This window comes from Saccopteryx leptura, chromosome 6, assembly GCF_036850995.1.
Source record: "Saccopteryx leptura isolate mSacLep1 chromosome 6, mSacLep1_pri_phased_curated, whole genome shotgun sequence".
Taxonomy (NCBI): domain Eukaryota; kingdom Metazoa; phylum Chordata; class Mammalia; order Chiroptera; family Emballonuridae; genus Saccopteryx; species Saccopteryx leptura.
Genome location: NC_089508.1, coordinates 127710743 through 127954535, shown reverse-complemented (window position 1 = coordinate 127954535; position 243793 = coordinate 127710743). Strand labels below are relative to the sequence as shown.

The following is a 243793-nucleotide window of genomic DNA, read 5'->3' as shown; positions in this document are numbered from 1 at the left end:
GTCCTGATTGGGGATCGAACCAGTAATCTCTGTGCTTCCGGACAAGGCTCTAGCCAGCCGAGCCATCTGGCCAGGGCTTCAGGTGAATTTTTACATATGTAAACACACAGATGAAGAGAGAACATTTCTAGCACCACACAGAAAGTTCTCTCATGCTCTCTCCCAGTCATTTCCCCACAAGAGAACCGCTTGTAACACCGTACATTTATTTAGCCAATTCTCGAACTTCGTCAAAATGGAATCAAACATGTTAACATAGGAAACATTAAGACCTGTAAAGAATTTTAATAAAACCTTATTTGAGCCCAAACAGAGGATACACCTGGAAGCAAGATCTCAGCAGACTGTGAAAAATGCTTCTCAGAGCGGCAGTTGGCAATTTCCCTAACTCATTTAGAATGAAAGAGGGACAGGGCCCTGGCTGGGTGGCTTGGTTGGTTGGAGTTTTGTCCTGAAATACAGACATGGCAAGTTTGATCCTTGGTCGGGGCACATACAGGAACAGATTGATGTTTCTAGGAAATATCTAGGATTGATATTTCCTTCTTGCCTCCTTCTTCTCTCTAAAATCAATAATAATAATAATGAAAGAATAGAATTAAAGAAGGAAGGTAAGGAAGATTATAGGAAGGTGGGAGGCAGCAAGGTGGGATTGGATTATAGATACATGTGTTCTCTTCTGAGAAGAGGCATTTCAGAGGTGTGTTTACCTAGAAGTACAGAAACCAAGGACAAGGCTGGCTTGAGGCCAAGAAACCTTTTATTGAAGAAGTTTCAGGCTTAGGGCGAGATTACTCATTCTGACCTGTCCACTATGGAATTCATGATCAGATCACCCTGTGAGGTTACTTTCCATAGAACTCCCTTTTTTTTCCACTTACAATCATTATTTACTCTTTTGTGTCTGGCTTCTTTCACTCAGCGTTAAGCATGCAGGAGAGTCCTGACCGGGTAGCTTGTCGTCCCATACTGATATGCCAAGGTTGCAGGTTTGATCCCTGGCCAAGGCACATACAAGGATCAACCAATGGATACATTGATGTCTCTCTCAAATCAATAAATGAAAAAAGAAAGAAAGCCTGACCTATGGTGGTGCAGTGAATAAAGCATCAGCCTGGAACGCTGAGGTTGCTAGTTTGAAACCCTGGGCTTGCCCTGTCAAGTACATACAGGAAGCAACCACTATGAATTGATGCTTCCTGCTTCTCTCCCTGCCCCCTTTCTTTCTCTTCCCCTCTCTCTAAAAATTCAATCAATAAAAAATAGTCATAAAAAAAGAAAGAAAAAAGACTCAGGAGATGGTTATTTTTCTTGCTTGTTCTTTTTCTCAAGTGTTCTGCAGTGAGCAAATATGACTGTAATTTACTTTTACAGTTAGTATTTTCAGAAATAATAATAGCAACATTGGCCAATTACAACATTTTCAGAAAATAGTTTTTGTTTGTTTTTTTGCAAGCAGAGAAAGTAGAACTTTAAAATCAGAGAACTGTAGAAAATAATCAGGAAACTATACAAAAACAGTTTATAATCACACACACACACACACACACACAAACAGACACACACACACACGACAGGGTCATGATTAAAATGTATGCTACCCAAACTGCAAGCTTCCTCCAACCTCCTCTCAGGCCCCCATTATTGTCCTCGAGCCCAAGCAGCTGGCAGGTCCTGACAATGTCTGCCAGTAGCTGGGTCCCACTGCGGGGGTCAGAAGGAGACTCCAGAGAAGCACAGACCTGTGTCATTTCTAAACCATTTTGAGGTCCTGCAGGGCCTGGCACTGGGGACAGAGACAGAAGGGTCTCCTTGTGCTTGGGGAGCCTCTCTTGGCTGCAGAAATTCCAAGCTGAGCCTTGGTACCTTCTGGGAGGGGCAGTATATGAGCTGGAAACAACCAGAGGAGGGGGAGGGCAGTCACTGCTTTGTCAGCTTCTCTCTTAACCTTGAGCTGGTGGATATAAGCTGGGCCCCAGAGGCCCAGAGCCAGAGTCTCTTGTCAGGCCCTGCTGCAGTAAGAGTAGCAACAGTGGCAATCTTGGGGACAGCATGTTGGTCAGGAGACTGCCTCTGCGCTCAGTCCGGGTCAAAGGCTACCAGCCCCTCTTGAGTGCCCCGCAGGAGGGGCCAGGGCATCCCAGGGTGCCCTCTGGAGAGGGGGCCCGAATCTCCACTCGAATGCCGCGCCCCTTCAGTGAAATCCCCTCACCTGGTGACAATGGCTGGCTAAACCTGTACCATTTCTGGAGGGAAAAAGGCTCACAGAATTTCCACCATCACCAAGTCCAGAACTTCCAGAAGTATGGCCCCATTTATAGGTAAGCCTGACAGAGGGTGGGAGTTGGCGGGATATGGAGGGAGAGAGGCCCAGGCAGCCTCCCTGTGTCTCCCCCCACCCCTCAGTGATGGTGGCAGGACAAAAGATAAGGCTTCCCATGCAGTGGGTTCCAATCCCAGCCTCAGTTCTTCCCAGGCCCCACACCCTTTGAAACTTTGTAGGGGTGGGTGAGGGAGATGGTAAGAGAACAAGCTTGGTTAACTGCCTCCCTACATCCATTATTATCCTCAAGACCCCTGGAAGGTAAGTGTGCCACACCCATTGTCAGAAGGGACTAAAAGCTCAGAGAGGTGAAGATTCTTGCCTTGGTCACCCAGCGGATCCCAGTCCTGTTGGATGCTGGCCTCTCCCCCAGCCCTGTGCATCCTGAAGCATCTGGTTTTGTCCCTTCCACTTGGCCTGGCTGAAGTCCCTCTTCTCTAAGCATCTGTCTTTCTTCCTGCCAGAAGAAAGGGACTTTGGTCTTTTGGCTTCTGAGCACTGCCACTTGTAGGGGGTTGGGGTGGAGAACAGGTGTCTGTGGGCTGCCCCTGGTGATAGGCTGTGCTTCTGGTTCTTTCTTTCTTTTAAATTTATTTTTTATTTTTTACAGAGAGTGAGTCAGAGAGACAGATAGATAGGGACAGACAGATAGGAACGGAGAGAGATGAGAAGCATCAATCATTAGTTTTTCGTTGTGCGTTGCAACACCTTAGTTGTTCATTGATTGCTTTCTCATATGTGCCTTGACCACGGGCCTTCAGCTGACTGAGTAACCCCTTGTTGGACCCAGTGACCTTGGGTCCAAGTTGGTGAGCTTTTGCTCAAACCAGATGAGCCCACGCTCAAGCTGGCGACCTCGGGGTCTCGAACCTGGGTCCTCTGCATCCCAGTCCGACGCTCTATCCACTGTGCCACCACCTGGTCAGGCTCTTTCTTTCTTTCTTTCTTTCTTTCTTTCTTTCTTTCTTTCTTTCTTTCTTTCTTTCTTTCTTTCTTTCTTTCTTTCTTTCTTTCTTTCTTTCTTTCTTCCTTCCTTCCTTCCTTCCTTCCTTCCTTCCTTCCTTCCTTCCTTCCTTCCTCCTTTTCTTCCTCCTTCCTTTCCTCCCTCCCTCTCTCCCCCTCCCTCCTTCCCTCCCTTCCTTGCTTCCTTTCTTTCTCTCTCTCTCTCTCTCTCTCTTTCTTTTTAAGATTTTATTTACTGAGAGAGGGGAGAGAAGGGGGGGAGGGGGAAGAGCAGGAAATATCAACTCTTATTAGTTGCTTTTCCTATGTGCCTTGACCGGGCAAACCCGGGGTTTTGAACCAGTGGCCTCATCATTCCAGGTCGACAATTCATCCACTGAGCCACACAGGTCAGGTGGTTTAGCCTTTTCTAAGGTGGATCACCTTCAGGTCATGCTTAGGTTCTTTTCTGCAGTCATAGCTGAGGGGGATGGGAGGTGGTGGAGGTGATGGTTAGGGTCAGGGAAGGAACATCAGGAGGGACAGTGCATTGTACTTTGATGGGGAAAGGTCATGTTGGCTGGCTAGCAAGGTAGGTGGGGGCTGGAGGGCAGGCTTGTGTGTGTAGGGGTCCAGTGGCTTCCTTAATAGGGTTACTTCCTTTCCCTCAACTCACTTAGAAATCTGAAAAAGCTTTCTCACAGCTGGTTGGAGGTCAGGAGGCCCCAGGCTGAATGTCAGGTTTGGGAGAAGGCTGCTCCTGCATCTACCTTTTCCTTCTCTCTCCCAGACCTCTTAGTGCCTCTACCGCCCAATCTTACTTCAGGGTGACCCCTCGCTACTCCCTACCTCCTATGCCCCAGTAGGAACCCTTTATCAGGCCCCATTCTGTTTTCTGAGTCACTTTCACCTGGGCCTTGCAGCATGTCCTTGGAGTTGGTATTATAATCCCCATTTTACTGATGGGAAAACTGAGGCCCAGGGAGAAAAGTCTTGCCAAAGTCATAGAGCTCATTAGGGCAAAGCCAGTGCTGGAACTCCAGGAGTCTGACTGATCTTTAGTATGTTACCATTATAATCTAACATAGAGCCTAGGAACGGTAAACTTCTGAATAAACACAAGGAACTTAAAAATATAACTTCTGCAGGTTTTTTTCCCTTTCTTTTCTTTTATTATTTTAAAAATTTATTGGGGTGACATTATTTAAAAATTATATAGGTTTCAGATGTACAGTTCTATAATACATCATCTGTATATTGTATTGTGTGTTCTCCACCCCCAGTCAGGACTCCTTCTATCACCACTTATCCCCATTTACCCTCTCCTACCTCCCCCACCCCTGTAAGTTTTTTCTTAATAAAAAAGCTGTTGGCCCTGGCCGGTTAGCTTAGTGTTAGAGCATTGGCCCATCATGTAGATGTCCCGGGTTGGATTCCTGGTCAGGACACACAGGAGAAAAAAACATCTGCTTCTCTACCCCTCCCCCTTCTCTCTCTCTCTCTTCCTCTCCCACAGCTATGGCTCTATTGGTTCAAGCAAAGTTGGCCTTGGGTGTTCAGTTCCTGAGCACTGAAGCAATGGCCCCAGATAGGCAGAGCATCGCCCCCTAGTGGGCTTGCTGGGTGGATCCCGGTTGGGGCACATGTGGGAGTCTGTCTCTGCCTCCCCTCCTCTCACTAAAAAAAAAAAAAAAAAAAAAAAAAAAAAAAGGCTGTTCTTGTTTATATTTATAGAACAATTTGGAAAATATAAACAAGCACAAATGAAAAATTGAAATCAGCTACAACCTCCATTTTGATATCTATGTACCATTAGTGATGTGAATATATTATATTATACATGCCGTTTTAGGTTGTCCCACAATACATTGAGGACTTTCCTCTTTTCTCTCTTTAATATAGTTTAAAAAGGCAGTCTCATAGTCCATGGTATGGATAAACCATATGTTTTTAGCCATATGTTCTTTAAAGTGGACTCTAGAGCTTCTTTTTTGTTTTCGTTTTGCTATTAGACACGACACTGTGATGAACCCCTCATCCATCAGGTTTCACTGTCCCATGTCAGGTTAGCATTGCCTTGGGCTTGAGTCCCAGCAGCAGAATTGATGATAATAATAACAGTTTAAGGACTCTGCTAAGTCAGGGTAGAGGTGTTAAGCTAGTGGTGTGGGGACATGTGGTGCCTGGAAAAGCACTTGAGGGCATTTCCTGGGAGGTTTGGGAAGGTAAGGCCAGAGTTTACAGGTCAGTGGTCTCTCCTGCTCCCTCCCCTCAGCCGCACCACCCCTCCACCTCCCTCTGCCTTTCATCACTGAGGGAGGAAGGATGGCAGAAAGGGGAGGCGGGAGGGAGGGAAAGAGAGAACTCACCTTGTAACTGTAAGTACTTCTGATATTTTGCCTTAAAGTGTATCTTGAATTTGTTGTGCAAAAGAAAGGTGCGTGCACACACACACACACACAGATGCAAGTGAGAAGTGGAGTTTTCTGTGGTTTCTCGACAGTTGTCTTTTAAAGCAGTGGGTTCCCAATCTTTTTATTTTCATGAATCGGCCTTGAGGGTGGGACGGATAAATGTATCACGTGACTGAGACAAGCATCAAGAGTGAGTCTTAGACGGATGTAACAGAGGGAATCTGGTCATTTAAAAAAAAATAAAACATGGTTCAGACTTAAATATAAAGAAAATGGAAATAATGTAAGTTATTTATTCTTTCTCTTGGGACCGGTACCAAATGGCCCACAGACCGGTACCGGTCTGCGACCCGGGGGTTGGGGACCACTGTTTTAAAGAGACTGCTTGCAAAGTGCTTCCTGAGGTCATTTTTTTCCTTCTTTTCCAAGTGAGAGGTAGGGGAAATAGAGAGACAGACTCCTGCATGTGCTGCCACCAGGATCCACCCGGCAACCCCCATCTGGAGCCAATGCTCTGCCCATCTCAGGCCATGCTGGCAACTGAGCTATTTTTAGCACCTGAAGTGGAGGCTCCAGGGAGCTATCCTAAGCAACTGGGGCTAGTGTGTGCTCTAATCAGTCAAGCTGGAGGGGAAGAGAGAGAGAAAGAGAAAAAGAGAGAGGGAGGGGGAGGGGAAGAGAAGCAGATGCTTCTGTGTGCCCTGACTGGGAATTGAACCCAGGACTTCCACAAGCCAGGCCGACACTCTACCATTGAGCCAACTGGCCAGGGTCATCTTGAAATCTTACTTCCCAGCAATTGTCTTCCATTTTGGCTCAAATAAACTCTTATAAAATTCTCTACAGGTTTGGATGTTTCTTCTCTTTTCTTTTTTCCTTTTCTTTCTTTTTATCGAGAATGAGAGAGAGAAGCAGGGGCAGGGGAAGGGAGAGAGATGAGAAGCATCAACTCATAGTTGCATCATTTTGGTTGTTCATTGATTGCTTTCTTTTTTTTTAATGATACTGCCACTTTATTTTATTTTAGATTTTATTCATTTTTAGAGAGAGAGGTGAGAGAGAGAAAGAAAGAAAGAAGAGGGGAGGAGCAGAAAGCATCAATTCCCATATGTATCTTGACTAGGCAAGCCCAGGGTTTTGAACCAGCGACCTCAGTGTTCCAGGTCGACCCTTTATCCACTGCGCCACCACAGGCCAGGCTGATTGTTATCTCATATGTGTCTTGACTGGGGGGGGGGGCTCCAGCTAAGCCAATGACCCCTTACTTAAGCCAGTAACCTTTGGGCTCAAGCTAGTGACTATAGATGGGCTCATGTCAATGATCCCATGTTCAAGCCAGCAACCCAGTGCTTGAGCTGGTGAGCCTGCACTCAAGCTGGATAAGCCCACACTCAAGGCAGTAATTTGGGGTTTCAAACCTGGGACCTTAGCATCCCAGGCTGATGCTCTGTCCTGTGCCACCAACAGTCAGGCTGGATGTTTCTTATGTCAACTACTGTGTCAGTGTTTTGTCGTGCTTATGCCATGGAGGCCAGGTAGTCATTCCTAGAAAATCAGTCCTAGAGCTTAGCAGGAATTGACTGGCAAGTATATGACTTGCCTAGCAAGCTCCATAGAGTCATTCTAGTACAGGGTCACTTCCAGTGGTGACAGGAAGGTGCTTTGTTTCCGAGCTCTACAGTGGATGAAAGAGTGCTGAGGGGATGAACAGTAGGAAGAATGACAGGGGATGAGCTTGGGGTGGATGACTTGATGGCCCATAGAAGGTGGGGTGGGGTTAGGGCTGGCCTGCAAGACACGGTATGGCATGACACCAGCTGATGGACAAGATTAGGAACATAAAGCTGTCCCTTACAGAAGGCCTCATAGGAGTCATGTCCATGGACTTCTTTATCTCCTTTAGCAGCCCTGTGAAGCAAGCACTGTCCTCTCCATTTTCTAAAAGAAGACACTGAGACTCAGGGGGTGTGAGCCAGCAAAGACCCTGAGGAAATGGGACCCATTCCCAGGGTCACCTGCTGGGCACTCTCAGCCATGAGGTGTTTACAGATGAGCTGAGGCCCCTGTCCTGACTGTGCAAGGTCTATTCGGCTCTCCTTGGACCCTCACGCCATCACCCTGCTCCTTCCTTCCAGGGAGAAGCTTGGCAACATGGAGTCGGTGTTTATCATTAAACCTGAAGATGTAGCCCTTCTCTTTAAGTTTGAGGGGTCCACCCCAGAACGATATTGCATCCCGCCCTGGGTTGCCTACCACCAGCATTACCAGAGACCCATCGGGGTCCTGTTCAAGTGAGTCCTGGGACATCTCCCAGGGGTTGGAGGGAGATGAGGAGCAGCTGTGGCAAGGGCAGGAGCTGGGGAGAGGAGCTGCTTGCTCTGTTATTTCTAGGCAAATCCCTGTCCTCTTTCTGCCTCCATAAAACAGAGGGCAGCAGTTCTGACCTGTGGTGCCTGCTGTCTGGGACGCAGTCAGGCTGAAGAGCTGCATGAGTGACTGAAGACCTTGCAGGGTTCTCCTTTATTAGTGCATTTGTTAAGTCTGTCTCACTGAGCACCTACTCTGTGTCAGGCTCTAGGGGTTCAGTGACACGCAGAGCAGGGCCCCGCCACTGTGAGTCCCTCACTGTCTGAGAGGGTACTGAGACACAGGACAGACCAGCAGTTTCTGGAGAGTGGGTACTGATTTCCACCAATTTGCTCATCATGAATGTAAAATGTGACCACGCCAAGCACTGGTGAGGTCACGAAACAGGAACTCTTCCGGATTTCTAGCAGGATGAAAACGGGTGCCAGCACTCGGGGAAAGGGTTGGACATGGCCTGTTGTACGATGGCTTCATGATGTAGCAATGGCACACTCTGAGGTGTGCTCTAGAGCACCCCGCAGGGAGGCACAGAATGTCCGCGGCAGTGCCATGCGTAAGCACAAAGCCCAGGAAACCCCCTAAATGCCCAACAGTGAGTGGTGGTGGGTGCCACTCAAAATGAACAAGCTCAGTGACCCCAACAGTGCAGATGGTACCAAGACAGATAAAAGTGAGTGAAAAAAGCAAATCCTCCAAGCCTTGACAAGAAAGTATATTTTCTTATTATTTTTTAATTTTATGTATTGATTGATTGATTGAGAGAAAGAGAGAGATAACAATTTGTTACTCTAATTATTTATGCATTCATTGGCTGATTCTTGTCTGTGTCTTGATGAGGAATAAAACTTGCAACTGTGGTATAGCGGGACAACGCTTTAACTAGCTGAGCTACCCAGCCAGAGCAAGAAAGTATGTTTTAGAAATATGTGCAGATCAGGTAAAACCATATACAAAAGTCAGCAAGGGAGTCAGGTGGGTGGTCCTCTTAGTTAGGGAGCACCAGGTGGACATGTAAATTACTGTAATTGTATCTGGTTGTCCTATTAGGTTACGAATTTACAATACCATCCCCCCCACTTTTGTTTTTTAGAGACTACCTTTCTTTTTTTAATTTTATTTTTATTTTTTGTATTTTTCTGAAGTTGGAAACGGGGAGGCAGTTAGACAGACTCCCGCATGCACCCGACCAGGATCCACCCGGCACGCCCACCAGGGGACGATGTCTGCTCATCTGGGGCATCACTCTGTTGCAACCAGAGCCATTCTAGCACCTGAGACAGAGGCCACAAAGCCATCCTCAGAGCCCAGGCCAACTTTGCTCCAATGGAGCCTTGGCTGCGGGAGGGGAAGAGAGAGACACAGAGGAAGGAGAGGGGGAGGGGTAGAGAAGCAGATGGGCGCTTCTCCTGTGTGCCCTGGCTGGGAATCGAACCTGGGACTCCTGCATGCCAGGCCGACGCTCTACCACTGAGTCAACCGGCCAGGGCCTAGAGACTACCTTTCTTAAAAACAAACAAAGCCCCCCAAATAGAAAGAGGGCTTTGCATGAATCTGTTTTCTAGAGTGGGCTATAAGATGAGATTTAACACTGACCTGACTCTGGGCACTTGAGAATCCCTACCAATGTGAATAATAGGATATGCTAGGGCAGGGAGAGGTTGGTCAGTTGTGTCTGTGGGGGGAGGAGGGGTCAGAGGAGGTGACATCCAGGGATCCTTGAATGGCAGTAGGTGAGCAACAGCCAGGGGGAAGGAGGAGTGATGGGGAAGGCATACCTGTAGCCGAGGCAGAGACTAGGGGGCTTGAAAGAAACTGAAAGGCTCCAAGACCCCGAGTTCCTAGCTTGCATGCCCACTTTCTCCCCTTCTCTTCTCTCAGGCCCAGCAGGAACAGGTGTTGGAAGGAGGTGAGGGCAGGGTAGATGTGAGTGCTGGACTTGGAGCTGTGGCCTGGCCTCCGGGAGAGCCCAGCCATCCCCTCTGCATGCCACGCCTGGGGTCTGTGACAGTGAAGGGCCTATGTTTTCCTAGGAAGTCAGGAGCCTGGAAGAAAGACCGGCTGGCCCTGAACCAGGAGGTGATGAGTCCAGATGCCATGAAGAACTTCATTCCCCTGCTGGACCCCGTGTCCCAGGACTTCATCAACCTTCTGCACAGGCGCATCAAGCAGGGCTCCGGAAAGTTCTCAGGGGACATCAGTGACGACCTGTTTCGCTTTGCCTTTGAGTGTAAGGGGCTGGCACTACCTGGCGGCTGTCTTGGGGGCTGGGAGAACCCAGCATTCCATCCTGAGACCCAGCCGGCATAGACCCTGAAGAAGTGTTGGATGGGCTTTTGGGATGAACTGCTGGCCACTCCCTCCCTCTGTGATCAGCTGGCCAGGGGGAGCTGAACTCTCTTATGTAGAATTCATGCCTAGAGAGCAAGGGTGTCCAAACTGTAAGTCCCTGTTGCCACTGCCCTCCAAAAGCAAGAGTGTAGCTTAGCCCTTCATTCTGCAGATCTCTCTCTCCTGGGACATACACCTTTGAAGTCTGGAATGGGCAGGGAGGATTGGGTGGTTGATCAGAATTGGGTATTGAAGGATATGTAGGAGTTATCCAGATGAGGTAAGGAGATTGGGCAGTATAGGCAGGAGGAACAGCTCATGTAAAGTTCTTGTGGCATGATGGGCTCATGTGAACACTACAGGAAGGTTGGGATGCCCAGAGCTTGGTATAAAATCAGCATGCACATTCCTGACCTCGTAGGTAGGAAAAACTCAGGGTTGTTGTGACTTCTTAAGACCCAGCCAGAGTGGGGTCTTAAGAAGACCCCCTGCATGGCCAATTACCAGGGTTTTATGTCTCCTAGTCTCCCACCTGGCCTGTTATAGGAAGTATTTAGTCAATTTGGTCAATTTTATTTTACTTTTTTTAATAGATTTTATTTATTCAATTTTAGAGAGGAGAGAGAGAGAGAGAGAGAGAGAGAGAGAGAGAGAAGAGAGAGAGAGAGAGAAAGGGGAGGAGCAGCAGGAAGCATCAACTCCCATATGTGCCTTGACCAGACAAGGCCAGGGTTTTCAATTGGTGACGTCAGCATTCCAGGTCCAGGCTTTATCCACTGCACCACCAGAGGTCAGGCCAATTTGGTCAATTTTAAATGAGACATCTCTCTTCCCAGGAGGAAATCTTAGAGGTTGCTTGGGGTGCAGACTCTTAGGGTAGAAATATGGGTGGAGCAGTTTCCTCCCAACCTGAGCTCATTCCCGGGTTTGCTGCAGACTGTTTCCCATCCCAGTGGTCCCTTTCTAGGGTCTTGCACCTGCCACTCTCCTGAGTGATGGCCAGAAGGGCACACCTGCAGCCGAGGTTTCCTCAGCCTTGACGTTTCAGCCCCATAAGCCTCAGGCCTCCATCTCTTTACTGAAGGGGACTGAGGTCCAAGACAGGAGATCCTCTGTGCTGGAAGGGTGGGTAGGTGGGGGTCCCTGGGAGTGGAGGGTCTCAGGTGGCCAGGTTGGAAAATGTTCCTCAGCACATGCCGTCCCTGCAGCCATCACCAATGTCATATTTGGGGAGCGTCTGGGGATGTTGGAGGAGGTCGTGGACCCTGAGGCCCAGCGGTTCATTGATGCTGTTTACCAGATGTTCCACACCAGCGTCCCCATGCTCCTGCTCCCCCCAGACCTATTTCGTCTGTTCAGGACCAAGACATGGCGGGACCATGTGGCCGCGTGGGATGTGATTTTCAGTAAAGGTGGGGATTCTTCTGGCTGTACTCACTCTGGGGTTAGGGGAGTCTTATCTACCTCAGGGTATGGGAACCCCAGGCCTGGGTGGAGACTCACACACACACACTCACAACACCGCTGGAACCTCCAGCCCTGGCTTGCCTCTTTGTCCCGTTATGTCAATAGGCACTGACTTGCTATGTAGGAAACCCATCATTGGGTGGGAAGGGATGGCCATCAGGAAGGTTCTAGAAGTCCTAGAAATGGTAAGTTGAAGGTCAGCTGTTGGGGATGATTAGATTTTTATGGAGAAAGGATATCAATGATGTCCCTCAGGTTCTTCCAAGAAACCTGTGATCCCCAACACGGGTCAGGGATCAGAGTTCTAAACTCGGCTGTGCTTGGTGACAGACTGGGACTTGGGTGATAGAGATTAGTAAAGGGGGGTAGAGAGCTGATTGGAGTGTGGTGATGATACCAGATCTGGAGTCAAAGCCTGCCTCTGCTCCTGATACCCATCTGACCTTGGGCAAGTCGCCACCCGTTGTGGGCATCTGTTTCCTTACCTGTACAACGGGGGTGCTCTCACATACCCCCAAAGAGTTGTGCTCAAGAATTAAACAAAGAAACAGATAAGAAGGGCTTATCAGATAGTATGTGCTCAGGAAAATGGCAGCCCAGAAGGTGCAGGGCTCGAGTCTCCAGGCCCTTGGTATTGCCCCTCACCAAGGCTCAGAGGCTCCATTCCCCCTCCCACCTCTGCCTACAGAGACCTTCACTCTTTTTTTTTTCTTCCTTCTGCTGGTCCACAGCTGAAAAATACACCCAGAACTTCTACTTGGACCTGAGACAGAAAAGAGACTTCAGCAATTACCCGGGTGTCCTCTACCGTCTCCTGGGGAATAGCAAGCTGCTCTTCGAGGATGTGAAGGCCAACATCACAGAGATGTTGGCAGGGGGCGTGGACACGGTGAGGTGACTGTAGGGGCACACTCTGTCCTTTCTTGTGCTCTTGTGTCCCTTTACTACCTGTTTGCCTCATCCAAAACCCTGCCCATGTTGGGAGTAGATTGCCTTTTCTGACTCCATTTCCTAAAGGTTCATCTTCTAGAGGACTGAGGTGAAGTCAGTCATCTGTGGAGCATTTCTTGAGGCTGAGCCAACATTAAACACCTTTTTTAAAAATTTTATTAACTTTAAAGAAAGGAAGGGGAGAGAGAGAAATTGATTTATTTTTCCACTTATTTTTTTGTATTTTTCTGAAGTGAGAAGCAGGGAGGCAGAGAGACAGACTCCCGCATGCGCCCGACCAAGATCCACCTGGCAAGCCCACCAGGGGGCAATGCTCTGCCCATCTGGGGTGTTCTCTGCTGTGGCTGGAGCCATTTTTTTAGCACCTGAGGTGGAGGCCATGGAGCCATCGCTTGGGCCAACTTTGCTCCAATGGAGCCTTGGCTGCGGGAGGGGAAGAGAGAGACAGAGAGAAAGGAGAGGAGGAAGGGTAGAGAAGCAGATGGGCGCTTTTCCTGTGTGCCCTAGCCGGGAATCGAATCTAGCCTTCCACACGCTGGGGCGACACTCTACCACTGAGCCAACCGGCCAGAGCCTGTTCCACTTATTTATGCATTCATTGGTTGATTCTTGTATGTGGACTGATCTGGAATGAACCTGCCACTTTGGTTTACCAGAATGATGTTTTAACCCAACTGAGCCACCTGGCCAGGGCCCAACATTTTTCCTTTACTTATGAGAAGGGAGTGACTGGTCATAGGTGGTGAGCCCAGGTCCTGAATGAAGTCTTTAAAGGAGACATCCTTCAGTCACAGGTAGGGGACACAGCTCACTGTACTCAGTAAGGCAGTCAAGACCTCAGAAAAGCTGGGAGCCAGTGGAATTTTTTCCCCACCCCTGGAGGCACTTCTGTAATATCTTCCTCAGGCCCTCTGCTCTCCACAGGCAGCACAACCCCCAGAAAATTCTCTCCTTGACCCCAGAACCTGTCTTCCTGTGCACCCTTCCTTTCTCCAATGTTCCTTTCTCATGGTCATGTGACAGGGAGGGTTAATTACTTAGTGTTTATTGGTTATTAGTTATGATTCAGGCACTGAGACCATAAAGATGGACACAACAGACCCCGAATGTGTCAAATGGCCCTAAGAGGAGGAGCATATTAGTGTGCACACAGAATGGCTTCTACAACAGATGGGTTTTTTTCTCACAGTTCTGGAGCTAGATGTTCAAGATCAAGGTGTCAGCTGGGTTGGTTTCTTATGAGGCCACTCTTCTCCCAGTGTCTTCACACAGTTGTCCCTGTGTCTCTTCTTAGAAGACACTGGTCCTATTAGAGGGGGGCCCACCCCAGTGACCTCTTTTTACCTTCTTACATCTCTTAACACCTTGTCTCCAAATACAGTCCCATTGTGAAATGTTGGGGGTTCGGGTGTCAACCTATGAATTTGGGGGAATAGAATTCAGCCCATGACAAGGAGACAGCACATGCACAGATGACCACCGACCTATGTCATAGGGCAGGATGAGCAGGCATGGGCAGGGGGCACTCCAGGGAGGAGCTAAAATTCAACTTGTGTCTTGAAGGCTGTTGCCAGGAGGAGAGAGGAAGGATAGCATTTCAGGACTAGGGAGACGTGTGCATCCAAGTCCCATAGGTGAATAATTTGGTTTCCTAGGTATCTTACTTATATTGTGCTCTAATGGAGGACTTGAATTTCAGTCCCTGAAACAGGCTGCAGATGGAAACTTTGAGTGTTTTTATTTTTAAAGATTTCATTTATTGATTTTACGAGGTGGGAGTGAGAAGTATCAACTCATAGTTGCTTCACTTTAGTTGTTCATTGGTTGCTTATCATATGTGCCTTGAGTGGGCAAGCCCAGGGTTTCCAACCAGCAATCTCATAATTCTAGGTCAATGCTCTATACAGTGTGCCACCAAAGGCCAGGCCTTAGAGTGTATTTTAAACCTAGTTTTTGTTAGTTGTGTAGAAGGGATTTCAAAAAAAAAAAAAAAAAAAAAAAAAAAAGCTTTGCACATGAATTAATTCATTTAGTGTTTAAAAACAGAACTATAAAGTATATTATTATTATCTGCTTTCCCCCTTTCAGATTAGGAAACTGGAGCACAGAGAGGTTAAGTAACTTAGGTAAGGTCACACAGCTAATAACTTAGCTGCCTACTTTAATATACAAGTGTTTCCCCAGTAGCCACTCTGTCTGGACTTGGACACAGTGAGACAAATACACAGATTTGAGTTGAGCTTTGGAGTACAGACTGGTTTCCCAGACTGGGAAGGGAATTCTAGGAAGAAGAACCCACCAGAGGAAGATCTCTGGCTTCAGGAACTGCGTGGAGCTCAGTGCAGCTAGGTGCATGTGGGAGAGCAGTTGTGGTGAGGCTGGGAGCGGTGGGCAGGTGTTGGGGAGCCCTGTTCATCAGGCTAGAGCTTCTGCACTTGATCAGGGGGGATCCGGGGAGCCAGGCAAGGGTCTGGATGGCACGTTTTCATGATTGTTCCTGCAGGGAGGAAAGAGGAGAATGTTCAAACCTCTTGGACAAAAATAAGAATCTTGGTAAGAATGTGCAGCAACCCATGTCTAACCCTGGGAGGGAGGGCTGCACCAGCCCGGGGTTCTGCCACAGAGGTGTGTGGACCCGTGGGGCTTGGTGAGGGTTGCTCAGACCTTCAGGGAAGGGCTAACGGTCACAACTCTGGCTAATAATGAGATTAGCAGGTTCATCCCAGTCTGCACCACATGCTAATGGCAACACGGACAAGACCCAGGTGATGGTCCTGGGTTTGTTATCTGAGCCTTCTTTTTCTGCTTTGCTGCTAGAGGCAAATGCTAAAATTTGGGGGATGTTCTGAGAGCGCTGCTTGTTTAACCATCATTTCAAAAGGCATTGCAGTCAGTCAGGGGATAACTGTTACAGAAGGGGGTGTTGCCCTCCAAAGGCCTCTGTGGTCCTTTGGAAGAAGTCATTGGCTGTGTGGGAGCCTTCTAAAGGTTGGGGAGTGGTGGGCTCTGTTGATAAGAGGGATGAGAATAGGGACAAGCGCTGGCCCAAACATTCCTGCTCGGGCTGGAGAAAGCCTTCTGGGACATCTGTCTTTTGAACTGAACTTTGCTTTTGTACATGATGGTCTCTGAATACAGGAATGAGGGTGAGAAGAGAGGTCTTTGGACATGAAAATTTAGCATAGGTCTAGTGCCTCAAGGAGTGACAGGTCCTCCTTGTCACTCCCTGCCAGACGTCCATGACGCTGCAGTGGCACCTGTACGAGATGGCACGTAGCCTGAGGGTGCAGGAGGCGCTGCGTGAGGAGGTCCTGGCCGCCCGGCATCAGGCCGGGGAAGACCTGGGCAGGCTGCTGCAGCTGGTCCCACTCCTGAAAGCCAGCATCAAGGAGACACTGAGGCAAGCCACACCTACCCATGCTGGCCCCGCCCCCAGTGCTGCCCCCTCCCCCACGTGTGCTCCCTGGGGACAGGATTATAGGGATGGGCTGGTGGAAGTGAGTAGTCTGGGGGAGACAGCTGGGAATGGGGAGGAGGGAACAGAGTCCTGGTTCTGCATCCAGTTTCGAGGTAGGCCTGGGGCGAGGGTGGGGGTGTGGGGGGTGCTGCCACTGGGCCTGAGCTGCCATGCTGGGGGGAAGGGAGACTTTGCCCTGGCCTCAGGACATTGGCTTCTGAATGCCTCCCTTTGGCAGACTCCACCCCATCTCAGTGACACTGCAGAGATACCTCGCGAATGACTTGGTTCTTCAAGATTACATGATTCCCGCCAAGGTAGGTACAGCAGGGCTGCGGGCCTGGTTGGGAGCCAACCATAGTTCCTTATGGGTGCAGCTTCTGCCTGTCTTCCTGGAGCTGGCTGGTGCGCCCTTGGCAGCAGCAGTATGAAGGGCAGAGGTGGTAGGCAGAGTGTGAATGATGCTGGAGCCCAGGATTAAGAGGGTGAACTCATGGGCTACTTGGGTCTTGAGGGCCCTCTGGTGCTGAGGAAAGGGCAAGACAGTCCCTAAGGCCATCTCTGGCCTAGTGGCTTCAGTCATGCCCCTTTGATGGGTGGAGGCTCAGGGAGGAGTAGGGTCTTGTTTGAGGTTACACAGTGAACAGTGTCTGCTGGACAGCTGGGCAGCCAGGCTGGGGAGCGGGAGTGGGGAAGCCTGGTTAGGCTTCTGGCTACGAGGAGGTGAGGCCTACTTAGGCTTCTGCTCACCTTGTCCCCAGACATTGGTGCAGGTGGCTGTCTATGCCATGGGTCAAGATCCCACCTTCTTCCTCAATCCGGGCAAATTTGACCCCACCCGATGGCTGGGTAAAAACAAGGACCTCATCCACTTCCGGAACCTGGGCTTTGGCTGGGGTATCCGGCAGTGTGTGGGCCGACGGATCGCTGAGCTTGAGATGACCCTCTTCCTTATCCACGTGAGTCTGGCATGGGGACCTCGGAGCACCTGGGCTGGCTTTGACCCTAATGAGAGCACTCCATCTCTATCCAGAGCCCTCCCCCACAATTCCCTGCTGTCTTCTCTTTGGGCTAATCCACTCGTCACCCATTGGTGCCCCTGGCCATCTGCACTCCCCCTGTGCTATAGTGGTGATGGGATGGGGTTAGGGTGGGATAAGGTTCTACAGAAACTAAAGTGAAGTCTGAATTGGGTGCCAGCACCAGTGGGGTGTTTTCAGGCACTGAGCAGGGTGATTAGGAGCTGGGGTGGACCCCTGAGAGTTCCGCAAACTACACTCAACAGGCACCACCGACAGGTGAATGAGCCTGGCCCAGGGGAGATGGACCCTCCCCACTTGTCCCCTAAGCCTACCACCCCTCTATCTCAGATTCTAGAGAATTTCAGAGTTGAAATCCAACATCTCAATGATGTGGGTACAACATTCAACCTCATCCTGATGCCCGACCAGCCCATCTTCTTTACCTTCCGGCCTTTCACTCAGGACCCGCCCCAGGCATGATTAGAGAGAGTGGTGTGAAAGGAAGCCCAGAGGGGTGGAGTGGGGCAGTGGAGGTGTCCACCCCCCTCGCTGCCCCCACCCCCTGTGGAGGCACTCCTCTTTCCTGAGGGCAATAAAGGACTGAACTACGTGACAGTGACGTGTTTTCATTTCCATCTGGGTCCTGTGGAGATGCTCTCTGACCCCACCACCAGCTGATCTGAGCACAAAGCAGGTACTGAGGCAGCCACACCTGAAGCCATTTCCGCTGGGATCCACCCATTGGCAGCAGCTCAGTAGCCAGCAAGGTCAGCCTCCTGCTACGTGGGGCTGAGGGTGAGGCGGAGCAGGCGGGGGCTATCGCATTGTGTGCTGGGGTCGGCAGGCAGAGGGACAGAGGACCTGAGGAGTTCTTCTGAGAGAACAGGGCAGTCTGGGCCAATCCTGGCTTCTGCAGTGCTCTGCTTGGCTGAACTTTGGGTAGGAGTTCCAGGTGGGGTCCTGAGGACTTCTGGCCGAGGTCCAGCCAGAGTCTTGGGCAAGGCCAGGGCTGAAGCCTATGGGTGAGGGGCTGGTGTGAGGTGTGCTGACCCTGAGGATGAAAGACCGCTATGCTTCTTCTGACCGTTTTCTGGGCTTCCCCCAGCCTCGTCTTCCTGCTCTAGGGGGACATGCCCACTTGTTCAAGCTCTGAGCTGTAGGCAGAAAGACTGCAGTGGAGTCTTTGGTGTATTATTTGAACTGTTTGACTCTGGTCCCAATTTTGGCCCCTTCAACCCCTCTGAGTTCCATAACTCCCGAGCTGAACCAGGCGCCTGGTCCTTCCTGGCCTGGCCAGCCAGGTCTAAGTCCTGGAGCAGACAGGGGAGCTAGTCTTGCCCGGGAGAGCAGGCCAGCCAGCCTAGCTAGCTGGAAGTCTTCTACCAGGATATTTTTAAAAGAATGATTTTAGAGAGACAGAGAGGAAGGGAGAAAGAGAAACATTAATTTGTTGTTCCACCTATCCATGCACCCATGGGTTGATTCTTGTATGTGCCCTGACCAAGAACAAACCCGCAGCCTTGGTGTACGGGGACAACGCTCTAACCCACTGCCACCTGGCCAGGGCAGGCTCTACAGGTTCTGAATTCACTGTTGGAGCCTTTCTGCTTTTCCCTACCATGATCCTCTTCCTTGTCTTTCTCCCCCCTTCCTGCTTCCTTTCTCACCTGAGTCATCTTAGGCTCAGAAATGTTAGAGCTGGAAAGGGCCTTACCATAAGAGGACTCAAGCCCTACACAGGATAGATGGAGAAAGTGGAGCCTAGAGAGGTCGCTGGGGGCACACTTGTAGCTAGAGCCCCGGGCTCCCTCGTTGGAGGTCTGCTTCCTTTAGTCTCTTCCGCTTTCCTGCCCCGGCTGCGTTTACTATAACATGGCAGGCTCAGCCTAGCCCTGGTTAATGGGGTGTTGCACACTAACACGCAACTGCTCACCACCAGAAGGCTTCAGGTGTTTCCCTTCTCAAGAAACAACCAAATAAATCAACCTTGAAAGAAGGGGTTTTAGTTACAGTAGATGTTTGGGGCATGTGGAAAGCCCCAGCCTCCTTTACATCCCTAGTAGAGTTGGGCTCTGGTGGTCTCACTTCTTTCAGAGGTCTGGAAGGAGCTTGTCAACTTGGCTCCTGCCTTGGAAGAACATTTATTCCCACTCTCTCAGTTCACTGTGGCCTTTGGTTATCCAAAAATGGTAGCTCCTGGGACAGGCATGAGATGGCTGAGCTGCCGCAGAGGGCCCAGGCCCAGAATGGGGTCTGGAGCAGGAAGCTGGGCCTCCAGGTGGCTCCAAGAAAGAGGCAAATGCTCAGGGATTTAAAGCATTTAATGAAGTCATTTTTAGGGGTGGGAACAAGAGGCCTCTGATTGAGGGAGCTGCTCCAGTCCCCAGGTCTTCTGGGACTCAGGTTGGCTGGGAGTTTGAGGGCTTGACGGAATTAGTGTCTGAGCCGGGCATCAAAGGGTTCGGCTCTGAAGGTTGCTTGTAGTCCTTGGTTGAGGAGTTCTGCGTTATACAAAGCAAGGTGAGGTGAGATTGCCCTTGCCCTGAGGGGTGAGGGAGCCCATTCAAATATGCTTTGCCTAGCCAGTCATGTCTTAGAGGGAGATGACTTACCAAAGACTTCCAAACCCATTTAACCACAGCAGGTAGCATCCAGTTTCTCCAAGAGTCCCTGGGGGGCCCAGCAAGTGAATTTGCAAAGGAATCCCTATACTCCCTGTCAGTTCCCACATCTTTTTCAGGCCTGGCCAGGGTCCTGCAAGTGAACTGAGTACCAATGCCTCAAGTGCAGGAACTTTCAGGTGTTTTGCTTTGGGGTCTGTATGGCCCAAGTTGAGCTTGAGGGACAGTTGTGAGCACGTCTATGTGTTTTTGGGAAGCTGGTAATGTTTCTCTCCGGCAACATGCCCCCATCCCTGGTGGGTCTGCAGCATTGCAGTTGCCCAAGAAAAGTGTGTCATGGGACAGTCTTGGGCACTATGGAGTTGGGTGGTGGCCACAGCTACTTTGCTCATGAGCAATCCGGCCCTAAGGTGCAGCCAGCGCTGGAGCATTAGAGAAGTGTCTGTGTGGGCGACGCTTCATCCAGGCCATCTCCTGCTTGGTCCTCCCACCACCGTGGGGGCAGAGGTAGACTTCACCTTAGATAGGTGAGGAACTGAGACAAGGCAAAGGCTTCTTCTGTCAGTAAGAGTAGAGGCTGAGTGAGGTCCTCTGAATTCCAGCTGGGGAACTGGGCCCCTGGACAATTTTTCTCAAGGCCCATTGACTCAAGGTGGGGGTGAGGTTGCCAGCTTCAGCACCTGAACCCCAGGGCACTCCTTCAGAGGGAGCACTCATGGGCAGATCTGTGATGACAGAGTCTGGGGGGCGATCCAAGCTGTGCTTTTGTTCCTGCAGCCGTGTGGCCAAGTTCTGCTTCTCTTGTCCCCAGCCTCGAGCTGAGTTCTCTAACTGTCACCATGGAGAAGGACAGATGAGGAAACCTCTAGGGAACAGGGCCCCTCCCTGAGATCTGAGACAACCAGCGCTTTTGCCTGCTCTCAGAGCAGAAAGCAAAACCCCGGGTGATGTGAGCTTGCTACCTTCCCAAGAGACCTCAAGGTGGCAGCTGGGAGGAGAGGGGTCAAGTGATAGTCTGACTCCTCTTTCTTGAGTTCCAACAACATACTGAGCCCTGATTTGGAGTCCACACTGGTCCCTGACTTTGGTCATAGACTAAGCCCTGATGCTGGTCACACACTGAGCCCCGACCCTGGTCACACACTGAGCCCGACCCTGGTCACACATTGAGCCCCGACCTTGCTTATGGCTCACATAATGAGCCTGCCCAACCTGGCCAACACCTCTGCCTCACCTACCTGGCTTTCCAGGGACTGGATCTGGTTCTGAGCTTGTTCCAGCTTGGCCAGGAGGTTGATCTTATTGGAAGGGCTGTTAAGAAGATCCTGTGGGTGAGGCAGAAACTCACACATAGCCCCAACCAGGGGCTGAGGCTGTGTGGGCTCAGGAGGCTGGAGATGTGGAGGGAGGAACTAGCTCCCCAGTGCAGAGCCTCAGACCCAGGGCTGAAGCCTCTTCCTGACATTCAGACCCTGCAAGGCCTGTGCTTTTGTTCACAGCTGTTCTCCCCACAGATTTTGGGTACGTGGCCTTTGCATCTCAATTTTTAAATGTAAAAATGCATGAGGGAGAGCCCATGGGTGCACAATGAGTCTTTTTTTATGAAGTGAAGAATCTGTTTGCAAAGCAAGGGCTCCCTAGTTCCAGCATTTTACCCGGATGCCCATGCATCAGGTGTACTCTCAAACAGAACTCACCTCCTTCCCATCCTGGGATGAAGAGAAAAACCCTCTTGTGCCCTGGGTCACCCCTCTTCTGTAATTCAAATGTCCTGTCCTTGGCTTTGCATAAAACAGGGCACCTGTAGCAGCCTCAAAGGTGAAATGGGTCCAGGACAAGTCTGGGGCCTGGAGCACCCACTCTGCCAGATCTCCTGTTCCCAAATCCCTGGCGTCCATCTGGGGTAGGGAAAAGGTCTCTCCCAGGTGGTACCAGTCCCAGGAAATGCCTCAGACTGGAGTTTCTGAGAGGTCTGTGTGGAGTCCAAGTGCCGGCCAGCTAGGTAGCAAAAGGAGTCAAGGGCTAAGGGCCAGTTGGGGGCTTGCTTTCTGCCAGGATGCTAGGTGAAGGTCAAGGTGCTGCTTTCAGACTCATGTGAGTTCCCCAAGTAGAAAGAGCAAGGCTTGTGGGCTGGGACCCCAGGAGACGCCAGGCACATTGGGGACCCCAGAAAGCTTAGCTCCTGGCCTTGGTCTTCAACCTGGATTGTGCTGAGTGATGGCTGGGTACCCAGTGACCTGCACAGGCAGGCCCAGGCCAAGCCTGTGCTGGTGGCTCTTACCGGCAGGGCCTGCTGTTGCAGAATGATGGGGGCCGACTGGTGGCGGCTCTTATCCAGCTCTGTGTGCAGCCTCGAGTTCTCGGCCAGCAGCACTGAGTACAGGTCCACGGGTAGATTCTCTCCTGTACGGCCCCAGGGAAGCCCAGAGGCTGAGGGCATGGGGTAGGGGGTACAGTGACCACAGGTGTTGGTGAGATGGGCTTGCCTGCTCCCACGTCCCTGGCCTAGTCTGCGCCAGCTGTTGCTCCTCCGCTCCCAAGCCTTCACTGGCTCCCCACTGCCTGCCCACCCCATAGGATCAGGCTCACAAGCCTTAGGCCATCATTCTCAGCTCTTTAGAATCTGACCCTAGTGGTCTCCCTGACCACGCCCCTGCCACTTGTCCTGGGTCTAGTGCAGTTCTTTATCCCTCCCTCTGTCTTTCCCTCTCTGCTCCCGGCATGGTCATCCCCTGGGCTCTGCTGGTTCATCTTCCGAAGTTACCTTCTTGTCTCTCATGGGCTACCTCAGGATTCCCGAAAGGCAGGACCTACTTTCATTGTTTTCTAAAGGCCTTCAGGAACACACGCCTCCCTCTTACCCAGGCCCACACAGGAAAGGCTGAGTGCTCGCTGGGCATGCAGTATTACTGGCAATCCTCTGCTTGGTCTGGCTTGGCGTGGTGTGACCTGCTTTTCTCCTGCTCACTAGAGCCATCTCTGAACAGCAGTTATAAGTGTTTTCAGTTAACATCAATGGAGAAAACAAAACCACTGATTTAGCCAGAGTATTTTTGTGAGTTTTATAGATGCGAACTCTTTGAATATATGGGAGACAAAAAAATAATTTGAAGGGTCCTAGAGTTAAGAAATTGAGAACTTCCCGGGTGGCCCTTCTCTGCTCACTCTGGTCCGCTGAGCTTCTCCCCTATCTCTTTCTAGCCTGGCTCCTACACTGTGCCCCTCTGTGTCCTGCGGCCTCCCTGGGAGGAGCGGGTAGTGCAGACACCTGTGAGTAAAGGCAGGTGTTCCTGGACTTGGGGAACTTGGGAAGGCAGGAACTCCAGGGGCTGAGTGACACCCAGGGAGCAGACTCATCCACACTGGGCTTACCCTGCAGTGGGGTGGGCAGGGGCTCCTTCCTCTCCTGAAGCTTGTGCCCCAGTACCTGCTCCATCCTCTCAATCACCTGTGTATGTGGGGGGAAGCAGAGGGCAGAGGCTGGGCTGGCCTGAGGGCCCCACCCGGTCCCCTACAGCCGGCCAGGCAGGTCTGACCCTTGAGTTTGCCTTCTCCTGGTGCCACACAGTCTCCTCCAGTGCCTTCATCTTCTGCAGCTTGTCCTGGTGCTGTTTCAGCAGGGCAGCCCGCGGCTGCTGCGCCTGGGACAGGAGGAGCAGCAGCTCCTTCTCTCGGTCATTCTTCTGGGAGGAGAGAGGGGGGCCTGGGTGTTACCCTTGGCCTAGAGCACTCATCTCACACCCCTCTACGGAGTCTTGCACATGCCTCTCCCTTTAGGCCCTTCTCCCTCTGCTTCCAGATGCCCCTCTGAAGCCTCCCACTTACTCCCCATGCGCTCTGCCCCAGCCCCAAGCCCCAGCTCACTCGGATCAATTCGTTCTGCAGATGCTGCACCTTGTCCCTCAGTTTCTTCATGTCCAGCTCACTCAGCAGCAATTTCTGCTTCATGGACACTGGGGGTGGGGGTGGGGGAGAGTTGGTTCAGGCAGAAGGCATCTTCTTGCTCATATTATGCACAGTCTGAGGGTGAGGACAGGGGTCTCTCAGCCTTGGGGCTTGAGACAGGACTGGGTTCTCTGTTTCCCACCACGGAGAGGGTCCAGTAACAGGCATGGCTGGGAAAGGTTCCCCTCCAGCCTGCCCCGCAGGTCAGAGCCGAGGCTCAGGTGGGCACCCAGATGCCCTTGGTTGCCTATCCACTCTCACCCAGCTTCTTGGTCTTGTCAATGCTGTCCTGCTCCTCCTCCCTCTCCTCCTGGGTCAGGTGGCTCCTCAGCAGGCGGTTCTCTGCCTCCAGATCACTGGCCTGTTTCCGCAGCGACAGGATGTCCTCCGCCATCGTCTGGGTGACCCGCCAATAGTTGTTCATCTCCTATGGATCGCAGCTCTCAGAGCAGAGCCTCCAGCCCACACCCGCACCCACACCTGGGAGCCAGTGGGCAATCCCGAATCCAATGATAAGAGTTCCCCCAAGTCTCAGCACCTCCTCAGAGCCTGTACCCCTCTTGGCTGTGGGAGAGAAGTTGAGCTCAAGGTCTCTGCTAGTGGCCATGTCTCTTCCTGTGATGCCAAGTGATGGGACGCAGGGCTCAGGACACCAGGGCAGAAGACTGAGTGGTGGAGTCTCGAAAAGAACCGGGAGCTGGGTTTCCAGGGCCACTTCTCTGCCTTCTCCTTGCTCTTGTCCCCCATTTCTAATTCTTCTCTTTCTTCATGTTACCGAGAACCCAGGGAAAACCTCTCAGAAACCCCACTGAATGCTACTTGGGGACTGACCCCAGGTACCAGTCTCCTCCCCCCATCCCCAACCAGTTCAAGGGTCAAGAAGGGACACAATGTAGGCTTGGGAGACCCAAAGAAGGACTCTGGGTTGGGATCCAGCTCCAAGATCTGGGGTGTGAGGTGAGGCCAGGACGCCAGGCTCTGTCATCAGGTTAAGAGTAATAATAATCTTAATATCTGCTGTTGGTTGAGCTTCACTGTGTCCGGGCCTCCCCCATTCAGTCCTCACAACACACCATGAGGGTTGGTACTATCATCCTCATTTTACCAACAAGGAAACCAAGGCCTTGAGAGGCGAGTGGCTCGCTCAGCCACAAAGCTGAGCGATAGAGCCAAGGTCTGACATCCACACCAGGGGGCATGGATCAGCCCTTGGTGCCGTGCCATCCTGGGAATCATTGCAAATGTTGAGAAGTGATGCAGCAGGTTACCAGAAAGAACTGCCAGTGTGATCTCAATCTGGAGAAACATCCATGTCTCACCTTAGGTATGTAAACATGGGAGAGCTAATTGCTACATTACATGTGTTTGTTTTATAATCAAAAGTTCCCCCTTGTTGCCTGACCTGTGGTGGCACAGTGGATAAAGCGTCAACCTGGAAATGCTGAGGTTGCCGGTTCAAAACCCTGGGCTTGCCTGGTCAAGGCACATATGGGAGTTGATGCTTCCTGCTCCTCCCCCCCTTTCTCTCTCTCTCTCTCTCTCTCTCTCTCTCTCCCCTTTCTATAATGAATAAATAAAATCTTAAAAAAGATAAAAGCAAGTTGTATCCAATTTCAAGGTAGGAATAAATTACAATTTCTCAATTTTTAAAAAGAAAAAAAAAAGTTCCCCCTTGTTATTTAAAAAAAGTATTGTAAAAGGGAGTTCCTTAAATCTAAACAGCAGAAGACCTGAAGCCAGAAAGGTCCACTGAGGGGCAGGAGGTGGGTGGTCTATTGGGGGTGGGGGAGGAGGAAGGAAATAAAGTCAGCAGGAGTTTGCTAAGCACTAGCTGCTTGGCCTCCACTGACGCTGTGGACTTGCACATAGAGGGTGGGGCTCCTAAAACAGCTGGGGTCCCAAGTCCCCAGGAAGCAGAGCCCCCAGCTTCCACCTATGGTTCACGCTGACTGTGGATATGGCCTGGCTCTCAGCCACTACCACCAACCTGCCGCAGGGTGGACCCGGGCTTCTTGGGGGAGGAGCTCCTTGGCGACAGGGGGTCATCAGACACCACTTGTCACCTGCTGTTGGCTCCCCTAGATTTGCCCATCTGGTGTTCTTAGACAGCCCTAGGAAGTAGGAGCCAACCCAGATACCACACACACACTGAGCTTTGTGGTGAGGCCCTAATCAGGGTCCAAGAGAGGCCACTGACCCACTGAGTGAGCTCAGACGAGCCCCTTTCCATCTGAGCCTCTGGTCCCTCAGATGGGATAGGCATGGGCACTATGAGGCTCAGAGTGGGCACATGTGGTGGCTGGCGCAGACCCGGAGGTAGCCATGCTTATCCCCCCCCCCCTTCTGTTCGGTGGCTGCTTTATCAGCAAGCCAGACCCCTTCCTCTTTCTCCTAGCTGCCTCATTCATCACTTTGGAGAATGGCGTGGATACTGGAAACTATTTAAAGTTGAACATATGCAGAACCTATGATCTAGCAACTGTATTCCTGAGTGTATATCCAAAGAGCACCTAAGCGTGAATACATCTAGAGGCAGGTGTGAGAACATTGCTACTGGCCTTATTTGTAATAACCTCAAACTGGACAACACAGATGGCCATTGTGGTAGCATGATGAGATGGTCATACAATGGAATCCTACACAGCAATACAGATGAGCCAATGTCCGCTACGTGAAACCTCACAGAGCACTCTCTCAAATGTAGTGCACAGAAGGAGTCGGACACAAAATACCTACTCTATGATTCCATACAGATTTGGTTCAAAACCAGACAAATTCAAGCAATAAAGTTAGAAGTCAGGGTATGAGATCCATTTGGGGAGGTGAGGGTGTGATTTGGAGGCACCAGGGAGTATTGGGGGGTGCCAGCAACACTGTGCCTCTTGACCTTCATTGAGCATTTACTATGTGCTTTGAGATAATTCATCACGGCAAATACACTTATGTTCTGTGCACCTGTCTGCATGTATGCTGTACTTCATATAAACAAGTTAAAAACATCAAATGAATTAAAAAAATAAATAAAATCCTGGCTCAAGTTTGGTTAAGCACACAATGTCTCCACACTGCTACTACCCTCCTCTGGGAACCTTCCCAACTCTCAGCGACAATGAGCTCCTCTTAGCCCTGAGCTGTGAATGCACCTGGGGGCCTTGTTCCCAGGTGTTCCCCACAGACAGCCCCTGCACCCGGGAGGCCTTCTCCCAGCCTGACCCTGGGGGTTGGGAGGATTCAGCAATGCCTCCATGCAGGGCCTTCTCAGAGTGAGCAATGTAAGTACTGATCCTTGTTGAAGGCTAGTACAATGCTTCGGAACATCCTGAGACACACCGGCTCAGCAACGAGAGGTCACACTGCTGGCAAACGGGAAACTAGCCCTGGAACCCAGAATCTGCTCTAAAGCCCATGTTCTTTGCACCACTTGGTTAAGGAAGGAGAATGGCTTGACTTTGAATCTGTCTATGGCAATTAAGGGGCACCGATGGAGGAGATGGCCAGCATAGGTTCCACTGACCATCTGATGTCTTGAGACCCTATTCCGCCCTTTGCTCCCGAAGCCAAGGCTGCTTTGGGGTAGGGATAGAAGAAGGGGTTCCCCAGTCTGCGCCTCAAGGAGCCAAATGTGCCCAGAAGAGGTGGATGTGGAGCTCATCTCACAGTCCCTGCCTGTACCTGGCCCAGCACAGTGTGAAAACAGCAGATTTGAATGAGTCAGCCTGGTCCCACTGCTGGCTCAACAGTTTCTTCAGGTGGGCCCTGCCCAAGCTAAGGGTGGAGGAAGAGGGGCCCCAGGCAAGGAGGAAGCTGCTGGATGCTGTGCCATCCAGGTGCCTTAGCCTAGGTGTGTGCTGGTGGAGAGCCAAGGCCTTTGTGGCTGTGGTTCAAAGTGAGCTCTTGAACTCAGGACCAGACACAGAGTCTGAGACCTGGTGCGCAAGGCCTCTCACAAGCTTCCCCCATCATGCACAGCGGCACAGCCCTTCCCCTCTCACACTCTCAGTCCTCCCGTCACACCTCCATTCCTGCTGTAATATCTGTAGGGAGCCCCCAACTTAACTTGTCTGTTCATGGGCCACTCTGCAATTTTTAATCACGTGAGGGCCGACAGTGTGTGCACGTGAGAGTACGTGTGTGCACATGTATATACGTGCATGGAGGAAGTCCCAGGAGAAGGGGCTACCAGCCCTTCCACCTACCCCATGAATCTGATCACTACCTTCCCATTCCGGGCTCATCCTTTCTAGGGTCCCATGGTACTTCGTTCCAGGACTCCCAGGGGTGAGCAAAGCTCTGTTCTTCTTTTTTTTTTTTCCTTTTCTGAAGCTGGAAATGGGGAGAGACAGTCAGACAGACTCCCACATGCGCCCGACCAGGATCTACCCGGCACGCCCACCAGGGGGCGATGCTCTGCCCACCAAGGGGCGATGCTCTGCCCACGAGGGGGCGATGCTCTGCCCCTCCAGGGCGTCGCTCTGTTGCGACCAGAGCCACTCTAGCGCCTGGGGCAGAGGCCAAGGAGCCATCCCCAGCGCCCGGACCATCTTTGCTCCAATGGAGCCTCAGCTGCGGGAGGGGAAGAGAGAGACAGAGAGGAAGGAGAGGGGGAGGGGTGGAGAAGCAGATGGGCGCTTCTCCTGTGTGCCCTGGCCGGGAATCGAACCCGGGACCCCTGCACGCCAGGCCGACGCTCTACCACTGAGCCAACCAGCCAGGGCCCAAAGCTCTGTTCTTAACATTCACCCCATCCCCTGCCTTAACAGAAAAAGAAAGCTGAGGCCCAGAGGAGGTGGTGTTCTCTCTCCTTAGCCAGATGGCTCCTGCTAGCAGAAGGGTTATGGCTTCTTCAGGACTCCACCCTTTGGAGATTAGCTCCATAGACCTTCTCCAGGTCCCCATGCCACCCCCAGCCTGGCTGCTTTCTGAGCTGAGGTCTCCCAAGGAAGATAGAGAGGGACCTTGGTCCTGGCTTATCTCCCTCGGTCTTTACCCTGACCAGTACCATCTATTCATGAGGCCCCAAGAGGTGGCAGCCTGGTGGATCCGCCCTCCCTCCTCACAGCTGAGCAGCAACCTTGGGCAGTCCAGTTGGGCTGGGAGGCTACAGCCTGACTAATCCAAGCAGTCTGGGCTGGGCTCCTCACTCAGGGCCACAGTCTGCGTCACAGCCTAGCCTTGAGAACACACAGGACAACACCATGTCTCAGATTCCTGTTATGATCCTGCCCCTCTGCCCCTCCGCCTGCTCCCTAATCCCCCTAGTTCCCAGCCTGTTTGAGGCTAGTGTATCCTCCAGGGGCATTGACTCTACTCCTGTCTGACATAGAGTGCCCACTGAACCTCCCTCACATCCTGATACCTCAAAATTACCCCAGCTTTCAGCAGTGTACCCAAGATCACAAAGACAAGTTATAAAGCCTAGGCTGGAAGTAGATCAGTAAATACTCAGTCAGCCACACTTGCTGAGCATCACTGTGTGCCAGATCTGTGCCAAGCTGGGGCCACCAAGCATAGAGGAGCCCAGACTATCTCTGCTCATAGTGGTCTCACCTCTACATTGAAGAGATGGTAAGAAGTGCTTGTGACAGGGGGAGTTCAGAGGAGGCTCTTAACTCATCCTGGTGTCCAGGAAGGCTTCCTGGAGGAGGTAATAACCTAACTGACACTTTGAAGATGAGTAGGTGTTACCTGAGACAAGGAGAAGGCTCTCTGGGCAGAGGAGACATTGTGGCAAAGGCAGGAAGAGAATGTGTGATGAGGAACAAAGCAAGCAGGTTTCTGGAGAGCAGGGTGCAGGAGGAGGGGTAGGAGTAGGGGTGAAGAGGTGTCAGGGAAGACAGAAGAGGGTCTTGAAGGTGAGTGTCAGGAGCTTGGACTATCCTTTAAGCCACTGAAGAACCTAATCTAGGGGGTGGGAAGTGCATGTGACAAGGCTCCTCTGGTTGTTCAACACAGAGAATAAATGGGGGGGGGGTGTGGCCCAACAGCAGTGGGCCAGGAGACACATAATGGGATCTGGCTAGAGAAGAGTAGTGGGCATGGAGAGGAGGGCTGAAGCTGTAGGAGGGAGAGCAAGAAGGCAGAGAGGGAGGACCAAGAGGAGGAGTATCTGGGGTCTTGGGTGGAGGAGGTGCATACAGGAAGTAAGGGGGAGAGGGAGGGGCATATCTAGGAGAGGAGGGCTATGAGGGGCTTCTGGGCACTGTGATGTTTTATTTCTTGACCTAGGTGGTGGTTTCATGGGCATTTGTTTTATAATAACTTGGTTGTGTTTTATTTTTATGTTCAATGTCATTTTCTCCATGTGTATTCCATTTCACAATTAAAAAGATTTTGGGGGAAAAAAAGAGAAGAGGTTAACTTCCAGTCCTGATGGCAAAGTAGGTAAATGCTTTGCTTCATATTCCTGTGACCACATCAGAATTAGAAAGAACCACCCTTGAGAACCACCTAAGACTAGCTGAACAAATCCCCTATATCTAAGGATATAAAGAAGAAGCCACATCAAAACTGGTGGGAGGGGTGGAGCTGTGGAACAGGCAGGTCTCACACCCATGGTGTGGCGAATGAAGAGGTGCAGAGGTCCCTCCTGAGGAGAGATCGGTCCCAGCTCCATGTGGGTTCTCCAACCTGAAGCGCCAGTGCTGGGAAGATGAGTCTCCACAGTATCTGGCTGTGGAAACCAGCAGGGATAGAAGCTGAGTGAGACACAGGGCTACTGGAGTCCCAGGTGTACTAGAGTCCTTTTGAAGGGCTTGTGTGTGGACTCACTGGCTCACACACTCAGTTGCTGCAAGTTTTCAGGGGTCAGGGCAGCTCTCTCCAGGGACGGAAGTGCTAGCAGAGGCCATTGTTCCTTTGTCGAACTATTTTCTCCTCCCAGCCCACAGGTGCAGGTGGGCACCAAATCTGAGCTCTCTATTAACCTTGCACTGTTGACTCTGCCCTGGTGATTTCCTGAGACCTTGTCCCACCCAACTTGTGCACTCAGCCCAAGCTGCTTCCAGAGGCTTTTCCACACCAGTGACCTGCCTCAGCAAACTGTCAGAACGAGAAATGAAGAAAACAATCTTATTTACAATTGCATCAAGAAGAATAAAATATCTAAGAATATATTTAGCTAAGGAGCTAAAAGACCTGTATTTGAAAAATTATAAGACATTAAAGAAAGAAATTGAAAAAGGTGCAAATTAATGGACGCATATACTATGTATACTATGCTTGTGGACAGGAAGAATGCACTCCACTGAAATGTTCACACCCAAAGCAATCTAAAGAGTCAATGAAATCGTTATCCAAACACCAATGGCATTTAAAAATTTTTTATTTTAATTTATTGGGTGTACATAGATTCTAGTGTCCCCCCGAGCCAATGGCATTTTTACTGAACTAGAACAAATAATCCTAAAATTTATTTGGTACCACAGACCCCAAATAGCCAAAGCAATTTCGAGAAAGAAGAACAAAGATAGGAGGAGTATCATACTATTTAATATTGAACTATACTAAAAGGCCATAGTAATCAAAACAGCATGGTTCTGGCATAAACACAGACACATAGATCAATGAAACAGAACAGAGAGCCCAGAAATAAATGCACACCTATATGGTCAATTAATATATGACAAAGGAGGCAAGAACATACAATGGGGTAAAGGCAGTCTATTCAATAAAAGGTATGGGGAAAACTGGACAGATACATGCAAAAAAGAAACGAAACTTTCTTACACTATATAAAAGAATAAATTCAAAGTGGATTAAAGATTTAAATGTGAGACCTGAAACCATAAAACTTCCAGAAAAAAACATAGGCAGTAATTATTTTTAAAAAAGAGACAGAGAGAGAGAGAGTCAGAGAGAGGGATAGATAGGGACAGACAGACAGAAACGAAGAGAGATGAGAAGCATCAATTATCAGTTTTTTGTTGCACCACCTTAGTTGTTCATTGATTGCTTTCTCATATGTGCCTTGACCAGGGGGCTACAGCAGACTGAGTAACCCCTTGCTTGAGCCAGTGACCTTGGGTTCAAGCTGGTGAGCTTTGCTCAAACCAGATGAGCCCACTCTCAAGCTGGTGATGTTGGGGTCTAGAACCTGGGTCCTCCGCATCCCAGTTCGACGTTCCATCCTTTGCACCACCGCCTGGTCAGGCAGTAAATTTTTTGACATTGCTCTTTTTTTTTAAATATATGTCTCCTTGGATAAGGGAAACAAACAAGCAAAAAAATAAAATAAATAAGACTACATCAAATGAAAAAGGTTTTGCACAGCAAAGGAAACTATCAGCCAAATGAAAAGACAACCTACTGAACAAGAGAAGATATTCATCAATGATACATCTGATAAGGGGTTAATATCCAACATATAAAAGGAACTCATACAACTTAACACCAAAAACAAAACAAAACAAGATCTGATTAAAAAATGGGCAGAGAACCTTAATAAACATTTCTTCAGAGAGGACATTCAGATAGCCAGTAGAAATGAAAACATACTCCAACATCACTAATCAGCAGGGAAATGCAAATTAGAACCACAATGAGATACCACATCACACTTGTCAGGATGGCTATTAATAAATCAACAAACAAGTGCTGGCAAGGATGTGGAGAAAGGAGACACTCCTGCACTGCTGGTAGGAATGCAAACTGGTGCAGCCACTGTGGAAAGCAGTATAAAAGTTCCTCAAAAAATTAAAAATAGAACTATATTACACTCAGAAATCCTCCTCTGGGTATATATCCAAAGAAATACGAGAGGAGACAAGATGGCGATGGAGTAGGTGGACGTACCAACTTCCACCTTCCAGAACCAAAGTGGATTACAAATTAATTTTAAGAACCATCATCTGGAAAAACCAACTTTGGACTAAACTAAGAGGACTCTTCAACCAAGAAACACTAAAGAAGCTACACTGAGACTGGTAGGAAAAGCGGAAACACGGAGAGGGCTGCCAGCTCCCTGGAGCAAACGGCAGCCAGGAGAGACTCACGTGGCAGGAAGTGAGTTTAGCAGAGAGGGGAGGGTCCTGAGTCCCAGGAACAAAGCCCCAGCCTGCAGCCCCAGAGCCTAGATGAGGCATATGGACAGCATTTAGCTGGAAACAAGACAGGATACTGTTTATGAGAAAGAGACTGATTTCTCAGACCCAGGATTCTTCTTAAAGAGACCACGCAGAAAACCTCTCTCACAACCACTCACCTGGGACTCCGGGGGATGGGGAGAGAGGAGATGACTGAAGTAGCAGGAAGAGAGTGTAATCTAGGAGGCACAGAGAGAAACACTTTGAGGGACAGCCATCCTAACCCCTGGGACGGGTCACTCCCCAAGTCTGAAGTGAATATTTCCCCTGGAAATAGCAATAACAGCAAAGGGAAGCAGGACACCAGCCAAACAAACTCTCCCACGGTACTTAGAGCAGAGTCATTTAGAAGGAGGGAGCTTTTGGGACTACAGTAGTGAGTCTTAGGGTCTGAGCTGCAGCGCCACCACCTACACGGCTGAGGGCTTGCCCGAGGGTGGGACACAGAAGCGCGGTTCTGTCTGCAAGGGCAGAAGCTGGGTGGACACCACTGAGGCCCAGGTGTGAGCTCAGTCTTGCCTGGCTAGGGAGGAGGGGACGCTCGAAAGTGGTCAAGCCCAGCTGCAGGCCGCCTGCAATCCAGCCTGTAGGGGAAGGGCAGGAGCCCCAGAAAGGGCAGAGACCTGCCCTTGAGTAAAGGCGCAGGAGCACAGCCTCACCGGGCCTGTAGGAACCGAGGCTTGCACGAGCAGGCTCCTCCCATGGGGGTAGAGTGAAAGCCCAGAACAGGTGAAGTCCCGCAATTGAGCATGGACACGCAGCCCCGCCCATGGAGCCAAGGCTCGCAGCCATCCTGCCAGAGGGCTCCTCCTGCAGGGGCAGGGTGAAAGCCCGGAATCAGGCAGAGACCCGCAGCTGAGCTAAGGTGCTCAGTCCTGCCCTCAGGGTTGAGGCTTGTGGCCAGCGCATTGCATAACCCCACTTGTGGGGGCAGGGCGAAGGCCGAGGCCAATGAGGCTTGTGCACCCAAGCACGTGATTACAGCCCCTACCATGAAGGAAAGACGGAAACCACAACAGCCCCAGTGGGCTGGCACCGGCAACCCCATACCTGAATGCCCTAAGCAGCAGCAGCAGAGGGGGTGGTGGGTTGCAGACAGACCACACCTAGGGAACACAGAGGCTACACTCAGTGGACTCCAGTGGCCAAAACCTTCTTTTACAGAGACAAAATGAGAAGGCAGAGAAATGCAACACAAATAAATCAAGAGAAATCCCCAGAAAAGGACCTGAATGAGTCAGATATAACCAAATTACCAGATGCAGAGTTTAAAATAATGATTGTTAGGATGCTCAAAGATCTTAGAACAACAATAGATGGTCATTATGAATACCTAAATAAAGAGATAGCAAATATAAAAAAGGACATTGAAATAATAAAAAAGAGTCAGTCAGAAATTACAAATACAATATCAGAAATGAAGAACACAATGGAAGAATTAAAAGCAGAATGGATAAAGCTGAGAATCAAATCAGCGAGTTAGAGGACAAGATAAATGAAGGCATGGAAGCAGAGCACAAAAAAGAAAAGAGACTCAAAAAGTCTGAGGAAACTCTAAGAGAGCTCTGTGACAACATGAAGAGAAATAACAACCACATCATAGGGGTTTCTGAAGAAGAAGAGAAAGAGCAAGGGATAGAGACTTTGTTCAAACATATCATAGCTAAAAACTGCCCTAAATTAAGGGAGGAAAACATCTCACAAGTTCAAGAAGCACAGAGAACTCCATTAAAGAGAAACCCAAAGAAATCTACACCAAGACACATCATAATTAAAATACCAAAGCTAAGTGATAAAGAGAAAATATTAAAAGCTGCTAGAGAAAAAAAGGCTATCACCTACAAAGAAGCTGCCATAAGATTTCCGACTTCTCAACAGAAACACTTGAGGCCAGAAGGGAATGGCAAGAAATATTCAAAGTAATGCAAAACAAGAGCCTACAACCAAGACTACTTTATCAGGCAAGGCTATCGTTTAAAATTGAAGGAGAAATAAAAAGCTTTACAGACAAAAAACAACAACAACAAAAAACTCAAGGAATTCACTACAACCAAATTAATGCTGCAAGAAATGCTAAGGGGCCTGTTGTAAACAGATCAAAGGGGAAAAAGAATATAGCAAAAGAGGAATACAGTTTTAAAGAATAAAATGGCAATAAACAACTACATATCAATAATAACCTTAAATGTAAATGGATTAAATGATCCAATCAAAAGACATAGGGTAGCTGTGTGGATAAGAAAATAGGACCCATACATATGCTGTCTACAAGAGACACACCTTAAAACAAAAGATGTGCATAGACTGAAGATAAAAGGATGGAAAAAATATTTCACACAAATGGAAATGAAAAAAAAGCTGGGGTAGCAATACTTATATCAGACAAAATGGACTTTAAAACAAAAGCTATAGTAAGAGATAAAGAAGGCCACTACATAATGATAAAGGGAGCAATCCAACAGGAAGATATAACCGTTATAAATATCTACACACCTAATATAGGAGCACCTAAATATATAAAGCAGACTTTGATGGATTTAAAGGGTGAGATCAACAGCAACACTATAATAGTAGGGGATTTCAATACCCCACTTACATCACTAGATAGATCCTCAAGAAAGAAAATTAACAAAGAAACAGCAGACTTAAAGGACATACTAGATCAACTCGATCTAATAAATATCTTCAGAACCTTTCACCCTAAAGCAGCAGAATATACATTATTTTCAAGAGCTCATGGTACATTCTCTAGGATAGACCACATGTTAGGGCACAAAAGTGGTCTCAACGAGTTCAAGAAGATTGAAATCATATCGAGCACTTTCTCTGATCACAATGGCATGAAACTAGAAATCAACCACAACAGAAAAACTGAAAAATACTCAAACACTTGGAAACTAAATAGCATGTTATTAAATAACAAATAGGTTAACAATGAGGTCAAAGAAGAAATAAAAAAATTCCTAGAAACGAATGATAATGAGCATACATCAACTCAAAATTTATGGAACACAGGAAAAGCAGTCCTGAGAGGGAAGTTCATAGCATTACAGGCATATCTTAAGAAGCTAGAAAAAGCTGAGATAAGCAACTTGACCCTGTATCTAAAAGAACTAGAAAAAGAACAGCAAGTAAAGCCCAAAGGTAGTAGAAGGAAGGAAATAATAAAGATCAGAGCGGAAATAAATGCCATAGAGGCTAAAGAAACAATACAGAGGGTCAATGAAACCAGGAGCTGGTTCTTTGAAAAGGTAAACAAGATCGATGAACCTTTAACCAGACTCACCAAGAAAAAAAGAGAGAGGACTCAAATAAATAAAATTAGAAATGAGAGTGGAGAAATAACAACTGACACAACAGAAATACAAAATATTGTAAGAAAACACTATGAAGAACTGTATGCCAAAAAACTAGACAACCTAGATGAAATGGACAAATTCCTTGAAACATATAATCTTTCAAAAATTAATCTGGAAGAATCAGAAAACCTAAACAGACCGATTACAACAAATGAGATTGAAACAGTTATCAAAAAACTCCCCAAAAAGAAAAGTCTTGGACCTGATGGCTTCACAAGTGAATTCTATCAATATTCAAAGAAGAACTAATTCCTATCCTTTTCAAGCTATTTCAAAAAATTCAAGAGGAAGGAAGACTTCCAAGTTCCTTTTATGAGGCGAGCATAATTCTGATTCCAAAACCAGGCAAAGACAACACAAAGAAAGAAAATTATAGGCCAATATCCCTGATGAATTTAGATGCTAAAATCCTCACAAAATATTAGCAAACCAGATCCAGCAATATATGAAGAAAATCATACACCATGATCAAGTGAGATTTATTCTTGGGAGGCAAGGCTGGTACAATATTCGCAAATCAATCAATGTGATTCATCACATAAACAAAAGGAAGGAGAAAAACCACATGATAATGTCAATAGATGCAGAAAAAGCATTTGAAAAATCCAGCACCCATTCATGATCAAAACTCTCAGCAAAGTGGGAATACAGGGAACATACCTCAACATGATAAAGGCCATCTATGACAAACCCACAGCCAACATCATACTCAATGGGCAAAAATTAAAAGCAATCCCCTTAAGATCAGGAGCAAGGCAGAGGTGCCCCCTTTTACCACTCTTATTAAACATAGTTCTGGAAGTCCTAGCCATAGCAATCAGACAAGAAAAAGAAATAAAAGGTATCCAAATTGGAAAAGAAGAAGTAAAACTATCATTATTTGCAGATGATATGATATTGTATATAGAAAACCCTAAAGTCTCAGTCAAAAAACTACTGGACTTGATAAATGAATTCAGCAAGGTGGCAGGATATAAAATTAATACTCAGATATCAGAGGCATTTTTATACACTAACAATGAACTGTCAGAAAGAGAAATTAAGGAAGCAATCCCTTTCACCTTTGCAACCCCAAAAAATAAAGTACCTAGGAATAAATTTAATCATGGAGATTAAAGACTTGTACTCGGAAAATTATAAAACATTGATAAAAGAAATCAGGGAAGATACAAACAAGTGGAAGCATATACCATGCTCATGGTTAGGAAGAATAAACATTAAAATGTCTATATTACCCAAAGCAATTTATAAATTCAATGCAATACTGATTAAAATACCAATGATATACCAAGATATAGAACACGTATTCCAAAAATTTATATGGAACCAAAAGAGAACACGAATAGCCTCAGCAATCTTGAAAAGGAAGAATAAAGTGGGAAGTATCACACTTCCGGATATCAAGTTATATTACAAGGCCATTGTACTCAAAACAGCCTGGTACTGGCGTAAGAACAGGCATATAGATCAATGGAACAGAACTAAGAACCCAGAAATAAACCCACACTTTTATGGACAACTGATGTTTGACAAAGGAGGTAAGAGCATACATTAAAGTAAAGACAGCCTCTTCAACAAATAGTGTTGGGAAAATTGGACAGCTACATGCAAAAAAATGAAACTAGACCACCAACTTATACCATTCACAAAAATAAACCCAAAATGGCCTGACCTGGTGGTGGCGTAGTGGATAGAGCGTCGGACTGGGATGTGGAAGGACCCAGGTTCAAGACCCCGAGGTCGCCAGCTTGAGTGCGGGCTCATCTGGTTTGAGTGAGGCTCACCAGCTTGGACCCAAGGTCGCTGGCTCCAGCAAGGGGTTGCTTGGTCTGCTGAAGCCCGTGGTCAAGGCACATGTAAGAAAGCAATCAATGAACAACTAAGGTGTTGCAACGTGCAATGAAAAACTAATGATTGATGCTTCTCATCTCTCTCTGTTCCTGTCTGTCTGTCCCTGTCTATCCCTCTCTCTGACTCACTCTCTGTCTCTGTAAAAAATAAATTAATTAATTAATTAAAAAAATAAAAAAATAAACTCAAAATGGATAAAAGACTTAAATGTAAGCCGTAAAACCATAAGCATCTTAGAAGAAAACATAGGCAGTAAGCTCTCTGACATCTCTCACAGCAATGTATTTGCCGATTTATCTTCACGGGCAAGTGAAATAAAAGACAGGATAAACAAATGGGACTATATCAAACTAAAAAGCTTTTGCACAGCTAAAGACAATAAGAACAGAATAAAAAGACAAACTACCCAATGGGAGAATATATTTGACAATACGTCTGATAAGGGATTAATAACCAAAATTTATAAAGAGCTTGTAAAACTCAACACCAGGAAGACAAACAATCCAATCAAAAAATGGGCGAAAGAAATGAATAGACACTTCTCCAAAGAGGACATACAGATGGCCAATAGACATATGAAAAAATGCTCAACATCACGAATCATTAGAGAAATGCAAATTAAAACCACAATGAGATCTCATCTCACACCAGTCAGAATGGCGCTCATCAACAAAACAACACAGAATGTGGAGAAAAGGGAACCCTCCTGCACTGCTGGTGGGAATGTAGACTGGTGCAGCCACTGTGGAAAACAGTATGGAGTTTCCTCAAAAAATTAAAAATCAAACTGCCTTTTGACCCAGCTGTCCCACTGTTAGGAATATACCCCAAGAACTCCATAGCACTGTTTCAAAAGAAGAAATGCACCCCCATGTTTATGACAGCATTGTTCACAATAGCGAAGATCTGGAAACAGCCCAAGTGTCCGTCAGTGGATGAGTGGATTAAAGAGCTTTGGTACATATATACTATGGAATACTACTCAGCCATAAGAAATGATGACATTGGATCATTTACAACAACATGGATGGACCTTGATAACATTATACTGAGCAAAATAAGTAAATCAGAAAAAAAACTAAGAACTATATGATTCCATACATAGGTGGGACATAAAAGTGAGACTCAGAGACATGAACAAGAGTGTGGGGGTTACGGGGTGGGTGGGCGGAGAGGAATGGGGTTCGGGGAGGGGAGGGGCACAAAGAAAACCAATTAGAAGGTGACAGAAGACAATTAGACTTTGGGTGATGGGAATGCAGCATAATCAAATGTCAAAGTAACCTGAAGATGTTTTTCTGAACATATGTATCCTGATTTATCAATGTCACCCCATTAAAATTAATAAAAAAGTAAAAAAAAAAAAGAAATCCAAAACATTAATTTAAAAAGATATATCCACAACCCCCCTCCATGTTCATTGAAACATTATTTACAATAGCCAATAAATGGAAGCAATCTAAGTGATAAACAATGGATAGTGAAGATTTGGTATAGACACACAATGGACTATTACTCAGCTATAAAAAGAACAAAATCTTGTCATTTGCGACAATGTGAATGAACCTAGAAGGTATTATGCTAAATAAATCAGACAAAAAAACAAAACAAAACAAAAACCAGAAAAAAAATGTCAGACAGAGAAAGACAAGTGCCATATAACTTCACTTATATGTGGAGCCTACAAATAAAAATAAATGAACAAACAAAACAGATACTCAGATATCAGAGGCATTTTTATACACTAACAATGAACTGTCAGAAAGAGAAATTAAGGAAGCAATCCCCTTCACCTTTGCAACCCAAAAAAATAAAGTACCTAGGAATAAACTCAGAATACAGAGAATTGGTGGTTGCCAGGTGGGTGGGAAATAAGGGGCTAGGTGAAAAGGTTAAAGTAATAAGAAGTACAAACTGCCAGTTACTGGGATATGAACATTATAAGGAATTTAGTCAATAATATTAGTAATATTGTAATAAATATGGTGTCAGATGGGGCTAAATTTATTGGGGCTATCACTTTGTAAATTGTATAAATGTCTAATCACTATTTTGTACACCTGTACATAATATAATATTGTATGTTCACTGTAATTGAAAAAAAAAATTTTTTTTTTTTTGTATTTTTCTGTAGCTGGAAACGGGGAGGCAGTCAGACAGACTTCTGCATGCGCCCGACCGGGATCCACCCGGCATGCACACCAGGGGGCGATGCTCTGCCCATCCGGGGCGTCGCTCTGTTGCGACCAGAGCCACTCTAGCGCCTGGGGCAGAGGCCAAGGAGCCATCCCCAGCGCACGGGCCATCTTTGCTCTAATGGAGCCTCGGCTGCGGGAGGGGAAGAGAGAGACAGAGAAGAAGGAGAGGGGGAAGGGTGGAGAAGCAGGTGGGCACCTCTCCTGTGTGCCCTGGCCGGGAATCGAACCAGGGACTTCCGCACGCCAGGCCGATGCTCTACCACTGAGCCAACCGGCCAGGGCCGAAAAAAAATTTTTTTAAAGAAATTAAAAAAGAAAAAGGAGAGAAGATTTACTAGCTTCCAAATCTTCAGAGGGAACCTTTGGGTGTGATCTCGAGAAGGTGGCCGCTGGTGACTTTGGCCAGTGCTCTGGATGCCAGGGCACAGGAGAGAGAGGACTGAGGGGACAGTGAGGTCGTGAATAGAGAGAGGTAACTGGGGACACAAGACAGAGGAGGAGATGGAGGATGGTGGTGGAGAAAGGATTTCCTGGAGAATATGGAGACTAGCAGGGAGGGGTCTGGTGTAGGGGAGGGGCTTCACTCTGAGAAGGAAGGTGAAGGCAGGTGTCTGTATAAGAGGCAGGTGGATGGCAGGGCTTTAGAGGGGGTGGGGTGGGTGCAGTATGTGGGCAGCAAAGCTGAGCAAGGGCAGAGGGTTTGCTGGGCTTGTGCACATCCTTCCTTCTTTGCCCTATGCTGGGTGGCCATCCAACCTCTGGTTCCCCGGACGAGAAGGCCTGGGCTACCTGCCCTGTAGTTTGACTTTACAGCCGACAGAGGGCAGCCGCCTCTCACACATGTTCCAGTTTCAGCCTGTAGTGGGAGTGAGGCCAGCCTTAGGGGCCTCACAGCTCATGATAGAGGTGAGATTGGGCATACATAGGGGACTGTCTTGTTGTCTAGCCTTGTAAACATGTGTCCCCTCCAGATGATCCAGCCTGCCTTTCCACACCTCCTGTCCCCAAACTTCTAGCTCTGAGGTTTTGATGGATGCCCTCTGCTGAGGACCACCTATGGAGTCCAGATAGGTGCAATGACTTGTTTGAGGTCACAAGGCAAATCCTGAACTTCAGTTGGGGCCTCTGTCATGAACTAGCACCAGGGCAAATTATGGGGCTGAGTGGGGAGGGGAAAGGCTTGGGACAAGAGCTATCTCAAAGCACTTAGGTGATCTTATCTGCAATAACACCTGTACAGCAGCGGACACCTGAGGCTTCCCTTTGTGTGCAAAGACAACACACACACACACACACACACACACACACACACACCCACACCCCAAAGCCTAAATCTTTGCAAATGAGACGAGATTCTTCAACCCATCTAGGAAGATATAGTGTGGACACTCAGCCCAGGTAGGGCCTGTAGGGGTCCTGGGGCCTAATGACATAAGCTCCCTTTGTTGAATGCCCATGACTGGTCAGACCCTGTACACATTGTCTCTAATCCAAGCAATGGGTTTGCAAGGGAGGTCTTTTCATTCCTTGTTTTCTGAGGAGGGAACTGAGGCCCAGAGCAGGAAGGGCTGCTCTGGGCCTCAGCTCAAGGCTGCCCCACTGCCAGGGGCAGAGCCACAGTTCTGCTTGGGTCCCTCTGGCTGATGGTGAAGGCATGTGCTACCAGGGAACCCACACAGACAACCTGGGGGGGGGGCACAGAGCCATGGTCTCCATGGGGACCGGCTACGATGCTATCCTACCCTTGTCCTTCTTGTACCAGGGACTGGGGCTACTTTTCCCAGGCACAGTGTCTGCTGGGGGAGGGAAGGTACACACAGCTTCAGGCCTATCCAATACCCTTCCAGCTATGAGGTGCTTTAGGGCCCAGAGGGGCTGCCTTTCTGAATCATGGATAGAAAGATTCCTGCCCCACTGGGCCTGGTAGGGCTGTTTCCGGGTGTCTCTCAACCAAAGAGGGGCCAGCTCTACTCAGGTCATCCCTCTGCTCCTGAGAGACTGGCTAATAATGTCTTGTATCTATTCTCCCCCAAGAATTTCCTCTGCGCAGGGGGCATTGTCCATGGGCTTCCTCACACATGGTGAGCCTTGTAGGGCAGGGACGCTTCCTTCCTGGCAGAACAGCGAGTGTCCCTGGAGGAAGGGAGGCAGTGCCAAGGTACCAGGGTGGGCAGCCCCCTCCCATAGTTCCTGGATAACTGGTCTGATACCTGCAGCCTTCTCCTTGGAGTGGGCCTCCTGCTGCTCTGCTCTCCGCATGGTTGGGCTTTCTCTGTGCTGTCTCCAAACCCGGCCTTCCTCCCTGAGAGATGACGGATGGCCTATAATGCTGGGCCCCTCCTCTTGCTGAGTGCTCCAGCTCCTGCTCCCTGTAACAGGGTGGCCTCGGAGACTTGCAGAATGCAGTATTGTGACAATCTGGGTGTAAGGCCAGGAGCCATGGCTGTCACTATCAAAGCAGCTGCCTGGCCCATGCAGGTTCCCATTGGATTCGGGCAGATGGTAGAGAAACGGCGGAGTCGGAGGATGGTGGGCCATCCTATTTATTGGTGTCTCACCAAGACAGGCAAACCACAAAAGAAGACAAGGGAAAAGCAGAAAACCAGCTTTTCCCATGAAGGGCAAGGGATCAGGGAAGCCCCTGCAATCGTGATAGCAGGAACTGAGTGAGCAAGCTCCTGGTCTGTCCCACTTTATAGTGTAGAAAACCAAAATCCCTTAATCCAATATACAAACAAGGAAGTCTCTGATACAAAATCACTTATCCAAGGCATAATTGGATTCCTCATGAGAGTGCACCACCCAGATCATACAATCAGTCAAGGGTGTGGGGAAAAGCTTAGTCCTAAAACCAAACCTTAGGCTACAACGACCTGCCCTGCTTATAGCCTGTCCCCCACACCCAATATAAGTCACAAGCGAGCAAACATATATATCATATTTACAAACTTATTTGACCAACACTGGGGCTCCTGAGGCTCGGTCATCAGAAGCCTCCCTGCCATCTTTCCTTCTGGGGCACTTGCTGTTCCCCCAGGGAGGAAGCCTCCCTGCCCTGATCACATACACCATTTGTGAGGAAGCCCATGGTGACAGTGTGAGAAACAGCCATGTTCATCCAGCCCCAACTGCTCCAACCACTGCACTGCACGTCTGCTCAGCTGAGGACCTGCCAGACTTTCCCAAGGTGCCTTGGCCGAGCTCCTGATCCTCAGAGCTGTGGACTAGGAGAGTAAATGCAATGTGATTCCCCTAAGTCACAAAATTTGGAGATGGTTTGTTATGCAGCAGTAGATAACTGGGACATTTCTTTTTGGCCTCTCAGACCTTATTCAGGGGCTCCCACATGCCTTCATGATGAACTTTCAACTCTGAATAACAAGGTAGTCTGTCCCAGCACTAGACCCCCATTTCAGATGAGCTCTTGGTCACTTCTCACGAGCCAGACCCAGACTCCTTCTGTCTACAAAGCCTCACTTCTGGCTGCCAAGAAGCCATCCCTAGCCAACCCTGGTCCAGCATTCCCTCTCCCTAGAACTCCCAGGGGTCCTGACAGTGAGGAAAGGCCTTCCTTCCCTCTGTAGACCCCCCCCCCCCCGACTGGCAGCAGAGGACCCTGCTCCTGCTTTATTCGCCTTCATCTGACTCAACTCCTGCAGGCCCCTCAGGATGCCCCAGAAGCCCCTCCCTGCTAATCCAAGTTATTTAATACCAGTAATGGGAATTAACCACATTTCTTTTAAAATGAGAACATTCAGTTCCTGCAAATCGGTGCTGGCTTCCACAGCTCAGTGCTGGGGGTGGGGGCTATCTCAGGGCAGCTGGGAGAGGACAGAGGTCGGGCGGAGGTTCTGCTGAAGGAGAACGCTACTTCCCGCAGGCAGGGCTCACCTTGGATGAGCAGCCCCTGCTTCCTGGTGCACCCAGGCTGACACCCCTGTATCCACCCTTAGCCACAGCCCACGGGCCCTTCTGTCTTGCTGGGGCAGTATGAAGCTGGAATCTTGCAGGCATGAGAACAACCTCCTTTCCTCCATTCATTCATTCATTCTCTGTGTGTGTGTGTCTTTCTCCACCAGAAAGCAGACCAGGGTGGCCTGGGAGCACCATTTCCAATGAGGACAGGAGGCCCAGGGCGGACCTTCGGGAGGTCAGGCAGCAGGACAGGACAGGGTGGTCTCCATGGCTGGGCCTTGGTCGTGGGGGTGGGAGCCTGGACGAGGTCTGATTGCAGGACCAGTCCTCCACCTGCCACTGCTCTGGGACCGAGCCCAGGTGCTCTGCTTCTGTCCTAGGGGTCGGTCCAGAGCTGCAGAAGTCCTAGAGCCAGGCCTGCTCACCCCAGATCCCCACTCCAGGGTCCCCTCCAAGGTCCCCTGAGCCTCCCAACCACAAACAAATCTGTGCAAATTGCTGTTTAAAATGGGCTCCCTGAGGCGAGGCAGTTGCTTCTTTGTTTAGCCTAAGGTTGTAGGGAAGAAACAAAGGGAGTGGATTTCCCTCTCTGCTGTCTTTTCTTTTCCTTCCTGCTGCAGCCAGGATGGGGCAGAGAAAGCTTTTGTGCTTAGCAGGGTGAGTGTGAAGAAGCTCCAAGGGGTGGTGAGACCTTGGCCACTGACCCCAGCCCCTGGCTAATTGGCCCCTGCAGGAGCTAGGACTGCTAATTGGGCTGTGCCTGGACAATGGGGCTGGGGGTGGGGCTGGCTTGGGGGAGGGGTTTCCTGAAAGATGATCTTTCTTGCTACATTCTGTTCCCCTTTCAGGCCTCCCAGAACCCTGTTCTACCTTCAAGTCTCCACTCTGAGTCCTCCTCCTCCAAGAAGGCCCCCTGTGCTACCACAAGCCCAGCCATCATGTCACTCCTCCTCAGGTGTGTGGCTTGGGATACTGCCTCTCCTAGATTCAACTTGGAGCTAGCGCTTGCCTTCAGCCCAGGGAAGTATAGGGCTAGGCACTCAAGGCACTGGTGAGGAGACAGACCCCAGCCCTGGCCTCACAGGCCCTGCTTACTCTCTCCTAAAGAAACTTCCCCCCACTAGTCACCTCCTGCCAGAACCCCCCTGGTTAGAGCTTTGTTGCTCTGACTGTCCCTTGTGGGGTGCAGGGAGAGCCCTGGCTGGTGTCTAGAACCTTGGGTTCTAACCCTAATCCTGTCTACATGTGCTCTACGACCTCAAGCAAGGCCCTGGCCCACTCTGCCTCGTCTGCAAGCTGGGAAGCTGACCCTGTTGAGATGTATACTATGGACTTCCTGCCACTACGGAAAAAGCAAGTGCTTTGCCCTGGGGCCTAGATGAGAAGGCTGCCATCACTAAGCCAGGCACCGCCAGCCCCAGTGTCTGAGTTAGAAGCACATTCCCCTGAATGTTCCCATCTGCCTTCCCCTGTCCCTCTCAGCCCTGTGTGAGCTCTGTAGACTGTGGACAAGACTTCTGGGCCTGCTCCCCAGCCTAGCCTGGCCGCAGCCACTTTCTAGGGTAGTGGCTGGACCTCCAAGACCCAAGAGCCAGGGCCTGGATTAGCAGGAGACCATGGTCACTTTAAGGCAGGTGTCCCCAAACTATGGCCTGCGGGCCACATGCGGCCCCCTGAGGCCATTTATCCAGCCCCTGCAGCACTTCCGGAAGGGGCACCTCTTTCATTGGTGGTCAGTTAGAGGAGCACTGTATGTGGCGGCCCTCCAACGGTCTGAGGGACAGTGAACTGGCCCCTGTGTAAAAAGTTTGGGGACCCCTGCTTTAAGGGATTTTCAAAGAAGCCCTTCCCTCTTCCCTTCTGGGTTCCTGGGCTCAGGGGGCCTGGGCAGGGGCTGGAGGCTCCAGATAAAGTTCCTGTTACCATGGGCATATGGGGCCAATGTGTGTGGGCCTGACCTTCCGGTCCTTCCCTAACCTCACTCTGGGAACACCTCTACTGGTTTCCAGGCAACACACCCAAACACACCTCTCTGCTAGGTTAGTCAACCCTTCCTTCCAGAACTGGTGAGTATAGGGGCAGACTTACAGAGTGGCTGTCCAGGAGGCCTCGGGCAGCCGTGGGGGCTGGAGGGGATGGGGAACCTGACTCCCTCATCTTTCTTGCTAGTGGCCCTGTTCCCCAGCATGGGTCCCCAGGGACTGTTGCTACAATAAGTGCTTGCCTGGTGACAGAGCCTAGCCCTCAGCTGGAAGCAGGCAGGTCCATTGGGCCACTTCCCCTTGGTTCCAGGATTGGGGCTATCTAGGTAGGATGGCTGAAATCAGGCTAGAGTTATTTCTTGGCCAAGAAACGAGAGGAGATGCAAGGACAGGGAGCGCTGTGGGGCCAGGAATCCAGGAAGGAGGTTACGCCTTGAAGGGCTATGGCCTTCTGTGCCCTCAGCCCTAGTCAGCACCTTTCTTCCCGTGCCCTATACTTCAGTCTCCCCTCAGTGCCCCCTCCATTTTTACCTTCTCTGCCTATTGGTCACCCCTCCCCCTGTGGTTCTCCCTTCCCTTCAGTCAACCCTTAATTCTGACCCTCTCTCTGATCCTTCCCCCTTCCCCCCCATTAAAGGCCCTGCAGCAGCCTGGCTCCCCCTGTGCGGTACAGTGTGGCTCAGGGCCCCATGCCTGCCCCTGGGTCTTCCCATCTCTGCTTTTCTGATCCTCTGGACAAATTCCTTTCCTTTTAGTTCAGCAGAGACATGGGTGGATGTTTTAAAAAGGAACTCCCTGGGAAGCAAAGGGAAAACAAACCCAAACATAGCAGTCCCCACCTAGAAACGGCTCAGGTCACTAAGGTGAGCCGTCTGGTTCAACTGTCCCTGGGCCTCAGTTGCAGAGACCCCCCTCTTAGGGCATAGATGGGTCTATCTACCCTTTCTCCACCTGGGTTGGGTCCAGCCTGTCTGTCCCAGGCATACCTGGCCCCAAAGCCTTGACTGATAGGTGTTACCATCTGCACTGAGCAAGGTGCCCATGCAGAGCTGGGACTCATTAATAGTCATGCACCTGCTTAGTGAACGGGTGGATGGATGTTAGAGGTCACTAGCGGCACAAGAGTAATCCCTGACTGCACAGTCCAGGACAGATAGCTCACCCTATTTCAAAAGCTCCACCTCTAAGGCACCCTCTACCCCTGGCTATTGGGTGCTAGCTCAGGGCTCTGCCAGGGTGGAGGGGGTTCTGGCCCCTGTCAGAGTTGCAGAGGACCCCTTACTTTTTTCATTTGCAGCCCTACTGTTTTGCTTAAATCACTTTGAGACCCTAGAGAGTTCGCTATTTCTTACTGGGCTTTCTTCCTTTTATGCTAGGGACAGGGCGGGGCAGCCAGAGAGGACAAGCCCCACAGTGTTCTGTGGTTCACATAAGAGCTGGCTGGCTGCAGTGGACACGAGGTGGGCCTTGAGTTTGTTCTGTACTGGGTTTGAGTCCCTGCACTCTTGCTAACTGTTGCTGTGGCTTTGGACAGGCCAGTCACTGGCCTTTCTGAGCCCCAGATTCCTGCTCTTATAATATGGAGGGCGAGGCCAAGCCTGGCTCCTGGAGCTGTGGGAAGGGTTTGATTGGGGTTGTGGGTCTGAAGCTCCAAGCAGAGTGCCTGACACTTGAGTGGCTCTGAAAATGTCACTCCCTCCTCCGTGTGACTCACGGGGGGTGGTGGTGGGGGGCTGGAGGGTCTAACAGTGCTTTAGGGAAAAGGAAGTTAGGCTTGTGATAGAGATAGACATCCTCTCTGGACAGCTCCAGCCATCCAGACAGCTTCCCAGATGGTAGCCTTTCTTGATCTTGCCCCTCTGCACTCTCCACAGGAAGCATAGCTCTGTCCTCTGCTGTGTGTGCCCCTCCTGTTCCAAGACCCTGGGCCAAAAGCTTGGGATAAAGGCAAAGCCAGACTGGTGTCCCCTCCCAGCTCAGCCTTTAGCCACCTCTCAGAGAGAGAGGCCCAGTGCTCCTGCACACGCTGGGCTGGCAATCGATTGAATGTGCTCCCATCCTCGGGTGTGCCATGAATTTTTCATCAAAGGCCTGTAGACTTTGGGAAACGCACAATTAGAAGGACCATCAATAATGCACCATGCGGAGGTACCGGCTGTGCACTCAGCCAGTGCCCCAGACGAGGCTGTCTTCCAGCCCTGCTGTGAGGGGAGGCAGGGGCACCAGGGGAACCCCTTAAGGGTCCTTACTGGACGTGGACTGAGTATGGAATGTTGAGAGAGAGGGGAGGCCTACCAGAATAGGTGAGAGTACCCCTTAAAGCCCCAGTGGGACCCGCCAGGCCTCAGGTGCTTCATCTATAAAATGGGAGCTAAGGACTTAGCCGGTTAAGAGTGTCGTCCTGATACAACATGGTTGCAGGTTCGATCCCAGTCAGGGCTCACAGGAAACAACGAAAAAATACGCGACTGGGTGAACCAACAAATGCTTCCCTTACCCCCTCTCTCTCTTCCTTGTTCTCTTTATCTCTCTAAAAATAAATAAAATAAAATAAAATAAAATGGAGTTAAGGAGCCCCTACCTCTTAAAGTGTGGTAAGACAGCAGAAAGCTGCTATGTGAATACCAGGGTCCTTCTTCCATGGGGTCGTCAGGAAGCAGGGTTGGCTCTAGGCTGAGGTGGCAGTGAAGAGAAGGGGAGCACAGAGATGCCTGGTGGCATTGGGGGGCTTTAACCACCAGCTGGTAGTCAAGGTTCCCTGTGACCCGGCCTCACCAGCCTCCCACCTCAACGCACAGCAGCAGCTCCCCTTCCGCAAGCATGCGCCCAGTTTGCACAGCCTCAGGACTTTCCTGGGGAGGACAGTCCTGATCTACTGGGTCTCTGCCTTTGCAGTTCTTCCACCAGCAGGGCGGAGGCGCCTGGCTCTGTCTCTGTTGAGCTATTCTTCAGAGATCCCCTTCAGGCAAAAAGCTTTTCCCACCCTCCTCGGCAAGAGGCTGGTGGCAGCTTCCTTTTCTGAGTTTCCAGAGCCTGAACCAGGCAAGTATCCACAAGTTCAGCATGGTGGGAAATGTTCTAAAAGCTTAACATGTATCAATCTAATTCTGTTCTCTCGAGTAACTGCACAAGGCAGATGCCCATTTTACAGAGGGGGAAAGCAAGGCAGGAAGAGGTCAGGGAATTTGTCCCAGGGGGAATATGCTTCCAGAGTCCACAGTCTTAATCACCTCCTCAGACCCTGGGGCTGCAGCTGGCCTTTGAGTCCATAAGGGTGTTGCTTGTGTTCCCTGTTTCGCCATTCTCTGGGGTTAGGATTTCCCCGCTGCAAGGCCAGGGGACACAAGGTGGGGTACATAGCCGACCAACACCCCTGGCTCTATGATTTCCCACAAGCATGCTGACACTGTCCCCGGCCGTGTCCAGCTGTGAGCCTCTGTCCCAGCCTGTGTGGGAGCTCGTGAGGATCCAGGACTCTGTGTCTCTGTACCCAGGCTGTCATGGAAGAGCACCCAGAGGCCGGGCCTTTGTGGAGGGAACACAGGCCTGCATTTCTAAAACCTGCTCCTGGCAGAAATGCCTCCAGTGGGCCCCAAACATAAGGGAGGCCATGAATCACACCCCCTCCCACTTCCACCACCTAGCCAAATCCCAGCCCTGAACACCCATGCTGGACATGTGTTAGGGCTAATGGCAGCAGAGGAACCACTATGATTCTACTGAGCAGGCTCACACACGTGCTCTGAGAGGGCTCTGGGGGTGGGAGAGGTTGGGGGTGGGTGGGAAGGGAGCTAAGTGCCTCCTCCATCATGCGTTTTCTTTGGCCCTAATGCCTGCCCCGAGACCTCCTCAGCTCTACTGGTGGGCAGCCAGGGTGGCAGGAGGCAGGCTGCCTCCCATCTGTGGAGGATGGTGAGCACTGCTTTTTGCCCAGCTCAGGCCAAGAACACTCGGTCCCTCCAGCTTTCTCTAGCAATACCTGGCCCAGTTCCTGTAGGGGACAGAGATGTAAACAAGACTTAGTCTCTGTCCCTTAGTCTTAGGAGCTTGTTGTCTAGTGAATGTGGCAGTGGGCACAGCACAGCCCTCAGGCCCCTCGCCATCCCGGGACACAGGCAGGGGTTGTAAGGGAGGGCATCTCAGAGCCGGAATTGGTTTTGAAGGGTGAGTAGGAGTTTGTCAGGAGATAAAGGACTGATGAAGGGGTGTGTCCCAGCAGAGGCAACATTAGGAGTAAAGTCATGAGGTGAGAAGCAGCCTGGCACAGGGAGGAGGGGTGGTGGGAGGTAAGGCTGTTATGGCTGTGGGGCCTGGTCTGGACCCCCCTTGAATGCCAGGCCAGTCCTAATGAGGAGCCTGTGATAGTCAAGTACAGTGGGCTGGGCTGAGCTGGAGAATGGCACCTAGTCACCTTGTAAACATGCCTGGTGCGCCATGCAGGACACCAGGGCCCAGAGAAGGCAGGAGGTGTCAGCCTCCACAGCACCTTTGTGGCAGGGCCAGCACAGTTTCCTACCCCACAAGGCCAGGGGAAGCCAGGCTGCCTGGGGGAGCTGAGCTGGGGGCTGCTAGCAGTCTGTTGGAGCTAGAAGGGGCCAGGACCTCTGGAAGAGAAAGCGGCCCCCAGAGGAGTAGGGGTGGGATGTTGTCCACTAGCAACCTTGGATGGGGAGATGGCCATGGGAAGGTGACCTTCTCTGGCCTTGGCATCCCAGAGCCACCAGGTCATGCCCACCACACCCCAGGGGGCTGTCTGAGTCTTGATCCCTGTGCCAACCCTTATCATTGCTTGCTGTGCGGGAGAAACAGACTTGGCAGTAGCTTCTCAGCCCCCTCTGACCCCGTGATTCAATGATGTCACCGTTCTTAGAGCAGGAGCCACAGCTGGGACCAGAAATGGAGCCCTGCCGCTCAGTCCCCAGGGACAGCCTGCTTCCAGGGGGTAGCTTGATGTAGGACTGGAAGTTTCCTCGGGGGGTCTGAGGGCCTGCCTGATGGGGCTGGGCTCTGGGTGGGGGCCTGTATGGCTCCCCAGGGTAAGGGCCGGAGGTGAGGGGGGAGATGAAGGAAGTAAAAGATTGGGCCCACCTTTAGGAGTCCTAACTGAGGGAGGGGACAGTGCCCTATCTTGAGGGTCTCCAGTCTGGGGGGGGGGAGACCTGGTTCTGTCCTGGGAGTCCCCTTTGGAGGTCCCTGCTCTGGAGCACCTCTGAGGAGGCGGTAGTGCCCGCACACTCTCGAAAGGACCCGTGAAGAGAACAGATGGCCTCAACAAGTGCAAATTAATTGAGCAAAACCTGTGTACAAAGGCACTGTGAACAGGCGGGCTGACAGGTGGAGTGGGGGTGGAGGGAGCAGGACGGAGGTGGGAGGGAGACGCCACAATGAGCACTCATCAATGTCTTGCTAGATCAGCAGCCAGGAGCACAATTATTGACCAAGCTTGTCTATACATTAACCGGACACATCTCCAGAAAACATTAATTGTGGGGCCTCATTACTCCTCACACCACTAGGCACAGGGGACCAGTCTGAGCTGGCGTGGCTGGGGACACTGTGGCTGGCCTATGACAGCTGGGCAGAGCCCCTGCAGAAAGAGACATCCAGTTGAGATGCTTTGGGGGACACAATTTTAGGGTCATTTCCCACGAGTGGTAGTGGATGGAGGTTTAGCTTCCAGGCCAACCAAAGGGCAGGGTGTAGAAGGGACTTAGGAGGCAGAGCGCTTAGGGTTTAATGGTCCAGGTTGGCCAGTTACTCATGCCTCCCATGAGCACCCTGCCTCTCTGAACCTCAGTTTTGTTACTGTGCAGTGGGGAGAGGCCTGGGATGAACACAACACAGCAAGCAGGCACAGTGTGTCTAGTCTAGGGCTGAGCACAGCAGCAGCTGGTACTGGTGAGTGTGTCACACAGGCCCCTCTATCCTCTGTCACGATGCCTGAAGCTGTGCAGAAAGAGAAACGCCGCCCCGCCTGCCAGGAGCTGGCCGGGCATGCACCACAAGGTCTTCACTGATCTCCTGTGGAGCGTAAGTCCACAGACCCCACAGGACCCCTCTCTGACCAGGACAGAGCAAGACAAACACAAGATCACACCATGATAGGGTCTGAACACAGATAAGTGTAAACAGCGTCCAAACTGCAAAGATAACCAGGTGGTGGCCTTCCTGAGACAATGTGTGTTTGCTGTTGCTTTACCAAGGGACCGTTTAGGCCTTGTTCCGTTCCTCCTGCCTTCTGGGTAAGAATTGCAATTCCCACTCAGAATGATCATGCCTCCTGAGAGCATCCAACCAGCACAAAAGCCCTGTGTCCTTGAACTCTCCCCCACATCACCTAACTCAGCCAAATCCCTTCTGTCCTTTCCAACACACTCTTCCTGAGGCACCTGTTCCCTGTGCTGGGTGGGATCCTCGGTGGCAGTGAGTTTAATAAACCCGACTTGCTTCACTTACAGGTGCATTCCTGGCCATCTGTGGCTGGAGGGATCTGCGGACTTGCTATCAGATCACTGTCTCTTTGGTGTGTGCTCCAGGCCTGACTTCTAGGCTCTCCTTTTCACCGTCCCCGTCTCCATATTTCTTTGGAAGAGTGAGACTGCTTCCTATTTATTGTCCCCTCCCGGGCGAGAGGAAAGACCCGTGGAGCAGGGCTGTGTGCGGAAGTGGAGATGGAGTTCGGGGGCCACCTACCAAGTCACTGGTGTGAGAGAAGGGGCCCAGGCCAGACTTCTCGGCTTCCTGTGGGATCCCTGGAGGTACAGTGGGTGGGGGGAGGACTGAGGTGCCAGGGGAGCCTCAGGCTGGGCCTCCCTTCTTCCTCTGTTTCAGACTCATCTTAGTTCTTGGAGAGGTAGCACTGGGAAGGCCCGAGGAGAGAGAGGGTTCTTCTGCTCCAAATGCCAGAAGGGCTTCCCGGGTTGGGGAGGCTGGCAAGACTGGACAATGCTTTAGGGAGCTTGGGGATGGGTATGAGTATGTAGGACCCCATCCCTTGGCACTTCTCTAACTGTCTTTGACCCTCTGGCCCCATCTAGATTCTTTCTTAGGGGCCATTACGCCCTCTGCCCCACCCTCAGTGGCTGGACCATGGATGGCTGGTCTGCGGCTCCTGTGCCAGCCCAGGCCGGCGTGTTCTTCTCTGCCCTGTGTTCCTGGAAACCCCATTCCGTCTCTGCAGGGCTCCAGGCTCACCTCAGAGCTGCGCAAAGAGGCTCCCCTTTCAGGCTCCTGGGCAATGCTTCTGGACATTGTGGCCTGCTTTGCTTTTGGAGACCTGAGCCACAAGGCAGTCGGTCCCTTCAGAGTCCCTTCTCATTTGGCTTGTCAGCCGGCCTTTTTGGGGGGCCATTTTCCCTTTATGACTACCCTTTCCCACATCACTCTTCCTGGGCCCAGACTTTCACAAATGCCAGCAGCAGTGAGGGGAGGGGGTCTCATGGGGGTGCTCTGTAGCACGGTCTCCAGTCCTGCCTTAGGGTTGTCTGAGCTCCCCACCCACTTTAAGGTCCAGGCCCAGGCGCCTCCTGCTGAGACGCTTGGTGGAGGACTTGGGGAGTTGGGATGGGCAGGGCAGAGACACACATAGAGTGGAAGAGGGGTCTACCACAGGGAGTGGCTGGTGGTTGTCTGATATGAGGGTCTTGGAGGGATGGAGAGAGAGGGAATCTGGTTTCTAAAAGCTCCCTGTTGCCCTCAAGTCTCCTACACTGACCTCCTCACCCCTGCTGAGAGTGATTAGGCACCAGAAGCCTTCACAGCTCAGGGAGGCCTCTCCAGGCACCTTGAGACTTTTGCAGCCAGCTGTGGGGGAAGGGTTGTCATTATCCCCATTTCACAGCTGAAAAGACGGAGGTTTCTGTAGGTGCTGGCTGGGAGCAGAGTGGCAAGCAAATATCTCTTCTCTGATGAAGATCTTCCATCTCTCTGGGCCATGTGGCTGCTTAGGAAGGGGACTTTTACGCATCCTTTGGACCCATTTGCTGAGCACTGGCTGCGTGCTGGGCAACCAAGGAGGGATGGGGCAGGGGACCTAAGGCAGAGAGGGCAGAGCAGCCAAAGCGTGGAGCTGGAGGTCCTGCTTGGGTTGGGGTTGGGTAGGATATTCTGGGTTAGGCACAGGCTTTAGAAGTCATAAGAGTCATCACTCAGCCTCAAGGGCTCATGGAACAGTTCAGGGAGCCATGGAAGGGTTGAAAGCAGATGCTGTGGATAGGTCCCCTGGTGGCTGTATCCTATGGTGGAGGGGACAAAGGGCAGGACGGCCCCATCGGGACTATCTGCTCCTGAACCCTGCAGCTCCCTGAGGGTGCCCCTCTGGCCCTCCACTGGAGCTTCCCACCCACGTACAGGAGAGGGTGGGAGGGAGAGGCCTTCACCTTGGCCTCTATGATCTCTCCCAGCTGAAGCAGGGCTGGGACTGGGCTCCCCCCCAGCCAGAGGAGGGAGGGTGTCCTCGGAGGAGGTCTAACCTCTAGACGCCAGGCCCTTGCCCCTGCTGGTCCTTCCAAATCTCTGAGGGCTATTCAGCCCTCCCTAGAGTCCACCATGCTGAGGGACATTTGCATATCTGAGAGCAAAAACAATTCTGTACAGAAGCTTAGCGCCATTGCCATCGGGGGCTGCAAAGCCCCCTTTTGTCTGTAAGAGCTGGCTAAAGGCTGGAGGATAATTAGTCCCCCATGGGTGGCAGCACTGCCCCCCTCTTGAAGATTTAAAAGCACAGCCCACCCATTCAATCGCTTATAGCTTCTCAGGCCCTCCTGGTTTCCACCCCCTCCAGCCCCTCTCTCTCCTGCAGCCCCCCTCCCCAGTCCTGGTGGTGGCGCTGAGAAGGGGACGGCAGCCCCTGACAGGAGGCAGTCGATGAATGGGCATTTTATCTGATTAAACTAGGAGTGAACTGGCCTTTCTCTATTATCTTTGGACCTGAGTGGATATTTAACACCAAATGTAGCATGTGTGTGTGGGGGGTGTGGATATACGGGTGTGTGCACGTGCACACGGAATGGGTTTCCCTAGTCCATGTCAGGAGTAAATTGGATTGTACTGAGAAGCATTTAATCTGAGCTCAGGAGTCCACCCTAACAGAGTCATTAGCATGTGGGACTGAAACTGAGCCAGGTGAGAAGGGCACAGATGGGGACAAGGGACAGGGGACTGGAAACTGGAAACTGCCCTTCCCATGTTGCCCAAGTCCACTGAGGAATCTGAATTCTCTGGAGATGTTCCCCAGGTATCTGCGTCAAGGTAGGAGAAACCATATTATCTCATTGTTTGTTAGCCACAGCTTGGTTTATCACTTTTTATCATTTGGAATTCAGACACAGGGTGTGTGGGCCTCTCAAAGGTTTGGAGCCTGACTGGGGAGGAGGCGGTGGTACACATCTTTGTTTTGGTGTTTATAGGAAACTGAGGCAACCTGCTCACTCAGACACATGGAGAGGAGGGTGAATCAAGCTCACCGGGCTTTTGAATTCTGAGTCAGGAATAGGGCAGGGGCAGCTGCAGGATGGCCCTGGACCTGTGATCCCAGAGCTGTGTGGGACCAGTGCTCTCTTCTGGGATTGCCCTATGGTCCTATTAGCAGTTCCTCTGCCTTTAAAATGGGGATGACAATTGTGTGTTCTTCATTGGATTGGTGCGAGGATGGAATGAGATTAAGCTAAGGAAGGAGCTTCCTCCTCCACTGGGGAGGAAGAAACAAGAAGAATGAAAGGGAAAGAAGCCAGTGGGGGTAGCTGAGTAAACCAATTATGGATTAACTGCTTCCTATAGTTCTCCGAGATCAGACAAGATCGGGTGCGTTCAGGGTCGTATGGCCGTAGACTCTTCCTATAGTTCTCCGAAAGGGTGCTTAGGGCCACTTGCTACACAGAGAAAGGAAGAGAACTTATCTGAAAACCCCTTCCTCTTTCCTTTCTTAAAAGTTTTTAAGATCTTAATTTACAAATTCCAGTGCTTATTCTCTGATCTCACCTAAAACTCACCCTCCCATCCCTGGAATCCTGAGAGTGATGTGTACCTCTAGACAAAGGGATCATGAGCCCACAAAGGGATCACAAGCCCCTTGCATGAAAACCTGTATTCTGTAAAAGGTATACAAGATGTAAGAAATCTAACTTCAGGATTGCACGTGTTTTGTTGACTCTGTTGGGGTCACGCAGCTCTGCTGGCTAAATAAATCCTACTTCCTTCATCAAGTTGTCCGGGCATTTTTGTCCTACTTTGATTCTTGCAATAAATCAAAGCTCTTGCAGGAGAGCAGGAGTACATGAAGACTGATGGATAGAATGAGTATTATTAAAAGGAGGGCTAAGCTGGACGTTTGCAGAAGGGGTGAGCCTTACTTCCCAGGTTGGCAGATCTCTCCCTTCACCCCTGGTTCTGCAGTCTCTCCTGCCCTCACCAGTCGGTGACCTCAGCCCTCAGCAATTTATGGTCTCATCATGTCGGCTTTTTTACCGATAGAGCTACATTCATTCCACTGCTTAATCAAGGGAATGAGATGGACAGTGATAAGTGGCAGCAGTGAGCCAGAAGGCCAGGCCACCTCCACCTGCCTTGATGACCAGGATAAAAGACCAGGCCCCTCACTGCACAGAGGAGTAGGTCAGGGAGAGTGAGGTGGGGGCAGCCAGGGTGAGTCCTTAAGTCAGTGGCAGAGTTAGAAATGGACCCCAGGTCTCCCAGAGCTCCTCCTGCCTCATGCTCTCTCAGCCTGCTCCTTTCCTCCTGGGGGGCCCTCTACCCCCAGAGCCCCTCTCATCCATGTCTCCTCTGACTTTTTGGGTACTTGGAGCTAGGCCCTGAGCTGGTCAATCTTCTGTCACACTCACCTCTTGAGTTCTCTCCTCCACACCCCTAAGACTTCCTCCTCTCTCACTGGAGGGAAGCATTCTCCCCATTTTTCAGATAAAGAAACTGAGGGCCAGAGGGGGACTGGTTAGTGTAAGGGGAGTGCTCTGGGCAGAAGAGAGATGGAGGCACGCATCTTCACTCACAGACTCCTCGTACAGACACGAGTTCAACCACCTCACTTCTCTTCTACAAGCAAATCAATCAAAGACTCAACCTGGTTTCTGTACTAACACCCACTGAAAACAATGACTTACTTCCAGGGACCACCCCTTGGTATTCTACAAAAAGTGTGCTCTGCCTGGTGGGGCAGGGTGGGGCTAGGACCAGGTGCACTCCTCTCTGTGCCTCTGTCATCCCCCCCCCCCCCCCAGCAGACTGTGCCCTGGGCGGGGCCTGGACAAGCCCTTCTCCACTGATCCCCCACGTGGCTTTTCTGCTGAACTGGCTTCCTGAAGATAAGGACCTTTGCAGGAGGTTATCCTTCTGTCATTGTTGCTTTGCTAGGAGAAGAGCTTCGGGAGAAGGGTCAGAGGGAAGGCCTGGGTGAGCAGTGCTGCTTCCCCTCCCCCCTGAGGCGGGAGGAGCTCTGTGAACACACTGATGATTAATAAGCTTCCTGCCACATGGAGAGCACTTTCCTTCACAGTCTCCAAGGCACTGCTGTCCACTCCCTTCAACCCTCTCAAAGCCTTAAGGTTCAAGGAGGAGAGAGTATTCCCTCCACTTAACAGATGAGAAGGCCCAGAGAGGTAGAGTGATTTATCCAAGGTCACACAGCCCTTGAGTGGTGGAGACAGGACTCAACCTAGCTACCAGGGCTTGGCACATAGCAGGTGTCAAAAAGCTGGTCAGATAAGTGAGTGAGCGTTTGTGGCAGATTGAGACGTCAACAAGAAGAGGAGAGGCAACCTAGGGTCTGTGGGGTGGAGGAGCACTCAACCTTTTTTGTTCCTGGTGTCCCCTTCTCAGCTTCTCAAGCACCACTGCTGCTCATTCATAAGTATCAGTCCCCGAGGGTGGTGTCCCCTGTTCCTCAGGTGTCCCACTTCCCTTGGCCCGTGCAGACTCCTCCCCAGTTAGGCTGGACTTTCTCCATGGAAGCTGGCCTCCTCCTCTCCCCAGATCTACCCCTAATGTCTACGGGGGAGGGTGCCAGGACAAGAATATAAATGGAGGTTCCTAGAAGCCATCCCTTGGTCCTATGCATGCAACCCCCGAAAACTGTTTGATCCTTGGGGGTGTGGACTTTGAAAAGAGGTCTGCACAATCCTCAGAAGCAGGCTCAGGTCCATTTGAGCAGTGAATGCTGAGGTCTCAGATACCCAGAGAGTGGTCTAGAACTGTGAGGTTGGGCTCCAGGCTGTGTGGACCTGGCCCTGGGGACCCCTTGCTCTGTGGGGAGAGACAGGGTTGGAGGAGGCCCAGAAAGGGACCCTGTGCATCATCCAGGGATGGCACCCCTCCTGTCCTCTCTAGTCAAGTTGGTCAGGAAGACAAGCCCACTCCATTGGCCAGTGGCTCCCCACCAGGCTCCTGGGACTGGCTGTAAGGGTGGGGAGCCCACCAGGCAGTGTGTGTGGAGTGGGGGAGGCAGCTGGTCTGCAAGGGGCCTTGCCCAACCTCTCTCTCTCTCTCTCTCTCTCTCACACACACACACACACACACACCAATCGACAAACACTTAATCTCTCTGCAAATTGAAAAGGAACCATAAATATCTGCGGCATCCCAGCAGTTGAGTTATGAGTCTCATTTATTAATCTCTTTAGTACCAGGTGTTGGATGAGGGGGAGAACTGCACACCGGCACACTGAGAGATGCTGGGCGAGGGATAGGAAACAGAGGGAGGTGGAAGCAGGTCAGGGCTCCGGGAATAGCTCTTCTGGGGAAGGGTCAGAGAGGAGAGGCCTGGGCACTTGTCCCTCTTTCCTCCCTGTTATTCTGTCTGGAGGGGCCTCATGAACATCGCAACTGTTCATAAGCCTCCTGAAAAGCAGACAGCTCCTTACAGTTTCCAGGGGGCTGCCTGCCATCCATTGTCTTGTTACCCCTCCCTGCAGCCTCCAGAGGGGAGGTTGTTCCCATCATTCCACAGAGAGAAGATGGACCAGAGCAGGGAGTGACCTGTTTAAGGTCATGCGCTCTTGAGTGTTAGACATGGGCTCAGACCTGCTAGAGCTAAAACGATGAGAGGAGGAGGAGTAGGGATCTGCAGGGGGATAAAGAGACACATGTAGGGTGACTCCTGTTTCTTCCTTTCCACCTTTTTCCTTCCCTCCCTCCCTTCCTTTCTCAAATTCTGGGTAAGTGTTCTCTTTCTCTGCTACTTGGTAAGTGTTCTCGTTCCTGCTACTAGTGCCCACTGACGTGGGCAGTGTCCATACTTAGGTGACTGCTGCTGGTGCTGCAGGAGGCTCCTGCGCAGACTTTCTCTCTCCTTCTCTCCCCTCTCTCTCTCTGGAGGAACTAGAGAAGGAAGTTAGATGAAGGAGGAGGAGAGCTCCTCATCTTGAGGGTTCTCAGCAGAGCCCAGCAGCTGTGACTGTCGCGACCTCACCAGACATATTTTTAGATACCAGGCTTACCATGTAGGGGCTACAGAATGCAGAGGAGGGGCTGAGGAGGACTGAGACCTCCTGCCTGCAGCAGCTGGGCCCAGGAGGGGTCAGGGGGGGTGCTGTACGGTGCTCCTGTGTGATGAGCACATGCCTTTAGGTGGGCCCTGCAGCCAGGTGGATAGAACAGAGGTGCCTGTAGAGTTGACTGGGACAGAAGACTGAATGGCAAAGTGGGACCACAAGCCCTGGGCAGCAGAGTCAGGGCGACAGAGACTGAGGTGTTTGCAGCAGGAGAGACAGGGTGACAGTGGTGTTTCAGAAATGCATTTAGTGGCAAGTGTGGGTGGTTTGGAGGAGGCACTGAGTCAGAACTTCGTATTAAGGGCTGTTGAAGTGGGCATCAGATGGTTGTGCTTTCTTTGTCTCTGTCTCTCTCTCTCTGTTTCTGTTGTACTCTGCCTCTGCAATGGCCTTGGGCTCTCAGGACCCAGGTGAGCTGCCTCCCAGGTTGAGTTTTGTGCCACTGTGGCTCGTGGGAGCTAGCCCCAGTCTCCTGAGCCTAGTGGACTCTCAGGACCCAGGTGAGCTGCCTCCCAGGTTGAGTTTTGTGCCACTGTGGCTCGTGGGAGCTAGCCCCAGTCTCCTGAGCCTAGTGGACTCTCAGGACCCAGGTGAGCTGCCTCCCAGGTTGAGTTTTGTGTCACTGTGGCTCGTGGGAGCTAGCCCCAGTCTCCTGAGCCTAGTGGACTCTCAGGACCCAGGTGAGCTGCCTCCCAGGTTGAGTTTTGTGTCACTGTGGCTCGTGGGAGCTAGCCCCAGTCTCCTGAGCCTAGTGCTGTTGTCACCCCTGGCTGATATTCCTGCTACTAGTGGGCACCGACGTGGGCAGTGTCCATACTTAGGTGACTGCTCCTGGTGCTGCAGGAGGCTGCTGCGCAGACTCATCACCTGCTACCAGGTGGTGCCAAGGGAGCCAGACCAGGCCTGGGGCTGAGCCTCGCCAGTCTGTCTGCAGACCTCATGCCGGGCGGGGGCTGGGGAACATTTACTCCGACCTCCTCTGCTAACAGAGGAAGAAACTGGTGCCCAGAAAGAGCAAGGGGGTTCCAGGTCCCTTCAAGGAGCAGATGAATGCAGGGGGCAGTGTGGAGCTGGCTGGTGAGCAGAGGGTGTGTGCCTTGCGGGTGTGGTCACAGTTATGGGAGCTGAGGGGCCAAGGGTGTGGCAGCCTGGAATGGAGCAGGGCTGGGGCCAAGGAGGGCCCGTGCTCTGTAGGTGAGCGCACCCTGATTTACCTGGGACTATTTTGGTTTTAGCACTATTGAATCCCTCAGTCCTGGGCAAACAAGGATGGTTGATCACCCTGGAGTCATGACAGGCAGACACGCAGGGCCAGTTTCATAGGTGTCCCTGCTACACTGCTTTTCTGATGGCACCACACCTGTTCTGTTTGACTCTGAGAGGCAGGGAGGGTGGGGGAGCATCCTGTAAGATCCTGTGTTCCAGATGGAAAACCCAAGGCTCAGGGTCGCCAAGTGCTCCAAGCCATCCTGGGGAAGGTGTGGCAAGGCCAGCACTGCTCTGCCTGCCTGGGGGCGGGAGGAAGTAGTCACTGGGCTAGAAGGCCCAGGTTCTGTGGTCCTGTGCCCACCTCCTCTGCTGTGTGACCCGGGAGGAGCCACAGCTTCACTGCCCTTCCTTCCTATCTTCACCCACGCAATGAGGTGTCCAGAGGAGCCCAAGTCAACTTACTTATGGGCAGGTCAAATGGGGTGGGGGGCCTAAGGAAGCAGACACGAAGAAACTACGGATTAAGGGGTCCTTCTGGGGCTCAGCAGACTCAAGAGAGGAAGAGCAACAGAAGCACATGCTCCTAGGTGGGTAGCATGTGGGGGGAACAAGTGGGGAGAGATGAAGGTGGCGGTGGTGGTGGAGAGCGGGAGGCTTTCAAAGAAAGACTGAAAGAAATGAGTTATTCCAGTGTGAGGAGGTTGGAGAAACTCCACTGAATCTTTAAACAACCCTCGTCAATTATTCATGTGTTGGTGTGAGGGCAACTCTGGTTGGCCACAAATCTCTGAGTAGTGGAGGGAAAGAGGGAGGGAAAGAGAAAACCAGAAAATCAGAAAAAAGTAGGGATAACTAGAGAAAGAGCAGGGAGAGACAGAAACAGGGAGGGGATGGGGGAGAATAGAGGGAAGGGTCCAGAGAGGAGAGGGAAAGATCCTGTGCTGGAGTTTCTGCACTGGCAACACACTGAACGCGTACTTCTTGAATAGCAACCGAGCCCTCTGCCTCTGGCTATGCAGAGCATAGCCAGCCTCCTCCAGGAACCCTTCCTTGCTCTTCTTTCTTGTTACCAAGGTCTCACTGGATGTGCCTAACGATGCTGGATTAGGTGTGACACTCTTAGCAATGCCCCTTTGCCATTCATCCTTCATCAAATTTTTACTGGGCGCCCATTCTGTGTCACTCTGTTGTCTCTCGTCTCCTGGTGTGTGGCTGACTCCTATTGGCCAGAGAACTCCTAGACCTCAGGGCCTTGGCTCTTCCCTTCCTTGGCCTTCCCCTGTTCTTGCTGCCTGCACAGCTGGACCCAGCTGGATACTGGGCAGGAGGGGCAGTTCCAGTTTTCTTGCTGGTTGGAGGATTGCTGGGAAACATGTGGCAGGTGTTTTATAAGACCCATGTGGATGGAGCCAGGCCTGTCTACACACAGCATGGAGCCCCTCATCTTATTTGCTCTTCCATGGGGCCTGTGGGGGTGGGTAGTGCCTGGTTTAGCATGAAGTGGGCTAGGGGGAAGTCTAGGGGCAAAGGTTTGGGAAGCTGTCATGTTCAGAATGACTCTCACTCTTCACCTCACTGAAAGCCCACCTCTTTCAAAAGATTTCCTTGGCTCTCGCCAGCTAGCTCAGTTGGTTAGAGTGTCGTCCCCACATGCCAAGGTTGCAGGTTTGATCCTCGGTTAAGACATACAAGAATCAACCAATTAATGCACAAAAAAGTGGAACAACAAATCAATGTTTCTCTCTCTCTACCTTTCTTGCTCTGTCTCAAATAAATAAATACAAATTAAAACAACAACAACAACAACAAAACTTCCTTCTCAGAAGGGAGATAAAGGCTTCCTTTAGCTCTGCCCAGACCCTATCCTTGACTCAAGATCACACCCGTGGACCCTGACCCCAGAGGCTCACTCAGGATGGGAGCTTTGGACCACATTGACAAAATGGGACTTAAAAAGTCTGTGTCAAAACCAAGTGTCCGGATGAAGGAAGCCTGAAGGAGCCCAGAAGGGAAGAATTGCCTGGATTGAACCCTGGAAGGAGAAGACCCAAGGGCACGCTGGGGGTGGGGCTGCAGGGATGGGCAGACCAGTGTCTCCTCCACTCCCTTCTCCATTCCCAAGGTGCTTCTTTCTTCACAAGATGTTCAGTTTTCTATCAGCCCAGGAGGCTCTGATGGGAGTCAGAGATGGAATTATTTACTGAGCTCTGGGGAATGTGCTACACAACCAGACAGACAACTCACCTGATTCAGGTGACGTCAAGAGGCACATTGCCCCATTAGAGTGGCTGAGAGCCAGGGCGATGGTTTAAACTTTTGCTCAGTACACTGCCATGCCGCTGGGGCCACAGCCATACCCTGAGGCTCTGCTGCTGGTGACTACTACCTGACCTCATGTTAGGAGTCTCATATCCTAGATCGTGCCATTGCCCCCTGATGGATTTGAGTGCTAGCCAGGTATTATCTATGGCCCTGTAACTAGTCTACAGCTTACATGCCATGTACTTCGCTCCCGGCTATGTGCTGCAGCTGGGCCATCCTATAACATGGGGCTGTGCAATTGTGCTGGGCGTCTGGCTCTATTGCTAGGGAACTGCACCCCGCCACTCCCTGATTGCCTTGTCTTGCTTGTCACTGGTCTCTTGGTTGCATGATTTATCACTAGTATGTAATTTTGTTTTGTTGCCATGGAGTAATGACTCACAGCTGCATGGTTGCTTGTGATGGGCCCGTACACCATTGCTACCCACCTGAGTTTGCTGCTTGTGACCACTCTGCTTGCCGTTTGAATATCTGGGTCCTGCCCTGGTCCATCCAGGCTCTTGCTAGTTAAGGCTGGGGCTGGGGCCGGGGCTTTCAGAACCCAACAAGGGCAAAGGGAAACACTGAGAGAGAAAGAGAGAGAGAGAGAGAGAGAGAGAGAGAGAGAAAGAGCGAGAGAGAGAGAGAGAGAGGAGATAGGAAAGAGAGGTGGTGGGTGGGGGAGAAGAGAGGAATTATGAGTTGGAAGACTGAAGGGGAGGTGGAAGGATAAATAAAAATGGAGCCAAGAGTCAGAAACAGGAGGGAACAGGATCAGGGCCTGGGCCAGGCTGGGGTGGGCAAGGGAGAGAAGCAGGCCCAGGCCCTGAGTATTATGTGAGCATCTGAGGCACCCAGTGGTGTCAGGTGGCTGAAGGGGGCAGGGCTGGACATCTGGACCTCTGTAGCCACCTGGTATTCATTTGACCATATGCAAGGCAACACGGGGTCAGGAACTTTTGGCAGGGTCACCCCACCTCATCCCTACTGCCATTTTTGTAAAATTAGGATCTCAGATTACATGCTCTCTATGGTTCTCTCTGATGTACTTCCTGTCTGTCACATGGTCCAATAAACATTTTCCTGCATTTGTGTTGTCCCTGGCCTGGGCTGGGCCCTGGGACTCTTAGTTCAAAGACTGAATGTTGGTGGCCGAGTGAACTCAACCCAACAGCAAGCCAGGGAGAGTAGCCAATGCTTGTGGCCTTGCCAGAGCGGGGAGGGGAGCTTAGGGGACCTGCTCACTGACGGGTGTGCTAAGGTGATGTTCAGAGAGGGCGTTCTTGAGTTAGTTCTCCATCTAGACCATTTACAGCATCTTTGACTGTTTGTGGGGAGGGGGCATCCCTGAGCCCCAAGCTCACTCTCAGAGTCTCGCAGAAGCCTGGATGGGTGTCCCTTGGGTCACTCTTTCCCCTCCTTCCCTGTCATTCACAATGTTTCTCAACCTCTTGCTTAAAGACTGTTTCTCCTTGTGCTAACCTTGACTTCTCAAGATGCCATCTCACCCCATCTCTTATGGTTTAACCCTTAAGAGAGCTGGTTCATTCATGCTGCACCACGTCTCCAAAGGCAAGGTCTGAATCTCTATTTCCCACTCAACAGATGCCTAAGCTGGAAGGTCAGGTTGGAGAGCTGCTTTCCCGAGGGGCATAGGTGAGAAGGAGGAGTGTGGCAGGTGCCCTGTTAGAGCTCTGGCACCTGCTGGGAAGGGCCCTGCTTTGGGGTGGGCAGGGGTACTTCATGCGGGAGCAACCTGGGCACACCCAGCAGACAGCAACCCTTTCTATTCACTCACTGGGACATGTCCCAGAAAGAAGGTGCAGAAGTATCAGGGGAAGATGCGAAGGCTGCTGGTGAAGACGGGCAAACCCTGAGAAGAGAAGGCCCAGGGTTTCCTCATTGGCCAATGGCCTTGGTTTGGGCCTTTTGTCTGGACCTGTGGGAGCAGCACTCCCTGGGGGACCCGCTGTGGAAGGAGGGAGGGAGCCACACTTGAACTCACCTATGCTCATTGGGGTGGCACCTCCATTAGGAACTTTGATGAGACTGTCTTTTTGGTGGCCTGCACATGTTAGCTCTCTGCAGCAAGGGGCTAGGACCCAGTGACGACCCCTCACCAAAGTGAGACACTGCCTTGGTGACCTTCACCAACCCTTCCCTGGCATTAGACCAACAGGCAACAAGAAGCCACGCCAGCTCCCACGGTACACAGGGACACAGACTGAGGCTGAAGAAGGTGCTCTTTTTCCTTCAAGGCTCCATTTCGTCTTTTAGAAGCTAAAACTAATCTCTCAGGGGGACTTTCCACCCACCCAGGGGACACGCTCCTGAGGGAGTTCTGAGCTGATGGCTACCTGGGGAAACAGAACCAGCCCAGACAAGTGTTGCAAGGTTTGTTTTGAAAGAAGTCATTACGGGCATTCGATTTAAAAGATAAAGACATTTTTTTGTAAAATGAAGGCTCCATACTTTCCGCAAGCATAGATCCAGCGCTCCTCACTTATGGTGTGTCCAAGGGGAGATCTACTTGTCACCGGAGGAGTGACCAGGCTCTCAGGGGCAGTCAAGTCTCTTTCATATTGCCCCATCACTTCTCCAGCCCTCCCTGCCCTGAGGGGAGCACTCACCATTTCATGGGAGGTATGAGGCCTCGGAGGCTCCTCCTCTGCTTCCTGACAGGGGGACATGCTGGTGCTCATCGTGGAGCTCTCTGTGTCCTTGGACCAGGACTCATGGATGAAACCCAGCTTCTCATCTAAGATCTGAGGGTCCAAGATGGGCAGAGCCCTGATGTTGTCTGGTGTTAAGAAGTTTTCTGGCCTCTAGGAAGAGAAGGCATGGAGAAAATTTCTCTGTGCTTCACCACCCTAAGTGCACCTTCCGCACTCCAAACCTCTCCTCATGGCTCAGGAAGCCAGCATGTCTGGTCCCTGCCTGCCTCCTGCCCTCTTGCTCACTGGGCCCTCACCACATTGTCCTCGATGTTTCTCTAACAAGCCCGAGCTCTTTCCTGCCTCAAGGTCTTGGCACCTGCTATTCTCTCATCTGGAGAGCCTCATGGGTCCTTAAATGTCTGTTGCTTTCTACTCATTCAAGTCTTGGCCCACAGGTGACCTCAGAGAGGCCCTGCTCTTTCAGATGGAGGCCCTTCATATCTAAAGTCACCCCTCCTCCAATATACTCTCTCTTCACATTACTTCATTTTATTGTGTTCATTGGTCTGACTCTTCCAGAAAATTAAACTTTCAAAAAATGTGTTTAGTTTTTGACTGTCTGCCTCCCTCCTCCAATCCCCATGCTAGCATGTAAGTTATACGTAATTCGGGACCTTGTTTCTTGTTATCCCTTGTGCCTGCCTCATGGTAGGTGCTCAATAAATATTTTTGAAGGAATAAACTAGGCCATCGATGACTTCCATACTCAATGCCATAGCAATAGCTTTTTAAAACTTCCACACTCTTGTGACACCCTTTGTTGTGCAGACATATTCTCTGTTTCATCTTCTCGGTCATCCTTTCCTCTTATTACCCATTAAACAGCACATTTCTCCTCTTTCTCCTTCTCTCTCTCTGTGGTGGTCCTCCTTCTTTTTCCATGTCCTGTTTCCTAGTCTCTTCATCCTTCCTGGCATGAATTTCTCTCTCACCTCTTCTTATCTAGAATTTGAACCCACTCAAATACCAAACCCTCCAGTGAGCCTAATGGCCTCCACCCACACTTGCTCAAAGCTTGTCTGGGTTCCTCCAGCCCAGCCACTGGCTCTTTCTGTTCACACTGGTCTCTAACTCCAGGCTTCTCTGCCACTTTTGTTTTTCAAACAAAACTTTAAGTTCCTGCCTGACCAGGTGGTGGTGTAGTGGGTAGAACATTGAACTGGGATGCAGAGGATCCAGGTTTGACATCTCGAGGTCGCTGGTTTAAGTGCGGACTCATAGATACAACCCCATTGTTGCTGGCTTGAGCCCAGAGGTCGCTGGCTTGAACCCAAAGGTCACTGGCTTGAGCCCAAGGTTGCTGGCTTGAGCAAGGGTTCACTTGCTCTGCTGTAGCAGAGCCCACAGGTGACCTCAGTCAAAACACATATGAGAAAAGCAATCAATGAACAACTAAGGAAATGCAACGAAGAATTGATGCTTCTCATCTCTCTCCATTCCTGTCTGTCTCTATCTGTCCCTCTCTCTCTGTCTCTGTCACCAAACAAAAACAAAAGCAAAAAAAAATTTATGTTCCTTGGATCCAGAGATGTGTCTTAGGTTCTCTTTGGGGAGAGGATACTTTATTTTTTAATTTTGTTTTTAACTGAGAGGAAGGGAGATAGAAAGACAGACTCCTGCATTTGCCCCAACTGGGGTCCACCTGATAAACCCTGTCTTAGGCTGATGATCGAATCAATTGAGCTATTTTTAGCACCTGAGGCCGACATGCTTGGACCAGCCAAACTATCCTCAGTGCCTGAAGCCAACACTCAAACCAACTGAGTCAATAGCTGTGGGAGAGGAAAAGGGAGAGAAGGGGAGGAGAGAAGCAGATGGTGACTTCTTCTGATCAAGAATTAAAGCAGGGACATCCATATGCCAGGCCGACACTCTAGCCACTGAGCAAACCAGCCAGGGCCAGGGAGAGGTTACTTTAAAGCTCTGTTGAAAATCCACAGTTAGCCCTAAGAAGTGTTCATTATTCAAAAAATACTATACAGTATCAAGTTTGTAGGGACCTCAAAGGTGACCCACTTCTACCCTACATCAGCTGATGGAGTCTTGTCTTGGCCATACAGAAGACAACATGCCACTGTCTGGAGTGTTGTTCCAGAATTAAATGGAAGAATGGGCATAGTGCCAACTGGGGACAGATTTTTTTCAGGGGTAGAGGTGCTTGAAAGTCTGATCCTGAGCACACACAAGAAGTGGATACTCTACATGAAAGCCCACACCTATGAATCAGATAGATTTGGACAAGGATCCTTCCATTTATCACTGGGATCCTTTAACGATTCTTTTAAGCCCTTTAAAAAATTTGGTGTGCAGAAATCCATTATCTTGAAACCTTTTCAGGCATGTATCCATAGAGTGAGGGGTAGTCACACAAATACAGAAGTATCCAGTCCAGTCTGGCCTTATTCTCCCCACCCCCAGTCAAATGGGCACAAGATAAAGAACTTCAGAGAGAAAGCAGCTGTATAAAGAAGATTCCTGGAATGGGAACAATGAAGCTTGGGTGACCCTGGGACTGCCTATGGCACCTTCTGCACCTCAAATCTGACTTCTGAGCCTGTTTTGTCCCTGGGTGTTAGGTCTGGCTCTTTCTCACCTGCTCCTCTCAGGAGCTATAGTTCAGGGAGGGTGAAATTCACCCAGAGGCTCCTCACTGAACATGCCTGGTGCCCCTGTGTAGCATTGAGACAGATGGTTTGGAGATTTTTGGCTGTCTGGTTTACACAGGAAAAAGTACCATGTCTCTCCCCTGTTCAGGACAGCTGAACACCAGACTGATGGCAGAGGAGAAGAGAATGCATATTGGATGGATGGATGGATGGATGGATGGATGGATGGATGGATGGATGGATGAGTGTGTGTATGTATGTATGGATAGATGAGTAGATGGATGGATGGATGGATGGATGGATGGATGGATGGATGGATGAGTGGATGTATGTATGTATGTATGTATGGATGGATGGATGAGTGGATGAGTGGATGGGTGGATGGGTGGATGGGTGGATGGGTGGATGAGTGTATGGGTGGATGGCTACAAGAGAGAATGAAGGGAAGAGTAACAACCCAGGGCAAACACTAACTCCTCATTGAGCAGGTGGCCCCCGGGGCTGGGGTGAGATGCTGATTCAGGAACCATAATGACATTTCTCCTCATTTCCAGGCAGCAAGCCAATTTTAATGCCCTGGATTTCATAGACTGCCATCTAATCCAGTTAGAAGAGGAAGTAGAAGTAATGAAATCAAGGGAGAGGTCCCCAGAGATGTGCCATCAGTTCTGAGAGCAGGGATACAGTGCTGGGGAAGGCTCCTTCCCCACAGCCTATCTCCCTGACAGCTACCCTGTGAGGTCCCTGCACCAGCTGGGTTAACTCAGTAACTCAGAGCTGGCATTTGTTGGACTCTTGACTGGAGCTGGCATTCACCAGGTACTTTTATGTAGACTCAGAAATTTACTGTGTATAATTCATTGAATTTCATCACAAAGGTAAAATAAAAATGAGACTGACCCCAGTCCAGTCCAGTCCAGTCTAGTGCCTTCACCTCATTAGTTTCTGGTGAGGGGGTGTTCCAGGGAGGGAAGTATAAGTAGACTACTGGTGGACTCTAGTCTATTCTACCCATCCCACTCCCTTCTGACCCCTCCCCCCCCACCAGCTGCTCTTCCGTAACCCCTGCCAGACTTAGTGGGTCTACAGTGCTCTGCCCTCGCCATGGCTGGCCCTGCCCCATACCTGCTTCCACAGCTGTTTTGTGCAAGCACCTCCCCACCCCACCAACCTGCACCCCTGCTGGTATTTTGCCTCCATTTCCAATCAACTTTGCCAGGAGCTACTGTGGCCTGGGAGTTGTGGGCAAGGTGGATGGGTGAATTTTGTAGAAAAGTCTTTAGACCTCCACATAGTGGAGTCTAACTCCTAACAAGGAGTTAATGGACACAAGGAAGACCCACAAGTGCCTCACAGAGTGCCTACATTCTCCCTAGTTGTGCCCTTTCTCTGGAGCCAACTTTATCCCTCTAAACTCCTCAGCTTCAACCTGCCCTGTTTTGGGGAGAAGATTGTGCCCTCCCCTCCCTTGCTCCTCATGGGAAAAGAGCTTGTTTAAGACCCACAGGGAGGAGTCAGACTTCTGGAAGTGGTGGGTCAGAGAGGAGGATGGGGGAAGAGGCAATGCTAAAATAGGACAGGGAGAGGAAGCCTTGAGGGTTAACTCCTCCCTCTTCAGGCCCAGGCTTGCCTGGCTCTCCCCCTTAACCGCAGAGGGGAATGGGAGTAGGAGGCTGCTGGCTTGTCCTTGTCTTGGCAGGCCCTACCTTGCCTGCTGAGGCAGCTTGAGGCTGACAAGTGGCTTCTAGCTCTGTGGCTCAGTGGTGCAGCATGCCCTGCTTCATTAAGGTGGTAATTGGAGATCTACTTTGAAAGCTCAAAGCAATGCACAGTCATGCACAGGCTCAGACTCGGAGCCCAGCCCCACCACCCCTGCACTGCCTCTGCAGCTGCCCCACACCTCATGAGCACCATGGCGGGGAGAGAAGACACCCCTTCCTTATGCCTCTTAGCACTCGCTCTCGCCTGCCAGGAGGGTCTGTTGAGACAACCCAGGCCAATAGCATCACAAGCTCAAGGCATTTTGAGTCACCTGTTCCCCCTCCTCCACGTACACTTCCTGCTTCTCTCCTACCTACTCCATCCCCCCAGATCCCTGACCATGCAAAATACATTTCCAGCTCGCCCTGGCAATTACAAACTAGGTTGCAGCTGCTGTCCTTGGTGCTGAAAGCGCCCTCTTACTGGACTGCTTGCCTCCCTCACCCTGCCCTGAGACTCCCTGCTGGAGTGCATTGCTCTTAATTCAATTAGCTGGTCCTGAACCATCCCCAGGGAGCCCGGAGCGGAAACTGACAAATTCTGTTTAACAAAGACATTTGTCCCCCACCCTGCCAGCTTTAGGCTTTCCTCGCCTGTATCTTTTCTGTGCTTCCCTGCTCATTAGGTATCTAACAAAGTGCGTCCCAAGAAATCTGCTTCCAATCGTTAGTAATTCAGGGGGCCTGATGCAATTTTCTCCCTGATAAGGGTGTCTCGCCTGCTGGCAAGCACCATAATGAGCCTTGTGCGGCAGCTCCTCTCCCTCCCCCATCAGTCACTGCTTTGTCATTTCCTGTGGCTGAAGTTGTAGGTTCTTATCTCTCCAGGGGAAGGCAAGGCTCCTCTGACCACGGGCCCCTCCAAGATGGGCTTGCTGCCTCACCTGCATATCGCAAGCCTCATTTATGGTACTCTGTCTGGTGTTGCATTTGTGGTGGGATTTGAGTCCCCAAGTCTCTCTGCCGGTCAAGAGAGGCCCAAGTGCTAATCCTCACAGGGGCCATGATTTATGCTCCAGAAAACAATGTCAGAGGGTTAACTCTAAAAGCAAAATGTTGGGTTCAGGGAAAGGGAACCAGTGATAAGAATTAAAAAAAAATTATAGCAGGGATTTTAATATTAAATAAAGCCCTGTCTATGGCTCAGTGAATAGGCTGTGGATAGGCTCACACTTGTAAGCTTGAAACCTGGTCTTTCTGCATGTAATCTTCCTCCTTGGGTTCCCCCTTGTTTATATCTAGAGAGACTTTTCCAACATATTGGTCAGATCATATCCTACAACTGCTCAAAGACCTTCCTTAGCACTTCCCATTATTGTGTGCCAAAGTTTAAACCCTGTATTTCAGTATCCAGGTCCTCCACTGTCCTGGCCTCATCTAACTTTCAGCATCACTGCCCATGACAGCCTCCCTACGTCCCGTGCACTCCAGGCACTGTCATACCTCTGTGGCTTTATACTAGTGGTTCCCTCTACCTGAAGCATCTTGCTTTGCCAATTTCCAAGTTGCTCTTTGAGGCATGCTTCTCTAGGACTCTTCCCTGACTTTTGGATGCTCAATGCACCTACCTTAACTAGAACCCTTAGCAAGATGGGTGGTGAGGATCTATGGGAGTGTTTTATCACTTAGCACAGGTTAGGGATCTAATAAATGGTTAGTAAATTCATGCTTGAATGCCCTTGGCTGGACCAGGGGTGCATCTAGTTTGGCTGAAGGGAGGTCTAGGCTATGTTAGTCTGACTTTGACATGGGGAGAAACCCAAGCACATCTCTTACTTTCTGAGAAGTTTGGTCTGGAAGCTTTTGCCCTCTATTCCTCCCCTCCCAACTTCTTCAATCCACGAAGTATGCACTGGGTTTATGGGAGAGCAGCAGGCCTGTTTCCTTAGCCACATTTGCATCCTGACTCCATCTGTGGGCTGGGAGTCACAGGCTCACATTCCCGAAGCAGCACAGGGTCTTGCGGTTGGTGAGGCATTTGGGGTAAGCTTGTAGAATGATTCTGGGTCCAGCCCTGCTCACCCTGGTCTGGAGCTCAGGGTTCAGAAAGCTCTCAAGGCCAGGAGGCAGGTCTTTACATCCTTCATCTCCTTCACAGCCTCCCCCCCCCCCCCCCCCCCCCCCCGTTCATGGCAACGTACAGTGCGGACTTCACAAGTCTGGTCTCTGAAGAGATGGTTGTCTGTCTCCTTTCCAGTTCTTCATTCCATGAAAAACTGCTGTGAGGCCAATGTGGTGCTGGTGACATTTCTCTTCAATAGTTGACAAGGCCCCCTGATGTCCACATGGATGTGAATATGGTGGAGAGGTTGTTATGAGGGGTGGGCACCAAGTGATGGGTTAGCGGGCTCCACTGTTCCCCTCCCTCAGGAGCCCTGTCCTCATCTGTGGTGAGGTCCCCACATTTGTCAGCATCTCAGGTGAAAAATACTAAGCACTCCCATACCCTAATGTCCATCTTTAAGACAGTGTGCTGGCCACTCACACAGGTTCCTTCACTCGATTTTCACTATGTGCCTGGTTGGTAGGAGTCACAGGCCCCTTCTTTAGAGGAGGAAAGTGAAGCTCAGGGGAGCTAAGATCAACTGGAAAGATTCAGGACTCAAACCCAGGTCTCAGGATGCTCACTTTCTAGTGTATATCACAGTGCTGAAAGTGTTCTGACTGCATGCACAGATGACCTGAAAGTTGGGGGAGGCAATGGAAGTGGGACTGTAAATATGACACATGATGAAGTCAGGATCCAGAATGCTCTCAGGCCTGGACAATGGCTGAGAGAAAGAAAGTAGACTATCCCAGGGAAGAGAGTCCCTGCCTAAATTCAAAAAAGAGTGGCAGAGTTCAAGGTGAAGATATTGCCACCTGACAATGGCTCACATGCCTGGACTGGACCCATAGGTTTTACATGGACCCCTGCAGCCTTGGTTAGTAAAAAAATAAAGCAGAATCATAGACTTTGGCTGCACCAAAGGGGGGAATATGTTTGGCAAAAAGAGGTAATAGTATTATCCTACCCTCCAATGTTGACTTAGCCTTGTGGTTTTTGGGGAATACTTTAAGAGCAGTCTTGTCAGGAGGAGACCACCAGGAGGATGGGAAGAGAAATCAAGTGTGACAGAGATCAGCCAGGGGAGAGAGATCTGGTCAGGCTGGAGGTGATTTAACAAGTTTGTGGACAGCAGCAGAGTTGATGGAGGCAGGAGAGCTGGCTTCTCTGGAGCTGGCCCCAAGAAGAAAAAGCTGGGGTGGGGTGGGGGGACTGGAGAGAGACAGAAGGAAGAGGTTTTCACAGGGGGCTGACAGAGGCTGGAAAGGGCTTCCTGGTAAGTAATGAGCTCCCTGTCCCAAGAAGTGAGCAAGTAGAGTCTGTAGACCCTTGTGTTTTAGAGAAGAGCATGGAGTGAGCAATTGTATAATAACCAAGAGACTGTGGGCCAGGGAGCAATATTTGTTCCCAAAGCATGGAGCACTACTGGGAAAGGCTCATACGTAGTGAAAAGCAGGCAGGAACCTCTTATGGTGCAACAATGCCCCAATACTGAACACCTGGGAGCCAAGGGCAAGGGCAGCCCTGGAGAAGCACGGGCTTTTGCCTCTTTCCCACCTAGCCCAGCTGCCTTTGGGTTGACTTGAATCTAGAATATGAGCAGGGTACTTGTGAGCTAGGGTAGGGATAAGTCTGTTCCCATTTTCTGCCCCGAAGCTTGGGAGAGTGAGAGCACAGGGATGGTTGGGTCTGAGAGGGAAGGAAGACTGGCAGGGACGTTGTCAGGGACGTTGTCAGTTTGTGTGTGTGGGGTCTCTTTCCCCAGATCTATCATTGTCCTTAGAATGGTGCTTTCAGAGTTGGAGACTCAGGATGGGGATAGGACCTTCAGACAGAACCAACTGAGGAGGCTTCTGTGCCATCCTGGACACCGGGCCTTCCAGGCAGCTGTGCTTGTGGGGAAACGAAGGCAGGCGGTGCTGGGGCTTCTCGGAGAACCAGCCTATGGCTGTCATGCGTCCATCAGAGCTAGTATAAAAATTAATCAAATCTGGCAGCTGTTGTCCTGCTCTCCCCTCCATATCTGCTAAATAGCCACTTGTCCCCACTCTGGGCAGGTCTCTGGAGTGAGTTGTGTAACTGCTGGTTCGAGTGAAAACACCAGGGCCACATGGTATCAAAGACCCATCAGCCCTTTTCTGTGAGGGGGAATAGGAAGGGCCAGCTGGAAAGTGGGAGCCACCCCTTCTCCAGGGGGTGGCAGCAGATCCCACCTCCTCCTCTCCTCACATGCCCCCTCCATGGGCCAAAATCCAAAAGAGGGTTTCAAGTCCTGCCAGCATCTCTCAGGGCTATGGGCTGAGGGTGCGGCCACCCATCCAAGAGACCTTATTCTGCCTGTTGCCTTGGAGTCCTGCCTGGGTGAGATGCTGGATCCCAAATCCCAGCTTTCGGAGGGGTCGTGCTGCTGAATACCCAGGTGACAGCATGGACTTGACCTCCTCATGGGAGGTCCAGGCTGACACAGTGAGTGCCTTCTGGTATGTGCCAGGCTCCAGTCGACATGGCTAGGCTTGGGAAGCCTGGTTGTCATGGACCTCACTTCAAAGAGGATGTGCACAAGTTGGAGGGCGTCCGGGATGCTGCAGGGTTTTGAAGCCAGTTTATTGAGAGAGGAGGCTGCTCAGCCTGGAGAAGTATAGACTCCCAGGACCAGACCACTGTCTTCAAAGAGAAGAGGCCAACATCAGAGATGGAGTGAAGGAGACCAAAGGTTTATTCACATATGTATATGTGGAGTAGCCATAGGCTCAGGGACTCTTAGAGCTCAATGGACCTCCAAGGCCAACCCCCACAGAATGTGCAAGAAGGATGAGCTTTCTATAAAAACAGCTCTAGCCTAAAGGAGATCACTCAAAGCAGCAGGTCCCATAGAGAAGCCCCACTGTGGGGGGGAGGGAAGCTTAACCCATCATCAACAGAACCAGCTTCAAGTACCATATCCCAAACCAGGAGACCACAATTTTTGCTATTCACTGAACCTGCTGGCTTTGCTGGCTGGTCTGCTCACCAACACGCTGGATGGCTGACCATGTGCTGGTGTCCGTAGAACCAGAGCAAGAGGCTTGTTGGGGTTGCATTCCAGCCCCAGAGGGCAGAGCCAGGAGCCTGGGGCAGAGGGAGGGCCCTGGGAGGTGGGTGGGTGAGTATTTCTATCAGTTATAGTCACTAAGCCATGGGGTGGGTTGCTTCCAGAGGTAGTAAGCTCCTGGTCATGGCAGAGCAAGAGGAGAGGTTGGGCTGACTCACCACAGCAGGTGTCGCCAAGGAGATTCCTGCTTAGGGTGGGCTCTTGAGATACCTCTACGGTTTCTGCCTATGTGGGAAGTCCATGGTGCTCTTGTTCCTAGAGCTCTGAGAATGGGTAATGTGGAAACAATGGGTGTAGGGAGACTGTGTTCACCAAAATGTCAATGAACCAGGATGGTCAGTGCTGTCCTGTGTAGGCTGATGGGAAAAGAGGCTGTGTTCTCAAGCAGGAGGGATCCAAACAGGGCATGCATATTTATTCTTCCTGAGGCATTTCTTCTCCAAAGCACATCTGACCGTGAGCAAGGAGCCCCTAAGATAGAGTTGTTAGCCACATGGATGAGAGCCCCGAGGAGTCTATTCTCACGAGCACCCCCTGCAGCTGGAGTGTCAGAGTATTCTAAGGACTGCCAGGCTTCTGGCATGGATCCTGGAGCTTTGAACAGTGTTTGATTTAAATGATGGAAGATTTGATGGTTCTGGCCCCACAGGCCAGATGCAGAGATGAAGGTCAGGTTCCTCAGCCTAGGACCTGGCAGACAACACCTTAGGCAGAAAACAGTAATATAGAAGGAAGCTGGTCTCTCTGTTGCAGCCAGAGCCTGTTCAAGCACTCCCTGTCTGTGGCTGGTTTGGTTTCAGCAGACCTCTGACCAGAAACTGACATCTGCTCATGAACTGATTCTCTCATTGTCTGGTCTACTCTCCCTGCTCTCTGGGAATGCAAGTTTTAGGAAGTTGGGGCCTTTTTCTCATCTTCAATGCAAGATCTGCAAAATCAGGAGGGTACCTTCTCCCCAGCAGGTGCTCAGTAAGTGTTTGCCTTTGCCTTTGCTGGGAGGACAATGGTGGCATGACAGGGAAGGGGATGGTGAGGGATAGAGCTGAGGACTGGCTTTTAGACTTAGCTGCGATGCCATCTAACCTGCTTATCAATTCTCAGCACCCTCCCTCCACCCTGTGGGTAGAAGGGTGGTGAAAGGACTCAGCCACTAGCTGAGAGCCATGTTGGAGTCTGATGAAGGTGGATTCATGTCAGAAGCATTTCCTCTGCTGGTCCCTCGCTCTCCTCACTACAATCTGCAATCCGCAGTCCAATACACAGGAGCTGCCTAGAATCCTAGTCTCCTCAAATAGATGCAGAGTAAAAGAATGAACAGACTGGAGCAGAGGCCGCAAAAGCCTTCGGCCAAATGCACCCACATCAGCACTTCATCCTCAGACCCCCATACTGGACTTTTAGATTCTAGAATCAAAGTGAGTCTGTTTTTAGCCCATTCTCTGAGTGGTTCACCAAGAAATAGCGTAGGCACAAAGAGATTCAGCTTCTGTGTGCCAGTGTAGGTTTGTGCGTCGGTTTGCACATCTGTGTGGGAGCATACAGGTGCATTAAATGTGTGCACAGTTGCAAAGGTGCCTCTGTGTGCGCACACATGTGCATGTTTGTGCACGTGTGACTGTCCCTGTGTGGGCGCTCCAGCACCATTGTGTGAACATTCGTGTGTGGAGCTCTGTGGGTGAATGAATTCTTGGCTGCAGAATCCGGATTTTCCCTAGTACTATTCTCCTGGTACACACCCAATCTGGGTCCCCTTTCTTTCCCTTTCTTCTCAGAAATCCACTACTGAAAGATTTCTGCCAGCCTCCAGGGGGGAGTTGGGGGAAGGGGAAGCTCATATCACGAGGGCCCAGCAGATCAAAACACTCAGCTGCTGGATAAATTCACTGCATTTTCCCGCATGACTGGAAGGGATAATTTAGTGAGGTCTCCAGCTGAAAGGATGGGGATTAATTCTGCACTTAGCACAGCTCCGGTGAATAATTCATCACCCAGACCTTTGTGCCCAGCCCCTGGGCAACTGGGGAAGAGTACTGCCCACCTGCCTGTTGCCTCCCTGGGTCCCCCATTGTCCTGATCACCTGACAGCCCTTTGGATCCTCAGAACCCATGTGCCCCAGTGAAAGGGCAGGACGCAGGGGGCAGTGAGGAAGGGGCTGGTAGTGGCCCCTGGCGGACTCTAGACCCTGAGAAAAGGGTGTGGAGCGTTGAGCTCCCATGTGGGTAAATCTGTGACATTTTCTTCCAAGGACTCTCTTTCTCCGTTTTTGGGAGGCCTCTTGCTTTCCTTTCATCTTGGTACTTTCTCAGTCCAGCACCTGGTTTGGTGGTGGAGCAGTGTCAGGTGGTCATCTAACAAATTTTATCACCAAGAATTAGAGGAGGCTCTAGGATGCAATGCAAAAAATTGCACCGCAGGGAGGACTTATGAGAGGCTGTAGGCACTCACCAGAGGCCTCATGGGAGACACCAGCAGGCTGGCACACTCCACTCCCAGATACACACCTCTTACCCTACACCATGGATTTCCCTGTGCTCTCCACGGGTAAGGTCACAAGTCCGAGTCTACCCCAGGACTGGTGGCTATGTTCCCTGGCATGGGCAGCTGGCAGTAGTGAGCTGGTGTCTGGGTCATCGTTTCCTGGGATTGTGGTCTTCAACTGCCTACACTCCAACTTCATGCCTGTCTCAGCACCGCAGAGGTGAGTGGAAAAAATCCCGGCAGGTGCACTGCGGCCAAGTGACTGGAGTCCAATTTGAACTCAGAGCCCAGGTTTCACCGGACAGAGGAAGAGCCCTCAGCCACCAGGCAAGGCCTCTGGCATTGTTCCATGTAGACTGTACCAGATATAGGTGGCAGCATCCCAACAATAGGCCCCCAAGTGTCCACACCCTGACCCCAGAGCCTGTGAGTATGCTGAGCAGATTACTCTTGTGCTTGTATTCTGTGGCACAGTGTATGTTATCAGAGTGGACCTGACTGAATCACATAAGCCCCTTTGAAAGTGAAGTGTTTTCTCTGCCTGCTGACGGAAGAGGAAGCCAGCATTCTGAAATGCAAGGGGGAATGAACATGCTATTGGCTTGAAGATGGAGGAGGCCACCATGAGGAGGAATGTGGGAGCCTTCAGGAGCTGAGTTGATAAACAGGGACCTCAGTCCTACAGCCACCAGGAACCGGGTTCTGCTTACAACCTGAGCGAGCCCTGCAGTCGAGTCTTCCCAGAGCCTCCAGAAAGGAACACATCCTGCCAACACTTGATTCAGCCATGCTGTATAGGACTGCCTGCTACAGAAGGTTGAGCTCATAAATGGGTGTTGTCTTATGCTGCTAAATGTGGGGTCTTTTGTTATGCAGCAGCAACAAAAGCTGACATTCTAGTTCACCTTGTGAAACTTGATTCCAGGAGCCAGGTGTAGCTTAGACCAGGTTAGAGGTTGACTCCCAGGTCTGGATGGCCCTCTGCTACAGCTCTCTCCTTTCTAATCTCAGCTTCCTCTCTGGTTTTCCGCAGCTTCAAATCACCTTCAGACATTTGCATCCAAAGTGGCTGTTCCTTCCTTCCTGAAGGCCTTGACCCCTACCCTGAGCATGGCCAGCAACTGTGAAGGAGGCTGGGACCCACTGAAGGGCCACAGGAGGCAGCACATGGCTCCCGGTCCCTGACCTTCTCCGGACCCTCAGCCTTACCTCAGAGGAAAGTAGTTGAATGGAGAGATCCACTGTGGGGGCCTCACCAATTACGGTTTTCAGCTTGGTGTCCTGGGGAGGAGAAGGGGGTAATCAGACAAGATGTCCAGGGCCGCTCTTGCCTCTGCTTTGCCCACCATGCAGGATGGCTCAGGAAGGTGCCTGCTGAGGGCTGTGCCCAGAGCACACAATGCAGGGATGAAGGAGACAGAGGCAGGAGCCGCCTCCGCCCTCACCCACCCTCGCCATCACTGCACACCCTTCCCAATGCCACTGGGGATCTGAGGGCACCTTCAGACTTGCCTCCTGGTAGAATGGGGAAGCTCCCAGTTGTGGAGGTCTATTATGACCATATGTCTGAAATATTTTAATGAAGGAGGTGGCACAGAAGTAGACAACAATGATAATAATGAATTAATTCTTACCAAGAATTTATTCTGTTCTCAGTGCTTTACAGTATTCCCCTCCACCTCCTCCCCAAAAATCTCACAACAAAACTATGAGAATGTACTATTGCTATGAACTCATTTCACAGACAAGAAAACTGAGGCACTGAGACTTTCAGTAATTGTCCCATGCTCATGTAAGCTGGTAAGTGGTGGAACTGGAAGTTTGAACCCAGTCTGACTCTTAATTCTTGTTAAACAGGGATTGTAGACAGGCACATTCCCATTTTAGAGATGGGTGCTCTAAGTTCAGAGAGGCTGAGGAACTTGCCCCAACTTCTGCAGTGAGGACTCAGGCAAGGCAGGATTTGAACTCAGGTCTGGTTGGTGATAGGTCTGAACTCTTGCTGCTATCCCATGGGGCCTCCCAGTGCTTCTCCCCAAGTCACTCTGGGGTAATTTTATTACAAGTCGAAGGGTAAGACTGCCTTCTAGTGTTTGGGGAAACTCCCTCCATGGCAGGGAGGGCCCCAGCTGAAAGCTCACCTGTTTTGGTGAGGCAAGGTACAGAAGGGTGTGGGGTGGGCAGGGGAGGACTGGGGGACTGCCCAGCATGGGAACTCACGGTGATGGGGAGCCTCTCTATTCGGAACCCCTTTAGGCTTTTCCCGGCCAGCATCTTGCGGTACAAATGGCTCTTTAGTGGCAACACAGAGATGCCCAGGGGCTTGCCGAGGGTCCATGACTCACCACTTTTCACTGTGGGGTGGGGTGGGAGGAGAAAGATCTGCTGGAGCTCCCACCAAAATCTCTAGCCCAGGCTTCTCGAACCCCAGCAAACATCCAAGGCCCCACCTGGGCCCCACCTTGTTAAACAACACTTCACTCTCCCATCCCTCAGCACCCACTGTTTCCCACCCCCTGGCCTGGGCCAGCACAGATATCCTCTTTCTCGGCTCTTCAGGGCGTCCTGAGCTTAAAGCCAGCTCTAACCCTATTCCTGTCTTTGGGGGTTTGTATCAGTCTCCCTTGTCCCTGGTCTTTGGGGGCTTCAGCCTTACAGTGTGAACTGAAGACCGTGGGCCAGCTGTTCTCTGGATCTGTCTCCTCCCCACCTCCCAGGATGAGAGCCCCAAGGGCTCTTCCTCCACCCAACTCACTGGCAGGTGCACAGGGAAGATTGGTCGTATAGTAGAAACACAGGGAATCAGTATGGGAATAGGGCCCACACCCCAGAGTTGCCATCTGGACAAGGAAGGCAGCCGCCTGGCACTCTCGGGTCTGTCTGTGAGCACTAGAAGGTCCTCCTGGGACCTGTCCCCACAAGATGCCAGAGGCAGAGGCAAAATGGCCTGAAAATCCTTCCATGCATATGACCTGATGGGTACCTGCTCTAGAGTGGCATTGGGGCACTTACTTGGGGTTGAGGAGTAGTACTCCAGCACCAGGGCAGTGTCGTCAGAGAAGTTGGTGGCTCCATCTCGGCCTTGGAAGAGGAAGGACTGATTCCACAGGGGCAGCTCCAGGGGTTCCCCAGCCTTGGATAGCTGAAAGGAGAAGGTGGGAGCAGACGGTGGGGCCATAGCTTCTCCAAAAACAAGAGATGTCCAGATAGATACTGGGTTATGTGCATGTCTCTATATGCCACAAACGTTTGTCTTAATGATAAAAGCCATACATACTTAATAAATTTGGGAAAATACAGAAAAGTAGAAAGATGAAAATAAAAAAAACGTCCTAATTTTTATACTAAAAACAACTGTTCATAAGACAGTGTACTTTTTTCTAGTTTTTTTTTCCCTAAGCCTATTTTCCTATATATATATATATATATATATATAATTATTATTATTCTCACATCCCACTTTCATTTACCACGAAAACCTAAACAACTACTGTTGGGAGTAACTTTAGCAGCTAGGTATTCCGTCAAGTTCAGGTGCCTTGGCTTCTCCCTTCCCATTTCCTCCCATAATAACACTGCATTGATACATATCTCTGGCTCCCAAATGAGTTCTTTAGTACTCAATATGAACATCTGAGTTAAAATATTTTAGGCACTGAATTTGTGTGGGTAGACTGTTCTCCTAGAGGGTTGCACCAATGTTCACACCCATGGCTGGTGGTATCATAGATGCCAAATTAGACATGACCTCTACCCTTGTCCTCAGTCCCTGTCTGTCCCACACGGGTTCCCCAGCCCCTTGCAGAGGCCACATGGTTCTCCATCAGACTTTCAGGGGGTCAATGCAGCCAGCAGCTGGTGCACCATGTGAGTACTATCTCAAAAATGAAACCTGATGGCACTAATGACAGCTCTCAAATAAGGAAGGGCTCTAGGAGACTGTGAGGGTGGTTGGAAAAGCCATCCTGGAGAAAGAGGGACCAGTGGGAGGCTCTGAAGGAAGGCTGGCAGGTTAAGGGTGAGAGGAAGGTCTTCTTGGTGGGAAAACAGCCCAAGCAAAAATGCAAAGGTGGCACCAACCATGGTTTGGGCGGAGGACACCTGATGGGTCCTGCCCGGAACAAGGAGGGACTCCAGGTTGGTGTAGGAGGCCTAGCTTCTATAAAAGCCGGAAGGTAGGAAGTAGGGAATGAGACCTGGGGGTATCAGCCCCCAGGCAGTGTTGCACATCCCAACACAAGGAGGGGCTGGTGGTCATCAGCACAGATTCTCCAAGTGGCTGTCTTGCCTCTGCCCCACACCAGAATCTGTCAGCAGCAGGGGCAGCCGCTCCTGCCTCCCATTCCCCTATGGGAATCAGTCATCACACGAAAGGTCAGCACAAATGCACCACTGGCTCCAGGAGCTATTGATACAGGATTGCAAAAAATCAGTGTGGGTCCACTCCCCCTGTGGTGGCAGGACCCTGATGCCTGTCACACTAATGTGCTTGAGGCTCAGCTGTGCCTGTCCCGTCCCTGCCCCTCGAGAGATGGGTTGTAGTCACTTCGGGGGCCTGAATACAGGGACAGTGACTGGGGTGGTGGCAGTTTTCTAGAAAGCAGGCTATGGTGGCAGCCTGGGACAGCCACTTGGCCATTGGGCCAGGCCAGAGAAGCTGTTTTTAGGATAGACCTTCAAACCATGCTCACGTCAATGCTACCCCACTCTCCTGGGAACCAGGGTGGCATCCACATAGCCTGGATCATCTACCAGGCACTGGGGCACTCGAGGACATGTGACTCAATCCCCCTTGCTTTTACCCTGGGAGAGGGGTAGTTAATGGATGTCGGCTGTCTCTCTGTGGTCTATTTGTGTGTCTAAATGAAGTCTACAAAGCAAGAAATGGTGTCTGTCTGCCTCATGTGGACAGCTCCTTCCCTGAATTGTTTCCTAGGACGAGTCCCTGAATAAAGATTCCTTCAGATCTGGAATTGAGGAGGGAGGGTCAGCCTTCTTTGTGTGCATAGTGGGCAGAGAGTGGAGGAGGGATACAAGGAAGCCAGAAAGGATGCCACATTAGACCACCTTCAGAGTCTGATGCCAAGACCCTGGTGAAGGTGTTGGTGGCATGTGCATGGGGGGATAGTGAAGGGGAAGCGAGTTTCCATAGATGCTAACAGGAACAGCCATGGGTTATGGCATTAAGGAATGTGATTAATTTTCATCTGTGATCTTCAGCAAAGCTGTTGACCCCAGCCACTGAGCCCGACCTGTCTTCCCTGGACACAGAGGCCATGGTCCCTCCTTCTATTTCCCGGGACCCTTCATACCTACACCCACACCCACACCCACACCCACTGCTGCCTGCTCTGGCATGGGGCGGCCATCCTGGGAAGAACGGCTGCTGACAGCTGACACTGGATAGGGCCTCGAGGGGGCCAGGATGCTCTGGCTTAGAGCCGGGGTCTGTCTCAACTTTACAGTGTAACCTTTGGCAAGTCCCTTCCCCTCTCTGGAACTTAGATGTATCACTGTTTAATGTCTTATGCTCCATGCCTCTACAGGCTGTGGTGAGGGTTGAAGAAGACAATAGGTATTTTGCTGTGAGGGTGAAAGTTCAATTTCACTGAACTCAGCAAATGTTGGCTGGGGGCTTCCCTGTGCGAGATATACCTCCCGGGTGCCGCATGGCTTATGGGGAAGGTACAGCCAGAGCCTGCATCCCATGTTGGGCAATGTCCCCTCTCAAAGGTGCTGGGAGCAAGGTAGGAGGAATTTGAAAGTCCTACTTGTGCTGGGTACGAAAGACTCATCGGAGCTCAGATTTCACCATCATTACCAGGCTCTGAGAGGGGTGAGTAGACACTGAGGCCACCTACTTCTCAGCTGTCCCCCGCCTTCCTCCTAGCCAACATAACCAAACTTTGGGCCAGGTGGCCCCCTTCTCCATACCTGCCTACATTAGCAACCCACAATGTGATGCCATACCCCTTCCTCAGTGATTGGCTGAGAGAAAATGCATGTGACCTAATTCCAGCCAATGAGATGAGAGGGGCTGTCTGTCTGGGGCTGCTGGGGGAGTTTCAAGTTCTTTTTTTTTTTTTTAATTAAAAAAATTTTTTTTATTCATTTTTTTTTCTTTTTTAGAGAGGAGAGGGAGAGACAGAGAGAAAGAGAGAGAGGAGAGACAGAGAGAGAGAAGTGGGGGAGGAGCTGGAAGCATCAACTCCCATATGTGCCTTGACCAGGCAAGCCCAGGGTTTCGAACCAGCGACCTCAGCATTTCCAGGTCGACGCTTTATCCACTGCGCCACCACAGATCAGGCTCAAGTTCTTTATAAAGACCCTCTTCCTCTGTGCCTTGGCATCAGACCCTCTTCCTCTTGGTCATGTCTAGATGGGACACTGAGGACATTTTGCCCCTGTGAGTTGTTTGCCAGCTGAAGATGGGAATTCAGGGGTATTGGAAAGATCCGGAGTCCCTGAGCCAGCCCGTCAGCCAATTCTGGTAGCATCCTATATGGGGGACTCTTGTGGTGTGTGACGGTCTCTTTAGAATTTAAGCTCATGTGAGTTGGGGTTCCTGTTACTTATAGCCAAATATGACAAGGGCGATGGCTGGGCTGGCCTCAAAGGGGCATTTGGCACCAGAGGAGGGACCCATTTAGCTTTCATTCTGGGCTTGGGTGCTTTGCACAGGTTAGCACAGGAGACTGTTAAGTTCCCCTAACAGTCCACAAAGGAAAGAATCAGTAGGTCTGGAGAACTTGAGCCACTTGCCAGAGGTTACACAGTAAGTCACAGAGCTGGGGTCCAGCTGCCCATAGTGCTTTGGCATGAAGGGCAGCTGGTAGGGAATCATACCTCCCTAAGATGTCAGAGAGGCAGGTCTTAGAATTACCTAGTCGTCCCCCCCACCACCACCACCACCAATTATAGAGAAGAAGGGACTGAAGCTCAGCAAGGGGACAGGGCAGGGGTCTGTGTGAGCTCTGAGCCCAGGGCTACTGACTGGTGTCCCTTCCAGGTGAGGGTCTGCCTACTGTTCTCCTCTTCCTGCTGTAACCGCAGAAGCTCACTGCCCCCTTTCCCCACCTTGTACCTCTTGCTGCTGGCACCTTGGCATCTTTGTGCCGGCTGCTGGTGAGCTCTTAAACCGGCCCAACTGCCATCGGGTGACCTTCAACAGGTGTTCTGCTATTGCTGGACCTCTGGCCTGGAGTCCCATACTTGCAAGAGGCAGTGAGGCAAGTCTCTGTAGTGAGGGATACCTCCCCTTCCCAGACTAGACAGCAAAGACAGCCAGAGAAGGGCTCGGGTGGGGAGGGGCTCACTCATTAAAGCAGCCTGTGCCTTCTGCCCCTTGAGACACTCTGTTGATTGGGTTATAATTTTCTGGGCAAATGCAGGGCCATGTGTGAGATGACTCTGGGGAAATCAGGCCAAGGACTGGTTTGGATTTAAAGCCTCTGTCCCCAGGGTTCCTCTTTGTTCCACCCTTCCCTACCACCATCACTCTTGTTCGTGTCTGAGCCTTCTTCAAATGTCTTTGTCTTTAAGTGAAGGTTGGGGCTCTGAAGGGTGCCTTGTTCTATATTTACTGTGCCAGGCATGAACATTGGTGGGCAGACAACAGGAAGGACTTCCCAAGCACCCCTGTCTTCTTTAAGACCCCTAGAAATCCTGGGACAATCATGTGGGGCAAGCTCCCACTGAAGTGCCAACTATGGCGTAAGATGAAGCTGGCTGTTCACCTGGACCCAGCCACGCTATGCATTCCCTCCCCCACACACTCAGACACACCAACCTCCTGGGCACCCCTGACATGTATCCCCACATCCACACCCGTGCTCCAGTTTCCAAGTGCCCTGCACCAACCCTCCCTTCTAAAAACTCAGCAGTCAAGTGAACAGCTGACTGACTGACTGACGGAGCATATGAGTTATTGGAGGACTGACCAGTGGAGAAGTGAAGGAGGGAAGGAGCCATACCTGAGGGCACCCGTTCTGGCTGACCTGAGGAACGTCAAAGTTCATCACAGATGGGATAGGGAAGGAGAGTAGGGTGATGGGCAGCCCTAGGGAGGCTGGGTCCTGGTTCAGCTGACTGACCCTGGGGAGGCAAGAACAGGGGTCAGGGTACAGGGCTTAGGTGTCCAGCACTCTTGGCTCTGTGCCTGAGGCTGGCAGCCAAAGGCCCCCAAATGGACTCTGAATTGATGGGAGAGAGGCGAGTGCAGTAGCCTACCCGGGACAGGTAATGGTCCCTGGACCTTCTGATTGCTGGCGGGCACCTTGGGAAAGCTCGCTGTGCCCAGGGGATGAGCTGCAGCTCCCAGTTTCCTTCCCTGTGACTCACTGTGGTCTAGGCCGTGTCTGAATGCCTCCTCTGCCCATCTTTTTTTCTTTCTTTCTCTTTTTTTATTCAATGAGAGATGTGGAGGCAGAGATAGACTCCTGCATGCTCCCCGACCAGGATCTACCTGGCAAGCCCACTAGGGGGTGATGCTCTGCCCATCTGGGGCATTGCTTTGTTGCTCAGCAACTGAGCTAGGCCCTTAAGCCATCCTCAGTACCTGGGGCCAATTCGCTCTAATTGAACCATGGCTGCAGGAGGGGAAGATGATAGATAGATAGATAGATAGATAGATAGATAGATAGATAGATAGATAGATAAGCGAGAGGGGGAGGGGTGGGGAAACAGATGGCGATTCTCCTGTGAGTCCTGACTGGGAATTGAACCTGAGACATCCACACACCAGGCTGATGCTCTACCACTGAGCCAACCAGTCAGGGCCTGCTGCTAATCTTTTATTTATTTATTTATTTATTTATTTATGTATTTTTCTGAAGTTGGAAACGGGGAGGCAGTCAAACAGACTCCCTCATGCGCCCGACCAGGATTCACCCGGCATGCCCACCAGGGGGCGATGCTCTGCCCATCCGGGGCGTCGCTCTGTTGCATCCAGAGCCATTCTAGCGCCTGAGGCAGAGACCACAGAGCCATCCCCAGCACCTGGGCCAACTCTGCTCCAATGGAGCCTTGGCTTCGGGAGGGGAAGAGAGAGACAGAGAGGAAGGAGAGGAGGAGGGGTGGAGAAGCAGATGGGCGCTTCTCCTGTGTGCCCTGGCCGGGAATTGCCCTGGTTGGCTCAGTGGTAGAGCGTCGGCCTGGTGTGCAGGAGTCCCGGGTTCGATTCCCAGGGAGTTGAGTTCGGTAAACTGGTTGTTAAAAGGGCACTTGTAATCAGGGTTCTTTGTAAGGTGGGCGCCTGGGCAGCTGCCCAAGGTGGAAATTACAAATTTACATTCCTTACTTTTTTTTAACATTCATCTGTGCAACAGCGTATTCTAAGTGCCCGTAGTAACATTCATTCCATCCAGAGGTCATCCAGAGGTGAAAAAAATTGCAAGTGAGGACGCCAATCAAGAAGCAATATGGAAATATCTTCAAGAATAGTTTTATTGTTTTTTGTCAGGTATTATTTAATATTTTTTTCATTAATATTTTAAAACTTTTTCTCATAATGTAGTTTTGTGTACTGTAGGAAAACTGTGGTCCTGAGACAAGTCTTTGGTGCGGACTTTGGAACACCAAGTCCTGCAGAACGCTGCCCCTGCAAGCACTGATAAGATTGTTTAAAGGAAACAGCTGATCCCATGGCCTTTTTCCCACATACCTGAAAGGTATTAGTTAATTACCCTCCTCTGCACCTGAACCCAGGCTCTGCTTGATGAGCAAAGAGACCAATAAATATGGTGAGGCTGCAGAGATCTGGGCTCTCAGTCCTAGAGGCTGGGAGTCCCCTGTACCCATCTTTTCTGTACATTGTGTCTTGTGTGTTTTTCTTAAGTCCTGCAGTGCCTTCCTTTTGTGCACACCCGTTGCCAAGCTGGTCATGGCAGTGTACCTATTTTATTGTTCTTATTTAAGTATTAAATGCATGAAATAATAAACTACCTTTTGGTATATCTTTTTTTATATATACTTAAAACGGTCATTAGGGCAGAGAACTGGTTGTTAAATTATTTGAATCTCACCATTGGTCTGAGCTGCCCCTTCCCAGGGGTTCTGGGCAGCTTCTGGGACCTCAGTCCCAGTGGGGAGGCTTGAAGAGCCTCGTGGGAAGGGCAGGTTTCTACCTGCCCACCTCCTATGTCCCTCCTTGCTCTCACCACCTGGGCCTTACTCACTTAAATTCCTTGTAGCTGGGAACCACCCGGACAATGACCACCATGGGGTGGGAGTTGTTGATGAGATGCTCGTTAATTCCCCGAAGAAAGACCTGGGGAAGAGAGGAGGCAGGTGAGCGCCTGGTCGCCTTGGGTACTCCCAGGGACATGGTTAGCCAACCTGCCTGCCATCTCTCATTCTGGCAGTGGGCTCATTTCTGCCTCCACCCCTCTACGCCTGCTCCCACCTGCTCCTGCTTCACTGGAATCTTTTTTCTCTGCTCAAGGCTGCCATCCTTCAGGCCCTGTGCTAGTCAGAGAGCTGGCAGGGTTGGGGGCAAGACATGGATTCTGTCCCACATGCCTCCACTGACACCCCAAGCAGCTCCTGACCTGGCTCTGGGCCTTCATTTTGTCTACCCATGGACTCCCGTTCTCCCCTCAGCCCTCGCCCAACTCCCCCAACTGAGAGTCTTATGGCTCCTTTCACTTCTCTGACCCCCTTACTGGCCTCTACTTCTCTTCCTGCCTTCCACCCATCCCTTTCCCAGGCAATTTGATACATAGTGGCAAAAAATTGCCCTCTTAAAAATAAATTGGATTAGGAGGTCCTTCTCCTGACTGAGACCCTGCCACGACTGCCCCTCCCCCACAGCCCTTAGAGTGAATGCCATAATTCTTACCTGCCTGCACTGGCCTTGCCTGCCCCTTGGCCTGCACCTCCTGCTAGCCCCCAGGCCTCCTCTCTTTGCACCAGCCTCTTTTGTGTCACTCTTCCACATGCCCCACTGTTTCTGCTGTAGGGCCTTTGCACGTGCTGATCCATCTGCCTAGACTCCCACACTCACCCCACCCCGCGGATTCATTGGCTAGCTCCCTTTTCTTCCGTTAGGGCATAGCCATCATCACGCCTCTATGACACTTTCTGCCTCTGGGTAGCACTCATCATAGCTCGTGTCTATTTTGATTTCTTCCTTGCTTATTTTCTGTCCATCTGACTGGTACCCAGGGACCCCATCTGTCTCATTCACTGCTGTGTGGCCAGTTTTTAGCAAAAGCCCCCGCCCAGAGTAGAAGTCCCAGGTGTGCTTGTGGGGTAAATGAATGCCATTAAGGAAGGAGAAAAGGGGAGGAGAGGGAGGAAGAGGCTGACTGTGTTTGTGAGGGTGAGAGAGACAAAACCACAGAGACCTGGGGAGAAAGGGAGAGACTGGTAGTGGCCTCAGGGTGGGGCTGGGGGCTGGGGCTGAGCTGGTCTTGGAGGCTGGGTGGGATGCTCACTCACTCCAGGTCCACTCCAGCTCAGCCCCTCATTTGGTCTAGGTCACTGTGCCACTCTGGCCAGTCCCTGCTCAGCATCCCAATTTGTACAATGAGGGGTTCACCATACTCTCCCTGGTCCTTCTAGCTCTGACATCTAGCAGGAGGAGAGGGCCGAGGGGTAGGAACTTATTTTGACCCCTCTCTCTTTTCTCCTTCCCTGCAGTCCTGGCACCCTGTCCTGAGCCCCTCAGCTAGGACCCATCTCAGCTGGCTGCCCACTAACTCCACACAGGGGTGAGCTGATAAGGGTTTTAAGTAGTGCTTAGGGCCTTCCAGCTGTCACTGTGGCTCTGGGGATTGAACCCCTTCACCAAATTCAAAGGATGAAATCTCTGACGGTGGCATTTCAAATGTTGGGTGAGATGGGGTCTCAGCCTGAGGGATTTCACTGGACCACTGTCAGACTCTGCTGCTCACAGGGACTGTAATAGGTATAGAAGCTAAGAAGAGGTCTGAAGGTGGGGAGGGACACTAATTTACCACTGGTGTGGGCTGAATGGTCAGGTGTGAATGAGACAGGTGCCCAAGCACACCTGCTTGTGACAGCCCCGCTGGGCTCTCTGCTCTGCCCTCAGGAACCTACAGGGGGGACATCTACACAGGGCAGGGGATTGGGCAAGGTGCTGGAGGGCAGGGGGTCCCAGACTCTTCAGGGCTGACGTGGGGCAGATCCAGAGCAGGCCCCCTGCAGGCCAGAGTGTTCTGTATGCAGCTACTGGGGCATCCTCAGGAAAGGGCATGACAGAAGAGGGGGGGCTGGGGCTTCAGGTCTGACACAGGCTGGCATCCACGGGGCTGTGGGGAAGCAGGTGTGTGGGTCAGAAGCTCTGCGCCCCCATACCAGACTGCCCTCAGGACTCCAGGTCCCCAGCTGTGATGAGACTGAAGAGCACTTCTTGCCCTGCCAGCTACAGGGCTATGGGGAGGGTCAGGTCGCCCATGTCGGGGCAGGGGATGCCTGAAGTTCGAGGCCCCCTGGGTTCACCCTGATTGCAGTCAGGCCAGGGCTGGATTTGAATCAGTCACTCCTGGGCAGTCTGAAGGTTATAGGGAAGTAGAGCTGGGTTAGACCTCTGAACAACTGCCTGGAGTACGCTCTTAGGTTGGCCCTGAAACTTTCGCTTGAGGGTTGGAGGCCCTAGGTCCAGGGGTCACTACTCTAGGAAGGATAGAATAAGAGAGAAACAGTCAGGGGATAGGAGCCAAGGTCAGGGGTGGGCTTTTCCTGCCTGCATGAGATTCAGACAGACAGTGGAGCCTCCCGTCCTCTCTGCACTGTACGTGAGGAGCAGAGGAGGGAGGCAGGGCTGTATGCCTGGAAAATGCTGGAAGATATTAGGAACCATTTATCTCCATCTCTACCATCCCTGCCAACCTGGGGCTGATCTTCACAAACCATTTCAGCTGTTTTGAAAGGCCTAGTTGTTTTTCCTTTCTTGATGTCCTCTCCAGACACCGGTGCCCCACACTGTCAGGCCAGCTAGAGGTGGCCACAGGCTGGACCTGGAGCCTAACAAAGCTCAGTCCCTTTCCACCTGGCCCCGCCCCACCCCGAGGGCCCCAGTTTGGCACCTCCAGAGCCAGGTGTTTACTGCTATAGCGAGGGATGAAGCTGCCTTTCCGGACAACAGTTGCGTACAGTTGGGTCTTAGCAGTGGCTTCATCAGCTTTCCCAGTCTCGGTGGGCTGCAGACAGGGTCAAGGAAGAGGACACAGAGAGGAGAGTCACTAAGGAGCAGACCTTGGCTATAAATTCAGTCCTCTGCAGACAGGTCCTGGCATTGCTCCACTGGGGCGCCGAGCTGATAATTAAAGGGTCCCTGCGAGCCCTTCTGAGGAGATCAATACAATAAATCTTCCCTTGTCTATTTGAATATTTCATCGCCCTTGCAAGGACCATGGCCTGCCGGTTGTCTCTGTAAAGACATGATAACTAGGCCTGGACAGAGCGCCAGGAGGCCTGGGCGATGCTCCCAGACTCACAGCTGGAGTGCTAAGTTCCCCAGGTGAGCTGCCAATCTCTCTGGGCTCCACTTCCCAGCCTTGTCCTAAGGCCCCAAGTGTGGGATGCTCTTTGGGGCCTAAGGAGGGTCCAGAACCCTGAGCTCATGGTTGAGGAGTCACTGGAAAAGGAGGTCAGCACCAGTGTCTGGGGAAGGGAGAGGGGAGGGGACCTGAGCACCTACTTTGTGCTGAGTACCTTGCTCTGTGCTTTATGCCCATCATTACACTTGCTCCTCCACATGGCCAGGTTAGGGGGTATACTGTCTTAATTTTGTTGGTGAGCAGTGGGGGCCCAGGGGTTCAGCAGCTTCACACAGCAAGCACGCTGAAGGCCTGAGAGAGCAACCCAGACAATCCAACTTCCCATTGCTCTTTACTCTAACTCAGTGCAGGAGTCTGGAGGGCACAGTGATAAGAGGGGAACGAGGCTTCTACTCATCTTTGACTGAGTGGCTGGCACAAGTAGGTGCTTAATAAGTACTAGAGCAATAAGAGTGTAAATTCTCTTTTCCATAAGTCAGTACTGTGGGAACGGGGTGGGCAGGGGAGCTGGCCTGTGAGGTTCAGACCATAAAATGAGGGGCCCGAGGCCCACAGGATGGGTGCATTCAGGGGAAACCTTGTCTCCCCACATACCCTGACTCTCCTGGAGAATCCCCCTCCTGAGGTAGCACATGGAGGCAGCAAAAGAGGACTGGTCTGGGAGATGGCGTGACCTGGGCTCGCCCTCGACTCTGTTCCTCCTTGCTCTGTGACCCAGGGTGAGAGGATTCCTCTCTCCCAAGTCCCAGCCTCACGGACACAAAGTATAGTTCACCTTGTGGATTAGAGATGGTGTGTGTAGTGTCTAGCCCAGGACCTAGAATATAGCAGGTACTTGGTAAATACTGTATTGCTTAGATATTTTTAGATATACTCCCACTCTTTCATCATATATGAAATCACAATAACTTCAATTGGTATATTCATTTAATGGGGTAGATATTCTATGCCTATTGGGCTGTTTTATGAAGATGAAGTTGGGTAATTCTAAATTTTTATAGATGCCGTTCCTACCCACCAGGAGTTGTGTGTCCTGTGCCCCACATGATTCTAGGCTGCAGGATGGGCATGGATGCACAGGATGGGCATGGATGCACAGTACTGCTCTGAGGTGGGGGGGCAGCTGGGGGCTGTCCCCTTACCTGGCCCAGGCCCTGTGGGCAAGAGCCCAGGACCCAAAATCACCTTCAGCAGCTCAAAGTGGTAGGGGTGGAAGGCCCGTAGGTACTTGATTGGGATCCGATAGGACAATAGCTCCTCTTCTCTCCTGCTGTCTATCACCTTGAGGACCACATCTGGAGAGAGAAGAAGCGAGCACAGGCTCAGAATCAGGTTTAGCTAACCCCCATCCCTCCCACCAAGGGGAGAGATGTTGCTGAGAGAAGGAGGTGAGGGCCACGCTGAGAGATCTGCGTGCACACACACATGTGGAACGCACAGAGGCATACCTCACAGGCAGTCTGAGCCTTGCACGGGACAAGGACAAGGCTCTATGCTAAGTGCTACTAGAACCCACAGAGGCAGTTCTCTCCTGCGATCTAGAAACTCCCAGTCCCAGGCTGGATACGAGCAGAACAGAGCCCAACCCCCCGTGGCCACAGACATTCATAGGCACACGGTAATAGCATCCCTTTCCAGGAAGAAGGATTCTTCCCTTGGCCACACTCTCACCTGCTCCTCGGCAGAGTTATCTCTCACATGTTGCAAATGGGGAAATGAGAGCTGCTCTAGAAACCTTCAGTACAAAATATCAATATAAGCCTAGTCCAGGTATGAGAAAGCCAAATGCGGAGACTGACACACCACTTAGAAAACTCCCTCCAAAGATACTACATTTTTCCATAAAATGCATGAAACTTGGGGAATGAGCTCAAGGAGAATGCCTATGGCCTGGCAATAGTCACAGCAGAACTACTTAGTGAGCACCTGCTGTGTGCCAGGCACGGGGATGGATGCTTACAAGCCACTGTTCCAACAAATTCCCACCTCAACCCCTTAAGTAGGGAGCACCAGGTCTGTTTCTGAAAATGTGGACCTTGGATCTCAGCAAGGTTATATAACTTGATCAACATCCCACAGCTAGTAAGTGGCTGATGGCAGGGGCTGGGTTTGGTGACTCTTTTTTTTTTTTCTTTTTTTTTTAGAGAGAGGGGGGACAGACAGGAAGGGAGAGAGATGAGAAGCATCAACTTATAGTTGTAGCACTTTAGTTGTTCATTGATTGCTTTCTCATATATGCCTTGACCAGGGTGAAGGGCTCCAGCTGAACCAGAGACCCCTTGCTTAAGCCAGTGACCTTGGGCTTCAAGCCAGTGACCTCAGTGTTTCAAACCTGGGTCCTCTGCATTCCAGGCTGACACTCTATCCACTGCACCACCACTGGTCAGGCTGGATTCAATAACTCCTGGGACATTTTCCCTCTGAAAGTCTGTTATATGAAGAGGAAGAGGACATGGGGAACAAGGAGAGGAGAAGGGTGGAGGAAGAAGAGAGAAGGGTTGAGGGAGATGGAGAAGAAAAGGAAATAAAAGAGAGATCTAGAGAAGAATGAAAGAGAAAGATTGAGGTGGACAGGTAGGCAGGTACTCTTGGATAGCCCCTTGGCCTCTGCCTATCTTCCTGAAACAATGACATTTCAGGACCAGGATAGCCACCCACTGGCGTCCTGGGCAAGGCCGGTAGCCCACTGCTGCTGGATCACTTGTAGTTGGTGGGTCATTTGGATGAGAGAGTGGAGGTTGAAGCTTAGGGTTCTGTTGATTACTCTTACTTTCTTTCTCTTCCCCACAGCTATCTTAGGCACAGAGAAAGCTAAAGACACTTGCCAAATTCCCTCAAAGCTGGCTGTGTGGGATCCATGCTCCCAGGAAAGAGAAGAGAAATGGGCACCAGGAGGACTTTCGGTGCCTTGAAGAAAGGAGAGTAAGTCAAGGGAGCTGATGTCAGCAAATCCGGGTTCTAGAACCAGTGCACTGCTCTAGGACATTTAGTGGGTCACCGAACCTCTTTGAGCTCCCGTCTCCTGCCCTGCAAAACAGTAAACCTTTAGAAAAGGGAAACCCTGTCCTTCTCCTTATCTTGTTTCAGGGACAGGAACATGTTTGTCAAGCTACAAAGTTCTAGGCATATGCTCCTCATCACTGTCACAGTTTCCCCCTCATGAACCATCTGTGGCACTCCACGCACTCACCCAGCCCTAGGAAGACTGAAGGGACTCAGTTGGGGAACTCAAGTGTTTCTAGCCAAAGCTACAACAGCAGCTGTGGAAACTGCAGTCCCTTGTGGCCACTACCCATGGATCCTGAGTCCCCAAATCAGGCTGGAGTTTGCTGAGGCTGAATAAGGGGTGAGTGCCCTGCCTTTCTGCCCACCCCTCCAGCCCAGTCTCTGTGTGGGTAGCCAGCACATGAGCTGTAACTGGGGGGAACAAACAGCTATTCCTCCCTGTCCCCGTCTCCATGCTGCAAACATGCTTCATCAGCTTCTCTGGGCACCGTGCCCCTCAGCCTCCCACCCATCCCTTGTGTGGTCAACAAGCCATTTCTGTCACCAGCCTGCTGTGGCTGCGGACCCCCCCCCCCCCACACACACACCCCTTTGCTCTTCATTAACACAACACTGAATTACCTCCTGCCCTTCCCCCACCTCTTGGCCTGTCCCCATCTCCCCCACCATCCCCCTGCAGACATCACCACAGCAACCAATTTTCAGCAAAGATCCAGCTACTTCAGTCTGTCAAGAGGCATCTGCCAATATTCTCTACCTGCCCAGGGGGGGTCCTCATCTCCTGTCCCTCTTCTCTGCTGCACAGATAGGCCCAAGGCCACTCATCACATCCTTTCTTAAGTGACCCCAGATGCATAGAGCCCAGGGCAGGATCCCAGTCTGGGCTATTTACCACAACCCCGAACTTCTCATCAGCCACACAGATGCGCGCGCGCGCGCACACACACACACACACACACACACACACACACACACACACACACAAACGCCTATAGGCACAGCCGTAAGCACATTTTTGCACATACACAATGCTCACATGTACCGTATACCCATGAACCAGCACACAGATACCCACCCCACACGCCTGCAGTCACATGAATTCCCAGGTCATTTTTTCCCCTCTTCTTTCAGATTTTTGCACATCCTCCCAATAGCCCCGCCTATCCTTTCAGGGTGGGGGAAAGTCTTCTGGCTTGACCCAGAACTAGCCTCTTCCCTTTAATTGATGGCCCCCTTTAACCTCATCCTCTATCCCCAACTTTCACTGCCCCTGGTGGCTGACTTTCTGCTCTCTGTGAGGTCTGGTGAGGTTTCAAGGAGGGAGGGAAAACCTGTGTCCTTCAAGAGAAGGACCACCTTCAAGATGGGAGCCTGGAGTTCTTCTGACTGGACAAGACCAGTGACATATGGGCACCAGCAGGTGTGTGCTGATGGTACCCTATGCTGGCACCGACAGCAGTGGCCTGTCAGCACTCCTGTGAGCCCAGCCTGAGCTCCTGGCTGCTTGGGCTCCCAGTGAAGAAAATACAGTGTGCACACACACATATGTGTATCCCTTAAGGTGCCTGCAGTGCTCAAATATGTCAAAACAAGGGGGCTGGACAGGCTTCCGGGGCGGAGGAGTGAGAATTATTAGGCAGCTTCTAGAAGAGTATCTCCCACCCTCAGAGGCACAGGAACACTGCTGTGCAACAGGGGGCCATGCAGGAGGACACGGCAGGATAAGATGCTATTCCAGGAAAACAGCTAGAATGCTAGACCCTACAGCGCAAGCTTGCCACACTGAGTCCGCTGTCCTCCGCCTACTGTCCCTCTCTACTGCACCACACACATAAGAAAGGATGTGATAAGTGGCCTTGAGCTTATCTGTGCAGCAGAGAGCTTGGGCTTGAGCCAGCTACTTAAGATGCCTGTACCTCAGTGTCCCCATCTACACGGTAGGAGCAGCATTGCTCCTCCTGGTGGCCCGACTCCTTGAGCAGTCTGTGGGGACATGCCACAAAGTGGTCATGTGGCTGTGTCAGGGGAAATGCAGTAATAACCACCATGAAAATAATAACAACAATCATAAAGAAGATAAGCTTTCAGTGTCTGGAAAATGCATTTATGTAGGACAATCATTTTTCCAGCAGGCTGGGTAGATGAGGCACCACAGTATCATAATCTTTTTTTTTCTTTACAGTGCTTTTTAACTGCCCACGGAGGCAGGCACTCAGGTGGCCTCCTACTGAAGCTAAGCCAAGAGGCAGTCAGCTCCTGCCCCTCCCTCCCAAGTGCCTCCCCAGCCCTCTCCTCACCTTTGTGCCCTGTGTCCTCAGCCTGGATCTCCACTTCCACTGTGTCCCCCCAGATAGGGGCGTTGGTAGGCTCTGAGGGCACAGAGGTGACTGCCTTAGAGTTCTCTCCTTCCTCAGATGTGGTTTTCCTGGAGGGGCAGAGTCAGGGGGAGGGTGTCCTTCCTCTCCTTACCCTTGCCCCTCCACAGACCATAAATTCGAGCACAGAGGGGGACAGAGCCAAAAGGGCTCCTTCTCAGGCAGACAGACACTCATGTCATCCCAGGCCCAGGGGACACCAGGTCTCACTTCCACTGCCCTGACCACTGGATGACCATGCCATCTCGCTGGCCACCTCTGAGGCCTTCACGTGGACTCCAGCACCAGAGCTCAGGGTGGGTGGGAGTGAGGGAGACGCCTTGCCTGTCTGACTCCCCACCCCTGTGCCACAGCCAGCACGAAGCTCTGTAGCAGGCACCTGTGTGCAGACTTCCTGTTGTCATCCTGACCATTTTCGCTAGGGTCTGTTCGGCTGGAGGACATCTCTGGGCAGGGTGGCCATGGCATTGCCTCTGCCCACTGGCCTCACCTTTGTCCTTCACTCCCCAGAGTTTCTGGCCCAGCTCCCCCAGACCTAGCTGAGCCCTTCCAAGGGCTCACACATGCTATTCCTCCTGCAGCACCCATTCTGCAGGACCTGGGCCAGGCACCTGAAGCTGGGGACAGGGTGGGGTGGAGCAGTGCCAAGCTGTCCAAGGTGAGGCTGGAGCCTGGGTCCTCTGCATCCCAGTGTGCCCCATGGGTCTCTGGGATAAGTGTCCTTGAGATCCAGAGCCATCCAACAGCTCAGTGGGAGATTTAATACTTCTTCTGTGGGAAGCAGGGGTGGCTTTCATGTTGGGGCTGTAAATGTGCAACACGGCAGGTCAGGGGTAATTCGGAGAGCCTGCTGTAGGGGGTGCCTTGCCACGCATGTGGGTGCACAAACAGCACCCCAGGGCCAGAAGCAGAGTTGGTGTCCTCACCAGCCTTGGCTCCACTCCCAGAAGTCCACAAAAGGAGTGTGGGGCATGGAGTTAGGCCCAGGAGCTTAGAGCCAGTCTGTCTCCTGGGTCAGCAGCACTGGCTGGTGGTCCTTCCCAGACCAGCTTGTTCCTCCCTCCATAAAGCCTTCGGGACCCCGGCCTTCTCTGTGCCCTCAGTCTCTGGACTTGAGTGACAGAATGGGCCTTGTTCCCTACTTGTCATAGTCCTACCACTGTGGGTAACCAGGCTGGTGGCAGTCCCGGCTCCAAGCTCCAAGGCTCAATGGAGCACCCCCTTCCACTTTGGCTGAGAGGCAGTGTGGCATGGTAATGACAACAGGGTCCCTGATTCAGACCATCTGGGTTCCAGATCCCAGCTCTGCAACTCGCTGGCTGTGCAACTCTGGGCAAGATCCGCAGCCTTGCTGTGCCTCACTCCTTTCTGTGAAGTGGGCATGATAATTGCAGGGTCACTGTGGGCACAAAGCGACGTGACAGGTGTAAAGGGCCCGCCACACTGTTAAATACCACTACGCATTAAAAATAATAGTGATTGTAATAATAATAATAATTGTAATTGTCCCTGGCCTGATGTCCCCCCATGGTGACCCCCAACTCTGGGTTTACAAGAGGGGGATCTTTGGCTGATGGGACCGAGGTGTAAAGTCCTAGGAAGAGTTCAGGCTTCGGAGTCACCCAGAACTGGGTTTGGAGTCCAGTTATCTCCTACCAGCTTGCCTCCCGGTCTCTGAGCCCTGGTCGCCTCCCCTGTGAGTAGCACTGCCTCCACTGGTGCTCTTAAGGGCTGCGGGGGGGGGGACAGTATGTGATGACCCCATACGCAAGAGGCCCCGTGCATTAAGTATGTCCTCATTTGTGGTCTAACAACCCAGACATTTCTCAGAGGTACCTGGCTGAGGGCTGTGTGAAGGGGAGAAAGGGGAGTGCAGAGGGAGGGCTGAGATGAGAGGGGCAGGTCCCCCAAAGGCAGAAGTTCTCCTCAGATGCAGGGTTCACCCTGCCAGGGGGGCTGCCAGGCTTGACAGAAGATGGCATCGCAGCGTGAGGGGAGGACCAGCCTGCCCACCTCCAGTCCCTTCTGTGTGTTCTATGACCTCTGCTGACCAAAGATGTGGTCCGCATGCTGTGTCCTTGTTCTCTCTTCTGACAGTGGCCCCCAAAGTCAGAGGCCTCAGAGCTCTCAGCAGCATTCACCCTGCTGTCTGCCTGCCCCGTGCCTTCCCCGTGAGGGTTCCCCTCCACTCTTCCACAGAAGCACTAGGGGAGGAGGTGTAAGGAGGTGTGTAGGAAGAAATTAGCTTTCCACACCCCAAACGTCAAACCCGTGCAGTATTTTTGTAACCCCAGGGGCTTCCCAGGGCACTGAGAGGACAGGACTGAGGGTGAGTGGGGGGTTGTGAGTCACAAGCAGCATGGTGACAGAATTCAAGTTGGAACCCATGACCACACTTGTCAGCCTGTCCTTCATCTTCCTGGTATCTTGGCCTCTTGTCCCCTCCCCTGCTCTACGTGTGCTCCTGGTGTCTGGCAGGAGGAATGCCAGGTGGAAGGCGACAGGAAAGACTGTAGGTGAAGCCAAGGGAGCCTACTGTGGGCCCTGACCTTGCTCAGGCTCAGGGAGAGTTAGGCTCGCACCTCTCCTCCTTCCTCAGAGAGGTGGGCAGAGCTCGGTGAGTGGAGATGGAGTAACTCCAGAGGTGAGGCCTATGGGAAGGAGAGAGCTCTTAGCAGGTGGAGGGAGGCTCTCAGTGTAATGGCTTTTCCTGGCACAGCTGATTCCTCTGGGCCTTGATGTTATTCTAGAAACAAAAGAGCTAGAGGGGCCTCTGCTTCCATGTGGAACTCGAGAAGGGGACCAGCTCACAACCTGCTTCAGCTCCTAATCTGTACCCATAGCTGGACACGTGAGGGGGCTGGGTTCTAGAACCCTCAGGCCCCCAAGGGAACTCAGGTCTCCCAGGGCAGTCTCAGAGGCCAGGGTCCTCTCTGTGACCTGCTTTCACACAGCCATCTGTAAGACTGGCACCCTCCCTCTCTGTCTCTGGGAAGGACTAGGGGAAGCTGTTGTCAGCCGCTGTCCTGGGACTCAGACTTAATCCAGCCATGGTGGGGAGGACAGCCACACCAGGGTGGGACTAGGAGTGGGTTCAGAGGCACGGTGCAGTAGTCCTGGGTCCCAAGCTGCTTATGAGCTCCAGCCAGATGGCCTGTGAGGACCAAATCCAAGCAAAGCTGTCAGTGGGAAAGAAGATGAAGGACTTTGCCATCCTTCTGTGAGGTCATGACTAAAGCAGATGTGTGGCCTGGCTCCCAGGAGCTGCTGCAGTGAGCAGGGGTCAGGGGTGGACAGTGATGGAAGGTGCACAAGCCACGAGCCACCCCCAACCCCCACTGTCTTCTGGCCACTCTGCAGGGCACATACCTCAGGGCTGGGACGTGTGTGCCACTGTCCCTGCCTACACGCACGTGCGCGCACACACACACACACATGCACACACACAGGCTGTCCCAGGGAGGCTTGTGTGCCACACTGCCTGATCTCTGACTTCACCCCTAGCTGCCTGCCCCATGCTGGCCCAGGTCTCTAGGACTGCCTCCTGCACCTGCTTAGTCTTTCCTCTTGGTCTTCAATATGCCTCAAAGCCTCACAGTGTGAGCAACTGTCAAGTCTGTCCTCCTCCCAGGCACGGCTTCAGAAGCCCAGGATGCAGGCCACCTGGCTTGTCCCGAGTGCCAATTTCAGGCAGCCCCCAGAAATTCAGGGGACAGGAAAGGGCCCCAATTTGGGTCTGTTCTGGCTGCTGGGGTCCAGGTTGCACAGACCCCTAAATCTTTTTTTTTTTTTTTTTTTGTAGACAGAGAGAGTCAGAGAGAGGGATAGACAGACAGGAATGCAGAGAGATGAGAAGCATCAATCATCAATTTTTCGTTGCGACACCTTAGTTGTTCATTGATTGCTTTCTCGTATGTGCCTTGACTGTGAGCCTTCAGGAGACCGAGTAACTCCTTGCTCGAGCCAGAGACTTTGGGTCCAAGCTGGTGAACTTTGCTCAAACCAGATGAGCCTGCGCTCAAGCTGGCGACCTCGGGGTCTCCAACCTGGGTCCTCTGCATCCTTGTCTGATGCTCTATCCACTGCGCCACCGCCTAGACCCCTAAATCTTGAAAGACCAGAGGGATGTTCCTAGAAGCTCCTTGGGAAGGAGAAGGCTAGGAAGGAGATGTGTGCCAGGCAGAACTTTTATTTTTATTTTTTAACAAGAGAGAGACAGACAGAGACAGAGAGAGACAGAGAGAGACAGAGAGACAGGAAGGGAGAGAGATAAGAAACATCAGCTTGTAGTTGCGGCACCTTAGTTGTTCACTGATTGCTTTCTCATATGTGTCTTGACTGGAGGCGGGGGGCTCCAGCTGAGCCAGTGACCTCTTGCTCAATCTTGTGCTTCAAGCCAGCGATCTTTGGGCTCAAGTCAGCAACCACAGGATCATTCTATGATCCCATGCTAACGCCAGTGATCCCATGCTCAAGCTGATGAGCTTGTACACAAGCCAGCGACCTCAGGGCTGGAACCTGGGACCTCAGCATCCCAGGTCGAAAACTCTATCCACCGCACCACCACTGTTCAGGCCAGGCAGAACTTTCAGATGGATGGTGGTCAAATGAGAGGTCCTGTGACCTTGTGACTTAGTCTACCTTACCGCTGTTGCTTGCTTGGGGGGATATGGGAGGTGGGGAAACAGGTTCAGATTAAGATCACTCCAGGCCAGGTGCCAGATGTGTCATTATTGGGCCTCACTGTGTCCTGAGAAGCAGGGCAATTCACCTCTACCAGGACCCTTCATGCTGCTCTGAATCAGGAATGCTAGCCTTTTCCACCAGAGGCCATCAGAATCCAGGCCACAGGCCTACTTCCATCCCTGGAAGGCACAGGACAAAACTAGTCACTGCTCCTCCACCTAGGAGCCCAGCCTTATGCAACAGGGACAGGATGGGTGAGTGGCCTCAGCAGGAGCAGTTGCCTGAACAGGGTAGCAAAGACTGGATTCCTGTGTTTCTGACCCTTCCTGGGCTGGACCTGGGGTGAGGGAAAAGGGGTTCCTGGAGGAGGCAGGGCTTTAATAGATGGAGGGGTGGGGGCTGAGCTGGTTTGTGGGCAGGTCTAGGGAGGGGCTGGGAGCTAACTGTGGTCTGTGGTTGGGAGCACGGGATGAGACAGAAGAGGAGAGCAAGACTTGTGGTCCTCTCTGACCTTGTTCTCTCTCCAGCCGCCTTCTCTCTATGCCCATGTGCCGTGTCCTGTGGCCTTTGCCAAGCTCCCCTGGGATTCTTGGGCAAGAAGGTGTGGCCAGGGGCTCCTCACAGGAGGAGCTGAGATGGAGGCAGGAGTGACTGGTCCGAAACTCCCTCTCATCCTCTCCACTTCACCAGACAACAGCCCACCAACAATACCCCCAGTTCATGCCTGCCCCTCCTCCCAGCCCCCAAGGCAGTGGTCCTTGTGGGGTTTGAGTTCTTGGGAGGAGGCCCAATCATGACACACTTGGCATCTTGAGACTTAAGAAATGAGTGGGGGCTGACCTGTGGTGGCGCAGTGGATAAAGCGTCGACCTGGAAATGCTGAGGTCGCCGGTTTAAAACCCTGGGCTTGCCTGGTCAAGGCACATATGGGAGTTGATGCTTCCAGCTCCTCCCCCCCTTCTCTCTCTCTGTCTCTCCTCTCTCTCTCTCTGTCTCTCCCTCTCCTCTCTAAAATGAATAAATAAAAAAAAAACTAGGCTTAAAAAAAATGAGTGGGGCCATTACTCTTAGCAAAGTGATGGGCTCTCATCTTTGGTTTAATTTACTGATTGGACGCTAATGAACCATCACTAATTGCTGATGGTGCTACACCATGATAGGTGGACTTCAGCTTGAGAATAACTGACTCTGGAGCAGGAAGCCAGCCAAGTCACCAAGCACAGGGGTGGGGCTCTGCGTGTGCTTTCCTGCAGGGAGCAGGGACCGCTCTGGGTATCAGAGATGGCACATCCCAGGGACCTCTGAGATGAGCCCTCTAGCAGAGGGAAACATCTTTTTGTAAAACGGAAATGCTTCTCCCCATATCCCCAACCACACTTTATCTGAAATCACCTCACTGTCCTCAGGGGAGCTGCTCCTGGGCAATAGGCACCCCTCCCCATCATAGCTTCTGGAGCTCAGGCAGGGCTGTTCTTTTCAGATGGCCCAGGGGAAACCACAGATCACACAGAGCTATGAGCAGTGTGGCCTAGCCAGGTGAGGGGCCCTGGGAGCCATCTTCTTAGGTAGAGGAGGAGGGCCAGTTGTCTGTCAATACCACATGAATCACTCTGATTCTGATTCCTGGCCTAACTTGCAGTGTTCAGTTCAAGTTCCAAGGTCTGGGCATTTCAGACACAAAGCCCTGCTCCTGCCCCTTCCCCCCAAAGACCAGCCTCCCTAAGGTGTCCTATGATCCAAGTGTGGGGCCCTGGAGCCTGCTAGTGGTTTTCTACCTTGGGAGATGGTAGGCTAAGGATGAGCAAGTGAGTTTTATCTGTCTGTTCACCATGCCAGCCCCCAACTACTGAGGTCCTCAAGACAGACACCTGCCTTGACACTGCTAAAACTGTTCTCACTGTTCTCAGCTCCCAGCCTGGGCATCGTGGGACCCGGCAAATGTTTGTGAAAGAAGGAAGGGACCTTTGGAAGGTCTCGAAAAGAAAGAACCACCCCTCACTTCTGGCTTGGCTAGGCCAGCCCTGGCCCAGACCACTGGACCCTGCTCTACACGGCTCAGCTCCTGTTTAATTATCTAGAAGAAGCTCCATCAGAAGAAAAGGGGTACCTCTCAGACACGTCTAGAGGACATGTAGCTATGGGGAAGCCACTGGCCCCTGGGGGAAGAGGACAGTCAATGAAGTTGGATGTAGATGTTGAATCTGAGTCTGTTGAGGGTTCAAGAGGAGGAGGTGAGGAGGAGAGGCCCAGAGGTCTTAACTGAACAGAATACTGGCTGATTTTGCACAGCAATCTGAATTTCTGGCTTCTCTTGAAAATTTGAGAGAGCTGCCTGCCTCTCTCCAACACAGAAATCAGTGGGGGTGACTTGGGTGGCTCCTCAAAATGATGCCTGTGCTCTCTCTCTGGTTTGCCACAGACGCTATCTATCTCTCACTTATCCCAGACCCCTGCTGTCTTCAGCATTTACATAACCTGCAGGATCACCCCTTTGTATGGGAAGCACACAGCGTGTGGGGACCACAGATGGTGGAAGTGGGGAGAGCCCACGCAAGGGGAGCTGGACTGCAACCCAAGCCCCAGCCTCTTGCCCAGTGGCTTTCCTTACTCTGCTATTGAAGCTGGACTATGTAGCATCTCATTGGAGCCCATGGGGGTCAGGCAAGGACAGAGGGAAGCCAGACAACGCCTGGAGGGAGGATAGAGCCCTGGCCCCCAAGGTGTCCTGGGAGGCAGGAGTTCTGCCAGCAGCTGTGCCATGCTCAGAAATAGGCAGACAGGCTGGGCAAAATGCCGTGAAGACACCAGAAAGCCCTTTGCACTGGCCCACCTCACTGCGCAAGGTCTTCTGAAAATATTGACTTCTCTGGGTAAGCACCGCCCTCTTGGACCACTCCTCCTTGATTCTGGCGCCCCTGGGGGCAGTTCTTGCTTTCGGGTCTGAATAAATGTTTCAGGCATGAGAAGACCTCAGGTGCCTGGGCAGGGGTGATAGGGGACACATCTGGGAAGAATTCTTGTGGCTTTAGTCCAGCTGGGGGTGGCAGGCCAACACTCCATTAACCACAGACACCAGCTGTGTTTACACCTTTGGGGTTCTGGGATGTTTTCTCACTGAGCAACCAATGCCATGGGAAGGTTGGGGACACTGTAAGCTAGGGAACCTGGAGGGAGATAAAGACCCCAAATTCCCAGGTCCCACACAGGGCCTTCTTCATCATGTGCCTTTTCTGACAGGCAAGCTTCTGGGAGAGGGCAAGTGCCGTGGCCTCTGCCAGAGTAAGTGGCCAGTGGCCAGGTGAGGATGGTCATCTTCATGTGCTCTAGCCCCAGTGGCCAGCCCCTTTGTTGCCTGCGGCCTTGGCCTCCTTGTCTACCACATAGAGCTAAAGGCAGCCTGCCTCCAGGGCCACCACATTAGAGCCAGAGTGTGGGCCAGGCTCCCAGTGAGCGCAGCATGGCTGCCTTACTCCTTCTTATGTGGGCCATGGACACTGCCATGGTCAATGGTGTTGTTTGTTTGTTTGTTTTGCTGAGCCCAACCCACTGGCTGCTGAGAGAAGCCTATAGGTCATCTGTGGGTTGTGCTAGGCCTCCACTCACTCCACCCAAATCTGCCATCTAAGGCCCTTTGGCCCAGGTCCATAGTCAGACAGGGGAAGGTGCAGACAGTCCAGATCCCAGCAGGGTTCCTCAGACTGGTGGCTGGGTCTTTTCTGGAAGTCTGGCTTAAGGCCCTGATGCTAACAGTCCCCTTCCAAGAGGGAAACTGCTGCATGAGCATCTAGGCAGGGCCGAGGAGGAAAGCACTCTGGGAGTTTGGAATCCTGGATCCCAGCTTGGGTCATTACTGGATCTGTGACTTTGGGCAAGTCACAGAAATGCTCTGAGCCTTAGTAAACTCATCTGTAAAATGGGGATAATACTTCACCTAGCTCACAGAATTAAGTAATAATTAAATTATGCAAAATACACACAAACACACACACTTAGCACATTTGCCAGGTATGTGGTAGGCACTAGATTAATGTAATCTTTTTAACCTTCCTTCTTCCTCTTTTACCAGAAACTTAGACAACTGTCTTACTTTCAATGCCTTCTTCAGTTAGTTACTGGGGTCAGGACTCAGTCTGGGGTCAGGATCAGGGCTCGGTGTATGACTAGGCCTCATCTATGACCAGAGTCAGGACTTGGTCTGTGACCAGTGTCAAGGCTCAGGGTGTGACCAAGGCCAGTCTTCAGTCTGGGGTCAGGGTCAGGGCTTTCAGGCTTGTCCAGGAAAACAAAGCTCTTCTGAGTATGACTAATTGGTTCTGATCTGTGCCCTGCACCACCCACTCGGGCCTGGGCCGAGTGTGCCTCATGTGCACAGAGGGAGTGGCCCTCCCCCTCTCAGCACTGCCTCTGTCCCTGCTCATTAGCTCTGGGCAGCAGGAGGTCAGTTGGTAGCTGGCAACTCAGGCCTTGAGAGGTAACTTTCCCAAAGTCACAGAGCAAGCTAGAAACAGGGCCAGATTCATTCATTCATCTGTTTATTCATCCAGCCTTTGGCCAATGGTCAGAACCTCATAGGCTATCTCCTGTCCGGCCCTTTCCCCACACCCTGACCACTGGAACATCCCTTACCTGTCAGGGCCACTGCCTTCCTGGTCCCTGCTGTGTTCTGACTGGCAGGTCTCTCTGTGCCAGGCTGGGAGGCAGGTGCTGGGCATTGCTCAGGGAGGACCAGGACCTTGAGCCAGACCCAGACCAGTTAGAGGAACCCCAGGTCTGAGCACACCTGGGTGTACAACCTGTCTTGAGTAGACAACCAGGACTCCTGTTGTCTCTAAAGGACTAAGGCTGCTCCCCAGGCCAGAGCATAACCAAGCCTCAAGCCCAGAGAAGCACGGAGGCCAAAGCTCACATCCTGATTGTGGGAAGACTGAAACTCTTAGAGGGGCAGGGACTGGCCTGAGGTCACACGGGGAGACAGGGGCAGTGGCCAGACTCTGGGTTTACTGATCCCATTCTGACTTCTCTCCACTGCCTTGAGGCTTTCTTCTGCTAGGTCTCACATGCCTACCATGAGTGCTGAGAAGGATACCCCTTACCTCTGTGTCATGTTTATCTGCCAGCATCTACCCTGTTTGGCTCCACCACTGCTACAGCCCTTTGAGGCCGGTTCCCACATGAGGCAACCTTCCCAAAGGCACAGAGCAAGCTAAAAACGAGGCCAGATTCATTCATTCGTCTGTCTATTCATTTGCTCAATATTTGTTGACAGCTTCCTATGTTCAGAAATGGTATTAAATAGCAGGGATGGGATAGCGAGCAAAACCAGGCATGGTGGTTGCTTATGGAACTAGTAGGGTTCAGTGGGGGAGGAGACATTGAGGAAAAGTTAGCCAATGGTCAGAGAAAAGCACAGAAAATGTACAGAACTACAAGCACGACACTGGAGAAGTGTATCGTCCCACAGGCACAAGTCATAAGGGGCCTGGGCTGGGAGGCTTGAAGGGCTTTCTTGAGGGGCTGACAACTAAGCTGAGATACAATGAGGGAATGAGAAGGAAGAATGTTCTGGGGGAGGGAGTGTGTAAAGGCCTGGGTTGGGAGAGAACAGGGTCTGCTAGGGGACAGATATGGCTAGAGCAAAGGGTGGGCAGGGAGTGGTCATGTTGAGGGGCTTGCAAAGACCTACCTATGCAGGGCCTGGAATCCTCTTTACTTTGGGAGCAATAAGGAGCCGTTGGAGGGTTCAAAGAACAGGGGTCCCTTTGGTAGTCATGACACCACGGTATCAAATAGTAACCTGCCTTTGAAAGGGTTTGCAGAGGGGCAAGACCCGGAAGTACTGAGAGCAGAAGAACAATGCAGTAGCTTCAGGTAGGGAAGCTGGTGGAGAGAAGCAGCCAAGTTCAATGTAGGAGAGAAATTGACACGGTTGCATGACAGACTGGATAGGGGCGAGAGAATGTGATTACCGATGCCAGGATGGGGGTGAGGTCATGTGGAGGGCATAGAGAAAGAAGAGCAACTGAGGTTGCCACCTGGGGCAGGTCAAAGTTTAGTGCCAGGCAGCGAAGGAGTCAGAGGGGTGGCACAGAGAGGAAAATAAGAGAGGGGGCTTCTCTTGGAAGCAAGAGAAGAAAGGGTTTTCAGTAGAATGAGTGGTCATGAGGGGATGATGCCACCAAGAAGAGATCACCAAAGGTGAAATGACAGTTGGATGCAGGGCCAGGCCTGCTGGCTGGTCACAATCTCTAATGACTTTGGAGAACGCTGTTTAAGTGAAGTGGAGTCAGACTGGAAGCAGGTTAAGGGCTCAGATGGAAAGAGGCAGAATCACAGGATGAACCCAGTGGACCTGTTGGACTGGGACAGTTACCACTGGAGGAGGCACCTTATTACTGGATGGCTCAAGGCCAGAGACTATAGAGTGGCAAAACATCTACATTCCAAACGAGGAAGGCCCCATCTCTGGACCTGAGGAATCTCTCCAGCTCCCCAGTAATTGGCTGAATGAGCAAATGAGGGCTCTGGCCCTTGTTCTTCAACCCCAGCTCCACCTTCCTCCCCCCTTGCCAGTGGGCCTGCCTGCAGGGGAACATGGTGTGTGTGTGTGGGGGGGATACAACAAACCCAGACAGGAGGGCAGAGCTGGCAAACGCAGGAATCCCCAGTGTTCCACCCCCACACTGACAGGAGACACAAGGGAGCTGGGAGAAAAAGCCAGCGGACCAAGCCCAGAGCGGCAGAAAACACAGGCACCAGAAAGACGAAGAAAAAATATTTGATAAGAATACGAATTTATACACAGTTAATATCTATTATTTAATATACTATTGGATAGTATTTAATATAGAAAATATACGCAATATATATTTTAAGCATCAAAATATGCATCGTGAGGAAAATAAAAACTTCAGTGGATTAAGCAAGACCTATTGCATGCCTTGTTTACTGTGCATTCAGTATCAGACATACTGATAAACATACTGGGCACATCGTGTTCTTTCCAGGGTTTTGGCTGCCAAGGGCCGGAGTTCTCCCTCTGGGTCCTGCTTGGGGTCCGGGGCTCGCACGGAAAGCCCCTTTCAGGTCCCACCAAGCTGGGCCTTCCTGCTCAAAAGCCCTCCTTCTGCTTTATTTGCATTTCATTAGCACCGGGGGCTGGTGGTCGCTGAGCAGCCCGCAGGGCCGGGACGCAGCTCCCAGCCCCCTTCCTGAGTGGAGCCCGTGTGCAGCGCTCCGCCTGCTGCGCCTCCACCCGCTGCACCCCGGCTCCCGCCCGGGCGGCCCCGCCGGTGCGTTCCCATGGCAACCGGGTGGTGGCGCAGGTCGTGACGCCTGCGGAAGAGCTGCGCGAGCGCCCGGCTCCCCCGCCCGCCGCGGGACTGTATTGGTTGGTGATAGGCAGGGCCTGCGTTTCCCGAGATGGTGGACGATAATTGGTTTATGGAAATAGCTGAGCTGAGAAGGCGAGCTCTCTGCCGGGCCCGCGCTCTGCCGCCTGCCCTTCTTTAACGCGCAAATGGAGCCGGGGAAGGGGAGGACTGGAGAGGGGAAGGGAGGGGTGGGGAGGGGAGGAGAGGGGAGTTGGGCCAGGTGGACTCGGGGCTTGTGAGACAAGCAAGCATTCTTTTACCTGTTGGTCTCCCGCACACCGCCGTCTAGCCTCCTTGCACTCTAAGAGGGTGTAGTGCAGCGGTTCTCAACCTGTGGGTCGCGACCCCAGCGGGGGTCGAACGACCAAAACACAGGAGTCGCCTAAAGCCATCGGAAATACATATTTTATTTAAAAATGTATTGTATAATAAATATGTATTTTATTTAAAAATGTATTGTATAATAAATATGTATTTTATTTAAAAATGTATAATAAATATGTATTTAAAAATGTATTGTATAATAAATATGTATTTTCCGATGGCTTTAGGCTACCCCTGTGTTTTGGTTGTTCTACCCCCGCCGGGGTCACGACCCACAGGTTGAGAACCGCTGTGGTTGTTGTTATAGTAAACTGGGCCTCTTGGCAAAATTGCCCTTTGGCTTCTAAGTCTGTGTTCAGGCCTATGTTGGGTGTATTGTTGGGGAAATGGAGTCGAGACCTGGGGCCTGTCCTGGGACGCCCCGGTTTAGGGGACAGAGGAGCAGCACATAACTTTCTTGCTATAAAGTTCATCTGACCGATATTAACACCACTGTGAGGCTCCAGAGAAGGAAGAAGAGCAGGAAGAAGAGCTCAACTCTGGTGGCTGCCTGGAGGAGGTGGCATCATGAGCAAGGCCTTGAAGGTGGGATTTCAGCAGGTGTTGGGGAGAGGGCTGGGGCAGGCACTTCCCAAATGAAAATGTGGGGACGCTGTTACTGGTGGAGGAGGTGGTGGTAGGAGGCCCTGGTGGCTCCCAATGTCTGCAGAAGGGGCTAAGGTGATGGATACATGAATTTACCAAAACTTCCAAACTGCCCTTTTGCTGTTCCACTTGTCTATCTGCCCCCACCCTTGCTTACTTACTATCACCCCTGAAGCAGAAAAGTTCTAGGAAGCTGGTCAGCTGCCCCAAGGAGAAGCGTTCCAGGAAGCTGAAGTCAATCGTAGGACTGCAGAAGGGTGCACACCACAATTGCTGACTCCACGCACACTTGCTCAAAGCTCTCCCCACCTTAATAAATGTTTGCCTCAGAGTCTGTTTCAGTGCACTTCTCCTGGAGGAGTGCCCTGGCAGGTCTTTCTCCTCTAATAAAGCCTGCACACCTGATGTTTGAGTGCCATCTCATTCTTACATCTGGTGCCGAAACCGGGACAGGGTACTAACTGCCTGTACGATCCCTCTTTGCCGGCCAAACTTACAACCAGGGAAGCAGTGGACAGCGGCAGCTCGGCAGCTCGTCTGGGCTAACTCCCTGATTCTGTTCGGCTGTGTGAGCGCGGCTGAGCGACGGGGAGTCTGGCCCTGTCCTAAACCCTGCCGAACCAGGAAGGTAAGGAGTTTCTCCCTCCCCCTTCCCTGGTTGGCCTCCAAATTTCTCTCTAAAAACACCTCTTCCTGGTCAGACGGTTTTGACTTCGGACCCCATATCTACAAGAGGTCTGCCACTACTCCTTTATGGACTTCTACAGAAGTCTAGGCGTGTCTAGCCAGGCCACTCTCCTACATCCCGGGGTCTCGGCCTTGGGGTGACGACCTCTTGTCTGAGACTCTCTTTCTATGGAGATTTTCTCCTCTTGGAACTGTGACTGAAGGTGGGGACTCCCCCTTCTCTCACCAGTCTCCTCTACTGTGGGCTCTTCTCAGTCCAAACCGTCCAGCCAGGCTCCCCTCGGAACATGGGCTCCTCCCAATCTCAGGCCTCAGAGACTACTCCTCTACTCCTTCGGGACTCACCCTACTCTCTGAGGTTCACAGTTTGGGAGGTTTCTACTCCGAGTGGCTAGCTTCTACGGACTTCCTCGAAAGTCTAGGTGCCTAGCCAGGTTGCTTTCTACTACCATTACAATATCCTAAGAGATCTTGACAATTTCTGCCACCAGATGGAGAGGGCATCAGAAATTCCTTACATGCAGGCCTTTCTTCCTTCTCTCCTGTCCTTAATTTCTGTTCCTTCTGTTCTACAGGCAGGCCGTTTTTGGCCAGAGAAACCTCACCTAAAACCTCTGCTCCTAATCTCTCCTTCTCTGCAGACTCCCAACACTCTCTCTTCATGCCTGACCCCTGAGGGAACCCCTCTCTAGTCCCTCTGCAAATCTCTCTTCCCTCCAGAAAGCCCCCTCTCTTCTCTTCACTAGTTACAGAAGGGCGGCTCTGTCTCTTTTTCTTCTTGGACTCATCCCCCCACCCTGCCGGCCTTCCACTACCCCTCATCCTCTCCCCACTCCTCAGCTCTAAATCTTTTTAACTCCTCTGACCACTTGCCGCCACCACCAATTCTCCTCCTGCAGATTCTAACCTTCCTTCTTTCCATCTAAGCTGTTCACACTATCTGTCCTTCTGCTTCCTCTCTTCCTTAACTGTGTCTGTTTCTGAATCCTTAAACCAATAATTACCTTCCACTTAAACCAGGCTTACTCATCCCCACGGACTCTCCCTGCAATACCCCATCCTTCCTGTTCAAAAACCTTCAGGGGCTTATCACTTTGTACCAGACTTACACCTAATCAATGAGGCAGTAGTTCCCCTCCATCCAGTAGTCCCTAATCTACAGGTTACTGTCACACATTCCCTCAAACACCACTCACTTCACAATCCTAAACCTCAAAAATGCCTTCTTTACCATTCCTCTACACCCTGACTCTTACTTTCTGTTTGCATTCACCTGGACTGATCCTGGACACTAATGCAGCCCAGCAACTTATGTGGACTGTCTTACCCTAGGGGATCAAAAACAGCCCACACCTGTTTGGGCAGGCACTAGCTCAGGATTTAGCAGCATGCAATCTCAAAACTAGTACTCTCTTATAATATGTAGATGATCTACTTCTCTGCAACCCCTCCCTGCCTGCCTCAAGAAGACACACCTCCACCCTTCTTAACTTCCTCACCATGAAGGGATGTTGCGTCTTCTCTGCTAAGGCTCAACTTCACTCCTAGTCCGTAGTCTATCTAGACATCGCCTTAACCCCCACCACCTGAGGTCTCACCCTCCTCAGTCTCCAACAACATACCACCACAAATCAAATCTTTTCTTTCCTCAGGCTTTTTTAAACACTGGATCCCCAATTTTGCTCTCTTAGTCAAGCCCTCAGTGAGATCTTCTGAGCATGGCTTTTAAGGTCTTTAATGGCCAAGGAAGTAACAGAAAAGGCAAATAAGGCCCAAAAGAAGTCAGCTTTTGGCATACACTCTTAAAGACTCCAGCGCCCTAAAGGGCTTCATAGAATTCCATCAGGGCCCTGCTCCAGAGTGGAAAGAAAGGTCATTGAACTGAAGCCTGCCAGGCTTCCCAGCCCCACTGGTTGACATGTCTTGTGCTGTGGAAAGAGGGACATAAGAAGGTAAGCTGCCCCCTTGCTCCATGGAGGGAGGGTTCAGTCTCTTATAACCCTGCTACATTTCACCCTTTCCCTAAGTACTTGCAGGATTTACAGGTTACTCAGCAAACTGTTCAAAGACTGTCCAAGAGACGCTTCCAGCATTACATCACCCAAGGACTGACTTTCACGTGGACAGGTCCACACACTGTGATCCTAACAACTCCCACTGCTGCTAAGCACGACTCCTCCACCCTGACCATCTGGAGCTCAGAAACAGAGAAACAAAACCGACCCCTTGTCCTTCTATTCTCTATTCACCTCTCAGCCTGCCTCACCCAATCAGGTGCTTTCTTCTCGTGTGGGACAAACACCTATATGTGTTTCCCTAATAATTAGACAGAAATCTGTACCCTAGTCTATCTCACCCCAAATATCAACCTAATCCCACTCCATGAACCTCTTCCAGTTCCTAGTACACTACCTGTCAATCTAAGAACCAAACGAGCTGTACAGGTAATCCCTCTTCTTGTTGCTTTAGGAATCTCTACAGAAGTAGGTCTAGGGGCAAGGGGACTGGCCACTTCCCTGTCTTATTCCTACTCTCTCTCTCTCTCTGAAGCCCAGCAAATTCATAAACATGGAATCAGTGGTTTCACACAAACTGGGTGTCTTGACTAATGCCTTTCATTGGTCCACTCACTCTATTTATTTTTCTAACTTTTAGACCCTACCTCTTATGTTTGTTCACTAGTTTCTTACAAAACTGCATGCAGACCTTTGCCAATCAGAAAATTGGAAAAATCTACCTAACCCTACACACCAACCCCAAAACCTGCCCTCGCAAAACAAGAAAATCTGGAACCCTATAAAAACACCCCTATTCCAACTGTCCCAGGGAGAGGTCCATGAAGGAGGCCTCAATAGGGATAACAGCAGGAAGTAGCTCCAGAAGATGGCTGATCCGAGACAAACCTCCTTCCTGGACCTCATATCCTTTTTTTTTTTCTTCCCCTCACCTCTTTTTCTTTTATCATACCACAGAGTTGAGAAATGATGGATACATGAATTTACCAAAACTTCCAAACTGCCCTTTTGCTGTTCCACTTGTCTATCTGCCCCTACCCTTACTTACTGGACTATCGCCCTGAAACAGAAAAGTTCTAGGAAGCTGGTCAGCTGCCCCAAGGAGAAGCGTTCCAGGAAGCTGAAGTCAATCGTAGGACGGCAGAAGGGAGCACACCACAATTGCTGACTCCACGCACACTTGCTCAAAGCTCTCCCCACCTTAATAAATGTTTGCCTCAGAGTCTGTTTCAGTGCACTTCTCCTGGAGGAGTGCCCCGGCAGGTCTTTCTCCTCTAATAAAGCCTGCACACCTGGTGTTCGAGTGCCGTCTCATTCTTACATAAGGGATGATAAACTCTTGGGTTAGAGCATGGCACAGTGCTTTAAAATCAAGATTGAATAGATGTCTCAACATCCACATGGAATGTTGATGCCCTCCTGAGAGAAGTGAGATCCATGTGATGGGCAGCAGACGTGGCATGGCAGGCCTCACTCGGATACCAGGCTGTAAGAAGTGTGTGCCCTGACTGCAACTAGCAGGAGGAAGGGTTCAGGGGTGCATTGAAAGACAAGAAGCAGGGAAGTCCCCATAATAGAAATGACTAGAAAGTAGTGGGTGCCAAGGAGGAGGATGGTTGTGAGCACCTTAGCCCAGGATTGGGCATGGTGGGATGGGGCGCCCAAGATCTGGGAGAAGCAGGTCCCTCGTCTGCTCCTTGCTTTGACCCCCACCCCCACCCCTCACTGAGCCCAGCCCAGACCTCTGCACCCAGGGGCCCTGCTCTGAGGTCAGGCTGTGGTCAAGCTCTGTTCAGCGAGCTCTGGGGTCAAGGAGTAGCCCACCCTTTCCTCCCTAGCCTTGCTGAGCAGCCTCCACACAGCAGGAAGATGCCAGGCCTCGAGTTTGCAGAGCCCCTGGACCTGTGTAATGCACACTTAGCTTTCCCTTTTTGGTATCACAGTTTCTGCCCCGAACCTTTGTGTGCTCATATTCTAAACATCCATACTCTGGTTTCCTCTCCAGTGGACACTGAGCCCTACCACACTCTCAGCAGCTACTTACACTAACACATAAGGCCATGGCTCAGAGCCATCCTTGCAGGCAGGGAGGTTGGTGGCACCATGGAGAGTGACAGTGATGATCTCCTTATTAGAGGGAGACAGGTGCTTGATGACAGATTCCACAGTCTGAGAGGTGTTTAGTGGTGGGTCCTCAGGGCCCTCAGTGACCTGTGGAGAGAGCCAGGGCTGAGTGGCCTCTTCTGGTGTGGTCCTCTCCCATCTCCTCTCCAAGTGGCTGTTTCCCTCTGTTGTTGGAGACTGAAAGCCAACAGGGTCTTTGCAGTTTAGATTTTTGGGGGACAGAGATGTGGGGAACTGGCAGTAAGCTGACAGGCTGCCCATTCCCCACCTTACTTGTTCTGTGAAGTTGCTAAAGGCTATTTTTTTCCACACCTTTATGTTAGCTATGGTGCTGGATTGTTTATACTCTTCCTATCCCCCATGTCCCTCAGAAAGACTGGAGGCAATCCTTTGTTTTGTGAAGTTAAGATGTTATGTATGGTAGGGGCTTTCTGCACTTGGTAGAATTCTTGGGTTGCTTTGGAATGTGATCAGAGATCTCTTTACTTTGCTAATGGCCTCACTTTGCCCTATAAATAAAGCAGGTGGGAGGGAGGTGGAGGGCACACTTTGTTCTTGCCATCAGTATTGCAGAGACGTCTGGATCCCATTCATTTTCTCTTTAAGCCTACTTTCTTAATTCTGTGCCATTCCCACTCAGGACCTGGAATTACCAGCTGCGCTGGCTCACGGCACTTTGTCATTCCCCCACTCAGACTGGAACTACAGGTCCCAAAGGGGCAGTTGTCTTTGACCTCATTTTCTGCCGACCTCTGTCCAACAACCCATATCACTCCCAGTTTCCCTCTGGCTTCTCTCCAGTTCCTAGACCCATCATTTCCTGCAGAATAAGGTATGCCACCTCCCCTTTGGAGTCCAGTCCCACCTCTGAGCCCTTTCTTTTGCAAACTCCTCACCTGGAATCCCCAATCCCTCCTGCTTTTTAAATCCTAGCAATTGGTCTTCTTTCTCTCCTCCCAGTCCACCTCTGGTTTCCCCTGTGAACAGCACTTTATAGTCTACAGTGCTTATCCATCAGGTCATCCAATGTGTTAATGGCGATGAATGAATGTGTCTGTCCCCAATGCCTCATCCATCTTCATACCAGAGAACCCCGTGGACCAGGAAGGAGGAGATAGAGGTGCTTGCCCACACACTGCCTCCGGGGCTGGTTGGCTCAGGCAGGCAGGCTGTGGAGACCATTGAGAACATGACCTATTACATAGAGAAGAGCCTAAGGACCTGGTTCCGGGTACCCTGTGCTCCATCCTAGTAAGTGTCAGGAAAGCTGTGTTTAAACCCCAAACCAGTCATGCTCTTGAGAGTCACTTTCCCCAGTTGGACAACGAGGACTTGAACCAGCCTGCCTGGAACTCACTGTTTCCTGTATGACACCCAGGTCTCCCACACACTGTCTGTTCCCACCTTGAACCGGGGGGGGGGGGTCCTAGGCACAGTGGCTCCTGGAAGCCTCCAGGCAGAGGGAAAGGGAAGAGCTGTTATTTCATTCCGTTCTCAAAACAGTGGCGTGGGGTGACCACAAATACGAGCCTCGTGCTACTCCAACCCATCAGCAAGGCCTGCCATCTCTACATGCAAACCACATCTGGAGTCAGACCCTTTCTCTGTGTCTCCACTGGAAGCACTCAAGGCCATACACTGGATTTCTACACTTGATTCTCAATTGATTTCTTGCTTCCATTTCACTCTCTTCACACACCCCTTCCCCCACGCCTAGCCAGAGTAAAGCTTTACAAACATCAAGCAGACCATGTCACTCCTCTGTTCAATCCTCCTGTCACTCAGAGCCTCACGTGCTATAAGAACCTGGGCATGGCACAGGAGACGGACCTCATCTCATTCCTAGGCCCCTTGCCCACTTGCTCAAGCCCCTCTAGCCTCCAAGTCTCTCACAGAACCAAGCGGGCTCCTGCTTCCCACTTGTCCCTGGCTCTCCCTCCTCTTGGTCTGCTCTTCCCTGCATGCACATCCCTGTGACCTGCTCCCTCACTTCCTGCAGGTCCCACTCATTATCAGAAAGGACTTCCTGGTACAGGCCGTGTCCTTGCCTAACAAAATGACTAATCAGAAGGTGAGAATCCCAGCCTCAACCCCAGAAGTGCCAGCCCTACAAAGATACCCCTCCCCTTCTTCTGCTTGAGCAGCCTGCCCTGCTCAGGACCTGTCACCATCTGCAGAGGTGTTGAGTCACTCCTCTTCCTCTCCCCTATTCTGCCAGGCCTGGGTGGGAGGAGTGGGAGGAAGGTCAGCAGAAGGAACCCCTGACACATGGAGAGGGGAAGGGAGGAAACAGGCACAGAGCTACCTCTTCCCCTCAGAGATGCTGCCTTTCCAAGGTTCTGCTCACTGCCACCTCATAGCCTCCCACCCCCAACAGGTTTGCTTTCATGGTTTGGTGGTTCTAGGGGTCCAGAGACCTAGATTTTAGTCCAGCTCTGCCCCCAACACTCTGCATGACCTCTCTGAGCCTTAATTTCCCCACCTGGCCAGTGGGTATATCTGGAATGGGTTGTAATGCGGTCTTCCTAGTAATTAGCCTAAATTTCCTGCAGTGAGGTTAGGAGAGGCAACTTACAGCCCTCCCACTCCCAGATTCCCCAGAGCAGCCTATGAGGGCCCCAGGCCCTCTCATTGCTATATCCGAGCTCCGTATGGCCCTAGAAATAAGGGCCTACCTCATGGCAGCTGACTAAGAGCTCTCCTGGCAGCCCCAGAGCCCAACCAAGCATTCTGAAGACCAGATCATGAGTGTGCCCCCTCTCTGTGCTTTACATCTGCTACCTCCTCTGGGCCTTCCCCATGTGGCACAGCCTTCTGGAACATGAAGTGTGCAGGGGTTTGGGAGAGAACTGCCTGTGCTTCACTTTTGGGCATGAGGCAGTGGCCAGGCTGGTGCCTCCTGGTGAGGATGGCAGGCACCTGCCTATGGGGCAATCTGGGCCCAGGTCCAGGGAGGCCTGGGGTTCGGGAGTTGATGAGCCAGTCTTTCTGCCTACCCCTGTATCAGGATCAATGTCCTCTCCTCACCTCCACCCTCCCAGGCCTACACTGGAGAAGTTATCAAGGACTGGAAAATTTATGAGCCGAGTTACATGGGGGGGGGGGCAGTAAACTATGGGTGATGGTGAGACCCCCCCTCAGTCTCAGGTCCCATTCCCACTGACCCATCTGAGAGGGTGAGATGAATGAGCCCCTGGGGAGGGAACACCCTTTCCTGAATATACTTCCTGGAGGCTGGCAACAGAGCTGGGCACTTAGTTCCCATTGGCTTTAATCTCCGTTGGTCAGACCACCCAGCACTGAGGAGTAGAGACATGGGATGGCAGTGTCTGCAGGTAGGGGGTGGGCCAGCAAAAAAACCCTTTCTGCTCCTCCATTGGGATCTGGCACATGGCAGGCTCAGAAGTTGCTAATTCCAATGCCTTGCCCCTCAGACAGTCCACCTTGCCCTCAATAAGGCAGGATTAGCTCACAAGTGTCCCAAGGGGCCTGGACTATCTACTTTGGGATGTGTGTGCTGGGGGGTAGGAGTAGGAATACTGGACCAGCAGTGAAGGAGTTAATGTGCCTCATTGATTCAGCTTTCAAGACTGGGGCTTAAATTGGTCCTGGTGACTGACAGAGGCAAACTCCTCAGCCCTTCCAGATCCTGTCCCCTGACTACCCTCTGCCCCAGCAATCTGAAAGCTCTGCCTCCAGAGGGGGGAGGGGGCTGGGATAGCAGGCTTGGGACCTGGCTGTCTCTGATCAGTAATTTGGGCAAGTTGTTAGATGCCAGGGGCCTCAGTTTCCCCAGTTTTCACAGGGGCTTTGAATTCAAAATATTCCCTCGTGTTCCCTCTAGTTTTAGCCTCTAAACTTGCCTGGGAGCCATGGTGGCTTTGAGGGCTGTTTCATAGCTAAGGTGGCAGGCCCAGGGACACGGGACAGAACAGGCATACACCTGTGCTGAAGTGCATGGCTGGGCCAGAGGGCAGAGCTGGACCTGGGCCAGGCCTAGCTGCATCCACCCTCTGTGTCTCTCTGCTCTGCTCTCCCCGGCCATCTTTGGGTGTAACCCACCCCCTCTGGGCCACAGTGCAGACACACACAGTGCAGACATACATTCTCAGGCCCCTCACCTGGGCAGCCAGTCCTTATGGGTTTGGAGGAGGAGAGGTTTTCAAAAGATGATACAAAAGTCAGAAATAAAGAGAAGGATTGGTCAATTTGATAACTAAAAAATATACCAACTTCTACAATGGCCATAAATTCACCACAATACAAGAAAAAGATACACAGGAGAAAATATCTGCAATTTATATGATATAAATGTATGAGCATCCCTAATACACAAAGAGCTCCGAAACGTATAAGCATTGCTCCAATGAAGAGACACAAGATGAGGTTCCCCACAGAAAAGACATGAGTATGGAATACTATACATACATTATGAATGTCCTTTGAGGGGTTCTAGTTCCTGAAGCTATAAATCAAATAAGTCTGCTCCTCAGGGCATTGGCCCTCATCACGGGCACTTCCTGAATGACTCCACCCCCACCCCCATCCAGCTTGGGTGGGTAGGTGGCAGTGAGCTTCAGGAACCAATTAACAGCTTAGGGCCCCCCAGGTATGACCCCAGTGTATGACTTACCAGAAGGGGGCTTAAAGAGAGAGGCCAATGGAGAGGGGACAACTGTGGGTAGAGGACACCAGGAACCACAGGCACCAATGTCAAGGATAATAGAGTATAAGCCACATGGGGCCTTGGCACCCCTAGCTGTTTGGTTTATTTGACCTGAGAGTGTTGCAAAGAGGATTTTCCCAAGTTATCAAGTCCCTGTGTGTCCTCAGTCTTAGCTCTTCCTGTCGTCCCTGTTGGTGAAGTGACTGACACAGCTGAGGGCATGGGCTCAACCTTGCCAGTTGGCAGAAGGTCGGAGAACCTTGACATGGACCTGTTTGCCTTTATTTCACTGAGATCCTAGTCTAGGCAGGGTCGTGCTGCTCTCTCAAAGCTATTTATTAAGCACCTACTATGTGTCAGGCACTATTCTGAGTATTGGGGATACAGCAGTGTTGGAAATAGACAAAAAGCCCTTCTTTTCAGGATCTAAAGCCCCTGTGGCCTGGGGCAGAGGCTGGGCCAGGACTGGGAGATTGTGGGACAGTTGGGCATGAGCACTTCCAGGATAGTAGACTGGGACATTCCTGGGAGATCTGGGAGGGTGATGGTGAGCTATCTCCTTGGGCTTGCAGAGTCTTTGTGACCCCAGCTGCAAGAAGGCAGAAACTCCTGTCCAGGTTGTGAAGGACGAGACACCCAGCTGAAGCTACACCTCTCTCTGGGTCATGAGGAGACCAGCAGAAATCACCAGGCAAGGGGAGTAGGACTGGCTAATGCCTGTGAGCATGCCGCCTTTGTGATCTCATGGAGTCCAAAACTATGGGACCCCTAACCGGGAAGAGCCACAGAGACCACCTCCATCCCTGTTTCTCGTCTGTGAAAACTGAGGCAGAGAAAGAAAGTTTCTGCTGTGACTTAGGTACAAATTCACAAGGGACTTGGAAGAAGAGGTGAATTTAGGTGGTGTGGGGCCCATGCCCCCCAGCCTCACCTGTTTCTTTTTCTGGCTCATCCTCTTGGGGTCAGCAGTGTTTGGCCTTGTTTAACAATCTCAGGGCCCAGGACCTGGTGTTGGTGGGGTGGGGGATCAAGCATCAGTCCTGCCCAGACAGCGGGCACCTTCCAGTCGTGTTGGGGTGGTGGACAGTGCAGAGTGTCCGTGTGGTCTCAGAGGTGCCATCCACTGGCCTGGGGTAGGAGTGTGGAGCTTTCTCAGTGGCCAGACATACAGTGAGTAGAGATGCCATGGAGAATCTGGACCATGACCAGCTGGACACCCCCAGGAAGGTAAAGCTGAGAGGTGGCCCTCTTTCTGCTCAGGCCTGGAAAAATAGTGAGCTTTTCCATTTAGCTGGGTCACCTGGGCAACATTGTGTGATGTCATAGGGCAAGGCCGAAGTCCCACAGACACTTGTCCAGGTTCAGAGGGAGAATTGAGAGCCCTGTCGCTATTCCTGGAGCTGTGTCCTGCCTATTCCCTGGGCTTCAGGCCTCACCCTTCCTGGTCTGGATACCCCAAGCAGCCAACCACCCTGTGGGCCCAGCCCCTGCTTCCCATACTGTAGGAGAGGAGGGTACACTGCCCCCAGGGAAGTTGTCACTTGGTTGGTCAAACAGCTTGTTCTCCTAAGGAACCTGTAGCCATCCTGCCTCTTTGGGTGTCTATAGCCTCTCATTTGTTTAATAATAAAACACATAAAGTTCAAGAAAATGGTTTCTGCTTGGAGGTTGTGTGGACAGGAATATAAGGAAGACGGTTGGGAGTAAGTGGACCTGTGACTGTAATGCTGTCTCTTGGACTTGGTGGTCAGTTGTATTACTCAAAATAAATGATAAGAGGGCCACATATGGGTCAATGGAGGCTCTAGGGCAGGGGTCTCCAAACTTTTTACACAGGGGGCCAGTTCACTGTCCCTCAGAACATTGGAGGGCTGCCAAATACAGTGGTCCTCTCACTGACCACCAGTGAAAGAGGTGCCCCTTCCAGAAGTGCAGTGGGGGCTGGATAAATGGCCTCAGGGGGCTGCATTGCGGCCCATGGGCAGTAGTTTGGGGACGCCTGCTAGGGTGTGAACCAAAGATTGTGACTGATGTGGTTTTGACCTCCACAAGAAATTATTACAAAGAGAACCCTCTTTGTCCTCAGCATTTGCTACATACCAGGTGTACTTGTGTGTGCTTGTATGTGTGGTAAGACGGCAGGATGGGGATGCCTGGCCCTTGGCCTGGAGCGGGGTCTGTTCCACAGGGTTAGGTCTGAACTGGACTTCAGCAGATGATCAGGAATCCTGGGCTGGCAAAGGGGAGGTTTTGGGTACCGGGTGAGGTTGAGAGGTGTTTGGGGGAGCCCTGTGGCCTGCCTTCTTCTGCCAGCTACTTTAGACCCCATGTTCAGAGTTCCTGCCATCTTTGGTTTAGGGACCAGGAGCAGGCCTACCCCTCCAGGGAGAGGCAAGGAGGAAGTGGTTCTCCCCAGTTTAGAGACAGAAAAAGTGAGGCCTCACCTCTGTCAGAACAGAGGTACCTGCCGAAGTCACCCAGACACCTGGGCACGGAAGCTGGGAGGCTCAGGTTCCCCTTCCCAGGTCCTCTGAGGGAGGTGCCCCTGGCTTCTAGACCAACATGGTCACAACCCAGCACATGTGGAGGTTCTCAGTGGATCCCTCCCCAGTCTCCCTAGAGGGCCCCCCCACAGGAGCCATTCATGGCCCCAGTTCAGGGCCAGTGCAGCAGGGCTGGGAGAGGCCAGCAGGGCTCTTAGCGAGCAGAGTTGAAGAAGGCACTGGCTCTCAGGGCTATACCAGGGCTCCTACCACTGTACCCCCTTATGTTTTGTGCCCTCACCGCCATGTCTCCTGCCTCGCTGTGGCTCCTGCCCTGCCCTGCAGGTCTTCTTAGCACCTAAGCAGGCTCCCTAAGGTCACCCCTGGGCTCCCTACCCTGCCTCTGAGCTGCCGGCATGGCAGCACCCAGCCCTCTGGCTTTCCTGCATGGGAGGGAGATAACTCAGGAGGCTGGTTCCCGGCTGTCTGGCTCTGGAGCACCAGCAAGCCATGCACACTCAGCAGGCTCTGGAAGGGAGTCCTACTGTCACCTCACTTGCTGGCTGTCAGCCCTGTACCATGGACCCCTAGGATACTCACTCCTGTGCTGCACTGACCTTCCCCAGCACTGCATCCTCCTCACTAGTGAAAGGGCTGGCAGCCTGGGGGTCTGAGTCTGGCTTTCCTACCTAACAACACTGCCAACCCTAGCTGCTCTACCTGCCCCGTTCACCTTTCCCAGGAGAAGAGAGCTCCACCTTCCCCAACCAAGGGAAATGAGCCTGCTCCCCGATGTCCAGAGGAAACTGCTCCCCTGCCCAAGGCCAGCCATGAGCTCTGGTGACTCAGGGAGATTCCAGTGTTGAGAGAAAGCAGGTAATGATCAATCTCATTGCTAATAGGTAGCCCTGCCCTTCCCCCAACCTCCTCCCACAGCAGAAAGCACTTGAAGCTGCATCATTTGGTGGGGCCAGAGGTTAAGCACAGCCATCAGACTGCCCGCAGCTGGGGAGAGAGCAGGGAGCTACCTGTATCTGAGGCTAGCTCTTGTGAAGGAGGGGTTCTGTTTCCTCCCGGCTTGGCTTTGTGAGGGGCTGGGCAGAGCTGTGGGGCCTGGCTCCTGGGGAGGCAGCCTTCTGTCCCTGCACAAGTTCCAGAGAACTGTCTCCCAGGGCCCAAAGGCTTGGCCTACAGACTTGGCCCATGCCCCATGACAATTGTAGGGTGGTGAGCAAGGGTAAAGGTCACGTGGGACACCAGACCCAGGAACTTGGCTAGAGCCGCACACATCTGGGCGTGCCAAAAGAAACTTCCCAGGAGCCCTTTGGAAAAAGCGACCATCTGCCAGCCAATGAGATTTCACCACGTCATATTAGTTTGACCACCCTAGAGACCCTTTAAATATTCCCCATGTGGGTCACCCTATACGACTTCCCTGTCCTCTGTCCTCAGGGCCAGGGAACCTCGTTGGGCGGGAAGCGCTGTACTCTATAAACTTTTTACTATTCCACACTTCGTGGCTCCGGCCCCTTCCTTCTTCCTCAGCGGGGAAAAATACCTTACAACAATGACACACTCCACTACCCATTCCTTCCCCCACCCTTCCTTCTACACACACACACCCCGCCCCACCCCATCACTTTCTTTCCTTTTCTTTTGGGCAGCTGCACTGGGCTTCTGGGAAAAGGAAGGGATGGAGGCAGGAAATTTAGTGCGATTTTGTAGCCAATTGCAGCCCACAAGTGATGTGATCTTGGTTCAAAACATTAACCCTCTCTGAGCTTTGGTTCCCTTAACTAGTGGGGAAGTCATCGCTGCTCTGAGCATGGAATGAGGAAAGGCAGGTAACGCACTCAGCACTGATATTCAGTTAAGTGCTCCAAAAATGCTTGCTTGTTCCTATTAAAACAACCTTGAACTTGGCAGGTTCTCCCAAGCAGAAATGAGCCAAAGAAGCAAACACATCTGCAGGGTCAGTCTGCATGTCTCCACACGGCGCTCCAGGCTTCACACCCACACCAGCTATCGGGGCACCTCTCCCTCTTCCCCAGACCCAATCTGTTCTGGCTTCCAGGCTCATTCCCAAGCCACCCCTTTCTCTGGGCAGTTGCTTTGCAGGATATGTCTCCTCCTTTCCTACCTAAATCCAATTTGTCCTTAGGGTTCAGCCAGTGGTGGGATTCAAACAACTTAAAAACCGGTTCTCTGCCCTAATGACTGTTTTAAGTATAAAAACTCAATATACTAAAGGTAGTTTATTATTTCATGTATTGAATACTTAATAAGAACAATAAAAGAGGTACACAAAACTAGATTGTTATAAGAGTTTTAAAATATTAATGAAAAAGTATTAAATCATACCTGACAAAAAACAATAAAACTGGTTTTTTTGTTTGTTTTTTTTGTGACAGAGACAGGGAGAGGGACAGATAGGGACAGACAGGAAGGGAGAGAAATGAGAAGCATCAATTCTTTGTAGCAGCACCTTAGTTATTCATTGATTGCTTTCTCATATGTGCCTTGACGGCGGGGGTGGGGGGGCGCTACAGCAGACCGAGTGCCCCTTGCTCAAGCCAGTGACCTTGGGCTCAAGCTGGTGAGCCTTGCTCTAACCAGATGAGCCCATGCTCAAGCGGGTGATCTCGGGGTTTTGAACCGGGCTTCTCCATGTCCCAGTCTGATGCTCTATTCACTGTGCCACTGCCTGGTCAGGCGATAATAAAACTGTTATTTAAGATCTTGATTGGTGTGGCGTCCTCACTTGCAATTTTTTTTCACCTATGGATGGGATGAATATTACTACAGGTGCTTAGAATATGCTGTTGCACTGATGAATGTTAAAAAAGAGTAAGGAATGTAAATTTGTGATTTCCACATTGGGCGGCTGCCCAGGCACCCACCTGAGAGAGAACCCTGATTACAAGTGCCATTTTAACAACCAGTTTGCCAAACTCAACAAATAATTAGGCATTGGTTCTGCCGAACTGATGCAAACCGGCTGAATCCCACCACTGGGTGGGAGGTTGGTGGAGGTAGAGTAATAGCAGCACTTGCCAAGGTGAAGGGGCGGGGTCCACACAGGGCAGAGAGACCTGGGTGGACAGTAGGCTCAACCAGTTCCCCTCATCTCTACTCTTCCAACCCACATACCTGATCAAGTAGTTCCTCTGCTTTAATAAACACAGCACCAGGGCCCCACTGCTTTCAGAAGACTCCTGTAGGTCTGGTGGTCTGCTCACCCAGTCCCTCCTGCCTTTCCATAGCTGATCCCTGCCTCACACCCACTCTGCAGCACACCCCTGGTGACTCTAGTCTCTCTGGCCTTCGTATGTTGTTCCACCCACCTGGATTGTCCTCCTCTCTCTGCCAGCCTGAATAATAATTCATGGTGCTTCTTCAAGACACAAAGGGAGCATCTAGCAAATTTTCCCTGAAACTTTCCCCACTCCCACCCCCACCCTCTCCTAGGGGCATCGGGTCCACAGACCCTGGGCCTCCCCTGCCCTGGCTCATAGCCAATCATTGACTTCTCTGGGAGAGAAAAGTGTGCCTGTCTCTTAAAGGCAGGGTTGTTGCCTGGCACGGAGTTGGTGTCAGGTGGGCGCTCAGCGAGTGAGGGAGGTATAACACTCACATCAGGTGCCTTTCTTCTTGCTAGTTCCCCAGAAGCCCCCACTTCAGCCTAGGAGAGGGATATTTGCTCCCCAAATAGCCTCCCCTCTTCCAGAGTCCAAGCCATCAGGGACCTTCCTCCTCTGCTAGGGCATGAATAGTTGGTGTGTGCACCTCATGATAGAAGTTAACTATTAACAAACACTTGCTATGTGTCAGGCACTATTGTGTACATTTTACGTATGTTCACTTGGTTCTCACAACCAACCACACATGAGGCAGGTAGGTACGACTGCATCACCTATTTTACAGATGAGAAAAAAGAGGCAGAATCTAAGGAAGCTAAGCTCTGGACCCAGGCCATCTGGCTGCAGAGCCTGACTTTGTCCCCTCAGAGAACTTCCCTACTGAGGTCTCTTGTGGGGAGTGGGCTGTGGGGAAGACAGCCCAGGGCATCCCATCCCTAGATATGCCCGCAGGGCTGCAGGGCTGGCTTTGCAGTGGGAAGAGCCAGCAGGTCCCAGGAGCTCCAGTGACAGGAAACCGTCTATCAGGCTTGGATTGCAGATAGGCTCTCTCAGATTCCGTGCTCAGCTAGGCCCCTCGGCCACCCTGCCCGCTCTCACCTCTCCAGGAGAACAGAGCCTCTGGCCCTAATCTCATTTAAAGCCATGAAATCGTATTTGCAGCCTAGAAACGCAACACTGCGCGGGCAGGGCCGCCAGTTCCTGGAGTTGGGGGGCGGGGCCTGGAGAGCAATCTCGTGGGAGGTGTCTTCCAGAACACCCGCTGACAAAAAGCAATTATGCTTTAAAAGGAAGGTTAAATAATATCCACCCCTCTCTGCACGCTCACCCCCACCCCCAGGACCTCAGCTCTCCTGGGCTCCCCACTGCCTCCCAACTGTGATGCCAGGGCCAGGTTTCCTGCTGGTGTGAGGGTTGGGGGCAGGTTCAGCCCTGTCTCTCTCAGGTGTTTCCACATGGCCTGGCTGCTCACCTGTCCTCATCTTCCTCTTCCTTTACCTCCCAAGGAACCCCACTCTCTCAAGTCTCTGGGTCTTTGCCTAAGCTGTTACTTCTGCCTAGAATGCAGGCTACCAAACCCGGCCTCTCTGGCCAGTGGCCATCCACCCGACATAATGATCACAGCGAATGTTTTGGGAACTTGACTACACATTCAATTCAAGGATCCTGTCAGGGGAGTGATGCCATCCTCCGTACTTCATAGACAAAGAAAGTAGGCACAGGAAGGTTAGTCCCTTGACTGGAGGTGGCAGGCAGGGGCTTCACCCTTTCACCCAGGGCTGGCCCTGCTGCTCCCCTCCTGCATCCAGAGACTGCAGTGGTCTCACTGTGCCAGCTGTCTTCCTGAGAGCTTGGAGGAACCAGGCCTGGTGGAGTCTGGCCTCCACACAATAAGTATGTGGAAGAATCGATATACCTCCCACACCTGAAATAGGGGTGCAGACGTGTGTCCCAATCCCACCTCCGTAGCTGAACCCAGGATGTGTGCCTTCCAGACTTATTATGGATGTCTTTGGAATCCTCTCCTCCAGGAAGGGCTCCTGGACTATAGTCAGGCTAGCATATTATTTAATCCTTACAACTTCGCTGCAAATTAGGAATCATTATCCCCATTTTAATGTTTTGTGTGTGTGTGTGTGTGTGTTTAAGACTTTATTTATTCAATTTTTAGAGAGGAGAGAGAGAGAGAGAAGGTAGGAACAGGAAGCATCAACTCCCATATGTGCCTTGACCAGGCAAGCCCAGGGTTTCGAACCGGCAACCTTAGTGTTCCAGGTCAATGCTTTATCCCACTGCATCACTATAGGTCAGGTTTTTTTGTGTTTTGTTTTGTTTTGTTTTAATTGATTTTTACAGAGAGAGAGAGACAGGAACATCGATCTGTTCTTGTATGTGCCCAGACAGGGAATCAAATCAGCAACCTCTGTACTTTGAAATGATGCTCTCACCAACTGAGCTATCTGGCCAGGGCCATTATCCCCATTTTATAGAGGAGAAAACAGAGGGTCATAAAAGTAAGGTGACTGGCTCGGGAACACCTGGTATGAGGCAGTGCAGGAATCTGAATTCAAGCCAAAGTCCCTGTTTATTCCCTTCCCCTTCTTGGCTGTGACTCTTTCTTCCTCTTCAGGATGGGCAAGGGCTTACTTCTGGGGGTATTTATGCAACATTATTTTTCTCAGTGTCATTGGCCAACTCCAGCAGGCTGGGTGAGAGACTGTCTGGGGTCCCTGAGCCATTACCAGCCCCAACCCTATCTATCCCCAGTCCTACTTCCAAACCACCCAGGATGACGAGCGCTTGTTGTTAGGGTCAGCTTAACATTGAGTAATCTGTTTTGGCTGGATTTGGTGAGATATGGGGCCACCAGGTAGAAATCTCTTCTACTGAACTGCTTGTCCATGAATCTGTCACATTGCCTAGAAAGCCTATTAAAATGTGAGTCTCCCTGGGAGAGATGCTATAAGCCATTCTCACCTTTGTGTTGACTACTTAATGGGGGGAGGGGGGATACATACATACATACATACATACATACATACATACATACATACATATGGTAGAGACCTGCATTCCAGCCTGCCTTTGCTATTGACCCAACGGGAAGCTGTTCACCTCCTCTAGGGGCATACTTCCCGCTTCAGAAAATGTTCATCATCAAGCCTTCCCAAACCACCTCCCAGGACCCATATGATACTCCAATGGGCTCTTGCAGGTTCCCCCTTTGCCAGCCTGGCTCAGTGTGGTCTAGACAAATAGGGGATGGCAGAGGGCTCAGATCTGTGGAGCTGGCTCCTACCCCCACTCCCTTGGCATCCCCTGCAATGGCCCATCATTCCACAAATACGTTCACTACATGTCATCCTCTGTCTCTCCCTGTTCCTGCTTCCACACCCTTGTCACGTTGTCCTCTCCACCTGAAGAGCTCTCTCCTCCCTCTCTGCCCAAACACTCCCTGTTGCTGGAGGCAGGGATCAGATGTCCCTCTGACATCCATGAAGTGGGTTTGGATAAACTGAGCAATTCCCCAGCCTCTTGCTTAGCTGAGTCCCGCAACCTCCCTGCCAGCCACTGCTCTGCTCATTGTACAGATGAAGAGCTTGAAACCCAGGGAGGTCAGTGATTTGTTCCAAGTCACACAGCTTAAATGCAACCATGGAATGGTCTCCAAAACCAAGGTCTTTTGAACTGGTTTTTCCACAGCCACCCAACTCATGCCTAGCATGCCTCCCTAGCCCTCACAGTCAGCAATGAAAGGTACTACCTTCCTACTTCCTCTCCCTACCCAGTGTAGCAGCTCCCCAAAGGCTAGGGGATATAGGTACCTGGTTTAGTGCTGAGGAGTCAGATGAATAATGGATGGATGGATGGATGAATGGATGGATGAATGACTACCCTGATGGAGGTTGGACCATGGGACCCTAGGGCAGGTTGTCTGACCCAGTTGGAAGAAGGATATCCCCCACTTATCCTCCATCTCTCCTGAGAAATGGGCTGGTACCTGCTGGAGTCTGCTGCTCCAGAGCCCAGGCTCTCGGCACAACCAGTCCAGGACCCAGGCGTGGGTGTCTCAGCTGACTTCTGACAGGACCACCCTTCATCAGGGCCAGGGTGGGACTACTGGGCGCTGTCAGCCTTCCTTCTCTGCTGCCTACCTCTATTTGCTCTTAGAGTTTTATTAAAGATAATGATTAAAGATAGGCTTTACATGGGGTTTTAATTTCACCTCATACATCACACATGCCATGGTCCAGAAGCCTCTTTCTCTTCTGGTAGAGGCTGCACTTGGGGGGTTTGTATAGGGATGAAGCTAGGAGAATAGGTGGGTCCCAAGGAGGTGGGGGGCCAGTGTGTGGGAGGGTGTGCGCCCCATGTGTCCATCAGTGAGTTGATGTGAATCTATCTTTGTGATGGGCGGGGGGGGGGGGGGGGGGGGCTTTGCGCTTCCAGGATGTGATAGGGATTGTGAGGTTGGTTGGCAATGGGGGAAGGTCACCGGAGGAACCAGGCCCAGGAACTTTGGCTGGAACCGCCCACACCCATGCCACCAAAAGAAACTTCCCAGGAGCCCTTTGAAAAAGAATGACTACAGATGCTATAAATTACCCCCCAAGTGGAAAAATCTGCACAACTTCTCTGGCCTCCATCTGGCAGACCAGAGAACCTCGTCTGGAAGCGCTCTACTAAATAAAGCTTTTGCTGTTCCATACTTCATGGCTACGCCCTTCTTTCTTCCTCGGCGGGGAAAATACCTTACAGGGATGTGTATACCCACATGTTTGTGCATCCATGAGGGTGGCTGTGTTCTGGAGTGTATATTGGGGCATAACCACCTTCCAGGGGTGTGAGGAAGAAAAGAAGCCACAAAAACTGGATCCTCCCACCCCCCACCCCCCTTCCTCCTTCTTTCACTGAGAGGTAATTTCTGAAGATGAGATGGCATCACAGTTCCCTCTCCTGGAGCACTAATCACGTGCTCATTAGTGCTGGGCTGGGCTTGCTGGTAAGGTGCAGATACAGGCACCCCTTTTCTCCCCATCTTCTTCACTGCACACACACACACCACACATTCACACACACAGGGCCTCCAGGAAGTGCAAGTGGGTGGGGAACACAGCCAGGAGGGGTAGCAGGGCCATCTGCTGCACTCAGTTACAACAATCTGCTAACAGAGCCTCTTCCCAGACTAGTATCCAGGGTGGGCCAGCCTTTTCCACCGAGACCTGGCCCCTGAGCCCAGCTGCAGAGCCAGTGGGGCTCACAGTTCTCAGCAGCCCTCCCCTGGGAGCTGGGAGGCTAGCTAACCTAGAAGGAGACTGCTATTTTTCAGATGCAGAAACTGTGGCCCAGACCCATCTGCCCGGCCCAAAGTAAACATCTAGCTCATTACTAGCATGGCAAGCATTGTTGAACACTCCCCTGCAGGGCAGGGCAGTCCTAAGCAGGCTCATTTCAATGGAGGAGACAGGTTTGCTCTCCCCCATGGTGCAGATGGGGAAATGGAGGCTGAAGGAAGTCGCCTAATTTGTACAAGGCCACACAGCTACTAAATGTCAGAGACCAATCTAAACCCAGAGCCACCTGACCCTAGTGCACCTCCCTTTGATCTAAATCCAGAGCCACCTGACCTAAGTGCAGGTTGAACCCCAAAGCTCTTCTGTTCCCCACCTGCTGAGCTCCAAGCAGGACCCTGGAAGGACACTGAAAGCACATGCGGATGACTTGGAAATCGGGCAGGGTGGATGGGAGGTGAAAGGACAGGCTTGGACAAGGGCAGAAATGTAGGACACCCCCACTCCAATTTATGTATTTCCAGGTCTCATCCATGATGAGCAGGGATCTCTGAGCTCTACTTCAGGGACCCTGTGGGCGGAAAGTCTTTCAGAGCCACTAAGGAGAAAGAGGGGACAACAGGAGGCCTGCAGGGTTACTGTGGTACATTGAGGGGTGGCCTTTCTTTTCCTGAGGGGGCTGGCCATGTCCCCCACCTGCCCTCCTTGGGGCCAGCACAGCCATCCCTGCCTCTCCAGCCACTCAGCCCTCCACCATGGTGACAGGTCTGCACGCCCCCCGCCCTCCCGTGTGGGTGACAGCCTCTCTGGAGCAGCATGACAGTGCCTTTGTTCCCCTGAAATAAAAGAAAATCGAGTTTCAAAGGGAAACCTCAGGTAGCTTTTAACAGGGCTCCGCTGCCTGGGGCAGAGTGTGTTTAAGCTGGAGGCAGTTGTCACAAGAGCAGAAGGGGGAGCAACCCACAGTCCCCTCCTCCCCTTTTGCACCCATGATTGAGTTCACTCAAAGAAAAGGCTTTTCCAAATAGCAGCAAAGAAGAAAATCAATGAAAATTGATAGAAAAATGTAAAGCAGCTGTCCACTCGCCATGAGTGTGTGCATGTGTGCATGTCTGTGTGTGTTGTGTTAGGCAGAGCTAAACCAAGCTGCCTGGACCTAGGTTGACCTGCTTGGGCTGGGGGCCAGGAGGGTAGGGGGAGGGAGGGGCTGGCACGTGCTGGTGGCTGGGGGAGGGGTGGCAGCCCACGTTTTCACTCAGAAAAGAGATTAATATATTCAATCCGCTGGGTAATTGAGGAAACAATTGCCGTGTTTTTCTAAAGCCCATAAAACTGCCTCATTGGCCGGGGAAGCTGACCTGTCTGCATCCTTGGCACTGGATGGAGCACAGGAAAGGAGGAGGAGGGGTGATACTGGTGTCCCAAAGCAGAGGGGCTGGGGCATCAGCCTGGGAGGGGGCCAGCAGTCCTGGTCTAAAGTGTCCTCACCTTTCTTTCCCACCTCTCTCTACTTTGTTGGTAGCCATCCAGCACCGCCTTCCACTGCTTCTTTTACCCAACCTGTGAAATGGGCTGGGCACTCCTCGGTCACCAGGACAAAGGAGGGAGCTGCAGAGTGACCCAAGACAGAAAGTAGACACCCACAAGGAAGTTCCGGCCAGGAGGAGAAGGGGTCCTGAGTGAAGAGGTGCCCAGCTCCCCCGCCAGGCCAGCTCCCCACCCCACCCTGAGGTGACCCAGGCTGTCACATTAATGGAAACTCACCTTGTGTGCCTCTCCCTGCCTGTACCAGCCCAGTCTCCAGGGCAGTAGAAATCGAGTATCCAACAGGAAACAATAAAGGGCATAATGACCTTAAAAGCAGAGTGGAGAGGGGAGGTGAGGAGGGGTCTGGAGCGGGCTGGCCCCAAGGCATAAGGACGCCTGGGGCTGGGGGAGTGCAGACCCAAACCTCCAGCCAGACTTGGGACTGGAGAAAGTCAGATAGGAGGGTGAGAGAGGAAAAGCGGGAAGGGGAAAGGGAATAAAGAGAGACAGTCAGAGACGGAGGTTTAGGGATGGAGGTTTAGGGACGGGGCAGAGGGGTGCTGGGCAAGCCCCTGTCTGCTCCATACTCCTCCACTTGTCCATCATAAGAGACCCTAGAGACTGTCGGTGCCAAAACCATGTCAGAATCCCCAGACTTAGAGCCCAGTGTTCAGTACGGTGATTGCTTTATAAACATTTTTCTTCTCTTCCCCCTCCAGGGTAATAATAATAATAATAATAAAAGATATTTTAAATAGAAAGAATAAAAAAAGACCCTTGAAAGCGTCTCATTTAAAAGGCTCCTGGGGAACATAATTGGTTCCGGGAAACAAAAGTGTGATTGTTCAGAAGAGGTAAATGCCAGAGGGAATGGGGGAGGAGCCCACCACTGCCCCCCTTCACAACCCCCTCTGCTCCTCTCTGTGTGGGAGGAAGCCCCAGGGATGGCTCCCAGAGCTGCACGCAAGGAATTCTAAAGTTCCTGTTTCCAGGGATGTCATCACTGGGAATTTCCAGCCCAGAGATTGTGTATGAGACAGCTCTGCTGGTGGGAGGCAGCGCTCAGACTTGAAGGATCTGCGGGAGAGGAGTGGGATGCTAGGAAGAAAATGGCTGCTGAGGCAGTGGTATGATTCAGCCAGTTGGCACCAGTTTGGCAGAACCGATACCTACATTTTTGTTGAGTTTGGCGAACTGGTTGTTAAAATGGCACTTGTAATCAGGGTTCTCTATAAGGTGGGCACCTGGGCAGTCGCCCAATATGGAAATTACAAATTTATATTCCTTACTCTTTATTTTATTTATTCATTTTGAGAGAGAGAGAGAGAGAGAGAGAGAGAGAGAAAGAGAATGAGAGAGAAGGGGGGAGGAGAAGGAAGCATCAATTCTCATTTGTGCCTTGACCAGGCAAGCCTGGGATTTCAAATCAGTGACCTCAGTGTTCCAGGTCGTTCCAGGTCGACACTTTATCCACTGTGCCACCACAGGCTCCTTACTCTTTTTTTTTTTTTTTTCCATTTTTCTGAAGCTGGAAACGGGGAGAGACAGTCAGACAGACTCCCGCATGCGCCCGACCGGGATCCACCCGGCACGCCCACCATGGGGCGATGCTCTGCCCACCAGGGGGCGATGCTCTGCCCATCCTGGGCGTCGCCATATTGCGACCAGAGCCACTCTAGCGCCTGGGGCAGAGGCCACAGAGCCATCCCCAGTGCCCGGGCCATCTTTGCTCCCATGGAGCCTTGGCTGCGGGAGGGGAAGAGAGAGACAGAGAGGAAAGTGCGGCGGAGGGGTGGAGAAGCAAATGGGCGCTTCTCCTGTGTGCCCTGGCCAGGAATCGAACCCGGGTCCTCCGCACGCTAGGCCGACGCTCTACCGCTGAGCCAACCGGCCAGGGCCTCCTTACTCTTTTTTAATGCTCATCTGTGCAACAGCATATTCTAAGCACCTGTAGTAATGTTCATTCCATCCATAGGTGAAAATAATTGCAAGTGAGGCTGCCAATCAAAAAGAAATATGGAAATATCTTAAATAACAGTTTTATTGCTTTTTGTCAGGTAAGATTTAATATTTTTTCATTCATATTTTAAAACTCTTATAACATAATATAGTTTTGTGTACCTCTTGTTGTTCTTATTTAAGTATTCAATGCATGAAATAATAAGCTACCTTTTGGTATACCGTTTCTTTATACTTAAAATGGTCATTAGGGCAGAGAACTGATAGTGAATTCCACCACTACCCTGAGACCCTGCAGCTTCAGGCCCAAGGCTATTGTGGACCCTACACACACACACACACACACACACACACACACACACACACACACACACACACACACTGGAGCTGTGCTGGTGGAGTGGTTCTGAGTCAGTGGGAGCAGGCATTTCCAGCTCCTCTTCTAAGGATGAGGAGACTGGGGCTGGAGTTGCCCTCCACAGACTCCAGAAGGTAATAGCCCAGCAGCAAGGAGTTCCTACTACGCCCCTAGTAGGTTTGCTGCGATTTTGGGACAGGGGTGGATGGCTCTAGAGCAGAGGTGGAAATGTTGGCTGCCAATGTCACGTGCTCCTCCTTGGGGCAGCTTCATAAGAGCTGCCAGGATGGCAGGGATGAGGAAGGAGGCCATTTTTGCAGAGAAGAAAGCCAAGATGCAGGTTGTTGAAGGAGAAGCCAGTTCGTGCAGAGATATGAGGGAGAAGTTTTTTGGCAGATGGGGAACCAGAGGTGACTGAGCTGTGGGGGCCTTTTTTTTTTTTTTGTATTTTTCTGAAGCTGGAAACGGGGAGAGACAGTCAGACAGACTCCCGCATGCGCCCGACCGGGATCCACCCGGCACGCCCACCAGGGGCGATGCTCTGCCCCTCTGGGACATCGCTCTGTCGGGACCAGAGGCACTCCAGCGCCTGGGGCAGAGGCCAAGGAGCCATCCCCAGCGCCCTGGCCATCCTCGCTCCAATGGAGCCTCTGCTGCGGGAGGGGAAGAGAGAGACAGAGAGGAAGGAGAGGGAGAAGGGTGGAGAAGCAGATGGGCGTTTCTCCTGTGTGCCCTGGCCGGGAATCGAACCCGGGACTTCTGCATGCCAGGCCGACGCTCTACCACTGAGCCAACCGGCCAGGGCCTGTGGGGGCCTTTGATTCTAGAAAAACCCAGATGTGTCAGCAGCTTTGTGAGTGCTGAATGAGTGGGTTTTGGAGCCCTGTGTGTTTTTACTCGCCTGCTGGGTGCGAGGCTAGAATAAAGGAATGGCCCACCAGTTTTTGGCTTTGTAGTTTCTTTACCCATCTGTCTGAATTCAATGAAAACCTGCATGTGAATGGCCATGATGTTGATGGCCCCTGGCCTCATTTGCACAGCCTCATTTGCTCTTAAAAGAGTTGAGTGGGAGTCACCCCAGCTTGTCTAGCAGCCAGACTTTGGCCAGCACCTTGCTGCTTCCCTTACACACTTGGAGACCCACTCTGCTCCACACTGGACAGGCCACCCTCATTCCGGTCAGATAAACTCCCTCAAAAGGAGGGAAGGAGGGCCTCAGGTTCCTGGAGTAGGATGGACAGCCATGTGGTCTCTAACCTGCCCAGGGGTGAAGGACGCAGTGTGAGGGAACAGGACTGCAGAGCCTGGAGCAGTTTTCCTCCCGTGCAGGGAGAGCTTCCCTCCGCAGCTGCCTTTGTGCCCCAGCACCCCCATTCCTGGGCCCAGGGCAGAGGGGGTGATCTTACCTTGGAGTCTGTGAGTATACGTGCTGGAAATATGCATGGGCGATATGCCCTTCATCACCTTCCTCAACCCCCAAAACACAGACACACACACAAAGGAAGAAACTTGGGGATTGGAGATGGGTGGGTGTTCATTGTCCACATAATGTTAGCTCGGGAGAACTGATGGTTCCAGGGGAGTCTCCAGAATTTAGGAGAGGCTGTGACCAGCACTGCTGTGGTCACTTAGGGCTCTGTAACCTGTGGACCATGGCTGAGAAGCAAAGTGATTCAGATTCAAAGTCAGTCACTGCAGCTCACACATTGAGGAACCCTGCCTCCCACTCCCTACTCATTCCAGGTCTCTGCATTCCTGATCACCCTGCCCTCTGCCCCTGGGCCACCCTTACCCCATTCCTCATCCCATGACCATGACCGTGACTGCTGGCAGTTCTGGTTTTACAAAAAAACCAGACACAAGTTGAAGAGCAGCTTGTGAGTTTACAATCAAGCTCTAAAACCAAATAGATTCAACTATTGAAATACCTGATACAGACAAGACAGGATAGTTCGGAAGGAACAAAACTCAGAGCAGAAAAGGCTTCCTGGATGTAAAGCCAGTAGCCATGGCCACCATCACAGCTGCCTGACCCATGCAGGTTTGCATTTGATTTGGACAGACGGTAATGAAACAATGAAGCCAAGAACTGGTGGGCCATTATCTTTAATCCTAACTTGCACCCGGCGGGCAAGAAATACATCACACAGTGAGAAAATACTTCCCTATCCATTCAGGGCTCCCAAAGTCACTAATTTATCTTGTTATAAAGTGCCAAAAGTTATAGAATTAATATTAATATTTTAGAAAGTTTAAAGAACATTTTATTAGTTTGGGCTAGGCGTGCAGAAAGATTTTGTAAGTGTAATTTCTATGCTTGTGTGATTAGCATAAGACCAAGATGGCATTGTGTTGTAAATGAAGAAAAAGGAAGGAGACTTGGATTCCCTGACCTTCCCCCATACCTTTGGAGGAAGGGTCAATGGCTAACCAGGCATAGGGAGAAAAAAATTAAATCTTTTCTGGGGCTGATGGATCATTTGCAGGCATTTGTTCCCATGGGAACCACCCCTCCCCTCCTGAAAACATAGAATTAATGTACGTATCTCTAAACAAAAGGTATAAACTTATGCCGTGATGTCAGGTTTTCTCCCCTCCCATGTATAATTAGAAGTATATAAACAACCCCTGAACTGTTTTTGGGGGCTGCACAATTTGGGTCTGTTGCCCTATGTCAGCCATATGTGGCTGGCATATTTAATAAATTTCCTCCTTTAATAAAACTTTTCAAACACTTATTTGGACTATGTGCCTCTACAAACACGGACAGATTTGTGAATTTAATTACTTTACAACAATCTGAGTTTTCTAGTGTAGGGCCAGTAGGCGTGGCCACCATCACAGCCGCCTGGCCCATGCAGGTTTGCATTGGATTTGGACAGATGGTAATGAAACAACAGAGCCAAGAACTGGTGGGCCATCATCTTTAATCCTAGCTTGCAACCGGCGAGCAAGTAAAAACACACACTGGGCTCCAAAACCCACTCACATTCAGTGCTCACAAAGCTACTGACTTATCCGAGTTTCCTAGAATCAAAGTTTTCTAGCTCAGCAGTCTTATTCACCTCTGTTCCCCATCTCCTTCCTTCTCCCTGCACAAACTCTGTGCAAACTGGCTTCTCACTCAACACTCCGCCATCTTGGCTGCTTCTCCTGGCCTCCTCCACGTGGCCTTTCTCTGCTCTCTCCTCTAATGCTAATCTCAGGAACCTAGAGAGAGCAAGCTCCCGGTCTGCTCCACTTTATAGTGCAGAAATCAAAACCTTTAATCCAATATACAAAATAGGGAAGTCTCTGATACAAAGTCACTTATCTGAGGTATGATGGGATTGAACCACCCCACATCAAAAAGGGTGGGAAAGGCTTAGTCCTAAAACCAAGCCCCAGGCTACAAGGATCCTGCCTGCCCATAGCCGGCCCCCAACACACATTAATATTACCTGGGCCACGAGCTTCCATGGGCAGCGCCATCTTTAACAAAATGAGCATAATATACAGTGTGTCCGTAAAGTCATGGTGCACTTTTGACCGGTCACGGGAAAGCAACAAAAGATGATAAAAATGTGAAATCTGCACCAAATAAAAGGAAAACCCTTCCAGTTCTGTAGGATGATGTGGCAGCATGTGTGCATACGCAGACGATGATGTAACACCATGTATACAGCTGAGCAGCCCATGGTCATGCCAGTCGAGATGTGGACAGTACAGAGGAAAGTTCAGTGTGTTCTGTGGCTCACTAAATTCGAATCTGTGACCAAAGTGCAACGTGAATATCGGCGCGTTTATAATGAAGAGCCACCACATAGGAATAACATTACTCAGTGGGATAAGCAGTTTGGTGGGGAAACCCTGTTCTGGTAGGCCACCAGTCAGTGATGAGTCTGTAGAGGCTATACGGGATAGCTACCTAAGGAACCCTAAAAAATCTGTGCATAAGCCCACATTGAACTGCACTGAATAGGTATGAAACTGGGAGAGTTTTCCTTTTATTTGGTGCAGATTTCACATTTCTGTCGTCTTTTGTTGCTTTCCTGTGACCGGTCAAAAGTGAACCATGACTTTATGGACCCACTGTATTTTATCTGCCCAACACCTAGAATCAAAGGTTTGTATCTCACCAGCCTTATTTACCTCTGTTCCCCATCTCCTTCTCTCTGCATAAACTCTGCACAAACTGGCTTCTCCCTCAACACTCCACCACCATCTTGGCTGCCTCTCCTCTCCTCCATGTGGCCTTTCTCTGCTCTCTCCTCTAATGCCAATCTCAGGAACCGAGAGAGAGCAAGCTCCCGGTCTGCCCCATTTTATAATGTAGAAATCAAAACTTTTTTTTTTTAACAGAGACAGAGAGAGTCAGAGAGAGGGATAGACAGGGACAGAGAGATGAGTGTAAGGTATTTTTCCCCGCCGAGAAGGAAGGAACAGGGCTTGGAGCCACGAAGTGTGGAATAACAAAAAGGCTTTATTCACTACAGATCGTTCCTCGGACAAGACTCACTGGCCTGGAAGATGGAGGTCAGGAAAATCGCGCACTGAGAGACCGCGTGGGTATAGTTAAAAAGGGGTCCCTCTAGGGAAGTCAGGTTAATATGACGTAGTGAAATCTCACTGGACTCCTAGGAAGTTTCTTTTGGCATGCTTGGCTGTGGGCGGTCCTAACCAAAGTTCGAGGGCCTAGGTTCCCCATGTGACCATCCCTCATTATCCACCGACCTTACATTCCGATCTTTTTGTGTTAATAAGGGGCGCCGCTTATTTGTCTGGCTACTTCCTGCTGAATAGGGACATCGTGGGGAGGGGGAGATCGGAAGGTGGTGGTTTTGAGGGGTGTCAGGAGGAACATCCGTTTGGCCATGAGTTGAGAAACTTTGCTGGTGCAGTTCTGTAAGAATTTTTTTTAAAAAAAGAGAGGCAAATATGAGTTATACGTTGATAATTAGAAGAAGATTTAGGTAGGATAGGGGCAGCCCAGGTAAGAATAGGTGGCTGCTATTAGGAGTTAAGCAGGTTGTAAGAGGAGAGATTTTTGCTTAATTTTTCTTGCAGACAGTTCAGATTGAAGCTTCTTTTATCAGGCCAGTCTTACTGAACAGCATTGCTCCCTGCTTCAGCTCACTCTGGTGGCAGGTTCCTGGTGGGAGGGACAGGAGCAACAGGAGGGTCTGCATGGCCCAATTTTTTGGTGAGCCGCAGACGAGTAAGGTCCAGTGGTTCTGACTCCCAGCAATCCTGTATGGGAGCAAGTTTGAGGCGAGAGACGTGATACCAAGGTGTTTGCCCTAGGAGCTTAGCTGCAGTAGGAGTAGTCAGTATTACCGTATGGGATCCTGTCCATCTGGGCTGTAGGGAGCCAGGCTGGAGCTCCCTTAGAAGAACGCTGTCTCCTGGTTGGAGGGGGACCGCTGGCTGTGTTTCATCTGGACCCCCTATGGGAGGAAGGGTCCAGTCCGCGTGTTCCCTGAGAAGATGGCGAAGTAAAGACAGAAAGGGGAGGTACGTGGCAAGAGGAGGGGGGTTGACAGGTAAGCTGTGATTGATTAGGAATGGCCTACTATAAACCAGCTCAAAGGGGCTGAGTCCAGTGGGGTTTCCCAGGGTTGCCCTGATTCTGGTGAGTGCCAGGGGGAGGAGGTTTGGCCAGGAGAGCCTGATCTCGATGGGAAGTTTAGTTAGCTGACCCTTCAGGATGCCATGGGCCTTTCCACCTTACCCGATGATTGAGGGTGATAGGGTATGTGGAGCTTCCAGGTGATGTTGAGAGAGGTGGCAACCTGCTGGACTATTTGGGCAAGTGAAGGCTGGGCCATTGTCTGACTGGATGGTAGTCGGCAGTCCAAATTGCGGGATGATGTTTTCAACGAGAATGGAGGCAACGGTGTCTGCTGTCTCTCGAGAAGTTGGAAAGGCTTCTATCCATCCTGAAAAGGTGTCAACAAAGGTTAAGAGATAACGGAGTTTTTTGTGAGGGGGCATGTGAGTGAAGTCAACCTGCCAATCCTGGCCTGGCATGTGCCCCCTCAGCTGATGAGTAGGGAAGCGAGGGCGGAATCCCCCTTGTGTAGAGGTTTTGGAACAGACAGCACATGCTGCGTGCACCTTTTCAATAGTCTGCTGGAGGCCTGGGAAGAAAGAGTGGTTGTAAGAACCAATAGAGAGCTTTTGGCCCTATGTGTAAGGAACAGTGGATATCAGAAAGGAGAGTTTCAGCCTGTCCTTTTGGTAAGGCAATTCTATCTCCAAGAAATATCCATCCCTGGTTGCACATGTCTCCAGCTTTTCTGAGGAGGGTCTGTTCTTCCTCAGGAGTGTAGGAAGGTTTCAAGGAGGTGGAGAGAAACATGAGAGGAGAGGGGGAGGCTCCCAGGGTGAGGTTTCGAGCTGTTGCATGGGCCCAAGCATTTCCCAAGGCCACTGGGTCCTGAGAGGTTTGATGGCTCCTACAATGTACCATGGCCACCTCAGCGGGAAGCTGTATGCCTGCAAAAGTTTAGAAATGAGGGTAGCATTGATTATGGGGGAGCCCCTCGTAGTGAGGAAGCCCCTTTTCTTCCAGAGGGCAGAGTGGCTGTGGGTGATAAGGAAAGCATATTTAGAGTCAGTATATATAGTTATGCATTTTCCCTGGGCCAGAGTGAGTGCCTGCGTGAGGGCAATCAGCTCTGCTTTCTGGGAGGTGGTGCCCTCTGGCAGCTGTTGAGCTTCTAGGGTGGAGGAGGTGGTGACCACTGTGTAGGCTGCCCGTCATCATCCGTCGGGTCCCTGTACAGAGCTCCCATCTACAAAGAGTATTAGATCTGGATCTTTTAAAGGAGAATCTGATAATCCATCTCGAGGCCTGTTGAGGAAATCTATTAGTTCCGTACAGGAGTGGGTGGGTTCCAGAGGTGTCGCTGGAGCTGGCAGTAGAGTGGCTGGGTTGAGTCTGGGAGAGGGCAAAGGAGTGACTGAAGGGCTTTCAATGAACAGGAGATGAAATTCTTGTAGGCGGGAAGGACTTAACAGAGAAAGAGATTTGTGTGAAAGGAGGTCAGTGAGCCTATGGGAGGAGAATACAGTGATGGGTTGGGGAAGGGTGAGCTTAGTAGCCTCCTTGGTGAGTTCAGCTGCTGTGCCCAGTGCCCGGAGGCAGGGCTGCCAGCCTTTGATGGTGGTGTCCAGTTGTTTAGAGAGATATGCCACGGTATGTAGGCCCCACAGGTTGAGTTAACACGCCAACAGCATTACCGTGTTTTTCATCAGTGAAAAGGTGGAAGGGGCGTCTGGAGTCAGGTAAAGTGAGAGGGGGAGAGGAGATGAGGGCATCTCAAAGGGTACAGAAAGTCCTTTTGACGGTGGTGGGGGATGTGAGAGGTCCCATAGGAGTCTCTTTTACAGCCTCGTAGAGGGGTTTGGCTAAGAGAGCAAAATTGGGAATCCAGTGTCTAAAAAAGCCTATTAGACCAAAGAAAGAAAGAATCTGATCAGCGGTGGTAGGTGGTTGGAGACTGTGGATGGTCTGAGTTCAATCTAGGGTGAGACCTCGGGTGGTGGGAGTCAAGGCGATGCCCAGATAGACTACAGACTGAGAGTGAAGTTGAGCCTTAGTAGGGGAGACATGATATCACTTCATGGCAAGAAAAGTTAAGAAGGGTAGCTGTGTGTCTTCTTGAGGCAGACAGGGAGGGACTGCAGAGAAGTAGGTCATCTACATATTGTAAGAGAGTACTAGTCTCGAGATCGCATGCAGCTAAATCCCAAGCCAGCGCCTGTCCAAACAGGTGTGGGCTGTCTCTGAACCCCTGGGGCAGGACGGTCCACGTAAGCTGCTGGGCTGCATTAGTGTCCGGATCAGTCCAAGTAAAGGCAAACAGAAAGCAGGGGTCCCCAAACTTTTTACACAGGGGGCCAGTTCACTGTCCCTCAGACCATTGGAGGGCCACCACATACAGTGCTCCTCTCACTGACCACCAATAAAAGAGGTGCCCCTTCCGGAAGTGCGGTGGGAGGCCGGATAAATGGCCTCAGGGGGCCGCATGCGGTCCGCGGGCCGTAGTTTGGGGACGCCTGGCAGAGGAATGGTAAAGAAGGCATCCTTGAGATCTAGGACTGTGAAGTGAGTGGTGTCTGACGGAATGTGTGAGAGTAATGTGTAAGGATTAGGGACCACTGGATGGAGGGGAACTACTGCCTCGTTGATTAGGCGTAAGTCTTGTACGAGGCGATAAGCTCCTGAAGGTTTTTGAACAGGAAGGATGGGGGTATTGCAGGGAGAGTCCATGGGGATGAGTAAGCCTTGGTTTAAGAGGTGGGTAATTATGGGTTTAAGGCCCTGGTGGTGACTTGCTGAAATAGGGAATTGGGGCCTAGATGGAAATTGGGAGGGATTCTTTAAGCGGATGTGTACAGGTGGGTGGTGGGTTGCTACCACAGGGGTAGAAGTGTCCCAGACCTGAGGGTTGACAACATCCGGTGGAATAGGAGGTGTGACTGGGTTAGAGGGATCTGTGGTAGTGAGAGAGTCTTTAGTCAGGAGTGGTAGGAGTAGGTGGGAAGATGTTGTCAGCTGGATAGTGGCCCCGAGACTGTGTAGAATGTCTCGACCCAGAAGGGGTACAGGGCACGATGGCATGACTAAGAACGAGTGTGAAAAGGGGATTCCGTCCAAACTGCATGTCAGAGGTGATGTGCGAAGAGGAGAAGAAAGGGTCCCATCCACTCCCATAACCGAGACCTGTGAGGCAACTAGAAGTCCAGAGTATGAAGGCAAAACAGAGAAGGTAGCCCCCGTGTCCACAAGAAATGATATGGACTTACCCGCTACCTGTAGCATCACCCGTGGCTCAGAGAGAGCAATGAGGGTCTCCGAGTCCGGGCCGCATCAGTCGTCTGCGAGGCCTAGGAATTCAAATGATGGCCCCGCCTGGCTGGCTTGGTCTCCCATCTGAGCGGCCTGTCCTCCATGTCGAGATGTCGAGGATGAGCCTGCTGCCAAAAGGGGACAATCGCTCCGCCAGTGACTGGGCTGCTTGCACTTAGGGCAGGGCTTAATGGGTGGCCTCAGGCAGGGGCACTGCCAGGACCAATGACCCTCCTTGCCACACTTAAAGCAAGCTCCTGGTGGGGATCCTCTTGGCGGCCCGGACCTAGGTCGAGCACCCTCTGTGCCTTGCCCTTGTTGCTCTGGCCTTAGGGCTGCCACAAGAGCCTGGGTTTGGAGTGATACCTTCTGCTGCATGCGGGCCTGGTATTCAGCCTCGGCCTTTTCCTCTCAACTGTTAAAAACCTTAAATGCCATGTTCATCAGGTCTCGATTAGGGGTCTGGGGGCCCTCTTCTGCCTTTTTAAGTTTCCTTCGAATGTCCGGGGCCGATTGAGAAATAAAGTGAGTGGCTAATACAGTGGCCCCGGCATTGGAGGTAGGGTCTAAATGAGTGTGGAGGACCATAGTGTCAGTGAGGCGATTTAAGAAGAGAGCCGGATTTTCCTCAGGTTCTTGAGTAATTTCCCTTAACTTGTCATAGTTAACTACCTTTTGTGCTGCATCCTGCATTCCAGCTACAAGACATTCAATCATTTGGTCTCGTCGTCTCCTACCTGTTTGTTCCATCTGATAATTCCAGTTGGGGTCCGTGTCGGGGACCGCCTCTGGGCCCACCGGCATTTGAGGGTTTGAGGTGTGGACCTTATCTGCATAAGCTCGCGTGGCCATCTGGATTCGGTCCCGTTCATCGGGGGTAAGGGTAGAAGACATAATAACATAGAGATCATGCCAAGTGAGGTCATATGCCTGAGTGAGATATTGGAATTCCTTGGTATAGTTGGTAGGATTAGAAGAGTAAGAATCCAAACGCTTTTCAATTGCAGACAGATCAGAGAGGGAGAAAGGCACATGAACCCGAACAACTCCTTCTGCTCCGGCCACCTCGCGGAGAGGGCATAGGAGGTTGGCTTCCTCTTGTGGCCTGGAGTGAGATCGGGTGTGAGCGCTGACTGGAGAGGAGAGAGAGAGAGCATCATTTGCAGGTGGGGAAGCAGGATCTAGCGAAGAGGGGGGAGGAGTCCGATGGGACCGAGGGAGCCGAGGGAGTCTTGCAGGAGGGGAAGAGAGTTCCTCGGGGGAGTCGGAAAAGGAGGAGAGATCTGGAGCGGAGGGTTTAGCTGAGGTTTCTCTGGCCAAGAGGATGTGTGTTGTAGAGCAACCAGCACAGTTTAGGATGAGAACGCAGATGCCAAAACCCCTGAATATAAGGGATTTCTGACCACTTTCCAGCCTCTTGGCAATAGTTCCATAAATCAGTAAGGATGTTAAAATCAAAAGTCCCTTCCTGAGGCCACCTGGTCTGGTTATCCAGTGGGTATTGTGGCCAGGCTACGCTACAGAAGAAGATTAGTTTCTTCTTTTTCAGGGAACGATCAATGTTTGAGAGACTCTGGATTAGACACCCCAGGGGTGTTTTAGAGTCAGATCTGAATCCCTTTGCCCCCATGGTCACCCTCAGTTCTCTGAGTGGTCAGACTTGAGTATTAGCGTCCTAAAAACTCAAGGTCTGGCCACGGACAGAAAAAGTAAAGTGGAAATGCTTCGGATGTCTCCAAAGCAAATGCACTTGGTTGGAAAAAGAAGTCCCTGACGCAGCTGCGGTTTCGGACAGGGATTCTCGGAGGAAAGAACTGAGGCGGGGCGGGGGGGGGGGGGGGGGGACTTACCACACCGTGCGCTGAAATGGGTGGAAGGTCGGAGGTCCTGGTTCTTTCTCGGAGGGAAGGGGAGAGGAGCGGTCCTTGCAGACTTCTGACTCTTCCCAGGTTTTGGCACCAAAATGTAAGGTATTTTTCCCCGCCGAGAAGGAAGGAACAGGTCTCGGAGCCACCAAGTGTGGTAAGTTCAAAAGGCTTTATTCAGTACAGAGCGTTCCTCGGACAAGACTCACTGGCCTGGAAGATGGAGGTCAGGAAAATCGCACACTGAGAGACCGCGTGGGTAAATTTAAAAAGGGGTCCGTCCCTCTAGGGCAGTCGGGCTAATATGACGTAGTGAAATCTCACTGGCTGACAGTCACTTTTTTTCCCAAGGACTCCTAGGAAGTTTCTTTTGGCACGATTGGCTGTGGGCGGTCCTAGCCAAAGTTCGCAGGCCTAGGTTCCCCACATGACCATCCCTCATTATCCACCAACCTTACAATGAGAAGCATCAATCATTAGTTTTTCATTGCCCATAGTAACACCTTAGTTGTTCATTGATTGCTTTCTCTATGTGCCTTGACTGTGGGCCTTCAGCAGACCGAGTAACCCCTTGCTCAAGCCAGCAACCTTGGGTCCAAGCTGGTGAGATTTTGCTCAAACCAGATAAGCCCACACTCAAGCTGGCGACCTCGGGGTCTTGAACCTGGGTCCTTGGCATCCCAGTCCGATGCTCTATCCACTGTGCCACCGCCTGGTCAGGCAGAAATCAAAACCTTTAATCCAATATACAAACAAAGAAGTTTCTGATACAAAATCACTTAGGGTGGGAAAGGCTTAGTCTTAAAACTAAGCCTTAGGCTATAATGACCCTGCCTGCTTACAGCCTGTCCCCCACACCCAATGCAAACTATAAGTGAGCAAACCTATATATCATATTTACAAACTTATTTTGGCCAACACTGGAGGAAGTGGCCTTGAGCATCTGGACCTTGAAGTCTATTCCTGGCCTTGAATTAAATATGGCTCATCTTCTCTGAATCCTTCTTGCTTGTTGAGTAGACAAGTGGAGTTTTAGGTTTGCTGCTTGTATTGGTGCAGCGCTGTAGGTGTGGTCTGTGGAAGGCTGTGGGTGCTTGCCCTTAGGGCTGCAGTTTGCAAATTGTGAACTGCCTGACTCCTGGGGAGGGCAATCAGTTTGCTATTGTTTGCTGGAGAACGTTTTTTCCCCCCAGCCTGTTTTGCTGGAGAGTGCAGAGAGAGAGAGAGAGAGAGAGAGAGAGAGAGAGAGAGAGAGAGAGAGAAAGAGAGAGAGAGAGTTGAGGGGCTTGGGAGCCCTGAGATTTCGGCCCTGGCCTGTTTGGTGGTGGAGCCCTGCTGAGGCTGGTGGGGGGCCTGTGAGTCCGGGTGAGTCCGGCTGAGTCCGGAGTGCTAAGGGGCTTGGGAGCTGTTGGGCGGATAAAATGTATTATGCTCACTTTGTTAAAGATAACACGAGGAGGCAGTCGCCCAGATGATATTAATGTGTGTTGGGGTGGGCTAGGGGCAAGCAGAATCCTTGTAGCCTTGGTTTTGGGATTAAGCCTGTCCCACCCTTTTTGGTGTGAGGTGGTACAATCCTATCATGCCTCAGAGAAGTGACTTTGTATTAGAGACTTCCCTGTTATGTATATTGGATTAAGGGTTTGGATTTCTACACTATAAAATGGGGACGGAACGAGAGTTTGCGCTCTTGGTTCCTGAGATTATCATTAGAAGAGAGAGCAGAGGAGAGCAGAAAAAGGCCACGTGGAGGAGGCCAGGAGAAGCAGCCAAGATGGTGGAGTGCTGAGTGAGATGCCAGTTTGTGTAGAGTTTGTATTTGGGATAAGGAAGGAGATGGGGAACTGAGGAGAATAAGTCTGGTGAGCTAGAAACCTTTGATTCTAGGAAACTCGGATAAGTCAGTGACTTTGTGAGCACTGAGTGTGACTGGGTTTTGGAGCCCAGAGTGTATTTTTACTTGCCCGCCGGGTGCAAGCTAGATTAAAGGCTATGGCCCACCAGTTTTTGGCTCCATGGTTTCTTTGCCGACTGTCTGAATCCAATGCGAACCTGCATGGGCTGGGCTGTGATAGTGGTGGCCCTGCCTGCTGGCTTTACAGGAGCCCTGAGAGAAAGAGAAGCAGTCTTCCCTGCCTGTTGCTTGTCCACTGGTATGAGACTTTAATAAATGGAATGGCCCACTGTTGGGCAAATAAGTCTGTAAAATGTGTTTTTTATGTTTGCTTGCTTATAGTTTGCATTGGCCTGGGCAGCGCCATGTGTATAGTCTGTGAAAGGTTGCCCTGCTTGCTCTCAGGGCGGCAGACTGCAAATTGCGGATTACCTTCCTGCTTCTGAGGGGCCATTGTTTTTGCTAATGTTTGCTAAAGAAGGAGTTTTTTGTTGCCCAAGCCTGGTTTTTGCAAGCAGAGCAGGAGTGGAGATGTGAAACTGGAGCTGAGGGGCTTTGGGAGCTTTGCTGAGGCTGGTGGGAACCTTTGATTCCAGGAGGAACTGGAGAAGATTTTCTGGGTTGTGGAATCAGAGAGTAAATCAGGGCTTTGAGAGCTCTGAATGAGAGGGAAGAGGTCTTTCCTGCCTGTTTGCTCATTTGCCGGTATGAGGCTTTAATAAAGGAATGGCCCACCATTTTTTGGCTCCACTATTTCTTTGCCATCTGCCCGAATCCAATGAGAACCTGCATGGCTATGGCACTGGCCGCTGGCCCTACACTGCTCATTGTCTTTCCTGCTCAACACCTGTAAAGCCAGGAGGCAGGGCCAGAGCCATCATCAGAGCAGCCCAGCCCTTGCAGGTTCGCATTGGATTCGGACAGTCGGTAAAGAAACCATGGAGCCAAAAACTGATGGGCCATAGCCTTTAATCCTACCTTGCACCCGGCGGGCAAGTAAAAACATACACTGGGCTCCAAAACCCAGGCACATTCAGTGCTCATAAAGCCACTGACTTATCCGAGTTTCCTAGAATCAAAGGTTTCTAGCTCACCAGCCTTCTTCTCCTCAGTTCCCCATCTGCTTCCTTATCCCAGATACAAACTCTACACAAACTGGCATCTCACTCAGCACTCCACCATCTTGGCTGCTTTTCCTGGCCTCCTCCACGTGGCCGCCTTCCGCTGCTGGCTCTACTTTCTCTGCTCTCTCATGCTAATCTCAGGAACCAAGAGCCGAGTCCCGTTCTGCCTCCCTTTTATAGTGTAGAAATCCAAACCCTTAATCCAATATACATAATAGGGAAGTCTCTAATACAAAGTCACTTCTCTGAGGCATGATAGGATTGTACCGCCCTACAGCAAAAAGGGTGGGAAAGGCTTAATCCCAAAACCAAGCCCCAGGTTACAACGATCTCCAACACACATTAATATCACCTGGGCGACTGCCTCCTCATGTTATCTTTAACAAAGTGAGCATAATACATTTTATCCGCCCAACAATCCACCCCTATGCTCACTTTACTACCCACAATTTACATCACCAGCATTCCTGTGCAAGGAAATTAGAACATTACACAGATTACAATAGCAAAAATCATACAGTTTAAACAATTACAAAGGTACACTTCACCAGTCTCTGAGCACTTTGCCCAAAGCGCAAAATGTCCTCGGCCTTCTTCCTAGCTATGGGAAAAGCTTCCCGGGGCAGGGGAGCGCTTCCAGCAAAGCCACCCCCCACCCCCATCAGGGTATTTTACATTGTCCAAAATCCGTAATCCGAAAGTCCATCCAACAAAGGAGACAATGCCCACTCCGGTCGTAGTCCAGGAAATCAGTCCACGCACGTGGGTCATCAGCCACCCCCCTCATTCCTGCCGTCCTGGCAGGTTTTACACTGTCCCAAAGAGGGGCACGTGGCAATGGCAGTCAGCATTTCCATCTCTGCTCCGGAAAGCATGTCCAGCCCTATTTCCCAAAATCGCAGACCTACCGGGGCCATAGTAGGTGCTCCTTCCAGCTGGGCTCTCATCTTACGGAAACTGCGGATTGCAACTCCAGCCCAATTCTCCTCATCCTCCAAAGAGGTACTGGAAACATCAGCTCCTGCTGCCGGGCTCGAACCCTGGGCTGCCGCCACCTTCTGCTCCGCAGACCTTGCAGCTCCGGACCCGGCCTCAGCTTCAGCCTCAGCCTCAGCCCCGGCCTCCTGCCGCTGCTGGCTCTCTGCAACATCCAGGGCAAGCTGCAACTCACGAACCTCTGAATCCTCCTCCAGCGTTTGCTCCATTTCCAGGCAAATCTCGAACACCTGGTTGGCCTCCTCCAGTGCTTCCTCCAGCTCCAGGGTCAGCATCGGTTTCTCCTGCATTTGCTCCATCTCCTTCCACTGCTCGGTTTGCAGGTCCCGGACAGCCTCTTCCACAGAGCTCTCAATTTCCTCACACATGGCTGTAAAAGTCAGCCAGCCTACAATCCCCAAAAGGACAGCCATGGGGAACCCTAACACTAGCCAGTCCTCTACTCCACTGCTCAAAGGCTCCTTGCCGATCTGTATCGAATCCTGCCACAGACTACGCCAAATGTAAAGCCAGCAGCCAAGGCCAGGGCCACTATCACAGCCGCCTGGCCTCCTCCACGTGGCCTCCTTTAGCTGCTGGCTCTACTTTCTCTGCTCTCTCATGCTAATCTCAGGAACCAAGAGCCGAGTCCCGTTCTGCCTCCCTTTTATAGTGTAGAAATCCAAACCCTTAATCCAATATACATAATAGGGAAGTCTCTAATACAAAGTCACTTCTCTGAGGCATGATAGGATTGTACCGCCCTACAGCAAAAAGGGTGGGAAAGGCTTAATCCCAAAACCAAGCCCCAGGTTACAACGATCTCCAACACACATTAATATCACCTGGGCGACTGCCTCCTCGTGTTATCTTTAACAAAGTGAGCATAATACATTTTATCCGCCCAACAACACCCCACCCCTTTTCAGCTCCCTTCTTCTCCTCTAGCTGAGAACCAAAAAGGAGTGGGATTTGTTCTTTCCTCCAGGGATTCAACTAAAGAGGGGAGGGAGGGTGATTTCAAGGGTCCCCTGTGGTTCTAGGCCACATCTACTTTCCCAGAGAGCTGGCCACAGGCCAGAAGGACAACCTATGGCCCCCACCTCTGATTGAGAGCCCTGACTTGGTCTTGCTGCTGTCCTTCCAGGTGTCTGTGAGTCTCCAAGTCGAAACTCCAGAAAGGTGCTCGCACCCTTCAGGTGGGACAGCTGGCTGAGTCCACCTGACTGAAAACACCAGGTCCCATGTGGAAGCCCATCTCCCAGGTGATGATATTAGTTGCCCTTATGCTTGGGATGGGCATAATTATATTAATGTGTGTTGGGGGCAGGCTGTGGACAGGCAGGATCCTTGTAGCCTCGGGCTTGGTTTTAGGACTAAGCCTTTCCCACCCTTTTTGATGTGAGGTGGACTCTGTATCACAGACTTCCCTATTTTGTATATTGGATTAAAGGTTTTGATTTCTGCACTATAAAGTGGGGCAGACCAGGAGCTTGCTCTCTCGGTTCCTGAGATTATCATTAGAGAGGAGAGCAGAGAAAGGCCACGTGGTCTAGAAGGCCAGGAGAAGCAGCCAAGATGGTGGAGTGCTGAGTGAGAAGCCAGTTTGAGCAGTTTGTGCAGAGAGAAGGAGATGGGGAACAGAGGTGAATAAGTCTGGTGAACTAGAAACCTTTGATTCTAGGAAACTCGGATAAGTCAGTAGCTTTGTGAGCACTGAATGTGAGTGGGTTTTGGAGCCCAGTGTGTGTTTTTACTTGCGCGCCAGGTGCAAGCTAGGATTAAAGATGATGGCCCACCAGTTCTCAGCTCCGTTGTTTCATCTAATGCGAACTTGCATGGGCCAGGTGGCTGTGATGGTAGCCGTGTCTACTGGCTTTACATCTACTCTCTTCTGAAGAACCTCTCTCCATCATCTGTCCCTCACTGGCAGCTGGCCCTGTTGTCAGGTGTCCCAGTAGAGCCCAAGCTCTACGTTGATCAGGTGTCCCCTATTCAACTTCTTGCACAGTGAGACACTACTGCTTAATAGCAGGGCTGGCATCCTCTTTGAGACTACTCTTGAGGTGGCTATGAGGATTCTACTTATAGGTGCCGACAGCAACTGCCACCAGAGGAAAGACACAACCGACACACAAGTTAGTTGCAATAATCACACGGGCAGTTTATTTCCCGAAAAGGAAACAAATCCTTTTTGCATGCCTGGGCACAGCTTAAGGGGGCCCTATTGGGGTGCTCCTCTTGGCTGTCCCTGGTCAGAGTGGCATGGAGACAGTCCACATTCAACTTGGAGTCTGGGCGACTACTGCAGGGGGTGGGGGTGGGGTTAGCTTTAGTACCTTTTTCTGGCCTAGGCCTTCTAACAGGTATCAATCTATAGGATTATCAGGATTATCAGATCAAACCCCCTTTTTGGGAGTTCCTAGCAGGAAACCCTTTTTATGTTAATCTACCGAAATGTCACATCAAGCCACTTTTTAAATTTTAGTTTATTTTAGTTTAGTTTATTGTGTTTACATAGATACTAGACATCAAGCCACTTTTAAGGTGTTCCTAGGGAAGCTTCTTGTTTATGTTAACCTACAGTTATCACATCAAGCCACTTCTTTCTTCGCACACACACTAACTGGGCCCTGCATGAAAGGCAGAGTCTACCTATCATATCTGCAAACACTAGATTAATTCCTATCCAGACAGCATAGATTATTCATTTGCCTTAATGGCTTTTAATATATCCTAACTTATTTCTATATATTTCATATTTTTCTATATTTCTATATAGTTAAGTACTATAACATTACATTATTGTAACACCAGGGTTGAAACTGCTGATCTCCCCTTCCCCCCTGAGAGGAGAAGTGATTTTCCTCTCCCTTAAAGCTATTTTCTTGTCTTGCTAGAAGCAGACATCTGACACTTTAAGAGGAAGAGTGGCAGGGAGATGATGGCATTAAATAACGAAATTAGAGCTGCCTGGGACGGCTCAGCCATCTCTCAGCCGCCTTTTCTGAAGCTGTTCCACCCCTCCCTCACACCCATTCAGACTGCAGCTATCAAAGCACCGGCTGGGGCGGTGGGGTGGCCAGGGCATGCTGGGACCTGGACAGCAGAGGACTGGTTCTCCCTGAGCTCTGAGCCTTTTGCCTCCTGAGTCCTGCAACAGACTCTTGGACAGAAGGCCAGGGCCCAGGCCCCGAAATCAGAAAGCTTGTAGTCCGAGGAAACAGAATGGTGTACAGGAACAGGATGAGACCTGGGCGAGGGAAGCTGGTCCTGGGGTCCCTGGTCCTTCCTCCCAGTTCTCCTGGCACATGCTGCCAGACTGTCTACATCACAGCTTAGATCCTGTCTTTCTCCTATAGAAGCCCCACGGCCTCCTGAATTGGATATCCATCTCAGTCTTTTGCCACAGTACTCTGATTCCTACCACTGTCTCCCACCCACCCTCCCTCTCCCAGCCTAGCTTCCCCACTACCCTGGGCTCACTGCAGCCCCAGATCAACATGCTGCTGGGAGCCAGGCGCTGCTGGAGAACCAGCACCTCTGACTGTGGACTTTGGGTTTCAACTTGAGCACTTTCTCCTGCTGCCGACCAAAACCTTTCCTTCTCCTCAGCCAGCTTATTCTCTTCTCTTGGGATACCCTCCCCAGAGCCCAGAATTGCCATTCCTAAGTGTGATCTGACAGAGGCAACATTTAACACATATTTGATGGATGAATGAACGGATAAGTGAGTGAATGAACGAGTGAATGACTTATCTCAAATAACATCTCTTCTGAGAAGCCTTTCCTAGGATCCAATATTGGACACACACACATCTCCCCACCAGAGCTGTCCAGCACATGCCATTTGGACAAGCTAGGTGGCACCTCAGCCCAGAGCCTTACCTTGCTTTGGAGTCTGTGCACTGTAGTGGTCTAAGGTTAGCATAAAATGGGATCGGGCATCCTTGGGGAGGACCCTGTTTCTCAGCCTCTGAAATGGGCTGCTACTTGCTCTACTGGCTCCCACCTGTACTGACTGAAAGGCCCATTGGACATATGTCTGGTTGCAGAAGGCAACCATATTGGGGAACCCTCCTACAACTTGCACAAGAGCAAGACTCCCTCACCTGGGTTCGAAGCAGCCTGAGCCCTGGTTCAGAGCCAAGCCCCTCATGGTCGTGGTGGGAGCTGGATGGGTTTGAGGGTAGGCACACAGAGACTTTTGTCTTGGGGTCAATCAGGGGGCCCTCCATTGCAACCTGGTGAGAACGTATGAGATTGAGTTGGGGACTGAAGGGTCTCAAGGAACCCCAACCTATTGGACAAAAGAAACACCATCCAGCAGTGTCCCTGCTTTGTGTGGCCTTTGTGCTATTTGTTTTCTGTCTCCCGTTAAGCAGGGACTCCCTGTCTCCATCCTCAGAAGGCATGTTCTCCAGAACTGAATGGGGCAGACTTAGGAAGTTCTACTGTTCTCAGCAAGGGAGAAGACAGTCAGGCTTATCAGAGATGCTGGGTCTTCTAACTGGAGAGTCAGTGATGCCAGACCCCGAGCTGGGACCCTGGGCAGCTGGGGCTCTGGCTTGGTGACAGTGGTTCTGGCTGCCTGGCCCCCAGGGTGCAGTCTGCCTCTGGAGGCGGAGGGGCCTGGTGCACATAGGAGGCCACACTGTAGGCCAAGACGCCAACCCGTCACCCCCACCCTGCAGTGGCAGGCTGTGGGGTCCTTGCTAACCTGGAGCAGAGCCAGGTCACTGCAGTAGTGGAACAGTCCTTGCTCCTGTGTTTCTTGCAGAAACCTGGGTGGGGAGCATAGCATTCAGAGGGGTCTCCGGAGTCTCCTTGCTTCCCTCTCTAGGTGAGGACAGAAGAGGCTTCAGGAAACTTGGGTGCCCAGGCACTGAATTGAAGCTAGGCTTAGCTAAGATTTCTCTGTGGCTGGACCCCTCTCAGGCCTGCCCATGGCTCCTCCCTTTACAGATTTCCAGTCTAAGCCTATGGTTGGGGTGAGGTAGGGGAAGGACTCCTAGTCTGTGAGATAATTCTGGGTCCTATCACCACCTTGAGAGAAGAGTTCAACCTGCCTCTGATTTCTGGCCACTTAAAGGCCTGGAAGAACCTGGTTTTCCCATTCTCTTACATCCCTCCTTCTCCAGGAAGCCTGCCTGGATGTACTCACAGTCTAGACATGAATCTTCTGCTCCTTCCAGAGTACTAAACTATTCTCTATTTGCAATTCCTGCCTTTCTACAGGATCCGGAAACTTCCAGAAGGCAGGGCCTGGTCTCCACTTCTCTGTCCACACTCCATACCTACAGTGCAGTGTTGCTCAGGACTTGGCTCTCAGGGTGCTGGCTCTAATGTTACTCAGCGTGCATCCACTGCCAGGACTGGCCCTGAACCTGCTGTGCATTCAGCTCTTGCAAATTCACAAAGCCAGTTCTCATCAACCCTTTCACATCTTCCTTGCCTGACCCTGTGTGAGCAGCATGAGCACCCCCATGTCACACTGCAGGAGGCAGAGATTCACAGAGGGCCAGCACTGGCCTCCAGTCATGCAGGCAGAACTTCAAGATCTGTCTAGAGCTCTGACCCTACTCCTCCCAGTTTCCCTGAGGTCTCCTGGGGAAGGCCTCCTGGCATCATCATCACCACCATCATCACCATCACCACTTCCAACATCACCATCACCACTTCCATCATCATCATTTACAATACTCTTCACTGAGCAGCTAATGGGTACCAGACACTCCACATGACTCTGCAAGGCAGATAGAACTACCCCCATTTTACAGATGGAGAATCTTAAGCTAAGAGACTCTCAGAAACAGAGCTGAGATCTGAACTAGAGATTCTATCTACACTTTCCCCTGCTAAACATGTCCTGAGACTGGCTCAAAGATTTAAATTGATTCTATTAGAGACTTCTGTACCATAAAATGGTAGAAGTACAGTTCTAAAGAGAACATTAATGGACAGCAGATATTTCATTCAAAAGATTTATTTGAAGTCACCTTGACCGGAATGGACCATTTTCATCAAGTAAAAGATAGCCGCCTGACCAGGCAGTGGCGAGTGGATAGAGCATCGGACTGGGAGATGGAGGACCCAGGTTTGAAACCCTGAGGTCTTGGGCTTGAACGCAGGCTCATCAGGTTTGAACAAGGCTCACCAGCTTGGGCTGTCTGTCCCTCTTTCTGTCTCTCTCTCTCTCTGTCACTCTCTGTCTCTGACACCAAAAAAAAAAAAAAAAAAGATAGCCAATCTAAAGATGGCATTGGCTAGCCCAGCTAAAGGCCCCATGTATTTGGTAGGCTTCCTCAGCGATTAAAATTCAGTGTAAGCCCCCCCGCCCAAGGAGAAGCCAAGGCAAATAGGGTTTAGAAGGCCAGAGTTCTAGTCACCTGTCTTGCAGGTAAACTTGGGAAGGTTTTTTTTTCCCTCTTTGGGTGTCAATGGCCCCATCTGTATAACGGGTGATGGGAGTCATATCAATGTCTTCCCACAGCTCTGGCTGTCTGAAATTCCTTAAGTTATATTGTGAAAGGCCACAGTCTGGCCACTGTGGGAGAGGGTGGGTGGCAGAGGCTGCCTGGAAATCTTTACCTCAACTTCAGGGCCTGGCCAACCAGCCTGGACCTGGAAGCTGTGGGTCCCGGCTGCTAAGTCTTGTCTAGAAGTAGCTTGCTTTCCTTGCATGCTCATAGTAACCCTCAGAGCTGTTCTAAGGTGGGAGTCAGTCCCTTCTGCCCTGGGCCCAACCTCTGCACTGCACCCAGCCCCATGCCCCTGCACGCAGGCCCATGCACACCTGTTCCTGCCACAACACTTCCCCTTCACCCTCCTTCCTTCCTTTCCTCCCTCCAACCTTCTGCAAAGACGCTGACATGACTGGGTGGCCTTAGCTTGGTCTGAGGGTCCTCTGCTTCGGACCTCGCCCTTCTCATTCCTGACCTCTGTCCCCCACTCAGCTTCTGGGGCAGGCTCATTTATTTTTAGTGTGTGTATGTACTTTTTAAAAAAATTGTGACAAAATACACATAAGATAAAATTTATCATCTTAACCATTTTTGAGTGTGCAGTTCAGTGGTGTTAAGCATATTGACACTTGTACAACTGAGCCCCAGAACTCAGAACTTTTTGAACTTTTGACCCATATTTGGACTCAGAGATGCATCCTGGTGCCCAGGAGGGAGGGCAGCAGCATGGAGTGGGAGGCGGGGCAGGCCAGAGTCAGCAGTTTCTCATGCTCAGCCTTCTCCTGGCTTGGCCTCAGTCCCACGTAGAAAGTATGGAAGCCTCCATGAATTTTAGCAGGTTAGGGCTGGATAGCACCCAATTTTACAGATGGAGAAACTGGGATAGCAGAGCACGACCAGAGCCCTATTCCTTTCCCAGGATTCCTTCTACTCCAAGCTGCCTCCCTGATGCAGCCTCCTGTGATCTTTAAAAGGTTTAAGTCCCAGAGAGAGGCCTGGCTCCTGCAGAAGGAGTCAAGACAGAGTAGGGTGTGGGACGGACAGGGGCAGCAGAGTCCATCTCTAAGCCGCCTTCCTTCCACAGTCCCTGCGTGAAAGGCCTTAAGGGGCCCTCCAGGCTTCTTTCTTCTGGGAAGAATGGCCACTCAGAGGCTGCTGGCTTTGTCTGGAAGAGCCTGGGCCTGTAATTAGCACAGAGGGCCCCCTTCTTGCTTCTTACAATGACTCCTTTCAGCATCCTCCTCACAGACCCCCCCACCCCACCCCATGGATCCCCCCACTCCATGGATTTCCCCATGTCACCTATGGACCCTCAGACCCCCATCCCAAGAATCCACCTTCAACTTGCCCCTCCCCACTCCCAGCTATGCTCAGAGGTGAGTGCTCCCAGTAGGAATTCTGTGAGTTCAGTAGACCCTCCCAAGAGGTGGGAAGGGGTGTGCTGAGATGATTTTCTCTTCTACAGATGGGAACACTGAGGCCCAGAGAAGAAAAGGGCTTTGCTTGTGGTCACTTAGGAAGTGGAAAAGGCAAAATTAGAAGCCTACTACCTTTCCTCCACTGACTAGGTAGTTGGGGCCTGGGCCTGACTACCTTGACATTCTCCCCTCTGAGTGGTAAGTCTGATCCAGTCCTGGTGATCCCAGCCCCAGAGGTTGCATCCCCTTCCCCTCCTGTTCCAGGCTCCAGCACAGAGCACTGTCGGGAGAGTCTGGGGTCATCCCTGAAGCCCTCTACTCTGGGCTTCAGCCGAGCAGGGGCTGGGCTGCACCCATGACAGCCTCCTCTGCCTGCTTTGGCTTGGAAGGGATAGAGTTCCTGGGCTGGCAGGAGGGAGAGGGTGCTAGCCTCTCTGGCAGCATCGGCAGCACTGACCTTTGCCTTCCATGTGCTAGTCACCAGGCTGCTCTACTGGCTCCAGGAACCCAAACCCACGCCTGGGAGCCCTGAAAGATCTGAGGTCCCGAGACCAGCGGTCGTCTTGCAGCATTGGGGACATAGAGCAGGGAGGGGTTGGGGCAGGCGCTGGCAGGGGCAGTACCAAGTCAGCACATAGCACAGTTCAAGAAAAGGCACAGCCTTACCCCTTTATGGGGAGAGACCAACTTCATAGCCAGGCTCAGAGAGGGGGAGACAGAGAAAGACAAGACAAAGAACTGGATAAATGGAAAGGCAGATAGAAGGGGAGAGAGAGGGGGGCGAGAGATACGCAGATCAACAGAGAGGAAGCAGAGACAGAGAACCAGAGGGGAGACAGAAAGGTAGGAGAAAAAGAAAGAAAGAAAGACTGAGTCAGAGAAAGGGTGAGAGGGAGACAACAGTGGGATGGAAAGACAGACTAGTGGACTGGGGCAGACAGGTGGACAGAAGGATAGAGAAAGAAAGAGAGAAAGAAGCCAAACAAGAGATAATGAGAGACAAACCCAGCAGTGGGCACCAGTGGGCAGAAGTTCTGCTGTCCTCCCATCAGACAATGCTGAGAGGTGTATCTCAGGCCTGCCACTTAACCAACTCTGGAATCTTTCCGCAGCCCCACAGCCAGGCTCCCAGTCACAGAATGGAGCAGCATCCAAACTCTGAGGAGAAAGGTTTCTAGAGAAAGAGCCCTGTGGATGAGGCAGTGATGGTGGTGGAGATCTCTGGCCAAAATCATCTCCTAACTCAGTTACTGCACCTGGAATATCATGTGGCCTCACCAGGCCTGGGTTTCCTGTGGATGTGATGAGTATGGCTAGAGCAGGGTGTCTCTGAGGTCTCCTCTAGCCGACAGATCTGGCCTTAGCTCAGGCTCTGTTTTTGCCGCTGATTTACTGCTCTATCCCATTTAACTCACAACCTCTGCCTCACAGCCCAAGGTGGCTGCAGAGATCCAGCCATCAACACTGCATTTAAACTGACTGGAAGAAGGAAAGGGTAAAGAAAATACCTCTTTTTCAAAGAGCACCTCTCTTTGGAAGTTATTCTAAACAATCATTTCTTTACCTTACTGACCAAGACTTAGTCTCAGGGCTACATCTGGCTTTGAGGGAGCCTGGGAGATGTACAATGCCAAGCTGTGGGTAGAAGCCCTGACATGTAGCTCAGTGATGCCACATAGTGGGCTTCCACACGATCCGTGATGTTTTCCTTTTGCTTACTACATAGGTAGATTTTAAATATACATTTCAAACAAGCAAACCCCCCTTCACTTCCCCCTAAACTTGTTCCCTCCCCAAGGGGTGCCTCTGTGGACAATCTGCTGCCAGGTTCATCTTGACATGTTTAGCCCACCATCGCACACAGGCTTGTATACCCAGTTTATAGGGACGTAAAGTAGGGATGCGGTTTATGTTTTCTTCAGCAATTTGCCTTCTAGGTTATTGCTACTTGGCAGCATGTCCTGGAAGTTCTAGCATAGCAGTCCACGAGGAGGTGGTACCTTCTTCTTGGTGACAGCTGAGTAGCACCTTATCGTATTGACAGAGCAGAGCTTTCTGATGGACATTGGTCTTGGTTACAGACAGTCTTGGGCATCTTCATTGCGTTTGTGTGTGTGCATCCGTGCGTGTGTGTGTACAGACAGGTGTTCCTGGAGGATAGGTTCCTAAAAATCAGCCACTGTTTAATTCACTGTCTGTGCTGTGGGTTTAACCTGTCCTGTGTAAAAAATATTCTCCCTGGGAAGACAGTTGGTCGGGTCAGAGCTTGGCTTGGGCTGGTCCCTCTCCCACCTCTTCTGCTGGGCGGGCAGCCCTGGCACCATCCTCCTGCTGTGCCCACTGCTATGGGTCTTAACCATTGGTGGAAGCCCATCTCACATCCTAAAGCTTGGGCTCCTTGGGCTGGCCCACCCTATTCCCTGAGAGGAGGAAAAAGAAGCTGTCCCAGGGATCCTTCTCCTGGGAATGTAGGACCCCTTGTTTGTCCCTCACCAAGCCTCCCCGCCTGCCCCAGCACCACATTAGAACACCGTCTGAGCCCTTTTCCTTTCTGGCATTTTGTTTACACACCCTAGGAAGGAGGGGGGAGACCATGTTGTGCCCAAGCCCACCTGGGCTCAATGACAGGAATCAGAACTGTCCCTGCAGCCTTCGGGGAGTGTGGATGGACCCACAGCTGCCCCAGGACCCCAGCCTTCCTCTGGGGAGGGACTGGGCTGTGAGAAGTAGAGGAGAATGCTCACTGAGTGAGCCTTTTGGCCTGCCCTCCACCAATGGATCATACCTATAATTTGATCCCCAAAGCCCCTTGCAAGTGTGACAAACTCTCCCTCCTCCTGTTCAGGGCCCTCAGCCCGGCTGGGCAGCAACAGGGTGTTGGGTTATTAAAAGCTTAGCTGGTAGCCCTGTCCGGTTGGCTCAGTGGTAGAGCGTCAGCCTGGCGTGCAGGAGTCCCGGGTTCTATTCCCGGCCAGGGCACACAGGAGAAGTGCCCATCTGCTTCTCCACCCCTCCCCCTCTCCTTCCTCTCTGTCTCTCGCTTCCCCTCCCGCAGCCAAGTCTCCATTGGAGCAGAGTTGGCCCAGGCGCTGAGGATGGCTCTGTGGCCTCTGCCTCAGGCACTAGAATGGCTCTGGTTGCAATAGAGCATCGCCCCCAGATGGGCAGAGCATCGCCCCCTGGTGGGCGTGCCAGGTAGATCCCAGTCAGGCGCATGCGGGAGTCTGTCTGACTGCCTCTTGTTTCCAACTTCAGAAAAATACAAAAAAAAAAGCTTAGCTGGTCCAGGTTCCCCTCTGGCTTTGTACATTCTTCAGGCAATGCGCCCCCCCCCCCCCATGATGAATGGTGACAAATGAGGTTAAGTAGTGGGTTCCTGAGCTCATCCTAGGCCACAGCTGGAGAGCTCAACCATCAAAGCCCTGTGCAGGCTTCTTCTGGAGGTGACTCTGAGGGCCAAGGAGATCAAATTTCAGGCAAATGGTTTGGGGAGTGGAGAGGCTCCTCTGGGAGGGAGACAAGCTGTCCTGTGTGTGGTGTGGGGCCCCAGCCCTGCTGTGAGGCTGGATAGTTGGTGGGGGTGGGGTGGGCTTCTCCAATTCTGGAATTACAGGCAAGAGGAGGAGGGGCCCTGACCAGAGCTGGTGGGAAGCAGGGAGCTGCCTTTCCGGGAGGAGATCAAACACCTTTGAAAGCAGGTGCTGGGGACACACTCAAGGCCAAGTGCTCAACCTGCACCACCAGCCAGCCCTGTGGGATCCTGGCCAGAGCGGGTGCCGGTGCTCAGAGGAGGAGGCTCCAGTGGTTGGGGAGCCCACTGTCCGCCTGGAGACAGGAATTTCCAGGTGATCAATAAGGAAAGGTCGAGAGAGCGCGCCTGGTGGAGGTGGGCAGGTAGGACTGGAAGGGATTGGGGAGCAGGGAGAAGGCACGCTAAGGGGCCAGAGCATCAGTGAGGGCTTGGAGGCAGGGAGGGTGCAGGAATGCCAGGCTGAGCAATTCTGAGGGGTAAGGTTGAAGACCTGGAGGTGGCTGGACTTGGGGGACGCTGGGAAGCTGGCATGAGCTCCACAAGGCAGGGAGCCGTCAGAAGAGTCATGTCCGAGCAAGGTCTGCTGGTGGGCAAGAGATTGATGGCAAGCCTTGCCCTGTGGGAACAAGGAGCGTGCACTCAGGAGGTCCCCCAGCAGTCAGTGTCCTCAGTGAGGGAGGAGTGCAGCACAGAGCCAACATGTCAAGGCCAGACTATGGTGGCACCAGCCCAGGGTGGAGGTGCTAGGAAGGGAGAACCCAGGGCTCTCACAGCTGGGGGTATTGTCATGGCTTTTGGGCCAGTCTTCCTCTGAAGGCAGGAAACTTTCTGTAGCATCATGATGTTACCTGTCTCTTCTTGATTGCCCTACCCCACTGTGGGGTACTCACTACCCCCTGAAAGTAGGAAAGCTACATTTGTCTTGAGCTGAAATGTCTCCTCACTCTCTCTCCTCTGAGTTAGCTCTAGTCTGGTCCCCTGGGAGGGGACAGACACGTCACTCTTCTCCTCCTACTCCTCACCAGTGCCCATGCTCATTCCAGAGCAGGCTGGCCTAAGGGGATGGTGCAGGAGGGTTCCAAGAAGGGCATGTCACATGATGCTCGGATGTTCCCACGAGACAAGGGAGATAGGAAGTAGAGAGCCAGCCACACTCTTCCCTCATGAACTTAGCAGCCAACAACACTGCCTTCCAGACTGAATGGGGTCAGGCTGGGTCTGGGGTCAGGGGTAGGCACCTCTGTGTGCTGAGGGCAGTTCTATACATGTGTGTGTGCACTGTGTAGATGAGCTGAGGGCAACCCCTGAGCTCTCTGGCCTGGATGGGGTCTAGCCCATTTCTGCCCCTTATCTGTGGGCTCACAGGTGTGGGGTAGGGAACAAAGTTGCACAGGCAAGCACAGTGAGGGGCTATCCTCCCACTCCTGACCAAAGCACCCCTTGGGGCATTTCTGCTATGCTGCTAGAGCTTGAGGTGCTGCTGAGACTCTGAGGTTTACTAAGGTTTTGGTGGTGTGAAATATTTGACGAATGCAGTTGGAGTCAGGGACCCAAGGCCTGAGCTGGGACAACCTCTGGGTTTCTGTACCTGCTCACTATGGTTTTGACTCTCTTGCTTCAACCATGCTTGACTTGCTAGAATGTGAGGGTCTTTGGAATGTTGCTGAGGTTTTGAGGTGTTTTGGATATTCTGGTGTGTTCATGAAACTGGGGATTGCATGGAGGTGATACTGAGGTTCTGGGATTTTTGTGATGTTACTAAACTTTTTTGCTGAGATTCTGGAGGTGCTCTTGGGGGTCCTTGGGGCTGCAGCTGACCTTCCCATTCATTCTGGCCTACTCCTTTGAAGCTTAGCCTTTTGCCCTTTGAGAATTCTGACGCCACAGGCCGAGGAAGGCACACACATGGGCTTCTGTTTCTGGATGCAAAAATTCCTCAGATGTAATCAACTTGAACAAAAACGCAGTGAGGAAGGAAACCCTGTCCCAGAGCCTTCCTGGACCAGACCCACCCTGAGGGGCATGGTGGCTCTGTGCTAGGCCCAGAAGGCAGACAGCTTTTTGGGACCCCTTCCCACAGTGAGAAGGGCTCAGTCACCCCAGTGTGTGCCCAGCTGGGAGCCCGGCTTGGCCAGGGCTGACCCTTGGATGGGCCACCACTGGGCAGCCCTGACCCCTGCCCTGCTCTTTCCCATTCTCAGCTCTCCTAAGCACACCTCAGTCTAGTTACCATGGCTGACTTTATTTGAGCCGAGAGCTCTGCCCCAGGTCCCCTCCTCCTCCTCACTCCCCATACCTCCTCCTCTTCCTTGAGCTTCTGCTGTCTATGTCCCCAATACCCCTCTCTCTCTGGATCCTCCTCTCCTGATAGAGGGGGCTGGTCTCTACTCTTTCAGGTGTGGTTCCCCCGGTAAGGCCGTCTCCAGGGGGCAGGCCTACAGAGAGATGCTTTAGGAGTGCCTCGTTGTTGTCTTTCTCTTCTTGCTGCTTTTCCTTGCCAGTTTGCCATCCTAACACCTCCGAGCTAAACCTCCCACTTGGCAGATGCAAGCTGCAAGCTGTTCTAGCTCCAAGCTGAGGAGGTACTTTGGGCTCAGGAAGTGAGCATCTGTGTACTCAGTATCCATGGGTCTTTCACCCAGCCTGCCTCCCTACCCTGACCAGATTGGATGAGGAGCCAGGGGCTGGGAGGAGGGTGGAAGGCAATGGGGTGCCTGGGCAGTCCCAGCTGCTCTTTGGACCTCTCACTACCACCAATGACTAGTGTGCTGGCTCCACAGTCTTGGGTCATAAAGTCATTGAGGGGAGGGAGGGAACTCTTGGGGGAAAGGAGAGCCCACAGTCAGTCTCTAGGCTTGATGACCCACGCCTCCTGGGACAGAGGCAGGATGAAGCTGAGAGAGGCGAAGGGGCTCATTCAGGGCCCAGGGCCAGCCCAGGGCTCAAACCCTGGTAGGGCATTTCCTGCTGACATATAGATACCCTGCTTTTACCTCCTGGGTCTACTCCCTCCTGTTCCCAGACTGGGAAGCAGACAAGCTCACCATTTCTTCACCTTGGGGGTTTTGCTGAAGGTGACTTCTGCATTGCCCTACTGAAGACAGAGGGGAATCATGGGCTCTGGGCTATCCCTGGGGGAGGGGAGATACCACTGGGATTCCCTTTGAGGGCAGAGCAGGGTTAGGGTTAATGAGCAGTGCTGTGGTGGCAGGACTGTACCTGGGTCTCACCGGGCCCTGGGACTGATGGAGGTAGCCCAGCTTCCTCATGCCCAATTGTGTTCTGTCCTCCCTCCCTTCAGGGCTCTGCTCCAATGTCATCTCCTTAGTAAGGACTTCCCTGACCATCCTGCTCCTGTCTATCTGTCTGTATGTCCTTATTTACCCCACTCTATTTTCCCTCTCAGGGCTCATGACACCTTTTGTCTTCCCCACCCCTCACCCCCCACTGCATGTGAGGTTGTCTGTGGTATGTACAGGACTCAGTCTGTCATGCTTGCTGCTGTATTCTCAGCATGTAGAACCTTGTCTGGCACACAGTCAGCATGTGTTGGCATTTGTTGAGAGGAAGAAATAAAGAAAACTACACAAAAAATGAAAAAAGAAATAAAGAGAAAGAGAAAGAGAGAAAAGAAAGAAAGGAGGGGCCCTGGCTGGTGGCTCAGTAGATAGAGAATTAGAATATGGATGTCCTGGGTTTGATTCCCAATCAGGGCACACAAGAGAAGTGACCATCTGCTTTTCCCCGCCCCCTCTCCCCTTCTCTCCCTCTTCTCTTCCTGCAGCGTGGTTATAGTTCCATTGGAGTGCATTAGCCTCAGGTGCTAAAAATAGCTTGGTACTCGAGCATTGGCCCAAGATGGGGGTTGGCAAGTAGATCCTAGTGGAGGTGCATGTGGGAGTCTGTCTCACTATCTTCCCTCCTCTCACCTAAAAAATAAATAAATAGAAAGAAAGGAGGGAGGGAGGATGGAAGGAAGGAAAAAAGAAAGAGTAAATAAATGAATGAATTAAAGAACAAACTAGGCTGGGAGGCAGATGGATCCAGGCTTTTTCCAGGAAAGTCAGTGACTTAGAGCAGGCAGAGATGTCCCTCTGTGAATATCTCTGCCTTGTAGAGAAAGCAAGCTCCCCATCACAGACTGGACTTTCATTGTTGGAGGTATCCTGAGGGGGGTTTAAAATCCAATGGGGTTGGTGGGAAGGTAGTAAAGGGTAATGGGGGCCAAATAGATGGTGATGGAAGATAATCTTACTTTGGGTGATGGCCACACAATGCGACATGCAGCTCATGCATCATAGATATACAAGCTGAATCCCATATGATCTTATTAACCAATATCATCCCAATTCATTTAGTAAAAGATAAAAAAATGAAATAAGGAAAAAACTCATGATAGGGATGAATATACTACCACATGTGCATGAAATTATTTCAGATGTTTCAAGGTAATTCCTGTCTCAAAACAAAATAAAATAAAAGGCTACCAAAATTGTGGCAGGGGGGCAGGGAAGGGAGAAAGTCAAATAGGCTGCTCCCTAAGCTGCGGTCCAAGCCCACACATGGGGAAGGGACGCCAGGCTCTGGGGAGCCCAGCTGGAGAAACCAGGGAACAACCACAGCCTGAATAGGGCAGGCAAACGGAGGAGAGATCCTCCCCAGGAAGAGCACGGCTTTGCCAAACCCAGTTAGAAAGTCCCCATGACCTAAGTACTGTGCATGAGGGGAAGGGGGGAGAAGGGAGGAGCGGCAGAGGAGTACTGCCCTCAGGGGCTCCCAGTGGGAGATGGGATTCACTGAAATCCCTGGAATCAGACAGGCGGGCCTTGTGTGCTCCTGCATCTCATCAGATGAATTTCGGCTTGAGCTCTGAGTCAGCAGATGCTGACATCCCTGTGGGTTGGGTAGGGGTGGTCAGAGCCCTCTTCTTGGAAGAGGGGCCATTGGGGAAGGAGTGGGAGGAGCCAAGGTCCACAGAGCTCAGGCCCTCCTCCTGGAAGGCCTCATGGGTCTGCCTGCTGAATTTGCATGGGGAGCCTTTAGGATTTCAAAGTCTGCCCCTTCTGAGCCTTCACTCACACTGTTCTCTCTGTTGGGAACACTGTTCCCTGCACCTGACTTCTTACCTTTAACTCTCACTGTCTACTCAGTTTACATTCCTGATCTCAGACCTTCACTCAAACCTACTTTTTCAGGAACCTCCACCAGCCATGTCTCTTGAACCAAATTCAGTTTCTCATGGGACTTGTCAGGAGGACAATCTGCCTTCTCTTGATGGTCCTCAGAAACGTGAAGTCATCTACATACTCGTCTGTGTCCCCTGAATGGAAACCATTCATAACCCAGGGACCACAACAGTACTGGCACTTAGTTGGTGTTCAGTGAATTTATGTTAAAAGACTACATGGATGGACGTCTTTTAAAAGAGCGCGTTGAACAACTGCCTAAGCTGGGTAGTACCCTATGGGTCCTGGAAGGACACAGACCCTCAATAGTTTAGGGGTCCTGACCCCCAACCAGGGTAGGGGTCTGAGAAGTGCTCTCTGCCTTCCTCTGCATCTTGCTCTCACCCCTACCCCCCCGCTTGAACAAGGAGGGGGAAGGAAATGGCAGGGGTAGGGGCAGCTTCTCAGGCAAGGCAGGATGGAGAGGTACTGCCAGTCCTCACCCTGGCCCTGTCTCCCTCACTTTCACCCCACACCCTGGAAGAAGCAAGAGGCAGGTGAAGCGAGGCTCTTCTTGCTCACCCGTGGGTCTGCTTGGTGTTTAAAGGACTAATTTTCACCTTGTGGGGGTGAGTTATCTGCTTGTGAAATCAAGTTGGAAAAACAAGAAAGATTTACCAGTGAGACATATGTTGCCTCTTTCATGGAAACGGGAGAAGGAATAAATAGGCTCCCTCCCTCCCAGCCCCAGCTGTCTCCTCAGGTTGCTAAAATGCCAGATTTCCAGGCTGGTCTTGTGTGAGTGCAAGGCAGGTGTGGTGGGCAAAGGTGGGGTGCTTTGGGGCAGGCACTGAGGGCAGATATTCCTGCCTGTCTCTCCTGGCCACATCCCTCCCAGGCTGGGAGCCAGTAGAGATGAGGCTGCCTCTTTGGGGAAGGGTCTTTGTCAGGGCCATGATGTGTTCCCACCACTGAGGCCCAAAGGGCTGGTCACAAGAGGACCTGAATAAAAAGGGGGTTGAGCCCGACCCCCAAGAGCAGGAGGGGCCAGGAGTCCAGCTGGGACAGTCCAGCAGGCATGCTGAGCCCGCCCCATAACCCGCCCATCCTTTCATCTCTGTAGCTCCTTCCGCCCTGGTCCTTCCTTGAGTGTGTGTCTGTGGGTCCGTCTGGGTGGGTTTGGGGAGGGGAAAGGTAAGGGGGAGTCCTCTGTGGGCAGCAAGATCAGACAAACCTTCTTTGAAGATGGTCCTTTGAGCAAATGCCTCTTCTAGTGGTCAGTCAGAGATAAGACAAGGGCCCAAGGACCCCGGGGGATCACTGCTCTCAGGGGATAGCTCTCCTTCGCACTGGGCAAGACTGGGCAGGAGGGACAAGAAGGGACAGGAGAAGCCCTCCCCCTCCTCTGGTGCCAGCACCCAGGCTCTCACTCCCAGGCAGGTTTCCACCAGAGAGCCTAAAGCAAGAAAGTAACCTTTAGGATTAAAGAGAAACGTTTGTTTGGATTTCTTTCTTTTTTTTTTCCTAAGCCTCTTTTCGCATCTTGTGGTGGCTTTTTCCTTCTTGCCTGGGGATCAGAAAAGAAGCACCAGAGAATGTCTGGGGCAGCAGGGAACCAGTCCTCTCCTGGGACCACAGAGGACTATTCTTACGGCAGCTGGTACATCGATGAACCCCAGGGTGGCCAGGAGCTCCAGCCTGAGGGGTAAGTGGTGGCCCTGGCTCTGTGGCCAGCAGGATGGGTGTGGCAGGGGGATGGGAAGACCTGGGCAAGGGCTGCTAATATGTTCTCTGCCATTTGTTTGCTTTGTGACCCTCAGCAAGTCACAACCTTTCTGGGCTTCAGACTTGTAGTCAGTTACATGATAACAACAGCCCTTTCCCAAGTGTTAAGACACTTGAGGTGGGGACTACCTGGGCCAGGATCGTCACCTAAAAAATCACCAGTGTGGTGTGTTTAAAATAGATTCCTTGGCCCTATCCTTAAAATGGGGTGTCTCTGGCCTGTAGCCAGAATGGCAAGTGCTGGGTGGGAAGGTAGGCCTGCTTTCAAGGGGCCTTTGGTGACCCTCTGGGGTATAGTATTAGCAAGTGTCAGATTCTCCCGCAGCTGGGGACCAGGGAGAAGCAGAGAACCAAGGAAGAATGCTGGTGGGGTGTCCGTGAGAAAAGGGGCTGCCCCTGTTTCCTTTGGCTGGTCTCAGAATCTCTGTGAAGATGAGGAGGTCCTGTTCATTTTAGCAGCAGTGCTCGAGGCAGCAGAGATGGGGCGAGTGACTGCCCCCGTGCAGCCCAGTTGCTCTAAGAAGTCCAGCCACAGCTGCCTCTGCCTAGACCGTTTCTATCTTTGTTTAGTCTGGGCACCCTGGTGGGGAGCTGGGCCTCCCTGTGCCCCCACGTGCTGCCAAGGACTCCTTGCCCACCCGTGAGGGCCCCAGAGCCCTGTTGTCCCCTTGTTGCTCCAGCCCTGGCCCCATCCCCATCCCCCACCTCCCTGCTCTGCTGAGGGTTGGGGGAACTGAAAGGTGAGGCTGAGCGTTGCTGAACCAGATGTGTGCACATCTGTTCTCCATCAGCAAGAAACTGGAGAAGGAGAAATGCTCGCGGGCCTCCCCAAGGCCTGGGGCTATAGCCTGGTCAGACTTGAGCCACCCAGCCTGGGGAAGGAGCTTTTTGCAGGACTCTGGGTTCTGACCACAAGGAAAGCAACCCTCTCCTCTCCTCAGGCTGACCCTGCTACATATGTATGGAGTGGGAGGGGCAGCATAATGGAGAGGGGCCCAAGAGCCCCCAAGAGGACACAGACCCCAACCTGGGTTAAGGCTCTAATCTGAAGCTGTGCCCTTAAGTACCGCGGGGTCTGGCATTGGCTGGGGCCAGGCGCCTGCAGCCAGCTGTGTGTTGGGTATTTAGACATGCCTTGGAATGAAGTTTGGTATGTGGTGGCAGAGACTGTGCAGTGTGGAGTGCTGCTCCAATTTATGGCTTCCTTTTCCCACTGTAGGGAAGAATGAAGAGGCCTGTTTGATCCTACATACTTAGCCAAACTACGTAGAGCTGCCTGCCTACCCCCTGCCACCCCTTCAAAGGCAGGAGCGTTGGAAGCAGGCAGCCCAGGGGAATCCCATGGAGGTGGACTTGGACTCGCCTCCCTCTGAGTGAATCAGACACTCAGGGAGATGGGGCACAAAGCTTTGAGGAACTCTGAGTGGTCCTTCCTCTCTGCCTCAGTGTGCCCCAGCAGGCTTGGGAGCTGGGGTTGGTAGGCACTGGTGACAGTGGCTGGGATAAGCTCAGTCCCCTGGCCACACTCATTTGTGTGCCTCTATGGTGCCGAGACCTGGTTGAAGAGGTCAGGGTGGTGGTGAGTCAGGTGGGGATGGGATACGTCATCCAGGGTGTTCCATGGACACGGGATTGATCTGTGTAACCTGAGCTGGTCCTTTCCACCCCAAAGGTCCCTCTGGCCAGGCATGTGCCCAACGTGACATGCCCCTATGTGCTATCCACCCGTCATCACTACCGTGTCCCAGCTAGAGCAGGGAGATGCTAACATGCCTGTGGCAGCTGTCCAGGATGTCTCTCCCCCTTTGAAGGTAACTTCAAAGGGCTGCCTGGAGGGCGGAACTGGAGGCTTCCCTCATGCCAGGGTCATCAGCAGGCCATTCTGCTGTGGGTGAGGGAAGTCAGGTACAGAGCTCCAGGGCTCCTGGGACCTCATGCCCCCAGACATGCCCCCTACCCCTGACTGGCAGCCTTTTCCTCTCAGGGCTCCTGGGACCTCATGCCCCCAGACATGCCCCCTGCCCCTGACTGGCAGCCTTTTCCTCTCACCCACGGAGATGTGCTCTGCCTTCTCTTCTGGGTGGGACCTTGTGAGGCTCCCACTCAGTCGAATTCTAGAAACAGTCATTGGGGCTCTTCCTGTCTGTGTCCTCACCACACTGGGCTATTGTCCCTCGTGGTCCAAGACCAAGCCTCAGCCCCTTGGAGTACATCTGACTCTGGAGCTTGCTCCTAGTCTTGAAATAAGACCTCAGACCCTGCACTCATTCCAGAAACTCGCCTTCTAGCTGTTCCTCTGCATCCAGGCTTCTGTATTCTCCTTCCTAAATTCCTCCAGAGGTAGCCTGCCATTTCCTCACCTCAGGACAACATGAGCAGCACTGCGTGAACTTGCTGACCTCTGACTCTTTCTGATGTACAGAAATGGTGACTTCATACCGTTCAGCTTAATGTCTCACCTTCCAGTCAGATGCGGGTGCTGAGGCCAGGCTACCCGAGTTCAATTCCTGACTCTGTTGCTTTACTAGTCATGTGATTTGAGACTTGGCCTTCTTGTCCACACAAGAGGGATGTTGATAGTATACCCTGTTAGGTAATTAACTGTGCTAATCCACGGACCAGAGTGCCTGGCACTGAGTCAACGCTTAGCAAGTACTAGTTATTGCTGTTATTTATATTCAAGTCCAGCATCAGAAATCTCCTAGAACTCCAAACACTGCCTTGCTCAAACACCCTCAGGGCCTTCCTAGGGCTTCCCATGCCTGTTATAACCTGCTCTCAGCCAACCCTCTGGGCTGCAATAAAGCTGAAAGCACTGCCTAGCCTCAGCTGCACTGCTACTGCCTATTACCCGCCTTCTCCATGGAGCTCCCTTTCCCCTTCTCTGCCTAAACTCAGATGCTCACCATCTTCCAAACTTAAAGCAAACACCACTGCCCCTGACACCTTGCCCCAAGGTTCTCTCTGTCTTTGGCCTCCTTTAGTACCTGCTCATGCCTCTTTCTGGGTCAAGCTCCCCACCCTCCCTGAGGTGGTGTTCTTTGTCTGTCCCATGGCACAAGACACCATACCAAATTTGAACCATCAGCCAAATTGCATTTGCTCAGAATTCAATCATTTGAGGGTCCATGAGCCTCAGCCAAACTCAGCCAAAGAGATAGATGGGGAGGTCCCAGATGGAACAGAAAGGGCCAGAGGTTCCCCCAAATAGAGCCTGGAGAGAGTCCATAGGGGTGGATGGGCCCCTGGTTTGTCCCAGGCTATTCCAGGGGACAGTTTGCTGAGCCCCTGACCTGGCTGGCATGGAGGACAGGCTTGAGCAGGACCTAGTCTGGTAAGGAGTTGAAAAAGCCTAGGAAAGTGGCTCTGAGCTCTTGGGGCTGTGAGAGGCTCTCTCCCACAAACCCCCACCCCACATCCTGGAGTAAAGGGCCTCAGAGGTGAGAGTGGGGGTATGAGGCCTGAGCTCAGATAGTAGAACCTGAGCCCTGCATGGCACCTGCCTACCCAGGAGTACACTTCTGCTTCAGGAAGAGGCCAGCTCTGCCCTGGCCAGGAAGTCACACAAAACAGACTTATTCTGTCCCTTCACCTGAGGACAAGCCCAGTGACCAGGTTCTTTCTTGCTTCTCCCTTTCTGGGATTATCTGAGCAGAAGCCACCTCTGGGGAGACTGGACTGCTCCCAAGGAGTCAAAGGGCTCTGAGCTCACCCTGCAGCCAAAGCCTTGGGCATCCTCTTCTTCACACAGCAGGAGGGCGCCCAAGTGGTTGGGTGAACCTGCTGGGCAGGGAGGGCCCAGCAGCAGCACCTTGCTGGCCTTGCCTGCACAGGGTCCTCCCAGGCTCCAGCCGGGTCGACTCAGCATCCTGTCTGTCTGCTGTCCCAAGTCCAGGTCCAGCTCCGAGTTCAAGGCTCTGACTCTTTTCTCTGCCACAGTCCAGCTGGGGCAGTGGAAGCCTTTATTGTGCCCATTGATCTCTTCATCTCAACTCTGGGCCTCCCTCTGTGCCCAGCTATGGGGAGAACAGGCCCTCTGCCAGGCCAGAGGGAGCCTGCATGGGAATTAGAGAAAAGAACCCCATTTATATGAATGCAGCTCTGTAGGTGAAGGGCTCATGAGCCACATGCCTGGATTTCAGACCACACTCATTCCTTGGGCTGGGTATTTCTGTGCAACCTGCCCAGATGTACATGGAAGCCCTTCATGAAGGGAAATGGCAAGAGACAGGAGTCCTGAAAGACCAAGGAACATAGTCAAACACAGACCAGACTCAGATACCACAGACGGCAAACATCATCCATTGTGGAGCTAAACATCCATTGACCTAGGCAGTATACTCGGCCACAGTTCTGAGAATAAGAGGTCTGTGAGACCTGGAGCAATCATGGAGGATTCCTGGTGGAGGGAGGGATGAAGTGGGCCTTAAAGGATAAGAAGGATCTGGGTGAGAAAGAAGAGAGGTTCAGCCCAGTGGGCCCACTCTGTTTTTCCCGTGTCTTCCCCTGAAAAGCCCCCGATTCCTCTAGCCCTAGAGCTTGGCATGAGGCTGGCACACCATAAAAGCATGAGAACCCCAGTGTAGACAGCCTGGAACCTCAGACCTGGTGGCATACCTGGGGGGTCTCTTCACAGATGTAACCCAGGCTTCACTCTATCTGCAGGGCAGTGCCTTCCTGCCAGCCCAGTGTGTCACCCGGCCTCCTCCACACCTGCTTGGCTGTGATGTCGGTGAGTCTAAACTAAGTCCAAACTGGCTTGCAACTTGTGGCTAGCCTGGGCAGGGTGACTTATGTTCCCTGCTGGGGCTGGTGAAGGGGTAACTCCGGAGCCCAAAATGTGGGAGGGGGTTCTCACAGGGTGGGAACTGAAACCGGGATGCATGCCAAGTCCAACCCCTCAGACTTCTGTCGCCTCTTGCCCAGTCCCCAAGATGTCACTTGGGGCATGCAGAGGGGAGTAGGGGATTTCCCAGGGAAACTGAGGCCACGCACTGAGACTCAGCCTCTCAGGGGAGGCCTAGGCACCCCGAGCCCTCCACTGTGCTCTCCTTTCAGATTGTAGTGTTGCTGCTGCTGGTCATGCTGGTGAGGCGCCGCCAGTCCTGGCTCCGATGTGGGTACGGCAGGCTCGGGCTGCCCAGGTTGGTGCTTTGGCCTGGGCACCTCTACTCAGGGGGCCCAGTTGGGTGGCGGTGATTTGTGAGGTGCCTAGAGGCCAGCTCTGGCCTCAGGAACCCCCACTTCTCTCAGCCTAGGGCTCTCTCCACCATCACTCAGGTCTTCAGGTTTAGTTGGGACCCCCAGAGGGTGAGGGGAGAAGGACTCACTCAGGTTTACCTGCTCCCGTTTTATTATTATTTTTTTAACTTTTTAATTTTTTTTTGTATTTTTCTGAAGCTGGAAATGGGGATAGACAGTCAGACAGACTCCCGCATGCGCCCAACCGGGATCCACCCGGCACGCCCACCAGGGGCGACGCTCTGCCCACCAGGGGGCGATGCTCTGCTCCTCTGGGGCGTTGCTCTGTTGCGACCAGAGCCACTCTAGCGCCTGGGGCAGAGGCCAAGGAGCCATCCCCAGCACCCGGGCCATCTTTGCTCCAATGGAGCCTCGCTGTGGGAGGGGAAGAGAGAGACAGAGAGGAAGGAGAGGGGGAGGGGTGGAGAAGCAAATGGGCGCTTCTCCTGTGTGCCCTGGCCGGGAATCGAACCCGGGATCTCTGCACGCCAGGCCGACGCTCTACCACTGAGCCAACCGGCCAGGGCCCTGCTCCCGTTTTAAACCCCAAGGAGCCACAAGCCCAACAGGGCTCAGCTCTAGGACACACTTTGTCAGGGGGCCCGTGGTCTGTATAGGCCATGATCACTCCACACCACCGTGAGCTCTGTTTCCCCTGAGAGTTTCACCTGGACCCTGATGCTGAAGGCTGATTTCTAAGGGACTTTGTCTCCTCCTCCCCACCCCCAGCTCTTCAGCCCTGCAACCCCAGAGCCTCGGATAGGGATGACCTTGAGGAGCTGACCTGGAGGAGATGGGACTGGTCAGACTAGTGTGGGAGAAGCCAAAGGGCTGAGGAGGTGGAAGGTTGAGCCCCAGTGGAGATAGTTTTGTATCCCGGGCCTGGGCTGCATGCCCAGGTGGGCCCTGCATGCTGGCTTTGTGGGGAACTGGGGTTTCTGCCCCTTCTGGGGGGGAATGGGGGAGGATAAAGCAGTATGGCACTGCCAGCGTATCAGGGCAGGCTGGATTACAGAAGCACAGGGTCTTCTTGGCCTGCCCTGAACCCAGAGAAGTGATGCCTGGGACAGTTGTGTCCTCTGTCTGCCCTCTGCCCCAGGGCCACACTCAGGCCAGGGCGTTACCCATTGTGCAAGGATGTTGTGATTCTCTGAATTCTCTGAAGGCCTGCCAACCCAGACAGACCAATTAGTGAGGAGGCAGCTGTTTCCTGGAGCATCCAGAGTGGGTGGAGGGAGCTGTCCTCAGGCATGTTTCTGTGTGTGTGTGTGTGTGGGCGGGGGTGTTGGGGGCTGAAATGTTCCCAAGTCACTCTGCCACAGGGCCCAGAGCTTGGGACACAGACGGCACATCACAAATATCAGTGGAATGAATGGATGAAGGGCCTCTGTTTCCCTACCTGGAAAGTGGGCTGGAGGTTGGGACTGACTCTGCTTTCCCAGTTTATGGAACATGGCAGGAGGTAATGGTGTAATGGTGTACAGAGCCTGAGCAACCCCTCCTGTCCTGTCCTGTCCCTGCCCCTGCCCCTGCACCAGCCCTGTGGATTTCCTGAGTGCGGATGGGCCCTGGGCCGTGCCCACTGCTGTCTTCGTGGTTCTCTTCAGCTCCCTGTGTCTGCTGCTCCTGGCTGAGGCCCCACTGCCCTTTCTGACTCTGGCCACAACGTCCAGCCAAGGTACCCAGTGAAGCTGAGGCCTGGGCCCAGATTGATGGGATGGGGGTTGGGGTGGGAATCTGGACCATTGGGACAGGGCTCTCCTATAGTGAATCAAGTTTTTCACCGTTCCAGTCAAGAGCCCCTGCCAATAAGGTATTGTCTCCTTACCTTCCCCACTGTCCCTCCACAATGCCCTCTCTTCTTCCTTTGTGCCTATGTAAGCCCCAGCCAGGAGGGAGGGAACTCTCATGTTCATGGGCACAGACCGAGTCCCCTGGACAACCCAGCCCCTGTGAGGAGGTAGGAAGGTGGGCAGGGGCCCAGAGAGGGGTCCAGGAGATTGAACTGGGCTCATGGAGGCAATGATAGTAACATGGACAGCTGCTATCGAGAAGGGCTGCTGTCTTGTGACATGACCTCCTTGGAGTATCTGATCCTCACAATGTCTCTACAAGTGTGGACATTAGCCCCATTTTATCATGAAGGATGCTGAGGGTCAGAGAAGGAGACAGTAATAAACTAGTAGCCTGTGGATTTTGTGCTAACTTAGGCACAATGTTTAGCACCGTATGGAGACCTTCTCATTTTGTCTTTGTTAATTTAGTGCTATTAAGTTACAGATGGGGAAACAGAGGCTTCAACAGGTAGCTGTCCCAAGATCACAGAGCTGATACAAGTCAGAGCCTAGATTTGAACATGGGTCTCTTGCCCACTAAACCAGCTAAGGGGCTTAGAAGACAGAGACATAAGAGAGGCCTGGGTAGGGTAGGCTGGATTCTGCCCACACCTGCCCCTCCATCATTTTCCCTCCACTCTTCTTGCCTTCCAGGCCCCTGGAAGATGCTGGCCCTGCTCTATTACCCTGCCTTCTACTATTCCTTGGCCGCCTGTGCCACCATCAGGCATGGAGCCTCACACCTGCTCGGCAGTGTGCTGTCCTGGGCTTACTTTGGGGTCCAGATCTGGCAGAGAGCAGAATGTCCCCAGGTGCCCAAGGTAACCACTGATTCATGACGGCCTGGGACAGAAGGCATGAGGAGCGGCTTCCACCAGCACGGCTCCTTCCGTCTCTGTTTGTATGCCGGCTTTCCTGCCACTTCATGCCACACACAGGGTTCCTACACTCCTTTCAACACGTACCATTCCACGTGGCCCCCCTATGAGACAAGGGGACAAGGTGGCTGGGCCAGCCCTCAGAGGCTTCCAGTCTGGAGGGGTTAGGGAGGAGACAGGGGCAGAGGAGGAGGAAAAGGAAGCCTGCGGAGGTCCCCATTGTTGATCCCCGAGCCTGCTGATGGCCAGGCTGGAGAGGGCGTGAGGACAGACAGAGAATGGCAAGCACTGAGCAGGGGCGAGGTTTCAGAGGGCTGAAGGAGCATTCCCAAACCTTACCTGTTCACTGACTGCTGGCTGGGGGTGCGAAGCTACCTGGTTTACAGCCCCAAGGAAGCTGTTCTAAGTTCCAGAATCTGATAGCCCACATTTATGAATACAGCCTCATTCATTCATTCACTCATCCATTCCGTTATTTAGTCAACACAGCTGAAACACACAGTCTGCACCAGGGACACCTCCAGGCACTGGGTACAGCTGCAAGCAAGGCAGCTGGGGCCCTTGGCATCCCAAGAGCTGCCATTTCAGAAGGGGAGACATGGTAAACAAGCCAATGTACACATATGATGCCATGTAGTGCTAAGTGCTTCCTGAGACTCAGTGTCCCTTGTAAATGGAGTGGATAGCACCAGTCCCTCAAGGGTAGAGGTGAGGATTAGCTGGTTTCTCTGAGTGCAGGGATTCAGTCTTTTTTGTCACCCAGAACCTGGTACATACTAAGCTTTTGGTAGAAAAAGGTATTGAGGTCCTGGCCAGTTGGCTCAGTGGTAGAGCATCAGACTAGCATGTGGATGGCCTGGGTTCAATTCCCAGTTAGGGCACACAAGAAAAGTGCCTATCTACTTCTCTACCCCTCCCCTTCTCGCTTCTCTCTCTCTCTTCTCCTCCCCTCCTGCAGCCATGGTTGGATTGGAGTGAGTTGGCCCCAGACGCTGAGGATGGCTCTATGGCTTCTGCCTCAGGGGCTAAAAAATGGCTCTGGTTGTACAGAGCAAGGGCCCCAGAGGGGCAGAACATCGCCCCCTGGTGGGCTTGCCAGATGGATCCTGGTCTGGCACATGTGGGAGTCTGTCTCTGCCTCCCTTTCTCTCACTAAAAAAAAAAAAAAAAAAAAAGAAAAGATAACAGAAAAATAAAGGTATTGAAAAACAAATGAATGAATGACTAGATGAGGGGCCCCATCCCTGGGACTTCAGGGACAAAGAGCTCAATGCCAGGAGGTAGGGCAGGTACTTCCCTAATGACCAGACTGCAAACTGTGCCCAGACAACTTTAGGCCTTTGTCTAATTGTCAGCGGCCTGTGTCCAAAGGGCCAGGAACACAGGGACACAGAAAGTGGGTGTCCTTGTTTCAGGCCCCATTGCAGCCCTCTAGGTGGGGTGGAGGGAGTTATATAAGCTTCTTCTTTTGGCTTCTCTAAGGGCAATGGGAGTCCAAGGGCCTGGGGCAGGGGTAGGCATCCATTCAGGGCCTGAGAAGGGAAAGTGGGAGTGACTGTCATAAGTGGCCCCGGCTGGGAGTGGGTGAGTGGTAATAACCCAAAGACTTCCCATGACACCTCAGACCACCCTCTGTGCCCTGGGTAAGATGGGAAGGGAAATGGGTCCTGGCCTTTGGTTGGGGAAAGAAGTCAGAAGGTAGGTATGTCTGATGTCTGTCTCTCCATCTAGATCTACAAGTACTACTCCCTGCTGGCCTCCATGCCCCTCCTCCTGGGGCTCGGATTCCTGAGCCTTTGGTACCCAGTACAGCTGGTGAGAAGCTTCAGCCACAGGACAGGAGCAGGCTCTAAGGTAAAGGGCTGGGTTCCTCATGTCTGGTGGTCCCTGATATGTGGTAATGCTTTGTGGGAGAGCCAGCATGTAGCAGGTCTCCAAACCTTTATGGTTTGCTGAGTTGCCAAGTAACTGGTTAGTCCTCTCTCCCCAGGCAAAGGGTAGGCCAGGCCCTGGGATGACACACAGAGTCTTCAGGGCACTGAGAATTGTACACAGCAGGGACTCAGCAAAGGAGAACTGAGCCAGAGACAGTAAGTCATAGCTCTGGTTCCTGCCAGAGAAACAAGATGGGCCAACAGTCTTATCCCTGCTGGGAGCTCTGCAGAGGCTGATCTGGGAAACACTCTGGGCAGAATCATATCAACTCTCAGTTTGATAATGTCAGCTAAAGGGGAGGGCTTCTTGGAGGAGGTGGACTTGAGCTACCTCAAGGACAGGCAGGATCCGGAATGGGGTGAGAATAAGAGCATGGGTAAAGAGGCAGGGAGGGGTTGCCTCTGTTCTGTTCACGCCTGATTTGCAGGATCTGGCAGGTCTTAGCATGCAATAAACACTCAGCAAATATTTCTAAAGTTTTGGGTAGATGAATGGGCATAGCTTTTTCTTTCTTTCTTTCTTCTTTTTTTTTTTTTTTTTTTTTGCTTCAAACAAAAGAAATTTATTCTCTGACAGTTCTAGAGATTGAAGTCTGAAATCCAGGTTCCTTCTGAGGGCTCTGAGGGGGAATCTTTTCCATCCCTCTCTTGTAGCTTCTAATGAGGGGTCACAATCCTTGGCACCCCCTGACTTGTAAGCACACCACTCCAGTCTCTGCCCACCTTCACATGGCTGGCTTCTCTTGAGTGTCTGTGTCTTCACATGGAGTTCGCCTTTCTGTGTGCCTCTGTGGATGGGCATATCTTGTCAAGCGAGAGGTCTCATAAGGTGTGGTCATCTCATCAAGAAGCTTTCTTAGCACCTGCCCAGTTCCAGGCCCAGGGCTAGGCGTTGTGGGCTCAGAGCTGATTGACTATGCCCAATTCCAGGGGCTCTCAGTGTGCTGGGGTGATGGGTATGAAGCTAATGTTTATTGCAATGTGAAAGGTCCACAGGCTCACCCAAGTGCACGAGGGCGTGGGTGAAGGTGGGGTCAAGTACTCTTTTCCTGGTGAGAGAAAGGAAGAGGACATTGGAAATGGCTGCACAGAAGTACTCCAGAAAGGCTGAGGACACAGAGGCCAAGGGCTGGTGACTCTTCAGCTGGGCAAGGTGCAGGAGAGGCTTGAAGGTGGCACCTGGGCAGAGCACCAGCAGGTGGTGGGGCCACTTGCTGACACATGGCTCTTTGGGTGTGAGCAGGAGTGCGGGCACTGTGCACAGCAGTGGATGTGTGGAGTTTGACGGTCTGGTGGGCTTATTGACTACAGGCCTGGGGCTCAGGAAAAAGGCTGGGCTGAAGCTCAGGAAGGAGCGAGGCCCCTGAGGAGGGGTGGGGGTGAGGGGAGAAGAGGCTGGAGTGGGTTTAGGTCCTCAGGGGCTGCCCTGGGTTCCTACAGGCTCGCCTGACTGGATTTGGCTCTTGGGTGGCAGCAGCAGAGTCTGCTACCTTCTGACCCTCTAGGGAAACCTGCTGTCCCCTCGTGCTTACAGCTGGCTCAGGAGAGGGTAGCAGCTCCCTGGGATATATGGTGCCCCAGGCGCAGTCCTCTCACCTGTTCTGGTATCTTCTGTGCCTCGCCTGCCCCCCTATCGCATGCCTTTTCCTCTTGAGAAATCTCGAGAGAAATAAAATCCTCTTTGGCCCTTAAGTCAAAGAGGTTTAAGCCTCAAAGGACACAGTCAGAGCTTTGAGTTAACCCACACCTGCCCTGGATCCCAGGGTTGCTATGGCAACAGATGAAATGGCCCATATATTCCTAATGATGGGGGCAGGGTCTCACCCCCTTGTTCCCATGGGTTTCTGCCACTTGGCAGTCAGCTTAAGGCCTGGAATGTGGCTTAGACAAATCCTGTCACCCTTGTGATCTCCCTTGAGTAGAAGGAAAGGCCGGGCAGCTGACCTGGGATGGCCCCATCTGTGTCCTGGTCAGGGATATGCCCATGGGACATAGGCTCCCTTTGCCCCAGCAAAGGAGATCAGAGGGCCAGGAGGGAAACAGTCATGTAATGTGACTGAGTAAAGTGGGAAAGGCTCAGAGCTAGACCTTAGAAAGAACTTCCCAGCATTGAGTGTTCTCAGATAGGAGATCAATTAGTCTCATATTTGTGTAGGAAGAAAGGGCTGTGTTGGGGGACATGGGACTCATCCCACAGGTTGCCCTCCTCTGCACTCCACCACCACCAAAAGGTTTTTATGGAGAACCTACTGGGTGCCCACCGTGGTACCCTGAACCAGAGTCCCAAGGGTAGCTTGTGTCTGGTCTCATCTGTCTGTCCCCACAGAGGTTGCAGAGCAGCTACCTCGAGGAATATCTGAGGACCCTCCTTTACCTGAAGAAGCTGAGGAGCAGGTGAAGTTCTGGGCCAGTGGGCAGGTCTGGCTAGGCAGGCATATTTTCAGGGGGTGGCACCGGGGGCGCCAGTGGGGCAGAGATTAGGGATGAACCAAACTCCAGAGCTCAGGGCAGAGGCTCCCCCTGAGCCTGCTCCAGCCCCTGGGTCTTTCTGCAGCTCCCACACCTCTAAGCGTGGCTTCCTGTCCCAGGCCTGGGTCTGCTTCAGACACTGTATCTACACCTCACAACAAGGTATGGAGTAGGGGGCCAAGGTCCACAGTAACAGGTGAACCTTCCCTATCCCATGCACAAAACAGCTACAGTGGCAGGTCAGCTCCTGCTACCCCCAGAACCCTGTCATCAGGAAGAACAGCCCCCAGCTTGGGACAAGGGGAAGCCCCTGGCCTGGCCTGGCCTTGGTGGTCCAGGGTCTGATGAGCTCTGGCCCTTTTCCTGGGCCCTGGGGGAGTATGGGGGCTCCTGGGCCTGGGTAGGAGTAGGCTCACCATGCCCCTTTGTTTGAGGACTGCAGGGTTCCGACTCCCCCTGAATCTCGTGCTTTCAGCCACGCTGACAGGGACGGCCATCTACCAGGTACGTCCTGCTGCCACAGCACCATTTGCTGCCAGACCCTCAAGCCTGGCCAGCTCCCTGACAGCGCAGCCCATACTCCTGTCCAGTTGAGGAGATGTGAACTCTTGTTGAGCTCACACGGAATCAGAGCCTGAGTTTTGGAGTCTTGTGACCAAGGGTTTAAATCCTGGCTTCCTTCTTCACCTCTTTTGCTACCTCACAAAGTCAGTGAGCATCCTTAATCTCGTTGGCTCAGCTAAAAACAGAGAAAGTGACCTTCCCTTTCTTTGGGGAGCTGGGAAGATTTAGTGAAATAATATGTGTTTGATAAATCCCACCACCCTAACGAACGAACGGTCAATTGAACCAAAATCTCAGGAGGTACAAATGATTTTCTCCATTTGACAGATGGGAGAAACTGAGGCTCAGAGGGGTTGATGTCACTTGGGTGTGTGTTCCAACCTCTAGTATCTCAGGGCGGCCAATGTTTGAGTCCAGGCCCGGCCATCTCCAAGGCCCCTGCTCCTTTATAGGAGGCTTTGCTTTCTCCATCTTGGGCAAATTGAACATTTTATATTCTGAAGTTTAGATAGATGATTGATAGACTGACAGGCAGCTGTGCCTGGCCTAGTAGGCTCACACCGGATCTGTCTGTAACATGCTGATCAGAGGCAAACGGACGCTGCCCTCGGGACAGATCAGAGCACTGGTGGGTGCCAGGAAGGGGCATGCACCCAGCATGCCACCCTGAAGTCTCCCCTGCATTGTGATGCAGGAAGCACTTTTACTGGGATGGGATAGAGAGCCTGGTTTAGCACAGCCAGGCCCTCGTGCTCTCTTTCTGGGGCTCTTCCAGGTGGCCCTGCTGCTGCTGGTAGGCGTGGTACCCACCATCCAGAAGGTGAGGGCGGGGATCACCACGGATGTCTCCTACCTGCTGGCCGGCTTTGGGGTCGTGCTCTCAGAGGACAGGCAGGAGGTGGTGAAGCTGGTCAAGTACCACCTGTGGGCTCTGGAAGGTGAGGCCCCGGGGGCCCCCTGAGGGCTGCAGTGGTGATGGTAGTGGGTGTGTGTGGGAGCTGAGTGGGGTATGTGAGCTGCGTGTCCCCTCTGTCCACACATTCCTTCCCCTCTCTGAGTCTCAATAGGCACATCTCCAAATTGGGGGTGGGGTGGGGTTGGAACTCCCAGTTCTACCTTTCTGAGATAGAAGGGGTCATCTCAGTAGTCCCTGTCAGCCTGTGTGGTGTCCCCCACCCTCACCTGCAATGTCTCTGCCCAGCTCTGCAGGCTGGGGTTGACAGCCATGGTGTGTGTGAACTGAGGGGCCAGCCCTGCCTGGGCTGAGGGTGGGGGAGGAGGGGAGGAGGTGGAGATGGGAGTGGAGTGCCAGATTCAGCTCATCCTTCTGGCAGGTGGGTGGGATGGGGTGGGGCAGAGCGGATGCTTCCTCTTCCCCAACCCCTGTCCTCCTGGGCCACCCCTTTTCTCCCTCCCTCCCTTGGCAATGAGAGCCCAGGGTAGGGAACCAGCCTGCCCTTCTGCAGTCAGATGCCCCCTTCAGCCCTTCTCTCTGTTACCCACTTCCCAGGCCCTCCCAACAGCCCTGTGGAGGAGACTGGGAAGTATCCCGTTAACTATGGGTGAGAACTCACCTGAGGTTGTGCAGTCAGGCAGAAGGGGAACTGAAGAAAGAGCTGTTTCCTGACGCCCCTACCGGACTCTCCACCCTCTTGAGACCAAAGTCTGGTGGTTGGAGTCTTGGGGCCAGTACCCTTTGCTGAGTATTGCAGGTAGACTTGTGACTGTCCCTGACTGTTAATATCCCCGTCCACAGACCAGGTGTGCTGGGAGTGGAGAGGGGTGGGGAGGAGGGGTAGGCAGAGGTGAGCACAGGACTGCCTCCTTCCCTGACCCATGCCCACCACCTCCCTGAGCACTGCTGTTCCCACACCAGAGGCTGCCCTGAAATTGTGGCCAAAGCCCACAGCTGGACAATGACAAGTTCTGGGTGTGCTGAAAAGACATCTCCAGGGAGAGTTTCCAAGCTGGCTATGATCTGGGCCACAGACTGTAGGTGTAGACGTGGCTTGCATCGGCTCGCACCCAAGCGCAGACCTCACAGCAGCCCTGCTAGGTTAACATCCTGGATGCCACCGCTCTAAGCAGGACATCCGGGGTCAGAGGCAGGAAGTGAAATGTCCAGAACAACGGGTGCTGCTTCTACTCATTACAGCTGGCGTTGTAATCACTCGCGCCGTTTTCCTAAGCCCAGAGCTCTCCACTTTGGATCTTCTCTTGCGCAAAGCCAAACAGCTGTGTTTACTCTCCCAGTTCTCAGATGAGAGAAAAGAAATGAGGCCTGGGGTATTAGAGATATGTCAAAAGTGGTCAGTGAGCCAGAGTGGAACTGAGATTATATCCGGGCTTTGAGACCTTTTTGTCTGTTCTTAGCTCAATGAGCGAGTGCAACTGAGCTCTGTGAGCCTGTGTCAGGCGGCCCTCCCCTCCTCCTGGGCACCTGGTTAGTAGGCCTGGCATTGCTCACAGCAAGCTCACACTTCTGAGTCAGACAGCCTGGATTAGAATCTCTGCTACATCATTTAGTAGCTGGGCAACTTTGGGCAAGACGTTCTTCTCTCTGGACCTCAAATTCCCTGTCTGCAAAATGCCAGGGAGGCAACAAAGGCAACCCTTGTTGTCCTTGAGACCCTGGGTCTGATGGGGAGGACAGATGGGTTCACCACGCAGGTCCCCAAAGGGAGCAGGCAGTGTCCCAGAGGAGGCAAAACTCAGGGGGGTCTCTGGGCACCGGGATGAGAAGGGACCCAAGTTTGGAACTGATTGAAAAAAGAGAGGGGCAGGAGGTGGACAGAGGTCAAAGGCCAGGCGTGGTGGCACAGCAGGTAGGAGCCTACCTCCCGCAAGAGGGGTCTGAATGCACCTTTGCTGGTGCTGAGCTGACTCCTGAACAGGCAGCTGGAATGAAGCAAAGGTGTGCATGCTCAGAGCTTTCTCCCAGCTTTACTTTTCAGAAAAGAGCCACTTCCTGCCACCGGAGGAGTGAGCGAGGGACAGGCGGGGAGGCTCAGGTTGTTGGAGCAGCCCTTCACCTAAGAATCACCTGGTAGCAGCCCTTCACCTAAGAATCACCTGGTAACCTTAAAAATCACCCCAAGGCTCAAGCCCCACGCCTGACATTAGAAACGCTGAGGTCTGGCCCTGAAGATAGCTAGCACCACTGTAGCAGGCACTCTCTTCGGGTCATTTGGTTGATTGAGTGCAATCAGTTGCTGATTGAAATAAACCATAAGGCCCTGAGAGCCCCCAGTACCGTGGCTCTCAGTGCTGGCTGCATGTCAGAATCATGGGGTTGCTTTTACAGGAGCTGAGGCCCAGGTCCTACTCCCCAGAACTTCTGATTTAATTGGTTGGGGGTACAGTCCGGGTCTTCACATCTCCCAGACATCCTCATATGCTGCCAGGGCCCAGCCCCCCTGCACCAGCAAGTGTGGCTGTGTGCAGCTAGTGCTCGCCTGTTTCGTGTGCATTTGCTCCTCTCCCCCTCTCATGGGGACACAGAAACCAGGAACACTTCCCTGGGATGGCTGATGAGCTGAGGGTGCAGGCACCCTGGGCTCTCTCGGGGTCTGCTTGGACAGGGTTACACATCTGGCTCTATCACTTCCTGGTGTGTGGCTGGCCGGTCAGGCCCTCTCTCGGAGTCTCTGCTTCTTCCTTGGTCCCATGCCTCTCCTGTGGGTCTGCTTTGAGGGTGAAGGGCAAGGCTAGATGAGGATGTAATGTGGAAGAGGGGCAGTCTCCATCCCTGCTATGTTTAAATACCAGCCTTGCTCACAGCACATACCAGGCGTTCTCCCCCAGCTGCTGGTGAAACAACAAACTCCTGGTCTGTGCACATGCCCAGGGTGGGTGGGAAACTGGGGAAGAGATAGGTAGCAGTGGTCACCTCCCCCCACTTCTGAAGGACTCAGGCCACACTGAAGTGCACTCGCATCCCCTGTGCCTTGAACAAAGGCCATTGATGTGGCCTAGGTGGGGTTTTCTGGCTCACAGCATGCTGGGGGATGGGTAGCACAGCAGAAGAGGAAGTGACCCCTGAGGACCCCATGATCAGGGAGCAATGGAGCTGGAGGCAGATGCCAGGGTTGGAGGGAGTCTTTCGCTGGGTCACACAGCATTGGATGCAGCAAGATCAGGGTGAGGGCCACGTCTGCAGCCTCAGAGTAGACTCTCCCCACCTTGGCTACCCTATGTCACCTGGCGGTGCAGGCCAGCTGAGTGGTCATCTTACACTAGGTCTGAGAACAGGGAATGTGGCAGGAGGCTTCTGCTCAGAGGGGTGCTTGCGGGGCATGGGTAACTTCCACCCAGGCACACGCTGGCGGCAGTTTGAGGACTCCCAGCAGAACCTCCAGGCCCAGTCTCCCATTTTTCTCCCTCTTTGTTTTTCCCTGTAGTTTGCTACATCTCAGCCTTGGTCCTGTCTTGCTTACTCACCTTCCTTGCGCTGACCCGCTCACTGGTGACACACAGGTAAGCGGCAGGCTGTGGCCATCAGTGTAGCAGTGGGGAGGAGGTCAGAGTCTTATGGACCTGCAGGACCCATGACCTATGGGGAGAGCCCTGGGGCTGGAGGGAGAGAGGGTCTCTGCAGGCCCAAGTCACCCCTGAGCCCAGCTGCCTCGCGGTGGGCAGAGGAGGCGGGTGTTTCAGTCTGGGTTGATGACCATCTGTCTGAGTGATCTCAAGCATGACTGAATAGGGGCTGGAGGGTGGTGTTTGCACTCTGAGAGGGGCCAGCTGGACGGGCTGCACTCAACAGGGAAGGAACTTGGGAGAGGGAGAAGAGGAAGGAGCTGAGGGAGACAGCAGGGGCTGGGTGAGCCTGTTGCTGAAGTTGTGTGTGAGGAGTTGGTTTGGCTGGCAATGGAGCCCTGGAGAGAGTTGTGGAACAGTGCCCTGCACAGTCCTCAGGCCTCAGAGGTCCTGCCCAGGGAGCCTCTCTCACAGGGGTGGTCCTACTTACGCTGGCATTCGATGCCTTCCAGCTTCTGCCTTGAAGGAGTATGTTCAGGTACATTCTTGCTTGTGTGAGAAGGGCTCTGCCATGCTGGGCTGTTTCATGAAGTAATGAGATCCCTGACACTGAGGGTATGCAAGCAGGGTTCCATGGCCATAGATAGCAACCTTGTCTCCCACCCTGGTGGCCAAGCTACAAGTCTCTTTCCATTTCTTCTATTGCTTCTCACTTTTCTGTCTTGGCTCACGTTGAGTCTTCTGCCTGAATTTGTCTCCCTTGATTCCCCTCCACCCCCACCCCTACCCCCAGCTTACTCTCTTGTTTACCCTTTAAGATTCTGCTTAGACCTCACCTCCTGTAAGAAGCCATCCCTGACCTCCCAGGCTGGATCAGTAGCCTGCACCGGGCTCCTGCAGCCCTGGGTTTACCTGCCCTTGGCTTGTACTTGGTCTGGGCGTGCAGCCAGCGGCTGGCCCAGAGGAAGAATTTAGGGAGGTTTTGCTCCCTGAGATCCCTGCCTTCTTCCCCCTCACCCCAGGGCCAACCTGCGTGCTCTATACCGAGGGGCTGTCCTGGACCTGGGCCCCCTACATCAGAGCCCCCACCCTTCTCGCCAGGCCATATTCTGTTGGATGAACTTCAGTGCCTACCAGACTGCGTTTACCTGCCTTGGTGAGACCACCTAGCCCACCCCACTGGGCCTTGGCCAGCTGAGACACTGGCCCCAGTGAGGGAGGAGACAGTGCTCAGCAGGTCTTGATTGCCCCTGGGTGTCTGCCTGTGCCAGGGCAAGTTCTGGGACAAGAGCAAGAAGAGGGACCCACCTCTTTTCAGGAAGTTCAACTCAGGTGTGTGTGTGTGGGGGGGGGGGTCACAGGAGCCCTTGGGTAAAGGAAGATGGCCCCTGGGTGCCACCAGTTGTTCACACAGAGGGTGGACCCAGGGCTGGATGATGGGAAGTTCAAGGAGGCACATCCCTGCTGTGTGAGGGAGGGCTATGCTATGATGGGCTGTCTCAGCAGGTAATGAGATCCCTGTCACTGGGGGCATGTAAGCAGGGTTCCATGGCCATAGATGGGGACTGCAAAGGGGGCCATACCTTGAGGGAGTTGGACTAGATGGATTCCCAGGACCCTCCTAGCTCTTCACTCTCTGATTCTCCCCTTAAGGAGGAGGGCTGGGGCCAATGTTGCAAAAGCAAGGGCCTGCTTTCTCTGGACCAGTTCTTACTCTGCTCCCAAGGGGAGGAGAGAAAAACAGTTAGGGAGTAGAGGAATTACTAGCTCCACATCCTGGTAGATTTGTACCTCCTAAGCCCACATAAACACTTAGCCAGTTGTTTCAGTAGACAAGTGTTGGACACCCACCTTGTATCAGACTCTGGCCAGTAGGAATCCAAACATTAATTTAAAATATAGTCCTGTCCCCAGAGACTCAGGAGTAATTGGGGGAAAATAACATCTATAAAGCAACTTGTGCTTTCCAAAAAGTTGCTACTGACAGAGTCTCATTGGGTCCCCACAACAGCCTTGTGTGGTGGGGACCACTCTCCTTGTTTTACAGAGAAAGAAACCGAGGCTCAGAGAGGCAAAGGCACTTGTTCAAAGGTGGCACAGTGAGGCAGCTGCAGAGCAGGGATCTGAAACCAGGCCCGGCTGATTCCAAAACCTCTGGGTTCCTGGGAGTGTCAGGGTGGCCTGGGTCCTGCAGAGGCTGACGTGTGTTCCTCCTCATCCTGGCAGGGCTCTTGGTGCAGCAGGTCATCTTCTTCCTGGTGACGATGGCCCTGGCCTTCCTGGTGTTTATGCCTGTGCTCCATGGCAGGAACCTTCTGCTCCTCCGATTGCTGGCGTCTTTGTGGTGAGAGAGGCAAGGGACTGAGGGCTCCGGGACTCCTTCCCAGAGGGCCACTGACAGTGATGCCCTCCTGCCCCACCTTCAGGCCTTTCTGGCTGACCTTGGTTCTGGCTGTGATCCTGCAGAACATGGCAGTCCACTGGGTCTTTCTGAAGACTCACCACGGGCGGCCAAAGCTGACCAACCGGTGAGGCAGCCCTGAGCTGGTGGTTCTCTTAGACCCTCAGCCTCTTCTTTGGTGTTTCTAGTCATGCTCTTGTCCCTCCATTGCCATTTATCCCCTTTCTCTCTCAGAGAGCCTAGAGGTAGTAAAGAGAGCTTGCCTTACCCATAGAGAAAGGGAGCAGTGGCCCAGCCTACTGCACATACCCCTCTGTCTACCTGTCCTGGGGCCAGAGCCATCCTACGAGCCTCTCCTGCTTTGGAGATCAGCACTGCTCCCCCTAGGTCCTCTGTGCCCCCAACACCATGCTTGTCTTTCTTGGCAGGAAGGGGGTTAGCAGAGACATTATTTCCCTCTTAGATGGCAAGGCTGTGGGAGGACTCTGGCCCCAGGGGACACTCAGAGTCAGTGGACAAGGGATCCAGAGGAGGGAGGTGGGGGACACCAGGGTCCTAGCAAGATCCAGGCAGAACTGGACTTAAACCCTAGCTCTGACACTGACTAGCTAGACAGCATTAGCTAAGTCACCTAATTCCTCTGGGCCTCAGTTTCCTTTCTACAGGAGTGACATGGCCTGTCTACCAGCACCGTAGGGAGGGAGGGCCAGCTGAGTTGAGAGCCAGCTCAGCACAGGGTGCGGTACAGACAAGGTATACTCAGTAAGCAGTTGGTGCTTAATACATGCACAGCAGCTGCGGTCATCTAGGTCTGACCTCAGCTACCCCTGACCTGAGGAGGGGTTGTGTGTGGGGGGGGACCTGCCTCAGGCTTCTTTCTTTCCTCCACCCCCCACCCCGCAACCTCCCCTCCAGTGGTGTACTCTACGCCACCACCTTCCTCCTCTTCCTCGTCAATGTGCTGGTGGGCTCCATGGTGGCCACCTGGAGAGTAGTCCTCTCTGCCCTCTACAATGCCATCCACTTTAGCCAGATGGACCTCAGCCTGCTACCACCTAGAGCAGCCACTCTCGACCCTGGTGAGGTCACAGGGCAGGGGTCAGGGTGGGGGTTGCTCAGGCTGCCCATGCAGCGAGGGAGGGTCTGTGTTGGAATCTGCTTGTAGAGGGTGCCAGGGATTCCCACATCTGTGTGTGCAGTGAGCCCATGCACTTGGGTGTCTGCGTGCTTGCATGCGAGTATGCTGGGTGTCCTGTGTGTGTGTTCAGGACTGTCTGGGGCCTCCTCCCTGAGCACCGCCTCCCCCCACCCACCCCAGGCTATCACATGTATTGCAACTTCTTGAAGATCGAGGTCAGCCAGGCACACCCAGCCATGATAGCCTTCTGTGCCCTGCTCCTGCGAAGGAAGAAGCCCCAGCCCAGCTCTGCCCCTCAGGATGGCCTCAGAGTGGGGACGGAAGAAGAAGGTGTGCCTTCCTGCCTGGGGTGGGAGACTTGAGCCCGGCCAGTTTCTCCCCTGAAGGAGGGACACTCCCCTCCCAGCATGCATCACTGAGCTCCAGGAAAATGCTCACTTCCTCTGCCCTTGGGCTGTCAGTGGGAGAGAGGAAATGAGAATTTTCTTGACCCATTTCAGTAATTATTTCCATCATATGCACATGAATGCATGCACACACACACACCCTCACACAGAGAATGAAATAGCCATCTTGTTAAAGGGCTCTGTCACCACTCTCAACCTCCCCCCCCCCCCCCCGCCACCTCTCCCTGTCTGATCCTTTAACACCCCTCCCAGACCCAAGCTTCTCCTAACACCTGAAACTCCAGTCTCACCAGCCTCCTCCACATGCTCAGGGGATTTTCAGACTGTGTTGGTGTGGGGGTGTATGTGGTATAACTTGGCTGGGTTTGCTGAGTGACTCACAGAATGTCTCCCTCTCTCAGGGATGCAGTTGCTGCAAACCAACAACCCTGTGGCCAAGGGAATAGGGCCCAGATCCTGCCAAGGCAGGGTCCGCTGGGGTCTGGCCTACACACTGCTGTACAACCCAGCCCTACAGGCCTTCCGGAAGAAGGCCCTGTCAGGTGCCCGGGCCAATGGCACCCAGTCCTGAGGGTGGGGAGTGCCAAGGAACCCTCATCTGTGCGAGTGTTTCCCTTCTTCCCAGCACACCCCTTCCGCGGCTCTCCCAGCACCACCCCAGCCTGGGTTGGCTCTCTGCTTAGCTCCAGCTCTGCCAGCAGGTCCTTGGATCAGATCAGCCCCCGAGGCTGAAGGTCACTGTGGTCAAGTGGAGGTCTGTCCACACTACAAGCCTTAGAAGGGCTCTAGTCTGTCCCCTTGGCCTTGAGAAGCCAAAGAGGGCTCTAGTCCTTGGTCTAGGAGCCAGTGGAACCAGAAAAACTACAACCCAGGCCCCTCCCCACACTGGCCTACTGACCAGGGTCAGTGATTCCAGCTGGGACAGACTCAGCCCCCACCTCAGCCTTGACCTCAACATCTTCCTCCTCTCTTGGATCTCGTGACCTGCAGGGCAGCCCAGGAGGGAGCCAGTGGGCTCTTACCACCAACAACATCATAGCTCACACCAGGCTCCACACTGAGCTGCCCACACTTGAGAGCTTGATATTTTCGTAGTTAGTATGCCTTTAGATATTATGAAAGAGGTTAGTGTGATCCCTGTAATAAACTTGTCCTTGAGAAATAGTCCTCCTTAGGGGAGGGTCATGTGGGGAAAACTGTCCACACAATGTGTATGGGGCTTGGGTGGGAGTGGGGTGCCCTAGTCACATTGCTAGGCTGGGCTCCCCTGGGTGGGGGACAGAGAAGACCCACCTAGCCACACCACTTTGGGTGGTGGAGAAACTGGGGACCCTCTGATGCCACCTCTGAGTTGCATAGGCATCGGCTTTAGAAGTAGGACTTGCTCTGGGTCCTTAGGAATGGTCAGGACTTGGGAAGCAGGAAAGGTTTCAAGGTAGACCAATGTGAGTAAAGCTGTGGAGGTGAGGGTGAGGGGTGCACAGCCCCGGAGCTGCTCTGAGGGGAGTGGACTGAGGGTGTAGGGGGGGAAGGCAGCTGGGGTGGGGAGCTTCCCTGCTGGAAACTGGTGGAGGTGGGGTCTGTGTGGGTGAAGGTGTGGAATCCACTGTGTGCTACAGAGGGTGAGGACAATGTGGCCACTCCACAGATCAAGACCAGTGGGGCCTCAAAAAAGTCTATGTGATTAGTGGAGACCAACCTCCTTCTAAGTTCAACCATGAATGAAATCAGACATCAGGGGTCCAAGCATCACCATGAACTATCCTGTCTTTTGTTTTCTAAGGAAACGAGCCCAGAGATGGGCAGAGACTTACTCACAGTGGCACAGCATAGGGATCAGCTCCTTCCTGCTGCTTTCCAACTACAGCCAAAACACACATGAAGCCAGGGGCGGGGCCAGGGAGCTGGAGCCGGCCCCTTTGAGGCTGCCTGTGAGGAGGACAAAGAGGACAGAGTCTGATATTCCCCCTGCAGCCCATGAGAAATATCTTCCTGGCCCTTTGTCTGTGACTGACAAGATCACAGGGAGGAGAAGGCAGACTGGGTCTCAACCCTCAATGAGGAAGCAGTCACAATAGAGTGTGATTAGGCTGGGACCCTGGACACCCAGTGCTATGTGAGCTCAAGGAGGGGGAATAGTCACACTGGGAAGCAGGGGACAGGGCATCTGGGAAGGCTTTCTGGAAGAGGTGACACCTAAGCCAAGTCTAGAAGGTTGACAGCCAAGTAAGGAACCAGAGAATGGTGTGCAGCTTGAGGGAACAACATGAGTAAAGATGCAGAGGATAACCCATTGCAGAGTATTTAGCAAACAATTAAATAGCAGTTCCAAGAGGGGCCGGGAAGTGAGGCTTGTGTGACTATGGTGGGAGAGCCAGTCAGTGGCCATGAGTGATTGGCTGGGGACTCAGCTTCACTCAGGACAGTAGGGGCCAGGGATGAGTTCTAAGCAGGGGAGTCACTAGTTTGCTAGTTCATTCAGAGCACAGCTATTCCCTGGCCACTCCTGACTCAGGTCTTAGGCCCACATCCTAGTTCAAGAAGCCAGGCCTCCTCAACCATGAATGAAATCAGACATCAGGGGTCCAAGCATCACCATGAACTATCCTGTCTTTTGTTTTCTAAGGAAACGAGCCCAGAGATGGGCAGAGACTTACTCACAGTGGCACAGCATAGGGATCAGCTCCTTCCTGCTGCTTTCCCCCAGATACGCAGTAGTCTTTGACATGTGCTGCCAGTGATATCTGTCCAGTGGGAGCTGTAAGCTGATGAGGGGGGTGGAGAAGTGCTGAATGGGACCAGGAGGCACAGGGAGGGGTGCTAGCCAGCCTCCAAGGCTCACAGCTGCTACCCTAGGCTCCTTGGTCCCCCTGCCTCTGCCTTGCTGGGCTCAGCAGTCCTGGGGGTTTGGGGTAGAGGTGGTGGAGCCTCTCCACGGGGTATTGTCCTTTGATTGGAAAGGGATGGGGACAGAGGCAGAGGGGAGACACATCTGACCCAGCACTGACACAAGGTTCTATAATCCCCAGGCCCTGACGTCATCTACATGCTCCCTGTCCTGAGAGACCACAGGTGCTACCAGGCTGGCATCCCCCATCAGTTCCTGGGTTCCCAGTCCTTCTGCTCTGTGGGGGAAGATTCCCAGAAAAGATCTCCCTCCAGGAAGGCCACTTTCTCTTCCTGAAATGAGAGGAAGGACATCCATTTCCTCTGGCTTCTTCCTCGAATCTGTCTCTTAGTCTCAGTCTCCCTAGGTTTGTCCTCCCCTCCATGTCCTATGTCCCCTATCCCCACCCTTCTCTTGCCTGTGCACCTTACTTTGCCTGTTCCTCTTCTATATTCCCGTCCTGTCTCCCCGTCTATATTCCCTGACATCTCTTTCTTGGACAGGACCAGGAGGAGGGGCCACCACCCAGGTGCTTGAGTTCCCTGCCTCTCTGTAGTGGCCCCTCAGACCCCTACTGGCAGAAAGCCCCACTCAGGGGCCCAGTGAAGCCTCTGGGAAGGCTGTCAGCCTAGCTCCCCCATCGGTCTCATGGGCTAATTTAGGGAGGAGGGACCTCTTCATCTCAGCTCAGCTGGAGGCCCAGCCTCTCTGGGCTACCCTGTCTGTGTGCCTCATAGTCTGTGTGCCTCATGGCCCCATCCCATGTAGATAGGCAGGCTGGCCGTCTACCCCCCTCCCCACAGGGGCTTCTACACCAGACAAAACTCCAGGCAGACACAGGGGAGCATTGGAAATGCTGTTTATTTCTCTGCTGCCCCCAGGCTGGTTGGCCTCCTCGGAGAGCAGGCTACAGACACAGACGTGGAGAGACAAGAGGGGCAGGTGTCCAGGCTGAAGGGGCACAGGCTGAGGGAGGAAGGGTGAGGAGAGAAAGGCCACCCCAGATCCTCCAGGCCTTTCTAAGACAAGGGCAGAGACCCGGAGCCCCCAAGTCATCAGAGAAAGCCGCCTGGCAGCTGGAGCTCAAGCAGATCACTAAGAGCCTCAGAGCCACACTGGCCAGTGCCCCGACATCCTGCTCCAGTCTCCTGTGTCCTGTCTGCTTCAGGCTACCTTCCTGCCAAGACCCAAGCCCCCAGCCTTCACCAGCTGGTCAGTCCCAGTGCCTGGATTCCATCTGTGAGGCTTTGCCCAGTTGCATAGGGTGATACCCTGTTAGCATGCTGCCCGCCTAGGGGAGCACTGGCCGTGTGGTTAGCAGCAAGGAGCATCAAAGGTGGTGAGTTAGGGGGTCATATTCTGTCTTAGTCACTAACTTTGAGCAAGTCTAGAAGTCGAGGTGGAGAATGTTCTAGAAAAGGTTGGAAGGGGAGGTAGGAAGATGTGATGTCCCCACCAAACATGGACCTTGGGAGTTGCTAACCCCAGACCCCTGCAGGGACATCCACATAGTCAGAGGGAGGCCCTGGGGCTTCTCCAGCCCAGCTGGGTGGGGGCGGGGCTAGAAGGAAGTGAAGAGGAAGAGGAGGAGGCTCTGGCCCAGCAGGAGCAGGCCTTGTAGCTGCTGCCCAGAGACCCCTTTACCCGCTGCTGCAGCCTCCTGGACCCCAGTGCGGCTGAGGTAGATGATGACCACGTTGTCCTCGGGACCCGAAGGCTGCACCTCATTGTTGACTGTGTAGCAGCCCTTCCCCTCTGCTGCTTTGCCACGGAACCTACGCCCTAGCACATCCTCGCCACCCTCGCCCGGCGTAGCCAGCGCCACGTTCACTGAGCTCTCTGCACTGCCCAGCTCATTGGTGGCCAGGCAGCTGTAGGTACCTTCCTCCAGCTTGCTGAAGTCAGGGATGAGCAGGCTGCCATTGGCAAATGCCTGGAAGCGCAGCCGGCTGCTGGCTGTAAGGGTACCGGGCAGGGCACGCCCATCAGTGCCCACGTTAGGGCTGGCGATCTCCACCATGCCTCCAGGCGTCTGGATGTGCCAGTGCAGCTGGGGAGCCGGCTGGCCCTCTGCATCACAGTGGAGTGCCAGCACAAAGCCTGGCCGGAGCTCCGCACCATCCTGGCTGGGCTGGTATGTGAGCTGCACCAAGGGCGCCGAGCAGGGCAGTGGCAGCAGGCGGGTCAGCAATGTGCCCCTCAGCACATGGGGTGACGTGCAGGTGATGTTGTCCTGCTCTGGGATGGACACGGCTGTGGTCAGGGCCCATGTCTTGAACCACATGATGCCACAGGTGCAGTCAAAAGGGTTGTCATTGAGCTGCAGGTGGGACAGTGCAGTGAGCGGAGCAAAGGTACCCTCGGCCAGTGTGTGTAAACGGTTGTGATTGAGCTGCAGTGAGCGCAGCGCATGGAGGCTGCGGAAGGCGTCCTGGGGGATGAAGGTCAACTCGTTGCTGTCCATCTTGAGCAATTGGAGGGCACTGAGGTTGTGCAGGTCCCTCCAGGAAAAGTCAGAGATAAGGTTGTGGCTAAGGTCCAGGCTCTTAAGGTGGCCCAGGGAGGCCAATGCGCCAGCAGCCACCGTGCGGATCTCATTGTGTGCCAGCCACAGTGACTGCAGCAGGGGCACCTCCCGGAAGGCTCCTTCTGGCAAGCTGGGCAACCGGTTAGCTGAAAGGCTCAACGTGGTTACGTTGGCTGGGAAGCCAGGCGGCACAGCCTCTAGATCACGGTAGGCACAGTCGGCGATCTGGAAGCCGTACTTCTGGCCGCAGTCACAAGGCTCAGGACAGGCCAGCCCCAGGCCCAGGAGGACCGCCCAGCACAGCAGACACAGTTCCTGCATTTCTACTTCCTGCGGAGAAAGACATGTCACCCAGGTGACTCCAAGGCCATGGGAGGCAGGCGTCCCAGTCAGGACCCCCATCCAGAGTTCTTCCCTGTCAGAAGGCCCTTCCCCATGTAAGTCCAGCTGAGACCCAACACCAATAGCCCACCACCCCTATTCTACAGAACAGGAAACTGAGGCCCAAGAAGGGCCAGGACTTGCCCAAGGTCATGCAGCCTGGAGAGGTAAAGACAGGATGGGAGAGAACCCCAGCTCCTCCTCCAAGTGGGAGCTCTCCCTGCCTGGGCTGGCTCCTACCTGACTTTATGACTCGGAATCTTTTTCCAGCCTCCCCTTCCCCCAGCACTCAGTAGAGCCTCCCTCCTGACGTCCCACATCCTGGCCACAGTCCCTCCCACCAGAGCCCCCAATAGGTCGCTGTGCCCTGGCCCAGACAAGGCCCTTGTGCCCTGCACACCACCTCCACCTGCCCTGCACACCCCTCCCGCTCCTGCCAGCAGTGACCACAGCAGACACCAGACCCTTTCTACAGAGTCACCCCCTTGTCCTGTTCTGTTCAAACTACATGAGGCAGTTGCCTAAATAAACCCTGCCAGGAACTCTCAGCTGGCGTGGGTGAGGCCAGAGGCTCGGCCTACACGCTGCTGGGATTTCTGGGACTGCAGTTGTTGGAGGGCCAGATGTCCCCTGTACAGGCCCAAACAAGGGTTTGTCCTAAGCACCTCTACTCACCAGGAAAGTGTCCCAGGAGGCCCTGGGCTCAGCAAGCCTCCCCTCCTCCCACTGGCCCTCAGAGCCCTCCTTCTGCTGGCTTACCTTCAAAGAGCTCTTTCTCAGTCCAACGAAGCCTCTCCTAAGATCGACCCAGAAAGCACAAAAGCCTGAGTTAGCCCAGGGCAGTCTGCCCGGCCAAGGGCGCCCAAGGGAAGGGGATGTTGCTGGAGGAAGGGGCAGCCTGGCCCCTGCACTCCCTGAGCCTGCCCTTCCTCGAGGGTGCCTGGGGCCAGCTGTGGAGAGGAGGCTGTGCTCTGCCTCCTCCCACCAAACAACTGCTTCTCTCCAGCCACGGGGACTGTGTTTCTTAAGTGACACCAGAAACTTGAGGGGAAGATGCCAAATTTTTTTACTTTTCTCTCTCTTTTTCTCTCTCACTTTTAGCAGCTTCAACTTCCTTAAAGGCACAGCACTAGCTGGATAGGACCCAAGAAAAAATAGGGCAGAAGGGTTTGTGTGGTAGGAAGGATAAGAAATCGAATCTCAAGAAAGGTAGGAGACCCCCTAACCTCACTTCCAACAAGAAAAAATTCTCTAAGCTGGGGCCAATGTGTGATTATGCTTATACTTACATGTGCACAGATGTGTGGCAATGAGTTTGTGTGTGTGTGAGACTGTGTGTGTTTGAGAATGTTTGAGTGTGCATGTGTGTGTTTGAGTAGGTATGAGACTGTCTTTGTGTGGTTTGTGTGTGTGTGTGTGTGTGTGTGTGTGTGTGTGTGAGAGAGAGAGAGAGAGAGAGAGAGAGAGAGAGAGAGTTTGTCTGTATTTGGGCGTGTGTGTGTGAGTGTGCACACGCTTGTGTGTAGGAGTATGTATCTCTACATCTGTGTGTCTGTTTGGGTGAAGGGTGTGTCTCAATGAAAAGCTGAGGAGGCCAAAGTGTAGGAAACACCCACGGGCCTCCAAGGCTTCTGTGAGAAGCCAAAATGTGAGGCCTGTTTTTATAAGAAAAGACAACATGTCCTCCTCTCCCCCTCCCCCCACTCTGTCAGGCCAGCCTGCTGGCTCTGCACTGGGCTGCCCTAAACTCGTGCTGCTACCTGGGGAGGCCCCAAGTTCCAGCCCTGACTCCACACTGTACTGGGCAGGTGGGTGGGCTCAAGGTGGCAGACTGGGAGGCGATTGTGCTCCTACCCAGTAGCAGAAAGCTTGGGACAAGAAATAGCTGGGCTTGTTTCCTTTGCTAGGATTATGAGACATCCAGCCTCACAGAGGTGGGTCCATCACCCAGGACTGCCCACGTGGCAGACAGAGGTGAGGTTGAAGACTTTGGCTCCTTCTGGAATGTTCTCTCTGTGGCCTCCCACTGTGCCTGGAGTGCCACTGTCTGTGGGTGTTGCATGCCGGGGTAGGGAGCATTGCTCCCGGAGCTCCACTGTCCCCACACTACCTGTGTGGAAGGGGTACATGCCTTCAGTGTGAGACTATCTGACCCTTTTCCCCCAACAGGAGTCCCAGGGGAGAGGAAATGAGGGGGAGAAAGAGGCCCCAAACCAGAGAGCTGGAAGAGGTGCCCAAAAGTTTTCTAGACCCCTGAAAACTTTCTAGAGGAGATATGTTTGCCCCCCACAGCACAGGTCTACTCATGTCCCCTCCATCTCCCTCCCCCAAGCTTCCTTTCCTTCTGTCTGTACGCCTGGCTGAATTCTGCTCACAACAGAATTACCCTCTTGGCAGGGCCAGGATAGACAGGTGTGATCTTTGGCTTGGGACATCCTCCTGGGAGTCCCCACCACAGCTGATTACATCCTCACTCCCCCACCACAGAGGAAGGCCACAGAAGCCCTGCAGGACACCCTGGTCTGATGCAAAGCTATTCTCAGAGCTCTAACTGAGCTCCCTCCCACTGCAGGTGAAGCCATGTCTCTAGTATCATCATTATCATGCTAGAAAATTTAGGGAAGATCCTAAATTTGTTGGGTCAACAAGAAGCTGGAAGTACAGGCATCCAGAATTCAAGAGATCAGCAACTTCATGCCAGTCAGGGAGGGCTTCCCGGCAAAGGGGGGCTTCACCCTGCTTCTACACAGCCCATATGCCACCTCCCAGGTGCTCTGGGGAGCTCCCAGTCTCGACCCAGCCCTGTCCTCTAAAACACACCAGGGTTTCAAAATGCAGAGATCCTCCCCAGACCTCAGCCTTCCTGCTGCTGCTGGTTCTCTTTGGCATTTTGGGCTTCCGTTGCACATCACCTCCTCAGAGCATATCTTTTCTGATATCACCAGGGCTACAGTGGATTCCCCCATTAATTACTCTCGCAGACCTTCTTGTATTTTTGACAGCTCTTGTTTTCTCCTGGACTTACTACTTATCTTTTTCTTGGTGTGTGTATGGGGTGGGGGTGGGGGATTAGGTTCCCTTTTTTTTTTTTTTTCTTTTAATACTTCTCACTAATAAATCCGAGCTTCCCCTGGTTGGGTGAGGCTCCTCTGGACGCAGGTGCGCAAACGGGTCCTCCATCAGTACTGTCTTCTGAAAGAGCTCTCTCCCTGGGCTTTCTGACGTGTTTGGTTCCATGTCTTTAGAGGCCCATGGTGCCACAGGCCCACAAGGATGGCCCTCCATTACTGAGGCTCCCTGTCACTTCTTGGGTGGGATCTCTTGCTTCTGGATCCCACATCTTCCCCTCGTTAACTCACTCATTTTGACAGAACACACCTGTCTGACAGTGACACAAAGGACTACCAGCCACCATAATGAGAAGGTGCTTTCGAGCCAAAAAGTGAAGCTGGCAACTTCCCAGGACATAACAAAATTCTTTGCAGAGTAATTTACTTACGGGAAGACTGGGTAGGAGTGGAGCGGAGCAGACGACCCAGCACTATGTGCAGACTGTTCTCCCCTCCAGACCCTGTAACTGTATGTTTTGTACAGCATAACTTGGGTACTTATGACTGATAGGACAAGGGGATGCAGACTGCAGTAGTGCCAGGGGCCACTCCTCCCAGAGGTCTTGTGATAGACGATGGTTTATAATAGATACTCATAGTAGTTTGATACTCTATCTTGGTTGTCATGCCATTCTGGCTTGCCATGACTAATAAAAATACGCATGGTGACATTTTAAGGAATACAAAGCACCCTCAACTAGAAGGCTTTCCTGTGCTTGCTAAGGACAAAGGTCCAGTGTGAAACTTCAAAATGAAGTGGAATTCTGGACGCAGAGACGGAGCTGCTTTTGCTTACATTGACATCTCTGCAGTCCCATTGTCCCAAACAGCGTCCAGAAACAGTGCACGGGGGATACATGTTTTGAGATTCTGCATGTCTGAAACTTTTCATTCTGTTCTGAATCATGATTAATAGTCTGACTGGGTATAGAATTCTTGATGGAGATCTTTTCTCACCCAGAATTTTAAAGGGGGCCCTCCCTTTAATGCCATTGTGGGAATGTTGCCCACAGTGCTGGAGTGGAGGGGTCCCCAGCTCTCTGACATTGATTCTGTGCACGGTACCTGGGGTTTTTCTTTTTGTCCCTTATCCTGGGTGTCCTCCTCAATGTTATCACTCCATCTGTCTAACAGACCTTTGGATTTCTGCTCTATCCATTTTAAATTTCAAAGATTCCTTTTTCTGTGCTGAATGCTTTCTTTAAACCATATTGTGCGGTCAGTTGAGTTCATTTAAAAATAAAATAAAATATATTGCATCCGTTCTCATTTCACAGATAAATATTTTTTATTTTGGGGGGGAGAACAAAAGCCCTTTTATTACTGTTTTTAAAGTTTCTTTCTATAGATATTGTCTGTTTCCTTCAAGTTGCATTTTTTTTCCCGTTTGCTTGCTTGTTTGGGACTACATGTTTCCTATCAGAGGTTTCCACAGTTAAGTCACTCAGTGGAGATTTAGTCCTGTGCATTTAATGTGAGACCCCTCTATGTGACAGGAAGCCTGTTGAAGGCAGACATCTTGTCCTCATAGTTGTTGTTAATCCCTGGCACAGAGAAGATGCTCAATAAATCTCTCTCTCTCTCTTTAAAAGTTTTCTATTGATTGAGATAGATAGATAGAAGCATCAACTTATTGTTCCACTTAGTTATTCCATGTAGTTGTGTATTTATTGATTGCTTCTCGTTAGTGCCTTGACCAGGGATCGAACCTGTGACCTCGGTGCACCAGGATGATGCTTTATCCACTGAGCAACCCAGCCAAGGCCTCAATGAATGTCTCTTAATTCAATGGACGGGTGGGTTGGATGGGCATCAGATGCCAGAAATGAAAGCACTTTAAAGGTCATCTTTTCTGTATCCTCATTTTACATGTAGGGACATGCCCAAGGTTATGTGATTCCTTAGGATGGGACATTTTAAAAATATTTCACACAATTTGGGAGGCCCACTCTGTTGGGTGGATGAGTGTGTTACTAGCCTTCCTGGGAGAGGGAGCCTTTGTGCCCCCCTACCCACCCTCAGAACCTTGATGGCTGCTCTCACAATCCCACCTGGGCAGCCACAGGGGCCCAAGGGCAGGAGGACAGAGAGGGACCTGCTCATCCAGGCAGAACTGATTCTGTACACATGGGTCACTGACAGTTCTTCCTCGTCTGTTCAAATCCCACTGCTGCCCGAGGCTGCAGCCATGCCCCACCTCCACCAGAAAGGACAACAGGGCAAGGGCCACCAGGGCCCAGGGGCCTCAGCTGAGAACTATTGGATGTGGCAGGTGGCATGTCACAGTGGGGCACACAGGGCCACCTCCTGCTGAGTCTGAGGAGTGGCTGTGCCCACCTCCAAGGATGGGGCTTACTGCCTCCCACAGAGCCTGTGTGCTCTCATATACTGGAAGTTCCCCTTGAAAGGCTGCCCACAGGAGATGGTGCAAGCAGGGAAGGAGACAAGACAGGCCAACTCCCCTCCCTCCTCTCGGCCCAGGTGTTCCCTGCGGGCTGCCACTCCCTGCCCCCAGCCAAGAGATGGGGGCACTGCTGAGTCGTGGATTCCTCAGACCACAGATGGGGGCCTAGGGGCCACCCCACCATTCCTGGGCCCTCAGCAGTCCCATATCCACTGGTGGGAGAATTGGGGGAGGGGGAAGGGATCAGGTCTGGAAGCCCCTTCTGCGACCTCTGCCAGCTTGAGGCACCTGTGGGCCTCAAGTAGAGTGACCGACTGTCCAGGTTTGCCTAGGACTGCAGGGTTTTCCGGGATGCGGGACTTGCCACTGTAAAATCCAGCAGTCCTGGTCAAACCCAGATGTTTGGTCACCCTGTCAGGGGAGGTAGGTGGTGCTTACGCTGACTTTTCCCACAGAGCTTTCCTTTCTTGCTTCTCCTTCCTCAGCCTTCCTTCCCTCCCTCCCTCCCAGAGAGGCTCACCTAGCTCTTGCTCCTCCCATTCCTCACACTGCCCCCTCCCACCCTGGTGGCATCCAATCCCTCTCCAGCTGCTACCTCTCAGCTGACTCCCACCCCAAAGAGGCCCCCTGAGGGGGGGGTGGCTGCAGGCCATGTCAGCTTTCCCTGGAAAGTAGAGAAGGATCCTGCAGGGAGAGAGAGAGAGAGAGAGAGAGAGAGAGAGAATAGAGTAAGAGGGACAGAGTTCAGCAGAGAGAGAACTGGAGAGAAAATGAGAGACAGCCCTGGGAGAAAAGGAGGGAGAGAAAAAGAGGGGAACTGGAGGTCTCTAACTGTCAGGGTTAGACTGGAGGTGGAGCAAGGAAGCAAGACTCAGAAAAGGTGGTGGAGAAAGAGGGTCTAATGGACCTGACACGGGCTCCAGAGGAAAGAGACAGGGTCACTGGGATGTGGCCCGCCGTGGCTGGGGGGAGGGGCAGACTGGTCTCAATCCTAGTCCCTAATTCCCTCCACACAGCCTCTTGGAATAATTGTATTAGAGACTTCCCTATTTTGTATATTGGATTAAAGGTTTTGATCTCTGCACTATAAAATGGGGGCAGAACGGGAGCTTGCTCTCTCAGTTCCTGGGATTATTAGCATTAGAGGAGAGAGCAGAGAGCAGGAGGCCAGGAGAAGCAGCCAGGATGGTGGAATGTTGAGTGAGAAGCCAGTTTGTGCAGAGTTTGTGCAGGGAGAAGGAAGGAGATGGGGAACAGAGGTGAATAAGTCTGGTGAGCTAGAAACCTTTGATTCTAGGAGACTCGGATAAGTCAGTAGCTTTGTGAGCACTGAATGTGAGTGGATTTTGGAGCCCAGAGTGTGTTTTTACTTGCCCGCCAGGTGCAAGCTAGGATTAAAGATGATGGCCCACCAGTTTTTGGCTCCGTTGTTTCATTACCATCCGAATTCAATGCGAACCTGCATGGGCCAGGCGGCTGTGATAGTGGCCGTGGATACTGGCTTTATTGGCATAGTCGGCAGGATTCGATACAGATTGACAAGGAGCCATCACCACCTTTGAGTGGTAGAGTAGAGGACTGGCTGCTGTTATGGTTCCCCATGGCTGTCCTTTTGGGGACCATAGGCTGGCTGACTTTTACAGCCATGGGTGAGGAAACAAAGCTCTGTGGAAGAGGCTGCCTGGGACCTGCAAATCGAGCAGTGGAAGGAGCTGAAGCAAATGTGGGAGAAACAGATGCTGACCCTGGAGCTGGAGGAAGCACTGGAGGAGGAGGCTGACCAGGTTTGCAAGATTCGCCTGGAAAAGGAGTACCTGCTGGAGGAGGATTCACAGGTTCGTGAGTTGCAGATTGCCCTGGACGTTGTGGAGAGCCAGCAGCGGCAGGAGGCTGGGGCTGAGGCTGAGGCTGAAGCTGAGGCTGAGTCCAGAGCTGCAAGGTCTGCGGAGCAGAAGGCTGTGGCAGCCCAGGGATCGAGCCCGGCAATGGGAGCTGGTGTTTTCAGTTCCTCTTTGGAGGATGAGGAGAATTGGGCTGGAGTTGCAATCCGCAGTCTCCAGAAGTTGAGAGCCCAGCAGCAAGGAATACTTGCTATGTCCCTGGTAGGTCTGCGATTTGGGAACATAGGGCTGGATGCCATCATGCTCTCCAGAGCACAGATGGAAATGCTGACTGCCATTGCCACATGCCCCTCTTTGGGACAGTGTAAGACCTGCCAGGATGGCAGGAATGAGGGGGGTGGCTTATGCCCCATGTGCGTGGACTGATTCCTGGACTACGACCGGAGTGGGCACTGACTCCTTTGTTGGATGGACTTACAGATTTTGGACAATGTGAAATACCCTGATGGGGATGGGGGGCGGCTTTGCTGAAAGCACTCCCCTGCCCTGGGAAGCTTTTCCCATGGCTAGAAAGAAGGCCAACGACATTTTGTGCTTTGGGCTAAGTGCTCAGAGACTTTGTAATTGTTGAAACTGTATGATTTGTGCTGTTGTAATTTGTGTAATGTGCTAATTTCCTTGTATAGGGATGCTAGTGGTATAGATTGTGGGTAGTAAAGTGGGCATAGAGGTGGATTGTTGGGCAGATAAAATATATTATGCTTACTTTGTTAAAGATGGCGCTACCCACATGGAAGCCTGTCACCCAGGTGATATTAATGTGTGTTGGGGGCGGGGTGTGGGCAGGCAGGATCCTTGTAGCCCGGGGCTTGGTTTTAGTACTAAGCCTTTCCCACCCTTTTTGATGTGGGGTGGTACAATCCCAGCATGCCTCAGATAAATGACTTTGTATTAGAAACTTCCCTATTTTGTATATTGGATTAAAGATGATGGCCCACCAATTTTTGGCTCCATTGTTTCATTATCGTCTGTTCGAATCCAATGCGAACCTGCATGGGCCAGGCAGCTGTGATAGTGGCCATGGACACTGGCTTCACAAGGAGAAACAGGGAGATGGGGCAGAGAGAGAGGAAGGGGCAGAGACTGAGCTGTGAGGAGAACAAAGGTGCAAAGGTGGGGTCGGCCAGGGGGAGGGTCAGGACCGCAGACACATGTGGCTCAGCACAGGTCAGGCTGCAACACATTTCCGTGGAATGCCGCCACCACTGCCGCGGCACACCCACTGCCAGGAAGAGGAGGCAGGCTGGCCTCCAGGCTCTCCCAAACCTCAGTGCGTGACAAGGGATGCAAACACCCATTGGAGATGAAGGGGGGGGGGGGGAAGGCTGCTGACAATGGGGAGAGCCAGGACACATGATCATGCTGGCTTCAGTTCAAGGCAACCTTTCAGGGCAGACAGGCAGCCAGCATGCTCAAGGGTGGGGCACTGGCTGCAGAAGCCTCTGTACAGGACGCCCAGGTGGGGCAGGATGCTTCACAGCTCTGAGGGTCAAGAGGGTCAAGGGTCAAGGGTCGAGGGTCAAGGGAAGTGAGAACTCAGTACTGGGAGATGTGACAGAGAAGTTGGGAATTCAATTTTCATAAAAAAGCAAAGAATGCAAATGATAAAACAGACTGACAATTTTATAACAAAGTGCTGCAGTTCTCTGTCCCCGTCTTTCCTTCCCTCCATCCATTCCCCAGAGGCAACAACTTGGAATGGTTACTGTTTTTAGTTCCACTGTAGTCACACATGTCAGTCCTGCCTATAACATGTGCAAGGCCTAGGGGGAGGTACATGTAGAGGCATACATACCATATGTCTATGTATGTAAAAGTTATAAATCCTACCAACTACGTAGTATATTCTATTTTCCTACCTTGACAATTGCGCTTTCCTAACCACTTGAAGGCCAAATTCAAACTGAGAATTCCTGGACTCCTCTGAGTCCTTCACCAGGACTAGCCAGGTAGATAGAGCCAGACTTGCAGTTTGGCAGTTGTCCTATTTCTCTCCCCACCCCTCGAGAGGGGCTGTGCATACCTAGGTAGACACACCAGGCTTCACACTCAAGTTCTGTCTGCATGAGCCACCTCCCTCACACTGACTTGGTCTGGAGGGGTCCTCCCTGTGGAAGAGTGGTCAGGGTGAAAAGACTTACACAGGACCTGGAAGCAGGCTCTGGCCATTCTATTTGAGCAGAGGATGCCAGGGTCTCAGATCCTAGAAGCTTGGTCCAGAAATGGGGATGCAGGCTTTAGGGGAAAGTTCCCCTTGGAAAGGCATGGCCAGAGTAGGATTGCCAGATAAAATATGGAACACCCAGTTAAATCTGTTCAGACAAATAATAATTTTTTAGTATAAGTATGTCCCAAATATTACAATGGACATATTTGTGCTAAAAACAAAACAAAAATAAACCCTACTCATTGTTTATCTGAAATTTCCAAATCTGGTAACTCTAAGCCAGAGGAGGGTCAAGGGAGAGTCCTATAATGCACAGGGGTCAGGGCAGGGGCCCCTCACCTGGATTAAAGCAACACTGACCTGCATAGGTCCCCAATTATATGCATAGACTCTCTTGTCTTAATACAGAAATTTCAGACAACATCTAATGACTTTTTTATGGGTTGAATTGTATTCTCTCCAAGGAGATGTGCTCATGTCCTAACCTCCAGTACCGCAGAATGAGATCTTATTTGGCAATATCATCATCTTTAAAGCGGTAATCAAGTTAAAATGAAGTCATTAGGGTGGGCCCTAACTTAATAGAATTGGTGATCTCATCAAAAAAGAACACAGAGGAGCACATGATTTGTGAAGATACAGATATTGGAGTGGCACATCTGCAAGGAGAACACCACCCAAGTCTGTGGGCAACCGCCAGCCCTGGGGAGAAGGGCAGAGCCTCTGCCATAGCCTTAGAAGGGACCATCCATGTCGACACCCTGATCTCATACCTCCAGGCTCCAGAACTGTGTGACAATAATTCTGTGGTTGAAGTCACCCGGTTTCTTGCAACCCCAGGAAATGAACACTCCTATGAAAAAATAAAGTTTTACTCACCTATTCCATTCTTCCCACCCTTTACTCTGCCTGGGTTTTGCTAGTTACAATATTCTTGGTTCTTCTCTTGGTTACATTTGAGCTCTAAGTAAGTACACCTGACTTCTCACTCTACATAGTGGAGATTCAATTTATCTACTTCCTCCTATAGAAGATGCAAAATTTTACACTGTTGTCTATAATAGTCTTACTTTAACATTATAAAAGACAGTAAGATAACCTCAGCCAGGTGGCTTGGTTAATTGGAGCATCAACCCAATACGCACATATAAAAAAGATTGTAGGTTTGAGTTTTGGTCAGGACACATATAGGAATAGATTGATGTTTCTGTCTCTCCCTTCTTCTGTCTCTAAAATCTATAAATTTAAAAAAAATTTTAAGAAGATCATATTTATATACTGTTTTGAAGGTATAATGAAATGATGCCTAGGCCACTTCCAGGGTGTCTAGAAACATATCGAGGTCCTATGCTTTCCTTTTTCTTGGGGCTCCATCAGCTGCTTAAAGTCATGAGACATATTCTGTTTGCTTTATAGTTGGGTAACAGCTTCTTTGTATGGCTTCCGATCTTCCTGAAGTTTCTAATTGCTTTCTTTAGTCTTACTGTTAAAGAATAACGTGCCTTCTCCAAATATACAAAGTCTTCACTGAACATCACCAATGGGTTCTTGCAAATGGTGATTTTAATCAAAATGGCATACATATAAGAAAACTAATTTTGCCTCAGGCTGACATAAATAAGAATAAGGTTCTGATGGCATATTTCTGGTCACAAAATATCACCAGACTTTTAAATAAAGACCCCAAACCCCTCTAATACTAAACATTGATATAAACATGAACTATACACATGTTTAAGAAAGATGAATATAAATGAGAATGATTTTCCAACTCATTCCAGTTCAAAGGTGAGGGGTGCTGGAGCCTCTCCTGGCAGTGCAGGACACCAGGCAGGCCCTGCCCAGGACAGGACCCTCTTCTGCACTCACTCAGACTGGGATAATGGAGGCACACCAGTTCATCTCATGTGCACACACAGCTTTGTGATGTGGGAGGGAACCCATGAAAACATGAGGGGAACACGCCAATTCCACACAGACAGCAGCGCCACCGGGCAGGGTCCAAGGATCGGTGTTTTCTCCTCATCAACACTGCAATGAAGCAACATTATTGGAGGACCCAGTACAGAACTGTACTAGAACTGACCTACCTTTGAATACATTGTGACAAGGTGCCAGGAAATTGTAAAACTGTAGCAGAAGTATATGCCATTTCTTGTATTTTGTATGCTTTCTGTAGCCCCCACTTGGAAAATTTTTATGTTTCTGTGCAAACTTGCAAACTAAGATAGAGACCACAAGATGTATTTACTGTTAGCAAAAGGTTGAAAAGGCTTGCAAAGTAGAGATGAACTAACATGATAAGTAACTGCTAGTTTCTGCTTATGTGAAATAGCTTTTTGCACCAGCTGTGGCTTATAAAACCCTAAAACTCTTGTCTCTCAGGCTGATGATTTGGAATTTGTTTTGCCCCAGCTGCCTGCTTTGGATAAACTCCTCTCAAATTCTGGAATTCTGGTGTCTCTTTGGGACTCGCTGGTCACTTTATAACAACATCTCCCTGTGTTGACATTGCCTAGTATTAGAAGCCCCTTTCCTTAATGACTTACTTTAGTGATATATGAGTGCCTTTTGTTGATTGTTGCTTGAAGCCCTTTGAAACCCCCAGCCCCTCTCAGCTGTAGGACCCAGAATGACAAGACATCTTGTCACAGAGCCCCTGCAAAGCTTCATGCCTCTCCCTGGTACTCAATTGTTACGTTCCTTCTTAGAACACATTCAATGCTAGGGAACTTGCTACTCCAAGTAGTCCATAGTTTTGGAGATGTTTTGAGGGTCTTCTTCTTGGAAGAATTCCCACTATCATTAGCCTTTTCTGTTCCCCCCTGCCTAGTCCTACCTCAGGATTTTCCCTCAGGGAGCAGCTAGGGAAAGACCATGTTCTGTTGGTTTATCTTTATCTTCCTCCTTCACAAAGCACACCCATGAGGTGACCCCAATTGCCCCACTGGGAATGCAAGTTCTTCACTGTGCCCCTTCCTTCCTTCCTTCCTTCCTTCCTTCCTTCCTTCCTTCCTTTCTCTTTCTTTCTTCCATTGAGAGGTTTTATTTGTATGTATGTGTTCAATCTCTAGAAAAAGAATCCCAGGATGTTCCCTCTGTGTTCTCCTCTTTTTTTTTTTTTTTTTTTTTTTTGTATTTTTCTGAAGTGAGAAGCAGGGAGGTAGAGACAGACTCCTATGTGTGCCCAACCGGGATCCACCTGGCATGCCCACTAGGGGGTGATGCTCTGCCCATCTGGGCCATTGCTCCATTGCAACTGGAACCATTCTAGCACCTGAGGCAGAAGCCATGGAGCCATCCTCAGCACCCGGGCAACTTTGCTCCAATGGAGCCTTGGCTGCAAGAGGGCAAGAAAGAGATAGAGAGAAAGGAGAGGAGGAAGGATGGAGAAGCAGATGGGCGCTTCTCCTGTGTGCCCTGGCCAGGAATCAAACCTGGGACTTCCACACGCCAGGCCAACACCCTACTGCTGAGCCAACCAGCCAGGGCTGTGTTCTCCTCTTGTTTATTCCTGGACTTTGCTGTCCTCTGAGGTTCTAAGTACAGTGAAACCAAACTGACGGGACAGAAGCAGGTGGTTCTGCCATTTTTCTAGATCTTTGAGTTGCTCATCATATTGGACTGACCACTGCACACCTGTTTAACCTGCTATGGGATTCACAGCAATTTCCCCAGACCTATGGTCGTCTGTGATGTCAAATTTGCCAATGTAACCATGCTTCATCGTCACAGTTGGAAACTGGGCGGTGACTTTGTAACATGGCCTAATAAGAACCTGGAGTTTGCCTCTTTGTTTGTCATTGTTGGTGCTTTAGAAGGTATCAGCCAGGACATTGATGTGGAGCATTATAGTACACGGACAGATGACAGGAAGAGCTGGCAGTGCTTTCTGCTGCTCACTTGGTCTTTTAACCTGCGAGGCTAACCTCCAAGGAGGAGGGCTGTCTAGGGGAAGGAGGGGTAGAAGGCAGTTCGGTGGAGCACCTTGGCTGACTAGCTTCTCCTCAAGTATGTGAGCCATTAGGCTGGGGGTACCCCAGATGCCAGGGTGAGGATGCTTAAAGGCAGCAGCACCAATACCCTAACCCCTGTCTCTCCCAGGTATTGTCTCTGATGTTTTTAGGAAAGAATCCTCCAGTTTTGGGCTGTGATGAGATCAGAAAAATTATTTAATTATATTCCTGTTTGTTTCTTTTTAAAGATTTTATTTATTGATTTTGGGGAGGGGAAATGGGAAGCATCAACTCATAGTTGCTTCTTACATGTGCCTTGACCAGGAAAGCTGGGGGCCTCGAACCAACAACCTCAGCATTCCAGGTCGATGCTTTATCCACTGCGCCACCACAGGTCAGGTAATATGTCCCTGTTTTTAACCTTTCTTTTTTTTCTTACTCAAGGCAGAAATTACCAAAAATCTTATCTATCATTCTTTTTTTTTTTTTTTTTTTAAGCAAGAGAGACAGAGAAAGGTGGGGGGACAGACAAGGACAGACAGACAGGAGAGAGATGAGAAGCATCAACTCATAGTTGTGGCACCTTAGTTGTTTATTGGTTGCTTTCTCATATGTGCCTTGACCGGGGGGCTCCAGCCGAGCCAGTGACCCCTTGCACAAGCCAGTGATCTTGGGCTCAAGGCAGCGATCTTTGGGCTCAAGCCAATGACCATGGAGTCGTGTTTATGATATCACACTTAAACTGGTAACCCTGAGCTCAAGCTGGTGAGCCTGCACTCTAACCAGATGAGCCCGTGCTCAAACCAGCGACCTTAGGGTTTCAAGCCTGGGTCCTCTGCATCCCAGTCTGACACTCTATCCACTACACTACTGCCTTGTCAGACTATCATTCTTTAAATAGCTACTATGTGCCAGACCCTTAATTTATACCATCTCCTTACAACTGCACAAAAGGTAGGTGCTTATGTTGTCACTCTAGAGCAGGGAGCATTGAGGTTAGGCTGAGAAATGTGTCACTGTCCCATTGGCTTTTCTCTTGTGGGTGTCTAGGAGCCAGTACAAGCACTTGGGCATGAGCAAGGCTGGGTAAGAAACCATGATTATGAATTTGGCATCCACTGCAGACAAGATGGATCAGAGAGGGAGTTGTTAACGAGGCTGTGTCAGCTCCAGAGGTGAAGCCATGGGAAGGGAAGAACAGAGGGTTGAATAGTGTGAGGTTGTGAGGAAACAGGACCACAGATGGGCCACAGATCGGACGTGCAGCAAGCAACAACGACTTCCCCCCAGGCTGGCAGAATGTGGTCACTGTTTCTGGGCAGTGTTCACAACGGGATGGGGAGAGGGAGTCACTTAGACTAGAGACACTCATACATTCATTCCATAGGCAAGAGTCAGTCAGTGAGCCTGGTTCTGGCTGGAGCAGCGACAGATTGACAGCAGACTGTCCCTCTTAGAGCTCACAGGCTGCTATCAGCTGAGAGAGGCCTTTCTGAGCAAGAGCTCTCGCTCCTCCTCCCCAATTCCTTTCTGCTGAAGAAATTTTAAGGCTGTGGGTGAGAGCTTCAGGAGAGGGGAGAGTCTGGTAGATGCCCCCTTCAACTCATCTTCTGCAGAAAGTTGGTTCTTTACCCAGAATGTGTTCAAGGTCACACACATTTCCCAGGAGCTTTCCCACACCCTTCCCATCCTTCAATTTCACAGGAGATGTTTTCCTTTTCCCGTTTCCTTTTTGTCTCAGTTTCATTTGAGACAGTTGTGACTGTCAGTCAACAGAGCTGCCATGGCATTGTAACATGAGCACTATGTATCTATCAGAGTGGCTGAAAAAGGAGAACGTTTTTAAATTGAAATTATCAAGTGCTAGCTAGGATCCAGAAGAACGCACCCATTGTTAGGAGGGTGCGAAAGGTATGGCCACTCAGAAAAGAGGTTAGGGGTTTCTCACCGAGTGGAACACAGGTTTACGGTACCACCTGTCAGTTCCATTCTTGGGTACTTACTGAAGAAAAATGAAAACATGTGTTCACGCAAAAACCTGTATCTACATGTTTATTAACAGCATTATTTATAATCATCAAAAACTAGAAACAATGTGAATGTCCACTCAGCTAGTGGCTTAAAAAAATCATTGCTACATCCATCTATACTATGGAATACTACTCACCAATAAAAATAATTAAACTACAGAGACACAACAACATGTATGAATCTCAGAAACATTATGCTAAGTGGCAACCCAAGACACAGCTGTGCCATGCCAGACACCCCCAGATCCATAAGTAATAGAAAATAATTATACTCATATATGCTATTCCTTTTAAAATATTACTACATAAATATGAAAATAGGTACTTCTATGAAAGTGCTTCTCTGTCTTCTTTACTTTCTGTTACATTAATGCCATTATTTAAGCTAAACCACAAATAACAGTGGCAATCAGTGCTAATCAATAGAAGGTTTAATCAAAAATATAATATGTGTAAGAAAAATACAACAATAATTTTATAGTCTTTCTATCCTCCACTGTAGCAATTTATTTTAACATTTTAAACTCTATCGAATATTTAAATCGCATACATTGATTATTATATAATCTTAAGACACAATAATGTAAGTCTTCTGAAAAGAAAAAATATAAATATAATAGTATTTATTAAACAGATATAAGCTATATTTAACAAAAGAGATGACACATTTCCTTCTGTCCCGTGCTGCAGTAGGACATGTTTACTGTCCTGGCCCTTAGAACACCCTTCCTTCTTTTAGTGGTAAAATTGAGTGGAGACCTGTGTAAAATTCAGTGTAACTTTCAGCGCTGATTCCTGAAATGCTGACATCACACTGATTTCTAGAGCCAGTTCAGAGTGATGATGCCATACTAAGTACCCTCTCAACAAAAGTGTTGGAGTCTGGATTACTTGAGATTTTACTTATTGGCATCAGCAGATTTTTAGACCAGCAGAAATTAATTTCCACCTCTCCAAAAATGTCCTTCCTCTCTGTAGTTAAAGGCTTGTTTTGGTAGGCCGGCTATAGGTCAGTTGGTTTTTTTGCATCTATAAATTCATCATAGTTGGCACTGACTGGTTGACTTGGTGGATAGTATTGGCTCTGCATGTGGATGTCTTGGGTTCATTTCCTGGTTAGGATATACATGAGAAGTAACCATCTGCTTTTCTTCCCCTTACTCTCCCCATTCTCACAGACACAGCTCTGGTGGCAAAACTGCTCCAGTTTGTTTCTCAACAGAACATTTTAGTTGCATCCTCCAAACCAGGAAACGTAACTATGCTTAGTTTCATAAAGCAATCAAGGAAACAATATAATAACAGAAATTATTTTGTGTGGTGTGTCCAGGCTAATTTAGTGGCTGCTGGGTTCACTTCAACATTTATGTCCTTTTTGGGGAGAAAAAAATCTGATTGATTTAGAAATACCTGTCTCCTGCTGGACTTGTAAGGTGCAGCCTCCCTGTGTGGTGAATAGTAGGTCCCTCCCTCACAAGCCAGGCGGCTGCTCCCAGCCCAACAGGTTCTCTCCGCACTGCGAGAATAGCAGAAACGCATCTCTTGGAACAAAATAAGAGTGTGTCACCTCCCCACACTAGGGCTGGTTTTCAGGGTGACTTTTCTAGATGGATGCACAATTTATCAACTGTGTAGATGGAAAGTCAGGAGGTGATGCTCTAATCATCATTGCTGCTTCTCAGGCTCACACGTGACAAAGGGGAGTGGGAGCATGTTGGACAATGTGAGCGATGGCAGGATTTCTCCAACATGATATCCTCATTCTTTGCATTGGGGGGCAGGGCTTGTGAGCAGCCTCCTGGGGTGCAGCCTGTATTCACAGACCAGGGAGCAACTTGGACACACAGATCAGATATGCCTTTGTCATCAGTTATCCGTGGGCGGGACTCTGCTCCCCTCAGCCGTCCAGGGAGCAGAAGGTCGTCCATCAGATTGGGCTGAACTAGGCAGAGGTCAGCTGGTTAGAAAGATTCCTGGGTAACACAGAGGGCTAGGCCACCTGACCACTGGTTAGCTACAAACTAGGCCAGTGGGAGAAGAAAAGAGAGCCCCTGCCCACAGTCTGAGCAGCCAGGCTTGCCTCACAAGTGGAGGGGAATGTCTTTCCCTGTCCAGGTTATGTTGTTTCTAGCCGGTGGCCATTCCAGACAGCTCAGAGAAGGAATAATCAGCTAACAACAACAACAACAAAAATTAAGTAAAAAAAAAGAAAGAGAGAAACCCATCAAAATTGAAATCAAACCATGAAAATGCTTAAAGAGCCTGACCAGGCGGTGGCGCAGTGAATAGAGTGTCAGACTGGGATGCAGAAGGACCCAGGTTTGAGACCCCGAGGTTGCCAGCTTGAGTGCGGGCTCATCTGGTTTGAGCAAAAAGCTCACCAGCTTGGACCCAAGGTCACTAGCTCGAGCAAGGAGTTGCTCAGTCTGCTGAAGGCCCATGGTCAAGGCACATATGAGAAAGCAATCAATGAACAACTAAGGCGTCTCAACAAAAAACTGATGATTGATGTTTCTCATCTCTCTCTGTTCCTGTCTGTCTGTCCCTATCTATCCCTCTATCTGACTCTCTCTCTCTCTCTCTCTCTCTATCCCTGTAAAAAAATAATAAACTATGACTAGATGATTTAAAAAAAAATGCTTAAAGATGGATGTGTTTGCAAAACCAGTGACCAGGAAGATCAGTGACTGTATCATTCATGTGTACTCAGACCGCTTTTGACAAGTCCATCTTTTGCCACGGCGGCCCTGAGGCTAGTGCTGTTGGACAATGTCATTTTTCCATGCCTCTGAGAGTCATAGACTCGGGGAAGCTAGCAGATGTGTGGGACTTGTCAGAGGACAGATATGGGATCCAGAAATAGTCCGGAGCCCTTCAAGAGTGATGTAAAGATGAAGGCCCAGCCCAGCCGCCAAGGGTGGGGAGGGGAGTGGGACGCGCCTCAGCAGTTGCTTGGGGGAAAGGCAACAAATTTTAGTTTGACCTGCTTTGTCAAGAGCTGCCAACTGACAGATCTACTTCCTGCCTGAGTCACCTGTGAGTCAGGCCGCTGCTGAGACAGACACATGTCACATCCAGCTGCAAGATGCCAGAGAAGGTAAACATGGGGAAAGCAAGGGGCAGGCTGGCAGGGGCTCAAACACCTGGCAGCCATTCTTGCATCTCCAACCAGGGGTATCGGTTGCATGTGAGACGGTCATATTAACCATGTCCAGTTTGTTATTGTCTTCGCCCAGTCACTGACTGTCCCAGGAGCAAGGACTTCCCCAGATCTGCTTCGACATGGTGCAGCTCTCTCAGAAAAGTAACTTCAAATCTACCGCTCTGTGACTACACATATTTCCAAGGCAGAAGGATGTGTTCCTAGAATTCCTGGTAGCTACAGCTGCACACAGGGAAAACCTTGCTTCTAAGGCAGTGTTGAACAACCATTGGTTCGTTTGTCTGTCGGTCCATCCATCCATTTATCTATCCTTCCAGCCATAACACCTATCGACTATGCTCCACATGCAGTCTAAGCCCTAGGAAAGGAAGGTGTTGGGCACTCCTCTTGCTGCTGGGGTCCCCTTCCAGGTTTCTGATGTTATGCAAGTTTTTGTTCCCCAATAACAACGTCTATAACTTGTCAACCACAAATCTAGACTCAGGAAGAAGAACTTTCATCAGAAAGAAAGACTATAGCACTAGGGAGCACATGCCCACCCCAGTAATCTGCAAGTGTCTTCAGTCTCTTCCTTCTCAAGGCCAAGGAGATAAGAGCAAACAGAAGCAGTCTCTGTGGAAGGGAAGCTTAAAGAGCAAGGGAGGCCCTGCAGTGGCTCAGTGGATAGAGCGTCTGCCCGGCATAAGGACGTTTTGGCTTCGATTCCTGGTCAGGGCACACAGGAGAAACAACCATCTGATCTTGCCCCATCTCCTTCTCTCCCTCTTCCCCTCCTGTAGCCAGTGGCTCGATTGGCTCGAATATGGCCCCAGCCACTGAGGATAGATCTGTTGGAGCACATCAGCCTCAGGCCCTGAAAATAGCTCAGTACTGGGCAATTGGCCCCAGATGGGGTTGCCAGGTGGGTCCTGGTCAGGGCACATGTGGGAGTCTGCCTCACTATCACACCTCCTCTCACCTAAAAAAAAGAAAAGAAAAGAAAAGAAAAGAAAAAGCAAGGGGAAATACCAGTGAGGTCTGACAATAAGGCTATTTCCCAGGAGAGGCAGATAAGGGGCACATATCCCACTTTTCTGTGTGGCTCAGGCTTGGGGGTGAGCAGAGTTTAGGGGCCTGTGGGAGAGTGACAAACTTGCCTAAGTGTGGCCAAGGCAAAGTAGAGGTTTAGCTATGGGCAACGGTGGACACTTGGTAAGTGGACTTATGGTAAGTGTCAGCTGAGTGGCAAATCCAAGACAACTGTGAGCAACCTCATTCCCTGTCATTTTCCAGCAAACATTTGCTCCCATGCCTACATACTGACAGATCTATGGGGCTCTTGTCCTGAGCTGGTTTTGATTGCTTTATATTTTATATTTTCCTGGGCTACAAACAATATTTTTTGTGGGCAAAATTCAACCTAATGATACCTAGAGCACATCCTATAGCCAAAGAAAAAGAAGAATTGGTTCAGATATATTCTTTGTTTTATAAATAAAAAAGCCAGAAGATGGGCATCAAATGTGTAACATGCAAACCTTGAGAAGAAAAATACAATAAGAAGTTTTTTTTATGCAGGAAATTTCTATGAACTATGAACTACATTTGTTATTATTTTCGTAATTATAGTTGACATTCAATAGTATTTTATAGCAATTCCAAGTGTGCAGTGTAGTGGTTAAACATTTATATAATTAATGATGTCTTCTCCCCGATATTTCAAGTATCCACCTAATGCTATACATAGTTAATACAATTGTATTGACTATATCCCTATGCTGTACTTTTACATCCCTGTGACTATTTTGTAATGACCAATTTGTGCTTCCTAATCTTTTCATCTTTTCCACCCAGTCTCCCAAGCCCGCTACCATCTGACAACCATCAGTTTGTTTCTATAAGTCTGTTTCTGTTTTGTTTGTTCATTTATTTTGTTCTTTAGATTCCACATGTAAATGAAATCATATGGAATCTGTCTTTCTCTGTGTGACTAGTTCATTTATCTACTAGATCTATTCATGTCACAAAGGGCAAGATTTTATTCTTTTCACCTGGCAGGTGATGGTGCAGTGGATAGAATGTCGACTTGGGATGCTGAGGTCTCAGGTTCAAAACCCCAAGGTCGTCAGCTTGAGCTTGGGCTCACTGGCTTGAGCGTGGGATTATAGACATGATCCCATGGTTGCTGGTTTGAAGCCCAAGGTCACTAGTTTGAGCCCAATGTCAGTGTCACTGGCTTGAGCAAGAGGTCATTGGCTTGGCTGGAGCCCCCCCAACCCCATCAAGGCACGTATGAGAAGTAATCAATGAACAAATAAGGTGCTGCAACTGTGAGTTGATGCTTCTCATCTCTTCATGTATGTCTGTCCCTGTCTATCCTTCTGTCTCTCTCTCCCTCTCTCACTAAAAAAAAAAAAAAAACAAAAAAAAAACACCCAAATCAGATAAATAGAAAATGAAGGGATATGGGTGGTTTGATAACAATTAAGTATAATAGCTTGATGTAAAATGCAACCTAAACTATTTCACCCAATAATTAGAAAGGGCATATTTTTTTCAAGCATATATGATGTTTTCCCCTAGGTCATAAAATAAATTAATAAAACAAACAAACAAAAAATAACAAAAATCATACTGTAACACCTTCACAAACCACATATAGTAAAGCTAAGATTAAAAAAAAAATAGCCAAATGAAACCACAGCAACCACCACCACCAAACTGTCCACTTGAGATGTTTAAAATACATTTAAGAAAACTCTTGAGTTAAAGAGGAAATTCAAACTGGAATGACAAACCTTTTTTACTGCAGTAAAATATACCTAATATGACACTTAAACCACTTGGATTATAGAGTTCAGTGGCATAAGGACAAACTATTATGCAACCATGGCCATTATTCAGCTCCATGAGTGTTTCATCATCCCATAATGAAACATAAACATTTTTTGGTTTTGGTTTTGTTTTAAAATTTTCCATTGATTTGAGAGACAGAGAGGAAGGGAGAGAATCATGAACTTGTTGTTCCATTTAGTTGTTCCATTTAGTTATATATTCATTGATTGCTTTGCAAATGTATCCCCACTGGGGGTCAAACCTGTGACTTCAGTGCACTGGGATGATGCTTTATCTACTGATTCACCCTGCCAGGGAGGAATATAAACATTTTTAAAAAACAAACACAGTACATAGTAAAACTTGTAAGATTTATCTAACACAATATGCAGAGGATCTATAGTCTTCAATGAATTAACTCAAAAGCAATAAAGGTTTTGCTTCACTGGCAGTGGCACAGTAGATTGAGTGACAGCAAGGATGCTGAGGACCCTGGTTCAAAACCCTGAGGTTGCCGGCTTGAGTGTAGGCTTGATGTGCTTACTGACTTGAGCACGGAATCATTGATATGATCCCGAGGTTGCTGGTTTGAAGCCCAAAGGTCGCTGGCTTGAGGCCAAGGTCACTGGCTTGAGCAAGGGGTCACTGGTTTGAGTTGAGCCCTCCACCGTGGGCTCCCCTGTCCCCTCACCTAGACATATGAAAAGCAATCAATGAATAACTAAAAGTGAAGCAACTCTCTTCCCCCACCTCCTTTCCTGTTTTTCTCTCTCACTCTCTCTCTCTCTCTCTCAAAAAAAAAAGGCAATAAAGGCTTAAAAATTAATTAAGTTTTTGACTCAAGAACCTAGAAGAAAGAAAAATATAAATAAACCCAAAGAAAGTAGAAATTTTAAAAATTAGTAAAAATAAAAATTATAAATTAATGACTAGATAAAAAATATGCAGAGCAAAATAATCAAAATTACAAGGAAAAACTGATAAATCTGCAACAATAGATTTTTACCATACCTTTCTCAGAAACTAATAAGCAAGCAGACAAAAAAATGATGAGAAAATAGAAGAGATAAACAATAAAATTAACAACCTTGATATTATGAATACATAATCATAAACCCAACAATCAATAATAAACACTCTTTTCAAACATATCTAACATTTATAAAAATTAACTCCATACTATTCCTCAGAACAAATATTAATAATTACCAAATAATCAACATCATATAGTCCATATTCTTGGACAAAAATGCAATGAAATTAGTATTAAAAAGACCCACAGAGCCTGACCAGGCAGTGGCGCAGTGGATAGAGCATCGGACTGGGATGCGGAGGACCCAGGTTCGAGACCCCGAGGTCACCAGCTTGAGCGCAGGCTCATCTGGTTTGAGTAAAAGCTCACCAGCTTGGACCCAAAGTCTCTGGCTTGAGCAAGGGGTTACTCGGTCTGCTGAAGGCCCGTGGTCAAGGCACATATGAGAAAGCAATCAATGAACAACTAAGGTGTCGCAATGCGCAACGAAAAACTAATGATTGATGCTTCTCATCTCTTTGTTCCTGTCTTTCTGTCCCTGTCTATCCCTCTCTCTGACTCTCTCTCTCTCTGTCTCTGTAAAAAAAGAAACAAAACAAAACAAACAAACAAACAAAAACCCCACAGAAGTTGCAGGAAAAAAACTCCAAATACATTTGGAAATTTAAAAGTACATGTCAAAATAATTAATGAGCCAAAGAAGACATCCCATGGAAATAAAATATTTAAAACTAAATGACAGCCCTGGCTGGTTGGCTCAGTGGTAGAGTGTCGGTCTGGCATGCGGGAGTCCCAGGTTTGATTCCTAGCCAGGGCACACAGGAGAAGCGCCCATCTGTTTCTCCACCCCTCCCCCTCTCCTTCCTCTCTGTCTCTCTCTTCCCCTCCCACAGACAAGGCTTCACTGGAGCAAAGTTGGCCCGAGTGCTGAGGATGGCTCCATGGCCTCTGCCTCAGGCACTAGAATGGCTCTGGTTGCAACAGAGCGACGCCCCAGATGGGCAGAGCATCGCCCCCTGGTGGGCGTGCCGGGTGGATCTCGGTTGGGTGCATGCGGGAATCTGTCTGACTGCCTCTTGCTTCCAACTTAATAAAAAAAAAAAAAAAAAAACAAACCCAAAAAAACCTAAATGACAATGCAAACACTTTGTGCCCAAACTTGAGGGTTGCTATAAAGTAGTACTTAGGAGGACAGTAATAACTATAAAGGCACAGTTTAAAATAAAGAAAACTTAAAAAATTAATGAATTAAGAACTGAACTCAAAAGGCAAACACTGAAAAGTGTATTGGTCGGAGTCAGAAGGAGCCTGTACCGTGCGTTCTGTAGTGTTCCTCAGAGAAAATCATCATATCAGTGCTAGGAGGATTCTAGGAAGCCTCACAAAGGAGTCCCTGCTCCAAGTGTGGCATCCAATCAGCAATAGACCAAGGTGAGAGGCACTTGTGTGAGCTGTGTCATGTTTGCAGACCTTTGGACTTCACCTGGGCCTGGTTGCCATCAGGTTGGTCCTGGAGCACGAGCTCGCGCTCCCTACAGTCAGTATGGAATAAAGATTCCTCTTCATTTACAACCAACGCCTTGCTCTGAGAACACCCAATGGAAGTAGCCCTTGTCAGCTCTGCAATGAGACTGTGCTTGGTTCCCCCGCCCCCCACCCCCTGCCTCCTGACTTGCCCATGTGACATTTTTGCTCTTACAATATCCCAGGACCACAGTAGCTTGAGATGAGGAGTAGAACCCTAGACTCCTGGTGGAATGTTGATGGTGAGGTAACACCCTCCGCATGCCCTTGGGGAGACTGAACTGAACCAGATAGAAGATAGCCTTGAGCTGAGATGGTGTTAATTAAATTGTTGTCTATTTCCATATGAACACATGTGTGTGTATAATTGCATGCACAAAGTGATCTGAAAAGATACATGTGGCCATGGTGAGAGTGGTGACCAGCAAGGAGAGCTCTGGGGTTGCAGGCGGTGGTCAGGGGGAGTTTCAGTGTATCAATATTTCATCACTTTAGGACAAGAATGCATTCATACATTACACATGATTTAGTAAAAAAAAAAATTCTTTTAGAGAGACAGGGAATAACATAAAATATTAACCATGTTTTTCGTTGGATCGGCATGTTGTAACTAATAGGCTGTTTTTCTATACACTTCCGTGTTTTTCAGTGTTCCATGACAGCGCTACCATCTGTGATGATGAAAATGTTCTATGCCGCTGCAGTCCCATATTCAGCAGCCACCTGTAAACTGTGATGATTGAGCACTTGAAATGTTCTGGTGTGATTCAGGAACTGAATTTTTTCTTTCTTTCTTTGTTTTGTGTGTGTGTGTTTTAGAGACAGAGAGAGAGAGACAGAGGCAGAGAAAGGGATAGATAAGGACAAACAGATAGAAAGAGAGAGATCAGAAGCATCAATTCTTTGTTGCAGCACCTTAGTTGTTCATTGATTGCTTTCTCATATGTGCCTTCATTGGGAGGCTACAGCAGAGCAAGTGACCCCTTGCTCAAGCCAGTGACCTTGGGTTCAAGCTGGTGAGCTTTGCTCAAACCAGATGAACCTGTGCTCAAGCTGGTGACCTCGTGGTTTCAAACCTGGGTCCTCTGTGTCCCAGTCTGAAGCTCTATCCACTGCGCCACCACCTGGTCAAGCAGAAACGGAATTTTTTATTTTACTTCATTTTACTTAATTAAAACTTAAAATCAAATATTCACATGTGGCTCGGGACTACTGTATAGAATAGTACAGTTCTATAATAAGTAGATATTTGTCTTTTGCTTTATTTTCAAGGGTTATCTCTGCAGTTTTAAAAATTGAGGTAGAGATTTTCAGTTAAGATGTTGCAGTAGATAGAACATTGACCTGGGATGCTGAGGACCCAGGTTCAAAACCCTGAGGTAGCCGGATTGAGCACTGGCTCACCAGCTTGAGTGCGAAGTTGCTGGTTTGAGCATGTCATCATAGACATGACTTCATGGTTGCTGGCTTGAGCCCAATGCCACTGGCTTGAACAAGGGGTCACTGCCTCAGCTGGAGCCCCTGTCAAGGAATATATGAGAAGCAATCAATGAACAACTAAAGTGCTACAATGCTTCTCATCTCTCTCCCTTTCTGTTTGTCTGTTCCTGTCTGTCCCTCTCTCCCTCCCTCTCTCTCTCTCTCGCCCACTAAAAATAATATAAAAGATGGCAGCAAACATGATTCTCAGAACTTCCCACAATCACATCAAAATGACAATTAAACTACAAATAACCATCATTCAGAACTGCCTGAAATCCATCTGAACAGAAGTCCTATAACTAAGGATATAAAGAAGCCCCATCAAGAGTGTAGGAGGGGTGGAGGTGTGGGAGGGCTGGCCCCATAGCCACCTATGGAGGTTAAAAATCAGGAGGACTATCTCAGCTGCGGAGGTTCCTCTAGAGGAGTAAGGGGTCCCAGCCCCACTACAGGACCCCCCCTAGCCCAGGTTCCAGTGCCAGGCAGACAAGTCCCCACAACTTTTGGCTGTGAAACCAGTGCTGATGCTGAGCCATATCCCAAAAGATTCTGCAGGCAGGTGCCATATCTGAGTTTCTTTCAACCTGGCTCTCACTGTTGGCCCTGCCTTGGTGATTCTCTGAGGCCTCTTCACATCCGACTTGCAGGCCTGCAAGAGGTGACACACTCAAGAGGTGAATTTGGTTGGTATCTAAACCCCACTGAGGTGAGTCCTACTCCGCGAATTGGCCTGTACAAGTACATCCTCCACTGTGGTTGCAGCCAATCCTTGCAGCTGATCAGCCTGGGGAAAATCCCTCCCATTGATGTGCCAACAGCAATCAAGCACAACTACAACAGGAGGGTGCACACAGCCCACACAGGGGTGCTTCAGGTATGCCCCCTGTGTGATTAGGAAGGCTGTGTCACCGAGCCCTACAGGACACCTACTATATAAGCCACTCTACTAAAGTCTGGGAAACATAGCAGCTCTACCTAATACATAGACATAAACACAGGGAGGCAACCAAAGTGAGGAGACAAAGAAACATGTCCCAAATGAAAGAACAGACCAAAACTCCAGAAAAACAACTAAACAAAATGGAGTCTAGCAATCTACCAGATGCAGAGACCAAAACACTGGCTATAATGAACAACAACAGATGTTTAGATACAGAGAACAGATGGTTGCCAGGGGTTGGGTTGGGGGACTGGGTGAAAAAAGTGGAGGGATAGAGAGGTACATATTGGTTGTTACAAAACTGTCACAGGGATGTAAAGTACAGCACAGGAAGTATAGTTAACAATATTGTAGGGCCTGACCAGGTGGTGGCACAGTGGATAGAGCATCAGCCTGGGATGCTGAGGACCCAAGTTTGAAACCCCAAGGTAACTGGCTTGAGCACATGCCGTGAACCAGCACAGCTAGTAATTCCAGGTCTTGAGTGAGAACAGTACAAAATTAAGAAAATATGCTAAAAGAAATAAAAGGATGGGTTCAGGAGGGCTCTGCAAAGCTGCTAGCAAGAATAGAGTGTGCTCAAAAACCACTTCCTCTTTTATTTGTAGGGCAAAGTGGACCATTAGCAAATCAGTGAGATCTCTGATCATATCTCCAAGGCAACCCAAAAATTTTACCATCTTAACTTCATACAAAGGATAGAAGAAACTTGCCTTCAGTCTTTCCGGGGGACATGGGGGGTAGTGTAAACAATCCAGCACCACAGCTTCACAGAACAAGTGAGGTAGGGGGTTGGGCAGACTGTCAGCTTACAGCCAATTCCCTGCACCTCTGTCCCCCAAAATCTAAACTGCAAAAACCTTTTCGGTCCCCAACAAGTACAGGCTCACCAGGTTGAGCATGGGGTCTCCAGCTTGAGAGTGGGATCATAGACATGCCCCCATGGTGGCTGGCTTGAGTCCAAAGGTTGCCGGCTTGAGCAAGGGATCACTGGCTCATCTAGAGTCCCTCAGTCAGGCACATATGAGAAAGCAATCAATGAACAACTAAGGTGCCACAACTATGAGTTGATGCTTCTCATCTCTCTCCCTTCCTATCTGTCTGTTCCTGTCTGTCTGTCCCTGTCTGTCTGTCTCTTTCTCTCTCACTACAAAATTAATAATAATAATAATATTGTAGTGACTATGTATGGTTATTCCAGTTAGGTACTGAAACTATGAGGGGAACACTTTATGTAAAGTACATGATTGCCTAACCACTATATGGTACACCTAAAAATAATATAAAAGAATACTACATGTAAACTGTAATTAGAAAAAAATAAAATTTTTTTTTTTGTGTGGGCAAATGCACAGATTTTTTTTAATTTTATTTATTCATTTTTAGAGAGGAGAGAGAGACAGAGAGGAGAGAGAGACAGAGAGAGGGAGAAGGGGGGAGGAGCTGGAAGCATCAACTCCCATATGTGCTTGACTAGGCAAGCCCAGGGTTACGAACCAGCAAAAATTTTTTAAATTAAAAAAAATGAAACTACCAAAAGGAAAGTAAAACACTGGTTATAAAGGATGAACTCAGGGTAATAGTAGAGGAACTTAATGAGAACTTCAAAAAAGAGAGAGAAAATGTAAAAATGGAGATAGAGAACATAAAAAAGAACCAGTCAGAAATTAAGAATACAATCACTGAAATAAAGAAGATATTACAGGGAATCAACAGTAGAGTAGATGAAGCAGAGAATCAAACAATTTGGAAGCTAAGGAAGCAAAAAACCACCAATCAGAACAGCAAAAAAAAAAAAAAGAAAGAAAGAAAGAAAAAGAGGATAGTATAAGGAACCTCTAGGACAACTTCAAGGGCACTAATATTCACATCATGGGGGTGTTGGAAGAAAGAGAGCAAGAAATTGAAAACCTATTTGAAAAAATAATAACAGAAAACTTTCCTAACCTGGTAAAGGAAATAGACATACAAATCTAGGAAGCTCAAAAGGGTTCAAAGAAGATGACTTCAAAGAGGCTCACACCTAGTCACATGATAATTAAAATGTAAAAGGTTAAAGACAAAGAGACAATCTTAAAAGCAGTAATAAAAAAAGCAGTTAGTTACTTGCAAGGGAGCTCTTATAAGACTGTCAGCTAATATCTTAACAGTAACTTTGCAGACCAGCCAGAGGGATTGGCAAAAAATAGTCAAAGTGATGAAAAGCAAGGACCTACAACTAAAATTACTCTACCCAGCAAAGCTATCATTTAGAATTGAAATACAGTTAAAGAGCTTCCCAGACAAGAAAAAGGTAAAGAGTTCATCACTGCCAAACCAGTATTACATGCAATGTTCTTTAAGAAAAAGAAGGAAAAAATTAAAGATAAAAAACATGACTAATAAAATGGCAATAAATACATATTTATCAACAATTACTTTAAAGCAATTAAATGCTCCAATCATACCTGGCCTGTGGTGGCGCAGTAGATAAAGCTTTGACCTGGGATGCTGACATTGCTGGTTCAAAACCCTGGAATTCCCGGGTCAAGGCACTTATGACAAGCAAGCAATTAACAACCAAAGTGAACCAACTGTGAGTTGATGCTTCTCGCTTCCCCTCCCCTCTTCTTTCTGTAAAATCAATGCATAAAATCTTTTTTAAAAAATGCTGTGCTAGATGCTATCACACATAAGGTCCCTGATCAGTGCCCCAATATAGTGTAATACATTCTTCTAAAAAAACAAACAAAAACAAAACAACAACAACAAAAGACATTTGGTGGCTGAATGAATAACAAAACAAGACCCTTACTATGCTGCCTAGAAGAGACTCAATTCAGATCAAAAGACACACAGCCACTAAAAGAAAAGGGATGAAAAAAGAATTTCATGAAAATGGAAACAAACAAACAAACCCAGCTGGTTAGCAATACTTATCCCAGACAGAAATAGACTTTAAAACGAAGGCTATAAAAAGAGACAAAGAAGGACCCAGCAATTTCACTTCTAGGTATCTATCTGAAGAAACCCAAAACACTACATTGAAAAGACATATACATCCATATGTTTATTGCAGCACTACTTACAACAGCCAAGATAGGGGAGCAACCTGAATGTTCTTCAATAGATGGAGGGATAAGGAAGATATACACAATGGAATGTGACTCAGCCATAAAAAGAAATGAAATCTTGCCATCTGCAACAACATGGATGGAGCTACAGAGTATTGTGCTGAGTGAAATAAGTTTAACAGAGAAAGACAAATGCCAGATGATTTTACTTATATGTAGAATCTTTAAAAAAATAATAAGAAGAAGATTAAATGAACAAGTCAGAACAGAAACAGACTCACAGACAGATAACATTTAGAAATAGCCCTTGACCTAGCCTATGGTGGTGCAGTGGATAAAGTGTCAACCTGGATCGCTAAGGTTGCTGGGTCAAGACCCTAGGCTTGCCCAGTCAAGGCACATACGAGAAGCAACTATGCTTCCCACTCCTTCTCCCCACTACCTTTCTCTCTCTCTCTAAAATGAATAAATAAAATCTTTTAAAAATATAGAAAAAAATAAAATCAATCAATAAAAAAGATAAATATTTTTTAAAATTGAGGTATAACAAATCCAGCGAAGTGCACAGACCTTAAGCATACAGCTTGTTAAACGCTGAGGTCGCCGGTTCAAAAACCTGGGCTTGCCTGGTCAAGGCACATATGGGAGTTGATGCTTCCAGCTCCTCCCCCTTTCTCTCTCTCTCTGACTCTCTCCCTCTCTCTGTCCTCTCTAAAAATGAATAAATAAATAAAAAAAATTAAAAAAAAAAGATGGGAGAGCATACAGCTTGTTGAATTTCTGTGTGTGCATGCCCGTATCACTGCCACCCACACTGAGACAGAACTCACTTCCAGCACCTCAGAAGGCTCCTTTGAGCACCCCTCAGTCCTCGTCAGTGCCTTCCATCAATACTCTGATATCTTTCATCAAAAATTAGTTCTGCCCGCCCTGGTCGGTTGGCTCAGCGGTAGAGCGTCGGCCTGGCGTGCAGGAGTCCCGGGTTCGATTCCCAGACAGGGCACACAGGAGAAGCGCCCATCTGCTTCTCCACCCCTCCCCCTCTCCTTCCTCTCTGTCTCTCTCTTCCCCTCCCGCAGCGAGGCTCTATTGGAGCAAAGATGGCCCGGGCACTGAGGATGGCTCTGTGGCCTCTGCCTCAGGTGCTAGAATGGCTCTGGATGCAACAGAGCAACGCCCCAGATGGGCAGAGCATCGCCCCCTGGTGGGCATGCCGGGTGGATCCCGGTCGGGCACATGCGGGAGTCTGTCTGACTGCCTCCCTGTTTCCAGCTTCGAAAAAATGAAGAAGAAAAAAATTAGTTCTGCCCATAACTGAACTTCGAATAAATTAAATAATGCATTACCTGTGTTTCTGTCTGCATCTCACTTGGCACCATGCCATCTGTGCCATTGTGTGCAGTTGTAGTTTGTCATGTGGTATGAATTTCCATAGTATAGAACATAACACAGGAGCTTCCCCCCATTCTACTTTTGGTGGATTTCAGGGTTATTTCTTACTTTCTTTTTTTTTTTTTTTTTTTTTGACAGAGATAAAGAAAGGGACAGATAGGGGCAGACAGGAAGGAGAGAGATGAAAAGCATCAATTCTTCATTGTGGCTCCTTAGTCTTCTTAGTTGTTCATTGATTGCTTTCTCATATGTGCTTTGACTTGGGGGCTACAGCAGAGCAAATGACCCCTTGCTCAAGCCAGTGATCATGGGTTCAAGCAAGAGACCTTGGGCTTCAAGCCAGTGACCTTTGGGCTCAAGCCAGCAACCATGGGATCATGTCTATGATCCCACGCTCAAGCCAGCGACCTCAGGGTTTCGAACCTAGGTCGTCCATATCCCAGTTTGATGCTGTATCCCCTGAGCCACCACCTGGTCAGGCTGATGAGGAGCTATTACAAATAAAGACACTACCACCATTTTTGTGCTTGTGTATACCAAAAAACTTGCTGGTTTTCTGATGGACGTAGTGCTGATTTCTGTTGAGTATAAGCTCAAAAGTAAAAGTGGTGATATATAAGCAAGTTTAATTTTAATACCTTAATTTTAAGTATACTGTTGAAGATGCTTCCTACGTGGCTATACCTCCTTTACTTTTAATCATGCGAAACGTTTATAATAAAAGAGAAAATGTTATTTTTTTTTTCTTTTGTATTTTTCTGAAGCTGGAAACGGGGAGAGACAGTCAGACAGACTCCCGCATGCGCCCGACCGGGATCCACCCGGCACACCCACCAGGGGCGATGCTCTGCCCACCAGGGGCGATGCTCTGCCCCTCCGGGGTGTCACTCTGCCGCGACCAGAGCCACTCTAGCGCCTGGGGCAGAGGCCAAGGAGCCATCCCCAGCGCCCGGGCCATCTTTGCTCCAATGGAGCCTTGGCTGCAGGAGGGGAAGAGAGAGACAGAGAGGAAGGCGGGGGGTGGAGAAGCAAATGGGAGCTTCTCCTATGTGCCCTGGCCAGAAATCGAACCCGGGTCCCCCGCCACCAGGCCGACGCTCTACCGCTGAGCCAACCGGCCAGGGCCAAGAAAATGTTATTTTGAAAAATAAGGGAGACAGCAAGAAAAACCTTTTTGTCTAGACAGACTCCATAATTAGCAAAGTTAGCAATACGTGAAATATAGTATCCTTTGCTCAGACTGATAGAGGTATGGACAGAAGGTTTAGTTCTGTGACTAGGAGGTCTGGTGTTGGAGTCAACTAGGTATAAAACTCAACCCTGCAAGGTGCCAGCTGTAAGACCGCAGCAAATTTCTAGCCCTCTGCTTTTTTGGTTTCTTTGTCTGCCAAGTGGAACAATAATATTATTACCTCACAGGACTATTACAAGGATTAATAAAATAATGCTTATAAATTCCACAGTATATGCCTGGAATATGATAGGAGTTCAATAAATGTTAGCAACTATCAATATTGTCAATGTTTCTACAATATATGGTAACCATTTCCATTTTTAGCCTGTATAAATTTTCATTTTCTTACCTTTTAAAAATAAAAATGCATTTTATTAAATTTTATTAAATAAAAGCTACTTTTATTAAAAGCACTGATAATGAATTTTTCATTCCCATTCTTTCCCCCATTTCAAATACTTATCAATTCTTATGACGTTCCTCTAATCCTTACAAGTATGACACTTTTTCTTGCAAATGGTTGGATGCCTCGAAAACATTTTAGACTCAATTTAAGGACCAGTTTGCTAGACTGTTGCTAAGAGAAAAAAAAATGCATCTAATTTGCCCTAACCAAATTAACTCCTGACACACAAGTGAACATATTTAAGCAGTGAACAATTAATAAGAAAATATATAATATATATATATACATATATATACATATAAACACTTTTATTTTCTTTATTCCATGAAAACTTAAACTTAATTATTGTAAGGCCAGTAGCCACGGCCACCATCACAGTCGCCTGGCCCATGCAGGTTCGCATTTGATTCGAACAGACGGTAATGAAACAATGGAGCCAAGAACTGGTGAGCCATTACCTTTAATACGGGCTCGCACGCCGCGGGCGAGAAATACACACAGTGGGAAAACACTTCCCTTTCCATTCAGGGCTCGCAAAGTCACTGACTCATCTGAGTATTCCTAGAATCAAAGGTTTCTAGCTCACCAGCCGTATCACCTCTGTTCCCCATTCCTTCCCTCTGCACAAACTCTGCATAAACTGGCTTCTCCTTCAGCACTCCACCATCTTGGTGCTTCTCCTCTACAATGCTAATTTCAGGAACCCAGAGAGAAAGCCCCTAGTCTCCCTTATGTTATAGTGTAGAAATTAAAGCCTTAAAGCCAGTATACAAATAAGGAAGTCTCTGATACAAAGCCACTCATCTGAGGCATAAATGGGATTCCTCATGAGAGTGCACCACCCCCCATCATGCAACAGTCAAGGGTGTGGGGAAAAGCTTAGTGTTGAGAAGATCTTAGTATCAAAAGGGTGGGAAAGGCTTAGTCTTAGGCTATAAGGACACTGCCTGCTTACAGCCTGTCCCTCACACCCAATGCAAACTATAAGCAAGCAAACATATACATCATATTTGCAAACTTATTTGACTCACAATTATTAAATTTCTATGTCCAGGCAAAGCATACACAATTAACACAAATTACCTAAATTCCTTCTTCAATCAAAGGATGATACAAAGTCTTTCCAGCTAATTTAACCCAGAAAGTTGGTTTTATTTTTTGAACCATCATAGGGTGTTTGGATGACTGGATTTTGTTTGTTTGTTTGCTTGCTTGTTTGTTTGTTTTTTAAATTCATATCAAGTCTCATTAGGAATGCTGGCCATATTTTGACCTAAATGGAAGATGTTTTATAATTCAATCTCTTTTATAAGCCAGTCCCAGCAGATCTTTCCTTTTCAATATAATGCTATTTCTATTGAGTTCTAAGGCAAAATCTTGTCATTGAACACATGTGTGGGTGTGCTGCAAATGATCGCAAATGTAATCAATTAATTGACACATTACAACAAAAACGGCTCCACTTGCTGCATCCTGACTTTTTCAGCAGGATTTGCTCTGGTCAATATCTTTATGTTGGAGATTTACAAGGTAAAGGGATTTGTTAGGTCTGATTTGGCAATTTACAGCCTCTACACCGGGTCTGTCCTAGATCCCCGTAACCGAGGGCTTGTTTTTCTCAGCCAGGAACACACCGACAGGACAAGGCTCTCTAACGTCGCGTGCTCAGGGCTCATGTAGTCATGGTTCTTTCTCATCTGCAGATGGTGCCTCTTCCTGTTGTGCTGACAGCAGGTCCTCCTTTTCCCTGTGCAGTGTCTCTTCACCGAGGCTCTGATGTTAAATCTGAGGTGAGGCGGTCATATCAAGTTGCCACCCCCTTTCCTTGACCAACCAAAATGCGTGGATGGCCTTGAGATCCAGGAGGGAAAAACCAAGATTAGCATCACCACCAAGGAGCAAGAGTCCAAACCTTTACTGACTCAAGTGATCTTTAGACGTCTTAGCATTAGTTGTGGTTGTTATTCTGATGTCATGGGTGGAGAGTGACATTCCAGGCACCAGATTAAGAAGGAGAGGACCCCACCCAGGTGCATCTTCCTCAAAGAATCAGTGCCTCCCTTTGTCCATATATATATATATTTTAAAATTTTTTTTATTTTATTTTATTTTTAGAGTGTTGGGCAGATAAAATGTATTACGCTCACTTTGTTAAAGATGACACAAGGAGGCCGTCACCCAGGTGATATTAATGTGTGTTGGGGGCAGGCAGGATTGTTGTAGCCTGGGGCTTGGTTTTTGGATTAAGCCTTTCCCACCCTGTTTGATGTGGGGTGGTACAATCCAATCATGCCTCAGAGAAGTGACTTTGTATTAGAGACTTCCCTATTTTGTATATTGGATTAAAGGTTGTGAAGCTACACTATAAAATGGGGGCAGAACGGGACTGGGTTCTTGGTTCCTGAGATTATCATTAGAGGAGACAGCAGAGAGCAGAGAAAGGCCACGTGGAGGAGGCCAGGAGAAGCAGCCAAGATGGTGGAGTGCTGAGTGAGATGCCAGTTTGTGTAGAGTTTGTATTTGGGATAAGGAAGGAGATGGGGAACTGAGGAGAATAAGGTTGGTGAGCTAGAAACCTTTGATTCTAGGAAACTCGGATAAATCAGTAGCTTTGTGAGCACTGAATGTGATTGGGTTTTGGAGCCCAGTGTGTAGTTTTTTACTTGCCCGCCGGGTGCAAGCTAGAATTAAAGACTATGGCCCACCAGTTCTTGGCTCCGCTGTTTCTTTACCGACTGTCCGAATCCAATGTGAACCTGCAAGGCCTGGGCTGCTCTGATATTGGCCCTGGCCTTGGCTTCTGGCTTTACATAGAGACAGAGAGAGAGTCAGAGAGAGGGATAAACAGGGACAGACAGACAGGAATGGAAAGATGAGAAACATCAATCATCAGTTTTTCGTTGCACGTTGCAACACCTTAGTTGTTCATTGATTGCTTTCTCATATGTGCCTTGACCGCGGGCCTTCAGCAGACCGAGTAACCTCTTGCTCGAGCCAGCGACCTTGGGCCCAAGCTGGTGAGCCTTGCTCAAACCTGATGAGCCCGCGTTCAAGCCTAAAACCTCAGGGTTTCAAACCTGGGTCCTCCGCATCCCAGTCCAATGCTGTTGGGCAGATAAAATGTATTATGCTCACTTTGTTAAAGATGACACGAGGAGGCCGTCGCCCAGGTGATATTAATGTGTGTTGGGGTGGGCTAAAGGCAGGCAGAATCCTTGTAGCCTGGGGCTTGGTTTTGGGATTAAGCCTTTCCTACCCTTTTTGATATGGGGTGGTACAATCCAATCATGCCTCAGAAAGTGACTTTGTATTAGAGACTTCCCTATTTTGTATATTGGATTAAGGGTTTTGAATCTACACTATAAAATAGGGGTAGAACGGGAGCTTGCCCGTTTTGGTTCCTGAGATTATCATTAGAAGAGAGATCAGAGGAGAGCAGAGAAAGGCCACGTGGAGGAGGCCAGGAGAAGCAGCCAAGATGGCGGAGTGCTGAGTGAGATGCCAGTTTGTGTAGAGTTTGTATTTGGGATAAGGAAGGAGATGGGGAACAGAGGTGAATAAGTCTGGTGAGCTAGAAACCTTTGATTCTAGGAAACTCGGATAAGTCAGTGGCTTTGTGAGCACTGAATGTGACTGGGTTTTGGAGCCCAGTGTGTATTTTTACTTGCCCGCCAGGTGCAAGCTAGGATTAAAGACTATGGCCCATCAGTTTTTGGCTCCGCTGTTTCTTTACTGACTGTCCGAATCCAATGCGAACCTGCAAGAGCCGGGCTGCTGTGATGGTGGCCCTGGCCTTGGCTCCTGGCTATACAGACGCTCTATCCACTGTGCCACTGCCTGGTCAGGCATCTTTGTCCTTTTATATTAATGGACCTTCTCAGATAATCGTCAAGGGTCCTTGTTCCTACTGAGCTGTTTGTTAGGAGACCCTGGAGCGGGACAGGGGTTCCTTTCAAGTCACCTTTTTGCAGTCAAGACTTCTGTAGGAGTCAAGGCCACTTCTCAGGCTGGCCATCTGGTTTCTGTAGCTCAAAGAATTAACTGCTACTGATAAATCGCTCTGAGTCCCAAGGCCACTGCTGTCATGTTGCATTCTCTATTTTCCAGCCTTCTTGCCCCCCCACACACACACACACACATTCCTCAACCCATTTGTTGGGCAGATAAAATATATTTATATTATGCTCACTTTGTTAAAGATGGAGCTGCCCACATGGAAGCCCATGCCCAGGTGATTGCTTGGGATGGGCGTGATTATAATGTGTGTTGGGGGTGGGTTGGGGGCAAGCAGGATCCTTGTAGCCTGGAGCTTGGTTTTAGGACTAAGTCTTTCCCACCCTTTTTGATGTGGGGTGGTGCACTCTCATGAGGAATCCCATTATGCCTCAGATAAGTGACTTTGTATCAGAAACTTCCTTGTTTGTATATTGGATTAAAGGTTTTGATTTCTGCACTATAAAATGGGGGCAGACCAGGAGCTTGCTCTCTCTCGGTTCCTGAGATTAGCATTAGAGAGGAGAGCAGAGAAAGGCCATGTGGAGGCAAGGAGAGGCAGCCAAGATAGCAGAGTGCTAAAGGAGAAGCCAGTTTGTGCAGAGAGAAGGAAGGAGATGTGGAACAGAGGTGAATAAGTCTGGTGAACTAGAAACTTTTGATTCTAGGAAACTCAGATAAGTCAGTGGCTTTGGGAGCCCTGATGGAAAGGGAAGTGTTTTCCCACTGTGTGTATTTCTTGCCCACCGGGTGCAAGCTAGGATTAAAGCTAATGGCCCACCAGTTCTTGGTTCTGTTGTTTCATTACTGTTGGTCAAATAGGTTTGTAAATGTGATATGTATGTTTGCTCGCTTGTGACTTGTATTGGGTGTGGGGGACAGGCTGTGGGCAGGCCAGGTCGTTGTAGCCTGGGGTTTGGTTTTGGGACTAAGCTTTTCCCCACACCCTTGAATGATTGTATTATCTGGGTGGTGCACTCTCATGAGGAATCCAATTATGCCTTGGATGGGTGACTTTGTATCGGAGACTTCCTTGTTTGTATATTGGATTAAGGGATTTTGGTTTTCTACACTATAAAGTGGGACAGACCAGGAGCTTGGACACACAGTTTCTGCTATCACGATTGCAGGGGCTTCCCTGATCCCTTGCCCTTCATGGGAAGAGCTGGTTTTCTGTTTTTCCCTTGTCTTCTTTTGTGGTTTGCCTGTCTTGGTGAGACACCAATAAATAGGATGGCCCCCCGTCCTCTGACTCCGCCATTTCTTTATTGTCTGCCTGAATCCAATGGGAACCTGCATGTGAATGGCCACGATGGCGGCTCCTGGCCTTACAACTGGCGTAGTTTCCGGCAGGATTCAGAGATTGGTATGGAGCCACCACCCTTGATGGGTGGGATAGAGTACTGGTTGCTGCTCTGGCTCCCCATGGCTGTCCTTTTAGGGACCATGGGCTACATGTTTTTTACTCAAGAGGAAACTGCCCGAGGTCAAAAGCTTCAGTATGAATTGAAAATAGAACGGCAGAAAAGGCTGGAATTGGAGCGAGCACTGGAGAAGGAATTATGGGTTCGCGAGTTGCAGTTTACCCTGGAAGTTGAACGTGTTCACCGGCAGTTGTTGGAGAAACAACTGCGGATTCAAGAGCTCGAGTCTCAGCTTCTGGCCAAAAGCCAGCAGCCACAGGAGCCTAAACGATCACCAAAGGAGCAGCAGCATCCGTGCCGGTGGATTGGCTTTGAGTCAGCGGGAGCAGGCGCTTGCGACTCCTCTTCTGAGGATGAGAAGGCTCAGGCTGAAGCTGCCATACGCACACTGAGAGCCCGACCAGTTGTCGCCAAGAAGGTAAAAACCCAGCAACAAAGAGTCCCTCAGGGGCAGCCACAGCCTCCAGCCCAGGTAATGGAACACTCTGTGGTCCGGCCCTATACCCAGGCAGAGCTGATGGAGTTGGGGGCACAATTTAGGCAGAAACCTACTGAATCCCTGGTAGCCTGGTTACTACGATTATGGGATATAGGGGTGGATGGCATCATGCTCTCCGGAACAGAGATGGAGAAATTGGCCGCTATTACCACACACTCTTCCTTGAGGCAGCGTCTTCAGAACTGCCATGGCAACCCAGGAGACCATACCCTATTAGAATGGGTGATGGCTGCCATTCGTATGGTCTGGCAGAATGCTGGAGAACTGCCGGGGGCAATGAGTCGGTGGCAGTGCTACAGTGAGTTAGTAAAGGTCCTTCGAGAACTAGGTATGAAGAATGCTGTTTTCAACCCTGGGTCTCGTGGGCCAGACGAGGAAGTGTTTACGGCCAAAATGAGGGAATTTGTCCTTGCTAGCGCCCCGTCAGCCCTTTTTGGGTCACTTGTGGCTATCTTGGGCCCCTATGTGGGGCAGCCCATCAATGCAGTTACACAGATGGTAGCAGATTTGGGAGAGCTGGAGGCCGCTCGGGATCATAAAGCAGTGAGGGCTGCTGCCTATGTTTCCCCCCCAACTAACAAGGGAAACGGGCCTGTAAAGGTTACCCGAACACAGATGTGGGTAGACTTGATTGCGGCTGGAGCAGATAAGGGGAAATTGGATGGCCAGTCTAATAAAATTCTTTTGGAGCTTTGGCGGCAGCTTAAACCAGAACAGAAGTTCCAGCCACTAAGACGAAAGGCCCCAGCAGCTACCAATAAAACGTTTGGTGCGCGCACAGCTCGGTTACAAGATTATATGATAGAGACGGCCGAGGGAGAGGGGAACTCCCAAGACCCACTGTACCAGTTTGAATAGGAAAAAGGCCGAGGGACCCGTCTAACGGGGATGGGCGGGGACCGGAGGCCACATGTGGAACTGGCTATCCACTGGTCCCCTTCCAATGTACAACAGGTGTTGGCCTTGGTGGATACAGGTGCAGAATGTTCCCTTCTCTATGGAAACCCAGAGCGGTTTGCTGGGACCCCAGTGGCCATTGACGGTTATGGGGGCCAAACTGTTCAAGTGAAGCCAATAACTATTCCATTGGGGATAGGGAGACTGCCTCCTAAGCCATATAAGGTGTATGTATCTCCTATTCCTGAATATATTTTGGGGGTAGATGTCTTGCAAGGACTGTGGTTGGAAACTACAGCTGGGGAGTTCCGGCTGCGGATCAGGGTTGTGAAGGCAGTATTGCGGGGACATGCATCACATTCCCCTTTGCAATTACCCGTCCCTCGGCGTGTGACTAACACCAAGCAGTACCGCCTGCCAGGTGGTTATGAAGAAGTCACAGGGACAATCCTTGAACTAGAAAAGGTGGGGATCATCCGGCCAGCACACAGTCCTTACAACTCCCCAGTATGGCCTGTGCGCAAAGCAGATGGAACCTGGAGAATGACAGTAGATTACAGGGAACTTAATAAAGTTGTTCCCCCTTTGCACGCTGCTGTTCCCTCGATAGCTAATATGATGGATCGGCTAAGCCATGAGTTGGGGACATACCACTTTGTGGCAGACTTGGCCAATGCTTTTTTCTCTATTGATATAGCCACAGAGAGTCAAGACCAATTTGCCTTCAGTTGGGAAGGGAGACAATGGACCTTTACAGTGTTACCCCAGGGCTATTTGCATAGCCCCACCTTGTGCCATGGGCTGGTGGCTGCTGACCTGGCTAAATGGAAACAGCCAGAGGTAGTCTGCATGTACCATTATATTGATGATATTATGCTAACTAGTGATTCTCTTTCAGAATTGGAGCAAGCAGTCCCTACCCTGCTATCCCATTTGAAAGCATGTGGCTGGGCAGTTAACGAGAACAAATTACAAGGACCTGGGTTATCTGTTAAATTCTTGGGAGTTGTCTGGTCGGGTAAGACAAAAGTTATCCCTGACGCAGTTATAGATAAGATTCAAGCCTACCCTGTGCCCACTACGGTAAAACAGTTACAGGAATTCTTAGGTTTGTTGGGGTATTGGCGAGCATTTATACCGCATTTGGCTCAGTTACTACGCCCCTTGTACAACCTTATTCAAAAGGGGGTTTGCTGGGATTGGACTGAGCAGGCGCAAGGTTCATTTGCAGCTGCTAAGAGAGCTGTCAAGGTGGCACAGGCCTTGAATGTGTTTGATCCTGCCAGGCCCTGTGAGCTGGATGTTCATGTAACCTCGGAGGGGTTTGGATGGGGCTTGTGGCAGCGGACAGAGCGCCTACGGCAACCTATTGGATTTTGGTCCCAATTGTGGAAAGGTGCTGAAGTTCGTTACTCATTAGTAGAGAAGCAGCTGGCAGCTGTATATGCTGCCCTCCTGGCAACTGAGAGTATTACAACCACAACACCAGTTACAGTCAAAACAACATACCCTATAGCTGGATGGGTGAGAGATTGGGCAACTAAACCACGTAGTGGTATGGCCCAAATGTCTACCCTGGCCAAGTGGGGTGCCTATCTGCAACAACGCTGTGCTCTTAGCACCAGCCCATTGAGGGCAGAACTGCAGGAAGTCTTGGGTCCAGTCACCTATGCGACGTTAGAGTCAGGTGCAACTGGGGCTCAGGAGGCAGAACCTGAGGTCAGTCCCTACTAGGAGGGGCGGGTGCCCATCCCCGAAGATGTCTGGTATACTGATGGTTCCAGCAGGGGCCAACCTGCCAAATGGACGGCTATCGCCTTCCATCCGGCCACTGAGACTATTTGGATGGACACGGGTACAGGCCAAAGCAGCCAATGGGCAGAATTAAGAGCTGTTTGGCTAGTTGCCCATAATGAACCTTCACCTCTGGTGATCTGTACTGACAGTTGGGCTGTCTATCGTGGACTGACCCTTTGGATTGCTACTTGGCACATTAACCAGTGGATGGTAATGCACCGTCCATTATGGGGTCAGGCCATGTGGCAGGACTTATGGGAAATAGGACACCAGAAGCAGGTGACAGTATATCATGTCACAGGGCATGCCCCTCTAGCCCATCCTGGGAATGATGAGGCAGATACGTTGGCAAGGGTGCGATGGTTGGAGACTGCACCTGCAGGTGATGTGGCACAGTGGCTCCACCGGCGCCTGCTCCATGCAGGACAGAAAACTATGTGGGCTACGGTTAAGGCTTGGAACTTGCCTGTGTCCTATGCAGAGGTACTTGCAGCCTGTGAGCAATGTGCAGTATGTTCCAAGGAACACCCTCGGAGACCACTGGTGTCACCTGGACAGATCCAGAGGGGTCATGTCCCACTGACACGATGGCAGATAGACATCATTGGACCCTTACCAAAGTCAGAAGGGTACCAGTATGCAGTCACTTGTGTAGATACTGCCACCGGGCTGCTTGCTGCTTACCCCGCTCGTAACCCTGACCAGAGGGCAGTCATACAGGCTCTGGACCGCCTGAGTGCTGCATACGGGCGACCGCTGGTCCTTGAAAGTGACAATGGTACCCACTTCACTGGTTCAACGGTGAGGCAATGGGCTCAAAAGCTGGGGGTGGACTGGAAGTACCATGTTCCCTACCACCCCCAGGCTGCTGGTATCATTGAGCGTTATAATGGACTCTTAAAGCAGGGACTGCGACAGGAGGGGGGCACCGGCTCTCTTACTGGATGGACACGCCGCTTATGGACAGTACTTCGGATTTTGAATGAGCGACCTCGACGGGGAAGCCCAGCTCCAGTAGAGGCCCTCCTGCATCGGACAGCTGCCCCTATTCAGTTGCAGATACGCACCAAGGACATTTTACTCAAGCCAGGTTTCGGACAGCAGGGCAACGTGCTCTTGCCTGCTCCAACAGCCCTTCTTAAAGGACAACGGCTTCAATGGACTTGGCCCTGGACTGTACAGGCCCCCCATATGAGATGGGTGGCCTTGTTGGCACCATGGGGAAAGGGGTTAGAGGTGGACCTCCAATTAACTCCTTGGGCAACCAGCACCTGGCCACCTAAGGTAGAAGTGTATTATCCCTTGAGTGCTCAAGGGGACAGCATTTTGAAGGGCACCTTTGTAATTTCTTTATGGCCAATAATGAGTTCCCCTATTTTACTACACATAGAACCAGCAGATGCTGGCGTATTGGCCAATAAGGTTTGGTATGCCCGGTCAGGGCGGCCTCTGGTGCCAGCTACGGTGCTGTCTGCAGACAAAACTCTGGCCTGTATTCTGCCAGAGGGAAAAGATTTGCCTCTCTTGGTGCCACTGACAGCTCTCTCATTTCGCCCATAGTTTTTGATCTGTTAATCCTATTGCTGTAGTTGGTACTATTTCTGTTTATGCAATGTATCCTACTCCTTGCACAGTGACCATCATGGAAGATGCCTGTGGTTTAGATTGTAAAGCGAGCAAAAGGGGTGGAATGTTGGTCAAATAGGTTTGTAAATGTGATATGTATGTTTGCTCGCTTGTGACTTGTATTGGGTGTGGGGGACAGGCTGTGGGCAGGCCAGGTCGTTGTAGCCTGGGGTTTGGTTTTGGGACTAAGCTTTTCCCCACACCCTTGAATGATTGTATTATCTGGGTGGTGCACTCTCATGAGGAATCCAATTATGCCTTGGATGGGTGACTTTGTATCGGAGACTTCCTTGTTTGTATATTGGATTAAGGGATTTTGGTTTTCTACACTATAAAGTGGGACAGACCAGGAGCTTGGACACACAGTTCCTGCTATCACAATTGCAGGGGCTTCCCTGATCCCTTGCCCTTCGTGGGAAGAGCTGGTTTTCTGCTTTTCCCTTGTCTTCTTTTGTGGTTTGCCTGTCTTGGTGAGACACCAATAAATAGGATGGCCCCCCGTCCTCTGACTCCGCCATTTCTTTATCGTCTGCCCGAATCCAATGGGAACCTGCATGTGAATGGCCACGATGGCGGCTCCTGGCCTTACAATTACCATCTGTCCAAATCAAACCTGAACCTGCACTGGTCAGGCTGCTCTGATGGTGTCCATGGCTACTGGCTTTACATTTGGCGTAGTCTGTGGCACGATTTGATACAGATCAGTATGGAGCCACCGCCACCTTTGAGCAGTGGAGTAGAGCAGTGGTCCCCAACCTTTTTTGGACCACAGACCAGTTTAATGTCAGAAAATATTTTCATGGACCAGCCTTTAGGGTGGGACAGATAAATGTATCACGTGACTGAGACAAGCATCAAGAGTGAGTCTTAGATGGATGTAACAGAGGGAATCTGGTCATTTTTAAAAAATAAAACATCGTTCAAACTTAAATATAAATAAAATGGAAATAATGTAAGTTATTTATTCTTTCTCTGTGGACTGGTACCAAATGGCCCACGGACCGGTACCGGTCCACAGCCTGGGGGTTGGGGACCACTAGAGTAGAGGACTGGCTGCTGTTATGATTCCCCATGGCTGTCCTTTTGGGAGCCATAGGCTGGCTGACTTTTACAGCCATGTGTGAGGAAACCGAGAGCTCTGTGGAAGAGGCTGCCTGGGACCTGCAAACCAAGCAGTGGAAGGAGCTGGAGCAAACGTGGGAGAAACAGATGACAACCCTGGAGCTGGAGGAAACACTGGAGGAGGCCAACCAGGTTTGTGAGATTCGCCTGGAAATGGAGCAAACGCTGGAGAAGGAATCACAGGATCGTGAGTTGCAGCATGCCCTGGACGTTGTGGAGAGTCAGCAGTGGCAGGAGGCCGGGGCTGGGGCTACAAAGTCTGCGGAGCAGAAGGCGGCAGCAGCTCAGGGCTTGAGCCCAGCAGTGGGAGCTGGTGTTTTCAGTTCCTCTTTGGAGGATGAGGAGAATTGGGCTGGAGTTGCAATCCGCAGTCTCCAGAAGATGAGAGCCCAGCAGCAAGGAGTACCTACTATGCTCCTGGTCTGCGATTTTGGGACATAGGGTAGATGCCATCAGCAGAGATGAAAATGCTGACTGCCATTGCCATGTGCTCCTCTTTGGGACAGTGTAAGACCTGCCAGGATGGCAGGGATGAGGGGGGTGGCTGAGGCCCCATGTGCGTGGACTGATTCCTGGACTATGACCGGAGTGGGCACTAGCTCCTTTGTTGGATGGACTTACAGATTTTGGACAATGTGAAATATCCTGATGGGGGTGGGGGCGGCTTTGCTGGAGGCCCTTCCCTTGCCCTAGGAAGCCTTTCAAACAGCTATAAAGAAGAACAGGACATTTTGTGCTTTTGGCAAAGTGCTCAAAGACTAGTAAAATGTACCTTTGTAATTGTTGAAACTGTATGATTTGTGCTGTTGTTATAATTTGTGTAATGTGCCTAATTTTCTTGCACAGGGATGCCAGTGGTATAGATGTGGGTAGTAAAGTGAGCATAGGGGTGGATTGTTGGGAAGATAAAATATATTATGCTCACTTTGTTAAAGATGGCACTGCCCACGTGGAAGACCATCACCCATGTGGAAGACCATCGCCCAAGTGATTGCTTGGGATGGGCGTGATTATGTTAATATGTGTTGGAGGAAGGTTTTCGTGCCAAAAGGTTTTAAAAGGGAAGAGTGATTGCATTCTAGGAGGAGGGCAGAGAGCAGGGAGGAGAGCAGAGAAGGCCACGTGGAGGAGAGGAGAAGCAGCCAAAATGGTGGAGTGCTGAAGGAGAAACCAGTCTGTGGAGAGTTTGTGCAAAGAGAAGGAGATGAGGAACAGAGGTGAATAAGGCTAGTGAGCTAGAAACCTTTGATACTAGGAAACTCAGGTAAGTCAGTAGCTTTGTGAGCACTGAATGAGTGGGTTTTGGAGCCCAGTGTGTGTTTTTACTTGCCTGCTGGGTGCAAGCTAGGATTAAAGCTAATGGCCCACTAGTTCTTGGCTCCGTTGTTTCATTACCATCTGTTTGAATCAAATGCAAACCTGCATGGGACAGGCAGCTGTGGTGGTGGCCGTTTTACACACATGTTTATTTATTTATTTATTTATTTATTTTTGAGAGAGAAAGAGAGAGTGAGAGGAATAAACAGGGACAGAAGACAGGAAGGGAGAGAGATAAGAAGCATCAACTCATAGTTCTGGCACCTTAGTTGCTCATTGATTTGCTTTTTTATATGTGCCTTGACCAGCGGGGGAGGTGGGACTTCAGCAGAGCCAGTGACCCCTTGCTCAAGCCAGTGGCCTTGGGCTTGTTGTAGTAATATAAGGTTATAGTAATTAAATATATAGAAATATAAAAATATGGAAGATATATAAATGTAATTAAAAGGATATTAAAAATAATTATTAAAATTAAGTAAAGTTATGCCAATTGGATAGGAATTAATATAGTGGCTTAGTGCCATAACTCTGTAATGTGATAAACAGACTCTGACTTACAAGCAGAGCCCAGTTAGTATGTGTGTGAAGTTATACATAGATAAGAAGTAGCTTCGTATTATTTACATTGACTTTGTAAATTAATGATAATGAGAACATCTTAAAAAGTGATTTAATGTAAACATGTCAGTAGATTGACATAAAGGGGGTTCCCTGCGAGGAATTCCCAAAAAAGTGGTTTGAGGTGATAATCCTGTAGATTGACACCTGTTAGAAGGCGTTGGCCAGAAAAGGTACTAAAGCTGAGGGGCCCCTGCTGCAGTAGTCGCCCAGACTCCAACGTTGATGTGGACTGTCTCCAGGCCACTCTGAGCTCTGACTAAAGCCAGCTGAGAGGAGCATGCCAACAGGGGCCCCTTAAGCTGTACTCAGGCATGCCAAAAGGATTTGTGAGTAATAAATTGCCTGTGTGATTATTGCAACTAGTTTGTATGTTGGTTGTGTCTTTCCTCCAGTGGCATTTAACAGTAGCATCCTCACAGCCACCTCAAGAGTAGTCTCAAAGAGCTTGCCAGCCCTGCTGATAAGCAGGAGTGTCCCACCGCATGGAGAAGTCGAATCAGGGACGCCTGATCCACGTAGAGCTTGGGCTCTACTGGGACAGGGCTCAAGCCAGTGACCATGGGATCATGTCTATGATCTCATGCTCAAGCTAGCAACAATGCATTCAAGCTGGTAAGCCAATGCTCAAGTTAGTGACCTCAGGGTTTTGAACCTGGGACCTCAGCGTCTGAGGCTGGTGCTTTATCCACTGCGCCATGCCCTGGACAGGTGACAGTTTAAAATGCTCAACAGTTGGTTCCTTGGTGGGGTGGAAGTGAATGGTAAGCTCTCACCTCTGGGAAAGTACAAGCACCTAACAGGGCCATTGTAGAAAAAGAATAAAACCTCAAATGGGTCATTGCATTGGCAAGTTTTCAGGCTCCCTTTCAGCCATAGATTTTATGAGATTCTTGAGGAAGAAAAAAGGGAAGAGGCAGAAAGAAAAAAACAAGGCTGCAGAGGAAAGAGGGGAAAGAAATAAAAGAATAAAATTGTAAAAAAGACAAGGGAAGCCAGAGCCTGGGGACCATTCTGTGCACATATCAAATGTTCAGACATACATAAGAGAGTTCCAAGAGGGCTAGCATTTTAATGGGCAGTCAGTAGAGTGTCACAGAACCCTGGTCTTTCACCTCCAGCACCCATCCATTCCTGTCCTGTGGGCAGGGCCTGGCCTTGCTCAGGGAGCATGAGGCCTAGACGAGCAGTGTGTGCATCCTTAGGAAGACTGGCCTAGGATAAAGAGGTGACTAAAGTTTCAGCAACTCTGCACATTCCCCTGGGGACACTCAGGCTCCTAGGAAGTTGGAAGGTATCCAGGAGAGTCCCCAATCCTTAGGATGATGGGGATGGAAAGAATCCCTTCTCCCCCTTTCCCTTCATACCCATGACCAGAGGATTGGGTTGGACCAATACTGATAAGTACTCAGAGACCCAGCCAGGCCTCTGCCCAAACACAGTCATGTGGGTAGAGTCCTAAACCAGCCATAGGAATTGGGCAGTCCCTGCCCCCTGCTCAAAGGCAGCATTTTCAGGTAGGAAAAAGCAGTACTTTTTTGTCCTGGCCGGTTGGCTCAGCGGTAGAGCGTCGGCCTAGCGTGCGGAGGACCCGGGTTCGATTCCCGGCCAGGGCACACAGGAGAAGCGCCCATTTGCTTCTCCACCCCTCCGCCGCGCTTTCCTCTCTGTCTCTCTCTTCCCCTCCCGCAGCCAAGGCTCCATTGGAGCAAAGATGGCCCAGGCGCTGGGGATGGCTCTGTGGCCTCTGCCTCAGGCGCTAGAGTGGCTCTGGTCGCAACATGGCGACGCCCAGGAGCATCGCCCCCTGGTGGGCAGAGCATCGTCCCTGGTGGGCGTGCCGGGTGGATCCCGGTCGGGCGCATGCAGGAGTCTGTCTGACTGTCTCTCCCTGTTTCCAGCTTCAGAAAAATGAAAAAAAAAAAAAAAAAAAGCAGTACTTTTTCTAAAATATGTTATTTCTGAGCTGTGTTTCTGACACTGGGGTGGGCTGCCTTGGCAGGCTTCTGGCCACAACTCTCAGGAAATTTCTCCCCAAGGTAGTTGCTCTGGTCTGGGCAGGGAATCTGGGCTCCAGCCCTGGGGAGTGTCACAGCCACCACCTCTGCCTTTGAAGTGACAGGAGACAGGCTAGGATAGTGTTCTGGTTGTCTGGCCCTGGGCCTGGTCCCCAGCCAGGACTGGTCCAATTAGGAAGACCAAGCACCCACAGAGAATAGGGATGGAATCTTCATCTGCTCCCTCATGGCTATTCCTCTGCTCATCCATCTTCTTTCCTGGCCACTCCCTGTCCTACAGGGAGATTCGGCTGAAATGCATAGCCTTCCCAGGAACAGCATTCCAGACTGGTCCTGATCATGGTGGACCCCTCTGTCTCTTCTGTTCTCCACCCAAGAAGCCCCATTTCTGATACTATTAAATCAATGTGCTTTAACCTGATTCTACCTGTGCACCCATCTCAGTCTACCTGGCAGCCTCGCACACCCTGGCAGTTGTCCATGGACCACACACTGAGCACCAGCCCCCACCTCCCAACACTAGTGCACAGGCACTAGTCTCCAGGGTTAAAGGTACCAACTTGTTCTGTGGAATCAACCCTGCCAGGCTGCCCCTTTTCTGCTCTTCATCCCGTTCTTTGCCTGCTCTGTAGTTTGTTGAGACTTCTTTTGTGCAAACCACAGTGGTCTTGCCCTTGTGAATCTCTCCACTGGCTTCTCAAACCACTAAGAGGCTGGTGTTGAGACAGAAACTTGGCAGTTTCATACACACTCAGCCAACACCCCATCATAGGGACAGGGTCAAGCCAAGGAGAACTGTACACACACCCTGGAATTTCTCATGTTCAGTCTTCAGCGACACATCCTCTCCTTAGGAGCCCACCCTACTCTCTCTACCAGCCCCCCCCCCCTTATACACACACGTGGTTTTGCCCCTCCACCCTGGAGCTGGAGGCATAGGCAGCAGATGTCGGGTGTGAACCTGGCAAAATCAAGGGACAAACCAGCAGGACGTCTCAAAAAGAAAGATCCCAACTGGAGGAGCCTGGGGCTCCTTCCTTCTGCAGTTTCCTCCCGCATCCCCCTCCACACTTCCTCCCTCTGTTCGCTGACAAAGAGTCACCGAGCCCAGTTCGAATCAATTGTTTTATTGACTGTGTACATACAGACACGCCTTTAGAATAGGGCGCGCCCCCCCCCCGGGGGGGGGATGGGTGGGGGCTACCTCGCTCAGGGCCACACTTGTGCTGTGCTTCACGGACCGGGCTGGTCCGGACGTTGGAAACCACCCAACCCTGACACCGATACTTTCCTTCAAGAACCGGAAAAAAGGAGCCAGAGTCTCCGAGAGGCGTCCACCCTCCTCGTCCCTCCTCCCTCCCCGCCCACTTGACCGCCCGCCCCTACACTACACGATCACACGACACAGGACATAGTTTTCTTCTACACAGCACGCTTGTCTAGGACTAAAGCAAGGCGAAGACCATTGTCGCGGAAGAGGGGTAGGGGACGGGGAGGGGGGACTTGAGGACCCAGGGGCTTTTGTCTATCCTGATCCTGCTGCGACAGCCCTCCCAGGGGACCC

The 243793-nt window shown here is 50.9% G+C and overlaps 4 protein-coding genes across 8 annotated transcripts; 2 read left to right on the top strand and 2 right to left on the bottom strand.

Annotated features, from left to right (window-relative positions):
• Window positions 1–1980: 1980 nt before the first annotated feature.
• CYP11A1 (cytochrome P450 family 11 subfamily A member 1) lies at window positions 1981–17884 on the top strand. Its single transcript, XM_066342619.1, has 9 exons — window positions 1981–2321; window positions 7815–7970; window positions 10077–10273; window positions 11583–11786; window positions 12573–12730; window positions 16026–16192; window positions 16488–16566; window positions 17011–17208; window positions 17620–17884. The coding sequence occupies exons 1-9, from the start codon at window positions 2053–2055 to the stop codon at window positions 17749–17751; spliced, it is 1560 nt and encodes a 519-aa protein (XP_066198716.1). The 5' UTR covers window positions 1981–2052; the 3' UTR covers window positions 17752–17884.
• Window positions 17885–18050: 166 nt separating this feature from the next.
• Window positions 18051–163487, bottom strand: CCDC33 (coiled-coil domain containing 33). Its single transcript, XM_066343673.1, is given in 23 exon segments — window positions 18051–18287; window positions 20589–20723; window positions 21131–21217; window positions 22174–22373; window positions 23256–23340; window positions 23441–23575; window positions 23757–23845; window positions 24099–24264; window positions 65862–66056; window positions 79141–79212; window positions 80152–80285; window positions 80944–81073; window positions 85905–86025; window positions 88107–88198; window positions 90981–91094; window positions 92640–92749; window positions 96758–96885; window positions 114607–114755; window positions 143108–143114; window positions 153381–153493; window positions 153495–153588; window positions 163263–163309; window positions 163449–163487. Coding segments are annotated over 23 exon segments (2679 nt in total).
• Window positions 160564–189676, top strand: STRA6 (signaling receptor and transporter of retinol STRA6). 4 transcript variants are annotated; one of them, XM_066343205.1, is made up of 18 exons: window positions 160564–160580; window positions 166913–167088; window positions 171834–171900; window positions 172227–172312; window positions 173948–174087; window positions 174899–175065; window positions 176854–176976; window positions 179383–179450; window positions 179611–179687; window positions 179968–180029; window positions 180865–181027; window positions 184490–184565; window positions 185591–185724; window positions 186795–186912; window positions 186995–187096; window positions 187885–188048; window positions 188288–188437; window positions 188916–189676. In XM_066343205.1, the coding sequence occupies exons 2-18, from the start codon at window positions 166979–166981 to the stop codon at window positions 189083–189085; spliced, it is 1977 nt and encodes a 658-aa protein (XP_066199302.1). In that variant the 5' UTR covers window positions 160564–160580; window positions 166913–166978; the 3' UTR covers window positions 189086–189676. The 4 variants fall into 4 exon arrangements, with proteins under 4 accessions (XP_066199302.1, XP_066199304.1, XP_066199303.1 ...); XM_066343207.1 differs by lacking the exon at window positions 160564–160580 and adding an exon at window positions 166524–166534; XM_066343206.1 differs by lacking the exon at window positions 160564–160580 and having other exon boundaries at window positions 174017–174087.
• A 2567-nt stretch (window positions 189677–192243) lies between these two features.
• On the bottom strand, window positions 192244–195404 carry ISLR (immunoglobulin superfamily containing leucine rich repeat). 2 transcript variants are annotated; one of them, XM_066343017.1, is made up of 2 exons: window positions 195069–195404; window positions 192244–194258 (listed from the first exon to the last, which is right to left on the bottom strand). In XM_066343017.1, the coding sequence occupies exon 2, from the start codon at window positions 194247–194249 to the stop codon at window positions 192963–192965; it is 1287 nt and encodes a 428-aa protein (XP_066199114.1). In that variant the 5' UTR covers window positions 194250–194258; window positions 195069–195404; the 3' UTR covers window positions 192244–192962. The 2 variants fall into 2 exon arrangements, with proteins under 2 accessions (XP_066199114.1, XP_066199115.1); XM_066343018.1 differs by lacking the exon at window positions 195069–195404 and adding an exon at window positions 194450–194797 and having other exon boundaries at window positions 192244–194254.
• Window positions 195405–243793: the final 48389 nt, after the last annotated feature.

What these genes read in the sequence shown, in the direction of transcription:
- CYP11A1 (XM_066342619.1), top strand. Translation starts at nt 2,053, where the DNA reads ATGTTGGTCAGGAGACTGCCTCTGCGCTCAGTCCGGGTCAAAGGCTAC. An exon ending in GGATGTGATTTTCAGTAAAG is followed by an intron (nt 11,787 to 12,572) that starts GTGGGGATTCTT and finishes GCTGGTCCACAG; the next exon opens with CTGAAAAATACACCCAGAAC. An exon ending in TGACCCTCTTCCTTATCCAC is followed by an intron (nt 17,209 to 17,619) that starts GTGAGTCTGGCA and finishes CCTCTATCTCAG; the next exon opens with ATTCTAGAGAATTTCAGAGT.
- STRA6 (XM_066343205.1), top strand. Translation starts at nt 166,979, where the DNA reads ATGTCTGGGGCAGCAGGGAACCAGTCCTCTCCTGGGACCACAGAGGAC. An exon ending in GGACAGGAGCAGGCTCTAAG is followed by an intron (nt 176,977 to 179,382) that starts GTAAAGGGCTGG and finishes CTGTCCCCACAG; the next exon opens with AGGTTGCAGAGCAGCTACCT. An exon ending in TATCTACACCTCACAACAAG is followed by an intron (nt 179,688 to 179,967) that starts GTATGGAGTAGG and finishes TGAGGACTGCAG; the next exon opens with GGTTCCGACTCCCCCTGAAT.
- ISLR (XM_066343017.1), bottom strand. Translation starts at nt 194,249, where the DNA reads ATGCAGGAACTGTGTCTGCTGTGCTGGGCGGTCCTCCTGGGCCTGGGG.